Genomic DNA, 288,358 nt, shown 5'->3' on the forward strand with positions numbered 1-288,358 from the left:
TTGTGTTTTTCTTCACCCTGGCCGTGGAGAGGGTGGAGGTCAGAGAGGTTGGGGTGGAAATGGGAAGGCGGATTGAAGTGGTATGCAACGAGAGGTCAGGATGGTCTTTACGGATAAAACGTGGGTGTTCAATGGGCAGAGGGCATGATTGAGGTACTAAATTAAAACTTTGAGTTGCCCGTCGTCATGGAAGACAAACAGATTCTGTGGAGTCAAAGAGGTGTTCGATGTTTTGGGTCAAGATCTTGCACCAAGACTGAGGGTGTAAGGGCTATAATTCTTAAAGAAGAGGCCGAGAAGGCCAGCTGCAAATTGAGTGGATAAATCACCTGGTCCAACTGGAACATATCTGAGGTTGCTATGAGGAAATTGCAGAGGCCCTGGTCATACTTTTCCAAACTTCTGTTGGTTGGCATGATGGTTTAACAACTGGAAAATTGCAAATGTTACACTATTGTTCTAAAAGGGAAATGGTGGGGGGCATGGTGGCGCAGCTGGTAGAGCCATTGCCTCACAGCGCCAGAGACCTGGGTTCGATCCTGACTTCAGCTACTGTCTGTGTAGAGTTTGCACATTCTCCCTGTGCTCCTATTTCCTCACGCATCTCAAAGACGTGCGGGTTTGTAGGTTGTGGAAGAAATTAATTTAGAGGGAAATTAATGGAGAATGAAAAGCGGAGACTTTGCAGATTTGCTTCGAGATTTTATTGCATTATATCAAGGAGAGATGGCGGCAGTAAACTGCCCACCAGTTCTCTGACTTCACGGCAGAATTAGCCGACAGCTAAACTGTGCAGTAAACAACTTTTGTTTTTTTGTTAGATGCTATTCTACGAAAATATTCTATCAACTACATGGGTACCAATTATTTCATCAGTCATAACATACTTCTTGTTTATGTTAATCTTATTCAACAACAAATGGTTAATATGAGTCAAACACAAAACAAGGGCATCTTGACATTATTCTATCTCATCTTTAGGTGCCCCGCGGCACCATCCCCTCTCCGAGCCAATCATAAGCCCCCCATTTACAGTAACATTTCTATGCTTCAAGTGGTAGGGGGCGTGGGTGGTCTACTGTAACACACTGCTGAGAGAAACAAGCTTCCTTATCTCCACTATTTCATGTTTACATTTACCATCCACCCTTCAACACATTCCCAGACAAGTGGTGATACGTTTAGTCCTACTTTGTCAATTCCCACGAACCTCTTCTGCACCTGGTCAATGAGAGATGCCTATTGTCACATCCAAGCACCCTTTCGTTACCTTGTTCAATTCCAATCTTCTAATTTATTCTTAATTGTTAACCGTATGTTTGTGTTGTCATTTGTGAGCGATGCACCAAGGCACATTCCTTGTATATGCACATACTTGGCCAATAAACTTATTCATTCATTCATCACTGGAAAATGGGACTAGCTTGATTTCTCATATAGAATTGATATTAGATCAAAGGACCGAATGGGCTATTTCTGTGCTATTGCCATTCCATGATTCTGAGGAGTGTAGTAGTGCAATGATCGATTCATTTTTAAACTCAATGGAAAATTATTTTAACACATATAATGCATCTACTTGTGTTACCTCCCTGAAAGTGGCAACACATGTTGATAAGAGTGGTAAAGAAGGCACCCGGTATGCTTGCCTTCATCATTTGGGGCATTGAGTATAAGAGTCTGGTGGTGATGTTGCAGCTTTGTAGGACTTTAGTTAGGTCACATTTGGAGTGTTGTGCGCAGTCTGGTCGCTCCATTGCAGGAAGGATGTGGAAGCTTTGGAGAGGGTGCAGAAGAGGTTTACCATGGTGCTCCCGGAATTACAGGGTATTAGCGATAAGGAGAGGTTAGACAAACTCAGATTGTTTTCTCTGGAGAGCGGAGGTGAGGGGGCAACATGAAAAATACAAAATTATGAGAGGCATGGATAGGCTAGACAGTCAGAAGCTTTTTCCAAGGGTGGAAATGTCAAAGACTAGAGGCCATATGTTTGGTTGGCATTGACAAGGTGGAGTGAAGGGCCTGTTTCCATGCTGTATAGCTCTATGACTTTAAGTGGAATTTGACTCAGCATTCAGATACCCAGTAGAACTCTGTTGATCTAGAACGCATTCTGGAAAAGAGACAAATTCAAAAGTGCGTGAAATTTAAAGAGGAAAACAAAATCCGTGAATGCAGTAGCACAGTGGTAGAACTGCTGCCTCACAGTGCCTGAGATCCAGGTTCGTTCCTGACTAAGGGTGCTGTCTGTGTGGAGTTTGTTCATTCTCTCTGTGCGTTTTCTCCGGGTATGCCAGTTTCCTTCCACATCTCAGACGTGCAGGTTTGTAGGTTAATTGGCTTCTGCAAATTGCCCTCAGTGTGTAGGGAGTGGATGCAAAAGTGGGATGGATTTGATTGGATGATAAAAATAGAGGTGATAAAGTCAGCTAATTAGAACGTGTCAGGTATCGGTTGCTCAGACATTGCAGGAAAGGTGGAGAGTGGAGGGGAAGCATTTAACGGAGAAAAGGTGAGATAGCAATGCTGGTGGAGAGGCCAGGAGAGGAATAAATGAAAGTCGGAGAGATATAGAAGTAGTGTATGGGTGATCGTAGGCAGACGTGGACTTGGTGGGCCGAAGGGTCTGTTTCCACGCTGTATCTCTAAATACTAAAGATTGAAGTAAAGAGAGACAACAAAATTAATATACATCAGTTACAGAACTGAAAATATTTCATATTGCAGTGGGAGCAGAGCATGGAGCAGGTGTTACTCAGATGTTGATCCCTTGTTTATCCCATCAGAACAGAAACCCTGGAGACAATAAAGGGCCAATACAACCCATAAAATAACAACCTCAATGCCCAATGCGGGCAGCACAGTGGTAGAGTTGCTGACTTACAATGCCAGAAACCCGGGTTCGATCCTGACTACGGATGCTGTCTGTACGGAGTTTGTACGTTCTTCCTGTGACCGCTTGGGTTTCCTCCGGGTGCTCCGGTTTCCTCCCACGCTCCAAAGAAGTACAGGTTTGTAGGTTAATTGGCTTCGGTAAAAATTGTACATAGTCCCTGGTGCGTAGGATAGATAGCGTACTGGGTGATCGCTGGTCGGTGCGGACTTGGTGGGGCAAAGGGTCAGTTTCCACACTGGATGTCTAAAGTCTAAAGTCCATCAAGTCCCTTTCACTATATGGGAGTCCTTATTGCAAACCTCTCAACTTCCTGCATATATGGCAAATGTACCTGACAATTCTCTGCCGCAGAAGGCAGTGGAGGCCAATTCACTGGATGTTTTCAAGAGAAAGTTAGATTTAGCACTTGGGGCTAATGGAATTAAGGAATATGGGGTAAAAGCCAGAAAGGGGTACTGATTTTGGATGATCAGCCATGATCGTATTGAATGGCAGTGCTGGCTCGAAGGGCCAAATGGCCAGCTCCTTCACCTATTTTCTATAGGAGATGTATACAGATATACAAACTCAATCAACATCATGATGCTACTGTGCTTATAACCTGGGTGTCTTGAAGGGGCACATTGGCAATCAGTTTTTGAACATTTAACTACACAAGATACTTTTGGTCGTTAACCAGTTGAAATCCATAATAGATTGTTCTGCTTCACCAAATGCCACACCATCTCGGAGGACTTTGACTGAAATCCATGCGCAGCTTGGATTTGATTGGATGATAAAAATAGAGGTGATAGTCAGCTCATTAGAACGTGTCAGGTATCGGTTGCTCAGATATTGCAGGAAAGGTGGTGAGTGGAGGGGGAGCGTTTAACGGAGATAAGGTGAGATAGCAATGCTGGTGGAGAGGCCAGGAGAGGAATAAATGAAAGTCAGAGAGAGGACTATTCACCAGGGAGAAAGCTTGAGGAGCAGGACTGAGAGCAGGGACGCTGAAGCAGAGGATTCATCTACTTCTCTCAGCCTGTGTGAAAAGTGAATGTGAAAGGCTTCTGCAGATCGCCGTTCTCACCTGGGCAGGTGTGTCCGACAGTTGGAGTGAATATGTTAAGTGTTTTTGTTGGATTCTGTGTAAATTTCTGTGTACATTTCTGTGTAAATTTGGAAATGAATACCCGTATTGAACGTGTAACCTCCGGAAATGTCGGATGGGGTTGTTGAAAAGAAGATGTTTTGTAAATATTTATTAGTTGAATAAAGTATTTTTTGATATAAAAAAAGTTTCTGTTGCCAACTGACCCGCTCCAGACTGCAGGAGTACTTGCTGAGGGACGCATTGAAGCTTGGTGTAGCCAACACCAAGGCTCTGTGGGGGAGGACCACAGCATAGGGTTCTTCCGCTGCTGGACATTGATGGGGCAAGGTGTGGTGGAGATGCCCTTCAAACGAGGGAAGGGATAACAACCCATGGGGCTACATTAGTGGCAAGGGTGCCAGGTATAATGATATTTCTGTGAACATTACGATACGATGCAAATGAATGTATGTAGAGCCTCTGAGAATGTCAGAAGGATTTTTGCACGGTTCTTGTTTTGTATATATTTTTTATTCTGAATAAAGATTATTTTGATTAAAAAAGATTGGGCGGGGGTGGGGGGGTTACTCTCAGAGGGCCAGAGTGGAGAACAGATTATTCTGAATTTCAGAAGGGGTGTACATTTCTCCAAATATAATTGTCTGATGAAATTGGTAAATAGAAGCTCAAGAGTCCCTGGAGAATCTTCTCATGAGATGCCATTCATCCACAAGCCATTTGCAGGGATAAACAGGAATGAGGAAGCAGGCCTCAGGGAGTTCCCAGCGGGCTTCACAGGATCAAAAACAAATTCCGGTCTGCTTCAGAGTGCAGATTTAAGGTGGCAAAAAAAAAGAGAGGACAGACAAGCCAGGAATAACTGGGGGCAAAATTAATCATTCCCTTCTTTGAGATAAAATATGTGAAGACCAAGAAAAAACACAAAATGCTGGAGTAACTCAGCAGGTCAGGCTGAGGAAGGGGAGAAATGGGTCCGAGTCCAGTGGGATAAAGGGAAGGGTGGGTGGAAAGAAGTGGGGAGGGTGGATGATGTTTGTAGATTAGTTACCAAAAATTGGAGAATTCGATGTTCGTACGCATTAGGTTGTAAACTACCCGATTGAAACACGAGGACAAGAGATCCAGATGCTGTATCTGAAGGAGATGATGGTCCCATGGATTATGGGGTCCAGGAGAAAAGGCAGGAGGACAAAGGAATGGATGCTTGTGTGGAAAAACAGTCCATTTTTGATCTGTAGTGTGCAATTTTGGTGCATTGTGAGTACTATCAAACAGGAAATTTAGTGCTGTATCAAAAAAATCTTTCTCTGTTGGGGTAATGGAGATCTTAGTGTAGGTTGTCTTGTTTCTCCCCCTTTGTGATAACCAGAATAATCAGATAAGCACAACTCAGAACTTTTGTAGAGTCAGAAGGCACTGCAGATGCTGGAATATTCACCAAAAAAACAAAGTGCGGGAGCAAAATCTCGCCCTTTAAATAAACCAAATACTTCGGGATTTCCGACTTTCGGTTTTATTTACTCGTTGCTGTGAATTTCGATTTCTCCCCCCCCCCCCCCCCCCCTTAAACTTTCCACAATCAGACTGAAGAAAAGGTACTGACCTTAAACAAACAGAAAAACACCACAAAGTACTGGAATAAAGCTCAGGCTAAGTGAGGTGACAAGTGTAGCGGGGACATGTTTTTTATAATATTAAAAAAATTATTCAATTATTAAAAATAATATTTACAATACCTTAAAACAAAACAGAACCCACCACCATAATACAAGATAAACAAATATACTAAATAAACTACTATACAACTATTATAAGAAAATAACTGCAGATGCTGGTACAAATCAAAGGTATTTATTCACAAAATGCTGGAGTAACTCAGCAGGTCAGGCAGCATCTCAGGAGAGAAGGAATGGGTGACGTTTCGGGTCGAGAGACTGAAGAAGGGTCTCGACCCGAAACGTCACCCATTCCTTCTCTCCCGAGATGCTGCCTGACCTGCTGAGTTACTCCAGCATTTTGTGAATAAATACCTTCAATACTATACAACTATGTTACACTCCTTGTCAAGGATGCATTCAACCCTCCGCGGTGCCCAGCGGTCCCTCTCCAACACCACCCGGGCGCGGATGTAACCCCAGAAGGCAGCCGGCTCGGGCAGAGCCCTCTTCCGCCTGGCGCGGTGAGTCGCGGATGGCCAGCTTGGCCAGGCCCAGGAGCAACCCAACCAGGACATCCTCGGCCCTCCCCTCTCCCCTACGCACAGGGTGTCCAAAGATGAGGATGGTGGGTGAAAAGTGCAGCCAAAGGGCAAAAGGCAAAGGGACATGTTGGCTGGTGTGGGGGAGTTGGGCCAAAGGGTCTGTTTCCACGCTGTATCACTCTATGACTCTAAGGTAGAATCTGGAGATGGTGTTTCAGGCGGGGATCTTTGTTCAGACGGGGTCTCCAGGTTCCCCTTCCCCGCAGCCAACTACGGACCATCGTAGCTTTTTGCATATCTTTCATTCATTTGTTCTACGTGCCTTCTGTATCTCTCGTTTCCCCCTCCCCTGACTCTTGGTCTGCAGAAGGGTCTTGACCGAAAACGTCACGTATTCCTTTTCTCCAGAGATGCTGTCTGACCCGCTGGGTTACTCCAACATTTTGTGTCTATCTCCAGGTATCTGAACAGAGTGCTGGGGGAACTCAGCGGGTCAGGCATCATCTGCTGCGGGAATAGGACAGACCCTAAACTTGACCCTAAAGATTGTCCTTCCATTCCCTCCACAGATGCTGCCTGACAGGTGCTTAGTTCCCCCAGCACTTTGTATTTTGCTCAAGATTCCAGCATCTGCAATTCCTTGTGTCTCTTGATTCTAGTAACTGATGCTAGTCAATTCTATCTGTAATTATAGCGTTTCCCTTTCATTTACCCCCCTTCCAGGATCTTCAGTAACCTGCAGATATAAGAAACTGCAGATACTGGAGCAAAAAAGTGCCGGAGTAACTCAGTGGCTCAATCGTCCCTAGTGTGTAGGATATAATTAGTGTTTGGGTGAGTGCTGGTCGGCATGGTAGGTGGGCCGAAGGGCCTTGTTCCCGACCCCCACCCCCCCGCCTCCAGTTTTCTCTCCCCTACTACTACCGGCCTAGAGAACTGTCCCGGCCTGAAACATCTCCTGCACAATGACATGCAGATTTAAAAAATCGCGATGTGCTGGAGTAACTCAGGATGTCAGGGTCTCTGGAGATCATGGGTAGATGTGTTAGGTCGGGAGCCTTCTTCGAACTGATTGTGGTGGGGTGGGAGGGGGGTAAAAAAAACTGGAGGAAAGGTGGGGGCAGGACAAAGGCATAGTCATCAAGTTAAAGCGTTTGTCAGTCTGAAGACAGGGCTCGACCCAAAACATCACCCATTCCTTCTCGCCTGAGAAGCTGCCTGGTCCCGCTGAGTTACTCCAGCATTTTGTGTCTATCATCAAGTTAAAGTTTGGCACATTGTGTATACTCTGCCATTGAATCAAGGTTGATCTGTCTTTCCCTCTCAACCCCATTTTCCTGCCTTTTCCCCATAACCCCTGACACCCTTACTACTCAAGAATCTGACAATCTCCACCTTAAAAATATCCATTGCTTTGGCCTCCACTGCCATGTTTGGCAATGAATTCCAGATTCCCCACCCTCTGACTAAAGAGATTCCTCCTCATCTCCTTTGTAAAGATACATCCTTTTATTCTGAGGCTGTGGCTCAGAATGTTTATCTGAATCGTCCACTGATCTGACACTGTCTCAGCCTCTGACTATTTAGTTACACAGTTGCTCAGGATGAACCCTGAGAAGGACCAACGCATCCTGGATTTCCATCTTTCCCTATTTTCATCCTGGAAAAAAAGGTTTTGACTGTCTAACCTATCTATGCCTTCAATAATGTTATAATTTTGACTTCCAGCTGTCCACTGTGATGGTTCTACAAACCCCTCAGTACAAGAGAAATCTTGAATATTCCTTCAATGTTGATCTGGTCGTTCACACCCAAACCATGGGAATAATGAGACCAGAAGAGTCTCGACCCGAAACATCTCCTATCCATGTTCTCCAGAGATGGTGCCTGACCTGCTGAGTTATTCCAGTGCTTTGTGTCCTTATGGGAATAAATATAATTGGGACCCACAGCACCAATTTTGCAGGACAGAAGCTGTCCGTGGGAGGAAAGGGGGAGGAGGTTATCCTTTTCCACTCCAGTCTGTCTGCTTCAATATGAGGGAGCTAATCCAAGCGATTTTGGGATTCCAGATCCCTTGACCTCTCATGGTCTCTAAGTAGCTGTTCACCTGGCTACCTGGCTGTGCTTGTGTGAATGTGCAATGGATGGTTTTACATGGTTTGACTGTGATGTGGAAAGGTTGTAAAAATAACTGTGTTGGCTCTTATAGACGTTGCCAAAATGTCAATAAATGGACTGATTTTCAGATAGTGACAAAAGGTAAAACAGCATTTACCTCGATACGAAATACATACAAGCAAGTCACAGCTGTTACCATCTTCCTTATAGGTTTTGGTTTAGTTCTAGCAACACAGTGTTGAAACAGGCCCTTCGGCCCACTGCATCCGCGCCGACCAACGATCACCCGTATACTAGCTCTGTTATCCCATCTTTGTATCTTACACACTAGGGGCAATTTAAAGAAGCCAATGAACCTACAAACCTGCACCTGTCTTTGGAATGTGGGAGGAAACCGGAGCACCCATAGAAAACCCACGCGGTCACGGGGAGATCGTACAAACTCCGTACAGCACCCGTAGTCAGGATCAAATTCTGGTCTCTGGCAGCGACTCTACCGCTGCGCCACCATGCAGCCCCAACTATATTGTGCCTGGAAGCAACTGGGAGCAATGTTCAGAATGCAGCCCTGTGGACCCTACACAGGGATTGTTGGGTGATTATCAGTTCAATACATGTGATCTCAGTGGTTTCCCTGTTCTCAACTTCTCTTGCTGCTACTTCCACCAACGTGATCAGCTGACTCAACTCCCATAATGTATGAATCCCCCTTACATGTTTACTGCAGGGGAAGTGCAGATCCTAATGGGTAAGTAATCGGCACCAAGTAACTCATAACAGATAAAAGTACACAAATGAATATAAGAACTCTGATTGAAGAAAGGAACCAAGTAATCTTTCATTGTTACAGCTTTTATTTATCCATGCAGAATTTCACAAAGATTGACATTTAATTGAATTAAAGTAGAGCTACTTTCCTGGCAGCTGGGCTAGGCTACCGTCTTCTAAAGTATAAAGTCAACGTAAAAATACGCAGTATAAAGAGGCTGAAGAAGGGACAAGACCCGAAACGTCACCTATCCATGTTCTTCAGAAATGCTGCCTGTCCTGCTGAGTTGCACCAGCATTTGGTGTCTTTGTTTGGTAAACCGGCATCTGCAGTTCCTTGTTACTGCCACCATCTACATTGTACTCATGAGGATCTTCAACGTATCCAGAAAAATAATTTAGTCCAATCAAGTGAATTCCGTTACGATCCTTAGAGTGCAGTCCACCGAAAAATCGGCATTAATTATCAAAGAGTTTGAAATTCAGTAGCTGTGGGCGTCCACGTTGTCATTTGAACATTGTAAGTGTGTGCACAAGGTGAGGGTTGTAAATAGAGTTTAAACTGTCCAGATAGAGAGCTGACTATTGAGCATGTTTGTTTAGGTCTGAGGGATGTGGGGAATGTGCACGGGGACTGCATGAATGAATGGATGAATGATACTTGATGGCCACAAGTACCTATTCTGGGCAGAGTACCTAGGTACAGTGAAATGCTTTGTTTTGCACACAACCTAGGCAGTACACAAGTGTCCCTACTTATCTGTCACCGACAAATTTACAAAGCCCAAACAACCTTATCTGCTGCCCCTCATGTGGGATGAACATGCTGAAGCACCCCAGTTCCATTTGCGGATATTGGTCACATAAGATCGCCTGGATGAACAGGCGGTGGGAAAATGTTCCAGTAGAAAGAACACAGTACAGAACATGTGCCTGTCAAAAGCAGCGCTTGTCTGTCGCCAGTGATTGTTAATTCCGATTCAACCCAGATAATTGCTCTCAATGATAACTTAATTAATAGTCTTTCGCATTGCTATTGATTTTCAGACTGTGTAACTGTGACTCTCTGCACTTGAACATTGGAGTTCATTGCCACCGCGCCGTCGCAGGTTGACATAGGTGGTAGAATGCTGCTTAATGCCGTAATCTTTCAGCATCAGTTTATCTTCAAGTGGCTTAGATTGAAAGGTCAAGTAGTACTGACTTCGTTGGAGGCGCTCTAGAGATTCAATTTCATTTTTAAAACTTGAAACCTTGTCGTTTGGTGAAACCTGAATTGTCAGACTACGCCCATTGTAATCGACAACTATATCCATTAGCGTGATCAGCTGGATCGTTGCATCAAAGAAGATGCTGGAATCCAACAAAGTTTTGCCATCATCCAAAATGGTGCCATTGAATGTCAGGCGTTGCTGGGAGACTGGAATGGTCCATTCTTGCTGAATGTTGCGTTTAACTTCAGAGACCTTGCCATAAATGTTGGCCTTTAGTTGTAACGATTTACCATCCAGGCTGGTCACAGTGATTTCAAATGTCTTAACTGGCTGTGGATCACAAGCAAACATGGCAATAAATAAAATGTAGTTCCTTGTCATTTTGCACAAGACACATAACATGAAAGTGAGATGGTGGACACCCATTCTTTTAGGGGTCATCGGGTGCACTTGGAACACGAGATTTATTCTTTGGAGCGCTAGGAGGATGAGGGGAGATCTTGCAGACGTGCACAAAATCATGAGAGGAATACATTGGGTAGATGCACAGAATAGGAGCCAAACTAAACGGCACCTTTCCACCTGGATTGATCAGGGAGCAATGGTAATGGATGTGGCCTCAATTCACTATTCATTAAAAACCCAGAGGATTGAATATAGTCATAGAGTCATACAGCATGGAAATAGGCCTTTGAGCCGCTGCGGGGTTGTTTTGGCGGCGGGGTCGGCAGCGACTCTCCGCCACTCTGCCGATGCTCTCTCCGGCTTCTCTCGCCTCGTCAAGTCCTTCTCTCGGTCTGAGAACGGACGCAGCGAATTGGCGAGAGACCCGGAGAGGCGGCACCTCCGCGCAAATTCAGGCAACGCCAATGAACTAAATATATATATTTTTTTTAACGCAAGGAACTGCAGATGCTGGTTTAACCAAAGGAAAAAAAGACACAAAGTGCTGGAGTAACTCAGCAGGTCAGGCAGCATCTATGAAGAACATGGATACATGGTAACATATTAGATAGATTAATTTAACATGGATACATGGTAACATGTTCCCTCTTTCAGTGAAACAATGTCAAACCGCAACAGCTCATTAAACACGGTGTAATGACATAAATAATATTCCTCTTCATTTGTCATTTCATGCAGTTCATTGTGTGTTTATCTGTAAAATTATGCATCAGATTTGTAAAAAATAATCCCACAAACTAAAGACAACTCACCTCCACTGTGCGCAGGCTTGGATTCCTGGTGCAAACAGGGAAGTTTATTTTTAACTAGACCAAGTGGATTCGTTGGGCCCATTCCTCGTAGAGGGGGGGGGGGGGGGGGGGCAGGGAAGGGGAGAGGGTATGATTGAGTGAGGCCTAGACCCAAAGCCTCTCTTGTATTTTAGCTTCCTCAAACCCCCACTCAATCCCCCCCTCCTCCCCCTACTAACCCACTCCATCCCCCTAGCCACCCCCACTTGCCCCTCCCCTGCCCCCACCCGGGAACGCAGGGGGATGGAGTGGCTGAGTGTTAGACCAATGCAGTAGAGGTTTGGGGGAGTTTCAAAGGGGGTTCAGGGGGGATGAATTGGGTGAATGGAGGGTGGAAGAGAGGGGGGATAATGGGGCTGGGGGATGGAGTGGGTGAGAAGAGTATAAGGGGGTGGGTTGTGGGGGGGGGATGATAAGGAGTTGAGGGGGTGTGGATGGAGTGGGTATCTTAAAAAAGCCTGAAGCCAATTTAAATTAATGCAGCACAGGTTTGGGGGAGTTAAGGGGGATTGAGGAGTTGAGGGGGTGTGGATGGAGTGGGTGAGCGGGGCTCTGAAAAAAATTCTAAACACAATTTCAGTTAATGCAGGAGAGGTTTGGGGGAGTTTTAAAGGGGGGGGGTTGAGGTGGGAATGGTGTGCGTGAGTGAGGGGGGGTTGAGGTGGGAATGGAGTGGATGAGTACGGGGAGGGTGTTAGACCAATGCAGTGGAGGTTTGGGGGAGTTTTAAAGAGGGCTCAGGGTGGATGAATTGGGTGAATGGAGGGTGGGTGAGGGGAGGATAAGGAGGGTTGAGGTGGGTTGTGGCGGGGGATGATAAGTGGGGTTGAGGGGGTGTGGATGGAGTGGGGCTCTTACAAAAACCTGAAAACAATTTAAGTTAATGCAGCACAGGTTTGGGGGGTTTTAAGGGGGATTGAGGGGGGAATGGAGTGCGTGAGGGGGTTCTGAAAAAAATCCCAAACACAATTTCAGTTAATGCAGGAGAGGTTTGGGGGAGTTTTAACGGGGGGTTGAGGTGGGAATGGAGTGCACTCCCCCCTCCTCCCCCCCCCCCCCATCACCCACTCCATCCCCCCCTCCCCCTCCTCCTTCTCCCCCTCCTACCCCTCCTCCTCCCTCCCATCCCCCCCCTTCACCCTCCCCCTCAGCACTGCCGTCAGTCGGGCGGGTGCCCCCCCCCCCCCCCCCCTCTCGGCGCGAGAGAGGCGACTACACCTCCTCAGCGCGGCCCGATCTGAGTGGCAGGCGCAAGGCATGCCGGGACGGGCGGCTGTGCTGCTGGGGGGGGGGGGGGGGGAGCGCATTGGTGAAAGGTCCGGGGGTGGGGGGGAGCGCATTGGTGAAAGGTCCGGGGGGGGGGGGGGGGGGGGGAGCGCATTGGTGAAAGGTCCGGGGGGGGGGAGCGCATTGGTGAAAGGTCCGGGGGGGGGGGGGGGGGGGGGGAGCGCATTGGTGAAAGGTCCGGGGGGGGGGGGGGGGGGGGAGCGCATTGGTGAAAGGTCCGATGGAGGGGGGGGGAGGTTAAATGAGAGGAAAGGGAGGTTAAATGTTTGGGATCATGTTGCAAGGATGATAGGCTCAAAGTTTTTGAGGAGAGAAGTGATGACAGGGTGTTGGAAGATGAGGAGACGATATCTGAGAGGAGAGAACCACTAATAATAATGTATTATCTATTGTATCTATTGTATCCGCTGCTCTAGATGTCAACTTCTTTACATCGGCGAAACCAAACGCAGGTTCTGCGATCGTTTCGCTCAACACCTTCGCTCAGTCCGCCTTAACCAACCTGATCTCCCAGTGGCTGAGCACTTCAACCCCCCCTCCCACTCCCAGTCTGACCTTTCTGTCATGGGCCTCCTCCAGTGCCATAGTGAGACCCACTGGAAATTGGAGGAACAGCACCTCATATTTTGCTTGGGCAGCTTGCAGCCCAGCAGTATGAACATTGACTTCTCCAACTTTAGATAGTTCCTCTGCCCCTCTCTTCCCCTCCCCCTTCCCAGTTCTCCCTCTATCTTCCTGTATCCACCTATATCTTTCCTTTGTCCCGCACCCCTGACATCAGTCTGAAGAAGGGCCTCGACCCGAAACGTCACCCATTCCTTCTCTCCTGAGATGCTGCCTGACCTGCTGAGTTACTTCAGCATTTTGTGAATAAATAATGCCAAGTCATGTGACAGCCTTGTGGATACCTTAGTTTTTCACATTTTCTCCATCCACCTTGTGACCTACTGACTCACCATGATTACATAGAAAATAGGTGCAGGAGTAGGCCATTCGGCCCTTCGAGCCTGCACCGCCATTCAATATGATCATGGCTGATCATCCAACTCAGTATCCCGTACCTGCCTTCTCTCCATACCCCCTGATCCCTTTAGTCACAAAGGCCACATCTAACTCCCTCTTAAATATAGCCAATGAACTGGCCTCAACTACCTTCTGTGGCAGAGAATTCCACAGATTCACCACTCTCTGTGTGAAAAAAAACTTTCTCATCTCGGTCCTAAAAGACTTCCCCCTTATCCTTAAACTGTGACCCCTTGTTCTGGACTTCCCTAACATTGGGAACAATCTTCCTGCATCAAGCCTGTCCAACCCTTTAAGAATTTTGTAAGTTTCTATAAGATCCCCCCTCAATCTTCTAAATTCCAGCGAGTACAAACCGAGTCTATCCAGTCTTTCTTCATATGAAAGTCCTGCCATCCCAGGAATTAATCTGGTGAACCTTCTCTGTACTCCCTCTATGGCAAGAATGTCTTTCCTCAGATTAGGAGACCAAAACTGTACGCAATACTCCAGGTGTGGTCTCGCCAATGCCCTGTACAACTGCAGCAGAACCTCCCTGCTCCTATACTCAAATCCCCTCGCTATGAATGCCAACATACCATTCGCTTTCTTCACTGCCTGCTGCACCTGCATGCCTACTTTCAATGACTGGTGTACCACGACACCCAGGTCTCGTTGCATCTCCCCTTCTCCTAATCGGCCACCATTCAGGTAATAGTCTGCTTTCCTGTTCTTGCCACCAAAGTGGATAACCTCACATTTATCCACATTATACTGCATCCACTCACCTAACCTATCCAAGTCACGTTGCAGCCTCCTAGCATCCTCCTCACAGCTAACACTGCCCCCCAGCTTCGTGTGATCCGCAAACTTGGAGATGTTACATCCTCTTGAAGCTTTCCACTGTATCTTGGTGCACGGGATAATAAAGTAAAGTAAACTTAACTAACAACCCAGCGGTGTAAATATTGATTTCTCTAACTTTGCGTAACCCTTGCTTTCCCTCTCTCTCCGTCCCTCCCCCATCCTAGTTCATCGACTAGTTTCACTGTCCTCCTGATTAATTTTACTGTTTGTATGCCTCTTTATCACCTTCTCCTCAGCCAACAATGAACCATTCTACATTTCCTTGATCACCGTGTACTTTGATCTGTCGTTTTCACACCTTTCCCTTCCATATCTCTAGTTCCCCTCTCGCCTGACTCTCAGTCTGAAGAAGGGTCTCGACCCGAAACGTCACTCATTCCTTCTCTCCAGAGATGCTGCCTGTCCCGCTGAGTTACTCCAGCACTTTGTGTCTTTCTTAACTAAACGTCGCCCTCTTTTGGTTGAGCTGATGTATGACATTCCAGTGTTATCTGTAAATGATATTTGAACCAAGAAATTCAATATTCAGTTTCAGGCAAAATGTTACTTCCCCTGAGGCAATCCTTTTTACTCGGGAGAGTCAAATTGAATTCACGTTGCAGGGTAGATTCAACATCTTGGCACTTGAGATAATGACATTCCACAAAAGCCATTTTTATGCTCAAACATGTCATAGCATCATGGTAGACACAAAATGCTGGAGTAACTCAGCGGTTCAGACAGCATCTCTGGAGAGAAGGAATGGGTGATGTTTCGGGTCAAGACCCTTCCTCATTTCATAGTGTCATGTCTACATGATGAAAGAATGGGTCGACAGGGCTTGTGTTCACTGGAATTTAGAAGGATGAGAGGGAATCTTATAGAAATGTAAAATTCTTAAAGGATTGGACAGGCTAGATGCAGGCAAAATGTTCCCGATGTTGGCGGAGTCCAGAACCAGGGGTCACAGTTTAAGAATAAGGGGTAGGCCATTTAGGTCTGAGATGAGGAAAAACTTTTTCACCCAGAGTTGTGAATCTGTGGAATTCTCTGCCACAGAAGGCCGTGGAGGCCAATTCACTGGATGTTTTCAAGAGAGAGTTAGATATAGCTCTTAGGGCTAAAGGAATCAATGGATATGGAGGGAAAAGCAGGAAATGGGTACTAATTTTAGATGATCAGCCATGATCAGCCTGTCTGTACCACATTTATACATTCTCCCTGTGACTGCGTGGGGTTTCTCCGGGTGCTCCGGTTTCCTCCAACACTCCAAAGACCTATGGGTTTGTTTGTTAACTGGTTTCGGTAAAACTGTAAATTGTCCCTCGTGTGTAGGGTAGTGTTAGGGTATGGGGTGATCACTGGTCAGAGCGGACTTGGTCGGCCGAAGGGCCTGTTTCTGTGCTGTATCTCTAAAGAAAAAGGGGGTAAAATCACACACAAGTAACCTTTACCTCCTGTCTCCCTCTGCTCAGCCTCTTCACCGAAGCCTCTTATGGGAAAGCCTCACATGTGTCCTCCACGGGGCCTCTCTCCCAACATGACCACTCCCAAGAGGACCGCTCCGCTGCGCCTTGCCTTCCTTTTATTGGCTGCTGATTTAGCCAATTTATTGGCCGATCAATTAGTGCATCCAACGACTAGATTTTGAAACCTCCTGTGCTGCTCTGATAATGAAATAGACTCACTCAGCCCATCCAACCAAATATAAACTTGTAACGCTATGGGCCTAAGATAGACACAAAAAGCTGAAGTAACTCAGTGAGACAGGCAGCATCTCTGGAGAGAAGGAACGGGTGACGTTTAGGGTCGAGACCTTCTCTCCAGAGATGCTGCCTGTCCCGTTGAGTTACTCCAGCTTTTAGTGTCCATCTTCAGTTTAAACCAACATCTGCAGTACCTTCTTACACAACACTATGGGACCTTACTGTTTCCAAATGGTTTCAGATATTTCACTGCAAACAGTAGAGGGCGCCCTATCACTCATAATGCCTTACTGTCAACAAGTAGGTTTAACCAGTTGAAGGAAGAATATATGCGTAGGATGGAACTGCAGATGCTGGTTTTACCAAAGATAGATACTAAGTGCTGGAGCAACTCTGCGGGTTAGCTAGCATCTCTGGAGAAAACGAATAGGTGATGTTTCGGGTAGGGATCCTTCTTCAGACTGAGAGGGAAACGAGAGGTATGAAAAGTTACAGAACAGTACGTCAGGTCTGCCATGAAGTAGAGTTTTTCTTCCGTCGCCTCCGCCTCCGTGCCTCTTTCTACGGGAAAGGATCCTCAGCACCCAGTGATGAGTCCTTCTCCTGCCTCTACCAGTACCCTCCTCTTGCACTCCCCCAGCCGACCTTCTACCGGCCCTTCAGACCTTTTATTAGATTCTGTACCTTTTCCTACCTCTAGTTTCCCTCTTCACTGACTCTCAGGCTGAAGAGGGGTTTCAGCCCAAACGACACCTGTTCCTTTTCTCCAGAGAAGCTGCCTGACCCGCTGGGTTACTCCAGCTTTTAGTGTAAGAAAATAACTGCAGATGCTGGTACAAATCGAAGGTATTTATTCACAAAATGCTGGAGTAACTCAGCAGGTCAGGCAGCATCTCAGGAGAGAAGGAATGAGTGACATTTCGGGTCGAGACCCTTCTTCAGACTGATGACTCTCTTCGAGCGAAGATGATAAACGGGGTTTGATTTACACATTTGAGAGACGGTAAACAGGACACAAAAGTTTCACAAAACCCTTTCTGCTATTAATTTCATGTTTTCTCACTGAGCTTAAAGGATGGAAGTGGTTATTGATCAAAAGAAGATTGAGAAAATCCCAGGCTATGAACATTTTAACTGTAAGATGCAAAAAAATATGTTGGCCACAGTGTATCATGGAAACCTCCTGTGTGCAGAGTGCAGAGAAGATTCACGAGGATGTTGCCAGGACCTGAGGGCGTGAGCTGTAGGAAGAGGTTGGGCTGGCTAGGACTGCACTCCTTAGAGCATAGGATGATGAGAAGTGATCTTCTAGACATGTATAAGAAGGGACCATGAGGGGAATGGACAGGGTCGTTTCACAGAGTCTTTTACCCAGAGTAGAAGAATCAAGAACCTTAAGGTGAGAGGGGAAGGATTTAATAGGAATCTGAGGGCAACGTTTTCACATAGAGGATGGTGGATATAGAATCCCTGTTCCAGACGTACACTGGCCCCATCCCCGAACTCTACCTCCGCTACATCGATGACTGCATTGGTGCTACCTCTTGCACCCATGCAGAACTCACTGACTTCATACACTTCACCTCCAATTTCCATCCTGCCCTTAAATATACCTGGACTATCTCCGACATCTCCCTCCCGTTTCTGGACCTCACCATCTCCATCACAGGAGACAGACTAGTGACGGACATTTACTATAAACCCACTGACTCGCACAGCTATCTGGACTACACTTCTTCCCAACCCGGTCCCCTGCAAAAAGTCTATCCCCTACTCCCAATTCCTCCGTCTACGCCGCATCTGCGCCCGGGATGAGGTGTTTCACACTAGGGCTTCCGAGATGTCCTCGTTCTTCAGGAAACGGGGCTTCCCCTCCTCCATTATAGATGAGGCTCTCACTAGGGTCTCTTCTACGTCCCGCAGCTCCACTCTTGCTCCCCCTCCCCCCACTCGCAACAAGGACAGAATCCCCCTCGTTCTCACCTTCCACCCCACCAGCCAGCGGATCCAACATATCATCCACCAACATTTCCGTCACCTACAACGGGACCCCATCACTGGCCATATCTTCCCATCCCCTCCCCTCTCTGCGTTCCGCAGAGACCGTTCCCTCCGTAACTCCCTGGTCCACTCGTCCCTTCCTACCCAAACCACCCCAACCCCGGGCACTTACCCCTGCAACCGCACGAGATGCAACACCTGTCCCTTTACCTCCCCCCTCAACTCCATCCAAGGACCCAAACAGTCTTTCCAGGTGAGACAAAGGTTCACCTGCACCTCCTCCAACCTCATCTATTGCATCCGCTGCTCTAGATGTCAACTCATTTACATCGGCGAAACCAAGCGCAGGCTCGGCGATCGCTTCGCTGAACACCTGCGCTCGGTCCGCATTAACAAAACTGATCTTCCGGTGGCCGAGCACTTCAACTCCCCCTCCCATTCCCAGTCTGACCTTTTTGTCATGGGCCTCCTCCAGTGCCATAGTGAGGCCCACCGGAAATTGGAGGAACAGCACCTCATATTTCGCCTGGGCAGTTTGCAGCCCAGTGGTATGAACGTCGACTTCTCCAACTTTAGATAGTCCCTCTGTCCCTCCCTTCCCCTCCCCCTTCCCAGATCTCCCTCTATCTTCCTCTCTCCACCTATATCCTTCCTTTGTCCCGCCCCCCTGACATCAGTCTGAAGAAGGGTCTCGACCCGAAACGTCACCCATTCCTTCTCTCCCGAGATGCTGCCTGACCTGCTGAGTTGCTCCAGCATTTTGTGAATAAATCGATTTGTACCAGCATCTGCAGTTATTTTCTTATAGAACAAGCTGCTTGAGGAGGTAGTTGAGACAGAAACGATAACAACATTTAAAAGATATTTGGGCAGGTTCATGGATAGGAAAGGTTTAGAGAGAGATAGGCCAAACGCGGGCAGGTGGGACTAGTGTAGATGGGCCACCTTAGTCATCGTGGGCAAGTTGCGCTGAAGGCCCTGCTTCTGTGCTACGTGACTTTATGATCTCTATGTTTTAACATATATGAACGCTAAAATCATGAGAGATTGAGTAAACACACAGAGTCTCTTGCCCAGCGTAGCGGAATCGAGAATCAGAGGACATAGGTTTAAGGTGAGGGGGGAAAGATTTAGTAGGAAACTGAGGGGTAACTTTTTTACACAAAGGATGGATGGTGTATGGAACGAGCTGTTAGAGGGGGTAGCTGAGGCAGGTACTATCGCAACATTTAATAAAATATTTAGACGAACATGTAGAAGATAGGTTGGAGGCATATGGGCCAACGCAGGCAGGGGGGACCAGTGTAGATGGGACATGTTGGTCGGTGTGGGCAGGTTGGGCTGAAGGGCCTGTTTCCATGCTATATCACTCTGTGACTCTTAACCAAACAATGATTGTTGAACATATTGTGAAGGACTCACGGTCGCAGCATCAGCAGATGGATTTGCAAAAGATGGATAGGTGAGAACGAGAAATAATATGGGTTATTTCTTTGTATTTCTTTTCTTACCATCCACCACAGCCCCAGGCTGTGAATGAAACAAATCTCCAAAAAAGCCTTTGTAATAGAAATTACTTTATTGGATGCATCAGTAACAGAGTTTAAATCAACACGAAATCATTAGCAAATTTTTTATTCTTTGTTTGGGACAGTAATTATAGATTATAAATGAGATTATATAAAAGCCATTTGGCCCATCATACTGGTCCAATATGTAGATTCACTCCCAATGTAGTACCAATCACTAGATTTCCACTATTTGCCAAATAATTTCATTAAGTAATAAAATGATTTAAAATTTCTTCCATCTAAGACACACACAAGGCCAGGCATGGAGCAGTGAACTGTAGTGCATAGGAATAGGTATTTTAGCCACAATGTCCATGCCGAACATGATGCCAACATAAACTAATCTCTTCTGCCTGTACGTGATCCATATCCCACCATATCCATAAGCTCATCTAAAAAGCCTCTTAAACACCATATCCTCCACCATTAGGCACCCACCACTCTCTGTGTATAAAAAGGTGCATGTTTCCTTTTCAACTTTGCCCCACAACTTAAAGCTACAGTTAAGAGATACAGCATGGAAACAGGCCCTTTAGCCCACCGAGTCTGCGCAGACCAACTATCCCCGTTCACTAGCACTATCCCACGTACGAGGGACAATTTACGTTCTTTTACCAAAGCCAATCAACCTACCAACATATACGTCTTTGGAGTGTGGGAGGAAACCGGATCACCCGGAGAAGGCACATGTGGTCACAGGGAGAATGTACAAATTCCGTTCAGACAGCACCCATGGTCAGAATCGAACCTGGGACTCTGGCGCTGTAGGGCAGCAACTCTACCGCTGCGCCACTGTGCCAATCTGTTCACAAAAATAAATTTCACTGTATCTCGGTGCAGGTGACGTTAAAGTACCATTGATTAACAACCCACTTCCCGTTCACTTTCATCCTTTCAGAAGTGCACCCCTTTACCAAGTCTCCCCTTAATCCTCTCTGCTTCAGAAAGAATGCCTCTGTTTCACCACTGCCTCACAAGATTCCTAATCGGAAATAGGAATAATCAACTTGACACCAAAAATCAGCTGTTCAATTTGTTGGATATATCAGTAAAATACCAGGAATTACATTTCAGATTAAAATGTTTAGTGATTTACTGCAATTGGCATTTTGACATCCCTCTCCAATGCCCCAATACCGATTCCTTGCGCAAATCTTTGTTAAAGCAAGATGCACCAATTGGAGTCTTATTTCAGCAAGAAAGTAACGTTATGGAAAATTCCATAATCAGACAGCGTGCTTGTATCCTGCAGCATGTTGCCATTCCATTCCAGGCAGATATTGGACACTGATTTTCCAGTGTGTTCCGCAACTTCTTGTTTAATATGTTTAATGGGGTAGAAAGGGTTGACATTCAAAGGAAAGGTGAAGCAATCCAATGAAATTACACGCTCTTCACAGGCTGTAAAAACACAAACATAAACAAGGATTGTTACCCTCTGCTCTGCTATAATCTTGCTGTACAGGTAGCAGCGCTGTGGTGCAGCAGGGAGAGCTGCTGCCTCACAGCGCCAGAGACCCGGGTTCCATCCTGACCACGAGTGCTCCATGTGTGGAGTTTGCACGTTCTCCCTGTGACTGTGTTGTCTTCCACCAGGTGCTCCGGTTCCCTCCCGTGTCCCAAAGATGTGCGGGTTTGTATGTTAATTGGCTTCTGTAAATTGTCACTAGTGTGTAAGGAGGGGATGTGAAAGTGGGTTAGAAGATAGAACTGAAGTGGACGATGGTCGGCGTGGACTCGGATGGGCTGAATGGCCTTTTTCCATTCTGTATCTCTAAAAGCTGAAACTCAAAATACTACTCAGTCTACTTTAGTGTACAAAATCATGAGAGGAATCTAACGTCATAGTGTCTCGCAAGGACCTTTCTCACCCCAGTCATTCCCTCTTCTCCCCAATCCCATCGGGCAGACGATAGAAAAAAATTGAAAGCATGTACCACCAGACTCAGAACCAGCTTCTTCCCCTCTGTTATCAGATTTCTGAACATTCATGGAGTCAATCAAACAAGTACGATAGGCAGAGCAAAGAGAAAAATATCAAACTGCAAAATTCTGTGGCATTACACTTCCAAAGTTCAATGTCTACAATAAGACCCTTTGGCCTAACTTGCCCACACCAGCCAACACCCCCTATCTACACTAGTCCCACCTCCCTGCATTTGGCCCACATCCCTCTAAACCTGCCCTATCCATGTACCTGTCTAAATGTTTCTTAAACATAGGTAAATGCTTCCTAAACATTCTTCCCATAAGCTAGGGCGCAGTCCTAATCTTCCAACCCACCTCATTGCAGGCATTGAACTTTGTCTCTGGAAGTGCACTGCTACAGAATTCTGCACTTTTGTATTTTTCTCTGTGCTCTCTCTGCCTGTTATATTTGTGTACGGTTTGATTGTAATCATGGATGGTGTTATCTGATTTAATTTGGAAAGCATGCAAACAAAAGCTTTTCACCATGACCTCAGTACATGTGGCAACAATAATCCAATTCCCATGCATGTTTCCTGTGATATTTTACCTGAACATCCCAGGGGATGACATTTTTCACACAGTTCTGCTGTAAACAGACCTCGGCCGCTTCTGCCACCAGATCCCATCTTGCTGCTGCAGCAGTGTTACCTGTTGGATCTGCGGGGTCGAGGATCATTGGCCTAAAGGTTCAAACACATAAGAGTCAGCAGCCAAAAAACAATTTTACTAGCTCGATCTGCACACCACAAAATCCATTGGGAATTACCTCTTGGGGAAACCTTTAAGGCTGCTTACCCTTTCATCGATTCCTTGTTGCCTCCTAACCTTCTGTACCCTAGACTAAATACTGAGGACATCAGTGGGCAGCGGTAGAGTCCTGGGCTCGATCGTGACCACGGGTGCTGTCTGTACAGAATTTGTACGTTCTCCCCATGACCTGCGTGGGATTTCTCCGGTTTCCACCCACACGCCAAAGGCGTACAGGTTTGTAGGCTAAGTGGCTTCAGTAAATTCTCCCGACCCGGAACATCACCTATCCTTTTTCTCCAGAGATGCTGCCTGACCTGCTGAGTTACTCCAGCAATTTGTGTCTATCGTTGGTATAAATCAGCATCTGCAGTTCCTTCCCATTGCACATAATCTTTCACTGTGCTGTGTTGATTCTAGAATTCCAGAAAGGCCAAGTATGGTTTCAACATAACTTACTTGGGTTCTCTAAGTTTTTCTTTCAGAAATCTGCCAATGCAGTCAGAGTCAAAGTTGTAGTTTCTGGTCCAAAATATCCAAAGCTGTTTGTACTGGACAATCAGTTCCAGAACGGTGCGAAATCCTTCCGCGGTGCTGAACTTTTCTCCCTTCCCAGCGCTCTCCCATGCATAGATGATCAGCAGCTCGAGAGCATACTTCGGTGGTAAATCCTCCCCGACTCTCAGTTGGGGTTTATACGGGCGACGGACATGCTGTCGGATAAAATAAATCAACATTTGAGCCTTCAGGCATTGACTGTGTCTTTCTTGTTTGAATAACTTCAGGGCCCAGATAGATAGCTCAGTCGGTAGAGCATCAGACTTATAATCTGAGGGTCCAGGGTTCGAGTCCCTGTTCGGGCGATTACTTTAGGGGCGGTAATGTGGTGTAGCAGTAGAGTTGCTGCTTTACAGTGCCAGAGACCCGGCTTCAACTATGGATGCTGTCTGCACGGAGTTTGCACATTCTCCCTGTGACAGTGTGGGTTTTCTCCGGGTGCTCCAGTTTCCTCCCACATGCAGGTTTGTAGATTAACCGGCATCTGTAAATTGTTCCTAGTGTGTAGGGTAGAACTAGTGTACGGGTAATCACTGGTCGGTGCAGACTCGGTGGGCCGAAGGGCCTGTTTCCAAGTTGAATCTCTAAACTAAACCAGTTAAAAATTAAGGAACGTAACGCCATACATTAAAGAACATAATCGCCAAATTATAGAACCATTCACTGTTTCCTCAGGTGGAAAATTCAACTTTAACATAGTTAACAAAAATATTAACGAAGGGATGAGAATATTTTACGCAATTAACTATTACGGTTTTGGGTGCATTGTTTAGTTTAGTTTACAGCATGGATACTGGTTAGTTCCAGGACCGGAGACAAATTTAAACCAAAGGTAGAAGGGGTTGCAAGGAAAAACCTTCTATACAAAGATTTGTTACGTTCTGGAAACACTGCTTGTAGAGGTGGCTGAAACAGAATGAATCAGTTTCTTCAAAAGGAAGACACAAGGAACTGTAAATGCTAATTTATATATTTTTTTAAACATAGCGCTGGAGTAACTCAGCTGGTCAGGCAGCATCTCTGGAGGACTCTGGATAGACGACGTTTCGTATTAGGGCCCTTTTTCAGTCTGGTTAGAGTAAGAGGAGAAAGCTGGAAAAGAGGAGCGGGCAGGACAAAGTCTGGCAAGTGATAGGTGGATATGGGTGTGGGGGGGGGGGGAGGGGTTGATTGACAGATGGATGGACAAAGGCTAGAAATGAAAAGGAGACAAAAGGGTGTAGGATAAGGAGAGAAGAGGAGTGAAACGAGAAGCCGGAGAAAGGGATAGTTGGAAGGGGATCGGGGGAATGGAACAGGGTGTCGGGATAGTGGAACAATCAGGTGAGTGCATGGTGGGGCTGGATGGGGACTTGAGAGAGAATCATTTACAGGGGTATAGGGAACAGCAGGCGTATGGACCAACAAGATTAATTTACTGGTATCTGACATGGACTTGATTGACCAAATGTACTAGAACAATGTGATTTGATGTGCACTTGTTCTTCCAAAAGCAATTCAACTTAAATAACTGCATGCACCTCATCATAGAACAATTTCAGCAGCAGTCTCCAAATATACCTCAGTATACCAATACTTCACAAGTCGGATGAGGCCTTTCAGTTTAGTGGGTCGGATTATTATAAAGTCTCTCTGAAGTTCGGTGAAGCATGTTGAGAATTCTCCCCCACGTTCTCCAGTTTTAATGAGAGCTTCATAGACCTGATGATTCGGGCGAGTCCCTGTCAGTTGACCTACAGGACAAAAACGTGACATTTTATTGCTTAGATACTGACAATTTCTGTAATATTAAACTTAATAAGATGTTTGTCATTGACAGAACGATATATAAACATGAGGAAACCTTGGAGGCATTCATCAATGGTATTTCATAGAAACATAGAAAATAGGTGCAGGAGTAGGACATTCTGCCCTTCAAGCCAACACTGCCATTCAATATGATCATGGCTGTACCCCGTTCCTGCTTTCTCCCCATATCCCTATGATTCCGTTAGCCCTAAGAGTTACATCTAACTCTCTCTTGAAAACATCCAGTGAATTGGCCTCCACTGCCTTCTGTGGGAGAGAATTCCACAGATTCATAACTCTCTGGGTCAAAAGGTTTTTCCTCATCACTCACTTTTTTCGGCAAAATCTTAAGCAATCACGATAACTAATTAAAGTTTTTTTCCAACATATTTGACAGCTTCAAAGATGGCAAAAAAAATTACATCACAGGGAGATCCAGAGTCAGACAACCTCAGCAAGATAATGTTCCAGCTCTTAGTTTAGTTTGGAGCTACAGCGCGGAAACAGACCCTTCGGGTTCAGGTGAAATAGTGAAATCAGTCCGCAGAAATCGATCAGCGATTCCTGCACATTAATATAATCCTACACACAAATTTACATTTATACCAAGCCAATTAACCTACAAACCTGTACATCTTTGGAGTGTGGGAAGAAAACCCACGCGGTCACAGGGAGAACGGAGAAACTCCGTACAGACGGCACCCATGGTCAGAATTGAACCCGGATCTCTGGTGCTGTAAGGCAGCAACTCTACCGCTGGGCAATCCATTCCGGACCCACTCTAGAGGCTTAAACACGAAAATCTAGGCTGACATTTCAATCCATTATTGAAAATGTCGTACGAATCTGAGGTCCTCCAATTCCTACTTTACCTCGCACTAAACATTATTCCCTTTATTCTGTATCTGTATACTGTGGATAGCTTGATTGTAATCATATTTAGGTCTTTCTGCTGACAGGATAACATGGAACAAAACAACTTTTCACTGTACCTCAGTACATGTGACAATAATAAACTAAACTAATCTAAACTACCGACCAGCGACAAAAAAGCAAAGGACAAGAGTCATTGCTCCTATTTTAAGAAAAGCCATGGTTTGATCCTCTGTTACCTAACCATTATTTTTCCTTCCATCCACCACAAAAAAGAATTGATCATTTGACATATTGCTGTTGTGGAAGCTTGCTATGCGAGAATTGACTGCTATGCGTATAGAATCATAGAGTCATATGGTATGGAAACAGGCCCTATGGTCAGCCCAACTCAACGCCATTGACCGGGATTCCGCTAGTCCTAAGCTAAGCTAGTCCTATTTGCCTGCTTTTTAGCCCATATTCCTCTGAACCTTTCCGATGCGTGCATTATAATGATATCTACACTTTAATGAAACTCTTTGGGACAATCTGAACTCAAAAAAGACATTGCAATAAGTGAAAATTGTCCTTTTATGTAATCAAAAGGATAACTTATTTTCCATTAAACCGGTTATTTTCAATGTGTTCAAAGCCTCCTACCTAAGGCATCATATGCAGGGAGAACATCGACCTCAACAAAATCAGACGATTCTGTGGATTTAAACTGGAGGTTCAGGGAACGAGGAGAAGAAGAAGAGGGAATTATTCTGGGCGGTGTCATTTTGATCTGATGTCCAATGTTTTTCTCGTATTTCAAAAACAGATCACGAATGTTGCTCAAAATATCAGCCCGGTTTTTCTTTTGGTCTTCAAAACACTTGAAGTAGTTGAGAAAGATAACCATATCTGCATCAGAGCCATTTTTTACAGCTGTTCCTTTTCCAAGGGAGCCACCCTAAAAGAAGAGGCAAAACAACAATACAATCTTTTAAATAAATGATTTTTAGTTTTTGTTTAGTTTAGAGATGCAGCACGTAAACAGGCCCTTTGGCCCACTGAGTCCTCGCTAACCGGTGATCCCCTTCCAACGCACCAGGGACAATTTATAATCTTTTACCAAAGTCAATTAACCTACAAACCTGTACGTCTTTGGAGTGTGCGAGGAAACCGGAGCACCCAGAGAAAACCCACGCGATCAAGGGGAGAACGTACACACTCCGTGCAGACAGCAACCGTAGTCAGGATCGAACCTGGGTCTCTGGCGCTGTAAGGCAGCAACTCTACCACTTATTCACAAAAAAGTTGTCGAAATCTAGAGTCTACTCTTGTGGTAGAGTGTATGGTAAGGTCCTTTGGTAGAATGACAAATAATTGATTGCATATATCAAGGGTTATTGGTTCAAATACTGATAAACCATCATTTAAATGAGCCTGGTGGCCTATTTCTGTTGGATTAGAAATGTGGGTGGCACAGTCATGCACCAGCAAGAGCCACTGCCTCACAACGCCAGGGACCTGGGTTTGATCCTGACCTCGGGTGCTGTCTGTGTGGAGTTTGCACAATCTCCATGTGACTGTGTGGGTTTCCTCTGGGTGCTCCGGTTTCCACCCAAATCCCAAAGACGTGCAGGTTTGTAGGTTATTTGGCAAGTGTAAAATTGCCCCTAATTTGTTTCAGTTTCAGTTTAGTTTATTGTCGCGTGTACCGAGGTACAGTGAAAAGCTTTTGTTGTGTGCTAACCAGTCATCAGAAAGACAATAAGTGATTACAATCAAACCATTTACATTGTACAGATACATAAGGGTAGCAATTGGAGGAAAAGTGGAATAACATAGAACTAGTGTGAATGGGTGAACAATGGGCAGTGTAGACTCGGAGGGCAGAAGGGCCATTTTCCACGCTGTATTTCTAAATTAAATACAGGGTTATTAACTTATCTTGTGCTTGAGATGGCTCGGCCTACTACAGTTGCCTTGATCTCACAAAAGGCTCAATACCACTCATGAATCCAGGCAGTGGGTTAGTTGTCAAGCATAGAATACCATGACCATGGTTGATTGCTGTGATCATAACTCTTCATATGTTCATAAGTCATAGGAGCAGAATTAAGCCCTTTGGCCCATCGAGACTACTCTGCTGTTCAATCATGGTTGATCTATCTTTCTCTCTCAACCCAATTCTCCTGCCTTCTTCCTGTAACCCGTGACACCCTAACCCTGAACCTGTCAATCTCCGCTTTAAAAAATCCCAAAGACTTCGCCTCCACAACTATCTGTGACAATAAATTCCACAGATTTACCACCCTCTTTAGCCAAAGAAAATCCTCCTCACCTCTTGGGCATGAGAAATCAGGAGTATGAAATTTTAGTTTAAAGATACAGCCCTTCTGCCCACTGAGTCCATGCCAACCATCGATCACCCGTTCACATCAGTTCCACTCCCTACACATCCGGGGCAATTCACAGAGGCCAATTAACCTACAAACCCACAGGTCATTGGATTGTGGGAGGAAATTGGGGCACGTGGGAAACCCATGCAGTCACAGTGTGAAGGTGCAAACTCCACACACAGACATCACCTGAGGTCAGGATCAAACCCGGGTCCCTGTGGCCACAGGGCAGCACCAGTGATCCTGAGACCTTCTTTGTGTTCCACTCCGTACCATAATCTACTGTATCTGCTGTTCCAGGTGTGGACTCCTATATATTGGCGAGACCAAGCGATCGTTTCGCTGAACACCCCACTCAGTCTGCCTAAACCCCGCCTGATCTCCTGGTCGATAAACACTTTAACTTCCCCTCCCATTCCCACACTGACCTTTCTGTCCTGGGCCTCCCCCATTGTCGGTGAGGCCCAGCGCAAATTGGAGGAACAGCACCTCATATTTCGCTTGGGCAGCTTACACCCCAGCGGTATGAGTATTGTCTTCTCTAACTTCAAGTAACCATTGTTTTCCGTCTCTCTCCATCCCTCCCCTTCCCAGTTCTCTGACCAGTCCGACCGTCCCCCTGATTACATTTGATCTCTGTTTGCTTTGTTGTCACCATCTCCTAACTGACAAAGCTATTCTACATTTTCCTTAAGCTGCATCTCTTTTGATGTCTCATTTTCACCCTTACACTTACCACTTTACCCTTCCTTATTTATATCTCCCTCTCCCCTGAATCTCAGTCTGAAGAAGGGTCTCAACCCAAAACGTCACGCATTCCTTCTCTCCGGAGATGCAGCTTGTCCCTGAGTTACTCCAGCACTCTGTGTCTATTTTCTGTACCACTGCCTATTTCCGTTCAGTATACAATTCTGTCATCTCACCTTCACAGCTTTACTGATTTTATAGGGACATTGGCCCTTTAAGAACGTACAAATCTTGTCAATGGTCTCAGCCACTTGTTTCAAAAATCTTTCATCAGGTTGGAGATGTAAGTAAATAAATGTGTCCAGTTCACTGGGTGGCGTATGAAACAAATCCATAACTCTTTTCTGTAATAAAAGAAAAGATAGAATTCAGCAAAGTTAACTTCGATAGGAGCTCTGAAGAGAATCACAAAATCCTTCAGGTATGGAAATAGATCACTCAGTATACAGAGTCAATGCCAAGTCTGAATACAGCAGGTCACAAAGTGCTGGAAGAACTCAACAGGTCAGGCAGCATCTGCGGAGAGAAAGGATTGCCGATGTTTCCAGTCACAGCGTGATACAGTGTGGAAACAGGCCCCTCATCCCAACTTGTCCACACCAACCTACACTAATCCCACCTGCCAGCGTTTGGCGCACATCCCTCTAAACCTGTCCTATCCCAGTACCTGTCTAAATGTTTCTTAAATGTTGTGATAGCCCCTGCCTCAACTACCTCCTCCGGCAGTTTGTTCCATACACCCACCACCACTGTCACCACTGTCACCACTGTCACACTGTGTGACAAAGTTACCCCTTAGATTGCTATTAAGTCTTTCATCTGGTGGGAGTGGGCGCTGGACAAGGGACTGTAGGAAGTACCAGAGGCCATAGCCGTAGGGGAAAAGATTTATGAGGAATCTGAGGGGTAACTTTTTCACACAGAGGGTGGTATGTGCATGGAACAAGCTGCCAGAAGAAGTAGTTTAGGCTGAGACTATCCCAACGATTAAGAAAGTTAGACAAGTACATGGATAGGACAGGTTTGGAGGGATATGGATCAAACGGGGGCAGGTGGGACTAGTGCAGATGGGACATGTTGGCCGGTGTGCGCAAGTTGGGCCGAAGGGCCTGTTTCCACGCTGTATCACTCTCTGATAGGGTTGCCAACTGTCCCGTATTAGCCGGGACATTCCGTATTTTGGGCTAAATTGGGTTGTCCCGTATTTGAGGGCGGTTCAGGGTTGGACCGCCAGGCGCTTATGGGTTTTCATTCTCCGGGTTAATTCTCCCCCCCCCCCCCCCCCTCCCTCCCTCTCTCTCCTCTCCCTTGGGAGTGTTTTTAATTTCCACGTTTTCATTATTAAATCTCTTAGGCGTCTCTCAAGCGCTCACCCACCCAGCCCTGCTCGGTCGGAGGCGGAGCGCTCACAAATTCCCTGGGCACCGACGCTCAGGGAATCTCCCGAGTGCCAGCCCTCCCCCCGCAAGAGCGAACACCTGGCGAACTGTCACAGCAGGTAGCGGCTCTGACATTTCATCAACCGCCTCATTAGATCTGTTGCCGTTCGATGTCCATCTCGCCTCCTGCAAGATTCCTCACAAGTCCCTCCCTCGCCGCTTCCTCCCACTGAAAGGCTATAACACGGTTCTCTTATCTCCCTGTAAAACCCCGCCGGACGCCAGCCCCTTCTTCGGTCCTGATAGAAACATAGAAAATAGGTGCAGGAGGAGGCCATTCGGCCCTTCGAGCCATCACCGCCATTCGTTGTGATCATGGCTGATCGTCCACAATCAATAACCCGTACCTGCCTTCTCCCCATATCCCTTGATTCCACTAGCAACCTAGAGCTCTATCTAACTCTCTCTTAAATCCATCCAGTGATTTGGCTCTCTCTCTCTCTCTCTCTCTCTCTCTCTCTCTCTCTCTCTCTCTCTCTCTCTCCCTCCCCCTCCCTCCCTCCCTCCCCCTCCCTCCCTCCCTCCCCCTCCCTCCCCCTCCCCCCCCCTCCCCTCCCCCTCCCTCCCCCTCTCCCTCCCCCTCCCCCTCCCTCCCTCCCTCCCCCTCCCTCCCTCCCCCGGGGTCGGCAGCGACTCTCCGCCACTCTGCCGATGCTCTCTCCGGCTTCTCTCGCCTCGTCAAGTCCTTCTCTCGGTCTGAGAACGGACGCAGCGAATTGGCGAGAGACCCGGAGAGGCGGCACCTCCGCGCAAATTCAGGCAACGCCAATGAACTAAATATATATATTTTTTTTAACGCAAGGAACTGCAGATGCTGGTTTACCAAAGAAAAAAAAGACACAAAGTGGTGGAGTAATTAAGCAGGTCAGGCAGCATCTGTGGAGAACACGGATACATGGTAACATATTAGATAGATTAATTTAACATGGATACATGGTAACATGTTCCCTCTTTCAGTGAAACAATCTCAAACCGCAACAGCTCATTAAACACAGTGTAATGACATAAATAATATTCCTCTTCATTTGTCATTTCATGCCGTTCATTGTGTGTTTATCTGTAAAATTATGCATCAGATTTGTGAAAAATAATCCCACACACTAAAGACAACTCACCTCCACTGTGCGCAGGGTTGGATTCCTGGTGCAAATGAGGGGGGGAGAGAGGGGAGGGGGGGAGGACAGGGTGCTGCACCAATGCAGAAGAGGTTTGGGTCCAACGGGTCCACTTGGTCTAGTTATTTATTATAAATTATGAACCCGCGGTCAATCTATAAATTAACTAAGTTTCGGACGAGTGGAGGACAAATGTGTTTTCTCAGATAAAGTCAACAGTCTCCCTGCTTGTGAGATAAAGTCAACAGTGTAGCGACCATAGGGTTTGGTCCTGAAAGTCGAGCCCTCTGATTGGCCAGCAAGGTCACGTGGTGGTTTTGGAGCCCAAAACCAGTCAGTGGGAAGAGAACTTCGATGTGAACAGTTTGAGTTAATGGTTGTCTGTAATCTCGGTTGTTATCCTTCGTAATTGAATATCCCCCATTGGTGACCCCGACGTGATCTAGCCAATCATCTACCATGGAGGGACAAGATGCCCCTTCTTCTGTTCTAACACCCGGCGTACCGCAGCTAAACGCGGTCAGCGTTCAGCTTCCTCCGTTTTGGGCGCATCAGCCACACCTTTGGTTTGCCCATGCTGAAGCTCAGTTCCACCTGAGAAACATCTCGGTGGACGAGACGAAGTATTATTACCTGGTCAGCGCTCTACCGCCTGAGACGTCCGCGCGGGTGATGCAGTTCATCACTTTCCCTCCGGTAGAGGGCGAGTACGAGGCTCTGAAGGTACTCATGCTTCGAACCTTTGGATTCAGTAGGCATGATCGAGCTGAGAGGCTTATGCACCTACCGGATCTCGGAGATCGGCTGCCGTCCGCCCTCATGGCCGAAATGTTGGCGCTGGCAGGTGAGCATAAGGATTGCCTCATGTTCGAGCAGGCATTCGGATAGCAACTTCCAGAAGATGTTAGGCTTATGCTCACGGATTGTTCTTTTAAGGACCCCGTGGCATACGCGGAGAAAGCCGATGCGCTCATGGCATCGAAATCGAAAAAACACAGTTCAATCAACAGGGTCTCGGCACCATCGGGCAGCCCGCCGCGACACCAAGATGGCGCCGCGACTCCCGCCATTTCTCTGAAACCCCGCCAAAAAGATCCGCACAAGCGCGGCTGGTGTTATTATCATCTGAGATGGGGTGGAGAAGCCCGCAACTGCCGCTCACCTTGCACTTTCTCGGGAAATGCCTCGGCTGATCGTACATAGAGGCAGTTGTGATTGGCCAGAACCGACGCCACTACGTCAGAGATCGATTCATGGACACAGAGTTCTTGGTCGACACGGGAGCCATAGTCAGCATTGTACCGCCGACCGACCTTGAAGCCCGATCGGGTAAGAGAGGGCCTACCCCCATCCGCACGTATGGTACGCGGGCAATGTCTCTGTCTTTCGGCACCCGCACGTACGAATGGTCGTTTATCGTCGCGGAAGTCAGCCAGGCGATCCTGGGCGCAGATTTCCTCTGGGCATTTTCGCTAGTAGCCGATGTCCGAGGTAAAGGCCTTCGATCCTCCGCTAGCAGTGATGAGCCCGCTGCTCCACCGCCTGCCACCCCGCCCAGCCCGACTGTCCAGGCCGTAGTCGCGGCCTCCGACCCGTATGCTGCGGTCCTGGCTGAGTTTCCGGAGCTGCTCGTTCAGCGTTTCGATGCCCCTTCTGCAAAGCACGGCGTTGTCCATGACATTTCAACCGAGGGCCCCCCCGTTTTCGCTCGGGCCCGGAGGTTGCCGCCGGACAAACTGATGGTAGCGCGTGAAGAATTTCAGAAGATGGAACAAATGGGCATTGCCCGTCGTTCCGACAGCCCGTGGGCCTCTCCGTTGCATATGGTCTCCAAAGTCTCTGGGGGGTGGAGACCATGTGGAGATTACTGGCGTCTTAACGGCAACTTAAAGTTTCACCGGCAACTTAAGGCGGCCCTCAGTGCGCGGTTGGACGGCCCTGACTGGGTAGACCAGCTCCCCTGGGTCCTTTTGGGCATCCGTACTGCTCCTAAGCAGGATCTCGGAACTTCGTCCGCGGAACTGGTATATGGCTCGCCACTCAGAGTGCCCGGGGATTTCCTTCCGGAGTCCTCTGGTCAGCAGCCCTCGGTTCCGTCGGTTTTAGCATCACTACGGGCGCGGGTGGGTTCCCTGGCTCCGGTTCCTACTTCGCGTCACGGGTGTTCCATGGTGCATGAACCGCCTGCCTTGAAGGACTGTGAGTTTGTGTTTCTGCGTAGGGATGCCCATCGTTCCCTGTTGCAGAGGGACTATGAAGGACCGTTCCGCGTGTTGCGTAAAGGGACGGTCACCTTCACCTTGGATGTTGGGGGTAGGAGTGAGCTCGTCTCTGTGTCCAGGCTCAAACCTGCACACTTGGATCAGGACCGCCCTGTCCTGGTCGGTCAACCGCCTCGACGGGGCCGTCCTCCTGCAATTTCCCCCGATCCGGGACCTCCTGCTCCTGTGGTTCCTGCAGCCCCTCTCATTACTCGTTCTGGTCGTGAAATCCGGCTCCCTGCTAGGTTCCGTACCTTGGGTTCTGGGGTGGGGGGGGTCATGTAGCGACCATAGGGTTTGGTCCTGAGAGTCGAACCCTCGGATTGGCCAGTAAGGTCACGTGGTGGTTTTGGCGCCCAAAACCAGTCAGTGGGGAGAGAACTTCGATGTGAACAGTTTGAGTTAATGGTTGTCTGTAATCTCGGTTGTTATCCTTTGTAATTGAATATTGCTACCGCAATAAACTTCTTTAACAAAGTACAAGCCTCCAGACTCGCCATAACAGTCTCCCTGCCTGACCTGCCAGTGTTTGAAAGCACTTGGTTTCCATTTCCCCGTTATCGGGTTAAGTTTCGAGTTTCTATTTCCTGGTCTGACGCAGCAAAAGAACGAAGTCAACATCAACTTCAGGAACTCAAAAGATAGCGACAACAATTGACAGGCCTGGCGGCAACTGGAACAAGAGAAACAGCGATGACAATTCAGAAGGGTTTTTGTCAAAACTGGCCGATGGTGAAAATAAGTTTTATGTGAGGATACAAAGAACTGCAGGTGCTGTCTGTTTACAGAAACAGACGCAAAAGGGCTGGAGTAACGCAGTGGCTCAGGCAGCACCTCTGGACAGGCGCCCTGTTTCAGTGAAGACAAGTTCGTTTTAAGTAGCAGACTGGAAGCTGGAAAGGGTGCAGAGAAGATTTACGAGGATGTTGTCAGGGATTGTGGGCCTGAGCTCCAGGGAGAGGTTGGGCAGGTGAGGACTGTATTCCTTGCAGCACAGGTGGATGAGGATCTTATGGAGGTGGAGAGACCATGAATAGATATAGTAGTTGTAGAGTCTTTTACCCAGAGTAGTGGAATCAAGAACCAGAGGATATAGGTTTAAGATGGAGAGGGGAAAGATTTAATAGGAACCTGAGGGGGCAATGTTTTCACACAGAGGATGGTGGGCATATAGAACAAGCTGCCGGAGGAGGTAGTTGAGGCAGATTTTATCGCAACCTTTAAGAAACATTTGGACAGGTACATGTACACACTCTATGTCTTCTTTCTTCAGTAGGGTTGCCAACTATCTCACCCCCATATAACGGACAATGTGACATCACTGCCCCGCGCCCCATGTGACCTCACCCAGCCAGCGGCCACGTGCTCCCACTACACCAATGGCGGCTGCCCGGGCTGGGAGGCGGGTTGCTATGCAACCTCCGTTAGGCGGCGCCCGGGCCTACACTGTCCGGGCCTACACTGTCCGGGCCTACACTGTCAGGGCCTACACTGTCCGGGCCTACACTGTCCGGGCCTACTGTGGCTTCACCCCAGCTGTTGTAGATCGATCCCTCTGTCCGAAGAAGGGTCTCAACCCGAAACGCCACCTCTTCCTTCTATCCAGAGATGCTGCCTGGCCCGTTGAGTTACTCCAGCACTTTGTGTCTATCTTCGGTTTAAACCAGCATCTGCAGTTGCTTCCTACACTGATCTCTCACCCGTGTCTCCTCTGACTCCCATTGTCTGCTCTTGCTCCCCCCTCCCCCGAGATGGAACAAGATGGAGTTCCCCTGGTCCTCACCAGCCTCTACATCCAGTTAGTTCGTTCGTTTATTGTCATGTTTACCAAGGTACAGGGAACAGCTTTGTTGTTGTATACTATCCAGTCAGCAGAAACACTAGCGATGATCACAATCAAGCTGGCCACAGTATACAGATACAGGATAAAGGGAATAATGTTTAGTGCAAGATAAAGTCCAGTAAAGCCCAATTAAAGATAGGGTCTCCAATGAGATAGACGGTATGTCAGGACCTACTGTTGGTGATAGGATGCTTCTGGTGTCTGATAACTGCAGTGGAGAAACTGTCCCTGAATCTGGAGGTGTGCGTTTTGACACTTCTGTACCACTTGTCTGATGGGAGAGGGGAGAAGAGGGAGTGACCGGGGTGAGACTAGTCCTTGATTATTCAGCTGGCCTTGCCGAGGCAGGGGAAAGTGTAAACGGAGTCAATCGATGGGAGGTTAATTCACGTGGTGGTCAGGGCCATCATGACTTTACCTGTCCTTGGTCATCTATTAACAGCCCTGATTTATTCTGGCCTTTTTCTACCTCCAGTCTCCCCACCCCTCTACTTCCAGGCTGAAGAAGAGTCCCGACCCGAAACTTCACCCATCCGTTTTCTCCAGATATGCTGCCTGGGCCGCTGAATTACTCCAGCACTTTGTATCTAACTTCGGTATTAAAGCGGCTTCTGCAGTTCCTTCCTACACAGTATGAACATTAAATTCTCCAATTTTAGATACTCCCCTCTTTTTCCACTGCCCCTTCTCCCAATGTTCACCTATTTCCCCCATGATCCCGTCGCCTTCCCCCCACCCACCAGTCCCATCCCACCGATACCCCTCACTCTGCCTTCTCTCCTTATCTGACACCTTCTATCTCCTGTTCCACTCTAGCCTTTGTCCTGCCGTATGCCACTCATAAACCCCCCACATCTGTATCCACCTGTCACTTACCACACTTTGTCCCCCACCTCCAGTTTTCTCTCCCCTACTACTACCGGCCTAGAGAACTGTCCTGACCTGAAACGTCTCCTGCACATTTCCTCCACAAATGGAGACACAATGACCTGCAGATTTCAAAAATCGCAAAGTCCTGGAGTAACTCAGGATGTCAGGGTCTCTGGAGATCATGGGTAGATGTTTTAGGTCGGGAGCCTTCTTCGAACTGATTGTGGTGGGGTGGGAGGGCGGTAAATAAAACTGGAGGAAAGGTGGGGGCAGGACAAAGACATAGTCATCAAGTTAAAGCTTTTGTCAGTCTGAAGAAGGGTCTCGACCCAAAACATCATCCATTCCTTCTCCCCTGAGAAGCTGCCTGGTCCCGCTGAGTTACTCCAGCATTTTGTGTCTGTCGTCAAGTTAAAGTTTGGCACATCGAGTACACTCCGCCATTGAATCAAGGTTGATCTGTCTTTCCCTCTCAAACCCATTTTCCTGCCTTTTCCCCAAAACCCCAGACACCCTTACTACTCAAGAATCTGACAATCTCCACCTTAAAAATATCCATTGACTTGGCCTCCACTGTCGTCTTTGGCAATGAATTCCAGATTCCCCACCCTCTGACTAAAGAGATTCCTCCTCGTCTCCTTTGTAAAGATACATCCTTTTATTCTGAGGCTGTGGCTCAGAATGTTTGTCTCTGAATCATCCACTAATCTGACAGTCCTGAATGTCTCAGCCTGTGACTATTTAGTTACACAGTTGCTGAGGATGAACCCTGAGAAGGACCAATGCATCCTGGATTTCCATCTTTCCCTATTTTCATCCTGGAAAAAAAGATTTTGACTGTCTACCCTATCTATGCCTCAAATAATGTTATAGTTTTGACTTCCAGCTGTCCACTGTGATGGTTCTACAAACCCCTCAGTACAAGAGCAATCTTGAATAGTCCTTCAATGTTGATCTGGTCGTTCACACCCAAACCATGGGAATAATGAGACCAGAAGAGTCTCGACCCGAAACATCTCCTATCCATGTTCGCCAGAGATGGTGCCTGACCTGCTGAGTTATTCCAGTGCTTTGTGTCCTTATGGGAATAAATATAGTTGGGGCCCACAGCACCAATTTTGCAGGACAGAAGCTGTCCGTGGGAGGAAAGGGGGAGGAGGTTATCCTTTTCCACTCCAGTCTGTCTGCTTCAATATGAGGGAGCTAATCCAAGCGATTTTGGGATTCCAGATCCCTTGACCTCTCATGGTCTCTAAGTAGCTGTTCACCTGGCTACCTGGCTGTGCTTGTGTGAATGTGCAATGGATGGTTTTACATGGTTTGACTGTGATGTGGAAAAGTTGTAAAAATAACTGTTGGCTCTTATAGACAATGCCAAAATGTCAATAAATGGACTGATTTTCAGATAGTGACAAAAGGTAAAACAGCATTTACCTCGATACGAAATACATACAAGCAAGTCACAGCTGTTACCACCTTCCTTATAGGTTTTGGTTTAGTTCTAGCAACACAGTGTTGAAACAGGCCCTTCGGCCCACTGCATCAGCGCCGACCAACGATCATCCGTATACTAGCTCTGTTAACCCACCTTTGCATCTTACACACTAGGGGCAATTTACAGAAGCCAATGAACCTACAAACCTGCACCTGTCTTTGGAATGTGGGAGGAAACCGGAGCACCCATAGAAAACCCACGCGGTCACGGGGAGAACGTACAAACTCCGTACAGCACCCATAGTCAGGATCAAATTCAGGTCTCTGGCAGCGACTCTACCGCTGCGCCGCCATGCAGCCCCAACTATATTGTGCCTGGAAGCAACTGGGAGCAATGTTCAGAATGCAGCCCTGTGGACCGTACACAGGGATTGTTGGGTGATTATCAGTTCAATACATGTGATCTCAGTGGTTTCCCTGTTCTCAACTTCTCTTGCTGCTTCTTCCACCAACGTGATCAGCTGACTCAACTCCCATAATGTATGAATCCCCCTTACATGTTTACTGCAGGGGAAGTGCAGATCCTAATGGGCAAGTAATCGGCACCAAGTAAGTCATAACAGATAAAAGTACACAAATGAATATAAGAACTCCGATTGAAGAAAGGAACCAAGTAATCTTTCATTGTTACAGCTTTTATTTATCCATGCAGAATTTCACAAAGATTGACATTTAATTGAATTAAAGTAGAGCTACTTTCCTGGCAGCTGGGCTAGGCTAATGTCTTCTAAAGTATAAAGTCAACGTAAAAATACGCAGTATAAAGAGGCTGAAGAAGGGACAAGACACGAAACGTCACCTATCCATGTTCTTCAGAAATGCTGCCTGTCCTGCTGAGTTGCACCAGCATTTGGTGTCTTTGTTTGGTAAACCGGCATCTGCAGTTCCTTGTTACTGCCACCATCTACATTGTACTCATGAGGATCTTCAAAGTATCCAGAAAAATAATTTAGTCCAATCATGTGAATTCCGTTACGATCCTTAGAGCACAGTCCACCGAAAAATCGGCATTAATTATCAAAGAGTTTGAAATTCAGTAGCTGTGGGCGTCCACGTTGTCATTTGAACATTGTAAGTGTGTGCACAAGGTGAGGGTTGTAAATAGAGTTGAAACTGTCCAGATAGAGAGCTGACTATTGAGCATGTTTGTTTAGGTCTGAGGGATGTGGGGAATGTGCACGGGGACTGCATGAATGAGTGAATGGATGAATGATACTTGATGGCCACAAGTACCTATCTAGGGCAGGGTACCTAGGTACAGTGAAATGCTTTGTTTTGCACACAACCTAGGCAGTACACGAGTGTCCCCACTTATCTGTCACCGACAAATTTTCAAAGCCCCAACAACCTTATCTGCTGCCCCTCATGTGGGATGAACATGCTGAAGCACCCCAGTTCCATTTGTTCCAGTAGAAAGAACACAGTACAGAACATGTGCCTGTCAAAAGCAGCGCCCGGCGCTTGTCTATCGCCCGTGATTGTTAATTCCAATTCAACCCAGATAATTGCTCTCAATGATAACTTAATTAAAAGTCTTTCGCATTGCTATTGATTTTCAGACTGTGTAACTGTGACCCTCTGCACTGGAACATTGGAGTTCATTGCCACCACGCAGTCGCAGGTTGACATAGATGGTAGAAAGCTGCTTAATGCTGTAATCTTTCAGCGTCTTTTCATCTTCAAGTGGCTGAGATTGAAAGGTCAAGTAGTACTGACTTGGTTGGAGGTGCTCCCGAGATTCAATTTTATTTTTTAAACTTGAAACCTTGTCGTTTGGTGAAACCTGAATTGTCAGATTACGCCCATTGTAATTGACCAATATATCCATTGTGTTTAGCGTGAGTAGCTGGATCGTTGCATCAAAGAAGATGCTGAAATCCAACAAGGTTTTGCCATCATCCAAAATGGTGCCATTGAATGTCAGGCGTTGCTGGGAGACTGGAATGGTCCATTCTTGCTGAATGTTGCGTTTGACTTCAGAGACCTTGTAATAAATGTTGGCCTTTAGTTGTAACGATTTACCATCCAGGCTGGTCACAGTGATTTCAAATGTCTTCACTGGCTGTGGATCACAAGCAAACATGGCAATAAATAAAATGTAGTTCCTTGTCATTTTGCACAAGACACATAACAAGAGAGTGAGATGGTGGACACCCATTCTTTTAGGGGTCATCGGGTGCACTTTGAACACGAGATTTATTCTTTGGAGCGCTAGGAGGATGAGGGGAGATCTTGCAGACGTGCACAAAATCATGAGAGGAATAGATTGGGTAGATGCACAGAATAGGAGCCAAACTAAACGGCACCTTTCCGCCTGGATTGATCAGGGAACAATGGTAATGGATGTGGCCTCAAATCACCATTCATTAAAAGCCCAGACCATTGAATATAGTCATAGAGTCATACAGCATGGAAATAGGCCCTTCAGCCCAACTTGTCCATGCCGACCAAAATGCCCCATCTACGCTAGTCCCACCTGCCTGTGTTTGGCCCATATTCCTCTAAACCTTTCCTATCCATTCAATTCTCCAAATGTCTTTTAAATGTTGTGATCGTACCTGCCTCAACTCCTCCTCCGGCAAAGACCATAGACAGTCTACAATGGGGTGGAGGTGGGGAGAGTACGCTAGCTTATGGGAGGACTGTCCACAAGCCTGATAACAGAGGGGAAGAATCTGCTCGTGAGTGTGGTGGTGCGCGCTTTCAACCTTCTGTATCTTCTGCCTGAGGGGAACAGGGAGAAGAAGGAATGACCGGGGTGGGACAAGTCTTTCATTACGTTGACTGCTTTTCCGAGGAAGGGCAAAGTGCAGGTGGAGTCAATGGTGGGAGGTCTGGTCCTTACAGTGTGGCAGTGGTGAAGTATAAAGGTATCTCATCACCCCCTCAGCAAAACACCATCATTCCTTTAAACCATTTTACCTGGACATCCCAAGCTTGGACGTTATTGACACAAGGCATTCTTAGACATTTCCTGGCTTCATTCTGCATCACATTCCAACCATCTGATGAAGCCACGTTTCCAGTTGGATCGGCTGGGTCAAGAATTAATGCTCTGAAAAATAAAACCAATTAAATAACAACACTTAACTTTGAGCCGGCGTTTGCTGACAAAATGACAGTGAATGCCATGGTATTTGTTATTATTGCATATCAATCCTGTAATGACATAGGATTATCTCGTGATTCTGTGCAGAAATTTGTATTTCAATTAAGGACGGCACGGTGGCGCAGCTGGTAGTGCTGCTGCCTCACAGCGCCAGTAACCCAGGTTCCATCCTGACCTCGGATGCTGCCTGAGGGGACTTTGCACACTCTCTCTGTGACCACGTGGGTTTCCTCCGGGTGCTCTGGTTTCCACCCACTTTCCTAAGTCGTGCGGGATGTCGGTTAATTGGCCTCTATAAAATATTGCCGCAAATGTGCAGGGAGTGGATGTGAAAGTGGGATAACAGAACTAGTGTGAAAAAGGGAATTGATGGTCAGTGTCGACCAGGTGGCCTAAGGGCCTGTTTCCATGCTGTATCTCTAGACATCTATATACTAAAACCCTCGTTTGTTTGTTCCGGAACTACAGCCAAAACGGTACACGATAGCGCGACAATTTTAGGCCTACCTTACTCACCGTCATCCCTTTGGTGGTAATGGAAGAAGTTTAATTGAAATTGGTGTTATATTTTTTAAGTTATTCACATTATAAAGTTTAAATCTATCTCCTAGGGAAGGAAAGGGAGAGATGGGGGGGGGGGGGGGGGGGGGGGAGGGAGGGAGGATAAGGGGGCTTGTGGGCGATTGAGGAGCGGGTAAGTCGAGGAGCACCTGTAATTGGAATAGCCCACAGTGTCTTACCGATTGCCATGGAGCTTCTTGGTTAAAAAGTCGGCCAAGGTTGGATTTTTGACATCATAGTAATCTGTCCAGTAGATGCAGACTTCCTGATGGCGGCAGATCAAGTCCAGGACTGTACGGAACCCTTGGGCAGTATCAAATCTCTCCTGATGATTACCTTGTTCCCAGGCATAGATGGTCATTAGCTCCACCGCATATTTTGCTGGGAGTCGCGCTCCACCTGTCAACTCTGATTTCCGTGGCTTGACATGCTGGAGAAAATTAGTGACAAATCATAATAAGCAAATATTATGGAATATGGAACTGCACAGCACTGGAATGTCTGTGCTATAATGATAAGACCAATTCTTATCTGACTGCACATAATCCTATCCCTCCATTCCCTGCGTATCCATGTCTCTTAAATGTCACCATGGTTCATAAGTTCTAGAGTCAGTCTTACTCTAGGCCCTTCGACCCAATTTGTCCATACTGGCCAATATGTCCCATCTGCCCCAGTCCCACCTGCCTGCGTTTGATTCATATCCCTCTACACCTGTCATACCCATCTACCTATCTAAATGTTTCTTAAATGGTATAATAGTCCCTGCCTCAACTACCCCCTCTCGGGGCAGAATTAGGCCATTCGGCCCATCAGGTCTACTCTGCCATTCAATTATGGCTGATCTATTTTTCCCTCTCAACCCCATTCTCCTGCCTTCGCCCCATAACCCCTCACACACTTACTGATAAAGAATCGGTCAATTGTATTTGGCTCCACCACCACCCCCGGCAGTGTAAAAAAAAATGCCGCGCAAATGTCCTTCAAACAATGCCCCTCTCACCAAAATGCAAGTGCCTAAGAAGGTGGAAACTGAGACATTGAAGCAAGCGCTCATTTTAGTTTTGGACCAACATCTACTGCAGAGGTTGAGTAGGCTGGGTCTCTATTCCTTGGAGTGCAGGAGGATGAGGGGTGATTTTATAGAGGTTTATATAATCATGAGAGGAATAGATGCACAGAATCTCTTGCCCAGACTAGGGGAATCGAAGACCAGAGGACATAGGTTCAAGGTGAAGGGGAAAAGATTTAATAGGCATCTGTGGGGTAACATTTTCACACAAAGAGTGGTTGGGTGTATGGAAGAAGCTGCCAGAGGAGGTAGTTGACAATGGGACTATCCCAGCGTTTAAGAAACAGTTAGACAGGTACATGGATAGGATAGGTTTGGAGGGATGTGGACCAAGCGCAGGCAGGTGGGACTGTAGCTGGGACATGTTTGCCAGTGTGGGCAAGTTAGGCCGAAGGTCTGTTTCCACGCTGTATCACTCTGTGACTCTATCCTCCCGTGGTGTCAGTGATTAACAATGATCCTGTTCTCACGTCACTCACCTCCTTGTACCAATATTTCAGCAGGCGAATCAAGTCTTTAACTTTTGGCGGTTGCCGTTTCACAAATTCTCTCTGAAGTTCAGTGAAGCAGGGGGAGAATTCTCCATCCTTGATCGCATTTCCATTTACAAAATTGATTAATTCGAGATGCGCTGCACTGTAGTTGTGCTGTGGTGCTGGAAGAAATTCAATGATTAACGGGAGATGGTCAAAAGACAATTGTTTAACAAAAACTGTCCAATGAACTCATCCAAGACGAAGCAGGCCATGTACAGTCATAAGATCGTAAGTAATAGGAGCAGAAGTAGGCCATTTGGCCCATCAAGTCTACTCCGTCATTTAATCATAAGATCGTAAGGGAACCCATTCACTTTAAAACTAGGATTAAGAATTGGAAATATTTAATTTTAGGATTGTTTTGATACCCCTAAAAAGAATTTAATAAGAAATTAGCCGGAAGTGTTTCCTTCTTGTCTCCAGGTTTTCTTCTTTCTTTCCTTTTTTTATTTTTTATTTTATTATTTTTCTTTATCTTTTTCTTCTCCTTTTTCCTCTTTTTTCTAACTGGGGGGTGGGGGGAGGGGGGTTGTGGGTGGGGAGATAATACAGAACAATACAGGTATAATCGAATTTAAAATGTATAATTGAATTTATAATGTAGGTACCATCGCGTACTATGAGTTCATACATGTATTTGTTTTGTTAAAATTTAAATAAAATTATTATTTTTTAAAAGATCGTAAGTAATAGGAGCAGAATTAGGCCATTTGGCCCATCAAGTCTATTCCGTCATTTAATCATGGCTGATCTATCTCTCACTCCTAACCCATTCTCCTGCCTTCTCCCTATAACCCCTACTGTGTTGCATTTTAATCAGACTCAGGGTAGTATTTTGCCTTTGGAAAGTTGCCAAGCAACGTTCCAAGAGGTTATCTGTAAATTTAACCCAAGTTGCTGACTAAGTCGGTTTTACACATGGATGTCACACAAAGGTTCTGATGGTAAAACCAGCTGCCCTCTAACTTCTCCATCCATGGTTTTGAAGGGTATTTGTTCACTGCCAGTTAGCAATGATCTAGATGTAGGTTTAATCAGTAATATATAAAAGTACAATCAAGTCAAACTCATGTAAAATAGATGGAGCAAAGAGGAAGATAGAGTTCAGAACATAGTTTAGTTTTGAGATACAGTACAGAAACAGGCCTTTTGGCCCACCGAGTCCACACCGACCAACAATCCCTGCACACTAACACTATCCTATTAACACTAAGGACAATTTACAATTTTACCAAGCCAAATGGCCTACAAACCTGTACGTCTTTGGAATATGAGAGGAAACCGGAGCTCCCGTGGAAAACCCACGCGGGAGAACGTACAAACTCCATACAGACAGCACCTGTGGTCAGGATCGAACCTGGGTCTCTGGCGTTGTAAGGCAGCAACTCTAGTGCTGCTCCCACTCTCAGTATTCCAGTTTTCCACGTTGTGGCCCATTAGTTCTCCAAAGTCCATAAAGGGGTAGAGGTGAATCGGACACCACCCCAGCTTTCGGAAGAGCCGTTTGGAAGCCTGATAACAGAGAGGGATGAAGCCGTTGTGGAGTCTGGCGCTGCACGCTTTCAAGCTTCGGCACCTATTTGCCCGACAGGAGCAGGAAGTTGGAATGACCGGGGTGGTTCCAGTCTTCGATGATGTCAGCTGTTCTTCTGAGACAGCATGAGGTGTAGATGAAGTCAATGGTGGTGTCTCTGGCCTTCGTGGTGGAATAGGCTACATCTACAACTCCCTGCAGTTTATTGTGGTCTTGGGCAGAGCTGTTCCCAAACCAAGCTGTGGTGCAACCAATCAGTAGGCTTTTTATGGTGAATGATAGGATAATCTAATTCATGTTAAACATGAATCAGTTCATGTTGATGCATCAAATTATGAGAACTATGAGAACTATCAAATTATGAGAATTATGAGCAAAGCAGAGGAAGGGGGTGGCAGATTTCGGTCAGTGTGGATTCAGCCATAGCATCAGCTCAGTGTCTCAGTGGAGAGAGATGGCATATCGGAGATAATTGACTTCTGCTTGCAGCCTGAGATTTCCTCTGGAAGATGAACCTTCTGTGGTCATTAGATGCAAGGAGAATACCTCCTAATTGTCACCTAGTTTAGTTTAAAGATACTGCATGGAACAAGGACCTTCGGCCCACCGAGTCTATGCCGTTCACAATGGTTCTATGTTATCCCACTTTCTCAGTCACTCCCTACAAACTAGGAGCAACTACAGAGGCCAATTAACCTATAAACATGCACATTTTTGAGATGCGGGAGGAAAGCAGAACACCCGGGAAAACCGCACGTGGTCCAGGGAGAACGTGCAAACTCCATACCGATAGCACCCGAGGTCAGGATTGCACCCGGGTCTCTGGCACTATGAAGCAGCAGCTCTACCAGCTGTGCAAATCATTCTGCCTGGAAAGAAAAAATATATCATTTTGTAAAGTCTTCCAATCAAAAGTTAATTCCAGATGCCAAGGAACTGAACACCAGCAACAGCTTAACTAACAATGGGTCATTGGTTGGACCAAATCAAGCCAGCTTCACTCTTCCCATCTTTCAAGATGAACAATGAAGGCTGACAGAAGATTTAAATTTACATTTAAGATGCAAGAGCTGCCAGAGGGGATCATTGAGGCAGGCACTATCACATTAGTTGAAAGATATTTGGACAAGTACATGGATAGCAAAAGTTTAGAGGGATATGGGCCAAATGCAGGTTGGCGGGACGAGGGTCATCTTGGTCAGTGTGAGCCAGTTGGGCTGAAGGGCCTGTTTCCATGCTGCATGACTCTGTGTAATAATACTTTTAATTCTATGTCACATGAGATTGCTATAAATTTTCTTACTTAATGCGTCATAGGTTGGCAGAACATCAAATTCCACCCTCGCTGAACTCTTTGTCGATTGCAATATGAAGCTCAAAGATTTGGGTGGGATCTCGCTTTGACTTATCGTGATTTTGATATCATGAATCTCATATGCAAGACTTTTGGAGCACTTTTCCAGCATTTTCTGAATTTCGTCCAGAACGTTATGCCTGTTGTCTCTCTGATTCTTGAAACTTTTGAAGCAACTGAGGAAAATGACAAGATCTGCATCTGAACTATTTCTTAAAGCTGTTCCTTTCCCTGACGATCCACCCTGACAAAAAAAGAAAGGAAAATAAATCATATTTTAAAAAATATTTGCAAACTTACACATTCTGGGTAGATGATACAAAAAATGTGATTCCTTTCAATCTTCATCATAATTCAGAATTGTTTTATCGTTCTGTAGGAAGGAACTGCAGATGCTGGTTTACACCAAAGACAAGACACAAAAAGCTGGAGTAACTTAGCGGGTAACTTAGCATCTGTGCAGAAAATGGACAGGTGACGTTTCGGGTCGAGACCCTTCTTCGGACTGAGAGTCAGGGGAGAGGGAATCAAGAGATATGGAAAGGTACATAGAATAAATCAATGAATGGTATGCAAAAGGATGCTTTGGGAACAGAATTATCAACGGTGGAATTTTTCTCTACTACTTTCCCTATGAATTTTGTTCTTTTCCAGAAAATCTTGAGAGCAGTTCAACAATCACTCCTCAAAATTTCCCCAAGTAAAAATACTTTGCATCAAAGGCGATGATTGGCATCACCATCCAGCCTGGTCCTCACAGGAGGTACACATATGCCTTCTTATTTCAGTTTGGTTTAAAGATAACGCATGGACAACAGGCCCTTCGGCCCACCGATTCCATGTCGACCATCGTTCATACTAGTTCTATGTTATCCCACTTGCTCCCTCCACTTCCAACACACTAGTGGCAACTTAAAGAGGATGATTAACCTACAAAACCCGCACATCTTTGAGATGTGGGATGAAACCGGAGCAATCGGAGGAAACCCGGGTGGTTGCAGGGAGAACGTGCAAACTCCGCACAGACAGCACCCAAGGTCAAGATCGAACATGGGTCTCTGGCGCTATGTCTTGTCTTGTTGATACTGCACCAACCACCGCTGTTGGGCTATAAACGTGCAGTCCCTCATGCATGGAGTTTCAGATTCCTATGAGGCAGCAGCTCTGTCAGCTGCATCACTGTGCCGCCGACAAATGCAGACTTTCCAGGACGTGAAGAGGAGCGGGAACCCTTTGCAGAAAGCTGCACCCTGTCTAGATGATTGCAGTCCATTTTAACATGTTGGTGAGGTGCCGAGAACGAAGGGGCGGCCAGGTGGTGGAGGCAGTAGATATAGGAACGTCCGCCAGTCTTTTGTAATTTTGCCAGGGGCGAGGCGATACTTGTGTACTGTCTGGCTGTGGTCTGCTGCACGCTTTCACTGGGTTGTATGCAAATCAAGCATTTCACTGCACCATCTGACAATTAAATATTATTAAATGGTGGCCTTAAGCAGTGTGGCCCTGGCAGGCCCAGTGTTGGCGAGAGAAGGTGTGATCTCAAGAATACCATGGGGTGAACTATGGAACTGTTGTGGAGGGAGGAAGAGGGCAAGGGTGGAGGGAAGGGCGTGTTAGTAACAGTCACTTCTAATTGGAGAATGCAACGTTCATACCGCTGGGTTGATCCACACGGTGGGTAGGATGTTTAAACGGACAGGCTCCAGGCTGAAACTTGACTCAGGTTAGACACAAAATGCTGGAGTCACTCAGCAGGTCAGGCGGCACTTCTGGAGAAAAGGAATAGGTGACGTTTCGGGTCGAGACCCTTCTTTAGACACTGACTGACCCACTGAGTTACCCCTGTACTCTGTGTCTGTTTGTGGGAGGTACACGTGGATTGTTTTCTCTGCACTGTTGGAGATTGAGGGGGAGATCTGATCTCATAATTGTAATATACAATTACGAGAGACGTAGATAGGGCAGGTACTGAGAACCTTATCTCCAGTCTCAAGATGGGTCCCGACCTGAAACATCGCCTATCCGTGTCCTCCAGAGATGCTGCCTGACCCGATGAGTTATTCCACCACTTTGTTTGTTTGTAAAGGTCGGAGCTGGTTTAGCTATTTAAACAGTTATGTCAGAGGACGGGAAGATTCCAATTGTATCTACTTTGCTAATTTTCTAAACTATTTTATCTAACTTCATCAATTCTCCCGACATTGAAGGGTGTCAGAGGTTACAGGGAGAAGTCGGGACAATGGGGTTGAGAGGGAAAGATAGATCAGCCATGATGGGCCGAATGGCCTAATTCTACTCCTGAATCTTGTGACTCTTTCGCTAGGAAACGGATCAGAGTTACTCCAGCACTTTGTGTCTTTTTGTTTTGTAAACCAGCATCTGCAGTTCCCCATGCCCACAAAATACCACCAGAGCAGTCTCTACCAAATCCTCCACATTTTTGTAAGGATGTACCAACCGGCGTCAATAAAACACCCCTATTCACAAATTAATAATAATTTGAAAATAATCAATTAATTGTTGGTCAGCAGCGGTTAAAATCTAAGCGACTCACCTTCACGGCTCTGATCACATTAATGTTGGGTTGATTCATGAAACATTGGTTCTTTAAAAACTGGCAGATTCTGTGCACGGCTTCCTTCATGCCGACAGTAAACCCGCTCGGCTCCAAGTTTATTTTAATGAAGTCGTCCAGGTTCCTCGCATCTGTGCGGTACAGGGTTTCGCCGTTGTCCATGGTTGTTTCTCGCAGGCAGCAGCTTCTGGCTTCAACTCGGGCGCCGTGGGTTCTGAAGTCGCTGATGCTCCAAAAATGAACTCTCGATAAGATGTCAAGTATCTCTCCGGCACCGACCTCCTTATATTGCAGTCGCTGGCCCCTCCTTCAAAAGACTCCAAAAATATACACGTAAAGATAAACATATCTCAGTGCATCACAGTGTTAGACGCGCCCCTGATCTGGGCGTTCAGTTTCAGCTAATGGTCCACCACTGCAAACTGCAGCACGTCATCTTCCCGTGTTTGTGGAAAACCACAGACTTTCGGTTTCATTTACTCGTTGCTGTGAATTTCGATTTCTCCCCCCCCCCCCCCCCCCCCCCTCCTTCCCCTTTCCACAATCAGACTGAAGAATGGTACTGACCTTAAACAAATAAAAAACACCACAAAGTACTGGAATAAAGCTCAGGCTAAGTGAGGTGACAAGTGTAACGGGGACATGGTTTTTTTTATATTAAAAAAAAATTCAATTATTAAAAATAATATTTACAATTAAAACATTATTTTACAATTAAAACAAAACAGAACCCACCACCATAATACAAGACAAACAAATATACTAAATAAACTACTATACAACTATGTTACACTCCTTGTCAAGGATGCATTCAACCCCCCACGGTGCCCAGCGGTCCCGGATCTCTTCCAGGGTGCCTGTGGACAGCGCGCAGTCCCTCTCCAACACCACCTGGGCGCGGATGCAACCCCAGGGCCCTCTTCCGCCTGACACCGTGAGTCGCGGATGGCCAGCTTGGCCAGGCCCAGGAGCAACCCAACCAGGACATCCTCGGCCCTCCCCTCTCCCCTACGCACAGGGTGTCGAAAGATGAGGATTGTGGGTGAAAAGTGCAGCCAAAGGGCAAAAGGCAAAGGGACATTTTGGCTGGTGTGGGGGAGTTGGGCCAAAGGGTCTGTTTCCACGCTGTATCACTCTATGACTCTAAGGTAGAATCTGGAGATCATGAATAGCTGGCATTTCGGGCGGGGATCTTTGTTCAGATGGGGTCTCCAGGTTCCCCTTTCTCGCAGCCAACAACGGACCATCGTAGGTTTTTGCATATCTTTCATTCATTTGTTCTACGTGCCTTCTGTATCTCTCGTTTCCCCCTCCCCTGACTCTTGGTCTGCAGAAGGGTCTTGACTGAAAACGTCACGTATTCCTTTTCTCCACAGATGCTGCCTGACAGGTGCTTAGTTCCCCCAGCACTTTGTATTTTGCTCAAGATTCCAGCATCTGCAGTTCCTTGTGTCTCTTGATTCTAGTAACTCATGACCCACTGATGCTGGTCAATTCTATCTGTAATTATAGCGTTTCCCTTTCATTTACACCCCTTCCGGGATCTTCAGTAATGTGCAGATATAAGAAACTGCAGATGCTGGAGCAAAAAAGTGCCGGAGTAACTCAGTGGCTCAATCGTCCCTAGTGTGTAGGATAGAATTAGTGTTTGGGTGAGTGCTGGTCGGCATGGAGTCGGTGGGCCGAAGGGCCTGTTTCCACGCTATATCTCTAAACTAAAACCATACTAAACTAAATTAAACTAAACTAAACTAAATAAAAAGTCATACGTGGCTTCGCACAGGCGTCTAAACTTGAAACCCACTGCTTACCTGCTCCATCTTACCACTCTGATTTGGTGTCCACTTTGTACCATTCTCATCACTAGAGTATCATAAATACAAACAGCATGGAATCAGGCCCTCCCACCCTACTCGTCTATGCCAACAAAATGCCCCATTTAAGATAGTCCCATTTGCCCGCATTTGGTCCATATCCAACCTTGCCTATTCAGCTTTAGTTTATTTTTAGTTTAGAGTTATAGCACAGAAACCGGCCCATCGGCCCACTGAGTCTGCGCCGACCAGCGATCCCCGCACACTCACACTACCCTACACACACCAGGGACAATTTACAATTATGCCAAGCCAATCAACCTACAAACCTGTATGTCTTCCAAGTGTGGGAGGAAACCGGAGATCCTGGAGAAACCCACGCAGGTCTCTCGAAGAACGTACAAACTCCGTACAGACAACTCCCATAGTCAGGATCAAACCCGGGTCTCTGACGCTGTAAGGCAGCAACTCTACCGCTGCGCCACTGTGCTGGTACGGGAACAAGAAAGGGCAGCTGAAGACCCTGCTCACTCTGCAAGTGTGGCACCAAAGTCCCCAAAGCTCCCATTGACACTGTCTTGGTGCGATGCTCGCATCAGGGATTCACCGCTGCACAATAATACAGCTCTACAGTTGTGAGTGCAGTGTCCTGAGAGATCACATTGCAGACATGGAAGCCTTTTAGACTTTAGAGATACATGGAGAACATGGATAGGTAACAATTTTTGTCTTTTAGTGAAACAATGTCAAACCCGATTTAGAAATAATCGCAACAGTTCATTCAGAAACTAACAGTTAAACACAGTGCAGTGACATGAATAATATTCCTGTTCGTTTTTCATTTAATGCAGTTCATTGTCTATGGCATTCCTTTAAATGTTTTGCTTTAGACTGAAACGATGCAGTGTGGAAGCAGGCCCTTCGGCCCACCAAGTCCGAGCTGACCACTGGTCACCTTGTTGACCACTATCCAACACACTGGGGACAATTTACAGAAGCCAATTAACCAAGAAAACCTGCACGTCTTTGGAGTATGGGAAGAAAACTGAGCACCCGGAGAAAACCCATGTGGTCACAGCGAGAATGTACAAATACCATGCAGACAGCACCCGTAGTCAGAATCGAACCTGGGTCTTTGGCAGCAACTGTACCGCTGCGCCACCGTGCACCCTGCCCCCGAGAATGTCTCTGCCTGGTTTCGAACTAGGAACCTTTTTGCGTGTTAGGCGAATGTGGTAACAACTACACCACAGAAACCTCTAACTATTGATTCTATCATTAAAACCTCACCATCTGCTGCTGGGGGATTAGGAAGATCATCTTCTAACATTTGGAGATAGTGAGGTTGAAGGGGTGCATTTGGGAACTAGGGGACTGATCAATGGTCTTAGGCAAAGCTAGCCAGCTCTGATCAAGTGCTGGTCATTGTTTGTAAGCCACAAAACCTGTACTTTGCTCCGCACTAGGCATGCCAAAGAGGTGGGAGGCTTGGGGCCGTATTACTGGGGGAGTATTAACTGGCTTGGCAGGTGAATGGGAACCTGCAGGTAGAATCAGAAAGGAGAAAAGCCAAGCTCGGGATTGTTTAGTTTGGTTTAGTTTAGTTTAGAGATACAGCACGGAAGCAGGCCCTAAGCCCCACTGATTCCGCACTGACCAGTAGGGTTGCCAACTTTCTCACTCCCAAATAAGGGATGTTGACCCTATTACTTCTATAGGGTATCGTCTGACGTGTCGAACAAAAGACTCTAAACCAAGGTTTGGTACAACTTAATCTTTGTTAACACTCGAGTAACTTAAACATGCATGCAAACAATTGACTTCTAATAACTTCTCATTTACTTTATTGTTTCAGCTTATTATTCACAAAATGCTGGAGTAACTCAGCAGGTCAGGCAGCATCTCAGGAGAGAAGGAATGGGTGACGTGTGTGAGGTGTAGATGGAGTCAGTGGAAGGGATGTTGGTTTGTGTGATGGTCTGGGCTGCGTCCACAATTCTCTGCAATTTCTTGCGGTCTTGGATGGAGCTTTTCCCAAACCAAGCTGTGATGTATCCCGATAAAATGCCATTCCTTCTCTCCTGAGATGCTGCCCGACCTGCTGAGTTACTCCAGCATTTTGTGAATAAATACCTTCGATTTGTACCAGCATCTGCAGTTATTTTCTTACACTTATTATTTCAGCTTATCACTTCTTAAACTAAATCACAAAACTCATGACTTGGAGTCAGATATTACCCGTATGAATGAATTGGCCAGATTCACGCTGTTGGTAGGGGGTAATCTTCTCTGAGCTTTGAACTCAGGGTCCCTTCTTCTTATCATATCATATCATATATCTACAGCCGGAAACAGGCCTTTTCGGCCCTCCAAGTCCGTGCCGCCCAGTGATCCCCGTACATTAACACTATCCTACACCCACTAGGGACAATTTTTACATTTACCCAGCCAATTAACCTACATACCTGTACATCTTTGGAGTGTGGGAGGAAACCGAAGATCTCGGAGAAAACCCACGCAGGTCACGGGGAGAACGTACAAACTCCTTACAGTGCAGCACCCGTAGTCAGGATCGAACCTGAGTCTCCGGCGCTGCATTCGCTGTAAAGCAGCAACTCTACCGCTGCGCTACCGTTGCGATGGTTGTTCCTGGGTTGTCGCTGCTGAAGTCTCGAACCGCCCTTCTTTTACACTAATTTTCCTTCCATCTTCGAAGGGAAGCCTTTGTTCTAACCCAAGGCTCTCATGGCTTTACAGTCAATCATTTCAAGCTGTCACTCCTCCAAGGGCTGAATAAACAAAACACATCTTCATTCCTTATCAGGCTCGGGAGTTCTTATTTATGTTGCTTGTTCAAACCTCCTTCTCATTATAGAGTTATTTTGCAATATGTCCGTTCCAGGCACCTTATCTTCTCAAGGCCGTACTGCCTGGCCGTGAAGGTACCTTCTGCTCCCACCAGATGTCAATGATGTGACCGTTTTCACTGTGCTCCCTTGTCTCCTGGCTCCAGCTTTTCGCTCTGTCTGTCTCTAGCTGGTAACATCCTCCCAAAGCCTGTCGGGATACTTGACATCCATTCCCAGGCTACAGGGACAAAAGGTGACTTCACCCAACCAGCGGCCATGTGCTCCCGCTCCACCAATGGCGGCCGCCCGGGCCGGGAGGCGGGTTGCTACGCAACCTCCGTTAGGCGGCACCCGGGCCTTCCGTGCCTACACTGTTTGGCCTACAGCGGCCCCTGGGCCTACAGTGTCTGGAACTATAGTGTCCGGGCCTACAGTTTCCGGGCATACAGTATTCAGGGCTACAGCGACCCCCCCGGGCCTAATACGGGACAAGGGCGGTCCGGTACGGGACAAACCAATTTAGCCCAATATACGGGATGTCCCGGCTAATACGGGACAGTTGGCAACCCTGCTGACCAGCGATCCCTGCACATTAACACTATCATACACACACTAGGAACAATTTTACATTTACACCAAGCCAATTAATGTACAAATCTGTACATCTTTTGAGAGTGAGAGGAAACCGAAGATCATGGAGAAAACCCATGCAGGTCACGGGGAGAACATACAAACTCCGTACAGACAAGCACCCATATTCAGGATCGAACTTGGATCTCTGACGCTGAAAGGCAACAACTTTACCGCTATCGAGACCCTTCTTCCCGAAATGTCACCTATTCCTTTCATCCAGAGATGCTGCCTGACCTGCTGTGTTACTCCAGCATTTTATGTCTATCTTTGATGTAAACCAGCATCTGCAGTTCCTTCCTAAACATCTTGGACTATCTGTCCTGTACCTAGCACGTACATAGAGTCATAGGGTCTTACAGCATGGATACAGGCTCTTTGGCCCAACTTGCCCACACTGACCAACATTCCACAGAAAACAATCCATGCTTATCCAACCTCTTCTTCTAGCTAATACTCCGCTAATCCAGGCAGCATTTTGGTCCTGGGCCTTTCTGTCCTGGGCCTCCTCCACTGTCAGAGTGAGGCCCAATGTAAATTGGAGGAACAGCACTGGAGGAGGGCAGCACAGTGGTGCAGCGGTAGAGTTGCTGCCTTACAGCGCTTGCAGCACCAGAGACCTGCGTTTGATCCCGACTACGGGTGCTGTCTGTACGGAGTTTGTACGTTTTTCCCGTGACTGCGTGGGTTTTCTCCAAGATCTTCGGTTTCCTCCAACACTCCAAAGACGTAAAGGCATGTAGGTAAATTGGCTTGGTAAATGTAAAATAAAATTGTCCCTAGTGTGTGTAGGGTAGTGTTAATATGTGGGGATCGCTGGTCGGCGCGGATCCGGTGGGCCGAAGGCCCTGTTTCCGTGCTGAATCTCTAAACTAAACTAAAATAAAGCACCTCATATTTCGCTTGGGCATCTTCCAACCCAGCGGTATGAATATTGATTTCTCTAACTTCAAGTAACCCTTGCTATCCCTCTCTCTCCGTCCCTCTCCCATCGTGGTTCTCCGACTAGTTCCACTGTCCTGCTGATTAAATATTACTGATTGTACGTCACATTGCCCCCTTACCCTCAGCTAACAATGAACCATTCAACATTTCCTTACTCGCCTCTGCTTTGATCTGTCGTTTTCACACCTCCCTTCCATATCTCTAGACTCCCTCTCCCCTGACACTCAATCTGAAGATGGGTCCCGACCCAAAACGTCACCCATTTCTTCTCTGCAGAGATGTTGCCCATCCTGCTGAGTTACTCTGGCTGGGGGTGAGGGGCAAGGAGTTTGGGCAGCTGTGGGAAAGTGTTCAAAACACAAGGATGCTGGTGGGACTCAGCGGGTCGGGCAGCACCAGCGGAGAGAACGGACAGACGACATTTCGGGGCTGGGCCCTTTTTCAGACTGATTGTTGTAGGGTGGAAAAAAAGTTGGAACATAATATAAAAAGGATAGCAAGAGTTTCTTCAGTTATATAAAGAGCAAGAAAGAGGCAAGAGTGGACATTTGGACCGCTGGAGAATGATGCAGGAGAAGTGATAATGGGGAATAAAGAAATGGCAGAGGAGTTGAATAACTTTTTTGCATCAGTCTTCGCAGTGGAAGACACCAGCAATGTGCCTGAAATTCAAGAGAGACAGGGGGTGGGAAGTTAGTGGAGTGGCTATTACTAGGTAGAAGGTGCTTTGGAAGCTGAAAGGGCTGAAGGTGGATAAGTCACCTGGACCAGATGGAATGCATCCTAGGGTTCTGTAAGAGGTGGCTGGAGAGATTGTGGAGGCATTGACAGCGACATTTCAAGAATCACTAGTCAGGAGTGGTCCCAAATGATTGGGAAATTGCCAGTATTACCCCACTGCACAAGAAGGGAAGCAAGCCAGAATAGTGGGAACCATAGGCTGGTTCGTCTGACTTCGGTGGTGGGTAAGATTCTAGAGTCCATTATAAAGGATGCAGATACGGAGTACTTAGAAGTTCACAATAAAATAGGCCAAAGTCAGCATAGCTTTGTGAAGGGGAGGTCTTGCTTGACAAATTTGCTGGAATTCTTTGAAGGAGTAAATAGCAGGACAGACAAAGGAGAGTCAGTAGATGTTGTTTACTTAAGATTTTCAGAAAGCCTTTGATAAGTTGCCACAGATTAAGCTGTGAAAAGGAAAATGAGAGCCCACGGTATCAAAGGGCAGATACTAGCATGGACAGCATGTTGGCTGGATGGCAGAAGACAATGAGTGGCAATAAAGGGGGCTTTTTCTGGTTTCTGCCAGTGACTAGCGGAGTTCCGCAGGGGTCGGTGCTGGGGCCGTTACCCTTCACGTTGTATTTTAATGATTTGGACGAGGGGATTGAAGTCTTAAATAGGAGATAGGTGAAGTCTTCAATAGGAGATAGGTGACGTTAAGGAGGGGCAGGACAAAGCCTGATACATGATGGGTGTCATTTTCACTCCAAATCCCCTGGGACCCTTGGAAGTTCTGGTCCTTAAAGCATCTCAATCAGTTGAAACCTTAATACAGTGTCTGAAGAAGGGTCTCGACCCGAAACGTCACCTATCTCCAAAGATGTCGTGAGACCTGCTGAGTCACCCTAGCTTTTTGTGGCTATCTTCGGTTGAAACCAGCATCTGCAGTGCCTTCCCACAGATCCAAAGAGCGGTAATTTTCATGTTATTTTTAATCAGTTACATTGCAACAAAGGGAATCAAAGAAATGCATGCAGCATGGTGAGTCAATAGCTGACGTGTCATCTTCAATTCCCTGTGCTGTTGTTATTGTATTTCGGATTCAGGCATCAGAAACGAATCCGAAAGTGAAATAGGGGTATCACCGAGACTGGCTAACTTTCCAGAAACGAAACTGCAGCTGAGATGACGCTTGTTGAACAACACAACCAGTGAGCACGGAGGGAGGGGCAGTGGCGCTGACGTTTAGAAACTGGAAGAGAAGATAAAGCCAAGGGGAAGCGGCCAGAGGGGGCGGAGAGGATTTGCTAGACGCTGAGAGAGGTGTGTGCATCGAAGCCTGTGTCCCAGCGGAGCAAAGTGGGTTGAGGAGTTTGCCCAGAGCGGAGCTGAGAGACGGCGCGGAGCAAATTCGCTCAGGAAAAGAGACAGAATATTCTGCAATCAGATTCTCATCGACTTCTTGCGCTCCCGACTGGGATTGTGCGGCTTCAATTGGTAAGTTCAAAGTTTTGAACACTGGCAAATTCGCAATTTAAAAGTAAATGACTACCATTCTGCGAATCGGGTGGGGAATGTCGTTACCAGCTGAGGTGAAGATTTAGCAGGTAAATATTGGGATCAAGTGATACTGGGTTAGTATAGGGCGGTGGAGGAAGAAGGGTGGGTTACGACCCGAAATCTCACCCATCCCCTCTCTCCAGAGAGAGATGCTGCGTGTACCGCTGAGATACTCCAGCATGTTGAGTCCATCTGCGGGTTAAATAAATCATCAGCCGTGATATCCCCGATAGTGAAGCGGCCCGAATGGCCTCCCTCTGCTTGTCTTCCCACATTCTTCTGTTCATGGGTTTTGTGACACCTGTTTGCGCCACTTCAATGGAGACCGTTATCTCCCTGGAATAGCGCATTGAATAATCATTACCAGCCTGAAGAAGGGTCTCGACCCGAAACCTCACCTATTTATTCCTTTTCTCGAGAGATGCTGCCCGACCCGCTGATTTACACTTTCTCCGCGGACGTGCGGAGGATTGGCGCGGAGATATAAAATTGTCCACCTAGACCGCAGACCAGAGCAAAGAGCAGACTGCTGGAGGGGCTCGAATGTAGAAACAAAGATCTACAGACGCTGGTTTACATCGCAGATAGACACAAAGTGCTGGAGTAACTCAGCGGGCGGGGCAGCATCTGTGGAAGTTGACTTCTCGGGCTTGGGACCATCCTTCTGCCTTCATAGATGCTGCCTGACCAGCCGAATTCCTCCAGCAGTTTGTTTTTTTATTGCCATGGATTTACTATTATTGGTTTTTGTTTTTATGTGTGTGTGTGTATATATATATATAAACACACACACACAATTAACTTGTTCTTGTTTATTACATTGTTCACAGAGTCCTGTTGTGCTGCTGCAAGAAAAAATGTCATTGTTTGATCTGGGACATTTGACAATAAAACATTCTTGACTCTTATGAAAGCCTGCTCTCGTTTCCCGAGAAGCAGCGAAATCGCAGCGTTAAACGAAACCTAGCTCACGGGGGACCTCGTCTGTCAGAAGCCCAGTATTGCAGCTCAGCCGCCCTTGGTGTCTCACCCAGACAGTTGTGAATCTGGGGAATTCTCTGCCACCGAAGGCAGTGGAGGCCAATTCACTGGATGTGTTCAAGAGAGAGTTAGATTTAGCTCGTGGGACTAAGGGAATCAAGGGATATGGGGAAAAAGCCAGAACGGGGTGCTGATGTTTCTAATATCGTGGAATTGAAAGACTGAATTAAACTTCTGTGCAAAAATATCAAATTAGAGTCAATAGTGCATAGTGTTTTGTATGAATGTGGAATTCTCTAAATTTCAGGTGACTTACACATTCCCCTCCCCCTTTCATCCACCCTAGTTGTTTAACCTGTTCACAGTTCACCACCATGTATCCGTCTTGAGATCACATCTTCCCTAGCCAACAACGGGCCTACCATCCTGTCTGAGGCCATTTGTTGCCGGTCCTGATTTCTCCTGGTCTTTTCTCACCTTCAGCTCTTCCCTACCCCACACCCCTACTTCCAGACGTGCAAGAAGGTATTCATCAACATACTGAGTCTCTCCAATCTTAGTTTCAGTTTAAAGATACACTGCAGGAACAGGCCCTTCAGCGCACCGAGTCTGCGGCGACCAGCGATCCCTGCACACTATCTTACCCAACACACCAGGGACAATTCACAATTAACCTACAACCCAGTACGTCTTTGTATTATGGCGGGAAACCGGAGCACCTGGAGAAAACCCATGCAGGTCACTGGGAGAATGTACAAACTCTGTACAAACATCACCCGTAGTCGGGATCGAACCTGGGTCTCTGACATGAAGGCAGCAACTCTACCGCTGTGTCACTATGCAGTAAAGGCATTGATGTGCTTTCTTTAAGATTGCATCAATGCCTTTGGGCCCAAAACGTTTGTGAAGGATTTAGTAAGAAGTTAACCGAGGTTCAACAGGAGAAATAATTCCTCCCACCTCAAAGTAAAAAGGACGTTGTAATAAGTAGTTTATTATCACGTGTACTCCAGTAATGTGAAATATCCAGTACACGGGACAATAAACGAAACTAAGTTACTGTGTGGATTTAACAAGTGATTGCATTAATGCAGAGTTGTTGGTTCCAAGTGATATAAAGGATTCTAAACTCTTCTCATTTCTCCACAGTGATTTGGCAAGATGAGACTCCAGTTGAAGTTTTTGACTGGCGACTCTTTGCAACTGGATGTCGACCCTTCCATCCAGGTGTCGGTTCTCAAGGAGAAAATACACCAAGCAACTCAGGTGCCTAGATTCCAACAGCGCCTGATGGTGCAAAACGGGCAGCAGGTGGAGCTTCGGGACGACAGCCGGCTGTGTGACTACAACCTCCCCCCCGACCCCACAATCATGCTGCTGATCAGGAAGGAGGAATGCATGCAGATATTCCTCGTCAACGAAAAGGGGAAAACCACGACCTACGACGTGCTGCCTTCTGAGTCCGTGCGGGAGTTTAGAAATAAAGTACAACGGCAGGAAGGGGCCACGCCCGAACAACAGCGCCTGGTATTTGGGAGCATGGAACTGCAAGATGGCCGGTTGCTCTCCGATTACAACATCAAGACTCACTCCAAAATCCACCTCACGTTCCGTCTACGCGGTGGTTAATTCGCGCTCGACTGAACTAAATTAAAACTTAATTATATTTTCATTGCATTCCTATTTTCTAATGCTTGATTTAAATGAGATGGGTCGATTTGTTCAATGTTTGATATTGTTCACTTTGCTTCTTCATGCTGCCTATCATTAGGTTTTGTCTAGAGTTACAGCGCGGAAATAGGCCCTTCAGCCTACTGAGTGTGCTGACCAACAATCCCTGCATGCTAACGCTATCCTACACACACTAGGGACAATTTACAATTTTACTGAAGCCAATTAATTAACCCACAAACCTGTATGTCTTTGTAATGTGGGAGGAAACCGGAGCACCAGGGGAAAACCCATACAGACAGCACCCGCAGTCCGGAACAAACCCGGGTCTCTGGTGCTGTAAGGCAGCAACTCTACTGCTGCACCGCTGTGCCGCTCTTAATAGCCGCAGTTGAGTGATCATCTCGGATTAATAAAGCCAAAAAGGTTGGATCAGTTGGCCACTTTCCTGCCTTCTCAGCTTGGAAAAATTGCAATCTGTTTAAATCTGACACATTCTTTCATATCCAACTTTGTGCCTTTTTATAAACACAAAATGCTGGAGTAACTCAGCGGGACAGGCAGCATCTCTGGAGAGAAAGAATGGGTGACGTTTCGAGTCAAGACCATTCTTCTGACTTTGGTTCATAGGTCTGTTCTGTAAACCGTTGTGGTCCAGATAGAATCTGATTCCTATGAGATCACGAACCAAATTGGCTTCTCACTCAGAGGCCAAAGGATAGCTGATCTATCCACCAATCTATAATGTGAAATATTTCAGCACGCAGGAACAAAATCACCTATAAAACATAGAACAACCGTCACCATGCTGAGAAATGCTTCCACACACTCTGCAAATCATTGCTTCAAAATTAAAGTCTTCATGTTCTAAATGCCTTGCAATGTACTGTTGATGTAATATTCAATCTACTGTGCAACTAAAGAATTTCATATTAATAAATATATATTTGTATGAACACTTGTGCTTTTGTCACTCCACCCATTTGCAGGGTCATAAGTTGGGTCGGGGCAGGTAGGCAATTGGCGGAACCAGGTGTGGAGGTATACGATGGACAGATGGAGTCAGGTGGGAGAGAGGGGTGAAGGTGGAGTTGGGAGCGGGCGGCCGGTGGGTGATAGGTAGAGTTGAGAGCCGCGTAGGGTGAGGGGAAGAGAAGGATGAGGCAGAGGCTGAAAAGGAGACGTGGAGACGCAAGAGGGTGAGGATGTGGGAATATAATAGGCAAGGAAGGTGGTATGTGGAATTAGATAAGGAGTGATGGTGGGCAGATGGAAGTGTGGGGAGGAGATAGAGAGTGGGTGACAAGACAAAGGGAATCTCGTGGGAGGGGGCATGAAGCTGGGTGAGGGTGCGGAGTGGGAGGAAGGACAACGGAGTGTGGGTGACCCGGAATTGGAAAACTCAATGTTCTGGCCAATAGGTTGCAGACTGAGCAGGTGGAATGCGAGGTGTTACCCTTCCAGTTTGTGTTTTTCTTCACCCTGGCCGTGGAGAGGGTGGAGGTCAGAGAGGTCGGGGTGGAAATGGGAAGGCGGATTGAAGTGGTATGCAACGAGAGGTCAGGATGGTCTTTACGGATAAAACGTGGGTGTTCAATGGGCAGAGGGCATGATTGAGGTACTAAATTAAAACTTTGAGTTGCCCGTCGTCATGGAAGACAAACAGATTCTGTGGAGTCAAAGAGGTGTTCGATGTTTTGGGTCAAGACCTTGCACCAAGACTGAGGGTGTAAGGGCTATAATTCTTAAAGAAGAGGCCGAGAAGGCCAGCTGCAAATTGAGTGGATAAATCACCTGGTCCAACTGGAACATATCTGAGGTTGCTATGAGGAAATTGCAGAGGCCCTGGTCATACTTTTCCAAACTTCTGTTGGTTGGCATGATGGTTTAACAACTGGAAAATTGCAAATGTTACACTATTGTTCTAAAAGGGAAATGGTGGGGGGCACGGTGGCGCAGCTGGTAGAGCCATTGCCTCACAGCGCCAGAGACCTGGGTTCGATCCTGACTTCAGCTACTGTCTGTGTAGAGTTTGCACATTCTCCCTGTGCTCCTATTTCCTCACGCATCTCAAAGACGTGCGGGTTTGTAGGTTGTGGAAGAAATTAATTTAGAGGGAAATTAATGGAGAATGAAAAGCGGAGACTTTGCAGATTTGCTTCGAGATTTTATTGCATTATATCAAGGAGAGATGGCGGCAGTAAACTGCCCACCAGTTCTCTGACTTCACGGCAGAATTAGCCGACAGCTAAACTGTGCAGTAAACAACTTTTGTTTTTTTGTTAGATGCTTTTCTACGAAAATATTCTATCAACTACATGGGTACCAATTATTTCATCAGTCATAACATACTTCTTGTTTATGTTAATCTTATTCAACAACAAATGGTTAATATGAGTCAAACACAAAACAAGGGCATCTTGACATTATTCTATCTCATCTTTAGGTGCCCCGCGGCACCATCCCCTCTCCGAGCCAATCATAAGCCCCCCATTTACAGTAACATTTCTATGCTTCAAGTGGTAGGGGGCATGAGTGGTCTACTGTAACACATTGCTGAGAGAAACAAGCTTCCTTATCTCCACTATTTCATGTTTACATTTACCATCCACCCTTCAACACATTCCCAGACAAGTGGTGATACGTTTAATCCTACTTTGTCAATTCCCACGAACCTCTTCTGCACCTGGTCAATGAGAGATGCCTATTGTCACATCCAAGCACCCTTTCGTTACCTTGTTCAATTCCAATCTTCTAATTTATTCTTAATTGTTAACCGTATGTTTGTGTTGTCATTTGTGAGCGATGCACCAAGGCACATTCCTTGTATATGCACATACTTGGCCAATAAACTTATTCATTCATTCATCACTGGAAAATGGGACTAGCTTGATTTCTCATATAGAATTGATATTAGATCAAAGGACCGAATGGGCTATTTCTGTGCTATTGCCATTCCATGATTCTGAGGAGTGTAGTAGTGCAATGATCGATTCATTTTTAAACTCAATGGAAAATTATTTTAACACATATAATGCATCTACTTGTGTTACCTCCCTGAAAGTGGCAACACATGTTGATAAGAGTGGTAAAGAAGGCACCCGGTATGCTTGCCTTCATCATTTGGGGCATTGAGTATAAGAGTCTGGTGGTGATGTTGCAGCTTTGTAGGACTTTAGTTAGGTCACATTTGGAGTGTTGTGCGCAGTCTGGTCGCTCCATTGCAGGAAGGATGTGGAAGCTTTGGAGAGGGTGCAGAAGAGGTTTACCATGGTGCTCCCGGAATTACAGGGTATTAGCGATAAGGAGAGGTTAGACAAACTCAGATTGTTTTCTCTGGAGAGCGGAGGTGAGGGGGCAACATGAAAAATACAAAATTATGAGAGGCATGGATAGGCTAGACAGTCAGAAGCTTTTTCCAAGGGTGGAAATGTCAAAGACTAGAGGCCATATGTTTGGTTGGCATTGACAAGGTGGAGTGAAGGGCCTGTTTCCATGCTGTATAGCTCTATGACTTTAAGTGGAATTTGACTCAGCATTCAGATACCCAGTAGAACTCTGTTGATCTAGAACGCATTCTGGAAAAGAGACAAATTCAAAAGTGCGTGAAATTTAAAGAGGAAAACAAAATCCGTGAATGCAGTAGCACAGTGGTAGAACTGCTGCCTCACAGTGCCTGAGATCCAGGTTCGTTCCTGACTAAGGGTGCTGTCTGTGTGGAGTTTGTTCATTCTCTCTGTGCGTTTTCTCCGGGTATGCCAGTTTCCTTCCACATCGCAGACGTGCAGGTTTGTAGGTTAATTGGCTTCTGCAAATTGCCCCCAGTGTGTAGGGAGTGGATGCAAAAGTGGGATGGATTTGATTGGATGATAAAAATAGAGGTGATAAAGTCAGCTAATTAGAACGTGTCAGGTATCGGTTGCTCAGACATTGCAGGAAAGGTGGAGAGTGGAGGGGAAGCATTTAACGGAGATAAGGTGAGATAGCAATGCTGGTGGAGAGGCCAGGAGAGGAATAAATGAAAGTCGGAGAGATATAGAAGTAGTGTATGGGTGATCGTAGGCAGACGTGGACTTGGTGGGCCGAAGGGTCTGTTTCCACGCTGTATCTCTAAATACTAAAGATTGAAGTAAAGAGAGACAACAAAATTAATATACATCAGTTACAGAACTGAAAATATTTCATATTGCAGTGGGAGCAGAGCATGGAGCAGGTGTTACTCAGATGTTGATCCCTTGTTTATCCCATCAGAACAGAAACCCTGGAGACAATAAAGGGCCAATACAACCCATAAAATAACAACCTCAATGCCCAATGCGGGCAGCACAGTGGTAGAGTTGCTGACTTACAATGCCAGAAACCCGGGTTCGATCCTGACTACGGATGCTGTCTGTACGGAGTTTGTACGTTCTTCCTGTGACCGCTTGGGTTTCCTCCGGGTGCTCCGGTTTCCTCCCACGCTCCAAAGAAGTACAGGTTTGTAGGTTAATTGGCTTCGGTAAAAATTGTACATAGTCCCTGGTGTGTAGGATAGCTAGCGTACTGGGTGATCGCTGGTCGGTGCGGACTTGGTGGGGCAAAGGGTCAGTTTCCACACTGGATGTCTAAAGTCTAAAGTCCATCAAGTCCCTTTCACTATATGGGAGTCCTTATTGCAAACCTCTCAACTTCCTGCATATATGGCAAATGTACCTGACAATTCTCTGCCGCAGAAGGCAGTGGAGGCCAATTCACTGGATGTTTTCAAGAGAAAGTTAGATTTAGCACTTGGGGCTAATGGAATTAAGGAATATGGGGTAAAAGCCAGAAAGGGGTACTGATTTTGGATGATCAGCCATGATCGTATTGAATGGCAGTGCTGGCTCGAAGGGCCAAATGGCCAGCTCCTTCACCTATTTTCTATAGGAGATGTATACAGATATACAAACTCAATCAACATCATGATGCTACTGTGCTTATAACCTGGGTGTCTTGAAGGGGCACATTGGCAATCAGTTTTTGAACATTTAACTACACAAGATACTTTTGGTCGTTAACCAGTTGAAATCCATAATAGATTGTTCTGCTTCACCAAATGCCACACCATCTCGGAGGACTTTGACTGAAATCCATGCGCAGCTTGGATTTGATTGGATGATAAAAATAGAGGTGATAGAGTCAGCTCATTAGAACGTGTCAGGTATCGGTTGCTCAGATATTGCAGGAAAGGTGGTGAGTGGAGGGGGAGCGTTTAACGGAGATAAGGTGAGATAGCAATGCTGGTGGAGAGGCCAGGAGAGGAATAAATGAAAGTCAGAGAGAGGACTTTTCACCAGGGAGAAAGCTTGAGGAGCAGGACTGAGAGCAGGGACGCTGAAGCAGAGGATTCATCTACTTCTCTCAGCCTGTGTGAAAAGTGAATGTGAAAGGCTTCTGCAGATCGCCGTTCTCACCTGGGCAGGTGTGTCCGACAGTTGGAGTGAATATGTTAAGTGTTTTTGTTGGATTCTGTGTAAATTTATGTGTAAATTTGGAAATGAATACCCGTATTGAACGTGTAACCTCCGGAAATGTCGGATGGGGTTGTTGAAAAGAAGATGTTTTGTAAATATTTATTAGTTGAATAAAGTATTTTTTGATATAAAAAAAGTTTCTGTTGCCAACTGACCCGCTCCAGACTGCAGGAGTACTTGCTGAGGGACGCATTGAAGCTTGGTGTAGCCAACACCAAGGCTCTGTGGGGGAGGACCACAGCATAGGGTTCTTCCGCTGCTGGACATTGATGGGGCAAGATGTGGTGGTGATGCCCTTCAAACGAGGGAAGGGATAACAACCCATGGGGCTACATTAGTGGCAAGGGTGCCAGGTATAATGATATTTCTGTGAACATTACGATACGATGCAAATGAATGTATGTAGAGCCTCTGAGAATGTCAGAAGGATTTTTGCACGGTTCTTGTTTTGTATATATTTTTTATTCTGAATAAAGATTATTTTGATTAAAAAAGATTGGGCGGGGGTGGGGGGGTTACTCTCAGAGGGCCAGAGTGGAGAACAGATTATTCTGAATTTCAGAAGGGGTGTACATTTCTCCAAATATAATTGTCTGATGAAATTGGTAAATAGAAGCTCAAGAGTCCCTGGAGAATCTTCTCATGAGATGCCATTCATCCACAAGCCATTTGCAGGGATAAACAGGAATGAGGAAGCAGGCCTCAGGGAGTTCCCAGCGGGCTTCACAGGATCAAAAACAAATTCCGGTCTCCTTCAGAGTGCAGATTTAAGGTGGCAAAAAAAAAGAGAGAGGACAGACAAGCCAGGATTAGCTGGGGGCAAAATTAATCATTCCCTTCTTTGAGATAAAATATGTGAAGACCAAGAAAAAACACAAAATGCTGGAGTAACTCAGCAGGTCAGGCTGAGGAAGGGGAGAAATGGGTACGAGTCCAGTGGGACACAGGGAAGGGTGGGTGGAAAGAAGTGGGGAGGGTGGATGATGTTTGTAGATTAGTTACCAAAAATTGGAGAATTCGATGTTCGTACGCATTAGGTTGTAAACTACCCGATTGAAACACGAGGACAAGAGATCCAGATGCTGTATCTGAAGGAGATGATGGTCCCATGGATTATGGGGTCCAGGAGAAAAGGCAGGAGGACAAAGGAATGAATGCTTGTGTGGAAAAACAGTCCATTTTTGATCTGTAGTGTGCAATTTTGGTGCATTGTGAGTACTATCAAACAGGAAATTTAGTGCTGTATCAAAAAAATCTTTCTCTGTTGGGGTAATGGAGATCTTAGTGTAGGTTGTCTTGTTTCTCCCCCTTTGTGATAACCAGAATAATCAGATAAGCACAACTCAGAACTTTTGTAGAGTCAGAAGGCACTGCAGATGCTGGAATATTCACCAAAAAAACAAAGTGCGGGAGCAAAATCTCGCCCTTTAAATAAACCAAATACTTCGGGATTTCCGACTTTCGGTTTTATTTACTCGTTGCTGTGAATTTCGATTTCTCCCCCCCCCCTCCCCCCCCCCCCCCCCCCCCCTTCAACTTTCCACAATCAGACTGAAGAAAAGGTACTGACCTTAAACAAACAGAAAAACACCACAAAGTACTGGAATAAAGCTCAGGCTAAGTGAGGTGACAAGTGTAGCGGGGACATGTTTTTTTTAATATTAAAAAAATTATTCAATTATTAAAAATAATATTTACAATACCTTAAAACAAAACAGAACCCACCACCATAATACAAGACAAACAAATATACTAAATAAACTACTATACAACTATTATAAGAAAATAACTGCAGATGCTGGTACAAATCAAAGGTATTTATTCACAAAATGCTGGAGTAACTCAGCAGGTCAGGCAGCATCTCAGGAGAGAAGGAATGGGTGACGTTTCGGGTCGAGAGACTGAAGAAGGGTCTCGACCCGAAACGTCACCCATTCCTTCTCTCCCGAGATGCTGCCTGACCTGCTGAGTTACTCCAGCATTTTGTGAATAAATACCTTCAATACTATACAACTATGTTACACTCCTTGTCAAGGATGCATTCAACCCTCCGCGGTGCCCAGCGGTCCCTCTCCAACACCACCCGGGCGCGGATGTAACCCCAGAAGGCAGCCGGCTCGGGCAGAGCCCTCTTCTGCCTGGCGCGGTGGGTCGCGGATGGCCAGCTTGGCCAGGCCCAGGAGCAACCCAACCAGGACATCCTCGGCCCTCCCCTCTCCCCTACGCACAGGGTGTCCAAAGATGAGGATGGTGGGTGAAAAGTGCAGCCAAAGGGCAAAAGGCAAAGGGACATGTTGGCTGGTGTGGGGGAGTTGGGCTAAAGGGTCTGTTTCCACGCTGTATCACTCTGACTCTAAGGTAGAATCTGGAGATCATGAATAGCTAGCGTTTCGGGCGGGGATCTTTGTTTAGACGGGGTCTCCAGGTTCCCCTTCCCCGCAGCCAACAACGGACCATCGTAGGTTTTTGCATATCTTTCATTCATTTGTTCTACGTGCCTTCTGTATCTCTCGTTTCCCCCTCCCCTGACTCTTGGTCTGCAGAAGGGTCTTGACTGAAAACGTCACGTATTCCTTTTCTCCAGAGATGCTGTCTGACCCACTGGGTTACTCCAACATTTTGTGTCTATCTCCAGGTATCTGAACAGAGTGCTGGGGGAACTCAGCGGGTCAGGCATCATCTGCTGCGGGAATAGGACAGGCCCTAAACTTGACCCTAAAGATTGTCCTTCCATTCCCTCCACAGATGCTGCCTGACAGGTGCTTAGTTCCCCCAGCACTTTGTATTTTGCTCAAGATTCCAGCATCTGCAGTTCCTTGTGTCTCTTGATTCTAGTAACTGATGCTAGTCAATTCTATCTGTAATTATAGCGTTTCCCTTTCATTTACCCCCCTTCCAGGATCTTCAGTAACCTGCAGATATAAGAAACTGCAGATACTGGAGCAAAAAAGTGCCTTAGTAACTCAGTGGCTCAATCGTCCCTAGTGTGTAGGGTAGAATTAGTGTTTGGGTGAGTGCTGGTCAGCATGGTCAGTGGGCCGAAGGGCCTTGTTCCCGACCCCCACCCCCACCCCCACCTCCAGTTTTCTCTCCCCTACTACTACCGGCCTAGAGAACTGTCCCGGCCTGAAACATCTCCTGCACATTCCCTCCACAAATGGAGACACAATGACATGCAGATTAAAAAAATCGCGAAGTGCTGAAGTAACTCAGGATGTCAGGGTCTCTGGAGATCATGGGTAGATGTGTTAGGTCGGGAGCCTTCTTCGAACTGATTGTGGTGGGGTGGGAGGGGGGTAAAAAAACTGGAGGAAAGGTGGGGGCTGGACAAAGGCATAGTCATCAAGTTAAAGCGTTTGTCAGTCTGAGGAAGGGTCTCGACCCAAAACATCACCCATTCCTTCTCTCCTGAGAAGCTGCCTGGTCCCGCTGAGTTACTCCAGCATTTTGTGTCTATCATCAAGTTAAAGTTTGGCACATTGAGTACACTCCACCATTGAATCAAGGTTGATCTGTCTTTCCCTCTCAAACCCATTTTCCTGCCTTTTCCCCATAACCCCTGACACCCTTACTACTCAAGAATCTGACAATCTCCACCTTAAAAATATCCATTGATTTGGCCTCCACTGCCATCTTTGGCAATGAATTCCAGATTCCCCACCCTCTGACTAAAGAGATTCCTCCTCGTCTCCTTTGTAAAGATACATCCTTTTATTCTGAGGCTGTGGCTCAGAATGTTTGTCTGAATCGTCCACTGATCTGACACTGTCTCAGCCTGTGACTATTTAGTTACACAGTTGCTCAGGATGAACCCTGAGAAGGACCAATGCATCCTGGATTTCCATCTTTCCCTATTTTCACCCTGGAAAAAAAGGTTTTGACTGTCTACCCTATCTATGTCTCCAATAATGTTATAGTTTTGACTTCCAGCTGTCCACTGTGATGGTTCTACAAACCCCTCAGTACAAGAGCAATCTTGAATAGTCCTTCAATGTTGATCTGGTCGTTCACACCCAAACCATGGGAATAATGAGACCAGAAGAGTCTCGACCCGAAACATCTCCTATCCATGTTCGCCAGAGATGGTGCCTGACCTGCTGAGTTATTCCAGTGCTTTGTGTCCTTATGGGAATAAATATAGTTGGGGCCCACAGCACCAATTTTGCAGGACAGAAGCTGTCCGTGGGAGGAAAGGGGGAGGAGGTTATCCTTTTCCACTCCAGTCTGTCTGCTTCAATATGAGGGAGCTAATCCAAGCGATTTTGGGATTCCAGATCCCTTGACCTCTCATGGTCTCTAAGTAGCTGTTCACCTGGCTACCTGGCTGTGCTTGTGTGAATGTGCAATGGATGGTTTTACATGGTTTGACTGTGATGTGGAAAAGTTGTAAAAATAACTGTGTTGGCTCTTATAGACGTTGCCAAAATGTCAATAAATGGACTGATTTTCAGATAGTGACAAAAGGTAAAACAGCATTTACCTCGATACGAAATACATACAAGCAAGTCACAGCTGTTACCACCTTCCTTATAGGTTTTGGTTTAGTTCTAGCAACACAGTGTTGAAACAGGCCCTTCGGCCCACTGCATCCGCGCCGACCAACGATCACCCGTATACTAGCTCTGTTATCCCACCTTTGCATCTTACACACTAGGAGCAATTTACAGAAGCCAATGAACCTACAAACCTGCACCTGTCTTTGGAATGTGGGAGGAAACCGGAGCACCCATAGAAAACCCATGCGGTCACGGGGAGAACATACAAACTCCGTACAGCACCCGTAGTCAGGATCAAATTCAGGTCTCTGGCAGCGACTCTACCGCTGCGCCACCATGCAGCCCCAACTATATTGTGCCTGGAAGCAACTGGGAGCAATGTTCAGAATGCAGCCCTGTGGACCGTACACAGGGATTGTTGGGTGATTATCAGTTCAATACATGTGATCTCAGTGGTTTCCCTGTTCTCAACTTCTCTTGCTTCTTGTTCCACCAACGTGATCAGCTGACTCAACTCCCATAATGTATGAATCCCCCTTACATGTTTACTGCAGGGGAAGTGCAGATCCTAATGGGCAAGTAATCGGCACCAAGTAACTCATAACAGATAAAAGTACACAAATGAATATAAGAACTCTGATTGAAGAAAGGAACCAAGTAATCTTTCATTGTTACAGCTTTTATTTATCCATGTAGAATTTCACAAAGATTGACATTTAATTGAATTAAAGTAGAGCTACTTTCCTGGCAGCTGGGCAAGGCTACCGTCTTCTAAAGTATAAAGTCAACGTAAAAATACGCAGTATAAAGAGGCTGAAGAAGGGACAAGACGCGAAACGTCACCTATCCATGTTCTTCAGAAATGCTGCCTGTCCTGCTGAGTTGCACCAGCATTTGGTGTCTTTGTTTGGCAAACCGGCATCTGCAGTTCCTTGTTACTGCCACCTTCTACATTGTACTCATGAAGATTTTCAACGTATCTAGAAAGATAATTTAGTCCAATCAAGTGAATTCCGTTACGATCCTTAGAGTGCAGTCCACCGAAAAATGGGCATTAATTATCAAAGAGTTTGAAATTCAGTAGCTGTGTGCGTCCACGTTGTCATTTGAACATTGTAAGTGTGTGCACAAGGTGAGGGTTGTAAATTGAGTTTAAACTGTCCAGATAGAGAGCTGACTATTGAGCATGTTTGTTTAGGTCTGAGGGATGTGGGGAATGTGCACGGGGACTGCATGAATGAGTGAATGGATGAATGATACTTGATGGCCACAAGTCCCTATCTAGGGCAGGGTACCTAGATACAGTGAAATGCTTTGTTTTGCACACAACCTAGGCAGTAGACGAGTGTCCCTACTTATCTGTCACCGACAAATTTACAAAGCCCAAACAACCTTATCTGCTGCCCTTCATGTGGGATGAAAATGCTGAAGCACCCCAGTTCCATTTACGGATATTGGTCACATAAGATCGCCTGGATTAACAGGCGGTGGGAAAATGTTCCAGTAGAAAGAACACAGTACAGAACATGTGCCTGTCAAAAGCAGCGCTTGTCTGTCGCCAGTGATTGCTAATTCCGATTCAACCCAGATAATTGCTCTCAATAATAACTTAATTGAAAATCAATAGCAATGCGAAAGACTTTCAGACTGTGTAACTGTGACCCTCTGCACTGGAACATTGGAGTTCATTGCCACCACGCAGTCGCAGGTTGACATGGATGGTAGAATCCTGCTTAATGTCGTAATGTTGCAGCGTACGTTCATCTTCAAGTGGCTGAGATCGAAAGGTCAAGTGGTACTGCCTTGGTTGGAGGCGCTCCAGAGATTCCTCAATTTTATTTTTTAAACTTGAAACCTTGTCGTAACTTGAAGCCTTTAGTTGTAACGATTTACCATCCTGGCTGCTCACAGTGATTTCAAATGTCTTCACTGGCTGTGGATCACAAGCAAACATGGCAATAAATAAAATGTAGTTCCTTGTCATTTTGCACAAGACACATAACATGAAAGTGAGATGGTGGACACCCATTCTTTTAGGGGGTCATCGGGTGCACTTGGAACACGAGATTTATTCTTTGGAGCGCTAGGAGGATGAGGGGAGATCTTGCAGACGTGCACAAAATCATGAGAGGAATAGATTGGGTAGATGCACAGAATAGGAGCCAAACTAAACGGCACCTTTCCACCTGGATTGATCAGGGAACAATGGTAATGGATGTGGCCTCAATTCACTATTCATTAAAAACCCAGAGGATTGAATATAGTCATAGAGTCATACAGCATGGAAATAGGACTTTGAGCCGCTGCGGGGTTGTTTTGGCGGCGGGGTCGGCAGCGACTCTCCGCCACTCTGCCGATGCTCTCTCCGGCTTCTCTCGCCTCGTCTAGTCCTTCTCTCGGTCTGAGAACGGACGCAGTGAATTGGCGAGAGACCCGGAGAGGCGGCACCTCGGTGCAAATTCAGGCAACGCCAATGAACTGAATATATATATATATTTTAACGCAAGGAACTGCAGATACTGGTTTAACCAAAGGAAAAAAAGACACAAAGTGCTGGAGTAACTCAGCAGGTCAGGCAGCATCTGTGGAGAACATGGATACATGGTAACATATTAGATAGATTCATTTAACATGGATACATGGTAACATGTTCCCTCTTTCAGTGAAACAATGTCAAACCGCAACAGCTCATTAAACACGGTGTAATGACATAAATAATATTCCTCTTCATTTGTCATTTCATGCAGTTCATTGTGTGTTTATCTGTAAAATTATGCATCAGATTTGTGATCCCACAAACTAAAGACAACTCACCTCCACTGTGCGCAGGCTTGGATTCCTGGTGCAAATGAGTCCAACAGGGAAGTTTATTTTTAACTAGACCAAGTGGACTCGTTGGGCCCATTCCTCGTAGAGGGGGGGCAGGAAAGGGGAGAGGGTATGATTGAGTGAGGCCTAGATCCAAAGCCTCTCTTGTATTTTAGCACCCTCAACCCTCCACTCAATCCCCCCTTATCCCCCCCTCCTCCCCCTACAAACCCACTCCATCTCCCCTAGCCACCCCACTTGCCCCTCCCCTGCCCCCACCCGGGAACGTGGGGGGATGGAGTGGCTGAGTGTTAGACCAATGCAGTAGAGGTTTGGGGGAGTTTCAAAGGGGGTTCAGGGGGGATGAATTGGGTGAATGGAGGGTGGAAGAGAGGGGGGATAATGGGGCTGGGGGATGGAGTGGGTGAGAAGAGGAAAAGGGGGTGGGTTGTGGGGGGGGGGTGATAAGGAGTTGAGGGGGTGTGGATGGAGTGGGTGAGTGGGGCTCATAAAAAAGCCTGAAGCCAATTTAAATTAATGCAGCACAGGTTTGGGGGAATTGAGGGGGGAATGGAGTGCGTGAGTGAGGGGGGGTTGAGGTGGGAATGGAGTGGATGAGTACGGGGAGGGTGTTAGACCAATGCAGTGGAGGTTTGGGGGAGTTTTAAAGGGGGCTCAGGGTGGATGAATTGGGTGAATGGAGAGTGGGGGAGGGGGGGATAAGGGGGCTGAGGGGAATGGAGTGGGTGAGGGGAGGATAAGGAGGGTTGAGGTGGGTTGTGGCGGGGGATGATAAGTGGGGTTGAGGAGGTGTGGATGGAGTGGGGCTCTTACAAAAACCTGAAAACAATTTAAGTTAATGCAGCACAGGATTGGGGGGTTTTAAGGGGGATTGAGGGGGGAATGGAGGGGGGTTGAGGTGGGAATGGAGGGGGGTTGAGGTGGGAATGGAGTGCACTCCCCCCCTCCTCCTCCCCCGTCCTCCCCTCCACCCCCTCCTCCTCCTCCTCCTCCTCACCCAGTTCAATGTTATCCGTAAATGATATTTGAACCAAGAAATTCAATATTCAGTTTCAGGCAAAATGTTACTTCCCCTGAGGCAATCCTTTTTACCCGGGAGAGTCAAATTGAATTCATGTTGCAGGGTAGATTCAACATCTTGGCACTTCATTTTGAAACCTCCTGCGCTGCTCTGACAATGAAATAGACTCTCTCAGCCAAATATAAACTTGTAACGCTATGGGCCTAAGATAGACACAAAAAGCTGAAGTAACTCAGTGGGACAGGCAGCATCTCTGGAGAGAAGGAACGGGTGACGTTTAGGGTCGAGACCTTCTCTCCAGAGGTGCTGCCTGTCCTGTTGAGTTACTCCAGATTTTAGTGTCTATCTTCAGTTTAAACCAACATCTGCAGTACCTTCCTACACAACACTATGGGACCTTACTGTTTCCAAATGGTTTCAGATATTTCACTGCAAACAGTAGAGGGCGCCCTATCACTCATAATGCCTTACTGTCAACAAGTAGGTTTAACCAGTTGAAGGAAGAATATATGCGTAGGATGGAACTGCAGATGCTGGTTTCTACCGAAGATGATACTAAGTGCTGGAGCAACTCTGCGGGTTAGCTAGCATCTCTGGAGAAAACGAATAGGTGATGTTTCGGGTCGGGACCCTTCTTCAGACTGAGAGTCAGGGGAGAGGGAAACTAGAGGTATAAAAATTTACAGAACAGTACGTCAGGTCTGCCATGAAGTAGAGTTAAGAGATACAGCACGGAAACAGGCCCTTTAGCCCACCGAGTCTGCACAGACCAACTATCCCCGTACACTAGCACTATCCCACGTACGAGGGACAATTTACGTTCTTTTACCAAAGCCAATCAAGCTACTAACCTGACTAACCAATCGCAGGTTGACATAGATGGTAGAAAGCTGCTTAATGCCATAATGTTGCAGCGTTTGTTCATCTTCAAGTGGCTGAGATTGAAAGGTCAAGTAGTACTGACTTGGTTGGAGGCGCTCCAGAGATTCAATTTTATTTTTTAAACTTGAAACCTTGTCGTTTGGTGAAACCTGAATTGTCAGATTACGCCCATTGTAATCGACCAATATATCCATTGTGTTTAGCGTGAGCAGCTGGATCGTTGCATCAAAGAAGATGCTGGAATCCAACAAGGTTTTGCCATCATCCAAAATGGTGCCATTGAATATCAGGCGTTGCTGGGAGACTGGAATGGTCCATTCTTGCTGAATGTTGCGTTTGACTTCAGAGACCTTGTCATAAATGTTGGCCTTTAGTTGTAACGATTTACCATCCAGGCTGGTCACAGTGATTTCAAATGTCTTCACTGGCTGTGGATCACAAGCAAACATGGCAATAAATAAAATGTAGTTCCTTGTCATTTTGCACAAGACACATAACATGAAAGTGAGATGGTGGACACCCATTCTTTTAGGGGTCATCGGGTGCACTTGGAACACGAGATTTATTCTTTGGAGCGCTAGGAGGATGAGGGGAGATCTTGCAGACGTGCACAAAATCATGAGAGGAATAGATTGGGTAGATGCACAGAATAGGAGCCAAACTAAACGGCACCTTTCCGTCTGGATTGATCAGGGAACAATGGTAATGGATGTGGCCTCAATTCACCATTCATTAAAAACCCAGAGGATTGAATATAGTCATAGTCATACAGCATGGAAATAGGACTTTGAGCCGCTGCGGGGTTGTTTTGGCTGCGGGGTCGGCAGCGACTCTCCGCCACTCTGCCGATGCTCTCTCCGGCTTCTCTCGCCTCGTCTAGTCCTTCTCTCGGTCTGAGAACGGACGTAGCGAATTGGCGAGAGACCCGGAGTGGCGGCACCTCGGTGCAAATTCAGGCAACGCCAATGAACTGAATATATATATATATTTTAACGCAAGGAACTGCAGATGCTGGTTTAACCAAAGGAAAAAAAGACACAAAGTGCTGGAGTAACTCAGCAGGTCAGGCAGCATCTGGGGAGAACATGGATACATGGTAACATATTAGATAGATTAATTTAACATGGATACATGGTAACATGTTCCTGCCACTGTATGTTTCTTTTTTTTCCTAATCAGATGGCGGCACGGTAGCGCAGCGGTAGAGTTGCTGCTTTACAGCGAATGCAGCGCCGGAGACTCAGGTTCGATCCTGACTACGGGTGCTGCACTGTAAGGAGTTTGTACGTTCTCCCCGTGACCTGCGTGGGTTTTCTCCGAGATCTTCGGTTTCCTCCCACACTCCAAAGACGTACAGGTATGTAGGTTAATTGGCTGGGTAAATGTAAAAATTGTCCCTAGTGGGTGTAGGATAGTGTTAATGTACGGGGATCACTGGGCGGCACGGACTTGGAGGGCCGAAAAGGCCTGTTTCCGGCTGTATATATATGATATGATATGATATGAGATGTGCAGCACTTTGGTCAACGTGGGTTGTTTTTAAATGTGCTATACAAATAAAATTGACTTGACTTGACTTGACTCTTTCTGTGAAACAATGTCATACCGCAACAGCTCATTAAACACGGTGTAATGACATAAATAATATTCCTCTTCATTTGTCATTTCATGCAGTTCATTGTGTGTTTATCTGTAAAATTATGCATCAGATTTGTGAAAAATAATCCCACAAACTAAAGACAACTCACCTCCACTGTGCGCAGGCTTGGATTCCTGGTGCAAATGAGTCCAACAGGGAAGTTTATTTTTAACTAGACCAAGTGAACCCGTTGGGCCCATTCCTCGTAGAGGGGGGGCAGGGAAGGGGAGAGGGTATGATTGAGTGAGGCCTAGACCCAAAGCCTCTCTTGTATTTTAGCACCCTCAAACCCCCACTCAATCCCCCCTCCTCCCCCTACTAACCCACCCCATCCCCCCTAGCCACCCCCACTTGCCCCTCCCCTGCCCCCACCCGGGAACGTGGGGGGGATGGAGTGGCTGAGTGTTAGACCAATGCAGTAGAGGTTTGGGGGAGTTTCAAAGAGGGTTCAGGGGGGATGAATTGGGTGAATGGAGGGTGGAAGAGAGGGGGGATAATGGGGCTGGGGGATGGAGTGGGTGAGAAGAGGATAAGGGGGTGGGTTGTGGGGGGGGATGATAAGGAGTTGAGGGGGTGTGGATGGAGTGGGTGAGTGGGGCTCTTAAAAAAGCCTGAAGCCAATTTAAATTAATGCAGCACAGGTTTGGGGGAGTTAAGGGGGATTGAGGGGGGAATGGAGTGCGTGAGCGGGGCTCTGAAAAAAATTCTAAACACAATTTCAGTTAATGCAGGAGAGGTTTGGGGGAGTTTTATGGGGGGGGGGGTTGAGGTGGGAATGGAGTGCCTGAGTGAGGGGGGGTTGAGGTGGGTATGGAGTGGCTGAGTACGGGGAGGGTGTTAGACCAATGCAGTGGAGGTTTGGGGGAGTTTTAAAGGGGGCTCAGGGTGGATGAATTGGGTGAATGGAGAGTGGGGGAGGGGGGGATAAGGGGGCTGAGGGGAATGGAGTGGGTGAGGGGAGGATAAGGAGGGTTGAGGTGGGTTGTGGCGGGGGATGATAAGTGGGGTTGAGGGGGTGTGGATGGAGTGGGGCTCTTACAAAAACCTGAAAATAATTTAAGTTAATGCAGCACAGGTTTGGGGGGTTTTAAGGGGGATTGAGGGGGGAATGGAGTGCGTGAGGGGGTTCTGAAAAAAATCCCAAACACAATTTCAGTTAATGCAGGAGAGGTTTGGGGGAGTTTTAACGGGGGGTTGAGGTGGGAATGGAGGGGGGTTGAGGTGGGAATGGAGGGGGGTTGAGGTGGGAATGGAGGGGGGTTGAGGTGGGAATGGAGGGGGGTTGAGGTGGGAATGGAGTGCACTCCCCCCCTCCTCCTCCCCCCTCCTCCTCCTCCTCCCCCGTCCTCCCCTCCACCCCCTCCTCCACCTCCTCCTCACCCAGTTCAATGTTATCCGTAAATGATATTTGAACCAAGAAATTCAATATTCAGTTTCAGGCAAAATGTTACTTCCCCTGAGGCAATCCTTTTTACCCGGGAGAGTCAAATTGAATTCACGTTGCAGGGTAGATTCAACATCTTGGCACTTGATTTTGAAACCTCCTGTGCTGCTCTGACAATGAAATAGACTCTCTCAGCCAAATATAAACTTGTAACGCTATGGGCCTAAGATAGACACAAAAAGCTGAAGTAACTCAGTGGGACAGGCAGCATCTCTGGAGAGAAAGAACGGGTGACGTTTAGGGTCGAGACCTTCTCTCCAGAGGTGCTGCCTGTCCCGTTGAGTTACTCCAGATTTTAGTGTCTATCTTCAGTTTAAACCAACATCTGCAGTACCTTCCTACACAACACTATGGGACCTTACTGTTTCCAAATGGTTTCAGATATTTCACTGCAAACAGTAGAGGGCGCCCTATCGCTCATAATGTCCTACTGTCAACAAGTAGGTTTAACCAGTTGGAGGAAGAATATATGCTGGTTTGTACCGAAGATGATACTAAGTGCTGGAGCAACTCTGCGGGTTAGCTAGCATCTCTGGAGAAAACGAATAGGTGATGTTTCGGGTCGGGACCCTTCTTCAGACTGAGAGTCAGGGGAGAGGGAAACTAGAGGTATAAAAATTTACAGAACAGTACGTCAGGTCTGCCATGAAGTAGAGTTAAGAGATACAGCACGGAAACAGGCCCTTTAGCCCACCGAGTCTGCACAGACCAACTATCCCCGTACACTAGCACTATCCCACGTACGAGGGACAATTTACGTTCTTTTACCAAAGCCAATCAAGCTACCAACCTGTACGTCTTTGGAGTGTGGGAGGAAACCGGATCACCCGGAGAAGGCACATGTGGTCACAGGGAGAATGTACAAACTCCATACAGACAGCACCCATGGTCAGAAACGAACCTGGGACTCTGGCGCTGTAGGACAGCAACTCTACCGCTGCGCCACTGTGCCAATCTGTTTACAAAAATAAATTTCACTGTATCTCGGTGCAGGTGACGTTAAAGTACCATTGATTAACAACCCCCTTCCCGTTCACTTTCATCCTTTCAGAAGTGCATCCCTTTACCAAGTCTCCCCTTAATCCTCTCTGCTTCAGGAAGAATGCCTCTGTTTCACCACTGCCTCACAAGATTCCCAATCGGAAATAGGAATAATCAACTTGACACCAAAAATCAGCTGTTCAATTTGTTGGATATTTCAGTGAAATACTACCAGGAATTACATTTCAGATTAAAATGTTTACAGTGATTTGCTGCGATTGGCATTTTGACATCCCTCTCCAATGCCCCAATACCGATTCCTTGCGCAAATCTTTGTTAAAGCAAGATGCACCAACTGGAGTCTTCTTTCAGCAAGAAAGTAACGTTATGGAAAATCCCATAATCAGACAGCGTGCTCATATCGTGCAGTATGTTGCCATTCCATTCCAGGCAGATATTGGACACTGATTTTCCAGTGTGTTCCGCAACTTCTTGTTTAATATGTTTAATGGGGTAGAAAGGGTTGACATTCAAAGGAAAGGTCAAGCAATCCACTGAAACCAACACGCTCTTCACAGGCCGTAAAAACACAAACATTGTTACCCTCTGCTCTGCTATAATCTTGCTGTACAGGTAGCAGCGCTGTGGGGCAGCAGGGAGAGCTGCTGCCTCACAGCGCCAGAAACCCGGGTTCCATCCTGACCACGAAGGCTCCATGTGTGGAGTTTGCACGTTCTCCCTGTGACCGTGTTGTCTTCCACCGGGTGATCCGGTTCCCTCCCGTGTCCCAAAGATGTGCGGGTTTGTAGGTTAATTGGCTTCTGTAAATTGTCACTAGTGTGTAAGGAGGGGATGTGAAAGTGGGTTAGAAGATAGAACTGAAGTGGACGATGGTCGGCGTGGACTCGGATGGGCTGAATGGCCTTTTTCCATTCTGTATCTCTAAAAACTGAAACTCAAAATATTACTCAGTCTACTTTAGTGTACAAAATCATGAGAGGAATCTAACATCATAGTGTCTCGCAAGGACCTTTCTCACCGCAGTCATTCCCTCTTCTCCCCAATCCCATCGAGCAGACGATAGAAAAAAATTGAAAGCATGTACCACCAGACTTGGAACCAGCTTGTTCCCCTCTGTTATCAGATTTCTGAACATTCATGGTGTCAATCAAACAAGTACGATAGGCAGAGCAAAGAGAAAAATATCAAACTGCAAAATTCTGTGGCATTACACTTCCAAAGTTCAATGTCTACAATAAGACCCTTTGGCCTAACTTGCCCACATCAGCCAACACCCCCTATCTACACTAGTCCCACCTCCCTGCATTTGGCCCATATCCCTCTAAACCTGCCCTATCCATGTACCTGTCTAAATGTTTCTTAAACATAGGTAAATGCTTCCTAAACATTCTTCCCATAAGCTAGGGTGTAGTCCTAATCTTCCAACCCACCTCATTGCAGGCATTGAACTTTGTCTCTGGAAGTGCAATGCTACAGAATTCTGCACTTTTGTATTTTTCTCTGTGCTCTGCCTGTTATATTTGTGTACGGTTTGATTGTAATCATGGATGGTGTTATCTGATTTAATTTGGAAAGCATGCAAAAAGCTTTTCACCATGACCTCAGTACATGTGGCAACAATAATCCAATACCAATGCATGTTTCCTGTGATATTTTACCTGAACATCCCAGGGGATGACATTTTTCACACAGTTCTGCTGTAAACAGTCCTCGGCCGCTCCTGCCACCAGATCCCATCTTGCTGCTGCAGCAATGTTACCTGTTGGATCTGCGGGGTCGAGGATCATTGGCCTAAAGGTTCAAACACATAAGAGTCAGCAGCCAAAAAACAATTTTACTAGCTCGATCTGCACACCACAAAATCCATTGGGAATTACCTCTTGGGGAAACCTTTAAGGCTGCTTACCCTTTCATCGATTCCTTGTTGCCTCCTAACCTTCTGTACCCTAGACTAAATACTGAGGACATCAGTGGGCAGTGGTAGAGTCCTGGGTTCGATCGTGACCACGGGTGCTGTCTGTACAGAATTTGTACGTTCTCCCCATGACCTGCGTGGGATTTCTCCGGTTTCCACCCACACGCCAAAGACGTACAGGTTTGTAGGCTAAGTGGCTTCAGTAAATTCTCCCGACCCGGAACATCACCTATCCTTTTTCTCCAGAGATGCTGCCTGACCTGCTGAGTTACTCCAGCACTTTGTGTCTATCGTTGGTATAAACCAGCATCTGCAGTTCCTTCCCATTGCATACAACCTTTCACTGTGCTGTGTTGATTCTAGAATTCCAGAAAGGCCAAGTATGGTTTCAACATAACTTACTTGGGTTCTCGAAGTTTTTTTTCCAGAAATCTGCCAATGCAGTCAGAGTCAAAGTTGTAGTTTGTGGTCCAAAATATCCAAAGCTGTTTGTACTGGACAATCAGTTCTAGAACGGTGCGAAATCCTTCCTCGGTGCTGAACTTTTCTCCCTTCCCAGCGCTCTCCCATGCATAGATGATCAGCAGCTCGAGAGCATACTTCGGTGGTAAATACTCCCCGTCTCTCAGTTGGGATTTATACGGGCGACGGACATGCTTTCGGATAAAATAAATCAACATTTGAGCCTTCAGGCATTGACTGTCTCTTCCTTGTTTGAATAACTTCAGGGCCCAGATAGATAGCTCAGTCGGTAGAGCATCAGACTTATAATCTGAGGGTCCAGGGTTCGAGTCCCTGTTCGGGCGATTACTTTAGGGGCGGCGGTAGAGTTGCTACTTTACAGCGCCAGAGACCTGGGTTTGACTATGGATGCTGTCTGTACGGAGTTTGCACATTCTCCCTGTGACAGTGTGGGTTTTCTCCGGGTGCTCCAGTTTCCTCCCACACGCAGGTTTATAGATTAACCGGCATCTGTAAATTGTTCCTAGTGTGTAGGGTAGAACTAGTATACGGATGATCACTGGTCGGTGCAGACTCGGTGGGCCGAAGGGCCTGTTTCCAAGCTGAATCTGGAGGACTCCGGATAGACGACGTTTCGTATTAGGGCCCTTTTTCAGTCTGGTTAGAGCAGGAGGAGAAAGCTGGAAAAGAGGAGGGGGCAGGACAAAGTCTGGCAAGTGATAGGTGGATATGGGTGTGGGGGGAGGGGTTGATTGACAGATGGATGGACAAAGGCTAGAAATGAAAAGGAGACAAAAGGGAGTAGGATAAGGAGAGAAGAGGAGTGAAACGAGAAGCCGGAGAAAGGGATAGTTGGAAGGGGATAGGGGGAATGGAACAGGGTGTCGGGATAGTGGAACAATCAGGTGAGTGCATGGTGGGGCTGGATGGGGACTTGAGAGAGAATCATTTACAGGGCTATAGGGAACAGCAGGCGTATGGACCAACAAGATTAATTTACTGGTATCTGACATGGACTTGATTGACCAAATGTACTACAACAATGTGATTTGATGTGCACTTGTTCTTCCAAAAGCAATTCAACTTAAATAACTGCATGCACCTCATCATATACCTCAGAATACCAATACTTCACAAGTCGGATGAGGCCTTTCAGTTTCGTGGGTCGGATCTTTATAAAGTCTCTCTGAAGTTCGGTGAAGCATGTTGAGAATTCTCCCCCACGTTCTCCAGTTTTAATGAGAGCTTCATAGGCCTGATGATTCACGAGAGTCCGTGTCAGTTGACCTTCAGGACAAAAAAGTGACATTTTATTGCTTAGATACTGACAATTTATGTAATATTAAACTTAATAAGATGTTTGTCATTGACAGAACGATATATAAACATGAGGAAACCTTGGGGGCATTCATCAATGGTATTTCATAGAAACATAGAAAATAGGTGCAGGAGTAGGACATTCGGCCCTTCAATATGATCATGGCTGTACCCCGTTCCTGCTTTCTCCCCATATCCCTATGATTCCGTAAGCCCTAAGAGTTACATCTAACTCTCTCTTGAAAATATCCAGTGAATTCCACAGATTCCCAACTCTCTGGGTCAAAAGGTTTTTCCTTATCACTCACTTTCTTTCGGCAAAACCTTAAGCAATCACGACAACTAATTAAACTTTTTTCCAACATATTTGACAGCATCAAAGATGGCAAAAAAAATGACATCACAGGGAGATCCATAGTCAGACAACCTCAGTAAGATAATGTTCCAGCTCTTAGTTTAGTTTGGAGCTACAGCGCGGAAACAGACCCTTCGGGTTCAGGTGAAATAGTGAAATCAGTCCGCAGAATTCGATCAGCAATTCCTGCACATTAATATAATCCTACACAAACTTGTGACAAATTTACATTTATACCAAGCCAATTAACCTACAAACCTGTACATCTTTGGAGTGGGAAGAAAACCCACGCGGTCACAGGGAGAACGGAGAAACTCCGTACAGACGGCACCCGTGGTCAGAATCAAACCCGGATCTCTGCTGCTGTAAGGCAGCAACTCTACCGCTGGGCCATCCATTCCAGACCCACTCTAGAGGCTTAAACACGAAAATCTAGACTGACATTTCAGTCTATTATTGAAAATGTCGTACGAATCTGAGGTCCTCCAATTCAGACTTTACCTCGCACTAAACATTATTCCCTTTATTCTGTATCTGTATACTGTGGATAGCTTGATTGTAATCATATTTAGGTCTTTCCGCTGACAGGATAACATGGAACAAAACAACTTTTCACCGTACCTCAGTACATGTGACAATAATAAACTAAACTAATCTAAACTACCGACCAGCGACAAAAAAGCAAAGGACAAGAGTCATTGCTCCTATTTTAAGAAAAGCCATTGTTTGATCCTCTGTTACCTAACTAATTATTTTTCCTTCCATCACACCACAAAAAAGAATTGATTATTTGACATATTGCGGTTGTCAATAGAATTAACTGCTATGCGTATAGAATCATAGAGTCATACAGTATGGAAACAGGACCTATGGTCATCCCAACTCAACGCCATTCTAATCCAACAGAAATAGGCCACCAGGATCATTTAAATGATGGTTTATCAGTATTTGAACCAATAACCCTTGATATATGCAATCAATTATTTGTCATTCTACCAAAGGACCTTACCGTACACTCTACCACAAAAGTAGACTCTAGATTTTGACATCTAAGCTAGTCCTATTTGCCTGTTTTTTTGGCCCATAATTCCTCTGAACCATTCCGATGCGTGCATTATAATGATGTCTACACTTTAACGAAACTCTTTGGGACAATCTGAACTCAAGAAAGACATTGCAATAAGTGAAAATCTTATGTAATCAAAAGGATAACTTATTTTCCATTAAACCGGTTATTTTCAATGTGTTCAAAGCCTCCTACCTAAGGCATCATATGCAGGGAGAACATCGACCTCAACAAAATCAGACGATTTTGTGGATTTAAACTGGAGGTTCAGGGAACGAGGAGAAAAAGAAGAGGGAATTATTCTGGGCGGTGTCATTTTGATCTCATGTCCAATGTTTTCCTCATATTCCAAAAACAGTTTACGAATGTTGCTCAAAATATCAGCCCGGTTTTTCTTTTGGTCTTCAAAACACTTGAAGTAGTTGAGAAAGATAACCATATCTGCATCAGAGCCATTGTTTACAGCTGTTCCTTTTCCAAGGGAGCCACCCTAAAAGAAGAGGCAAAACAACAATACAATCTTTTAAATAAATGATTTTTAGTTTTTGTTTAGTTTAGAGATGCAGCGCGTAAACAGGCCCTTTGGCCCACTGAGTCCTCGCTAACCGGTGATCCCCTTCCAACGCACCAGGGACACGGTAGCGCAGCGGTAGAGTTGCTGCTTTACAGCGAATGCAGCGCCGGAGACTCAGGTTCGATCCTGACTACGGGTGCTGCACTGTAAGGAGTTTGTACGTTCTCCCCGTGACCTGCGTGGGTTTACTCCGAGATCTTCGGTTTCCTCCCACACTCCAAAGACGTACAGGTATGTAGGTTAATTGGCTGGGTAAATGTAAAAATTGTCCCTAGTGGGTGTAGGATAGTGTTAATGTACGGGGATCACTGGGCGGCACGGACTTGGAGGGCCGAAAAGGCCTGTTTCCGGCTGTATGTATATGATATGATATGATATGATATAATCTTTTACCAAAGTCAATTAACCTACAAACCTGTACGTCTTTGGAGTGTGCGAGGAAACCGGAGCACCCAGAGAAAACCCACGCGATCAAGGGGAGAACGTACAAACTCCATGCAAACAGCAACCGTAGTCAGGATCGAACCTGGGTCTCTGGCGCTGTAAGGCAGCAACTCTACCACTTCTTCACAAAAAAGTTGTCGAAATCTAGAGTCTACTCTTGTGGTAGAGTGTATGGTAAGGTCCTTTGGTAGAATGACAAATAATTGATTGCATATATCAAAGGTTATTGGTTCAAATACTGATAAACCATCATTTAAATGAGCCTGGTGGCCTATTTCTGTTGGATTAGAAATGCGAGTGGCACAGTCATCCACCAGCAAGAGCCATTGCCTCACAACGCCAGGGACCTGGGTTTGATCCTGACCTCGGGTGCTGTCTGTGTGGAGTTTGCACAATCTCCATGTGACCGTGTGGGTTTCCTCTGGGTGCTCCGGTTTCCACCCAAATCCCAAAGATGTGCAGGTTTGTAGGTTATTTGGCAGGTGTAAAATTGCCCCTAATTTGTTTCAGTTTCAGTTTAGTTTATTGAGGCGTGTACCGAGGTACAGTGAAAAGCTTTTGTTGTGTGCTATCCAGTCATCAGAAAGACAATAAGTGATTCCAATCAAACCATTTACAGTGTACAGATACATAAGGGTAGCAATTGGAGGAAAAGTGGAATAACATAGAACTAGTGTGAATGGGTGAACAATGGGCAGTGTAGACTCGGAGGGCAGAAGGGCCATTTTCCACGCTGTATCTCTAAATTAACTACAGGGTTATTAACTTATCTTGTGCTTGAGATGGCTCAGCCTACTAGAGTTGCCTTGATCTCACAAAAGGCTCAATACCACTCATGAATCCAGGCAGTGGGTATCTCTGGGCTAGTTGTCAAGCATAGAATACCATGACCATGGTTGATTGCTGTGATCATAACTCTTCATATGTTCATAAGTCATAGGAGCAGAATTAAGCCATTCGGCCCATCGAGACTATTCTGCTGTTCAATCATGGTTGATCTATCTTTCTCTCTCAACCCAATTCTCCTGCCTTCTTCCTGTAACCCGTGACACCCTAACCCTGAACCTGTCAATCTCCGCTTTAAAAAATCCCAAAGATTTGACCTCCACAGATTCCGCAGATTTACCACCCTCTTTAGCCAAAGAAAATCCCCCTCATCTCTTGGGCATGAGAAATCAGGAGTATGAAATTTTAGTTTAAAGATACAGCCCTTCTGCCCACCGAGTCCATGCCAACCATCGATCACCCTTTTACACCAGTTCCACTCCCTACACATCCGGGGCAATACACAGAGGCCAATTAACCTACAAACCCACAGGTCATTGGATCGTGGGAGGAAATCGGGGCACGTGGGAAACCCATGCAGTCACAGTGCGAAGGTGCAAACTCCACACACAGACATCACCTGAGGTCAGGATCAAACCCGGGTCCCTGTGGCCACAGGGCAGCACCAGTGATCCTGAGACCTTCTTTGTGTTCCACTCCGTACCATAATCTACTGTATCTGCTGTTCCAGGTGTGGACTCCTATATATCGGGGAGACCAAGCGTTCGTTTCGCTGAACACCCCCACTCAGTCTGCCTAAACCCCGCCTGTTCTCCTGGTCGATAAACACTTGAACTCCCCCTCCCATACCCACACTGACCTTTCTGTCCTGGGCCTCCCCCATTGTCGGTGAGGCCCAGTGCAAATTGGAGGAACAGCACCTCATATTTCGCTTGGGCAGCTTACACCCCAGCGGTATGAGTATTGTCTTCTCTAACTTCAAGTAACCATTGTTTTCCGTCTCTCTCCATCCCTCCCCCTTCCCAGTTCTCCGACCATTCCGACCGTCCCCCTGATTACATTTGATCTCTGTTTGCTTTGTTGTCACCATCTCCTAACTGACAAAGCTATTCTACATTTTCCTTAAGATGCATCTCTTTTGATGTCTCATTTTCACCCTTACACTTACCACTTTACCCTTCCTTATTTATATCTCCCTCTCCCCTGAATCTCAGTCTGAAGAAGGGTCTCAACCCAAAACGTCACGCATTCCTTCTCTCCAGAGATGCAGCTTGTCCCTGAGTTACTCCAGCACTCTGTGTCTATTTTCTGTACCACTGCCTATTTCCGTTCAGTATACAATTCTGTCATCTCACCTTCACAGCTTTACTGATTTTATAGGGACATTTGCCCTTTAAGAACGTACAAATCTTGTCAATGGTCTCAGCCACTTGTTTCAAAAATCTTTCATCAGGTTGGAGATGTGAGTAAATAAATGTGTCCAGTTCACTGGGTGGCGTTTGAAACAAATCCATAACTCTTTTCTGTAATAAAAGAAAAGATAGAATTCAGCAAAGTTAACTTCGATAGGAGCTCTGAAGAGAATCACAAAATCCTTCAGGTATGGAAATAGATCACTCAGTATACAGAGTCAATGCCAAGTCTGAATACAGCAGGTCACAAAGTGCTGGAAGAACTCAACAGGTCAGGCAGCATCTGCGGAGAGAAAGGATTGCCGATGTTTCCAGTCACAGAGTGATACAGTGTGGAAACAGGCCCCTCATCCCAACTTGTCCACACCGACCAGCATGACCCACCTACACTAATCCAACCTGCCAGCGTTTGGCGCACATCCCTCTAAACCTGTCCTATCCCAGTACCTGTCTAAATGTTTCTTAAATGTTGTGATAGCCCCTGCCTCAACTACCTCCTCAGGCAGTTTGTTCCATACACCCACCACCACTGTCACCACTGTCCCCACTGTCACACTGTCACACTGTCACCACTGTCACACTGTGTGACAAAGTTACCCCTTAGATTGCTATTAAGTCTTTCATCTGGCGGGAGTGGGCGCTGGACAAGGGACTGTAGGAAATACTAGAGGCCATAGCCATAGGGGAAAAGATTCATGAGGAATCTGAGGGGTAACTTTTTCACACAGAGGGTGGTAGGTGGATGGAACAAGCTGCCAGAAGAAGTAGTTTAGGCTGAGACTATCCCAACGATTAAGAAAGTTAGACAAGTACATGGATAGGACAGGTTTGGAGGGATATGGATCACACGAGGGCAGGTGGGACTAGTGCAGATGGGACATGTTGGCCGGTGTGCGCAAGTTGGGCCGATGGGCCTGTTTCCACGCTGTATCACTCTGATAGGGCTGCCAACTGTCCCGTATTAGCCGGGACATCCCGTATTTTGGGCTAAATTGGGTTGTCCCGTATTTGAGGGCGGTTCAGGGTTGGACCGCCAGGCGCTTGTGGGTTTTCATTCTCCGGGTTAATTCTCCCCCCCCCTCCCTCCCTCTCTCTCCTCTCCCTTGGGAGTGTTTTTAATTTCCACGTTTTAATCTCTTAGGCGTCTCTCAAGCGCTCATCCACCCAGCCCTGCTCGGTCGGAGGCGGAGCGCTCACAAATTCCCTGGGCACCGACGCTCAGGGAATCTCCCGAGTGCCAGCCCTCCCCCCGCAAGAGCGAACACCTGGCGAACTGTCACAGCAGGGAGCGGCTCTGACATTTGATCAACCGCCTCATTAGATCTGTTGCCGTTCGATGTCCATCTCGCCTCCTGCAAGATTCCTCACAAGTCCCTCCCTCGCCGCTTCCTCCCACTGAAAGGCTATAACACGGTTCTCTTATCTCCCTGCAAAACCCCGCCGGACGCCAGCCCCTTCTTCGGTCCTGATAGAAACATAGAAATAGGTGCAGGAGGAGGCCATTCGGCCCTTCGAGCCATCACCGCCATTCATTGTGATCATGGCTGATCGTCCACAATCAATAACCCGTACCTGCCTTCTCCCCATATCCCTTGATTCCACTAGCAACCTAAAGCTCTATCTAACTCTCTCTTAAATCCATCCAGTGATTTGGCTGATTCCTGAAACTCGCCTCTTCTGTATCCACTTCTCTCTCTCTCTCTCTCTCTCTCTCTCCAGCCTCAGCTCAGATACCCCGCATACAAAACAGCTGACTCAATCGACCTTTCATGAAGATAAATAGGAGAGAAAGTGCACAGGGTAGCGTTAGAAACTAACAAGCCAGCTCAGGTGAGCGAGTGCGTCTGCTCAACAGAGCAGGTATAACTCTAAATATACCACAGGAAAACAATTTTAATTAAACAGTAAAGCATTAGCACTTTCTAAATAGGTCAGTACCAGTCAGAATAAGACATCACGTTTGACACATCACAGCCATTATCTGCTAAACCAAACTAAGATATGGAATAAACCATTCCTTATCGAGAAACCACCCGTTATATCGTGTAGTGTAGAAACCTACATTTTCAAAAGAGTTAAAGTTTTTTAACATCTATCATTTATATATATTTTTTTTAAAAACATTTAACGCAAGGAACTGCAGATGCTGGTTTAACCAAAGGGAAAAAAAGACACAAAGTGCTGGAGTAACTCAGCAGGTCGGGCAGCATCTGTGGAGAACACGAATACATGGTAACATATTAGATAGATTAATTTAACATGGATACATGGTAACATGTTCCCTCTTTCAGTGAAACATTATCAAACCGCAACAGCTCATTGAACACGGTGTAATGACATAAATAATATTCCTCTTCATTTGTCATTTCATGCAGTTCATTGTGTGTTTATCTGTAAAATTGTGCATCAGATTTGTGAAAAATAATCCCACAAACTATAGACAACTCACCTCCATTGTGCACAGGCTTGGATTCCTGGTGCAAATGAGTCCAACAGGGAAGTTTATTTTTAATGTTCGTTGGTTTCTATTCACTTCTCCTTCTGGTTAAGTTTCGATTCCGGACTCTGACATCAGTCATTTCCCCGTTATCGGGTTAAGTTTCGAGTTTCTATTTCCTCGTCTGACGATGCAAAATAACGAAGTCAACATCAACATCAGGAACTCAAAAGATAGCGACAACAATCGACAGGCCAGGCGGCAACTGCAACAAGAGAAACAGCGATGACAATTCAGAGGGGTTTTTGTCAAAACTGGCCGATGGTGAAAATAGGTTTTAAGTGAGGACACAAGGAACTGCAGGTGCTGTCTGTTTACAGAAACAGATGCAAAAGGGCTGGAGTAACGCAGCGGGTCAGGCAGCACCTCTGGACAGGCGTCCTGTTTCAGTGAAGACAAGTTAGTTTTAAGTAGCAGACTGGAAGCTGGAAAGGGTGCAGAGAAGATTTACGAGGATGTTGTCAGGGCTTGTGGGCCTGAGCTCCAGGGAGAGGTTGGGCAGGTGAGGACTGTATTCCTTGCAGCACAGGAGGATGAGGATCTTATGGAGGTGGAGAGACCATGAATAGATATAGCAGTTGTAGAGTCGTTTACCCAGAGTAGGGGAATCAAGAACCAGAGGATATAGGTTTAAGATGGAGAGGGGAAAGATTTAATAGGAACCTGAGGGGGCAATGTTTTCACACAGAGGATGGTGGGCATATAGAACAAGCTGGAGTAGGTAGTAGAGGCAGATTCTATCGCAATGTTTAAGAAACATTTGGACAGGTACATGTACATGCTCTATGTCTTCTTTCTTCAGTAGGGTTGCCAACTATCTCACCCCCATATAAGGGAAAAGGGGACGTCACTGCCCCACGCCCCATGTGACCTCACCCAGCCAGCGGTCATGTGCTCCCACTCCACCAATGGCGGCTGCCCAGGCCGGGAGGCGGTTTGCTAAGCAACCTCCGTTAGGCAGCGCCCGGACCTACACTGTCCGGGCCTACACTGTCCGGGCCAACACTGTCCGGGCCTACACTGTCCGGGCCTACACTGTCCGGGCCTACACTGTCCGGGCAAACAGTGTCAGGGCCTACACTGTCCGGGCCTACACTGTCCGGGCCTACACTGTCTGGAACGACATTGTCCAGGTCGGCAGTGTCAGGGCCTACACTGTCCGGGCCTACACTGTCCGGGCGTGCAGTATCAGGGTCTACAGCATCCGGGCCTACAGCGTCCGGGCCTACAGCGCCCTGGCCCACAACGTCCTGGCCTACAGCGCCCCCCGGGCCTAATACAGGACAAGGGCGGTCTCGTACGGGACAAACCAATTTAGCCCAAAATACGGATGTCCTGGCTAATAGGGAACATTTGGCAACCCTGTTCTTTAGCAACTGTGGCTTCACCCCAGCTGTTGTAGATCGATCCCTCTGTCCGAAGAAGGGTCTCAACCCGAAACGCCACCTCTTCCTTCTATCCAGAGATGCTGCCTGGCTCGCTGAGTTACTCCAGCACTTTGTGTCTATCTTCGGTTTAAACCAGCATCTGCAGTTGTTTCCTACACTGATCTCTCACCCGTGTCTCCTCTGACTCCCATTGTCTGCTCTTGCTCCCCCCTCCCCCGAGATGGAACAAGATGGAGTTCCCCTGGTCCTCACCAACCTCCACATCCAGTTAGTTAGTTCGTTTATTGTCATGTTTACCGAGGTACAGGGAACAGCTTTGTTGTTGTATGCTATCCAGTCAGCAGAAACACTAGCGATGATCACAATCAAGCTGGCCACAGTATACAGATACAGGATAAAGGGAATAATGTTTAGTGCAAGATAAAGTCCAGTAAAGTCCAATTAAAGATAGGGTCTCCAATGAGATAGATGGTATGTCAGGACCTACTGTTGGTGATAGGATGCTTCTGGTGTCTGATAACAGCTGTGGAGAAACTGGCCCTGAATCTGGAGGTGTGCGTTTTGACACTTCTGTACCACTTGCCTGATGGGAGAGGGGAGAAGAGGGAGTGACCGGGGTGAGACTAGTCCTTGATTATTCAGCTGGCCTTGCCGAGGCAGAGGAAAGTGTAAATGGAGTCATTCGATGGGAGGTTAATTCACGTGGTGGTCTGGGCCATCATGACTTTACCTGTCCTTGATCATCTATTAACAGCCCTGATTTATTCTGGCCTTTTTCTACCTCCAGTCTCCCCACCCCTCTACTTCCAGGCTGAAGAAGAGTCCCGACCCGAAACGTCACCCATCCGTTTTCTCCAGATATGCTGCCTGGGCCGCTGAATTACTCCAGCACTTTGTATCTATCTTCGGTATTAAAGCGGCTTCTGCAGTTCCTTCCTACACAGTATGAACATTAAATTCTCCAATTTTAGATACTCCCCTCTTTTTCCACTGCCCCCTTCTCCCAATGTGCACCTATTTCCCCCATGATCCCGTCCCCTTCCCCCCACCCACCAGTCCCATCCCATTGATACCGCTCCCTCTGCCTTCTCTCCTTATCTGACACCCTCTATCTCCTGTTCCTCTCTAGCCTTTGTCCTGCCGTATGCCACTCATAAACCCCCCACATCTGTATCCACCTGTCACTTACCACACTTTGTCCCCCACCCCCACCTCCAGTTTTCTCTCCCCTACTACTACCGGCCTAGAGAACTGTTCTGACCTGAAACATCTCCTGCACATTCCCTCCACAAATGGAGACACAATGACCTGCAGATTAAAAAAATCGCAAAGTGCTGGAGTAACTCAGGATGTCAGGGTCTCTGGAGATCATGGGTAGATGTGTTAGGTCAGGAGCCTTCTTCGAACTGATTGTGGTGGGGTGGGAGGGGGGTAAAAAAAACTGGAGGAAAGGTGGGGGCAGGACAAAGACATAGTCATCAAGTTAAAGCATTTGTCAGTCTGAAGAAGGGTCTCGACCCAAAACATCACCCATTCCTTCTCTCCTGAGAAGCTGCCTGTTCCCGCTGAGTTACTCCAGCATTTTGTGTCTGTCATCAAGTTAAAGTTTGGCACATCGAGTACACTCCGCCATTGAATCAAGGTTGATCTGTCTTTCCCTCTCAAACCCATTTTCCTGCCTTTTCCCCATAACCCCAGACACCCTTCTTACTCAAGAATCTGACAATCTCCACCTTACAAATATCCATTGACTTGGCCTCCACTGCCGTCTTTGGCAATGAATTCCAGATTCCCCACCCTCTGACTAAAGAGATTCCTCCTCGTCTCCTTTGTAAACATACATCCTTTTATTCTGAGGCTGTGGCTCAGAATGTTTGTCTCTGAATCATCCACTGATCTGACAGTCCTGAATGTCTCAGCCTCTGACTATTTAGTTACACAGTTGCTCAGGATGAACCCTAAGAAGGACCAATGCATCCTGGATTTCCATCTTTCCCTATTTTCATCCTGGAAAAAAAGGTTTTGACTGTCTAACCTATCTATGCCTTCAATAATGTTATAGTTTTGACTTCCAGCTGTCCACTGTGATGGTTCTACAAACCCCTCAGTACAAGAGCAATCTTGAATAGTCCTTCAATGTTGATCTGGTCGTTCACACCCAAACCATGGGAATAATGAGACCAGAAGAGCCTCGACCCGAAACATCTCCTATCCATGTTCTCCAGAGATGGTGCCTGACCTGCTGAGTTATTCCAGTGCTTTGTGTCCTTATGGGAATAAATATAGTTGGGGCCCACAGCACCAATTTTGCAGGACAGAAGCTGTCCGTGGGAGGAAAGGGGAAGGAGGTTATCCTTTTCCACTCCAGTGGAGGGAGCTAATCCAAGCGATTTTGGGATTCCAGATCCCTTGACCTCTCATGGTCTTTAAGTAGCTGTTCACCTGGCTACCTGGCTGTGCTTGTGTGAATGTGCAATGGATGGTTTTACATGGTTTGACTGTGATGTGGAAAGTTTGTGAAAATAACTGTGTTGGCTCTTATAGATGTTGCGAAAATGTCAATAAATGGACTGATTTTCAGATAGTGACAAAAGGTAAAACAGCATTTACCTCGATACGAAATACATACAAGCAAATCACAGCTGTTACCACCTTCCTTATAGGTTTTGGTTTAGTTCTAGCAACACAGTGTTGAAACAGGCCCTTCGGCCCACTGCATCCGCGCCGACCAACGATCATCCGTATACTAGCTCTGTTATCCCACCTTTGCATCTTACACACGAGGGGCAATTTACAGAAGCCAATGAACCTACAAACCTGCACCTGTCTTTGGAATGTGGGAGGAAACCGGAGCACCCAGAGAAAACCCACGTGGTCACAGGGAGAACGTACAAACTCCGTACAGCACCCGTAGTCAGGATCAAATTCAGGTCTCTGGCAGCGACTCTACCACTGCGCCACCATGCAGCTCCAACTATATTGTGCCTGGAAGCAACTGGGAGCAATGTTCAGAATGTAGCCCTGTGGACCGTACACAGGGATTGTTGGGTGATTATCAGTTCAATACATGTGATCTCAGTGGTTTCCCTGTTCTCAACTTCTCTTGCTGCTTCTTCCACCAACGTGATCAGCTGACTCAACTCCCATAATGTATGAATCCCCCTTACATGTTTACTGCAGGGGAAGTGCAGATCCTAATGGGCAAGTAATCGGCACCAAGTAAGTCATAACAGATAAAAGTACACAAATGAATATAAGAACTCTGATTGAAGAAAGGAACCAAGTAATCTTTCATTGTTACAGCTTTTATTTATCCATGCAGAATTTCACAAAGATTGACATTTAATTGAATTAAAGTAGAGCTACTTTCCTGGCAGCTGGGCAAGGCTACCGTCTTCTAAAGTATAAAGTCAACGTAAAAATACGCAGTATAAAGAGGCTGAAGAAGGGACAAGACACGAAACGTCACCTATCCATGTTCTTCAGAAATGCTGCCTGTCCTGCTGAGTTGCACCAGCATTTGGTGTCTTTGTTTGGTAAACCGGCATCTGCAGTTCCTTGTTACTGCCACCTTCTACATTGTACTCATGAGGATTTTCAACGTATCCAGAAAAATAATTTAGTCCAATCAAGTGAATTCCGTTATGATCCTTAGAGTGCAGTCCACAGAAAAATCGGCATTAATTATCAAAGAGTTTGAAATTCAGTAGCTGTGGGCGTCCACGTTGTCATTTGAACATTGTAAGTGTGTGCACAAGGTGAGGGTTGTAAATAGAGTTTAAACTGTCCAGATAGAGAGCTGACTATTGAGCATGTTTGTTTAGGTCTGAGGGATGTGGGGAATGTGCACGGGGACTGCATGAATGAGTGAATGGATGAATGATACTTGATGGCCACAAGTACCTATCTAGGGCAGGGTACCCCAGTACAGTGAAATGCTTTGTTTTGCACACAACCTAGGCAGTACACAAGTGTCCCCACTTATCTGTCACCGACAAATTTACAAAGCCCCAACAACCTTATTTGCTGCCCCTCATGTGGGATGAACATGCTGAAGCACCCCAGTTCCATTTGCGGATATTGGTCACATAAGATCGCCTGGATGAACAGGTGGTGGGAAAATGTTCCAGTAGAAAGAACACAGTACAGTACATGTGCCTGTCAAAAGCAGCGCTTGTCTGTCGCCAGTGATTGTTAATTCCGATCCAACCCAGATAATTGCTCTCAATGATAACTTAATTAAAAGTCTTTCGCATTGCTATTGATTTTCAGACTGTGTAACTGTGACCCTCTGCACTGGAACATGGGAGTTCATTGCCACCACGCAGTCGCAGGTTGACATATATGGTAGAATGCTGCTTAATGCCGTAATGATGCAGCGTACGTTCATCTTCAAGTATCGTAGTTTGAAAGGTCAAGTAGTACTGACTTGGTTGGAGGTGCTCCAGAGATTCCTCAATTTTATTTTTTAAACTTGAAACCTTGTCGTTTGGTGAAACCTGAATTGTCAGATTACGCCCATTGTAATTGACAACTATATCCATTAGCGTGATCAGCTGGATCGTCGCATCAACGAAGATGCTGGAATCCAACAAGGTTTTGCCATCATCCAAAATGGTGCCATTGAATATCAGGCGTTGCTGGGAGACTGGAATGGTCCATTTTTGCTGAATGTTGCGTTTGACTTCAGAGACCTTGCCATAAATGTTGTCCTTTAGTTGTAACGATTTACCATCCTGGCCGGTCACAGTGATTTTAAATGTCTTCACTGGCTGTGGATCACAAGCAAACATGGCAATAAATAAAATGTAGTTCCTTGTCATTTTGCACAAGACACATAACAAGAGAGTGAGATGGTGGACACCCATTCTTTTAGGGCTCATCGGGTGCACTTGGAACACGAGATTTATTCTTTGGAGCGCTAGGAGGATGAGGGGAGATCTTGCAGATGTGCACAAAGTCATGAGAGGAATAGATTGGGTAGATGCACAGAATAGGAGCCAAACTAAACGGCACCTTTCCGCCTGGATTGATCAGGGAGCAATGGAAATGGATGTGGCCTCAATTCACTATTCATTAAAAACCCAGAGGATTGAATATAGTCATAGAGTCATACAGCATGGAAATAGGACTTTGAGCCGCTGCGGGGTTGTTTTGGCGGCGGGGTCGGCAGCGACTCTACGCCACTCTGCCGATGCTCTCTCCGGCTTCTCTCGCCTCGTCTAGTCCTTCTCTCGGTCTGAGAACGGACGCAGCGAACTGGCGAGAGACCCGGAGAGGCGGCAACTCGGTGCAAATTCAGGCAACGCCAATGAACTATATATATATACACACGCAAGGAACTGCAGATGCTGGTTTAACCAAAGGAAAAAAAGACACAAAGTGCTGGAGTAACTCAGCAGGTCAGGCAGCATCTGTGGAGAACATGGATACATGGTAACATATTAGATAGATTAATTTAACATGGATACATGGTAACATGTTCCCCCTTTCAGTGAAACAATGTCAAACCGCAACAGCTCATTAAACACGGTGTAATGACATAAATAATATTCCTCTTCATTTGTCATTTCATGCAGTTCATTGTGTGTTTATCTGTAAAATTATGCATCAGATTTGTGAAAAATAATCCCACAAACTAAAGACAACTCACCTCCATTGTGCGCAGGCTTGGATTCCTGGTGCAAATGAGTCCAACAGGGAAGTTTATTTTTAACTAGACCAAGTGAACCCGTTGGGCCCATTCCTCGTAGAGGGGGGGCAGGGAAGGGGAGAGGGTATGATTGAGTGAGGCCTAGACCCAAAGCCTCTCTTGTATTTTAGCACCCTCAAACCCCCACTCAATCCCCCCTCCTCCCCCTACTAACCCACTCCATCCCCCCTAGCCACCCCCACTTGCCCCTCCCCTGCCCCCACCCGGGAACGTGGGGGAATGGAGTGGCTGAGTGTTAGACCAATGCAGTAGAGGTTTGGGGGAGTTTCAAAGGGGGTTCAGGGGGGATGAATTGGGTGAATGGAGGGTGGAAGAGAGGGGGGATAATGGGGCTGGGGGATGGAGTGGGTGAGAAGAGGAAAAGGGGGTGGGTTGTGGGGGGGGGTGATAAGGAGTTGAGGGGGTGTGGATGGAGTGGGTGAGTGGGGATCTTAAAAAAGCCTGAAGCCAATTTAAATTAATGCAGCACAGGTTTGGGGGAGTTAAGGGGGATTGAGGGGGGAATGGAGTGCGTGAGCGGGGCTCTGAAAAAAATTCTAAACACAATTTCAGTTAATGCAGGAGAGGTTTGGGGGAGTTTTATGGGGGGGGGGGGGTTGAGGTGGGAATGGAGTGCCTGAGTACGGGGAGGGTGTTAGACCAATGCAGTGGAGGTTTGGGGGAGTTTTAAAGGGGGCTCAGGGTGGATGAATTGGGTGAATGGAGAGTGGGGGAGGGGGGGATAAGGGGGCTGAGGGGAATGGAGTGGGTGAGGGGAGGATAAGGAGGGTTGAGGTGGGTTGTGGCGGGGGATGATAAGTGGGGTTGAGGGGGTGTGGATGGAGTGGGGCTCTTACAAGAACCTGAAAACAATTTAAGTTAATGCAGCACAGGTTTGGGGGGTTTTAAGGGGGATTGAGGGGGGAATGGAGTGCGTGAGGGGGTTCTGAAAAAAATCCCAAACACAATTTCAGTTAATGCAGGAGGTTTGGGGGAGTTTTAACGGGGGGTTGAGGTGGGAATGGAGTGCACTCCCCCCCATCACCCACTCCATCCCCCCCTCCTCCTCCCCCTCCTCCTTCTCCCATCCCCCCCCTTCACCATCCACCTCAGCACTGCCGTCAGTCGGCGCGAGAGAGGCGACTACACCTCCTCAGCGCGGCCCGATCTGAGTGGCAGGCGCGAGGCATGCCGGGACGGGCGGCTGTGCTGCGCGGGGGGGGGGGGGGGGGGAGCGCATTGGTGAAAGGTCCGATGGAGGGGGGGGGGGGAGGTTAAATGAGAGGAAAGGGGGGTTAAATGTTTGGGATCATGTTGCAAGGATGATAGGCTCAAAGTTTTTGAGGAGAGAAGTGATGACAGGGTGTTGGAAGATGAGGAGACGATATCTGAGAGGAGAGAACCACTAATAATAATGTATTATCTATTGTATCTATTGTATCCGCTGCTCTAGATGTCAACTTCTTTACATCGGCGAAACCAAACGCAGGTTCTGCGATCGTTTCGCTCAACACCTTCGCTCAGTCCGCCTTAACCAACCTGATCTCCCAGTGGCTGAGCACTTCAACCCCCCCTCCCACTCCCAGTCTGACCTTTCTGTCATGGGCCTCCTCCAGTGCCATAGTGAGACCCACTGGAAATTGGAGGAACAGCACCTCATATTTTGCTTGGGCAGCTTGCAGCCCAGCAGTATGAACATTGACTTCTCCAACTTTAGATAGTTCCTCTGCCCCTCTCTTCCCCTCCCCCTTCCCAGTTCTCCCTCTATCTTCCTGTATCCACCTATATCCTTCCTTTGTCCCGCACCCCTGACATCAGTCTGAAGAAGGGCCTCGACCCGAAACGTCACCCATTCCTTCTCTCCTGAGATGCTGCCTGACCTGCTGAGTTACTTCAGCATTTTGTGAATAAATAATGCCAAGTCATGTGACAGCCTTGTGGATACCTTAGTTTTTCACATTTTCTCCATCCACCTTGTGACCTACTGACTCACCATGATTACATAGAAAATAGGTGCAGGAGTAGGCCATTCGGCCCTTCGAGCCTGCACCGCCATTCAATATGATCATGGCTGATCATCCAACTCAGTATCCCGTACCTGCTTTCTCTCCATACCCCCTGATCCCTTTAGTCACAAAGGCCACATCTAACTCCCTCTTAAATATAGCCAATGAACTGGCCTCAACTACCTTCTGTGGCAGAGAATTCCACAGATTCACCACTCTCTGTGTGAAAAAAAACTTTCTCATCTCGGTCCTAAAAGACTTCCCCCTTATCCTTAAACTGTGACCCCTTGTTCTGGACTTCCCTAACATTGGGAACAATCTTCCTGCATCTAGCCTGTCCAACCCTTTAAGAATTTTGTAAGTTTCTATAAGATCCCCCCTCAATCTTCTAAATTCCAGCGAGTACAAACCGAGTCTATCCAGTCTTTCTTCATATGAAAGTCCTGCCATCCCAGGAATCAATCTGGTGAACCTTCTCTGTACTCCCTCTATGGCAAGAATGTCTTTCCTCAGATTAGGAGACCAAAACTGTACGCAATACTCCAGGTGTGGTCTCGCCAATGCCCTGTACACCTGCAGCAGAACCTCCCTGCTCCTATACTCAAATCCCCTCGCTATGAATGCCAACATACCATTCGCTTTCTTCACTGCCTGCTGCACCTGCATGCCTACTTTCAATGACTGGTGTACCACGACACCCAGGTCTCGTTGCATCTCCCCTTCTCCTAATCGGCCACCATTCAGGTAATAGTCTGCTTTCCTGTTCTTGCCACCAAAGTGGATAACCTCACATTTATCCACATTATACTGCATCCACTCACCTAACCTATCCAAGTCACGTTGCAGCCTCCTAGCATCCTCCTCACAGCTAACACTGCCCCCCAGCTTCGTGTGATCCGCAAACTTGGAGATGTTACATCCTCTTGAAGCTTTCCACTGTATCTTGGTGCACGGGATAATAAAGTAAAGTAAACTTAACTAACAACCCAGCGGTGTAAATATTGATTTCTCTAACTTTGCGTAACCCTTGCTTTCCCTCTCTCTCCGTCCCTCCCCCATCCTAGTTCATCGACTAGTTTCACTGTCCTCCTGATTAATTTTACTGTTTGTATGCCTCTTTATCACCTTCTCCTCAGCCAACAATGAACCATTCTACATTTCCTTGATCACCGTGTACTTTGATCTGTCGTTTTCACACCTTTCCCTTCCATAGCTCTAGTTCCCCTCTCCCCTGACTCTCAGTCTGAAGAAGGGTCTCGACCCGAAACGTCACTCATTCCTTCTCTCCAGAGATGCTGCCTGTCCCGCTGAGTTACTCCAGCACTTTGTGTCTTTCTTAACTAAACGTCGCCCTCTTTTGGTTGAGCTGATGTATGACATTCCAGTGTTATCTGTAAATGATATTTGAACCAAGAAATTCAATATTCAGTTTCAGGCAAAATGTTACTTCCCCTGAGGCAATCCTTTTTACTCGGGAGAGTCAAATTGAATTCACGTTGCAGGGTAGATTCAACATCTTGGCACTTGAGATAATGACATTCCACAAAAGCCATTTTCATGCTCAAACATGTCATAGCATCATGGTAGACACAAAATGCTGGAGTAACTCAGCGGTTCAGACAGCATCTCTGGAGAGAAGGAATGGGTGATGTTTCGGGTCAAGACCCTTCCTCATTTCATAGCGTCATGTCTACATGATGAAAGAATGGGTCGACAGGGCTTGTGTTCACTGGAATTTAGAAGGATGAGAGGGAATCTTATAGAAATGTAAAATTCTTAAAGGATTGGACAGGCTAGATGCAGGCAAAATGTTCCCGATGTTGGCGGAGTCCAGAACCAGGGGTCACAGTTTAAGAATAAGGGGTAGGCCATTTAGGTCTGAGATGAGGAAAAACTTTTTCACCCAGAGTTGTGAATCTGTGGAATTCTCTGCCACAGAAGGCCGTGGAGGCCAATTCACTGGATGTTTTCAAGAGAGAGTTAGATATAGCTCTTAGGGCTAAAGGAATCAATGGATATGGAGGGAAAAGCAGGAAATGGGTACTAATTTTAGATGATCAGCCATGATCAGCCTGTCTGTACCACGTTTATACATTCTCCCTGTGACTGCGTGGGGTTTCTCCGGGTGCTCCGGTTTCCTCCAACACTCCAAAGACCTATGGGTTTGTTTGTTAACTGGTTTCGGTAAAACTGTAAATTGTCCCTCGTGTGTAGGGTAGTGTTAGGGTATGGGGTGATCACTGGTCAGAGCGGACTTGGTCGGCCGAAGGGCCTGTTTCTGTGCTGTATCTCTAAAGAAAAAGGGGGTAAAATCACACACAAGTAACCTTTACCTCCTGTCTCCCTCTGCTCAGCCTCTTCACCGAAGCCTCTTATGGGAAAGCCTCACATGTGTCCTCCACGGGGCCTCTCTCCCAACATGACCACTCCCAAGAGGACCGCTCCGCTGCGCCTTGCCTTCCTTTTATTGGCTGCTGATTTAGCCAATTTATTGGCCGATCAATTAGTGCATCCAACGACCAGATTTTGAAACCTCCTGTGCTGCTCTGATAATGAAATAGACTCACTCAGCCCATCCAACCAAATATAAACTTGTAACGCTATGGGCCTAAGATAGACACAAAAAGCTGAAGTAACTCAGTGAGACAGGCAGCATCTCTGGAGAGAAGGAACGGGTGACGTTTAGGGTCGAGACCTTCTCTCCAGAGATGCTGCCTGTCCCGTTGAGTTACTCCAGCTTTTAGTGTCCATCTTCAGTTTAAACCAACATCTGCAGTACCTTCCTACACAACACTATGGGACCTTACTGTTTCCAAATGGTTTCAGATATTTCACTGCAAACAGTAGAGGGCGCCCTATCACTCATAATGCCTTACTGTCAACAAGTAGGTTTAACCAGTTGGAGGAAGAATATATGCGTAGGATGGAACTGCAGATGCTGGTTTTACCAAAGATAGATACTAAGTGCTGGAGCAACTCTGCGGGTTAGCTAGCATCTCTGGAGAAAACGAATAGGTGATGTTTCGGGTCGGGATCCTTCTTCAGACTGAGAGTCGGGGGAGAGGGAAACGAGAGGTATGAAAAGTTACAGAACAGTACGTCAGGTCTGCCATGAAGTAGAGTTTTTCTTCCGTCGCCTCCGTGCCTCTTTCTACGGGAAAGGTTCCTCAGCACCCAGTGATGAGTCCTTCTCCTGCCTCTACCAGTACCCTCCTCTTGCACTCCCCCAGCCGGGCTTCTACCGGCTCTTCAGACCTTTTATTCGATTCTGTACCTTTTCCTACCTCTAGTTTCCCTCTCCACTGACTCTCAGGCTGAAGAGGGGTTTCAGCCCAAACGTCACCTGTTCCTTTTCTCCAGAGAAGCTGCCTGACCCGCTGGGTTACTCCAGCTTTTAGTGTAAGAAAATAACTGCAGATGCTGGTACAAATCGAAGGTATTTATTCACAAAATGCTGGAGTAACTCAGCAGGTCAGGCAGCATCTCAGGAGAGAAGGAATGAGTGACATTTCGGGTCGAGACCCTTCTTCAGACTGATGACTCTCTTCGAGCGAAGATGATAAACGGGGTTTGATTGACACATTTGAGAGACGGTAAACAGGACACAAAAGTTTCACAAAACCCTTTCTGCTATTAATTTCATGTTTTCTCACTGAGCTTAAAGGATGGAAGTGGTTATTGATCAAAAGAAGATTGAGAAAATCCCAGGCTATGAACATTTTAACTGTAAGATGCAAAAAAATATGTTGGCCACAGTGTATCATGGAAACCTCCTGTGTGCAGAGGGCAGAGAAGATTCACGAGGATGTTGCCAGGACCTGAGGGCGTGAGCTGTAGGAAGAGGTTGGGCTGGCTAGGACTGCACTCCTTAGAGCATAGGATGATGAGAAGTGATCTTCTAGATGTGTATAAGAAGGGACCATGAGGGGAATGGACAGGGTCGTTTCACAGAGTCTTTTACCCAGAGTAGGAGAATCAAGAACCTTAAGGTGAGAGGGGAAGGATTTAATAGGAATCTGAGGGCAACGTTTTCACATAGAGGATGGTGGATATATAATCCCTGTTCCAGACGTACACTGGCCCCATCCCCGAACTCTACCTCCGCTACATCGATGACTGCATTGGTGCTACCTCTTGCACCCATGCAGAACTCACTGACTTCATACACTTCACCTCCAATTTCCATCCTGCCCTTAAATATACCTGGACTATCTCCGACATCTCCCTCCCGTTTCTGGACCTCACCATCTCCATCACAGGAGACAGACTAGTGACGGACATTTACTATAAACCCACTGACTCGCACAGCTATCTGGACTACACTTCTTCCCAACCCGGTCCCCTGCAAAAAGTCTATCCCCTACTCCCAATTCCTCCGTCTACGCCGCATCTGCGCCCGGGATGAGGTGTTTCACACGAGGGCTTCCGAGATGTCCTCGTTCTTCAGGAAACGGGGCTTCCCCTCCTCCATTATAGATGAGGCTCTCACTAGGGTCTCTTCTACGTCCCGCAGCTCCACTCTTGCTCCCCCTCCCCCCACTCGCAACAAGGACAGAATCCCCCTCGTTCTCACCTTCCACCCCACCAGCCAGCGGATCCAACATATCATCCACCAACATTTCCGTCACCTACAACGGGACCCCACCACTGGCCATATCTTCCCATCCCCTCCCCTCTCTGCGTTCCGCAGAGACCGTTCCCTCCGTAACTCCCTGGTCCACTCGTCCCTTCCTACCCAAACCACCCCAACCCCGGGCACTTACCCCTGCAACCGCACGAGATGCAACACCTGTCCCTTTACCTCCCCCCTCAACTCCATCCAAGGACCCAAACAGTCTTTCCAGGTGAGACAAAGGTTCACCTGCACCTCCTCCAACCTCATCTATTGCATCCGCTGCTCTAGATGTCAACTCATTTACATCGGCGAAACCAAGCGCAGGCTCGGCGATCGCTTCGCTGAACACCTGCGCTCGGTCCGCATTAACAAAACTGATCTTCCGGTGGCCGCGCACTTCAACTCCCCCTCCCATTCCCAGTCTGACCTTTCTGTCATGGGCCTCCTCCAGTGCCATAGTGAGGCCCACCGGAAATTGGAGGAACAGCACCTCATATTTCGCCTGGGCAGTTTGCAGCCCAGTGGTATGAACGTCGACTTCTCCAACTTTAGATAGTCCCTCTGTCCCTCCCTTCCCCTCCCCCTTCCCAGATCTCCCTCTATCTTCCTGTCTCCACCTATATCCTTCCTTTGTCCCGCCCCCCTGACATCAGTCTGAAGAAGGGTCTCGACCCGAAACGTCACCCATTCCTTCTCTCCCGAGATGCTGCCTGACCTGCTGAGTTGCTCCAGCATTTTGTGAATAAATCGATTTGTACCAGCATCTGCAGTTATTTTCTTATAGAACAAGCTGCTTGAGGAGGTAGTTGAGACAGAAACGATAACAACATTTAAAAGATATTTGGGCAGGTTCATGGATAGGAAAGGTTTAGAGAGATAGGCCAAACACGGGCAGGTGGGACTAGTGTAGATGGGCCACCTTAGTCATCGTGGGCAAGTTGCGCTGAAGGCCCTGCTTCTGTGCTACGTGACTTTATGATCTCTATGTTTTAACATATATGAATGCTAAAATCATGAGAGATTGAGTAAACACACAGTCTCTTGCCCAGCGTAGCGGAATCGAGAATCAGAGGACATAGGTTTAAGGTGAGGGGGGAAAGATTTAGTAGGAAACTGAGGGGTAACTTTTTTACACAAAGGATGGATGGTATATGGAACGAGCTGTTAGAGGGGGTAGCTGAGGCAGGTACTATCGCAACATTTAATAAAATATTTAGACGAACATGTAGAAGATAGGTTGGAGGCATATGGGCCAACGCAGGCAGGGGGGACCAGTGTAGATGGGACATGTTGGTCGGTGTGGGCAGGTTGGGCTGAAGGGCCTGTTTCCATGCTATATCACTCTGTGACTCTTAACCAAACAATGATTGTTGAACATATTGTGAAGGACTCACGGTCGCAGCATCAGCAGATGGATTTGCAAAAGATGGATAGGTGAGAACGAGAAATAATATGGGTTATTTCTTTGTATTTCTTTTCTTACCATCCACCACAGCCCCAGGCTGTGAATGAAACAAATCTCCAAAAAAGCCTTTGCAATAGAAATTACTTTATTGGATGCATCAGTAACAGAGTTTAAATCAACACGAAATCATTAGCAAATTTTTTATTCTTTGTTTGGGACAGTAATTATAGATTATAAATGAGATTATATAAAAGCCATTTGGCCCATCATACTGGTCCAATATGTAGATTCACTGCCAATGTAGTACCAATCACTAGATTTCCACTATTTGCCAAATAATTTCATTAAGTAATAAAATGATTTAAAATTTCTTCCATCTAAGACACACACAAGGCCAGGCATGGAGCAGTGAACTGTAGTGCATAGGAATAGGTATTTTAGCCACAATGTCCATGCCGAACATGATGCCAACATAAACTAATCTCTTCTGCCTGTACGTGATCCATATCCCACCATATCCATAAGCTCATCTAAAAAGCCTCTTAAACACCATATCCTCCACCATTAGGCACCCACCACTCTCTGTGTATAAAAAGGTGCATGTTTCCTTTTCAACTTTGCCCCACAACTTAAAGCTACAGTTAAGAGATACAGCACGGAAACAGGCCCTTTAGCCCACCGAGTCTGCGCAGACCAACTATCCCCGTTCACTAGCACTATCCCACGTACGAGGGACAATTTACGTTCTTTTACCAAAGCCAATCAACCTACCAACATATACGTCTTTGGAGTGTGGGAGGAAACCGGATCACCCGGAGAAGGCACATGTGGTCACAGGGAGAATGTACAAATTCCGTTCAGACAGCACCCATGGTCAGAATCGAACCTGGGACTCTGGCGCTGTAGGGCAGCAACTCTACCGCTGCGCCACTGTGCCAATCTGTTCATAAAAATAAATTTCACTGTATCTCGGTGCAGGTGACGTTAAAGTACCATTGATTAACAACCCACTTCCCGTTCACTTTCATCCTTTCAGAAGTGCACCCCTTTACCAAGTCTCCCAGAAGGGTCTCGACCCGAAACGTCACCCATTCCTTCTCTCCCAAGATGCTGCCTGACCTGCTGAGTTACTCCAGCATTTTGTGAATAAATCGATTTGTACCAGCATCTGCAGTTATTTTCTTATACTCCCCTTAATCCTCTCTGCTTCAGAAAGAATGCCTGTTTCACCACTGCCTCACAAGATTCCCGATCGGAAATAGGAATAATCAACTTGACACCAAAAATCAGCTGTTCAATTTGTTGGATATATCAGTAAAATACCAGGAATTACATTTCAGATTAAAATGTTTAGTGATTTACTGCAATTGGCATTTTGACATCCCTCTCCAATGCCCCAATACCGATTCCTTGCGCAAATCTTTGTTAAAGCAAGATGCACCAATTGGAGTCTTATTTCAGCAAGAAAGTAACGTTATGAAAAATTCCATAATCAGACAGCGTGCTTGTATCCTGCAGCATGTTGCCATTCCATTCCAGGCAGATATTGGACACTGATTTTCCAGTGTGTTCCGCAACTTCTTGTTTAATATGTTTAATGGGGTAGAAAGGGTTGACATTCAAAGGAAAGGTGAAGCAATCCAATGAAATTACACGCTCTTCACAGGCTGTAAAAACACAAACATAAACAAGGATTGTTACCCTCTGCTCTGCTATAATCTTGCTGTACAGGTAGCAGCGCTGTGGTGCAGCAGGGAGAGCTGCTGCCGCACAGCGCCAGAGACCCGGGTTCCATCCTGACCACGAGTGCTCCATGTGTGGAGTTTGCACGTTCTCCCTGTGACTGTGTTGTCTTCCACCGGGTGCTCCAGTTCCCTCCCGTGTCCCAAAGATGTGCGGGTTTGTAGGTTAATTGGCTTCTGTAAATTGTCACTAGTGTGTAAGGAGGGGATGTGAAAGTGGGTTAGAAGATAGAACTGAAGTGGACGATGGTCGGCGTGGACTCGGATGGGCTGAATGGCCTTTTTCCATTCTGTATCTCTAAAAGCTGAAACTCAAAATACTACTCAGTCTACTTTAGTGTACAAAATCATGAGAGGAATCTAACGTCATAGTGTCTCGCAAGGACCTTTCTCACCCCAGTCATTCCCTCTTCTCCCCAATCCCATCGGGCAGACGATAGAAAAAAATTGAAAGCATGTACCACCAGACTCAGAACCAGCTTCTTCCCCTCTGTTATCAGATTTCTGAACATTCATGGTGTCAATCAAACAAGTACGATAGGCAGAGCAAAGAGAAAAATATCAAACTGCAAAATTCTGTGGCATTACACTTCCAAAGTTCAATGTCTACAATAAGACCCTTTGGCCTAACTTGCCCACACCAGCCAACACCCCCTATCTACACTAGTCCCACCTCCCTGCATTTGGCCCACATCCCTCTAAACCTGCCCTATCCATGTACCTGTCTAAATGTTTCTTAAACATAGGTAAATGCTTCCTAAACATTCTTCCCATAAGCTAGGGTGCAGTCCTAATCTTCCAACCCACCTCATTGCAGGCATTGAACTTTGTCTCTGGAAGTGCACTGCTACAGAATTCTGCACTTTTGTATTTTTCTCTGTGCTCTCTCTGCCTGTTATATTTGTGTACGGTTTGATTGTAATCATGGATGGTGTTATCTGATTTAATTTGGAAAGCATGCAAACAAAAGCTTTTCACCATGACCTCAGTACATGTGGCAACAATAAACCAATTCCCATGCATGTTTCCTGTGATATTTTACCTGAACATCCCAGGGGATGACATTTTTCACACAGTTCTGCTGTAAACAGACCTCGGCCGCTTCTGCCACCAGATCCCATCTTGCTGCTGCAGCAATGTTACCTGTTGGATCTGCGGGGTCGAGGATCATTGGCCTAAAGGTTCAAACACATAAGAGTCAGCAGCCAAAAAACAATTTTACTAGCTCGATCTGCACACCACAAAATCCATTGGGAATTACCTCTTGGGGAAACCTTTAAGGCTGCTTACCCTTTCATCGATTCCTTGTTGCCTCCTAACCTTCTGTACCCTAGACTAAATACTGAGGACATCAGTGGGCAGCGGTAGAGTCCTGGGCTCGATCGTGACCACGGGTGCTGTCTGTACAGAATTTGTACGTTCTCCCCATGACCTGTGTGGGATTTCTCCGGTTTCCACCCACACGCCAAAGGCGTACAGGTTTGTAGGCTAAGTGGCTTCAGTAAATTCTCCCGACCCGGAACATCACCTATCCTTTTTCTCCAGAGATGCTGCCTGACCTGCTGAGTTACTCCAGCAATTTGTGTCTATCGTTGGTATAAATCAGCATCTGCAGTTCCTTCCCATTGCACATAATCTTTCACTGTGCTGTGTTGATTCTAGAATTCCAGAAAGGCCAAGTATGGTTTCAACATAACTTACTTGGGTTCTCTAAGTTTTTCTTTCAGAAATCTGCCAATGCAGTCAGAGTCAAAGTTGTAGTTTCTGGTCCAAAATATCCAAAGCTGTTTGTACTGGACAATCAGTTCCAGAACGGTGCGAAATCCTTCCGCGGTGCTGAACTTTTCTCCCTTCCCAGCGCTCTCCCATGCATAGATGATCAGCAGCTCGAGAGCATACTTCGGTGGTAAATCCTCCCCGACTCTCAGTTGGGTTTTATACGGGCGACGGACATGCTGTCGGATAAAATAAATCAACATTTGAGCCTTCAGGCATTGACTGTGTCTTTCTCGTTTGAATAACTTCAGGGCCCAGATAGATAGCTCAGTCGGTAGAGCATCAGACTTATAATCTGAGGGTCCAGGGTTCGAGTCCCTGTTCGGGCGATTACTTTAGGGGCGGTAATGTGGTGTAGCAGTAGAGTTGCTGCTTTACAGTGCCAGAGACCCGGCTTCAACTATGGATGCTGTCTGTACGGAGTTTGCACATTCTCCCTGTGACAGTGTGGGTTTTCTCCGGGTGCTCCAGTTTCCTCCCACATGCAGGTTTGTAGATTAACCGGCATCTGTAAATTGTTCCTAGTGTGTAGGGTAGAACTAGTGTACGGGTAATCACTGGTCGGTGCAGACTCGGTGGGCCGAAGGACCTGTTTCCAAGTTGAATCTCTAAACTAAACCAGTTAAAAATTAAGGAACGTAACGCCATACATTAAAGAACATAATCGCCAAATTATAGAACCATTCACTGTTTCCTCAGGTGGAAAATTCAACTTTAACATAGTTAACAAAAATATTAACGAAGGGATGAGAATATTTTACGCAATTAACTATTACGGTTTTGGGTGCATTGTTTAGTTTAGTTTACAGCATGGATACTGGTTAGTTCCAGGACCGGAGACAAATTTAAACCAAAGGTAGAAGGGGTTGCAAGGAAAAACCTTCTATACAAAGATTTGTTACGTTCTGGAAACACTGCTTGTAGAGGTGGCTGAAACAGAATGAATCAGTTTCTTCAAAAGGAAGACACAAGGAACTGTAAATGCTAATTTATATATTTTTTTAAACATAGCGCTGGAGTAACTCAGCTGGTCAGGCAGCATCTCTGGAGGACTCTGGATAGACGACGTTTCGTATTAGGGCCCTTTTTCAGTCTGGTTAGAGTAGGAGGAGAAAGCTGGAAAAGAGGAGCGGGCAGGACAAAGTCTGGCAAGTGATAGGTGGATATGGGTGTGGGGGGGGGGGGGGGAGGGGTAAATTGACAGATGGATGGACAAAGGCTAGAAATGAAAAGGAGACAAAAGGGTGTAGGATAAGGAGAGAAGAGGAGTGAAACGAGAAGCCGGAGAAAGGGATAGTTGGAAGGGGATAGGGGGAATGGAACAGGGTGTCGGGATAGTGGAACAATCAGGTGAGTGCATGGTGGGGCTGGATGGGGACTTGAGAGAGAATCATTTACAGGGGTATAGGGAACAGCAGGCGTATGGACCAACAAGATTAATTTACTGGTATCTGACATGGACTTGATTGACCAAATGTACTAGAACAATGTGATTTGATGTGCACTTGTTCTTCCAAAAGCAATTCAACTTAAATAACTGCATGCACCTCATCATAGAACAATTTCAGCAGCAGTCTCCAAATATACCTCAGTATACCAATACTTCACAAGTCGGATGAGGCCTTTCAGTTTAGTGGGTCGGATTATTATAAAGTCTCTCTGAAGTTCGGTGAAGCATGTTGAGAATTCTCCCCCACGTTCTCCAGTTTTAATGAGAGCTTCATAGACCTGATGATTCGGGCGAGTCCCTGTCAGTTGACCTTCAGGACAAAAACGTGACATTTTATTGCTTAGATACTGACAATTTCTGTAATATTAAACTTAATAAGATGTTTGTCATTGACAGAACGATATATAAACATGAGGAAACCTTGGAGGCATTCATCAATGGTATTTCATAGAAACATAGAAAATAGGTGCAGGAGTAGGACATTCTGCCCTTCAAGCCAACACTGCCATTCAATATGATCATGGCTGTACCCCGTTCCTGCTTTCTCCCCATATCCCTATGATTCCGTTAGCCCTAAGAGTTACATCTAACTCTCTCTTGAAAACATCCAGTGAATTGGCCTCCACTGCCTTCTGTGGGAGAGAATTCCACAGATTCACAACTCTCTGGGTCAAAAGGTTTTTCCTCATCACTCACTTTTTTCGGCAAAATCTTAAGCAATCACGATAACTAATTAAAGTTTTTTTCCAACATATTTGACAGCTTCAAAGATGGCAAAAAAAATTACATCACAGGGAGATCCAGAGTCAGACAACCTCAGCAAGATAATGTTCCAGCTCTTAGTTTAGTTTGGAGCTACAGCGCGGAAACAGACCCTTCGGGTTCAGGTGAAATAGTGAAATCAGTCCGCAGAAATCGATCAGCGATTCCTGCACATTAATATAATCCTACACACAAATTTACATTTATACCAAGCCAATTAACCTACAAACCTGTACATCTTTGGAGTGTGGGAAGAAAACCCACGTGGTCACAGGGAGAACGGAGAAACTCCGTACAGACGGCACCCATGGTCAGAATTGAACCCGGATCTCTGGTGCTGTAAGGCAGCAACTCTACCGCTGGGCAATCCATTCCGGACCCACTCTAGAGGCTTAAACACGAAAATCTAGGCTGACATTTCAATCCATTATTGAAAATGTCGTACGAATCTGAGGTCCTCCAATTCCTACTTTACCTCGCACTAAACATTATTCCCTTTATTCTGTATCTGTATACTGTGGATAGCTTGATTGTAATCATATTTAGGTCTTTCTGCTGACAGGATAACATGGAACAAAACAACTTTTCACTGGACCTCAGTACATGTGACAATAATAAACTAAACTAATCTAAACTACCGACCAGCGACAAAAAAGCAAAGGACAAGAGTCATTGCTCCTATTTTAAGAAAAGCCATGGTTTGATCCTCTGTTACCTAACCATTATTTTTCCTTCCATCCACCACAAAAAAGAATTGATCATTTGACATATTGCTGTTGTGGAAGCTTGCTATGCGAGAATTGACTGCTATGCGTATAGAATCATAGAGTCATATGGTATGGAAACAGGCCCTATGGTCAGCCCAACTCAACGCCATTGACCGGGATTCCGCTAGTCCTAAGCTAAGCTAGTCCTATTTGCCTGCTTTTTAGCCCATATTCCTCTGAACCTTTCCGATGCGTGCATTATAATGATATCTACACTTTAATGAAACTCTTTGGGACAATCTGAACTCAAAAAAGACATTGCAATAAGTGAAAATTGTCCTTTTATGTAATCAAAAGGATAACTTATTTTCCATTAAACCGGTTATTTTCAATGTGTTCAAAGCCTCCTACCTAAGGCATCATATGCAGGGAGAACATCGACCTCAACAAAATCAGACGATTCTGTGGATTTAAACTGGAGGTTCAGGGAACGAGGAGAAGAAGAAGAGGGAATTATTCTGGGCGGTGTCATTTTGATCTGATGTCCAATGTTTTTCTCGTATTTCAAAAACAGATCACGAATGTTGCTCAAAATATCAGCCCGGTTTTTCTTTTGGTCTTCAAAACACTTGAAGTAGTTGAGAAAGATAACCATATCTGCATCAGAGCCATTTTTTACAGCTGTTCCTTTTCCAAGGGAGCCACCCTAAAAGAAGAGGCAAAACAACAATACAATCTTTTAAATAAATGATTTTTAGTTTTTGTTTAGTTTAGAGATGCAGCACGTGAACAGGCCCTTTGGCCCACTGAGTCCTCACTAACCGGTGATCCCCTTCCAACGCACCAGGGACAATTTATAATCTTTTACCAAAGTCAATTAACCTACAAACCTGTACGTCTTTGGAGTGTGCGAGGAAACCGGAGCACCCAGAGAAAACCCACGCGATCAAGGGGAGAATGTACACACTCCGTGCAGACAGCAACCGTAGTCAGGATCGAACCTGGGTCTCTGGCGCTGTAAGGCAGCAACTCTACCACTTATTCACAAAAAAGTTGTCGAAATCTAGAGTCTACTCTTGTGGTAGAGTGTATGGTAAGGTCCTTTGGAAGAATGACAAATAATTGATTGCATATATCAAGGGTTATTGGTTCAAATACTGATAAACCATCATTTAAATGAGCCTGGTGGCCTATTTCTGTTGGATTAGAAATGTGGGTGGCACAGTCATGCACCAGCAAGAGCCACTGCCTCACAACGCCAGGGACCTGGGTTTGATCCTGACCTCGGGTGCTGTCTGTGTGGAGTTTGCACAATCTCCATGTGACTGTGTGGGTTTCCTCTGGGTGCTCCGGTTTCCACCCAAATCCCAAAGACGTGCAGGTTTGTAGGTTATTTGGCAAGTGTAAAATTGCCCCTAATTTGTTTCAGTTTCAGTTTAGTTTATTGTCGCGTGTACCGAGGTACAGTGAAAAGCTTTTGTTGTGTGCTAACCAGTCATCAGAAAGACAATAAGTGATTACAATCAAACCATTTACATTGTACAGATACATAAGGGTAGCAATTGGAGGAAAAGTGGAATAACATAGAACTAGTGTGAATGGGTGAACAATGGGCAGTGTAGACTCGGAGGGCAGAAGGGCCATTTTCCACGCTGTATTTCTAAATTAAATACAGGGTTATTAACTTATCTTGTGCTTGAGATGGCTCGGCCTACTAGAGTTGCCTTGATCTCACAAAAGGCTCAATACCACTCATGAATCCAGGCAGTGGGTTAGTTGTCAAGCATAGAATACCATGACCATGGTTGATTGCTGTGATCATAACTCTTCATATGTTCATAAGTCATAGGAGCAGAATTAAGCCCTTTGGCCCATCGAGACTACTCTGCTGTTCAATCATGGTTGATCTATCTTTCTCTCTCAACCCAATTCTCCTGCCTTCTTCCTGTAACCCATGACACCCTAACCCTGAACCTGTCAATCTCCGCTTTAAAAAATCCCAAAGACTTCGCCTTCACAACTATCTGTGACAATAAATTCCACAGATTTACCACCCTCTTTAGCCAAAGAAAATCCTCCTCACCTCTTGGGCATGAGAAATCAGGAGTATGAAATTTTAGTTTAAAGATACATCCCTTCTGCCCACTGAGTCCATGCCAACCATCGATCACCCGTTCACATCAGTTCCACTCCCTACACATCCGGGGCAATTCACAGAGGCCAATTAACCTACAAACCCACAGGTCATTGGATTGTGGGAGGAAATTGGGGCACGTGGGAAACCCATGCAGTCACAGTGTGAAGGTGCAAACTCCACACACAGACATCACCTGAGGTCAGGATCAAACCCGGGTCCCTGTGGCCACAGGGCAGCACCAGTGATCCTGAGACCTTCTTTGTGTTCCACTCCGTACCATAATCTACTGTATCTGCTATTCCAGGTGTGGACTCCTATATATCGGGGAGACCAAGCGTTCGTTTCGCTGAACACCCCCACTCAGTCTGCCTAAACCCCGCCTGTTCTCCTGGTCGATAAACACTTGAACTCCCCCTCCCATACCCACACTGACCTTTCTGTCCTGGGCCTCCCCCATTGTCGGTGAGGCCCAGTGCAAATTGGAGGAACAGCACCTCATATTTCGCTTGGGCAGCTTACACCCCAGCGGTATGAGTATTGTCTTCTCTAACTTCAAGTAACCATTGTTTTCCGTCTCTCTCCATCCCTCCCCCTTCCCAGTTCTCTGACCAGTCCGTCCGTCCCCCTGATTACATTTGATCTCTGTTTGCTTTGTTGTCACCATCTCCTAACTGACAAAGCTATTCTACATTTTCCTTAAGCTGCATCTCTTTTGATGTCTCATTTTCACCCTTACACTTACCACTTTACCCTTCCTTATTTATATCTCCCTCTCCCCTGAATCTCAGTCTGAAGAAGGGTCTCAACCCAAAACGTCACGCATTCCTTCTCTCCAGAGATGCAGCTTGTCCCTGAGTTACTCCAGCACTCTGTGTCTATTTTCTGTACCACTGCCTATTTCCGTTCAGTATACAATTCTGTCATCTCACCTTCACAGCTTTACTGATTTTATAGAAACATTGGCCCTTTAAGAACGTACAAATCTTGTCAATGGTCTCAGCCACTTGTTTCAAAAATCTTTCATCAGGTTGGAGATGTGAGTAAATAAATGTGTCCAGTTCACTGGGTGGCGTTTGAAACAAATCTATAACTCTTTTCTGTAATAAAAGAAAAGATAGAATTCAGCAAAGTTAACTTCGATAGGAGCTCTGAAGAGAATCACAAAATCCTTCAGGTATGGAAATAGATCACTCAGTATACAGAGTCAATGCCAAGTCTGAATACAGCAGGTCACAAAGTGCTGGAAGAACTCAACAGTTCAGGCAGCATCTGCGGAGAGAAAGGATGGCCGATGTTTCCAGTCACAGAGTGATACAGTGTGGAAACAGGCCCCTCATCCCAACTTGTCCACACCGACCAGCATGACCCACCTACACTAATCCCACCTGCCAGCGTTTGGCGCACATCCCTCTAAACCTGTCCTATCCATGTACCTGCCTAAATGTTTCTTAAATGTTGTGATAGCCCCTGCCTCAACTACCTCCTCAGGCAGTTTGTTCCATACACCCACCACCACTGTCACCACTGTCCCCACTGTCACACTGTCACCACTGTCACACTGTGTGACAAAGTTACCCCTTAGATTGCTATTAAGTCTTTCATCTGGTGGGAGTGGGCGCTGGACAAGGGACTGTAGGAAGTACCAGAGGCCATAGCCGTAGGGGAAAAGATTCATGAGGAATCTGAGGGGTAACTTTTTCACACAGAGGGTGGTATGTGGATGGAACAAGCTGCCAGAAGAAGTAGTTTAGGCTGAGACAATCCCAACGATTAAGAAAGTTAGACAAGTACATGGATAGGACAGGTTTGGAGGGATATGGATCAAACGGGGGCAGGTGGGACTAGTGCAGATGGGACATGTTGGTCGGTGTGCGCAAGTTGGTCCGATGGGCCTGTTTCCACGCTGTATCACTCTGATAGGGTTGCCAACTGTCCCGTATTAGCCGGGACATCCCGTATTTTGGGCTAAATTGGGTTGTCCCGTATTTGAGGGCGGTTCAGGGTTGGACCGCCAGGCGCTAGTGGGTTTTCATTCTCCGGGTTAATTCTCCCCCCCCCCCCCCCCCCCCTCCCTCCCTCTCTCTCCTCTCCCTTGGGAGTGTTTTTAATTTCCACGTTTTAATCTCTTAGGCGTCTCTCAAGCGCTCACCCACCCAGCCCTGCTCGGTCGGAGGCGGAGCGCTCACAAATTCCCTGGGCACCGACGCTCAGGGAATCTCCCGAGTGCCAGCCCTCCCCCCGCAAGAGCGAACACCTGGCGAACTGTCACAGCAGGTAGCGGCTCTGACATTTGATCAACCGCCTCATTAGATCTGTTGCCGTTCGATGTCCATCTCGCCTCCTGCAAGATTCCTCACAAGTCCCTCCCTCGCCGCTTCCTCCCACTGAAAGGCTATAACACGGTTCTCTTATCTCCCTGTAAAACCCCGCCGGACGCCAGCCCCTTCTTCGGTCCCGATAGAAACATAGAAATAGGTGCAGGAGGAGGCCATTCGGCCCTTCGAGCCAGCACCGCCATTCATTGTGATCATGGCTGATCGTCCACAATCAATAACCCGTACCTGCCTTCTCCCCATATCCCTTGATTCCACTAGCAACCTAAAGCTCTATCTAACTCTCTCTTAAATCCATCCAGTGATTTGGCTGATTCCTGAAACTCGCCTCTTCTGTATCCACTTCTCTCTCTCTCTCTCTCTCTCTCTCCAGCCTCAGCTCAGATACCCCGCATACAAAACAGCTGACTCAATCGACCTTTCATGAAGATAAATAGGAGAGAAAGTGCACAGGGTAGCGTTAGAAACTAACAAGCCAGCTCAGGTGAGCGAGTGCGTCTGCTCAACAGAGCAGGTATAACTCTAAATATACCACAGGAAAACAATTTTAATTAAACAGTAAAGCATTAGCACTTTCTAAATAGGTCAGTACCAGTCAGAATAAGACATCACGTTTGACACATCACAGCCATTATCTGCTAAACCAAACTAAGATATGGAATAAACCATTCTTTATCGAGAAACCACCCGTTATATCGTGTAGTGTAGAAACCTACATTTTCAAAAGAGTTAAAGTTTTTTAACATCTATCATTTATATATATTTTTTTTAAAAACATTTAACGCAAGGAACTGCAGATGCTGGTTTAACCAAAGGGAAAAAAAGACACAAAGTGCTGGAGTAACTCAGCAGGTCGGGCAGCATCTGTGGAGAACACAAATACATGGTAACATATTAGATAGATGGATACATGGTAACATGTTCCCTCTTTCAGTGAAACATTATCAAACCGCAACAGCTCATTGAACACGGTGTAATGACATAAATAATATTCCTCTTCATTTGTCATTTCATGCAGTTCATTGTGTGTTTATCTGTAAAATTGTGCATCAGATTTGTGAAAAATAATCCCACAAACTATAGACAACTCACCTCCATTGTGCGCAGGCTTGGATTCCTGGTGCAAATGAGTCCAACAGGGAAGTTTATTTTTAATGTTCGTTGGTTCTATTCACTTCTCCTTCTGGTTAAGTTTCGATTCCGGACTCTGACATCAGTCATTTCCCCGTTATCGGGTTAAGTTTCGAGTTTCTATTTCCTGGTCTGACGATGCAAAATAACGAAGTCAACATCAACATCAGGAACTCAAAAGATAGCGACAACAATCGACAGGCCAGGCGGCAACTGCAACAAGAGAAACAGCGATGACAATTCAGAGGGGTTTTTGTCAAAACTGGCCGATGGTGAAAATAGGTTTTAAGTGAGGACACAAGGAACTGCAGGTGCTGTCTGTTTACAGAAACAGATGCAAAAGGGCTGGAGTAACGCAGCGGGTCAGGCAGCACCTCTGGACAGGCGCCCTGTTTCAGTGAAGACAAGTTAGTTTTAAGTAGCAGACTGGAAGCTGGAAAGGGTGCAGAGAAGATTTACGAGGATGTTGTCAGGGCTTGTGGGCCTGAGCTCCAGGGAGAGGTTGGGCAGGTGAGGACTGTATTCCTTGCAGCACAGGAGGATGAGGATCTTATGGAGGTGGAGAGACCATGAATAGATATAGTAGTTGTAGAGTCTTTTACCCAGAGTAGGGGAATCAAGAACCAGAGGATATAGGTTTAAGATGGAGAGGGGAAAGATTTAATAGGAACCTGAGGGGGCAATGTTTTCACACAGAGGATGGTGGGCATATAGAACAAGCTGGAGTAGGTAGTAGAGGCAGATTCTATCGCAATGTTTAAGAAACATTTGGACAGGTACATGTACACGCTCTATGTCTTCTTTCTTCAGTAGGGTTGCCAACTATCTCACCCCCATATAAGGGAAAAGGGGACGTCACTGCCCCACGTGACCTCACCCAGCCAGCGGCCATGTGCTCCCACTCCACCAATGGCGGCTGCCCAGGCCGGGAGGCGGGTTGCTAAGCAACCTCCGTTAGGCAGCGCCCGGACCTACACTGTCCGGGCCTACACTGTCCGGGCCAACACTGTCCGGGCCTACACTGTCCGGGCCTACACTGTCCGGGCCTACACTGTCCGGGCAAACAGTGTCAGGGCCTATACTGTCCGGGCCTACACTGTCCAGGCCTACACTGTCTGGAACGACATTGTCCAGGTCGGCAGTGTCAGGGCCTACACTGTCCGGGCCTACACTGTCCGGGCCTACACTGTCCGGGCCTACACTGTCCGGGCCTACACTGTCCGGGCCTACACTGTCCGGGCCTACACTGTCCGGGCCTACACTGTCCGGGCCTACACTGTCCGGGCCAACACTGTCCGGGCCTACACTGTCCGGGCCTACACTGTCCGGGCCTACACTGTCCGGGCCTACACTGTCCGGGCGTACAGTATCAGGATCTACAGCATCCGGGCCTACAGCGTCCGGGCCTACAGCGCCCTGGCCCACAACGTCCTGGCCTACAGCGCCCCCCGGGCCTAATACGGGACAAGGGCGGTCTCGTACGGGACAAACCAATTTAGCCCAAAATATGGATGTCCTGGCTAATAGGGAACATTTGGCAACCCTGTTCTTTAGCAACTGTGGCTTCACCCCAGCTGTTGTAGATCGATCCCTCTGTCCGAAGAAGGGTCTCAACCCGAAACGCCACCTCTTCCTTCTACCCAGAGATGCTGCCTGGCCCGCTGAGTTACTCCAGCACTTTGTGTCTATCTTCGGTTTAAACCAGCATCTGCAGTTGCCTCCTACACTGATCTCTCACCCGTGTCTCCTCTGACTCCCATTGTCTGCTCTTGCTCCCCGCTCCCCCGAGATGGATCAAGATGGAGTTCCCCTGGTCCTCACCAGCCTCCACATCCAGTTAGTTCGTTCGTTTATTGTCACGTTTACCGAGGTACAGGGAACAGCTTTGTTGTTGTATACTATCCAGTCAGTAGAAACACTAGCGATGATCACAATCAAGCTGGCCACAGTATACAGATACAGGATAAAGGGAATAATGTTTAATGCAAGATAAAGTCCAGTAAAGTCCAATTAAAGATAGGGTCTCCAATGAGATAGATGGTATGTCAGGACCTACTGTTGGTGATAGGATGCTTCTGGTGTCTGATAACAGCTGTGGAGAAACTGGCCCTGAATCTGGAGGTGTGTGTTTTGACACTTCTGTACCACTTGCCTGATGGGAGAGGGGAGAAGAGGGAGTGACCGGGGTGAGACTAGTCCTTGATTATTCAGCTGGCCTTGCCGAGGCAGGGGAAAGTGTAAACGGAGTCAATCGATGGGAGGTTAATTCACGTGGTGGTCTGGGCCATCATGACTTTACCCGTCTTTGGTCATCTATTAACGGCCCTGATTTATTCTGGCCTTTTTCTACGTCCAGTCTCCCCACCCCTCTACTTCCAGGCTGAAGAAGAGTCCCGACCCGAAACTTCACCCATCCGTTTTCTCCAGATATGCTGCCTGGGACGCTGAATTACTCCAGCACTTTGTATCTATCTTTGGTATTAAAGCGGCTTCTGCAGTTCCTTCCTACACAGTATGAACATTAAATTCTCCAATTTTAGATACTCCCCTCTTTTTCCACTGCCCCCTTCTCCCAATGTTCACCTATTTCCCCCATGATCCCGTCCCCTTCCCCCCACCCACCAGTCCCATCCCATCGATACCCCTCCCTCTACCTTCTCTCCTTATCTGACACCCTCTATCTCCTGTTCCTCTCTAGCCTTTCTCCTGCCGTATGCCACTCATAAACCCCCCTCATCTGTATCCACCTGTCACTTACCACACTTTGTCCCCCACCCCCACCTCCAGTTTTCTCTCCCCTACTACTACCGGCCTAGAGAACTGTCCTGACCTGAAACATCTCCTGCACATTCCCTCCACAAATGGAGACACAATGACCTGCAGATTTCAAAAATCGCAAAGTCCTGGAGTAACTCAGGATGTCAGGGTCTCTGGAGATCATGGGTAGATGTTTTAGGTCGGGAGCCTTCTTCAAACTGATTGTGGTGGGGTGGGAGGGGGGTAAAAGAAACTGGAGGAAAGGTGGGGGCAGGACAAAGACATAGTCATCAAGTTAAATCGTTTGTCAGTCTGAAGAAGGGTCTCGACCCAAAACATCATCCATTCCTTCTCTCCTGAGAAGCTACCTGGTCCCGCTGAGTTACTCCAGCATTTTGTGTCTGTCATCAAGTTAAAGTTTGGCACATCGAGTATACTCCGCCATTGAATCAAGGTTGATCTGTCTTTCCCTCTCAAACCCATTTTCCTGCCTTTTCCCCATAACCCCTGACACCCTTACTACTCAAGAATCTGACAATCTCCACCTTAAAAATATCCATTGACTTGGCCTCCACCGCCGTCTTTGGCAATGAATTCCAGATTCCCCACCCTCTGACCAAAGAGATTCCTCCTCGTCTCCTTTGTAAAGATACATCCTTTTATTCTGAGGCTGTGGCTCAAAATGTTTGTCTCTGAATCGTCCACTGATCTGACAGTCCTGAATGTCTCAGCCTCTGACTATTTAGTTACACAGTTGCTCAGGATGAACCCTGAGAAGGACCAATGCATCCTGGATTTCCATCTTTCCCTATTTTCATCCTGGAAAAAAAAGTTTTGACTGTCTACCCTATCTATGCCTCAAATAATGTTATAGTTTTGACTTCCAGCTGTCCACTGTGATGGTTCTACAAACCCCTCAGTACAAGAGCAATCTTGAATAGTCCTTCAATGTTGATCTGGTCGTTCACACCCAAACCATGGGAATAATGAGACCAGAAGAGTCTCGACACGAAACATCTCCTATCCATGTTCTCCAGAGATAGTGCCTGACCTGCTGAGTTATTCCAGTGCTTTGTGTCCTTATGGGAATAAATATAGTTGGGGCCCACAGCACCAATTTTGCAGGACAGAAGCTGTCCGTGGGAGGAAAGGGGAAGGAGGTTATCCTTTTCCACTCCAGTGGAGGGAGCTAATCCAAGAGATTTTGGGATTCCAGATCCCATGACCTCTCATGGTCTCTAAGTAGCTGTTCACCTGGCTACCTGGCTGTGCTTGTGTGAATGTGCAATGGATGGTTTTACATGGTTTGACTGTGATGTGGAAAAGTTGTAAAAATAACTGTGTTGGCTCTTATAGACGTTGCCAAAATGTCAATAAATGGACTGATTTTCAGATAGTGACAAAAGGTAAAACATCATTTACCTCGATACGAAATACATACAAGCAAGTCACAGCTGTTACCACCTTCCTTATAGGTTTTGGTTTAGTTCTAGCAACACAGTGTTGAAACAGGCCCTTCGGCCCACTGCATCCGCGCCGACCAACGATCACCCGTATACTAGCTCTGTTATCCCACCTTTGCATCTTACACACTAGGGGCAATTTACAGAAGCCAATGAACCTACTAACCTGCACCTGTCTTTGGAATGTGGGAGGAAACCGGAGCACCCATAGAAAACCCATGCGGTCACGGGGAGAACGTACAAACTCCGTACAGCACCCGTAGTCAGGATCAAATTCAGGTCTCAGGCAGCGACTCTACCGCTGCGCCACCATGCAGCCCCAACTATATTGTGCCTGGAAGCAACTGGGAGCAATGTTCAGAATGTAGCCCTGTGGACCGTACACAGGGATTGTTGGGTGATTATCAGTTCAATACATGTGATCTCAGTGGTTTCCCTGTTCTCAACTTCTCTTGCTGCTTCTTCCACCAACGTGATCAGCTGACTCAACTCCCATAATGTATGAATCCCCCTTACATGTTTGCTGCAGGGGAAGTGCAGATCCTAATGGGCAAGTAATCGGCACCTAGTAACTCATAACAGATAAAAGTACACAAATGAATATAAGAACTCTGATTGAAGAAAGGAACCAAGTAATCTTTCATTGTTACAGCTTTTATTTATCCATGTAGAATTTCACAAAGATTGACATTTAATTGAATTAAAGTAGAGCTACTTTCCTGGCAGCTGGGCAAGGCTAATGTCTTCTAAAGTATAAAATCAACGTAAAAATACGCAGTATAAAGAGGCTGAAGAAGGGACAAGACGCGAAACGTCACCTATCCATGTTCTTCAGAAATGCTGCCTGTCCTGCTGAGTTGCACCAGCATTTGGTGTCTTTGTTTGGTAAACCGGCATCTGCAGTTCCTTGTTACTGCCACCATCTACATTGTACTCATGAGGATTTCCAACGTATCCAGAAAAATAATTTAGTCCAATCAAGTGAATTCCGTTACGATCCTTAGAGTGCAGCCCACCGAAAAATCGGCATTAATTATCAAGGAGTTTGAAATTCAGTAGCTGTGGGCGTCCACGTTGTCATTTGAACATTGTAAGTGTGTGCATAAGGTGAGGGTTGTAAATAGAGTTTAAACTGTCCAGATAGAGAGCTGACTATTGAGCATGTTTGTTTAGGTCTGAGGGATGTGGGGAATGTGCACAGGGACTGCATGAATGAATAGATGAAACATAGAAAATAGGTGCAGGAGTAGGCCATTCGGCCCTTCTAGCCTGCACCGCCATTCAATATGATCATGGCTGATCATTCAGCTCAGTAGCCTGTACCTGCCTTCTCTCCATACCCCCTGATCCCTTTAGCAAAAAGGGCCACATCTAACTCCCTCTTAAATATAGCCAATGAACTGGCCTCAACTACCTTCTGTGGCAGAGAATTCCACAGACTCACCACTCTCTGTGTGAAGAAATGTTTTCTCATCTCGGTCCTAAAAGACTTCCCCCTTATCCTTAAGCTGTGACCTCTGGTTCTGGACTCACCCAACATCGGGAACAATCTTCCCGCATCTAGCCTCTCCAACCCCTTAAGAATTTTATATGTTTCTATAAGATCCCCCCTCAGTCTTCTAAATTCCAGTGAGTACAAGCCCAGTGATACTTGATGGCCACAAGTTGAAAGATACTTGATAGCCACAAGTACCTATCTAGGGCAGGGTACCCAGGTACAGTGAAATGCTTTGTTTTGCACACAACCTAGGCAGTACACAAGTGTCCCCACTTATCTGTCGCCAACAAATTTGCAAAGCCCAAACAACCTTATCTGCTGCCCCTCATGTGGGATGAACATGCTGAAGCACCCCAGTTCCATTTGCGGATATTGGTCACATAAGATCGCCTGGATGAACAGGCGGTGGGAAAATGTTCCAGTAGAAAGAACACAGTACAGAACATGTGCCTGTCAAAAGCAGCGCCCGGCGCTTATCTGTCGCCAGTGATTGTTAATTCCGATTCAACCCAGATAATTGCTCTCAATGATAACTTAATTAAAAGTCTTTCGCATTGCTATTGATTTTCAGACTGTGTAACTGTGACCCTCTGCGCTGGAACATTGGAGTTCATTGCCACCACGCAGTCGCAGGTTGACATGGATGGTAGAATGCTGCTTAATGCCGTAATGTTGCAGCGTACGTTTATCTTCAAGTGGCTGAGATTGAAAGGTCAAGTAGTACTGACTTGGTTGGAGGCGCTCCAGAGATTCAATTTTATTTTTTAAACTTGAAACCTTGTCGTTTGGTGAAACCTGAATTGTCAGATTACGCCCATTGGAATTGACCAATATATCCATTGTGTTTAGCGTGAGCAGCTGGATCGTTGCATCAAAGAAGATGCTGGAATCCAACAAGGTTTTGCCATCATCCAAAATGGTGCCATTGAACATCAGGCGTTGCTGGGAGACTGGAATGGTCCATTTTTGCTGAATGTTGCGTTTGACTTCAGAGACCTTGCCATAAATGTTGGCCTTTAGTCGTAACGATTTACCATCCAGGCTGGTCACAGTGATTTCAAATGTCTTCACTGGCTGTGGATCACAAGCAAACATGGCAATAAATAAAATGTAGTTCTTTGTTATTTTGCACAAGACACATAACAAGAGAGTGAGATGGTGGACACCCATTCTTTTAGGGCTCATCGGGTGCACTTGGAACACGAGATTCATTCTTTGGAGCGCTAGGAGGATGAGGGGAGATCTTGCAGACGTGCACAAAATCATGAGAGGAATAGATTGGGTAGATGCACAGAATAGGAGCCAAAGTAAACGGCACCTTTCCGCCTGGATTGATCAGGGAACAATGGTAATGGATGTGGCCTCAATTCACCATTCATTAAAAGCCCAGAGGATTCAATATAGTCATAGTCATACAGAATGGAAATAGGCCCTTCAGCCCAACTTGTCCATGCCGACCAAAATGCCCCATCTACGCTAGTCCCACCAGCCTGCGTTTGGCCCATATTCCTCTAAACCTTTCCTATCCATTCAATTCACCAAATGTCTTTTAAATGTTGTGATCGTACCTGCCTCAACTCCTCCTCTGGCAAAGTCCATAGACAGTCTACAATGGGGTGGAGGTGGGGAGAGTACGCTAGCTTACTCAGAGGGTTGTGGCTGTATGGAATGGGCTTCCGGAGGAAGTGGTGGAGGCTGGCTCGATTTTATTATTTAAGAGTAAATTGGATAGGTATATGGATAGGAGGGGATTGGAGGGTTATGGTCTGAGTGCAGGTAGATGAGACTAGGTCAGGGAGAATGGTCGGCGTGGACTGGTAGGGCCGGACAGGCCTGTTTCCATGCTGTAGTTGTTATATGTTATATATGTTATATGACTGTCCTCATGTCTGATAACAGAGGGGAAGAATCTGCTCCTGAGTGTGGTGGTGCGCGCTTTCAACCTTCTGTATCTTCTGCCTGAGGGGAACAGGGAAAAGAAGGAATGACCGGGGTGGGACAAGTCTTTCATTACGTTGACTGTGTAAGATTTGAGAAGTTTTCCCTCATTTGGAAAGCAATACCATACCAAAGAGCTGCAGTTTGGACATTTTAAACGAGAGACTGGGGCTGATAGCGGAGAAAGGCTGCGGTCAGATTAACAAAGGATGTCACAATCCGTGGGTCCTAAGATGGCCGTAGGACCTCGTGACCAGCCACAAAAAGTAAAAACCTTACAACCCAGTCTCTAGGGTTTCTGCAAAGCCACGGCCAGAACAAAGGATGGGTATTGGCCATGCAAAAACCTACGAAACCAGGTCGGAGTCCAGACACTGGGGCGCTGACATCAGCATACTCACAATGCCCCAAGCCGACCTAAACAGTTCATCTCAGTGAGGGGGCACAATGGCCCATAGAAAACTACCTGGTAGGTGATGGGAAACCAGTTAACACCCATCACCTCACAACGAAATCCCAATTAACACCGTCTGGCCATCCCCGGTATCCCCGAACATAAGCGCAGATCAGAAGAAAAACTCATACATATCTTTTTGAACAAAGAGATTCCAAGATCTGGCAGGAGATAGGACGGGTCAGAAATAGTATAACTGGCCACTACTTTTGGGTGAAAAAGTTAAGTCAACCGAAGTCAAGAAGAGAGTCAGAAGGAAGTCAACGAATGCAGGAGGAAGAAACGACAGGCAAGAAGAACGGATGCAAGAGAGAGGAACAGGCACGCAACTCGAGAAGAAATACTGCAAAACGAACAGCCAGTAACCCCAGTAATAGCCCCATGGTGAGCATGTACTCCAAATCCTACATATCCTGGACATAGTTTAGTGTAGAGGGGAGGGTGGTTTGAATAAACGTGGGTGTGTAAAAGAGTGTGTGTTGGTCAATTTTGCGATGTGCCGTACGTTCCCCATCTTACAGTCGTGTATATGTCTTATAGAACTGTGTGTTTTATGATTCATAGTTATAAGTATTCGTGTGATTCGATATGTGTTTTATAGACATGTATTATAGAACTGTATAAGTATTCATGGACAATAGTCCCAAGTGCTGAATAAAAGCCTTTTCATTTAAACCCTGGTTTTCAAATCTGGTCTGGTTGAATTTTTCTGCACTATCAGAGCTCCTGCATCTAAGTCCAGTGTCTAGAACCGTAAGGGGTGAGTGGGTCGAACCATTCACGGGGAACCAGTGTGCGCGGCCTGGTCAAGGGATCAGAGCAAGGCACGGGGACCTTAGGCCGGGCGAAAGCTCGGCGCAGAAACCCCTTACAACTGCTTTTCCGAGGAAGGGCAAAGTGCAGGTGGAGTCAATGGTGGGAGGTCTGGTCCTTACAGTGTGGCAGTGGTGAAGTATAAAGGTATCTCGTCACCCCCTCAGCAAAACACCATCATTCCTTTAAACCATTTTACCTGGACATCCCAAGCTTGGACGTTACTGACACAAGGCATGCTTAGACATTTCCTGGCTTCATCCTCCATCACATTCCAACCATCTGATGAAGCCACGTTTCCAGTTGGATCGGCTGGGTCAAGAATTAATGCTCTGAAAAATAAATTAAATAACAACACTTAACTTTGAGCCGGCGTTTGCTGACAAAATGACAGTGAATGCCATGGTATTTGTTATTGCATATCAATTCTGCAATTACATAGGATTATCTCGTGATTCTGTGCAGAAATTTGTATTTCAATTAAGGACGGCAGGGTGGCGCAGCTGGTAGTGCTGCTGCCTCACAGCGCCAGTGACCCGGGTTCCATCCTGACCTCGGACGCTGCCTGAGGGGACTTTGCACACTCTCTCTGTGACCACGTGGGTTTCATCCGGGTGCTCTGGTTTCGACCACTTTCCTAAGTCATGCGGATTTGTCGGTTAATTGGTCTCTATAAAATATTGCCGCAAATGTGCAGGGAGTGGATGCGAAAGTGGGATAACAGAACTAGTGTGAAAAAGGGAATTGATGGTCAGTGTCGACCAGGTGGGCCTAAGGGTCTGTTTCCATGCTGTATCTCTAGACATCTATATACTAAAACTCTCCTTTGTTTCTTCCGGAACTACAGCCAAAACGGTACACGATAGCGCGACAATTGTAGGCCTACCTTACTCACCGTCATCCCTTTGGTGGTAATGGAAGAAGTTTAATTGAAATTGTTATATTTTTAAAGTTATTCACATTATAAAGTTTAAATCTATCTCCTAGGGAAGGAGAGGGAGAGATGGGGGGGGGGAGGGAGGGAGGATAAGGGGGCTTGAGGGCGATTGAGGGGAGGGGGAAGGGGGAGGAGCGGGTAAGTCGAGGAGCACCTGTAATTGGAATAGTCCAGTGTCTTACCGCTTGCCATGGAGCTTCTTGGTTAAAAAGCCGGCCAAGGTTGGATTTGTGACATCATAGTAATCTGTCCAGTAGATGCAGACTTCCTGATAGCGGCAGATCAAGTCCAGGACCGTACGGAACCCTTGGGCAGTATCAAATCTCTCCTGATGATTACCTTGTTCCCAGGCATAGATGGTCATTAGCTCCACCGCATATTTTGCAGGGAGTCGTGCTCCACCTGTCAACTCTGATTTCCGTGGCTTGACATGCTGGAGAAAATTAGTGACAAATCTTAATAAGCAAATATTATGGAATATGGAACTGCACAGCACTGGAATGTCTGTGCTATAATGATAAGACTAATTCTTATCTGACTGCACATAATCCTATCCCTCCATTCCCTGCGTATCCATGTCTCTTAAATGCCACCATGGTTCATAAGTTCTAGAGTCAGTCTTATTCTAGGCCCTTCGACCCAATTTGTCCATACTGACCAATATGTACCATCTGCACCAGTCCCACCTGCCTGCGTTTGATTCATATCCCTCTACACCTGTCCTACGCATCTACCTATCTAAATGTTTCTTAAATGGTATAATAGTCCCTGCCTCAACTACCCCCTCTCGGGGCAGAATTAGGCCATTCGGCCCATCAGGTCTACTCTGCCATTCAATTATGGCTGATCTATTTTTCCCTCTCAACCCCATTCTCCTGCCTTCGCCCCATAACCCCTCACACACTTACTGATAAAGAATCGGTCAATTGTATTTGGCTCCACCACCAACCCCGGCAGTGTAAAAAAATATGCCGCGCAAATGTCCTTCAAACAATGCCCCTCTCACCAAAATGCAAGTACCTAAGAAGGTGGAAACTGAGACATTGAAGCAAGTGCTCGTTTTAGTTTTGGACCAACATCTACTGCAGAAGTTGAGCAGGCTGGGTCTCTATTCCTTGGAGTGCAGGAGGATGAGGGGTGATTTTATAGAGGTGTATAAAATCATGAGAGGAATAGATGCACAGAATCTCTTGCCCAGACTAGGGGAATCGAAGACCAGAGGACATAGGTTCAAGGTGAAGGGGAAAAGATTTAATAGGCATCTGTGGGGTAACATTTTCACACAAAGAGTGGTTGGGTGTATGGAAGAAGCTGCCAGAGGAGGTAGTTGACGATGGGACTATCCCAGCGTTTAAGAAACAGTTAGACAGGTACATGGATAGGACAGGTTTGGAGGGATGTGGACCAAGCACAGGCAGGTGGGACTGTAGCTGGGACATGTTGGCCGGTGTGGGCAAGTTGGGACGAAGGTCTGTTTCCACACTGTATCACTCTGTGACTCTATCCTCCTGTGGTGTCAGTGATTAACAATGATCCTGTTCTCACGTCACTCACCTCCTTGTACCAATATTTCAGCAGGCGAATCAAGTCTTTAACTTTTGGCGGTTGCCGTTTCACAAATTCTCTCTGAAGTTCAGTGAAGCAGGGGGAGAATTCTCCATCCATGATCGCATTTCCATTTACAAAATTGATTAATTCGAGATGCGCTGCACTGTAGTTGTACTGTGGTGCTGGAAGAAATTAAATGATTAACGGGAGATGGTCAAAAGACAATTCTTTAACAAAAACTGTCCAATGAACTCATCCAAGACGAAGCAGGCCATGTACAGTCATAAGATCGTAAGTAATAGGAGCAGAATTAGGCCATTTGGCCCATCAAGTCTACTCCGTCATTTAATCATGGCTGATCTATCTCTCACCCCTAACCGCATTCTCCCTATAACCCCTACAGTGTTGCATTTTAATCAGACTCAGGGTAGTATTTTGCCTTTGGAAAGTTGCCAAGCAACGTTCCAAGAGGTTATCTGTAAATTTAACCCAAGTTGCTGACTAAGTCGGTTTTACACATGGATGACACACAAAGGTTCTGATGGTAAAACCAGCTGCCCTCTAACTCCTCCATCCACGGTTTTGAAGGGTATTTGTTCACTGCCAGATACAATGATATAGATTTAGGTTTAATCAGTACTATATAAAAGTACAATCAAGTCAAACTCATGTAAAATAGATGGAGCAAAGAGGAAGATAGAGTTCAGAACATAGTTTTGTTTTGAGATACAGTACAGAAACAGGCCTTTCAGCCCACCAAGTCCACACCGAACAACAATCCCCGCACACTAACACTATCCTATTAACACTAAGGACAATTTACAATTTTACCAAGCCAAATGGCCTACAAAACCTGTACGTCTTTGGAATATGAGAGGAAATCGGAGCTCCCGTGGAAAACCTACGCGGGAGAAGGTACAAACTCCATACAGACAGCACCCGTGGTCAGGATCGAACCTGGGTCTCTGGCGTTGTAAGGCAGCAACTCTAGTGCTACGCCCACTCTCAGTGTTCCAGTTCTCCACATTGTGGCCCATTAGTTCTCCAAAGTCCATAACGGGGTAGAGGTGAATCGGACACCACCCCAGCTTATGGAAGAACCGTTTAGAAGCCTGATAACAGAGAGGGATGAAGCCGTTGTGGAGTCTGGTGCTGCACGCTTTCAAGCTTCGGCACCTATTTGTCTGACAGGAGCAGGGAGTTGGAATGACCAGAGTGGTTCCAGTCTTTGATGATGTCAGCTGTTCTTCTGAGACAGCATGAGATGTAGATGAAGTCAATGGTGGTGTCTCTGGCCTACGTGGTGGAATACGCTACATTTACAACTCCCTGCAATTTATTGCGGTCTTGGGCAGAGCTGTTCCCAAACCAAGCTGTGATGCAACCAATCAGTAGGCTTTTTATGGTGAATGATAGGATAATCTAATTCATGTTAACATGAATCAGTTCACGTTGATGCATCAAATTATGAGAACTATGAGAACTATCAAATTATGAGAAATGTGAGCAAAGCAGAGGAAGGGGGTGGCAGATTTCGGAACTGAGGTTCAGTGTGGATTCAGCATCAGCTCAGTGTCTCAGTGGAGAGGGATGGCATATCGGAGATAATTGACTTCTGCTTGCAGCCTGAGATTTCCTCCGGAAGATGAACCTTCTGCAGTCATTAGATGCAAGGAGAATACCTCCTAATTGTCACCTAGTTTAGTTTAAAGATATTGCATGGAACAAGGACCTTCGGCCCACCGAATCTATGCCGTTCACATAGTTCTATGTTATCCCACTTTCTCAGTCACTCCCTACAAACTAGGAGCAACTTACAGAGGCCAATTAACCTATAAACATGCACATTTTTGAGATGCGAGAGGAAAGCAGAACACCCGGGAAAACCGCACGCGGTCCAGGGAGAACGTGCAAACTCCATACCGATAGCACCCAAGGTCAGGATTGCACCCGGGTCTCTGGCACTATGAGGCAGCAGCTCTACCAGCTGTGCAAATCATTCTGCCTCGATAGAAAAAATCTATCATTTTGTAAAGTCTTCCAATCAAAAGTTAATTTCAGATGCCACGGAAATGAACACCAGCAACAGCTTAACTAACAATGGGTCATTGGTTGGACCAAATCAAGCCAGCTTCACTATTCCCATCTTTCAAGATGAACAATGAAGGCTGACAGAAGATTCCAATTTACATTTAAGATGCAAGAGCTGCCAGAGGGGATCATTGAGGCAGGCACTATCACATTAGTTGAAAGATATTTGGACAAGTACATGGATAGCAAACATTTAGAGGGATATGGGCCAAATGCAGGTTGGCGGGACAAGGGCCATCTTGGTCAGTGTGAGCCAGGTGGGCTGAAGGGCCTGTTTACATGCTGCATGACTCTGTGTAATAATACTTTTAATTCTATGTCACATGAGATTGCTATAAATTCTTACTTAATGCGTCATAGGTTGGCAGAACATCAAATTCCACCCTCGCTGAACTCTTTGTCGATTGCAATATGAAGCTCATAGATTTGGGTGGGATCTCGTTTTGACTCATGATTTTGATATCATGAATGTCATATGCAAGACTTCTGGAGCACTTTTCCAGCATTTTCTGAATTTCATCCAGAACTTCATGCCTGTTGTCTCTCTGGTCCTGGAAACTTTTGAAGCAACTGAGGAAAATGACAAGATCTGCGTCCGAACTATTTCTTAAAGCTGTTCCTTTCCCTGACGATCCACCCTGACAACAAAAAGAAAAAATAAATCATATTTTTTTAAATATTTGCAAACTTACTGGGAACATGATACAAAAATGCAATTCCTTTCAATCTTCATCATAATTCAGAATTGTTTTATCGTTGTGTAGGAAGGAACTGCAGATGCTGGTTTACACCAAAGGTTTTTTTTTAAAAGTTTTTTTTAGATTTAGAGATACAGCGCGGAAACAGGCCCTTCGGCCCACCGAGTCCATGTCGACCATCGTTCATACTAGTTCTATGTTATCCCACTTGCTCCTCCACTTCAAACACACTAGGGGCAATTTAAAGAGGCTGATTAACCTACAAAACCCGCACAGCTTTGGGATGTGGGATGAAACCGGAGCAATTGGAGGAAACCCGGGTGGTTGCAGGGAGAACGTGCAAACTCCGCACAGACAGCACCCAAGGTCAAGATCGAACATGGGTCTCTGGCGCTATGTCTTGTCTTATTGATTCTTTTTTTTTTATATCAAAAAATAATTTATTCAAATAATAAATATCATTCACAAAACATATTTTTTAAACAAGCCCATCCGACATTTCCGGAGGTTACATTTGATAGACATTCACTTAGACATTTACTTACATTTAGACATTTACCCAGTATCCCTTATTTGGAGGGGCGTCTCTCTCCACCACACCCTGCCCCCCCATGTCCAGCAGCGGAAGGACCCAAGACTGTGGTCCTCCCCCACAGGGCCTTGGCGTTGGCTGCACCAAGCTTCAGTGCGTCCCTCAGCACGTACTCCTGCAGTCTGCAGTGGGCCAGTCGGCAACATTCCTTGACGGACAGCTCGCTCCGCTGGGAGGTCAACAAGGATCGGGCAGACCAAAGAGCGTCTTTCACCGAGTTGATGACCTTCCAGCAGCACTCGATGTCAGTCTCGGAATGCGTCCCTGGGAACAGTCCGTTGATCACAGAGTCCTCTGTGACGGAGCTGCTCGGAATGAATCGTGACAGGGACCCCTGCAGACCTCTCCAGACTCTCTTGGCAAATCCACACTCTGTGAAGAGGTGGGCCACCGTCTCCTCTCCGTAGCAGCCGTCCCGGAGGCAGCGTGCGCTGGTAGTGAGGTTCCGGCGGTGCAGGAAGGATCTGACTGGGAGGGCTCCCCTCACCGCCAGCCAAGCCAGGTCTTGGTGCTTGTTGGTGAGTTCTAGCGATGAGGCATTTTGCCAGACAAGCTGGGCTGTCTGTTCTGGGAACCACGCCACAGGATCCATGGAGTCATTCCCCCGCAGTGCCTGCAGGACGTTCCGTGCTGACCACTGCCCGATTTGGTCCAAGGTGTTGGTCCGGAAGAACCTGTCCATAAACGACAGATGGTTCGGCAATGTCCAGCTGACTGGCACATTGCGTGGCATCTGCGCCAGGCCCATCCTTCGCAACACCGGGGACAGGTAGAACCTCAGCAGGTAGTGGCATTTGGTGCCCACGTGCCTTGGCTCTATGCTCCGCCTGATGCAACCACACACGAAGGTGGCCATCAGAATGAGGGCGACGTTGGGCACGCTTTTACCCCCGTTTTCTGCCGACTTGTGCATTGTGGCTCGTTGCACCCAGTCCATCGCCGACCCCCAGATGAAGCGGAAGACGGCCCGGGTGATCCCCTTGGCGTGGGACGGAGGGACGGGCCACACTTGCGCCAAGTACAGCAGCCCCGAGAGCACCTCACACCTGATGACCAGGTTTTTCCCCGTGATGGAGAGGGAGCGCTGCTTCCACAGCTCCAGTTTCTTCCCCACCTTGGCTATCCGCTCCAGCCAATTCTTGTTACACGCCTCAGCCTTCCCGAACCAGATCCCCAGCACCTTCAGGAAGTCAGGCTTGATGGTGAAGGGGATGGAAGGGGCGGCCAGGCGGTGGAGGCAGTAGATTTAGGAACGTCCGCCAGTCTTTTGTAATGTTGCCTGGGGCGAGGCGATACTTGTGTACTGTCTGGCTGTGGTCTGCTGCACGCTTTCACTGGGTTGTATGCAAATCAAGCATTTCACTGCACCGTCTGACAATTAAATATTATTAAATCGTGACCTTAAGCAGTGTGGCCCTGGCAGGCCCAGTGTTGGCGAGAGAGGGTGTGATCTCAAGAATACCATGGGGTGAACTTTGGAACTGTTGTGGAGGGAGGAAGGGGGCAAGGGTGGAGGGAAGGGCGTGTTAGTAACAGTCACTTCAAATTGGAGAATGCAACGTTCATACCGCTGGGTTGATCCACACGGTGGATAGGATGTTTAAACGGACAGGCTCCAGGCTGAAACTTGACTCAGGTTAGACACAAAATGCTGGAGTCATTCAGCGGGTCAGGCGGCACTTCTGCGGAAAAGGAATAGGTGACGTTTCGGGTTGAGACCCTTCTTTAGACACTGACTGACCCACTGAGTTACCCCAGTACTCTGTGTCTGTTTGTGGGAGGTACACGTGGATTGTTTTCTCTGCACTGTTGGAGATTGAGGGGGAGAACTGATCTAATAATTGTAATATACAATTACGAGAGGTGTAGATAGGGCAGTTACAGTCAGAACCTTATCTCCAGTCTCAAGATGGGTCCCGACCTAAAACATCGCCAATCCATGTCCTCCAGAGATGCTGCCTGACCCGATGAGTTATTCCAGCACTTTGTTTTTGTTTGTTTGTAAAGGTCGGAGCTGGTTTAGCTATTTAAACAGTTATGTCAGAGGACGGGAAGATTCCAATTGTATCTACTTTGCTAATTTTCTAAACTATTTTATCTAACTTCATCAATTCTCCCGACATTGAAGGGTGTCAGAGGTTACAGGGAGAAGTCGGGACAATGGGATTGTGAGGGAAAGATAGATCAGCCATGATTGAATGGCGGAGTGGACTCGATGGGCCGAATGGCCTAATTCTGCTCCTGAAACTTGTGACTCTTTCGCTAGGAAACGGATCAGAGTTACTCCAGCACTTTGTGTCTTTTTGTTTTGTAAACCAGCATCTGCAGTTCCTCGTGCCCACAAAATACCACCAGAGCAGCCTCTACCAAATCCTCCACATTTTTGCAAGGATGTACCAACCGGCGTCAATAAAACACCCCTATTCACAAATTAATAATCATTTGAAAATAATCAATTAATTGTTGGTCAGCAGCGGTTAAAATCTAAGCGACTCACCTTCACGGCTCTGAGCACATTAATGTTGGGTTGATTCATGAAACATTGGTTCTTTAAAAACTGGCAGATTCTGTGCACGGCTTCCTTCATGCCGACAGTAAACCCGCTCGGCTCCAAGTTTCTTTTAGTGAAGTCGTCCAGGTTCCTCGCATCTGTGCTGTACAGGGTTTCGCCGTTGTCCATGGTTGTTTCTCGCAGGCAGCAGCTTCTGGCTTCAACTCGGGAGCCGTGGGTTCTGAAGTCGCTGATGCTCCAAAAATGAACTCTCGATAAGATGTCAAGTATCTCTCCGGCACCGACCTCCTTATATTGCAGTCGCTGGCCCCTCCTTCAAAAGACTCCAAAAATATACGCGTAAAGATAAACATATCTCAGTGCATCACAGTGTTAGACGCGCCCCTGATCTGGGCGTTCAGTTTCAGCTAATGGTCCACCACTGCAAACTGCAGCACGTCATCTTCCCGTGTTGGTGGAAAACCACAGACTTTCGGTTTCATTTACTCGTTGCTGTGAATTTCGGTTTCTCTTCCCCCCCCTCCCCCCCCCCACCCCCCACCTTCCCCTTTCCACAATCAGACTGAACCTTAAACAAACAAAAAACACCACATAGTACTGGAATAAACTCAGGCTAAGTGAGGTGACAAGTGTAGCGGGGACATGTTTTCTTTTAATATTTAAAAAAAATCAATTATTAAAAATAATATTTACAATACCTTAAATCAAAACAGAACCCACCACCATAATACAAGACAAACAAATATACTAAATAAACTACAATACAACTATGTTACACTCCTTGTCAAGGATGCATTCAACCCCCCGCGGTGCCCAGTGGTCCCGGATCTCCTCCAGGGTGCCCGTGGACAGCGCGCAGACTCTCTCCAACACCACCCGGGCGCGGATGCAACCCCAGAAAAGGGGTAGGCAGACGGCTCGGGCAGAGCCCTCTTCCGCCTGGTGCCGTGAGTCGCGGATGGCCAGCTTGGCCAGGCCCAGGAGCAACCCAACCAGGACATCCTCGGCGCTCCCCTCTCCCCTACGCACAGGGTGTCCAAAGATGAGGATTGTGGGTGAAAAGTGCAGCCAAAGGGCAAAAGGCAAAGGGACATGGTGGCTGGTGTGGGGGAGTTGGGCCTGTTTCCACGCTGTATCACTCTATGACTCCAAGGTAGAATCTGGAGATCATGAATAGATGGTGTTTCGGGCGGGGATCTTTGTTCAGACGGGGTCTCCAGGTTCCCCTTCCCCGCAGCCAATAATGGACCATCGTAGGTTTTTGCATATCTTTCATTCATTTGTTCTACGTGCCTTCTGTATCTCTCGTTTCCCCCTCCCCTGACTCTTGGTCTGCAGAAGGGTCTTGACCGAAAACGTCACGTATTCCTTTTCTCCAGAGATGCTGTCTGACCCGCTGGGTTACTCCAACATTTTGTGTCTATCTCCAGGTATCTGAACAGAGTGCTGGGGGAACTCAGCGGGTCAGGCATCATCTGCTGTGGGAATAGGACAGGCGATCACCTGACCCTAAACATTGTCCTTCCATTCCCTCCACAGATGCTGCCTGACAGGTGCTTAGTTCCCCCAGCACTTTGTATTTTGCTCAAGATTCCAGCATCTGCAGTTCCTTGTGTCTCTTGATTCTAGTAACTCATGACCCACTGATGCTGATCAATTCTATCTGTAATTATAGCATTTCCCTTTCATTTACACCCCTTCCGGGATCTTCAGTGACGTGCAGATATAAGAAACTGCCGATGCTGGAGCAAAAAAGTGCCGGAGTAACTCAGTGGCTCAATCGTCCCTAGTGTCTAGGATAGAATTAATGTTTGGGTGAGTGCTGGTCGGCATGGAGTCGGTGGGCCGAAGGGCCTGCTTCCACGCTATATCTCTAAACTAAAACCATACTAAACTAAATTAAACTAAACTAAACTAAATAAAAAGACATACGTGGCTTCCCACAGACGTCTAAACTTGAAACCCACTGCTTACCTGCTCCATCTTACCACTCTGATTTGGTGTCCACTTTGTACCATTCTCATCACTAGAGTATCATAAATACAAACAGCATGGAAACAGGCCCTCCCACCCTACTCGTCTATGCCAACAAAATGCCCCATTTAAGATAGACAATAGACAATAGACAATAGGTGCAGGAGTAGGCCATTCAGCCCTTCGAGCCAGCACCGCCATTCAATGCGATCATGGCTGATCACTATCAATCAGTACCCCGTTCCTGCCTTCTCCCCATACCCCCTCACTCCGCTATCCTTAAGAGCTCTATCCAGCTCTCTCTTGAAAGCATCCAACGAACTGGCCTCCACTGCCTTCTGAGGCAGAGAATTCCACACCTTCACCACCCTCTGACTGAAAAAGTTTTTCCTCATCTCCGTTCTAAATGGCCTACCCCTTATTCTCAAACTGTGGCCCCTTGTTCTGGACTCCCCCAACATTGGGAACATGTTATCTGCCTCTAATGTGTCCAATCCCCTAATTATCTTATATGTTTCAATAAGATCCCCCCTCATCCTTCTAAATTCCAGTGTATACAAGCCCAATCGCTCCAGCCTTTCAACATAAGATAGTCCCATTTGCCCGCATTTTGGTCCATATCCAACCTTTCTTATTCATCTTTAGTTTATTTTTAGTTGAGAGATATAGCACAGAAACCGGCCCATCGGCCCACTGAGTCCGCGCCGACCAGCGATCCCCGCACACTCACACTACCCTACACACACCAGGGACAATTTACAATTATGCCAAGCCAATCAACCTACAAACCTGTACGTCTTTCGAGTGTGGGAGGAAACCGGAGATCCTGGAGAAAACCCATGCAGGTCTCTCGAAGAACGTACAAACTCCGTACAGACAACTCCCATAGTCAGGATCAAACCCGGGTCTCTGGCGCTGTAAGGCAGCAACTCTCCCGCTACTTCACTGTGCTGGTACGGGAACAAGAAAGGGCAGCTGAAGACCCTGCTCATTCTGCAAGTGTCAAGTCAAGTCAAGTCAATTTTATTTGTATAGCACATTTAAAAACAACCCACGTTGACCAAAGTGCTGTACATCTGATTAGGTTCCAATGGAAGAAGAAAAAAAGAAAGAAAAAAAAGAAAAAAAAAGGGAAAAAAAGAAGAAAAAAAAAGAAAAAAAAGGGAAAAAAAGAAGAAAAAAAAAGAAGAAAAAAAAAAAAAAAAAAAGAAACATACAGTAGCACCCAAACAGTTCACAGCGCCTCCTCAATGAGCCTCAAACGCCAGGGAGTAGATATAGGTTTTCAGCCTGGACTTAAAGGAGTCGATGGAGGGGGCAGTTCTTGGTGCGATGCTAGCATCAGGGATTCACCGCTGCACAATAATACAGCTCTACTGTTGTGAGTGCAGTGTCCTGAGAGATCACATTGCAGACATGGAAGCCTTTTAGACTTTAGAGATACATGGAGAACATGGATAGGTAACAATTTTTGTCTTTTAATGAAACAATGTCAAACCCGATTTATAAATAATCGCAACAGTTCATTCAGAAACTAACAGAGTTAAACACAGTGCAGTGACATGAATAATATTCCTGTTCGTTTTTCATTTAATGCAGTTCATTGTTTATGGCATTCCTTTAAATGTTTTGCTTTAGACTGAAGCGATGCAGTGTGGAAGCAGGCCCTTCGGCCCACCGAGTCCGAGCTGACCACTGGTCACCTTGTTGACCACTATCCAACACACTGGGGACAATTTACAGAAGCCAATTAACCAAGAAAACCTGCACGTCTTTGGAGTATGGGAAGAAAACTGAGCACCCGGAGAAAACCCATGTGGTCACAGCGAGAATGTACAAATACCATGCAGACAGCACCCGTAGTCAGAAATCGAACCTGGGTCTTTGGCAGCAACTGTACCGCTGCGCCACCGTGCACCCTGCCCCCGAGAATGTCTCTGCCTGGTTTCGAACTAGGAACTTTTTTGCGTGTTAGGCAAATGTGGTAACCTCTACACTACAGAAACTTCTAACTATTGATTCTATCATTACAACCTCACCATCTGCTGCTGGGGGATTAGGAAGGTCATCTTCTAACATTTGGAGATAGTGAGGTTGAAGGGGTGCATTTGGGACACTAGGGGACTGATCAATGGTCTTAGGCAAAGCTAGCCAGCTCTGATCAAGTGCTGGTCATTGTTTGTAAGCTACAAAACCTGTACTTTGCTCCGCACTAGGCATGCCAAAGAGGTGGGAGGCTTGGGGCCGTATTACTGGGGGAGTATTAACTGGCTTGGCAGGGGAATGGGAACCTGCAGGTAGAATCAGAAAGGAGAAAAGCCAAGCTGGGGATAGTTTTGTTTAGTTTAGATTGGAGATACAGCACGGAAGCAGGCCCTAAGGCCCACTGATTCCGCACTGACGAGTAGGGTTGCCAACTTTCTCACTCCCAAGTAAGGGATGTTGACCCTATTACTTCAATAGGGTATCGTCTGACGTGTCGAACAAAAGACTCTAAACCAAGGTTTGGTACAATTTAATCTTTGTTAACACTCGAGTAACTTAAACATGCATGCAAACAATTGACTTCAAATGACTTCTCATATACTTTATTATTTCAGCTTATTATTCACAAAATGCTGGAGAAACTCAGCAGGTCAGGCAGTATCTCAGGAGAGAAGGAATGGGTGACCTTTCGGGTCGAGACCCTTCTTCAGTTTGAAGAAGGTTCTCGACCCAAAACGTCACCCTTTCCTTCTCTCCTGAGATTCTGCCTGACCTGCTGAGTTACTCCAGCATTTTGTGAATAAATACCTTCGATTTGTACCAGCATCTGCAGTTATTTTCTTACACTAGGCAGTTCCTTCCTAAACATCTTGGACTATCTGTCCTGTACCTAGCACGTACATAGAGTCATAGTGTCTTACAGCATGGATACAGGCTCTTTGGCCCAACTTGCCCACACTGACCAACATTCCACAGAAAACAATCCATGCTTATTCAACCACTTCTTCTAGCTAATACGCCGCTAATCCAGGCAGCATTTCGGTCCTGGGCCTTTCTGTCCTGGGCCTCCTCCACTGTCAGAGTCAGTGAGGCCCAATGTAAATTGGAGGAACAGCACTGGAGGAGGGCAGCACGGTGGTGCAGCGGTAGAGTTGCTGCCTTACAGCACTTGCAGCACCAGAGACCCGCGTTTGATCCCGACTACGGGTGCTGTCTGTACGGAGTTTGTACGTTTTTCCCGTGACTGCGTGGGTTTTCTCCAAGATCTTTGGTTTCCTCCAACACTCCAAAGACGTAAAGGTATGTAGGTAAATTGGCTTGGTAAATGTAAAATAAAATTGTCCCTAGTGTGTAGGGTAGTGTTAATATGTGGGGATCGCTGGTCGGCGCGGATCCGGTGGATGAAGGCCCTGTTTCCGTGCTGAATCTCTAAACTAAACTAAACTAAAGCACCTCATATTTCGCTTGGGCATCTTCCAACCCAGCGGTATGAATATTGATTTCTCTAACTTCAAGTAACCCTTGCTATCCCACTCTCTCCGTCCCTCTACCATCGTGGTTCTCCGACTAGTTCCACTGTCCTGTTGATTAAATATTACTGATTGTACGTCACATTGCCCCCTTCCCCTCAGCTAACAATGAACCATTCAACATTTCCTTACTCGCCTCTGCTTTGATCTGTCGTTTTCACACCTACCCTTCCATATCTCTAGACTCCCTCTCCCCTGACACTCAATCTGAAGATGGGACCCGACCCGAAACGTCACCCATTTCTTCTCTGCAGAGATGTTGCCAGTCCTGCTGAGTTACTCCGGCTGGGGGTGAGGGGCAAGGAGTTTGGGCAGCTGTGGGAAAGTGTTCAAAACACAAGGATGCTGGTGGGACTCAGCGGGTCGGGCAGCACCAGTGGAGAGAACGGACAGACGACATTTCGGGGCTGGGCCCTTTTTCAGACTGATTGTTGTAAGGTGGAAAAAAAGTTGGAACATAATATAAAAAGGATAGCAAGAGTTTCTTCAGTTATATAAAGAGCAAGAAAGAGGCAAGAGTGGACGTTTGGACCGCTGGAGAATGATGCAGGAGAAGTGATAATGGGGAATAAAGAAATGGCAGAGGAGTTGAATAACTTTTTTGCATCAGTCTTCGCAGTGGAAGACACCAGCAATGTGCCTGAAATTCAAGAGAGACAGAGGGTGGCAAGTTAGTGGAGTGGCTATTACTAGGTAGAAGGTGCTTGGGAAGCTGAAAGGGCTGAAGGTGGATAAGTCACCTGGACCAGATGGAATGCATCCTAGGGTTCTGAAAGAGGTGGCTGGAGAGATTGTGGAGGCATTGACAGCGACATTTCAAGAATCACTAGTCAGGAGTGGTCCCAAATGGTTGGGAAATTGCCAGTATTACCCCGCTGCACAAGAAGGGAAGCAAGCCAGAATAGTGGGAACCATAGGCTGGTTAGTCTGACTTCGGTGGTGGGTAAGATTCTAGAGTCCATTATAAAGGATGCAGATACGGAGTACTTAGAAGTTCACAATAAAATAGGCCAAAGTCAGCATAGCTTTGTGAAGGGGAGGTCTTGCTTGACAAATTTGCTGGAATTCTTTGAAGGAGTAAATAGCAGGACAGACAAAGGAGAGTCAGTAGATGTTGTTTACTTAAGATTTTCAGAAAGCCTTTGATAAGTTGCCACAGATTAAGCTGCGAAAAGGAAAATGAGAGCCCACGGTATCAAAGGGCAGATACTAGCATGGACAGCATGTTGGCTGGATGGCAGAAGACAATGAGTGGCAATAAAGGGGGCTTTTTCTGGTGTCTGCCAGTGACTAGCGGAGTTCCGCAGGGGTCGGTGCTGGGGCCGCTACCCTTCACGTTGTATTTTAATGATTTGGACGAGGGGATTGAAGTCTTCAATAGGAGATAGGTGAAGTCTTCAATAGGAGATAGGTGACGTTAAGGGTCGTTAATTATCAGTGTTTGTGGCTAAGTTTGCAGATGATACGAAAATAGGTGGAGGGGCAGGACAAAGCCTGATACATGATGGGTGTCATTTTCACTCCAAATCCCCCGGGACCCTTGGAAGTTCTGGTCCTTAAAGCTTCTCAATCAGTTGAAACCTTAATACAGTGTCTGAAGAAGGGTATCGACCCGAAACGTCACCTATCTCCAAAGATGTCGTGAGACCTGCTGAGTCACCCTAGCTTTTTGTGGCTATCTTCGGTTGAAACCAGCATCTGCAGTGCCTTCCCACAGATCCAAAGAGCGGTAATTTTCATGTTATTTTTAATCAGTTACATTGCAACAAAGGGAATCAAAGAAATGCATGCAGCATGGTGAGTCAATAGCTGACGTGTCATCTTCAATTCTCTGTGCTGTTGTTATTGTATTTCGGATTCAGGCATCAGAAACGAATCCGAAAGTGAAATAGGGGGTATCACCGAGACTGGCTGACTTTCCAGAAACGAAACTGCAGCTGAGATGACGCTTGTTGAACAACACAACCAGTGAGCACGGAGGGAGGGGCAGTGGCGCTGACGTTTAGAAACTGGAAGAGAAGATAAAGCCAAGGGGAAGCGGCCAGAGGGGGCGGAGAGGATTTGCTAGACGCTGAGAGAGGTGTGTGCATCGAAGCCTGTGTCCCAGCGGAGCAAAGTGGGTTGAGGAGTTTGCCCAGAGCGGAGCTGAGAGACGGCGCGGAGCAAATTCGCTCAGGAAAAGAGACAGAATATTCTGCAATCAGATTCTCATCGACTTCTTGCGCTCCCGACTGGGATTGTGCGGCTTCAATTGGTAAGTTCAAAGTTTTGAACACTGGCAAATTCGCAATTTAAAAGTAAATGACTACCATTCTGCGAATCGGGTGGGGAATGTCGTTACCAGCTGAGGTGAAGATTTAGCAGGTAAATATTGGGATCAAGTGATACTGGGTTAGTGTAGGGCGGTGGAGGAAGAAGGGTGGGTCACGACCCGAAATCTCACCCATCCCCTCTCTCCAGAGAGAGATGCTGCGTGTACCGCTGAGATACTCCAGCATGTTGAGTCCATCTGCGGGTTAAATAAATCATCAGCCGTGATATCCCCGATAGTGAAGCGGCCCGAATGGCCTCCCTCTGCTTGTCTTCCCACATTCTTCTGTTCGTGGGTTTTGTGACACCTGTTTGCGCCACTTCAATGGAGACCGTTATCTCCCTGGAATAGCGCATTGAATAATCATTACCAGCCTGAAGAAGGGTCTCGACCCGAAACCTCACCTATTTATTCCTTTTCTCGAGAGATGCTGCCCGACCCGCTGATTTACACTTTCTCCGCGGACGTGCGGAGGATTGGCGCGGAGATATAAAATTGTCCACCTAGACCGCAGACCAGAGCAAAGAGCAGACTGCTGGAGGGGCTCGAATGTAGAAACAAAGATCTACAGACGCTGGTTTACATCGCAGATAGACACAAAGTGCTGGAGTAACTCAGCGGGCGGGGCAGCATCTGTGGAAGTTGACTTCTCGGGCTTGGGACCATCCTTCTGCCTTCACAGATGCTGCCTGACCAGCCGAGTTCCTCCAGCAGTTTGTTTTTTTATTGCCATGGATTTACTATTATTGTTTTTTGTTTTTATGTGTGTGTGTGTATATATATATATATATAAACACACACACACAATTAACTTGTTCTTGTTTATTACATTGTTCACAGAGTCCTGTTGTGCTGCTGCAAGAAAAAATGTCATTGTTTTATCTGGGACATTTGACAATAAAACATTCTTGACTCTTATGAAAGCCTGCTCTCGTTTCCCGAGAAGCAGCGAAATCGCAGCGTTAAACGAAACCTAGCTCACGAGGGACCTCGTCTGTCAGAAGCCCAGTATTGCAGCTCAGCCGCCCTTGGTGTCTCACCCAGACAGTTGTGAATCTGGGGAATTCTCTGCCACCGAAGGCAGTGGAGGCCAATTCACTGGATGTGTTCAAGAGAGAGTTAGATTTAGCTCTTGGGACTAAGGGAATCAAGGGATATAGGGTAAAAGCCAGAACGGGGTGCTGATGTTTCTAATATCGTGGAATTGAAAGACTGAATTAAACTTCTGTGCAAAAATATCAAATTAGAGTCAATAGTGCATAGTGTTTTGTATGAATGTGGAATTCTCTAAATTTCAAGTGACCTACACATTCCCCTCCCCCTTTCATCCACCCTAGTTGTTTAACCTGTTCACAGTTCACCACCATGTATCCGTCTTGAGATCACATCTTCCCTAGCCAACAACGGGCCTACCATCCTGTCTGAGGCCATTTGTTGCCGGTCCTGATTTCTCCTGGTCTTTTCTCACCTTCAGCTCTTCCCTACCCCACACCCCTACTTCCAGACGTGCAAGAAGGTATTCATCAACATACTGAGTCTCTCCAATCTTAGTTTCAGTTTAAAGATACACTGCAGGAACAGGCCCTTCAGCGCACCGAGTCTGCGGCGACCAGCGATCCCTGCACACTATCTTACCCAACACACCAGGGACAATTCACAATTAACCTACAACCCAGTACGTCTTTGTATTATGGCGGGAAACCGGAGCACCTGGAGAAAACCCATGCAGGTCACTGGGAGAATGTACAAACTCTGTACAAACATCACCCGTAGTCGGGATCGAACCTGGGTCTCTGACATGAAGGCAGCAACTCTACCGCTGTGTCACTATGCAGTAAAGGCATTGATGTGCTTTCTTTAAGATTGCATCAATGCCTTTGGGCCCAAAACGTTTGTGAAGGATTTAGTAAGAAGTTAACCGAGGTTCAACAGGAGAAATAATTCCTCCCACCTCAAAGTAAAAAGGACGTTGTAATAAGTAGTTTATTATCACGTGTACTCCAGTAATGTGAAATATCCAGTACACGGGACAATAAATGAAACTAAGTTACTGTGTGGATTTAACAAGTGATTGCATTAATGCAGAGTTGTTGGTTCCAAGTGATATAAAGGATTCTAAACTCTTCTCATTTCTCCACAGTGATTTGGCAAGATGAGACTCCAGTTGAAGTTTTTGACCGGCGACTCTTTGCAACTGGATGTCGACCCTTCCATCCAGGTGTCGGTTCTCAAGGAGAAAATACACCAAGCAACTCAGGTGCCTAGATTCCAACAGCGCCTGATGGTGCAAAACGGGCAGCAGGTGGAGCTTCGGGACGACAGCCGGCTGTGTGACTACAACCTCCCCCCCGACCCCACAATCATGCTGCTGATCAGGAAGGAGGAATGCATGCAGATATTCCTCGTCAACGAAAAGGGGAAAACCACGACCTACGACGTGCTGCCTTCTGAGTCCGTGCGGGAGTTTAGAAATAAAGTACAACGGCAGGAAGGGGCCACGCCCGAACAACAGCGCCTGGTATTTGGGAGCATGGAACTGCAAGATGGCCGGTTGCTCTCCGATTACAACATCAAGACTCACTCCAAAATCCACCTCACGTTCCGTCTACGCGGTGGTTAATTCGCGCTCGACTGAACTAAATTAAAACTTAATTATATTTTCATTGCATTCCTATTTTCTAATGCTTGATTTAAATGAGATGGGTCGATTTGTTCAATGTTTGATATTGTTCACTTTGCTTCTTCATGCTGCCTATCATTAGGTTTTGTCTAGAGTTACAGCGCGGAAATAGGCCCTTCTGCCTACTGAGTGCGCAGACCAACAATCCCTGCATGCTAATGCTATCCTACACACACTAGGGACAATTTACAATTTTACTGAAGCCAATTAATTAACCCACAAACCTGTAGGTCTTTGTAATGTGGGAGGAAACCGGAGCACCAGGGGAAAACCCATACAGACAGCACCCGCAGTCCGGAACAAACCCGGGTCTCTGGTGCTGTAAGGCAGCAACTCTACTGCTGCACCGCTGTGCCGCTCTTAATAGCCGCAGTTGAGTGATCATCTCGGATTAATAAAGCCAAAAAAGTTGGATCAGTTGGCCACTTTCCTGCCTTCTCAGCTTGGAAAAATTGCAATCTGTTTAAATCTGACACATTCTTTCATATCCAACTTTGTGCCTTTTTATAAACACAAAATGCTGGAGTAACTCAGCGGGACAGGCAGCATCTCTGGAGAGAAAGAATGGGTGACGTTTCGAGTCAAGACCATTCTTCTGACTTTGGTTCATAGGTCTGTTCTGTAAACCGTTGTGGTCCAGATAGAATCTGATTCCTATGAGATCACGAACCAAATTGGCTTCTCACTCAGAGGCCAAAGGATAGCTGATCTATCCACCAATCTATAATGTGAAATATTTCAGCACGCAGGAACAAAATCACCTATAAAACATAGAACAACCGTCACCATGCTGAGAAATGCTTCCACACACTCTGCAAATCATTGCTTCAAAATTAAAGTCTTCATGTTCTAAATGCCTTGCAATGTACTGTTGATGTAATATTCAATCTACTGTGCAACTAAAGAATTTCATATTAATAAATATATATTTGTATGAACACTTGTGCTTTTGTCACTCCACCCATTTGCAGGGTCATAAGTTGGGTCGGGGCAGGTAGGCAATTGGCGGAACTAGGTGTGGAGGTATACGATGGACAGATGGAGTCAGGTGGGAGAGAGGGGTGAAGGTGGAGTTGGGAGCGGGCGGCCGGTGGGTGATAGGTAGAGTTGAGAGCCGCGTAGGGTGAGGGGAAGAGAAGGATGAGGCAGAGGCTGAAAAGGAGACGTGGAGACGCAAGAGGGTGAGGATGTGGGAATATAATAGGCAAGGAAGGTGGTATGTGGAATTAGATAAGGAGTGATGGTGGGCAGATGGAAGTGTGGGGAGGAGATAGAGAGTGGGTGACAAGACAAAGGGAATCTCGTGGGAGGGGGCATGAAGCTGGGTGAGGGTGCGGAGTGGGAGGAAGGACAACGGAGTGTGGGTGACCCGGAATTGGAAAACTCAATGTTCTGGCCAATAGGTTGCAGACTGAGCAGGTGGAATGCGAGGTGTTACCCTTCCAGTTTGTGTTTTTCTTCACCCTGGCCGTGGAGAGGGTGGAGGTCAGAGAGGTCGGGGTGGAAATGGGAAGGCGGATTGAAGTGGTATGCAACGAGAGGTCAGGATGGTCTTTACGGATAAAACGTGGGTGTTCAATGGGCAGAGGGCATGATTGAGGTACTAAATTAAAACTTTGAGTTGCCCGTCGTCATGGAAGACAAACAGATTCTGTGGAGTCAAAGAGGTGTTCGATGTTTTGGGTCAAGATCTTGCACCAAGACTGAGGGTGTAAGGGCTATAATTCTTAAAGAAGAGGCCGGGAAGGCCAGCTGCAAATTGAGTGGATAAATCACCTGGTCCAACTGGAACATATCTGAGGTTGCTATGAGGAAATTGCAGAGGCCCTGGTCATACTTTTCCAAACTTCTGTTGGTTGGCATGATGGTTTAACAACTGGAAAATTGCAAATGTTACACTATTGTTCTAAAAGGGAAATGGTGGGGGGCATGGTGGCGCAGCTGGTAGAGCCATTGCCTCACAGCACCAGAGACCTGGGTTCGATCCTGACTTCAGCTACTGTCTGTGTAGAGTTTGCACATTCTCCCTGTGCTCCTATTTCCTCACGCATCTCAAAGACGTGCGGGTTTGTAGGTTGTTGAAGAAATTAATTTAGAGGGAAATTAATGGAGAATGAAAAGCGGAGACTTTGCAGATTTGCTTCGAGATTTTATTGCATTATATCAAGGAGAGATGGCGGCAGTAAACTGCCCACCAGTTCTCTGACTTCACGGCAGAATTAGCCGACAGCTAAACTGTGCAGTAAACAACTTTTGTTTTTTTGTTAGATGCTATTCTACGAAAATATTCTATCAACTACATGGGTACCAATTATTTCATCAGTCATAACATACTTCTTGTTTATGTTAATCTTATTCAACAACAAATGGTTAATATGAGTCAAACACAAAACAAGGGCATCTTGACATTATTCTATCTCATCTTTAGGTGCCCCGCGGCACCATCCCCTCTCCGAGCCAATCATAAGCCCCCCATTTACAGTAACATTTCTATGCTTCAAGTGGTAGGGGGCGTGGGTGGTCTACTGTAACACACTGCTGAGAGAAACAAGCTTCCTTATCTCCACTATTTCATGTTTACATTTACCATCCACCCTTCAACACATTCCCAGACAAGTGGTGATACGTTTAGTCCTACTTTGTCAATTCCCACGAACCTCTTCTGCACCTGGTCAATGAGAGATGCCTATTGTCACATCCAAGCACCCTTTCGTTACCTTGTTCAATTCCAATCTTCTAATTTATTCTTAATTGTTAACCGTATGTTTGTGTTGTCATTTGTGAGCGATGCACCAAGGCACATTCCTTGTATATGCACATACTTGGCCAATAAACTTATTCATTCATTCATCACTGGAAAATGGGACTAGCTTGATTTCTCATATAGAATTGATATTAGATCAAAGGACCGAATGGGCTATTTCTGTGCTATTGCCATTCCATGATTCTGAGGAGTGTAGTAGTGCAATGATCGATTCATTTTTAAACTCAATGGAAAATTATTTTAACACATATAATGCATCTACTTGTGTTACCTCCCTGAAAGTGGCAACACATGTTGATAAGAGTGGTAAAGAAGGCACCCGGTATGCTTGCCTTCATCATTTGGGGCATTGAGTATAAGAGTCTGGTGGTGATGTTGCAGCTTTGTAGGACTTTAGTTAGGTCACATTTGGAGTGTTGTGCGCAGTCTGGTCGCTCCATTGCAGGAAGGATGTGGAAGCTTTGGAGAGGGTGCAGAAGAGGTTTACCATGGTGCTCCCGGAATTACAGGGTATTAGCGATAAGGAGAGGTTAGACAAACTCAGATTGTTTTCTCTGGAGAGCGGAGGTGAGGGGGCAACATGAAAAATACAAAATTATGAGAGGCATGGATAGGCTAGACAGTCAGAAGCTTTTTCCAAGGGTGGAAATGTCAAAGACTAGAGGCCATATGTTTGGTTGGCATTGACAAGGTGGAGTGAAGGGCCTGTTTCCATGCTGTATAGCTCTATGACTTTAAGTGGAATTTGACTCAGCATTCAGATACCCAGTAGAACTCTGTTGATCTAGAACGCATTCTGGAAAAGAGACAAATTCAAAAGTGCGTGAAATTTAAAGAGGAAAACAAAATCCGTGAATGCAGTAGCACAGTGGTAGAACTGCTGCCTCACAGTGCCTGAGATCCAGGTTCGTTCCTGACTAAGGGTGCTGTCTGTGTGGAGTTTGTTCATTCTCTCTGTGCGTTTTCTCCGGGTATGCCAGTTTCCTTCCACATCTCAGACGTGCAGGTTTGTAGGTTAATTGGCTTCTGCAAATTGCCCTCAGTGTGTAGGGAGTGGATGCAAAAGTGGGATGGATTTGATTGGATGATAAAAATAGAGGTGATAAAGTCAGCTAATTAGAACGTGTCAGGTATCGGTTGCTCAGACATTGCAGGAAAGGTGGAGAGTGGAGGGGAAGCATTTAACGGAGATAAGGTGAGATAGCAATGCTGGTGGAGAGGCCAGGAGAGGAATAAATGAAAGTCGGAGAGATATAGAAGTAGTGTATGGGTGATCGTAGGCAGACGTGGACTTGGTGGGCCGAAGGGTCTGTTTCCACGCTGTATCTCTAAATACTAAAGATTGAAGTAAAGAGAGACAACAAAATTAATATACATCAGTTACAGAACTGAAAATATTTCATATTGCAGTGTGAGCAGAGCATGGAGCAGGTGTTACTCAGATGTTGATCCCTTGTTTATCCCATCAGAACAGAAACCCTGGAGACAATAAAGGGCCAATACAACCCATAAAATAACAACCTCAATGCCCAATGCGGGCAGCACAGTGGTAGAGTTGCTGACTTACAATGCCAGAAACCCGGGTTCGATCCTGACTACGGATGCTGTCTGTACGGAGTTTGTACGTTCTTCCTGTGACCGCTTGGGTTTCCTCCGGGTGCTCCGGTTTCCTCCCACGCTCCAAAGAAGTACAGGTTTGTAGGTTAATTGGCTTCGGTAAAAATTGTACATAGTCCCTGGTGCGTAGGATAGATAGCGTACTGGGTGATCGCTGGTCGGTGCGGACTTGGTGGGGCAAAGGGTCAGTTTCCACACTGGATGTCTAAAGTCTAAAGTCCATCAAGTCCCTTTCACTATATGGGAGTCCTTATTGCAAACCTCTCAACTTCCTGCATATATGGCAAATGTACCTGACAATTCTCTGCCGCAGAAGGCAGTGGAGGCCAATTCACTGGATGTTTTCAAGAGAAAGTTAGATTTAGCACTTGGGGCTAATGGAATTAAGGAATATGGGGTAAAAGCCAGAAAGGGGTACTGATTTTGGATGATCAGCCATGATCGTATTGAATGGCAGTGCTGGCTCGAAGGGCCAAATGGCCAGCTCCTTCACCTATTTTCTATAGGAGATGTATACAGATATACAAACTCAATCAACATCATGATGCTACTGTGCTTATAACCTGGGTGTCTTGAAGGGGCACATTGGCAATCAGTTTTTGAACATTTAACTACACAAGATACTTTTGGTCGTTAACCAGTTGAAATCCATAATAGATTGTTCTGCTTCACCAAATGCCACACCATCTCGGAGGACTTTGACTGAAATCCATGCGCAGCTTGGATTTGATTGGATGATAAAAATAGAGGTGATAGAGTCAGCTCATTAGATCGTGTCAGGTATCGGTTGCTCAGATATTGCAGGAAAGGTGGTGAGTGGAGGGGGAGCGTTTAACGGAGATAAGGTGAGATAGCAATGCTGGTGGAGAGGCCAGGAGAGGAATAAATGAAAGTCAGAGAGAGGACTTTTCACCAGGGAGAAAGCTTGAGGAGCAGGACTGAGAGCAGGGACGCTGAAGCAGAGGATTCATCTACTTCTCTCAGCCTGTGTGAAAAGTGAATGTGAAAGGCTTCTGCAGATCGCCGTTCTCACCTGGGCAGGTGTGTCCGACAGTTGGAGTGAATATGTTAAGTGTTTTTGTTGGATTCTGTGTAAATTTCTGTGTAAATTTCTGTGTAAATTTGGAAATGAATACCCGTATTGAACGTGTAACCTCCGGAAATGTCGGATGGGGTTGTTGAAAAGAAGATGTTTTGTAAATATTTATTACTTGAATAAAGTATTTTTTGATATAAAAAAAGTTTCTGTTGCCAACTGACCCGCTCCAGACTGCAGGAGTACTTGCTGAGGGACGCATTGAAGCTTGGTGTAGCCAACACCAAGGCTCTGTGGGGGAGGACCACAGCATAGGGTTCTTCCGCTGCTGGACATTGATGGGGCAAGGTGTGGTGGTGATGCCCCTCAAACGAGGGAAGGGATATCAACCCATGGGGCTACATTAGTGGCAAGGGTGCCAGGTATAATGATATTTCTGTGAACATTACGATACGATGCAAATGAATGTATGTAGAGCCTCTGAGAATGTCAGAAGGATTTTTGCACGGTTCTTGTTTTGTATATATTTTTTATTCTGAATAAAGATTATTTTGATTAAAAAAGATTGGGCGGGGGGGTTACTCTCAGAGGGCCAGAGTGGAGAACAGATTATTCTGAATTTCAGAAGGGGTGTACATTTCTCCAAATATAATTGTCTGATGAAATTGGTAAATAGAAGCTCAAGAGTCCCTGGAGAATCTTCTCATGAGATGCCATTCATCCACAAGCCATTTGCAGGGATAAACAGGAATGAGGAAGCAGGCCTCAGGGAGTTCCCAGCGGGCTTCACAGGATCAAAAACAAATTCCGGTCTGCTTCAGAGTGCAGATTTAAGGTGGCAAAAAAAAAGAGAGAGAGGACAGACAAGCCAGGAATAGCTGGAGGCAAAATTAATCATTCCCTTCTTTGAGATAAAATATGTGAAGACCAAGAAAAAACACAAAATGCTGGAGTAACTCAGCAGGTCAGGCTGAGGAAGGGGAGAAATGGGTACGAGTCCAGTGGGACACAGGGAAGGGTGGGTGGAAAGAAGTGGGGAGGGTGGATGATGTTTGTAGATTAGTTACCAAAAATTGGAGAATTCGATGTTCGTACGCATTAGGTTGTAAACTACCCGATTGAAACACGAGGACAAGAGATCCAGATGCTGTATCTGAAGGAGATGATGGTCCCATGGATTATGGGGTCCAGGAGAAAAGGCAGGAGGACAAAGGAATGGATGCTTGTGTGGAAAAACAGTCCATTTTTGATCTGTAGTGTGCAATTTTGGTGCATTGTGAGTACTATCAAACAGGAAATTTAGTGCTGTATCAAAAAAATCTTTCTCTGTTGGGGTAATGGAGATCTTAGTGTAGGTTGTCTTGTTTCTCCCCCTTTGTGATAACCAGAATAATCAGATAAGCACAACTCAGAACTTTTGTAGAGTCAGAAGGCACTGCAGATGCTGGAATATTCACCAAAAAAACAAAGTGCGGGAGCAAAATCTCGCCCTTTAAATAAACCAAATACTTCGGGATTTCCGACTTTCGGTTTTATTTACTCGTTGCTGTGAATTTCGATTTCTCCCCCCCCCCCCCCCCCCCCCCCCCCCTCCTTAAACTTTCCACAATCAGACTGAAGAAAAGGTACTGACCTTAAACAAACAGAAAAACACCACAAAGTACTGGAATAAAGCTCAGGCTAAGTGAGGTGACAAGTGTAGCGGGGACATGTTTTTTATAATATTACAAAAATTATTCAATTATTAAAAATAATATTTACAATACCTTAAAACAAAACAGAACCCACCACCATAATACAAGATAAACAAATATACTAAATAAACTACTATACAACTATTATAAGAAAATAACTGCAGATGCTGGTACAAATCAAAGGTATTTATTCACAAAATGCTGGAGTAACTCAGCAGGTCAGGCAGCATCTCAGGAGAGAAGGAATGGGTGACGTTTCGGGTCGAGAGACTGAAGAAGGGTCTCGACCCGAAACGTCACCCATTCCTTCTCTCCCGAGATGCTGCCTGACCTGCTGAGTTACTCCAGCATTTTGTGAATAAATACCTTCAATACTATACAACTATGTTACACTCCTTGTCAAGGATGCATTCAACCCTCCGCGGTGCCCAGCGGTCCCTCTCCAACACCACCCGGGCGCGGATGTAACCCCAGAAGGCAGCCGGCTCGGGCAGAGCCCTCTTCCGCCTGGCGCGGTGAGTCGCGGATGGCCAGCTTGGCCAGGCCCAGGAGCAACCCAACCAGGACATCCTCGGCCCTCCCCTCTCCCCTACGCACAGGGTGTCCAAAGATGAGGATGGTGGGTGAAAAGTGCAGCCAAAGGGCAAAAGGCAAAGGGACATGTTGGCTGGTGTGGGGGAGTTGGGCCAAAGGGTCTGTTTCCACGCTGTATCACTCTATGACTCTAAGGTAGAATCTGGAGATGGTGTTTCAGGCGGGGATCTTTGTTCAGACGGGGTCTCCAGGTTCCCCTTCCCCGCAGCCAACTACGGACCATCGTAGCTTTTTGCATATCTTTCATTCATTTGTTCTACGTGCCTTCTGTATCTCTCGTTTCCCCCTCCCCTGACTCTTGGTCTGCAGAAGGGTCTTGACCGAAAACGTCACGTATTCCTTTTCTCCAGAGATGCTGTCTGACCCGCTGGGTTACTCCAACATTTTGTGTCTATCTCCAGGTATCTGAACAGAGTGCTGGGGGAACTCAGCGGGTCAGGCATCATCTGCTGCGGGAATAGGACAGACCCTAAACTTGACCCTAAAGATTGTCCTTCCATTCCCTCCACAGATGCTGCCTGACAGGTGCTTAGTTCCCCCAGCACTTTGTATTTTGCTCAAGATTCCAGCATCTGCAATTCCTTGTGTCTCTTGATTCTAGTAACTGATGCTAGTCAATTCTATCTGTAATTATAGCGTTTCCCTTTCATTTACCCCCCTTCCAGGATCTTCAGTAACCTGCAGATATAAGAAACTGCAGATACTGGAGCAAAAAAGTGCCGGAGTAACTCAGTGGCTCAATCGTCCCTAGTGTGTAGGATATAATTAGTGTTTGGGTGAGTGCTGGTCGGCATGGTAGGTGGGCCGAAGGGCCTTGTTCCCGACCCCCACCCCCCCGCCTCCAGTTTTCTCTCCCCTACTACTACCGGCCTAGAGAACTGTCCCGGCCTGAAACATCTCCTGCACAATGACATGCAGATTTAAAAAATCGCGATGTGCTGGAGTAACTCAGGATGTCAGGGTCTCTGGAGATCATGGGTAGATGTGTTAGGTCGGGAGCCTTCTTCGAACTGATTGTGGTGGGGTGGGAGGGGGGTAAAAAAAACTGGAGGAAAGGTGGGGGCAGGACAAAGGCATAGTCATCAAGTTAAAGCGTTTGTCAGTCTGAAGACAGGGCTCGACCCAAAACATCACCCATTCCTTCTCGCCTGAGAAGCTGCCTGGTCCCGCTGAGTTACTCCAGCATTTTGTGTCTATCATCAAGTTAAAGTTTGGCACATTGTGTATACTCTGCCATTGAATCAAGGTTGATCTGTCTTTCCCTCTCAACCCCATTTTCCTGCCTTTTCCCCATAACCCCTGACACCCTTACTACTCAAGAATCTGACAATCTCCACCTTAAAAATATCCATTGCTTTGGCCTCCACTGCCATGTTTGGCAATGAATTCCAGATTCCCCACCCTCTGACTAAAGAGATTCCTCCTCATCTCCTTTGTAAAGATACATCCTTTTATTCTGAGGCTGTGGCTCAGAATGTTTATCTGAATCGTCCACTGATCTGACACTGTCTCAGCCTCTGACTATTTAGTTACACAGTTGCTCAGGATGAACCCTGAGAAGGACCAACGCATCCTGGATTTCCATCTTTCCCTATTTTCATCCTGGAAAAAAAGGTTTTGACTGTCTAACCTATCTATGCCTTCAATAATGTTATAATTTTGACTTCCAGCTGTCCACTGTGATGGTTCTACAAACCCCTCAGTACAAGAGAAATCTTGAATATTCCTTCAATGTTGATCTGGTCGTTCACACCCAAACCATGGGAATAATGAGACCAGAAGAGTCTCGACCCGAAACATCTCCTATCCATGTTCTCCAGAGATGGTGCCTGACCTGCTGAGTTATTCCAGTGCTTTGTGTCCTTATGGGAATAAATATAATTGGGACCCACAGCACCAATTTTGCAGGACAGAAGCTGTCCGTGGGAGGAAAGGGGGAGGAGGTTATCCTTTTCCACTCCAGTCTGTCTGCTTCAATATGAGGGAGCTAATCCAAGCGATTTTGGGATTCCAGATCCCTTGACCTCTCATGGTCTCTAAGTAGCTGTTCACCTGGCTACCTGGCTGTGCTTGTGTGAATGTGCAATGGATGGTTTTACATGGTTTGACTGTGATGTGGAAAGGTTGTAAAAATAACTGTGTTGGCTCTTATAGACGTTGCCAAAATGTCAATAAATGGACTGATTTTCAGATAGTGACAAAAGGTAAAACAGCATTTACCTCGATACGAAATACATACAAGCAAGTCACAGCTGTTACCATCTTCCTTATAGGTTTTGGTTTAGTTCTAGCAACACAGTGTTGAAACAGGCCCTTCGGCCCACTGCATCCGCGCCGACCAACGATCACCCGTATACTAGCTCTGTTATCCCATCTTTGTATCTTACACACTAGGGGCAATTTAAAGAAGCCAATGAACCTACAAACCTGCACCTGTCTTTGGAATGTGGGAGGAAACCGGAGCACCCATAGAAAACCCACGCGGTCACGGGGAGATCGTACAAACTCCGTACAGCACCCGTAGTCAGGATCAAATTCTGGTCTCTGGCAGCGACTCTACCGCTGCGCCACCATGCAGCCCCAACTATATTGTGCCTGGAAGCAACTGGGAGCAATGTTCAGAATGCAGCCCTGTGGACCCTACACAGGGATTGTTGGGTGATTATCAGTTCAATACATGTGATCTCAGTGGTTTCCCTGTTCTCAACTTCTCTTGCTGCTACTTCCACCAACGTGATCAGCTGACTCAACTCCCATAATGTATGAATCCCCCTTACATGTTTACTGCAGGGGAAGTGCAGATCCTAATGGGTAAGTAATCGGCACCAAGTAACTCATAACAGATAAAAGTACACAAATGAATATAAGAACTCTGATTGAAGAAAGGAACCAAGTAATCTTTCATTGTTACAGCTTTTATTTATCCATGCAGAATTTCACAAAGATTGACATTTAATTGAATTAAAGTAGAGCTACTTTCCTGGCAGCTGGGCTAGGCTACCGTCTTCTAAAGTATAAAGTCAACGTAAAAATACGCAGTATAAAGAGGCTGAAGAAGGGACAAGACCCGAAACGTCACCTATCCATGTTCTTCAGAAATGCTGCCTGTCCTGCTGAGTTGCACCAGCATTTGGTGTCTTTGTTTGGTAAACCGGCATCTGCAGTTCCTTGTTACTGCCACCATCTACATTGTACTCATGAGGATCTTCAACGTATCCAGAAAAATAATTTAGTCCAATCAAGTGAATTCCGTTACGATCCTTAGAGTGCAGTCCACCGAAAAATCGGCATTAATTATCAAAGAGTTTGAAATTCAGTAGCTGTGGGCGTCCACGTTGTCATTTGAACATTGTAAGTGTGTGCACAAGGTGAGGGTTGTAAATAGAGTTTAAACTGTCCAGATAGAGAGCTGACTATTGAGCATGTTTGTTTAGGTCTGAGGGATGTGGGGAATGTGCACGGGGACTGCATGAATGAATGGATGAATGATACTTGATGGCCACAAGTACCTATTCTGGGCAGAGTACCTAGGTACAGTGAAATGCTTTGTTTTGCACACAACCTAGGCAGTACACAAGTGTCCCTACTTATCTGTCACCGACAAATTTACAAAGCCCAAACAACCTTATCTGCTGCCCCTCATGTGGGATGAACATGCTGAAGCACCCCAGTTCCATTTGCGGATATTGGTCACATAAGATCGCCTGGATGAACAGGCGGTGGGAAAATGTTCCAGTAGAAAGAACACAGTACAGAACATGTGCCTGTCAAAAGCAGCGCTTGTCTGTCGCCAGTGATTGTTAATTCCGATTCAACCCAGATAATTGCTCTCAATGATAACTTAATTAATAGTCTTTCGCATTGCTATTGATTTTCAGACTGTGTAACTGTGACTCTCTGCACTTGAACATTGGAGTTCATTGCCACCGCGCCGTCGCAGGTTGACATAGGTGGTAGAATGCTGCTTAATGCCGTAATCTTTCAGCATCAGTTTATCTTCAAGTGGCTTAGATTGAAAGGTCAAGTAGTACTGACTTCGTTGGAGGCGCTCTAGAGATTCAATTTCATTTTTAAAACTTGAAACCTTGTCGTTTGGTGAAACCTGAATTGTCAGACTACGCCCATTGTAATCGACAACTATATCCATTAGCGTGATCAGCTGGATCGTTGCATCAAAGAAGATGCTGGAATCCAACAAAGTTTTGCCATCATCCAAAATGGTGCCATTGAATGTCAGGCGTTGCTGGGAGACTGGAATGGTCCATTCTTGCTGAATGTTGCGTTTAACTTCAGAGACCTTGCCATAAATGTTGGCCTTTAGTTGTAACGATTTACCATCCAGGCTGGTCACAGTGATTTCAAATGTCTTAACTGGCTGTGGATCACAAGCAAACATGGCAATAAATAAAATGTAGTTCCTTGTCATTTTGCACAAGACACATAACATGAAAGTGAGATGGTGGACACCCATTCTTTTAGGGGTCATCGGGTGCACTTGGAACACGAGATTTATTCTTTGGAGCGCTAGGAGGATGAGGGGAGATCTTGCAGACGTGCACAAAATCATGAGAGGAATACATTGGGTAGATGCACAGAATAGGAGCCAAACTAAACGGCACCTTTCCACCTGGATTGATCAGGGAGCAATGGTAATGGATGTGGCCTCAATTCACTATTCATTAAAAACCCAGAGGATTGAATATAGTCATAGAGTCATACAGCATGGAAATAGGCCTTTGAGCCGCTGCGGGGTTGTTTTGGCGGCGGGGTCGGCAGCGACTCTCCGCCACTCTGCCGATGCTCTCTCCGGCTTCTCTCGCCTCGTCAAGTCCTTCTCTCGGTCTGAGAACGGACGCAGCGAATTGGCGAGAGACCCGGAGAGGCGGCACCTCCGCGCAAATTCAGGCAACGCCAATGAACTAAATATATATATTTTTTTTAACGCAAGGAACTGCAGATGCTGGTTTAACCAAAGGAAAAAAAGACACAAAGTGCTGGAGTAACTCAGCAGGTCAGGCAGCATCTATGAAGAACATGGATACATGGTAACATATTAGATAGATTAATTTAACATGGATACATGGTAACATGTTCCCTCTTTCAGTGAAACAATGTCAAACCGCAACAGCTCATTAAACACGGTGTAATGACATAAATAATATTCCTCTTCATTTGTCATTTCATGCAGTTCATTGTGTGTTTATCTGTAAAATTATGCATCAGATTTGTAAAAAATAATCCCACAAACTAAAGACAACTCACCTCCACTGTGCGCAGGCTTGGATTCCTGGTGCAAACAGGGAAGTTTATTTTTAACTAGACCAAGTGGATTCGTTGGGCCCATTCCTCGTAGAGGGGGGGGGGGGGGGGCAGGGAAGGGGAGAGGGTATGATTGAGTGAGGCCTAGACCCAAAGCCTCTCTTGTATTTTAGCTTCCTCAAACCCCCACTCAATCCCCCCCTCCTCCCCCTACTAACCCACTCCATCCCCCTAGCCACCCCCACTTGCCCCTCCCCTGCCCCCACCCGGGAACGCAGGGGGATGGAGTGGCTGAGTGTTAGACCAATGCAGTAGAGGTTTGGGGGAGTTTCAAAGGGGGTTCAGGGGGGATGAATTGGGTGAATGGAGGGTGGAAGAGAGGGGGGATAATGGGGCTGGGGGATGGAGTGGGTGAGAAGAGTATAAGGGGGTGGGTTGTGGGGGGGGGGGGGGTGATAAGGAGTTGAGGGGGTGTGGATGGAGTGGGTATCTTAAAAAAGCCTGAAGCCAATTTAAATTAATGCAGCACAGGTTTGGGGGAGTTAAGGGGGATTGAGGAGTTGAGGGGGTGTGGATGGAGTGGGTGAGCGGGGCTCTGAAAAAAATTCTAAACACAATTTCAGTTAATGCAGGAGAGGTTTGGGGGAGTTTTAAGGGGGGGGGGGTTGAGGTGGGAATGGAGTGCGTGAGTGAGGGGGGGTTGAGGTGGGAATGGAGTGGCTGAGTACGGGGAGGGTGTTAGACCAATGCAGTGGAGGTTTGGGGGAGTTTTAAAGAGGGCTCAGGGTGGATGAATTGGGTGAATGGAGGGTGGGTGAGGGGAGGATAAGGAGGGTTGAGGTGGGTTGTGGTGGGGGATGATAAGTGGGGTTGAGGGGGTGTGGATGGAGTGGGGCTCTTACAAAAACCTGAAAACAATTTAAGTTAATGCAGCACAGGTTTGGGGGGTTTTAAGGGGGATTGAGGGGGGAATGGAGTGCGTGAGGGGGTTCTGAAAAAAATCCCAAACACAATTTCAGTTAATGCAGGAGAGGTTTGGGGGAGTTTTAACGGGGGGTTGAGGTGGGAATGGAGTGCACTCCCCCCTCCTCCCCCCCCCCCCCATCACCCACTCCATCCCCCCCTCCCCCTCCTCCTTCTCCCCCTCCTACCCCTCCTCCTCCCTCCCATCCCCCCCCTTCACCCTCCCCCTCAGCACTGCCGTCAGTCGGGCGGGTGCCCCCCCCCCCCCCCCCCCTCTCGGCGCGAGAGAGGCGACTACACCTCCTCAGCGCGGCCCGATCTGAGTGGCAGGCGCAAGGCATGCCGGGACGGGCGGCTGTGCTGCTGGGGGGGGGGGGGGGGGGAGCGCATTGGTGAAAGGTCCGGGGGTGGGGGGGAGCGCATTGGTGAAAGGTCCGGGGGGGGGGGGGGGGGGGGAGCGCATTGGTGAAAGGTCCGGGGGGGGGGAGCGCATTGGTGAAAGGTCCGGGGGGGGGGGGGGGGGGGGGGGAGCGCATTGGTGAAAGGTCCGGGGGGGGGGGGGGGGGGGAGCGCATTGGTGAAAGGTCCGATGGAGGGGGGGGGAGGTTAAATGAGAGGAAAGGGAGGTTAAATGTTTGGGATCATGTTGCAAGGATGATAGGCTCAAAGTTTTTGAGGAGAGAAGTGATGACAGGGTGTTGGAAGATGAGGAGACGATATCTGAGAGGAGAGAACCACTAATAATAATGTATTATCTATTGTATCTATTGTATCCGCTGCTCTAGATGTCAACTTCTTTACATCGGCGAAACCAAACGCAGGTTCTGCGATCGTTTCGCTCAACACCTTCGCTCAGTCCGCCTTAACCAACCTGATCTCCCAGTGGCTGAGCACTTCAACCCCCCCTCCCACTCCCAGTCTGACCTTTCTGTCATGGGCCTCCTCCAGTGCCATAGTGAGACCCACTGGAAATTGGAGGAACAGCACCTCATATTTTGCTTGGGCAGCTTGCAGCCCAGCAGTATGAACATTGACTTCTCCAACTTTAGATAGTTCCTCTGCCCCTCTCTTCCCCTCCCCCTTCCCAGTTCTCCCTCTATCTTCCTGTATCCACCTATATCTTTCCTTTGTCCCGCACCCCTGACATCAGTCTGAAGAAGGGCCTCGACCCGAAACGTCACCCATTCCTTCTCTCCTGAGATGCTGCCTGACCTGCTGAGTTACTTCAGCATTTTGTGAATAAATAATGCCAAGTCATGTGACAGCCTTGTGGATACCTTAGTTTTTCACATTTTCTCCATCCACCTTGTGACCTACTGACTCACCATGATTACATAGAAAATAGGTGCAGGAGTAGGCCATTCGGCCCTTCGAGCCTGCACCGCCATTCAATATGATCATGGCTGATCATCCAACTCAGTATCCCGTACCTGCCTTCTCTCCATACCCCCTGATCCCTTTAGTCACAAAGGCCACATCTAACTCCCTCTTAAATATAGCCAATGAACTGGCCTCAACTACCTTCTGTGGCAGAGAATTCCACAGATTCACCACTCTCTGTGTGAAAAAAAACTTTCTCATCTCGGTCCTAAAAGACTTCCCCCTTATCCTTAAACTGTGACCCCTTGTTCTGGACTTCCCTAACATTGGGAACAATCTTCCTGCATCAAGCCTGTCCAACCCTTTAAGAATTTTGTAAGTTTCTATAAGATCCCCCCTCAATCTTCTAAATTCCAGCGAGTACAAACCGAGTCTATCCAGTCTTTCTTCATATGAAAGTCCTGCCATCCCAGGAATCAATCTGGTGAACCTTCTCTGTACTCCCTCTATGGCAAGAATGTCTTTCCTCAGATTAGGAGACCAAAACTGTACGCAATACTCCAGGTGTGGTCTCGCCAATGCCCTGTACAACTGCAGCAGAACCTCCCTGCTCCTATACTCAAATCCCCTCGCTATGAATGCCAACATACCATTCGCTTTCTTCACTGCCTGCTGCACCTGCATGCCTACTTTCAATGACTGGTGTACCACGACACCCAGGTCTCGTTGCATCTCCCCTTCTCCTAATCGGCCACCATTCAGGTAATAGTCTGCTTTCCTGTTCTTGCCACCAAAGTGGATAACCTCACATTTATCCACATTATACTGCATCCACTCACCTAACCTATCCAAGTCACGTTGCAGCCTCCTAGCATCCTCCTCACAGCTAACACTGCCCCCCAGCTTCGTGTGATCCGCAAACTTGGAGATGTTACATCCTCTTGAAGCTTTCCACTGTATCTTGGTGCACGGGATAATAAAGTAAAGTAAACTTAACTAACAACCCAGCGGTGTAAATATTGATTTCTCTAACTTTGCGTAACCCTTGCTTTCCCTCTCTCTCCGTCCCTCCCCCATCCTAGTTCATCGACTAGTTTCACTGTCCTCCTGATTAATTTTACTGTTTGTATGCCTCTTTATCACCTTCTCCTCAGCCAACAATGAACCATTCTACATTTCCTTGATCACCGTGTACTTTGATCTGTCGTTTTCACACCTTTCCCTTCCATATCTCTAGTTCCCCTCTCGCCTGACTCTCAGTCTGAAGAAGGGTCTCGACCTGAAACGTCACTCATTCCTTCTCTCCAGAGATGCTGCCTGTCCCGCTGAGTTACTCCAGCACTTTGTGTCTTTCTTAACTAAACGTCGCCCTCTTTTGGTTGAGCTGATGTATGACATTCCAGTGTTATCTGTAAATGATATTTGAACCAAGAAATTCAATATTCAGTTTCAGGCAAAATGTTACTTCCCCTGAGGCAATCCTTTTTACTCGGGAGAGTCAAATTGAATTCACGTTGCAGGGTAGATTCAACATCTTGGCACTTGAGATAATGACATTCCACAAAAGCCATTTTTATGCTCAAACATGTCATAGCATCATGGTAGACACAAAATGCTGGAGTAACTCAGCGGTTCAGACAGCATCTCTGGAGAGAAGGAATGGGTGATGTTTCGGGTCAAGACCCTTCCTCATTTCATAGTGTCATGTCTACATGATGAAAGAATGGGTCGACAGGGCTTGTGTTCACTGGAATTTAGAAGGATGAGAGGGAATCTTATAGAAATGTAAAATTCTTAAAGGATTGGACAGGCTAGATGCAGGCAAAATGTTCCCGATGTTGGCGGAGTCCAGAACCAGGGGTCACAGTTTAAGAATAAGGGGTAGGCCATTTAGGTCTGAGATGAGGAAAAACTTTTTCACCCAGAGTTGTGAATCTGTGGAATTCTCTGCCACAGAAGGCCGTGGAGGCCAATTCACTGGATGTTTTCAAGAGAGAGTTAGATATAGCTCTTAGGGCTAAAGGAATCAATGGATATGGAGGGAAAAGCAGGAAATGGGTACTAATTTTAGATGATCAGCCATGATCAGCCTGTCTGTACCACATTTATACATTCTCCCTGTGACTGCGTGGGGTTTCTCCGGGTGCTCCGGTTTCCTCCAACACTCCAAAGACCTATGGGTTTGTTTGTTAACTGGTTTCGGTAAAACTGTAAATTGTCCCTCGTGTGTAGGGTAGTGTTAGGGTATGGGGTGATCACTGGTCAGAGCGGACTTGGTCGGCCGAAGGGCCTGTTTCTGTGCTGTATCTCTAAAGAAAAAGGGGGTAAAATCACACACAAGTAACCTTTACCTCCTGTCTCCCTCTGCTCAGCCTCTTCACCGAAGCCTCTTATGGGAAAGCCTCACATGTGTCCTCCACGGGGCCTCTCTCCCAACATGACCACTCCCAAGAGGACCGCTCCGCTGCGCCTTGCCTTCCTTTTATTGGCTGCTGATTTAGCCAATTTATTGGCCGATCAATTAGTGCATCCAACGACTAGATTTTGAAACCTCCTGTGCTGCTCTGATAATGAAATAGACTCACTCAGCCCATCCAACCAAATATAAACTTGTAACGCTATGGGCCTAAGATAGACACAAAAAGCTGAAGTAACTCAGTGAGACAGGCAGCATCTCTGGAGAGAAGGAACGGGTGACGTTTAGGGTCGAGACCTTCTCTCCAGAGATGCTGCCTGTCCCGTTGAGTTACTCCAGCTTTTAGTGTCCATCTTCAGTTTAAACCAACATCTGCAGTACCTTCTTACACAACACTATGGGACCTTACTGTTTCCAAATGGTTTCAGATATTTCACTGCAAACAGTAGAGGGCGCCCTATCACTCATAATGCCTTACTGTCAACAAGTAGGTTTAACCAGTTGAAGGAAGAATATATGCGTAGGATGGAACTGCAGATGCTGGTTTTACCAAAGATAGATACTAAGTGCTGGAGCAACTCTGCGGGTTAGCTAGCATCTCTGGAGAAAACGAATAGGTGATGTTTCGGGTAGGGATCCTTCTTCAGACTGAGAGGGAAACGAGAGGTATGAAAAGTTACAGAACAGTACGTCAGGTCTGCCATGAAGTAGAGTTTTTCTTCCGTCGCCTCCGCCTCCGTGCCTCTTTCTACGGGAAAGGATCCTCAGCACCCAGTGATGAGTCCTTCTCCTGCCTCTACCAGTACCCTCCTCTTGCACTCCCCCAGCCGACCTTCTACCGGCCCTTCAGACCTTTTATTAGATTCTGTACCTTTTCCTACCTCTAGTTTCCCTCTTCACTGACTCTCAGGCTGAAGAGGGGTTTCAGCCCAAACGACACCTGTTCCTTTTCTCCAGAGAAGCTGCCTGACCCGCTGGGTTACTCCAGCTTTTAGTGTAAGAAAATAACTGCAGATGCTGGTACAAATCGAAGGTATTTATTCACAAAATGTTGGAGTAACTCAGCAGGTCAGGCAGCATCTCAGGAGAGAAGGAATGAGTGACATTTCGGGTCGAGACCCTTCTTCAGACTGATGACTCTCTTCGAGCGAAGATGATAAACGGGGTTTGATTTACACATTTGAGAGACGGTAAACAGGACACAAAAGTTTCACAAAACCCTTTCTGCTATTAATTTCATGTTTTCTCACTGAGCTTAAAGGATGGAAGTGGTTATTGATCAAAAGAAGATTGAGAAAATCCCAGGCTATGAACATTTTAACTGTAAGATGCAAAAAAATATGTTGGCCACAGTGTATCATGGAAACCTCCTGTGTGCAGAGTGCAGAGAAGATTCACGAGGATGTTGCCAGGACCTGAGGGCGTGAGCTGTAGGAAGAGGTTGGGCTGGCTAGGACTGCACTCCTTAGAGCATAGGATGATGAGAAGTGATCTTCTAGACATGTATAAGAAGGGACCATGAGGGGAATGGACAGGGTCGTTTCACAGAGTCTTTTACCCAGAGTAGAAGAATCAAGAACCTTAAGGTGAGAGGGGAAGGATTTAATAGGAATCTGAGGGCAACGTTTTCACATAGAGGATGGTGGATATAGAATCCCTGTTCCAGACGTACACTGGCCCCATCCCCGAACTCTACCTCCGCTACATCGATGACTGCATTGGTGCTACCTCTTGCACCCATGCAGAACTCACTGACTTCATACACTTCACCTCCAATTTCCATCCTGCCCTTAAATATACCTGGACTATCTCCGACATCTCCCTCCCGTTTCTGGACCTCACCATCTCCATCACAGGAGACAGACTAGTGACGGACATTTACTATAAACCCACTGACTCGCACAGCTATCTGGACTACACTTCTTCCCAACCCGGTCCCCTGCAAAAAGTCTATCCCCTACTCCCAATTCCTCCGTCTACGCCGCATCTGCGCCCGGGATGAGGTGTTTCACACTAGGGCTTCCGAGATGTCCTCGTTCTTCAGGAAACGGGGCTTCCCCTCCTCCATTATAGATGAGGCTCTCACTAGGGTCTCTTCTACGTCCCGCAGCTCCACTCTTGCTCCCCCTCCCCCCACTCGCAACAAGGACAGAATCCCCCTCGTTCTCACCTTCCACCCCACCAGCCAGCGGATCCAACATATCATCCACCAACATTTCCGTCACCTACAACGGGACCCCATCACTGGCCATATCTTCCCATCCCCTCCCCTCTCTGCGTTCCGCAGAGACCGTTCCCTCCGTAACTCCCTGGTCCACTCGTCCCTTCCTACCCAAACCACCCCAACCCCGGGCACTTACCCCTGCAACCGCACGAGATGCAACACCTGTCCCTTTACCTCCCCCCTCAACTCCATCCAAGGACCCAAACAGTCTTTCCAGGTGAGACAAAGGTTCACCTGCACCTCCTCCAACCTCATCTATTGCATCCGCTGCTCTAGATGTCAACTCATTTACATCGGCGAAACCAAGCGCAGGCTCGGCGATCGCTTCGCTGAACACCTGCGCTCGGTCCGCATTAACAAAACTGATCTTCCGGTGGCCGAGCACTTCAACTCCCCCTCCCATTCCCAGTCTGACCTTTTTGTCATGGGCCTCCTCCAGTGCCATAGTGAGGCCCACCGGAAATTGGAGGAACAGCACCTCATATTTCGCCTGGGCAGTTTGCAGCCCAGTGGTATGAACGTCGACTTCTCCAACTTTAGATAGTCCCTCTGTCCCTCCCTTCCCCTCCCCCTTCCCAGATCTCCCTCTATCTTCCTCTCTCCACCTATATCCTTCCTTTGTCCCGCCCCCCTGACATCAGTCTGAAGAAGGGTCTCGACCCGAAACGTCACCCATTCCTTCTCTCCCGAGATGCTGCCTGACCTGCTGAGTTGCTCCAGCATTTTGTGAATAAATCGATTTGTACCAGCATCTGCAGTTATTTTCTTATAGAACAAGCTGCTTGAGGAGGTAGTTGAGACAGAAACGATAACAACATTTAAAAGATATTTGGGCAGGTTCATGGATAGGAAAGGTTTAGAGAGAGATAGGCCAAACGCGGGCAGGTGGGACTAGTGTAGATGGGCCACCTTAGTCATCGTGGGCAAGTTGCGCTGAAGGCCCTGCTTCTGTGCTACGTGACTTTATGATCTCTATGTTTTAACATATATGAACGCTAAAATCATGAGAGATTGAGTAAACACACAGAGTCTCTTGCCCAGCGTAGCGGAATCGAGAATCAGAGGACATAGGTTTAAGGTGAGGGGGGAAAGATTTAGTAGGAAACTGAGGGGTAACTTTTTTACACAAAGGATGGATGGTGTATGGAACGAGCTGTTAGAGGGGGTAGCTGAGGCAGGTACTATCGCAACATTTAATAAAATATTTAGACGAACATGTAGAAGATAGGTTGGAGGCATATGGGCCAACGCAGGCAGGGGGGACCAGTGTAGATGGGACATGTTGGTCGGTGTGGGCAGGTTGGGCTGAAGGGCCTGTTTCCATGCTATATCACTCTGTGACTCTTAACCAAACAATGATTGTTGAACATATTGTGAAGGACTCACGGTCGCAGCATCAGCAGATGGATTTGCAAAAGATGGATAGGTGAGAACGAGAAATAATATGGGTTATTTCTTTGTATTTCTTTTCTTACCATCCACCACAGCCCCAGGCTGTGAATGAAACAAATCTCCAAAAAAGCCTTTGTAATAGAAATTACTTTATTGGATGCATCAGTAACAGAGTTTAAATCAACACGAAATCATTAGCAAATTTTTTATTCTTTGTTTGGGACAGTAATTATAGATTATAAATGAGATTATATAAAAGCCATTTGGCCCATCATACTGGTCCAATATGTAGATTCACTCCCAATGTAGTACCAATCACTAGATTTCCACTATTTGCCAAATAATTTCATTAAGTAATAAAATGATTTAAAATTTCTTCCATCTAAGACACACACAAGGCCAGGCATGGAGCAGTGAACTGTAGTGCATAGGAATAGGTATTTTAGCCACAATGTCCATGCCGAACATGATGCCAACATAAACTAATCTCTTCTGCCTGTACGTGATCCATATCCCACCATATCCATAAGCTCATCTAAAAAGCCTCTTAAACACCATATCCTCCACCATTAGGCACCCACCACTCTCTGTGTATAAAAAGGTGCATGTTTCCTTTTCAACTTTGCCCCACAACTTAAAGCTACAGTTAAGAGATACAGCATGGAAACAGGCCCTTTAGCCCACCGAGTCTGCGCAGACCAACTATCCCCGTTCACTAGCACTATCCCACGTACGAGGGACAATTTACGTTCTTTTACCAAAGCCAATCAACCTACCAACATATACGTCTTTGGAGTGTGGGAGGAAACCGGATCACCCGGAGAAGGCACATGTGGTCACAGGGAGAATGTACAAATTCCGTTCAGACAGCACCCATGGTCAGAATCGAACCTGGGACTCTGGCGCTGTAGGGCAGCAACTCTACCGCTGCGCCACTGTGCCAATCTGTTCACAAAAATAAATTTCACTGTATCTCGGTGCAGGTGACGTTAAAGTACCATTGATTAACAACCCACTTCCCGTTCACTTTCATCCTTTCAGAAGTGCACCCCTTTACCAAGTCTCCCCTTAATCCTCTCTGCTTCAGAAAGAATGCCTCTGTTTCACCACTGCCTCACAAGATTCCTAATCGGAAATAGGAATAATCAACTTGACACCAAAAATCAGCTGTTCAATTTGTTGGATATATCAGTAAAATACCAGGAATTACATTTCAGATTAAAATGTTTAGTGATTTACTGCAATTGGCATTTTGACATCCCTCTCCAATGCCCCAATACCGATTCCTTGCGCAAATCTTTGTTAAAGCAAGATGCACCAATTGGAGTCTTATTTCAGCAAGAAAGTAACGTTATGGAAAATTCCATAATCAGACAGCGTGCTTGTATCCTGCAGCATGTTGCCATTCCATTCCAGGCAGATATTGGACACTGATTTTCCAGTGTGTTCCGCAACTTCTTGTTTAATATGTTTAATGGGGTAGAAAGGGTTGACATTCAAAGGAAAGGTGAAGCAATCCAATGAAATTACACGCTCTTCACAGGCTGTAAAAACACAAACATAAACAAGGATTGTTACCCTCTGCTCTGCTATAATCTTGCTGTACAGGTAGCAGCGCTGTGGTGCAGCAGGGAGAGCTGCTGCCTCACAGCGCCAGAGACCCGGGTTCCATCCTGACCACGAGTGCTCCATGTGTGGAGTTTGCACGTTCTCCCTGTGACTGTGTTGTCTTCCACCAGGTGCTCCGGTTCCCTCCCGTGTCCCAAAGATGTGCGGGTTTGTATGTTAATTGGCTTCTGTAAATTGTCACTAGTGTGTAAGGAGGGGATGTGAAAGTGGGTTAGAAGATAGAACTGAAGTGGACGATGGTCGGCGTGGACTCGGATGGGCTGAATGGCCTTTTTCCATTCTGTATCTCTAAAAGCTGAAACTCAAAATACTACTCAGTCTACTTTAGTGTACAAAATCATGAGAGGAATCTAACGTCATAGTGTCTCGCAAGGACCTTTCTCACCCCAGTCATTCCCTCTTCTCCCCAATCCCATCGGGCAGACGATAGAAAAAAATTGAAAGCATGTACCACCAGACTCAGAACCAGCTTCTTCCCCTCTGTTATCAGATTTCTGAACATTCATGGAGTCAATCAAACAAGTACGATAGGCAGAGCAAAGAGAAAAATATCAAACTGCAAAATTCTGTGGCATTACACTTCCAAAGTTCAATGTCTACAATAAGACCCTTTGGCCTAACTTGCCCACACCAGCCAACACCCCTATCTACACTAGTCCCACCTCCCTGCATTTGGCCCACATCCCTCTAAACCTGCCCTATCCATGTACCTGTCTAAATGTTTCTTAAACATAGGTAAATGCTTCCTAAACATTCTTCCCATAAGCTAGGGTGCAGTCCTAATCTTCCAACCCACCTCATTGCAGGCATTGAACTTTGTCTCTGGAAGTGCACTGCTACAGAATTCTGCACTTTTGTATTTTTCTCTGTGCTCTCTCTGCCTGTTATATTTGTGTACGGTTTGATTGTAATCATGGATGGTGTTATCTGATTTAATTTGGAAAGCATGCAAACAAAAGCTTTTCACCATGACCTCAGTACATGTGGCAACAATAATCCAATTCCCATGCATGTTTCCTGTGATATTTTACCTGAACATCCCAGGGGATGACATTTTTCACACAGTTCTGCTGTAAACAGACCTCGGCCGCTTCTGCCACCAGATCCCATCTTGCTGCTGCAGCAGTGTTACCTGTTGGATCTGCGGGGTCGAGGATCATTGGCCTAAAGGTGCAAACACATAAGAGTCAGCAGCCAAAAAACAATTTTACTAGCTCGATCTGCACACCACAAAATCCATTGGGAATTACCTCTTGGGGAAACCTTTAAGGCTGCTTACCCTTTCATCGATTCCTTGTTGCCTCCTAACCTTCTGTACCCTAGACTAAATACTGAGGACATCAGTGGGCAGCGGTAGAGTCCTGGGCTCGATCGTGACCACGGGTGCTGTCTGTACAGAATTTGTACGTTCTCCCCATGACCTGCGTGGGATTTCTCCGGTTTCCACCCACACGCCAAAGGCGTACAGGTTTGTAGGCTAAGTGGCTTCAGTAAATTCTCCCGACCCGGAACATCACCTATCCTTTTTCTCCAGAGATGCTGCCTGACCTGCTGAGTTACTCCAGCAATTTGTGTCTATCGTTGGTATAAATCAGCATCTGCAGTTCCTTCCCATTGCACATAATCTTTCACTGTGCTGTGTTGATTCTAGAATTCCAGAAAGGCCAAGTATGGTTTCAACATAACTTACTTGGGTTAAGTTTTTCTTTCAGAAATCTGCCAATGCAGTCAGAGTCAAAGTTGTAGTTTCTGGTCTAAAATATCCAAAGCTGTTTGTACTGGACAATCAGTTCCAGAACGGTGCGAAATCCTTCCGCGGTGCTGAACTTTTCTCCCTTCCCAGCGCTCTCCCATGCATAGATGATCAGCAGCTCGAGAGCATACTTCGGTGGTAAATCCTCCCCGACTCTCAGTTGGGGTTTATACGGGCGACGGACATGCTGTCGGATAAAATAAATCAACATTTGAGCCTTCAGGCATTGACTGTGTCTTTCTTGTTTGAATAACTTCAGGGCCCAGATAGATAGCTCAGTCGGTAGAGCATCAGACTTATAATCTGAGGGTCCAGGGTTCGAGTCCCTGTTCGGGCGATTACTTTAGGGGCGGTAATGTGGTGTAGCAGTAGAGTTGCTGCTTTACAGTGCCAGAGACCCGGCTTCAACTATGGATGCTGTCTGCACGGAGTTTGCACATTCTCCCTGTGACAGTGTGGGTTTTCTCCGGGTGCTCCAGTTTCCTCCCACATGCAGGTTTGTAGATTAACCGGCATCTGTAAATTGTTCCTAGTGTGTAGGGTAGAACTAGTGTACGGGTAATCACTGGTCGGTGCAGACTCGGTGGGCCGAAGGGCCTGTTTCCAAGTTGAATCTCTAAACTAAACCAGTTAAAAATTAAGGAACGTAACGCCATACATTAAAGAACATAATCGCCAAATTATAGAACCATTCACTGTTTCCTCAGGTGGAAAATTCAACTTTAACATAGTTAACAAAAATATTAACGAAGGGATGAGAATATTTTACGCAATTAACTATTACGGTTTTGGGTGCATTGTTTAGTTTAGTTTACAGCATGGATACTGGTTAGTTCCAGGACCGGAGACAAATTTAAACCAAAGGTAGAAGGGGTTGCAAGGAAAAACCTTCTATACAAAGATTTGTTACGTTCTGGAAACACTGCTTGTAGAGGTGGCTGAAACAGAATGAATCAGTTTCTTCAAAAGGAAGACACAAGGAACTGTAAATGCTAATTTATATATTTTTTTAAACATAGCGCTGGAGTAACTCAGCTGGTCAGGCAGCATCTCTGGAGGACTCTGGATAGACGACGTTTCGTATTAGGGCCCTTTTTCAGTCTGGTTAGAGTAGGAGGAGAAAGCTGGAAAAGAGGAGCGGGCAGGACAAAGTCTGGCAAGTGATAGGTGGATATGGGTGTGGGGGGGGAGGGGTTAATTGACAGATGGATGGACAAAGGCTAGAAATGAAAAGGAGACAAAAGGGTGTAGGATAATGAGAGAAGAGGAGTGAAACGAGAAGCCGGAGAAAGGGATAGTTGGAAGGGGATAGGGGGAATGGAACAGGGTGTCGGGATAGTGGAACAATCAGGTGAGTGCATGGTGGGGCTGGATGGGGACTTGAGAGAGAATCATTTACAGGGGTATAGGGAACAGCAGGCGTATGGACCAACAAGATTAATTTACTGGTATCTGACATGGACTTGATTGACCAAATGTACTAGAACAATGTGATTTGATGTGCACTTGTTCTTCCAAAAGCAATTCAACTTAAATAACTGCATGCACCTCATCATAGAACAATTTCAGCAGCAGTCTCCAAATATACCTCAGTATACCAATACTTCACAAGTCGGATGAGGCCTTTCAGTTTAGTGGGTCGGATTATTATAAAGTCTCTCTGAAGTTCGGTGAAGCATGTTGAGAATTCTCCCCCACGTTCTCCAGTTTTAATGAGAGCTTCATAGACCTGATGATTCGGGCGAGTCCCTGTCAGTTGACCTTCAGGACAAAAACGTGACATTTTATTGCTTAGATACTGACAATTTCTGTAATATTAAACTTAATAAGATGTTTGTCATTGACAGAACGATATATAAACATGAGGAAACCTTGGAGGCATTCATCAATGGTATTTCATAGAAACATAGAAAATAGGTGCAGGAGTAGGACATTCTGCCCTTCAAGCCAACACTGCCATTCAATATGATCATGGCTGTACCCCGTTCCTGCTTTCTCCCCATATCCCTATGATTCCGTTAGCCCTAAGAGTTACATCTAACTCTCTCTTGAAAACATCCAGTGAATTGGCCTCCACTGCCTTCTGTGGGAGAGAATTCCACAGATTCACAACTCTCTGGGTCAAAAGGTTTTTCCTCATCACTCACTTTTTTCGGCAAAATCTTAAGCAATCACGATAACTAATTAAAGTTTTTTTCCAACATATTTGACAGCTTCAAAGATGGCAAAAAAAATTACATCACAGGGAGATCCAGAGTCAGACAACCTCAGCAAGATAATGTTCCAGCTCTTAGTTTAGTTTGGAGCTACAGCGCGGAAACAGACCCTTCGGGTTCAGGTGAAATAGTGAAATCAGTCCGCAGAAATCGATCAGCGATTCCTGCACATTAATATAATCCTACACACAAATTTACATTTATACCAAGCCAATTAACCTACAAACCTGTACATCTTTGGAGTGTGGGAAGAAAACCCACGCGGTCACAGGGAGAACGGAGAAACTCCGTACAGACGGCACCCATGGTCAGAATTGAACCCGGATCTCTGGTGCTGTAAGGCAGCAACTCTACCGCTGGGCAATCCATTCCGGACCACTCTAGAGGCTTAAACACGAAAATCTAGGCTGACATTTCAATCCATTATTGAAAATGTCGTACGAATCTGAGGTCCTCCAATTCCTACTTTACCTCGCACTAAACATTATTCCCTTTATTCTGTATCTGTATACTGTGGATAGCTTGATTGTAATCATATTTAGGTCTTTCTGCTAACAGGATAACATGGAACAAAACAACTTTTCACTGTACCTCAGTACATGTGACAATAATAAACTAAACTAATCTAAACTACCGACCAGCGACAAAAAAGCAAAGGACAAGAGTCATTGCTCCTATTTTAAGAAAAGCCATGGTTTGATCCTCTGTTACCTAACCATTATTTTTCCTTCCATCCACCACAAAAAAGAATTGATCATTTGACATATTGCTGTTGTGGAAGCTTGCTATGCGAGAATTGACTGCTATGCGTATAGAATCATAGAGTCATATGGTATGGAAACAGGCCCTATGGTCAGCCCAACTCAACGCCATTGACCGGGATTCCGCTAGTCCTAAGCTAAGCTAGTCCTATTTGCCTGCTTTTTAGCCCATATTCCTCTGAACCTTTCCGATGCGTGCATTATAATGATATCTACACTTTAATGAAACTCTTTGGGACAATCTGAACTCAAAAAAGACATTGCAATAAGTGAAAATTGTCCTTTTATGTAATCAAAAGGATAACTTATTTTCCATTAAACCGGTTATTTTCAATGTGTTCAAAGCCTCCTACCTAAGGCATCATATGCAGGGAGAACATCGACCTCAACAAAATCAGACGATTCTGTGGATTTAAACTGGAGGTTCAGGGAACGAGGAGAAGAAGAAGAGGGAATTATTCTGGGCGGTGTCATTTTGATCTGATGTCCAATGTTTTTCTCGTATTTCAAAAACAGATCACGAATGTTGCTCAAAATATCAGCCCGGTTTTTCTTTTGGTCTTCAAAACACTTGAAGTAGTTGAGAAAGATAACCATATCTGCATCAGAGCCATTTTTTACAGCTGTTCCTTTTCCAAGGGAGCCACCCTAAAAGAAGAGGCAAAACAACAATACAATCTTTTAAATAAATGTTTTTTAGTTTTTGTTTAGTTTAGAGATGCAGCACGTAAACAGGCCCTTTGGCCCACTGAGTCCTCGCTAACCGGTGATCCCCTTCCAATGCACCAGGGACAATTTATAATCTTTTACCAAAGTCAATTAACCTACAAACCTGTACGTCTTTGGAGTGTGCGAGGAAACCGGAGCACCCAGAGAAAACCCACGCGATCAAGGGGAGAACGTACACACTCCGTGCAGACAGCAACCGTAGTCAGGATCGAACCTGGGTCTCTGGCGCTGTAAGGCAGCAACTCTACCACTTATTCACAAAAAAGTTGTCGAAATCTAGAGTCTACTCTTGTGGTAGAGTGTATGGTAAGGTCCTTTGGTAGAATGACAAATAATTGATTGCATATATCAAGGGTTATTGGTTCAAATACTGATAAACCATCATTTAAATGAGCCTGGTGGCCTATTTCTGTTGGATTAGAAATGTGGGTGGCACAGTCATGCACCAGCAAGAGCCACTGCCTCACAACGCCAGGGACCTGGGTTTGATCCTGACCTCGGGTGCTGTCTGTGTGGAGTTTGCACAATCTCCATGTGACTGTGTGGGTTTCCTCTGGGTGCTCCGGTTTCCACCCAAATCCCAAAGACGTGCAGGTTTGTAGGTTATTTGGCAAGTGTAAAATTGCCCCTAATTTGTTTCAGTTTCAGTTTAGTTTATTGTCGCGTGTACCGAGGTACAGTGAAAAGCTTTTGTTGTGTGCTAACCAGTCATCAGAAAGACAATAAGTGATTACAATCAAACCATTTACATTGTACAGATACATAAGGGTAGCAATTGGAGGAAAAGTGGAATAACATAGAACTAGTGTGAATGGGTGAACAATGGGCAGTGTAGACTCGGAGGGCAGAAGGGCCATTTTCCACGCAGTATTTCTAAATTAAATACAGGGTTATTAACTTATCTTGTGCTTGAGATGGCTCGGCCTACTAGAGTTGCCTTGATCTCACAAAAGGCTCAATACCACTCATGAATCCAGGCAGTGGGTTAGTTGTCAAGCATAGAATACCATGACCATGGTTGATTGCTGTGATCATAACTCTTCATATGTTCATAAGTCATAGGAGCAGAATTAAGCCCTTTGGCCCATCGAGACTACTCTGCTGTTCAATCATGGTTGATCTATCTTTCTCTCTCAACCCAATTCTCCTGCCTTCTTCCTGTAACCCGTGACACCCTAACCCTGAACCTGTCAATCTCCGCTTTAAAAAATCCCAAAGACTTCGCCTCCACAACTATCTGTGACAATAAATTCCACAGATTTACCACCCTCTTTAGCCAAAGAAAATCCTCCTCACCTCTTGGGCATGAGAAATCAGGAGTATGAAATTTTAGTTTAAAGATACAGCCCTTCTGCCCACTGAGTCCATGCCAACCATCGATCACCCGTTCACATCAGTTCCACTCCCTACACATCCGGGGCAATTCACAGAGGCCAATTAACCTACAAACCCACAGGTCATTGGATTGTGGGAGGAAATTGGGGCACGTGGGAAACCCATGCAGTCACAGTGTGAAGGTGCAAACTCCACACACAGACATCACCTGAGGTCAGGATCAAACCCGGGTCCCTGTGGCCACAGGGCAGCACCAGTGATCCTGAGACCTTCTTTGTGTTCCACTCCGTACCATAATCTACTGTATCTGCTGTTCCAGGTGTGGACTCCTATATATTGGCGAGACCAAGCGATCGTTTCGCTGAACACCCCACTCAGTCTGCCTAAACCCCGCCTGATCTCCTGGTCGATAAACACTTTAACTTCCCCTCCCATTCCCACACTGACCTTTCTGTCCTGGGCCTCCCCCATTGTCGGTGAGGCCCAGCGCAAATTGGAGGAACAGCACCTCATATTTCGCTTGGGCAGCTTACACCCCAGCGGTATGAGTATTGTCTTCTCTAACTTCAAGTAACCATTGTTTTCCGTCTCTCTCCATCCCTCCCCCTTCCCAGTTCTCTGACCAGTCCGACCGTCCCCCTGATTACATTTGATCTCTGTTTGCTTTGTTGTCACCATCTCCTAACTGACAAAGCTATTCTACATTTTCCTTAAGCTGCATCTCTTTTGATGTCTCATTTTCACCCTTACACTTACCACTTTACCCTTCCTTATTTATATCTCCCTCTCCCCTGAATCTCAGTCTGAAGAAGGGTCTCAACCCAAAACGTCACGCATTCCTTCTCTCCGGAGATGCAGCTTGTCCCTGAGTTACTCCAGCACTCTGTGTCTATTTTCTGTACCACTGCCTATTTCCGTTCAGTATACAATTCTGTCATCTCACCTTCACAGCTTTACTGATTTTATAGGGACATTGGCCCTTTAAGAACGTACAAATCTTGTCAATGGTCTCAGCCACTTGTTTCAAAAATCTTTCATCAGGTTGGAGATGTAAGTAAATAAATGTGTCCAGTTCACTGGGTGGCGTATGAAACAAATCCATAACTCTTTTCTGTAATAAAAGAAAAGATAGAATTCAGCAAAGTTAACTTCGATAGGAGCTCTGAAGAGAATCACAAAATCCTTCAGGTATGGAAATAGATCACTCAGTATACAGAGTCAATGCCAAGTCTGAATACAGCAGGTCACAAAGTGCTGGAAGAACTCAACAGGTCAGGCAGCATCTGCGGAGAGAAAGGATTGCCGATGTTTCCAGTCACAGAGTGATACAGTGTGGAAACAGGCCCCTCATCCCAACTTGTCCACACCGACCTACACTAATCCCACCTGCCAGCGTTTGGCGCACATCCCTCTAAACCTGTCCTATCCCAGTACCTGTCTAAATGTTTCTTAAATGTTGTGATAGCCCCTGCCTCAACTACCTCCTCCGGCAGTTTGTTCCATACACCCACCACCACTGTCACCACTGTCACCACTGTCACACTGTGTGACAAAGTTACCCCTTAGATTGCTATTAAGTCTTTCATCTGGTGGGAGTGGGCGCTGGACAAGGGACTGTAGGAAGTACCAGAGGCCATAGCCGTAGGGGAAAAGATTTATGAGGAATCTGAGGGGTAACTTTTTCACACAGAGGGTGGTAGGTGGATGGAACAAGCTGCCAGAAGAAGTAGTTTAGGCTGAGACTATCCCAACGATTAAGAAAGTTAGACAAGTACATGGATAGGACAGGTTTGGAGGGATATGGATCAAACGGGGGCAGGTGGGACTAGTGCAGATGGGACATGTTGGCCGGTGTGCGCAAGTTGGGCCGAAGGGCCTGTTTCCACGCTGTATCACTCTCTGATAGGGTTGCCAACTGTCCCGTATTAGCCGGGACATTCCGTATTTTGGGCTAAATTGGGTTGTCCCGTATTTGAGGGCGGTTCAGGGTTGGACCGCCAGGCGCTTATGGGTTTTCATTCTCCGGGTTAATTCTCCCCCCCCCCCCCCCCCTCCCTCCCTCTCTCTCCTCTCCCTTGGGAGTGTTTTTAATTTCCACGTTTTCATTATTAAATCTCTTAGGCGTCTCTCAAGCGCTCACCCACCCAGCCCTGCTCGGTCGGAGGCGGAGCGCTCACAAATTCCCTGGGCACCGACGCTCAGGGAATCTCCCGAGTGCCAGCCCTCCCCCCGCAAGAGCGAACACCTGGCGAACTGTCACAGCAGGTAGCGGCTCTGACATTTGATCAACCGCCTCATTAGATCTGTTGCCGTTCGATGTCCATCTCGCCTCCTGCAAGATTCCTCACAAGTCCCTCCCTCGCCGCTTCCTCCCACTGAAAGGCTATAACACGGTTCTCTTATCTCCCTGTAAAACCCCGCCGGACGCCAGCCCCTTCTTCGGTCCTGATAGAAACATAGAAAATAGGTGCAGGAGGAGGCCATTCGGCCCTTCGAGCCAGCACCGCCATTCGTTGTGATCATGGCTGATCGTCCACAATCAATAACCCGTACCTGCCTTCTCCCCATATCCCTTGATTCCACTAGCAACCTAGAGCTCTATCTAACTCTCTGTTAAATCCATCCAGTGATTTGGCTGATTCCTGAAACTCGCCTCTTCTGTATCCACTGCACGCTCTCTCTCTCTATCTCTCCCTCTCTCTCTCTATCTCTCCCTATCTCTCCCTCCCTCCCTCCCTCCCTCTCTCTCTCTCTCTCTCTCTCTCTCTCTCTCCAGCCTCAGCTCAGATACCCCGCATACAAAACAGCTGACTCAATCGACCTTTCATGAAGATAAATAGGAGAGAAAGTGCACAGGGTAGCGTTAGAAACTAACAAGCCAGCTCAGGTGAGCGAGTGCGTCTGCTCAACAGAGCAGGTATAACTCTAAATATACCACAGGAAAACAATTTTAATTAAACAGTAAAGCATTAGCACTTTCTAAATAGGTCAGTATCAGTCAGAATAAGACATCACGTTTGACACATCACAGCCATTATCTGCTAAACCAAACTAAGATATGGAATAAACCATTCTTTATCGAGAAACCACCCGTTATATCGTGTAGTGTAGAAACCTACATTTTCAAAAGAGTTAAAGAAAAGTTTTTTAACATCTATCATTTATATATATACATATTTTATTTTTTTTAACGCAAGGAACTGCAGATGCTGGTTTAACCAAAGGGGAAAAAAGACACAAAGTGCTGGAGTAACTCAGCAGGTCGGGCAGCATCTGTGGAGAACACGAATACATGGTAACATATTAGATAGATTAATTTAACATGGATACATGGTAACATGTTCCCTCTTTCAGTGAAACATTATCAAACCGCAACAGCTCATTGAACACGGTGTAATGACATAAATAATATTCCTCCTCATTTGTCATTTCATGCCGTTCATTGTGTGTTTATCTGTAAAATTGTGCATCAGATTTGTGAAAAATAATCCCACAAACTATAGACAACTCACCTCCACTGTGCACAGGCTTGGATTCCTGGTGCAAATGAGTCCAACAGGGAAGTTTATTTTTAATGGTCGTTGGTTTCTATTCACTTCTCCTTCTGGTTAAGTTTCGATTCCGGACTCTGACATCAGTCAGAAATGGTTTCCATTTCCCCGTTATCGGGTTAAGTTTCCAGTTTCTATTTCCTGGTCTGACGATGCAAAATAACGAAGTCAACATCAACATCTGGAACTCATAAGATAGCGACAACAATCGACAGGCCAGGCGGCAAGTGCAACAAGAGTAACAGCGATGACAATTCAGAAATGTTTTTGTCAAAACTGGCCGATGGTGAAAATAGGTTTTAAGTGAGGACACAAGGAACTGCAGGTGCTATCTGTTTACAGAAACAGATGCAAAAGGGCTGGAGTAACGCAGCGGGTCAGGCAGCACCTCTGGACAGGCGCCCTGTTTCAGTGAAGACAAGTTAGTTTTAAGTAGCAGACTGGAAGCTGGAAAGGGTGCAGAGAAGATTTACGAGGATGTTGTCAGGGCTTGTGGGCCTGAGCTCCAGGGAGAGGTTGGGCAGGTGAGGACTGTATTCCTTGCAGCACAGGAGGATGAGGATCTTATGGAGCTCATATTAAATATAAATCATATTAAATATAAATCATTAAATATAAAATTAAATATTATATTTAATATTTAATGCTTTTATTGTTGGGCTGTGTTTTGGGGGTTTTGGGGTTGTGTAATTTGAATGCCTATTTAATGCTTTTATTGTTGGACTGTGTTTTGGGAGTTTTTTGGGGTTGTGTAATTTTAATGCTTATTTAATGCTTTTATTGTTGGACTGTGGGTGACTGAATTTCGTCCAATATTGGATGACAAATAAAGCTATCTTGAATCTTGAATCTTGAATCTTGGAGGTGGAGAGACCATGAATAGATATAGTAGTTGTAGAGTCTTTTACCCAGAGTAGGGGAATCAAGAACCAGAGGATATAGGTTTAAGATGGAGAGGGGAAAGATTTAATAGGAACCTGAGGGGGCAATGTTTTCACACAGAGGATGGTGGGCATATAGAACAAGCTGCTGGAGGAGGTAGTTGAGGCAGATTCTATCGCAATGTTTAAGAAACATTTGGACAGGTACATGTACACGCTCTATGTCTTCTTTCTTCAGTAGGGTTGCCAACTATCTCACCCCCATATAAGGGAAAAGGGGACGTCACCGCCCTGCGCCCCACGTGACCTCACCCAGCCAACGGCCACGTGCTCCCACTCCACCAATGGCGGCTACCCGGGCCGGGAGGCAGGTTGCTACACAACCTCCGTTAGGCGGCCCCCGGGCCTACACTGTCCGGTCCTACACTATCCAGGCCTACACTGTCCGGGCCTACACAGTCCGGGCCTACACTGTCCGGGCTGACACTGTCCGGGTCGACAGTGTCAGGGCCTACACTGTCCGGACCTACAGTATCAGGGTCTACAGCATCCGGGCCTACAGCGTCCGGGCCTACAGCGCCCTGGCCCACATTGTCTTGGCCTACAACGCCCTCCGGGCCTAATACGGGACAAGGGCGGTCCCGTACGGGACAAACCAATATAACCCAAAATACGGGATGTCCCGGCTAATAGGGGACATTTGGCAACCCTGTTCTTCAGCAACTGTGGCTTCACCCCTGCTGTTGTAGATCCCTCTGTCCGAAGAAGGGTCTCAACCCTAAACGCCACCAATTCCTTCTACCCAGAGATGCTGCCTGGCCCGCTGAGTCACTCCAGCACTTTGTGTCTATCTTCGGTTTAAACCAGCATCTGCAGTTGCTTCCTACACTGATCTCTCACCCGTGTCTCCTCTGACTCCCATTGTCTGCTCTTGCTCCCCCCTCCCCCGAGATGGAACAAGATGGAGTTCCCCTGGTCGTCACCAGCCTCCACATCCAGATAGTTAGTTCGTTTATTGTCATGTTTACCGAGGTACAGGGAACAGCTTTGTTGTTGTATGCTATCCAGTCAGCAGAAACACTAGCGATGATCACAATCAAGCTGGCCACAGTATACAGATACAGGATAAAGGGAATAATGTTTAGTGCAAGATAAAGTGCAGTAAAGTCCAATTAAAGATAGGGTCTCCAATGAGATAGACGGTATGTCAGGACCTACTGTTGGTGATAGGATGCTTCTGGTGTCTGATAACAGCTGTGGAGAAACTGTCCCTGAATCTGGAGGTGTGCGTTTTGACACTTCTGTACCACTTGCCTGATGGGAGAGGGGAGAAGAGGGAGTGACCGGGGTGAGACTAGTCCTTGATTATTCAGCTGGCCTTGCCGAGGCAGGGGAAAGTGTAAACGGAGTCAATCGATGGGAGGTTAATTCACGTGGTGGTCTGGGCCATCATGACTTTACCTGTCCTTGGTCATCTATTAACGGCCCTGATTTATTCTGGCCTTTTTCTACCTCCAGTCTCCCCACCCCTCTACTTCCAGGCTGAAGAAGAGACCCGACCCGAAACTTCACCCATCCGTTTTCTCCAGATATGCTGCCTGGGCCGCTGAATTACTCCAGCACTTTGTATCTAACTTCGGTATTAAAGCGGCTTCTGCAGTTCCTTCCTACACAGTATGAACATTAAATTCTCCAATTTTAGATACTCCCCTCTTTTTCCACTGCCCCTTCTCCCAATGTGCACCTATTTCCCCCATGATCCCGTCGCCTTCCCCCCACCCACCAGTCCCATCCCACCGATACCCCTCCCTCTGCCTTCTCTCCTTATCTGACACCTTCTATCTCCTGTTCCTCTCTAGCCTTTGTCCTGCCGTATGCCACTCATAAACCTCCCTCATCTGTATCCACCTGTCACTTACCACACTTTGTCCCCCACCTCCAGTTTTCTCTCCCCTACTACTACCGGCCTAGAGAACTGTCCTGACCTGAAACGTCTCCTGCACATTTCCTCCACAAATGGAGACACAATGACCTACAGATTTCAAAAATCGCAAAGTCCTGGAGTAACTCAGGATGTCAGGGTCTCTGGAGATCATGGGTAGATGTTTTAGGTCGGGAGCCTTCTTCGAACTGATTGTGGTGGGGTGGGAGGGCGGTAAATAAAACTGGAGGAAAGGTGGGGGCAGGACAAAGACATAGTCATCAAGTTAAAGCTTTTGTCAGTCTGAAGAAGGGTCTCGACCCAAAACATCATCCATTCCTTCTCCCCTGAGAAGCTGCCTGGTCCCGCTGAGTTACTCCAGCATTTTGTGTCTGTCGTCAAGTTAAAGTTTGGCACATCGAGTACACTCCGCCATTGAATCAAGGTTGATCTGTCTTTCCCTCTCAAACCCATTTTCCTGCCTTTTCCCCAAAACCCCAGACACCCTTACTACTCAAGAATCTGACAATCTCCACCTTAAAAATATCCATTGACTTGGCCTCCACTGTCGTCTTTGGCAATGAATTCCAGATTCCCCACCCTCTGACTAAAGAGATTCCTCCTCGTCTCCTTTGTAAAGATACATCCTTTTATTCTGAGGCTGTGGCTCAGAATGTTTGTCTCTGAATCATCCACTAATCTGACAGTCCTGAATGTCTCAGCCTGTGACTATTTAGTTACACAGTTGCTGAGGATGAACCCTGAGAAGGACCAATGCATCCTGGATTTCCATCTTTCCCTATTTTCATCCTGGAAAAAAAGGTTTTGACTGTCTACCCTATCTATGCCTCAAATAATGTTATAGTTTTGACTTCCAGCTGTCCACTGTGATGGTTCTACAAACCCCTCAGTACAAGAGCAATCTTGAATAGTCCTTCAATGTTGATCTGGTCGTTCACACCCAAACCATGGGAATAATGAGACCAGAAGAGTCTCGACCCGAAACATCTCCTATCCATGTTCGCCAGAGATGGTGCCTGACCTGCTGAGTTATTCCAGTGCTTTGTGTCCTTATGGGAATAAATATAGTTGGGGCCCACAGCACCAATTTTGCAGGACAGAAGCTGTCCGTGGGAGGAAAGGGGGAGGAGGTTATCCTTTTCCACTCCAGTCTGTCTGCTTCAATACGAGGGAGCTAATCCAAGCGATTTTGGGATTCCAGATCCCTTGACCTCTCATGGTCTCTAAGTAGCTGTTCACCTGGCTACCTGGCTGTGCTTGTGTGAATGTGCAATGGATGGTTTTACATGGTTTGACTGTGATGTGGAAAAGTTGTAAAAATAACTGTTGGCTCTTATGGACAATGCCAAAATGTCAATAAATGGACTGATTTTCAGATAGTGACAAAAGGTAAAACAGCATTTACCTCGATACGAAATACATACAAGCAAGTCACAGCTGTTACCACCTTCCTTATAGGTTTTGGTTTAGTTCTAGCAACACAGTGTTGAAACAGGCCCTTCGGCCCACTGCATCCGCGCCGACCAACGATCACCCGTATACTAGCTCTGTTAACCCACCTTTGCATCTTACACACTAGGGGCAATTTACAGAAGCCAATGAACCTACAAACCTGCACCTGTCTTTGGAATGTGGGAGGAAACCGGAGCACCCAGAGAAAACCCACGCGGTCACGGGGAGAACGTACAAACTCCATACAGCACCCATAGTCAGGATCAAATTCAGGTCTCTGGCAGCGACTCTACCGCTGCGCCACCATGCAGTCCCAACTATATTGTGCCTGGAAGCAACTGGGAGCAATGTTCAGAATGCAGCCCTGTGGACCGTACACAGGGATTGTTGGGTGATTATCAGTTCAATACATGTGATCTCAGTGGTTTCCCTGTTCTCAACTTCTCTTGCTGCTTCTTCCACCAACGTGATCAGCTGACTCAACTCCCATAATGTATGAATCCCCCTTACATGTTTACTGCAGGGGAAGTGCAGATCCTAATGGGCAAGTAATCGGCACCAAGTAAGTCATAACAGATAAAAGTACACAAATGAATATAAGAACTCCGATTGAAGAAAGGAACCAAGTAATCTTTCATTGTTACAGCTTTTATTTATCCATGCAGAATTTCACAAAGATTGACATTTAATTGAATTAAAGTAGAGCTACTTTCCTGGCAGCTGGGCTAGGCTAATGTCTTCTAAAGTATAAAGTCAACGTAAAAATACGCAGTATAAAGAGGCTGAAGAAGGGACAAGACACGAAACGTCACCTATCCATGTTCTTCAGAAATGCTGCCTGTCCTGCTGAGTTGCACCAGCATTTGGTGTCTTTGTTTGGTAAACCGGCATCTGCAGTTCCTTGTTACTGCCACCTTCGACATTGTACTCATGAGGATTTTCAACGTATCCAGAAAAATAATTTAGTCCAATCATGTGAATTCCGTTACGATCCTTAGAGCACAGTCCACCGAAAAATCGGCATTAATTATCAAAGAGTTTGAAATTCAGTAGCTGTGGGCGTCCACGTTGTCATTTGAACATTGTAAGTGTGTGCACAAGGTGAGGGTTGTAAATAGAGTTGAAACTGTCCAGATAGAGAGCTGACTATTGAGCATGTTTGTTTAGGTCTGAGGGATGTGGGGAATGTGCACGGGGACTGCATGAATGAGTGAATGGATGAATGATACTTGATGGCCACAAGTACCTATCTAGGGCAGGGTACCTAGGTACAGTGAAATGCTTTGTTTTGCACACAACCTAGGCAGTACACGAGTGTCCCCACTTATCTGTCACCGACAAATTTTCAAAGCCCCAACAACCTTATCTGCTGCCCCTCATGTGGGATGAACATGCTGAAGCACCCCAGTTCCATTTGTTCCAGTAGAAAGAACACAGTACAGAACATGTGCCTGTCAAAAGCAGCGCCCGGCGCTTGTCTATCGCCCGTGATTGTTAATTCCAATTCAACCCAGATAATTGCTCTCAATGATAACTTAATTAAAAGTCTTTCGCATTGCTATTGATTTTCAGACTGTGTAACTGTGACCCTCTGCACTGGAACATTGGAGTTCATTGCCACCACGCAGTCGCAGGTTGACATAGATGGTAGAAAGCTGCTTAATGCTGTAATCTTTCAGCGTCTTTTCATCTTCAAGTGGCTGAGATTGAAAGGTCAAGTAGTACTGACTTGGTTGGAGGTGCTCCAGAGATTCAATTTTATTTTTTAAACTTGAAACCTTGTCGTTTGGTGAAACCTGAATTGTCAGATTACGCCCATTGTAATTGACCAATATATCCATTGTGTTTAGCGTGAGTAGCTGGATCGTTGCATCAAAGAAGATGCTGAAATCCAACAAGGTTTTGCCATCATCCAAAATGGTGCCATTGAATGTCAGGCGTTGCTGGGAGACTGGAATGGTCCATTCTTGCTGAATGTTGCGTTTGACTTCAGAGACCTTGTAATAAATGTTGGCCTTTAATTGTAACGATTTACCAACCAGGCTGGTCACAGTGATTTTAAATGTCTTCACTGGCTGTGGATCACAAGCAAACATGGCAATAAATAAAATGTAGTTCCTTGTCATTTTGCACAAGACACATAACAAGAGAGTGAGATGGTGGACACCCATTCTTTTAGGGGTCATCGGGTGCACTTTGAACACGAGATTTATTCTTTGGAGCGCTAGGAGGATGAGGGGAGATCTTGCAGACGTGCACAAAATCATGAGAGGAATAGATTGGGTAGATGCACAGAATAGGAGCCAAACTAAACGGCACCTTTCCGCCTGGATTGATCAGGGAACAATGGTAATGGATGTGGCCTCAATTCACCATTCATTAAAAGCCCAGACCATTGAATATAGTCATAGAGTCATACAGCATGGAAATAGGCCCTTCAGCCCAACTTGTCCATGCCGACCAAAATGCCCCATCTACGCTAGTCCCACCTGCCTGTGTTTGGCCCATATTCCTCTAAACCTTTCCTATCCATTCAATTCTCCAAATGTCTTTTAAATGTTGTGATCGTACCTGCCTCAACTCCTCCTCCGGCAAAGACCATAGACAGTCTACAATGGGGTGGAGGTGGGGAGAGTACGCTAGCTTATGGGAGGACTGTCCACAAGCCTGATAACAGAGGGGAAGAAGCTGCTCGTGAGTGTGGTGGTGCGCGCTTTCAACCTTCTGTATCTTCTGCCTGAGGGGAACAGGGAGAAGAAGGAATGACCGGGGTGGGACAAGTCTTTCATTACGTTGACTGCTTTTCCGAGGAAGGGCAAAGTGCAGGTGGAGTCAATGGTGGGAGGTCTGGTCCTTACAGTGTGGCAGTGGTGAAGTATAAAGGTATCTCGTCACCCCCTCAGCAAAACACCATCATTCCTTTAAACCATTTTACCTGGACATCCCAAGCTTGGACGTTATTGACACAAGGCATTCTTAGACATTTCCTGGCTTCATTCTGCATCACATTCCAACCATCTGATGAAGCCACGTTTCCAGTTGGATCGGCTGGGTCAAGAATTAATGCTCTGAAAAATAAATTAAATAACAACACTTAACTTTGAGCCGGCGTTTGCTGACAAAATGACAGTGAATGCCATGGTATTTGTTATTATTGCATATCAATCCTGTAATGACATAGGATTATCTCGTGATTCTGTGCAGAAATTTGTATTTCAATTAAGGATGGCACGGTGGCGCAGCTGGTAGTGCTGCTGCCTCACAGCGCCAGTAACCCAGGTTCCATCCTGACCTCGGATGCTGCCTGAGGGGACTTTGCACACTCTCTCCGTGACCACGTGGGTTTCCTCCGGGTGCTCTGGTTTCCACCCACTTTCCTAAGTCGTGCGGGATGTCGGTTAATTGGCCTCTATAAAATATTGCCGCAAATGTGCAGGGAGTGGATGTGAAAGTGGGATAACAGAACTAGTGTGAAAAAGGGAATTGATGGTCAGTGTCGACCAGGTGGGCCTAAGGGCCTGTTTCCATGCTGTATCTCTAGACATCTATATACTAAAACCCTCGTTTGTTTGTTCCGGAACTACAGCCAAAACGGTACACGATAGCGCGACAATTTTAGGCCTACCTTACTCACCGTCATCCCTTTGGTGGTAATGGAAGAAGTTTAATTGAAATTGGTGTTATATTTTTTAAGTTATTCACATTATAAAGTTTAAATCTATCTCCTAGGGAAGGAAAGGGAGAGATGGGGGGGGGGGGGGGGGGGGGGGGGAGGGAGGGAGGATAAGGGGGCTTGTGGGCGATTGAGGAGCGGGTAAGTCGAGGAGCACCTGTAATTGGAATAGCCCACAGTGTCTTACCGATTGCCATGGAGCTTCTTGGTTAAAAAGTCGGCCAAGGTTGGATTTTTGACATCATAGTAATCTGTCCAGTAGATGCAGACTTCCTGATGGCGGCAGATCAAGTCCAGGACTGTACGGAACCCTTGGGCAGTATCAAATCTCTCCTGATGATTACCTTGTTCCCAGGCATAGATGGTCATTAGCTCCACCGCATATTTTGCTGGGAGTCGCGCTCCACCTCTCAACTCTGATTTCCGTGGCTTGACATGCTGGAGAAAATTAGTGACAAATCTTAATAAGCAAATATTATGGAATATGGAACTGCACAGCACTGGAATGTCTGTGCTATAATGATAAGACCAATTCTTATCTGACTGCACATAATCCTATCCCTCCATTCCCTGCGTATCCATGTCTCTTAAATGCCACCATGGTTCATAAGTTCTAGAGTCAGTCTTACTCTAGGCCCTTCGACCCAATTTGTCCATACTGGCCAATATGTCCCATCTGCCCCAGTCCCACCTGCCTGCGTTTGATTCATATCCCTCTACACCTGTCATACCCATCTACCTATCTAAATGTTTCTTAAATGGTATAATAGTCCCTGCCTCAACTACCCCCTCTCGGGGCAGAATTAGGCCATTCGGCCCATCAGGTCTACTCTGCCATTCAATTATGGCTGATCTATTTTTCCCTCTCAACCCCATTCTCCTGCCTTCGCCCCATAACCCCTCACACACTTACTGATAAAGAATCGGTCAATTGTATTTGGCTCCACCACCACCCCCGGCAGTGTAAAAAAAAATGCCGCGCAAATGTCCTTCAAACAATGCCCCTCTCACCAAAATGCAAGTGCCTAAGAAGGTGGAAACTGAGACATTGAAGCAAGCGCTCATTTTAGTTTTGGACCAACATCTACTGCAGAGGTTGAGTAGGCTGGGTCTCTATTCCTTGGAGTGCAGGAGGATGAGGGGTGATTTTATAGAGGTTTATATAATCATGAGAGGAATAGATGCACAGAATCTCTTGCCCAGACTAGGGGAATCGAAGACCAGAGGACATAGGTTCAAGGTGAAGGGGAAAAGATTTAATAGGCATCTGTGGGGTAACATTTTCACACAAAGAGTGGTTGGGTGTATGGAAGAAGCTGCCAGAGGAGGTAGTTGACAATGGGACTATCCCAGCGTTTAAGAAACAGTTAGACAGGTACATGGATAGGATAGGTTTGGAGGGATGTGGACCAAGCGCAGGCAGGTGGGACTGTAGCTGGGACATGTTTGCCAGTGTGGGCAAGTTAGGCCGAAGGTCTGTTTCCACGCTGTATCACTCTGTGACTCTATCCTCCCGTGGTGTCAGTGATTAACAATGATCCTGTTCTCACGTCACTCACCTCCTTGTACCAATATTTCAGCAGGCGAATCAAGTCTTTAACTTTTGGCGGTTGCCGTTTCACAAATTCTCTCTGAAGTTCAGTGAAGCAGGGGGAGAATTCTCCATCCTTGATCGCATTTCCATTTACAAAATTGATTAATTCGAGATGCGCTGCACTGTAGTTGTGCTGTGGTGCTGGAAGAAATTCAATGATTAACGGGAGATGGTCAAAAGACAATTGTTTAACAAAAACTGTCCAATGAACTCATCCAAGACGAAGCAGGCCATGTACAGTCATAAGATCGTAAGTAATAGGAGCAGAAGTAGGCCATTTGGCCCATCAAGTCTACTCCGTCATTTAATCATAAGATCGTAAGGGAACCCATTCACTTTAAAACTAGGATTAAGAATTGGAAATATTTAATTTTAGGATTGTTTTGATACCCCTAAAAAGAATTTAATAAGAAATTAGCCGGAAGTGTTTCCTTCTTGTCTCCAGGTTTTCTTCTTTCTTTCCTTTTTTTATTTTTTATTTTATTATTTTTCTTTATCTTTTTCTTCTCCTTTTTCCTCTTTTTTCTAACTGGGGGGTGGGGGGAGGGGGGTTGTGGGTGGGGAGATAATACAGAACAATACAGGTATAATCGAATTTAAAATGTATAATTGAATTTATAATGTAGGTACCATCGCGTACTATGAGTTCATACATGTATTTGTTTTGTTAATATTTAAATAAAATTATTATTTTTTAAAAGATCGTAAGTAATAGGAGCAGAATTAGGCCATTTGGCCCATCAAGTCTATTCCGTCATTTAATCATGGCTGATCTATCTCTCACTCCTAACCCATTCTCCTGCCTTCTCCCTATAACCCCTACTGTGTTGCATTTTAATCAGACTCAGGGTAGTATTTTGCCTTTGGAAAGTTGCCAAGCAACGTTCCAAGAGGTTATCTGTAAATTTAACCCAAGTTGCTGACTAAGTCGGTTTTACACATGGATGTCACACAAAGGTTCTGATGGTAAAACCAGCTGCCCTCTAACTTCTCCATCCATGGTTTTGAAGGGTATTTGTTCACTGCCAGTTAGCAATGATCTAGATGTAGGTTTAATCAGTAATATATAAAAGTACAATCAAGTCAAACTCATGTAAAATAGATGGAGCAAAGAGGAAGATAGAGTTCAGAACATAGTTTAGTTTTGAGATACAGTACAGAAACAGGCCTTTTGGCCCACCGAGTCCACACCGACCAACAATCCCTGCACACTAACACTATCCTATTAACACTAAGGACAATTTACAATTTTACCAAGCCAAATGGCCTACAAACCTGTACGTCTTTGGAATATGAGAGGAAACCGGAGCTCCCGTGGAAAACCCACGCGGGAGAACGTACAAACTCCATACAGACAGCACCTGTGGTCAGGATCGAACCTGGGTCTCTGGCGTTGTAAGGCAGCAACTCTAGTGCTGCTCCCACTCTCAGTATTCCAGTTTTCCACGTTGTGGCCCATTAGTTCTCCAAAGTCCATAAAGGGGTAGAGGTGAATCGGACACCACCCCAGCTTACGGAAGAGCCGTTTGGAAGCCTGATAACAGAGAGGGATGAAGCCGTTGTGGAGTCTGGCGCTGCACGCTTTCAAGCTTCGGCACCTATTTGCCCGACAGGAGCAGGAAGTTGGAATGACCGGGGTGGTTCCAGTCTTCGATGATGTCAGCTGTTCTTCTGAGACAGCATGAGGTGTAGATGAAGTCAATGGTGGTGTCTCTGGCCTTCGTGGTGGAATAGGCTACATCTACAACTCCCTGCAGTTTATTGTGGTCTTGGGCAGAGCTGTTCCCAAACCAAGCTGTGGTGCAACCAATCAGTAGGCTTTTTATGGTGAATGATAGGATAATCTAATTCATGTTAAACATGAATCAGTTCATGTTGATGCATCAAATTATGAGAACTATGAGAACTATCAAATTATGAGAATTATGAGCAAAGCAGAGGAAGGGGGTGGCAGATTTCGGTCAGTGTGGATTCAGCCATAGCATCAGCTCAGTGTCTCAGTGGAGAGAGATGGCATATCGGAGATAATTGACTTCTGCTTGCAGCCTGAGATTTCCTCTGGAAGATGAACCTTCTGTGGTCATTAGATGCAAGGAGAATACCTCCTAATTGTCACCTAGTTTAGTTTAAAGATACTGCATGGAACAAGGACCTTCGGCCCACCGAGTCTATGCCGTTCACAATGGTTCTATGTTATCCCACTTTCTCAGTCACTCCCTACAAACTAGGAGCAACTACAGAGGCCAATTAACCTATAAACATGCACATTTTTGAGATGCGGGAGGAAAGCAGAACACCCGGGAAAACCGCACGTGGTCCAGGGAGAACGTGCAAACTCCATACCGATAGCACCCGAGGTCAGGATTGCACCCGGGTCTCTGGCACTATGAAGCAGCAGCTCTACCAGCTGTGCAAATCATTCTGCCTGGAAAGAAAAAATATATCATTTTGTAAAGTCTTCCAATCAAAAGTTAATTCCAGATGCCAAGGAACTGAACACCAGCAACAGCTTAACTAACAATGGGTCATTGGTTGGACCAAATCAAGCCAGCTTCACTCTTCCCATCTTTCAAGATGAACAATGAAGGCTGACAGAAGATTTAAATTTACATTTAAGATGCAAGAGCTGCCAGAGGGGATCATTGAGGCAGGCACTATCACATTAGTTGAAAGATATTTGGACAAGTACATGGATAGCAAAAGTTTAGAGGGATATGGGCCAAATGCAGGTTGGCGGGACGAGGGTCATCTTGGTCAGTGTGAGCCAGTTGGGCTGAAGGGCCTGTTTCCATGCTGCATGACTCTGTGTAATAATACTTTTAATTCTATGTCACATGAGATTGCTATAAATTTTCTTACTTAATGCGTCATAGGTTGGCAGAACATCAAATTCCACCCTCGCTGAACTCTTTGTCGATTGCAATATGAAGCTCAAAGATTTGGGTGGGATCTCGCTTTGACTTATCGTGATTTTGATATCATGAATCTCATATGCAAGACTTTTGGAGCACTTTTCCAGCATTTTCTGAATTTCGTCCAGAACGTTATGCCTGTTGTCTCTCTGATTCTTGAAACTTTTGAAGCAACTGAGGAAAATGACAAGATCTGCATCTGAACTATTTCTTAAAGCTGTTCCTTTCCCTGACGATCCACCCTGACAAAAAAAGAAAGGAAAATAAATCATATTTTAAAAAATATTTGCAAACTTACACATTCTGGGTAGATGATACAAAAAATGTGATTCCTTTCAATCTTCATCATAATTCAGAATTGTTTTATCGTTCTGTAGGAAGGAACTGCAGATGCTGGTTTACACCAAAGACAAGACACAAAAAGCTGGAGTAACTTAGCGGGTAACTTAGCATCTGTGCAGAAAATGGACAGGTGACGTTTCGGGTCGAGACCCTTCTTCGGACTGAGAGTCAGGGGAGAGGGAATCAAGAGATATGGAAAGGTACATAGAATAAATCAATGAATGGTATGCAAAAGGATGCTTTGGGAACAGAATTATCAACGGTGGAATTTTTCTCTACCACTTTCCCTATGAATTTTGTTCTTTTCCAGAAAATCTTGAGAGCAGTTCAACAATCACTCCTCAAAATTTCCCCAAGTAAAAATACTTTGCATCAAAGGCGATGATTGGCATCACCATCCAGCCTGGTCCTCACAGGAGGTACACATATGCCTTCTTATTTCAGTTTGGTTTAAAGATAACGCATGGAAAACAGGCCCTTCGGCCCACCGATTCCATGTCGACCATCGTTCATACTAGTTCTATGTTATCCCACTTGCTCCCTCCACTTCCAACACACTAGTGGCAATTTAAAGAGGATGATTAACCTACAAAACCCGCACACCTTTGGGATGTGGGATGAAACCGGAGCAATCGGAGGAAACCCGGGTGGTTGCAGGGAGAACGTGCAAACTCCGCACGGACAGCACCCAAGGTCAAGATCGAACATGGGTCTCTGGCGCTATGTCTTGTCTTGTTGATACTGCACCAACCACCGCTGTTGGGCTATAAATGTGCAGTCCCTCATGCATGGAGTTTCAGATTCCTATGAGGCAGCAGCTCTGCCAGCTGCATCACTGTGCCGCCTACAAATGCAGACTTTCCAGGACGTGAAGAGGAGCGGGAACCCTTTGCAGAAAGCTGAACCCTGTCTAGATGATTGCAGTCCATTTTAACATGTTGGTGAGGTGCCGAGAACGAAGGGGCGGCCAGGCGGTGGAGGTAGTAGATATAGGAACGTCCGCCAGTCTTTTGTAATTTTGCCAGGGGCGAGGCGACTCTTGTGTACTGTCTGGCTGTGGTCTGCTGCACGCTTTCACTGGGTTGTATGCAAATCAAGCATTTCATTGCACCATCTGACAATTAAATATTATTAAATGGTGGCCTTAAGCAGTGTGGCCCTGGCAGGCCCAGTGTTGGCGAGAGAAGGTGTGATCTCAAGAATACCATGGGGTGAACTTTGGAACTGTTGTGGAGGGAGGAAGAGGGCAAGGGTGGAGGGAAGGGCGTGTTAGTAACAGTCACTTCAAATTGGAGAATGCAACGTTCATACCGCTGGGTTGATCCACACGGTGGGTAGGATGTTTAAACGGACAGGCTCCAGGCTGAAACTTGACTCAGGTTAGACACAAAATGCTGGAGTCACTCAGCAGGTCAGGCGGCACTTCTGGAGAAAAGGAATAGGTGACGTTTCGGGTCGAGACCCTTCTTTAGACACTGACTGACCCACTGAGTTACCCCAGCACTCTGTGTCTGTTTGTGGGAGGTACACGTGGATTGTTTTCTCTGCACTGTTGGAGATTGAGGGGGAGATCTGATCTCATAATTATAATATACAATTACGAGAGACGTAGATAGGGCAGGTACTGAGAACCTTATCTCCAGTCTCAAGATGGGTCCCGACCTGAAACATCGCCTATCCGTGTCCTCCAGAGATGCTGCCTGACCCGATGAGTTATTCCACCACTTTGTTTGTTTGTAAAGGTCGGAGCTGGTTTAGCTATTTAAACAGTTATGTCAGAGGACGGGAAGATTCCAATTGTATCTACTTTGCTAATTTTCTAAACTATTTTATCTAACTTCATCAATTCTCCCGACATTGAAGGGTGTCAGAGGTTACAGGGAGAAGTCGGGACAATGGGGTTGAGAGGGAAAGATAGATCAGCCATGATGGGCCGAATGGCCTAATTCTACTCCTGAATCTTGTGACTCTTTCGCTAGGAAACGGATCAGAGTTACTCCAGCACTTTGTGTCTTTTTGTTTTGTAAACCAGCATCTGCAGTTCCCCATGCCCACAAAATACCACCAGAGCAGTCTCTACCAAATCCTCCACATTTTTGCAAGGATGTACCAACCGGCGTCAATAAAACACCCCTATTCACAAATTAATAATAATTTGAAAATAATCAATTAATTGTTGGTCAGCAGCGGTTAAAATCTAAGCGACTCACCTTCACGGCTCTGATCACATTAATGTTGGGTTGATTCATGAAACATTGGTTCTTTAAAAACTCGCAGATTCTGTGCACGGCTTCCTTCATGCCGACAGTAAACCCGCTCGGCTCCAAGTTTATTTTAATGAAGTCGTCCAGGTTCCTCGCATCTGTGCGGTACAGGGTTTCGCCGTTGTCCATGGTTGTTTCTCGCAGGCAGCAGTTTCTGGCTTCAACTCGGGCGCCGTGGGTTCTGAAGTCGCTGATGCTCCAAAAATGAACTCTCGATAAGATGTCAAGTATCTCTCCGGCACCGACCTCCTTATATTGCAGTCGCTGGCCCCTCCTTCAAAAGACTCCAAAAATATACACGTAAAGATAAACATATCTCAGTGCATCACAGTGTTAGACGCGCCCCTGATCTGGGCGTTCAGTTTCAGCTAATGGTCCACCACTGCAAACTGTAGCACGTCATCTTCCCGTGTTTGTGGAAAACCACAGACTTTCGGTTTCATTTACTCGTAGCTGTGAATTTCGATTTCTCCCCCCCCCCCCCCCCCCCCCCTCCTTCCCCTTTCCATAATCAGACTGAAGAATGGTACTGACCTTAAACAAATAAAAAACATCACAAAGTACTGGAATAAAGCTCAGGCTAAGTGAGGTGACAAGTGTAACGGGGACATGGTTTTTTTTATATTAAAAAAAAATTCAATTATTAAAAATAATATTTACAATTAAAACATTATTTTACAATTAAAACAAAACAGAACCCACCACCATAATACAAGACAAACAAATATACTAAATAAACTACTATACAACTATGTTACACTCCTTGTCAAGGATGCATTCAACCCCCCACGGTGCCCAGCGGTCCCGGATCTCTTCCAGGGTGCCTGTGGACAGCGCGCAGTCCCTCTCCAACACCACCTGGGCGCGGATGCAACCCCAGGGCCCTCTTCCGCCTGACACCGTGAGTCGCGGATGGCCAGCTTGGCCAGGCCCAGGAGCAACCCAACCAGGACATCCTCGGCCCTCCCCTCTCCCCTACGCACAGGGTGTCGAAAGATGAGGATTGTGGGTGAAAAGTGCAGCCAAATGGCAAAAGGCAAAGGGACATTTTGGCTGGTGTGGGGGAGTTGGGCCAAAGGGTCTGTTTCCACGCTGTATCACTCTATGACTCTAAGGTAGAATCTGGAGATCATGAATAGCTGGCGTTTCGGGCGGGGATCTTTGTTCAGATGGGGTCTCCAGGTTCCCCTTTCTCGCAGCCAACAACGGACCATCGTAGGTTTTTGCATATCTTTCATTCATTTGTTCTACGTGCCTTCTGTATCTCTCGTTTCCCCATCCCCTGACTCTTGGTCTGCAGAAGGGTCTTGACTGAAAACGTCACGTATTCCTTTTCTCCACAGATGCTGCCTGACAGGTGCTTAGTTCCCCCAGCACTTTGTATTTTGCTCAAGATTCCAGCATCTGCAGTTCCTTGTGTCTCTTGATTCTAGTAACTCATGACCCACTGATGCTGGTCAATTCTATCTGTAATTATAGCGTTTCCCTTTCATTTACACCCCTTCCGGGATCTTCAGTAATGTGCAGATATAAGAAACTGCAGATGCTGGAGCAAAAAAGTGCCGGAGTAACTCAGTGGCTCAATCGTCCCTAGTGTGTAGGATAGAATTAGTGTTTGGGTGAGTGCTGGTCGGCATGGAGTCGGTGGGCCGAAGGGCCTGTTTCCACGCTATATCTCTAAACTAAAACCATACTAAACTAAATTAAACTAAACTAAACTAAATAAAAAGTCATACGTGGCTTCGCACAGGCGTCTAAACTTGAAACCCACTGCTTACCTGCTCCATCTTACCACTCTGATTTGGTGTCCACTTTGTACCATTCTCATCACTAGAGTATCATAAATACAAACAGCATGGAAACAGGCCCTCCCACCCTACTCGTCTATGCCAACAAAATGCCCCATTTAAGATAGTCCCATTTGCCCGCATTTGGTCCATATCCAACCTTGCCTATTCAGCTTTAGTTAATTTTTAGTTGAGAGATATAGCACAGAAACCGGCCCATCGGCCCACTGAGTCTGCGCCGACCAGCGATCACCGCACACTCACACTACCCTACACACACCAGGGACAATTTACAATTATGCCAAGCCAATCAACCTACAAACCTGTATGTCTTCCAAGTGTGGGAGGAAACCGGAGATCCTGGAGAAACCCACGCAGGTCTCTCGAAGAACGTACAAACTCCGTACAGACAACTCCCATAGTCAGGATCAAACCCGGGTCTCTGGCGCTGTAAGGCAGCAACTCTCCCGCTGTGCCACTGTGCTGGTACGGGAACAAGAAAGGGCAGCTGAAGACCCTGCTCACTCTGCAAGTGTGGCACCAAAGTCCGCAACGCTCCCATTGACACTGTCTTGGTGCGATGCTAGCATCAGGGATTCACCGCTGCACAATAATACAGCTCTACTGTTGTGAGTGCAGTGTCCTGAGAGATCACATTGCAGACATGGAAGCCTTTTAGACTTTAGAGATACATGGAGAACATGGATAGGTAACAATTTTTGTCTTTTAGTGAAACAATGTCAAACCCGATTTAGAAATAATCGCAACAGTTCATTCAGAAACTAACAGAGTTAAACACAGTGCAGTGACATGAATAATATTCCTGTTCGTTTTTCATTTAATGCAGTTCATTGTTTATGGCATTCCTTTAAATGTTTTGCTTTAGACTGAAGCGATGCAGTGTGGAAGCAGGCCCTTCGGCCCACCGAGTCCGAGCTGACCACTGGTCACCTTGTTGACCACTATCCAACACACTGGGGACAATTTACAGAAGCCAATTAACCAAGAAAACCTGCACGTCTTTGGAGTATGGGAAGAAAACTGAGCACCTGGAGAAAACCCATGTGGTCACAGCGAGAATGTACAAATACCATGCAGACAGCACCCGTAGTCAGAAATCGAACCTGGGTCTTTGGCAGCAACTGTACCGCTGCGCCACCGTGCACCCTGCCCCCGAGAATGTCTCTGCCTGGTTTCGAACTAGGAACTTTTTTGCATGTTAGGCAAACGTGATAACCTCTACACTACAGAAACTTCTAACTATTGATTCTATCATTACAACCTCACCATCTGCTGCTGGGGGATTAGGAAGGTCATCTTCTAACATTTGGAGATAGTGAGGTTGAAGGGGTGCATTTGGGACACTAGGGGACTGATCAATGGTCTTAGGCAAAGCTAGCCAGCTCTGATCAAGTGCTGGTCATTGTTTGTAAGCTACAAAACCTGTACTTTGCTCCGCACTAGGCATGCCAAAGAGGTGGGAGGCTTGGGGCCGTATTACTGGGGGAGTATTAACTGGCTTGGCAGGGGAATGGGAACCTGCAGGTAGAATCAGAAAGGAGAAAAGCCAAGCTGGGGATAGTTTTGTTTAGTTTAGATTGGAGATCCAGCACGGAAGCAGGCCCTAAGGCCCACTGATTCCGCACTGACCAGTAGGGTTGCCAACTTTCTCACTCCCAAGTAAGGGATGTTGACCCTATTACTTCAATAGGGTATCGTCTGACGTGTCGAACAAAAGACTCTAAACCAAGGTTTGGTACAATTTAATCTTTGTTAACACTCGAGTAACTTAAACATGCATGCAAACAATTGACTTCTAATGACTTCTCATATACTTTATTATTTCAGCTTATTATTCACAAAATGCTGGAGAAACTCAGCAGGTCAGGCAGTATCTCAGGAGAGAAGGAATGGGTGACCTTTCGGGTCGAGACCCTTCTTCAGTTTGAAGAAGGTTCTCGACCCGAAACGTCACCCATTCCTTCTCTCCTGAGATTCTGCCTGACCTGCTGAGTTACTCCAGCATTTTGTGAATAAATACCTTCGATTTGTACCAGCATCTGCAGTTATTTTCTTACACTAGGCAGTTCCTTCCTAAACATCTTGGACTATCTGTCCTGTACCTAGCACGTACATAGAGTCATAGTGTCTTACAGCATGGATACAGGCTCTTTGGCCCAACTTGCCCACACTGACCAACATTCCACAGAAAACAATCCATGCTTATTCAACCACTTCTTCTAGCTAATACGCCGCTAATCCAGGCAGCATTTCGGTCCTGGGCCTTTCTGTCCTGGGCCTCCTCCACTGTCAGAGTGAGTGAGGCCCAATGTAAATTGGAGGAACAGCACTGGAGGAGGGCAGCACGGTGGTGCAGCGGTAGAGTTGCTGCCTTACAGCACTTGCAGCACCAGAGACCCGCGTTTGATCCCGACTACGGGTGCTGTCTGTACGGAGTTTGTACGTTTTTCCCGTGACTGCGTGGGTTTTCTCCAAGATCTTCGGTTTCCTCCAACACTCCAAAGACGTAAAGGTATGTAGGTAAATTGGCTTGGTAAATGTAAAATAAAATTGTCCCTAGTGTGTGTAGGGTAGTGTTAATATGTGGGGATCGCTGGTCGGCGCGGATCCGGTGGGCCGAAGGCCCTGTTTCCGTGCTGAATCTCTAAACTAAACTAAACTAAAGCACCTCATATTTAGCTTGGGCATCTTCCAACCCAGCGGTATGAATATTGATTTCTCTAACTTCAAGTAACCCTTGCTATCCCTCTCTCTCCGTCCCTCTCCCATCGTGGTTCTCCGACTAGTTCCACTGTCCTGCTGATTAAATATTACTGATTGTACGTCACATTGCCCCCTTCCCCTCAGCTAACAATGAACCATTCAACATTTCCTTACTCGCCTCTGCTTTGATCTGTCGTTTTCACACCTACCCTTCCATATCTCTAGACTCCCTCTCCCCTGACACTCAATCTGAAGATGGGACCCGACCCGAAACGTCACCCATTTCTTCTCTGCAGAGATGTTGCCCGTCCTGCTGAGTTACTCCGGCTGGGGGTGAGGGGCAAGGAGTTTGGGCAGCTGTGGGAAAGTGTTCAAAACACAAGGATGCTGGTGGGACTCAGCAGGTCGGGTAGCACCAGTGGAGAGAACGGACAGACGACATTTCGGGGCTGGGCCCTTTTTCAGACTGATTGTTGTAGGGTAGAAAAAAAGTTGGAACATAATATAAAAAGGATAGCAAGAGTTTCTTCAGTTATATAAAGAGCAAGAAAGAGGCAAGAGTGGACATTTGGACCGCTGGAGAATGATGCAGGAGAAGTGATAATGGGGAATAAAGAAATGGCAGAGGAGTTGAATAACTTTTTTGCATCAGTCTTCGCAGTGGAAGACACCAGCAATGTGCCTGAAATTCAAGAGAGACAGAGGGTGGCAAGTTAGTGGAGTGGCTATTACTAGGTAGAAGGTGCTTGGGAAGCTGAAAGGGCTGAAGGTGGATAAGTCACCTGGACCAGATGGAATGCATCCTAGGGTTCTGAAAGAGGTGGCTGGAGAGATTGTGGAGGCATTGACAGCGACATTTCAAGAATCACTAGTCAGGAGTGGTCCCAAATGGTTGGGAAATTGCCAGTATTACCCCGCTGCACAAGAAGGGAGCAAGCCAGAATAGTGGGAACCATAGGCTGGTTCGTCTGACTTCGGTGGTGGGTAAGATTCTAGAGTCCATTATAAAGGATGCAGATACGGAGTACTTAGAAGTTCACAATAAAATAGGCCAAAGTTAGCATGGCTTTGTGAAGGGGAGGTCTTGCTTGACAAATTTGCTGGAATTCTTTGAAGGAATAAATAGCAGGACAAACAAAGGAGAGTCAGTAGATGTTGTTTTCTTAAGATTTTCAGAAAGCCTTTGATAAGTTGCCACAGATTAAGCTGCGAAAAGGAAAATGAGAGCCCACGGTATCAAAGGGCAGATACTAGCATGGACAGCATGTTGGCTGGATGGCAGAAGACAATGAGTGGCAATAAAGGGGGCTTTTTCTGGTTTCTGCCAGTGACTAGCGGAGTTCCGCAGGGGTCGGTGCTGGGGCCGCTACCCTTCACGTTGTATTTTAATGATTTGGACGAGGGGATTGAAGTCTTCAATAGGAGATAGGTGAAGTCTTCAATAGGAGATAGGTGACGTTTCAGGGCTGGGCCTGATGGTCTGCATCCCAGAGTACTTAAGGAGGTGGCTCTAGAAATAGTGGAAGCATTGGAGATCATTTTTCAATGTTCTATAGATTCAGGATCAGTTCCTGTGGATTGGAGGATAGCAAATGTTATCCCACTTTTTAAGAAAGGAGGGAGAGAGAAAACGGGTAATTATAGACCAGTTAGTCTGACATCAGTGGTGGGGAAGATGCTGGAGTCAATTATAAAAGACGAAATTGCTGAGCATTTGGATAGCAGTAACGGGATCATTCCGAGTCAGCATGGATTTACGAAGGGGAAATCATGCTTGACAAATCTACTGGAATTTTTTGAGGATGTAACTAGGAAAATTGACAAGGGAGAGTCAGTGGATGTGGTGTACCTCGACTTTCAGAAAGCCTTCGACAAGGTCCCACATAGGAGATTAGTGGGCAAAATTAGGGCACATGGTATTGGGGGTAGGGTACTGACATGGATAGAAAATTGGTTGACAGACAGAAAGCAAAGAGTGGGGATAAATGGGTCCCTTTCGGAATGGCAGGCAGTGACCAGTGGGGTACCGCAAGGTTCGGTGCTGGGACCCCAGCTATTTACGATATACATTAATGACTTAGACGAAGGGATTAAAAGTACCATTAGCAAATTTGCAGATGATACTAAGTTGGGGGGTAGTGTGAATTGTGAGGAAGATGCAATAAGGCTGCAGGGTGACTTGGACAGGTTGTGTGAGTGGGCGGATACATGGCAGATGCAGTTTAATGTAGATAAGTGTGAGGTTATTCACTTTGGAAGTAAGAATAGAAAGGCAGATTATTATCTGAATGGTGTCAAGTTAGGAGGAGGGGGAGTTCAACGAGATCTGGGTGTCCTAGTGCATCAGTCAATGAAAGGAAGCATGCAGGTTCAGCAGGCAGTGAAGAAAGCCAATGGAATGTTGGCCTTCGTAACAAGAGGAGTTGAGTATAGGAGCAAAGAGGTCCTTCTACAGTTGTACCGGGCCCTGGTGAGACCGCACCTGGAGTACTGTGTGCTGTTTTGGTCTCCAAATTTGAGGAAGGATGTTCTTGCTATGGAGGGCGTGCAGCGTAGGTTCACTAGGTTAATTCCCGGAATGGCGGGACTGTCGTATGTTGAAAGGCTGGAGCGATTGGGCTTGTATACACTGGAATTTAGAAGGATGAGGGGGGATCTTATTGAAACATATAAGATAATTAGGGGATTGGACACATTAGAGGCAGATAACATGTTCCCAATGTTGGGGGAGTCCAGAACAAGGGGCCACAGTTTGAGAATAAGGGGTGGGCCATTTAGAACGGAGATGAGGAAGAACTTTTTCAGTCAGAGGGTGGTGAAGGTGTGGAATTCTCTGCCTCAGAAGGCAGTGGAGGCCAGTTCGTTGGATGCTTTCAAGAGAGAGCTGGATAGAGCTCTTAAGGATAGCGGAGTGAGGGGGTATGGGGAGAAGGCAGGAACGGGGTACTGATTGAGAGTGATCAGCCATGATCGCATTGAATGGCGGTGCTGGCTCGAAGGGCTGAATGGCCTACTCCTGCACCTATTGTCTATTGTCTATTGAGACCCTTCTTCAGACACTGTATTAAGGTTTCATCTGATTGAGAAGCTTTAAGGGCCAGAACTTCCAAGGGTCCCGGGGGATTTGGAGTGAAAATGACACCCATCATGTATCAGTCTTTGTGGCTAAGTTTGCAGATGATACGAAAATAGGTCGAGGGGCAGGACAAAGCCTGATACATGTCATTTTCACTCCAAATCCCCTGGGACCCTTGGAAGTTCTGGTCCTTAAAGCTTCTCAATCAGTTGAAAAACCTTAATACAGTGTCTGAAGAAGGGTCTCGACCCGAAACGTCACCTATCTCCAAAGATGTCGTGAGACCTGCTGAGTCACCCTAGCTTTTTGTGGCTATCTTCGGTTGAAACCAGCATCTGCAGTGCCTTCCCACAGATCCAAAGAGCGGTAATTTTCATGTTATTTTTAATCAGTTACATTGCAACAAAGGGAATCAAAGAAATGCATGCAGCATGGTGGGTCAATAGCTGACGTGTCATCTTCAATCCCCTGTGCTGTTGTTATTGTATTTCGGATTCAGGCATCAGAAACGAATCCGAAAGTGAAATAGGGGGTATCACCGAGACCGGCTAACTTTCCAGAAACGAAACTGCAGCTGAGATGACGCTTGTTGAACAACACAACCAGTGAGCACGGAGGGAGGGGCAGTGGCGCTGACGTTTAGAAACTGGAAGAGAAGATAAAGCCAAGGGGAAGCGGCTAGAGGGGGCGGAGAGGATTTGCTAGACGCTGAGAGAGGTGTGTGCATCGAAGCCTGTGTCCCAGCGGAGCAAAGTGGGTTGAGGAGTTTGCCCAGAGCGGAGCTGAGAGACGGCGCGGAGCAAATTCGCTCAGGAAAAGAGACAGAATATTCTGCAATCAGATTCTCATCGACTTCTTGCGCTCCCGACTGGGATTGTGCGGCTTCAATTGGTAAGTTCAAAGTTTTGAACACTGGCAAATTCGCAATTTAAAAGTAAATGACTACCATTCTGCGAATCGGGTGGGGAATGTCGTTACCAGCTGAGGTGAAGATTTAGCAGGTAAATATTGGGATCAAGTGATACTGGGTTAGTGTAGGGCGGTGGAGGAAGAAGGGTGGGTCTTGACCCGAAATCTCACCCATCCCCTCTCTCCAGAGAGAGATGCTGCGTGTACCGCTGAGATACTCCAGCATGTTGAGTCCATCTGCGGGTTAAATAAATCATCAGCCGTGATATCCCCGATAGTGAAGCGGCCCGAATGGCCTCCCTCTGCTTGTCTTCCCACATTCTTCTGTTCATGGGTTTTGTGACACCTGTTTGCGCCACTTCAATGGAGACCGTTATCTCCCTGGAATAGCGCATTGAATAATCATTACCAGCCTGAAGAAGGGTCTCGACCCGAAACCTCATCTATTTATTCCTTTTCTCGAGAGATGCTGCCTGACCCGCTGATTTACACTTTCTCCGCGGACGTGCGGAGGATTGGCGCGGAGATATAAAATTGTACACCTAGACCGCAGACCAGAGCAAAGAGCAGACTGCTGGAGGGGCTCGAATGTAGAAACAAAGATCTACAGACGCTGGTTTACATCGCAGATAGACACAAAGTGCTGGAGTAACTCAGCGGGCGGGGCAGCATCTGTGGAAGTTGACTTCTCGGGCTTGGGACCATCCTTCTGCCTTCACAGATGCTGCCTGACCAGCCGAGTTCCTCCAGCAGTTTGTTTTTTTATTGCCATGGATTTACTATTATTGTTTTTTGTTTTTATGTGTGTGTGTGTGTATATATATATATATATAAACACACACACACAATTAACTTGTTCTTGTTTATTACATTGTTCACGGAGTCCTGTTGTGCTGCTGCAAGAAAAAATGTCATTGTTTTATCTGGGACATTTGACAATAAAACATTCTTGACTCTTATGAAATCATGCTCTCGTTTCCCGAGAAGCAGCGAAATCGCAGCGTTAAACGAAACCTAGCTCACGAGGGACCTCGTCTGTCAGAAGCCCAGTATTGCAGCTCAGCCGCCCTTGGTGTCTCACCCAGACAGTTGTGAATCTGGGGAATTCTCTGCCACCGAAGGCAGTGGAGGCCAATTCACTGGATGTGTTCAAGAGAGAGTTAGATTTAGCTCTTGGGACTAAGGGAATCAAGGGATATGGGGAAAAAGCCAGAACGGGGTGCTGATGTTTCTAATATCGTGGAATTTAAAGACTGAATTAAACATCTGTGCAAAAATATCAAATTAGAGTCAATAGTGCATAGTGTTTTGTGTGAATGTGGAATTCTCTAAATTTCAAGTGACCTACACATTCCCCTCCCCCTTTCATCCACCCTAGTTGTTTAACCTGTTCACAGTTCACCACCTTGTATCCGTCTTGAGATCACACCTTCCCTAGCCAACAATGGGCCTAACATCCTGTCTGAGGCCATTTGTTGCCGGTCCTGATTTCTCCTGGTCTTTTCTCACCTTCAGCTCTTCCCTACCCCTCACCCCTACTTCCAGACGGGCAAGAAGGTATTCATCAACATACCGAGTCTCTCCAATCTTAGTTTCAGTTTAAAGATACACTGCAGGAACAGGCCCTTCAGCGCACCGAGTCCGCGGCGACCAGCGATCCCTGCACACTATCTTACCCAACACACCAGGGACAATTCACAATTAACCTACAACCCAGTACGTCTTTGTATTATGGCGGGAAAATGGTGCAACTGGAGAAAACCCACGCAGGTCACTGGGAGAATGTACAAACTCTGTACAAACATCACCCATAGTCGGGATCGAACCTGGGTCTCTGACATGAAGGCAGCAACTCTACCACTGTGTCACTATGCAGTAAAGGCATTGATGTGCTTTCTTTAAGATTGCATCAATGCCTTTGGGCCCAAAACGTTTGTGAAGGATTTAGTAAGAAGTTAACCGAGGTTCAACAGGAGAAATAATTCCTCCCACCTCAAAGTAAAAAAGACGTTGTAATAAGTAGTTTATTATCACGTGTACTCCAGTAATGTGAAATATCCAGTACACGGGACAGTAAACGAAACTAAGTTACTGTGTGGATTTAACAAGTGATTGCATTAATGCAGAGTTGTTGGTTCTAAGTGATATAAAGGATTCTAAACTCTTCTCATTTCTCCACAGTGATTTGGCAAGATGAGACTCCAGTTGAAGTTTTTGACCGGCGACTCTTTGCAACTGGATGTCGACCCTTCCATCCAGGTGTCGGTTCTCAAGGAGAAAATACACAATGCAACTCAGGTGCCTAGATTCCAACAGCGCCTGATGGTGCAAAACGGGCAGCAGGTGGAGCTTCGGGACGACAGCCGGCTGTGTGACTACAACCTCCCCCCCGACCCCACAATCATGCTGCTGATCAGGAAGGATGAATGCATGCAGATATTCCTCGTCAACGAAAAGGGGAAAACCACGACCTACGACGTGCTGCCTTCTGAGTCCGTGCGGGAGTTTAGAAAGAAAGTACAACGGCAGGAAGGGGTCACGCCCGAACAACAGCGCCTGGTATTTGGCAGCATGGAACTGCAAGATGGCCGGTTGCTCTCCGATTACAACATCAAGACTCACTCCACCATCCACCTCACGTTCCGTCTACGCGGTGGTTAATTCGCGCTCGACTGAACTAAATTAAAACTGTTAATTATATTTTCATTGCATTCCTATTTTCTAATGCTTGATTTAAATGAGATGGGTCGATTTGTTCAATGTTTGATATTGTTCACTTTGCTTCTTCATGCTGCCTATCATTTGGTTTTGTCTAGAGTTACAGCGCGGAAACAGGCCCTTCAGCCTACTGAGTGTGCTGACCAACAATCCCTGCATGCTAATGCTATCCTACACACACTAGGGACAATTTACAATTTTACTGAAGCCAATTAAGTAACCCACAAACCTGTACGTCTTTGGAATGTGGGAGGAAACCGGAGCACCAGGGGAAAACCCATGCAGGTCATGTGGAGAACGTACAAACTCCATACAGACAGCACCCGCAGTCCGGAACAAACCCGGGTCTCTGGTGCTGTAAGGCTGCAACTCTACCGCTGCACCACCGTGCCGCTCATAATAGCCGCAGTTGAGTGATCATCTCGGATTAATAAAGCCAAAAAAGTTGGTTCATTTGGCCAATTTCCTGCCTTCTCAGCTTGGAAAAAAAATGCAATCTGTTTAAATCTGACACATTCCTTCATATCCAACTCTGTGCCTTTTTATAGACACAAAATGCTGGAGTAACTCAGTGGGACAGGCAGCATCTCTGGAGAGAAAGAATGGGTGACGTTTCGAGTCAAGACCCTTCTTCTGACTTTGGTTCAGAGGTCTGTTCTGTAAACCGTTGTGGTCCAGATAGAATCTGATTCCTGTGAGTTCTCGAACCAAATTGGCTTCTCACTCAGAGGCCAAAGGATAGCTGATCTATCCTCCAATCTATAATGTGAAATATTTCACCATACAGGAACAAAATCACCTAGAAAACATAGAACAACCGTCACCATGCTGAGAAATGCTTCCACACACTCTGCAAATCATTGCTTCAAAATTAAAGTCTTCATGTTAGAGTTCTAAATGCCTTGCAATGTACTGTTGATGTAATATTCAATCTACTGTGCAACTAAAGAATTTCATATTAATAAATATATATTTGTATGAACACTTGTGCTTTTGTCACTTATTCCACCCATTTGCAGGGTCATAAGTTGGGTCGGGGCAGGTAGGCAATTGGCGGAACCAGGTGTGGAGGTATACGATGGACAGATGGAGTCAGGTGGGAGAGAGGGGTGAAGGTGGAGTTGGGAGCGGGCGGCCGGTGGGTGATAGGTAGAGTTGAGAGCCGCGTAGGGTGAGGGGAAGAGAAGGATGAGGCAGAGGCTGAAAAGGAGACGTGGAGACGCAAGAGGGTGAGGATGTGGGAATATAATAGGCAAGGAAGGTGGTATGTGGAATTAGATAAGGAGTGATGGTGGGCAGATGGAAGTGTGGGGAGGGGATAGAGAGTGGGTGACAAGACAGGGAATCTCGTGGGAGGGGGAATGAAGCTGGGTGAGAGTGCAGAGTGGGAGGAAGGACAACGGAGTGTGGGTGACCCGGAATTGGAAAACTCAATGTTCTGGCCAATAGGTTGTAGACTGAGCAGGTGGAATGCGAGGTGTTACCCTTCCAGTTTGTGTTTTTCTTCACCCTGGCCGTGGAGAGGGTGGAGGTCAGAGAGGTCGGGGTGGAAATGGGAAGGCGGATTGAAGTGGTATGCAACGAGAGGTCAGGATGGTCTTTACGGATAAAACGTGGGTGTTCAATGGGCAGAGGGCATGATTGAGGTACTAAATTAAAACTTTGAGTTGCCCGTCGTCATGGAAGACAAACAGATTCTGTGGAGTCAAAGAGGTGTTCGATGTTTTGGGTCAAGACCTTGCACCAAGACTGAGGGTGTAAGGGCTATAATTCTTAAAGAAGAGGCCGAGAAGGCCAGCTGCAAATTGAGTGGATAAATCACCTGGTCCAACTGGAACATATCTGAGGTTGCTATGAGGAAATTGCAGAGACCCTGGTCATACTTTTCCAAACTTCTGTTGGTTGGCATGATGGTTTAACAACTGGAAAATTGCAAATGTTACACTATTGTTCTAAAAGGGAAATGGTGGGGGGCACGGTGGCGCAGCTGGTAGAGCCATTGCCTCACAGCGCCAGAGACCTGGGTTCGATCCTGACTGCTGTCTGTGTAGAGTTTGCACATTCTCCCTGTGCTCCTATTTCCTCACGCATCTCAAAGACGTGCGGGTTTGTAGGTTGTGGAAGAAATTAATTTAGAGGGAAATTAATGGAGAATGAAAAGCGGAGACTTTGCAGATTTGCTTCGAGATTTTATTGCATTATATCAAGGAGAGATGGCGGCAGTAAACTGCCCACCAGTTCTCTGACTTCACGGCAGAATTAGCCGACAGCTAAACTGTGCAGTAAACAACTTTTGTTTTTTTGTTAGATGCTATTCTACGAAAATATTCTATCAACTACATGGGTACCAATTATTTCATCAGTCATAACATACTTCTTGTTTATGTTAATCTTATTCAACAACAAATGGTTAATATGAGTCAAACACAAAACAAGGGCATCTTGACATTATTCTATCTCATCTTTAGGTGCCCCGCGGCACCATCCCCTCTCCGAGCCAATCATAAGCCCCCCATTTACAGTAACATTTCTATGCTTCAAGTGGTAGGGGGCGTGGGTGGTCTACTGTAACACACTGCTGAGAGAAACAAGCTTCCTTATCTCCACTATTTCATGTTTACATTTACCATCCACCCTTCAACACATTCCCAGACAAGAGGTGATACGTTTAATCCTACTTTGTCAATACCCACGAACCTCTTCTGCACCTGGTCAATGAGAGATGCCTATTGTCACATCCAAGCACCCTTTCGTTACCTTGTTCAATTCCAATCTTCTAATTTATTCTTAATTGTTAACTGTATGTGTTGTCATTTGTGAGCGATGCACCAAGGCACATTCCTTGTATATGCACATACTTGGCCAATAAACTTATTCATTCATTCATCACTGGAAAATGGGACTAGCTTGATTTCTCATATAGAATTGATATTAGATCAAAGGACCGAATGGGCTATTTCTGTGCTATTGCCATTCCATGATTCTGAGGAGTGTGGTAGTGCAATGATCGATTCATTTTTAAACTCAATGGAAAATTATTTTAACACATATAATGCATCTACTTGTGTTACCTCCCTGAAAGTGGCAACACATGTTGATAGGAGTGGTAAAGAAGGCACCCGGTATGCTTGCCTTCATCATTTGGGGCATTGAGTATAAGAGTCTGGTTGGTGGTGATGTTGCAGCTTTGTAGGACTTTAGTTAGGTCACATTTGGAGTGTTGTGCGCAGTCTGGTCGCTCCATTGCAGGAAGGATGTGGAAGCTTTGGAGATGGTGCAGAAGAGGTTTACCATGGTGCTCCCGGAATTACAGGGTATTAGCGATAAGGAGAGGTTAGACAAACTCAGATTGTTTTCTCTGGAGAGCGGAGGTGAGGAGGCAACATGAAAAATACAAAATTATGAGAGGCATAGATAGGCTAGACAGTCAGAAGCTTTTTCCAAGGGTGGAAATGTCAAAGACTAGAGGCCATATGTTTAAGGTGAGAGGGGCAACATTTAAAAGAGATGTGCCAACTTGGTTGGCATTGACAAGGTGGAGTGAAGGGCCTGTTTCCATGCTGTATAGCTCTATGACTTTAAGTGGAATTTGACTCAGCATTCAGACACCCAGTAGAACTCTGTTGATCTAGAACGCATTCTGGAAAAGAGACAAATTCAAAAGTGCGTGAAATTTAAAGAGGAAAACAAAATCCGTGAATGCAGTGGCACAGTGGTAGAACTGCTGCCTCACAGTGCCTGAGATCCAGGTTCGATCCTGACTAAGGGGGCTGTCTGTGTGGAGTTTGTTCATTCTCTCTGTGCGTTTTCTCCGGGTATGCCAGTTTCCTTCCACATCGCAGACGTGCAGGTTTGTAGGTTAATTGGCTTCTACAAATTGCCCCCAGTGTGTAGGGAGTGGATGCAAAAGTGGGATGGATTTGATTGGATGATAAAAATAGAGGTGATAGAGTCAGCTAATTAGAACGTGTCAGGTATCGGTTGTTCAGACATTGCAGGAAAGGTGGAGAGTGGAGGGGAAGCATTTAACGGAGATAAGGTGAGATAGCAATGCTGGTGGAGAGGCCAGGAGAGGAATAAATGAAAGTCGGAGAGATATAGAAGTAGTGTATGGGTGATCGTAGGCAGACGTGGACTTGGTGGGCCGAAGGGTCTGTTTCCACGCTGTATCTCTAAATACTAAAGATTGAAGTAAAGAGATACAACAAAATTAATATACATCAGTTACAGAACTGAAAATATTTCATATTGCAGTGGGAGCAGAGCATGGAGCAGGTGTTACTCAGATGTTGATCCCTTGTTTATCCCATCAAAACAGAAACCCTGGGGACAATAAAGTGCCAATACAACCCATAAGATAACAACCTCAATGCCCAATGCGGGCAGCACAGTGGTAGAGTTGCTGACTTACAATGCCAGAAACCCGGGTTCGATCCTGACTACGGGTGCTGTCTGTACGGAGTTTGTACGTTCTCCCTGTGACCGCTTGGGTTTCCTCCGGGTGCTCCGGTTTCCTCCCACGCTCCAAAGAAGTACAGGTTTGTAGGTTAATTGGCTTCGGTAAACATTGCAAATAGTCCCTGGTGTGTCGGATAGATAGCGTACTGGGTGATCGCTGGTCGGTGCGGACTTGGTGGGGCGAAGGGTCAGTTTCCACACTGGATGTCTAAAGTCTAAAGTCCATCAAGTCCCTTTCACTATATGGGAGTCCTTATTGCAAACCTCTCAACTTCCTGCATATATGGCAAATGTACCTGACAATTCTCTGCCGCAGAAGGCAGTGGAGGCCAATTCACTGGATGTTTTCAAAAGAAAGTTAGATTTAGCACTTGGGGCTAATGGAATCAAGGAATATGGGGTAAAAGCCAGAAAGGGGTACTGATTTTGGATGATCAGCCATGATCGTATTGAATGGCGGTGCTGGCTCGAAGGGCCAAATGGCCAGCTCCTTCACCTATTTTCTATAGGAGATGTATACAGATATACAAACTCAATCAACAACATGATGCTACTGTGCTTATAACCTGGGTGTCTTGAAGGGGCACTTTGGCAATCAGTATTTGAACATTTAACTACACAAGATATTTTTGGTCGTTAACCAGTTGAAATCCATAATAGATTGTTCTGCTTCACCAAATGCCACACCATCTCAGAGGACTTTGACTGAAATCCATGCGCAGCTTGGATTTGATTGGATGATAAAAATAGAGGTGATAGAGTCAGCTAATTAGAACGTGTCAGGTATCGGTTGCTCAGATATTTCAGGAAAGGTGGTGAGTGGAGGGGGAACGTTTGGTACGTGGCAGCGCCTAACGGCAGCGGCTGACTAGCAGTCTGTCCGTCTTTTTTTCCCCTTTTTTTGTTGTGTGTCGGTGTTGGGATGGTTTTTATATATATTTTTTTGGTTGTGTATGTGTGGGAGGGGGTGGTGGTGTGGGTGGGTGGGTGTGGGGACTTTTCTCTTCCTCACGGCGCGGGGTGCGGCTCGGCTGCGGGGCCTAACATCGCCCGCTGCGGCTCGGCCGCTGGACTTTACATCACCCGGTGCGGCTTGGCCGCTGGACTTTACATCACCCGGTGCGGCTTGGCCGCTGGACTTTACATCCCGGTGCGGCTCGGCTGCGGGGCCTAACATCGCCCGCTGCGGCTTGGCCGCTGGACTTTACATCACCCGGTGCGGCTTGGCCACTGGACTTTACATCCCGGTGCGGCTTGGCCGCTGGACTTAACAGTGCCCGGTGCAGCTCGGCTGCGGGGCTTAACATCGCCCGGTGCAGCTCGGCTGCGGGGCTTTTCATCGCTGGTGCGGCTCGGCTGCGGACTTGACATCGCCCGGTGCGGCTCGACCATGGGACTTAGCTGCGCAAGGCTTGGTCGCGGGCCTTTCATCGCCCGGTTCGGCCGCGAGACGTTTCAGCGCCCGGAGCGGGGACTGTGCGGGTCGGTCGGGGACGAGCTGTCTGTCCGTGGGCGTGGGGAAGAGAGTGGAAGTTTTGTTGCCTCCATCACAGTGAGGGGGTGTTTGGAGTCACTGTGATGGACGTTTGTGTTGGGGTTATGTGTCTTGTGTTCTTTTTTTTTTCTATGACTGCTATGTAGTTTCGTTCGGTACTTCGGTACCGAACGACAAATAAAGCTCTGTTATAACGGAGATAAGGTGAGATAGCAATGCTGGTGGAGAGGCCAGGAGAGGAATAAATGAAGTCGGAGAGAGGACTATTCACCAGGGAGAAAGCTTGAGGAGCGGGACTGAGAGCAGGGACGCTGAAGCAGAGGATTCATCTACTTCTCTCAGCCTGTGTGAAAAGTGAATGTGAAAGCTTCTTCAGATCGCCGTTCTCACCTGGGCAGGTGTGTCCGACAGTTGGAGTGAGTATGTTAAGTGTTTTTGTTGGATTCTGTGTAAATTTCTGTGTAAATTTGGAAATGAATACCCGTATTGAACGTGTAACCTCCGGAAATGTCGGATGGGGTTGTTGAAAAGAAGATGTTTTGTAAATATTTATTACTTGAATAAAGTATTTTTTGATATAAAAAAAGTTTCTGTTGCCAACTGACCCGCTCCAGACTGCAGGAGTACTTGCTGAGGGACGCACTGAAGCTTGGTGTAGCCAACACCAAGGCTCTGTGGGGGAGGACCACAGCATAGGGTTCTTCCGCTGCTGGACATTGATGGGGCAAGGTGTGGTGGAGATGCCCCTCAAACGAGGGAAGGGATATCAACCCATGGGGCTACATTAGTGGCAAGGGTGCCAGGTATAATGATATTTCTGTGAACATTACGATACGATGCAAATGAATGTATGTAGAGCCTCTGAGAATGTCAGAAGGATTTTTGCACGGTTCTTGTTTTGTATATATTTTTTATTCTGAATAAAGATTATTTTGATTAAAAAAGATTGGGCGGGGGTGGGGGGGTTACTCTCAGAGGGCCAGAGTGGAGAACAGATTATTCTGAATTTCAGAAGGGGTGTACATTTCTCCAAATATAATTGTCTGATGAAATTGGTAAATAGAAGCTCAAGAGTCCCTGGAGAATCTTCTCATGAGATGCCATTCATCCACAAGCCATTTGCAGGGATAAACAGGAATGAGGAAGCAGGCCTCAGGGAGTTCCCAGCGGGCTTCACAGGATCAAAAACAAATTCCGGTCTGCTTCAGAGTGCAGATTTAAGGTGGCAAAAAAAAAGAGAGAGAGGACAGACAAGCCAGGAATAGCTGGAGGCAAAATTAATCATTCCCTTCTTTGAGATAAAATATGTGAAGACCAAGAAAAAACACAAAATGCTGGAGTAACTCAGCAGGTCAGGCTGAGGAAGGGGAGAAATGGGTACGAGTCCAGTGGGACACAGGGAAGGGTGGGTGGAAAGAAGTGGGGAGGGTGGATGATGTTTGTAGATTAGTTACCAAAAATTGGAGAATTCGATGTTCGTACGCATTAGGTTGTAAACTACCCGATTGAAACACGAGGACAAGAGATCCAGATGCTGTATCTGAAGGAGATGATGGTCCCATGGATTATGGGGTCCAGGAGAAAAGGCAGGAGGACAAAGGAATGGATGCTTGTGTGGAAAAACAGTCCATTTTTGATCTGTAGTGTGCAATTTTGGTGCATTGTGAGTACTATCAAACAGGAAATTTAGTGCTGTATCAAAAAAATCTTTCTCTGTTGGGGTAATGGAGATCTTAGTGTAGGTTGTCTTGTTTCTCCCCCTTTGTGATAACCAGAATAATCAGATAAGCACAACTCAGAACTTTTGTAGAGTCAGAAGGCACTGCAGATGCTGGAATATTCACCAAAAAAACAAAGTGCGGGAGCAAAATCTCGCCCTTTAAATAAACCAAATACTTCGGGATTTCCGACTTTCGGTTTTATTTACTCGTTGCTGTGAATTTCGATTTCTCCCCCCCCCCCCCCCCCCCCCCCCTCCTTCAACTTTCCACAATCAGACTGAAGAAAAGGTACTGACCTTAAACAAACAGAAAAACACCACAAAGTACTGGAATAAAGCTCAGGCTAAGTGAGGTGACAAGTGTAGCGGGGACATGTTTTTTTTAATATTAAAAAAATTATTCAATTATTAAAAATAATATTTACAATACCTTAAAACAAAACAGAACCCACCACCATAATACAAGATAAACAAATATACTAAATAAACTACTATACAACTATTATAAGAAAATAACTGCAGATGCTGGTACAAATCAAAGGTATTTATTCACAAAATGCTGGAGCAACTCAGCAGGTCAGGCAGCATCTCAGGAGAGAAGGAATGGGTGACGTTTCGGGTCGAGAGACTGAAGAAGGGTCTCGACCCGAAACGTCACCCATTCCTTCTCTCCCGAGATGCTGCCTGACCTGCTGAGTTACTCCAGCATTTTGTGAATAAATACCTTCAATACTATACAACTATGTTACACTCCTTGTCAAGGATGCATTCAACCCTCCGCGGTGCCCAGCGGTCCCTCTCCAACACCACCCGGGCGCGGATGTAACCCCAGAAGGCAGCCGGCTCGGGCAGAGCCCTCTTCCGCCTGGCGCGGTGAGTCGCGGATGGCCAGCTTGGCCAGGCCCAGGAGCAACCCAACCAGGACATCCTCGGCCCTCCCCTCTCCCCTACGCACAGGGTGTCCAAAGATGAGGATGGTGGGTGAAAAGTGCAGCCAAAGGGCAAAAGGCAAAGGGACATGTTGGCTGGTGTGGGGGAGTTGGGCCAAAGGGTCTGTTTCCACGCTGTATCACTCTATGACTCTAAGGTAGAATCTGGAGATGGTGTTTCAGGCGGGGATCTTTGTTCAGACGGGGTCTCCAGGTTCCCCTTCCCCGCAGCCAACTACGGACCATCGTAGCTTTTTGCATATCTTTCATTCATTTGTTCTACGTGCCTTCTGTATCTCTCGTTTCCCCTCCCCTGACTCTTGGTCTGCAGAAGGGTCTTGACCGAAAACGTCACGTATTCCTTTTCTCCAGAGATGCTGTCTGACCCGCTGGGTTACTCCAACATTTTGTGTCTATCTCCAGGTATCTGAACAGAGTGCTGGGGGAACTCAGCGGGTCAGGCATCATCTGCTGCGGGAATAGGACAGACCCTAAACTTGACCCTAAAGATTGTCCTTCCATTCCCTCCACAGATGCTGCCTGACAGGTGCTTAGTTCCCCCAGCACTTTGTATTTTGCTCAAGATTCCAGCATCTGCAATTCCTTGTGTCTCTTGATTCTAGTAACTGATGCTAGTCAATTCTATCTGTAATTATAGCGTTTCCCTTTCATTTACCCCCCTTCCAGGATCTTCAGTAACCTGCAGATATAAGAAACTGCAGATACTGGAGCAAAAAAGTGCCGGAGTAACTCAGTGGCTCAATCGTCCCTAGTGTGTAGGATATAATTAGTGTTTGGGTGAGTGCTGGTCGGCATGGTAGGTGGGCCGAAGGGCCTTGTTCCCGACCCCCACCCCCCCCGCCTCCAGTTTTCTCTCCCCTACTACTACCGGCCAAGAGAACTGTCCCGGCCTGAAACATCTCCTGCACAATGACATGCAGATTTAAAAAATCGCGATGTGCTGGAGTAACTCAGGATGTCAGGGTCTCTGGAGATCATGGGTAGATGTGTTAGGTCGGGAGCCTTCTTCGAACTGATTGTGGTGGGGTGGGAGGGGGGTAAAAAAAACTGGAGGAAAGGTGGGGGCAGGACAAAGGCATAGTCATCAAGTTAAAGCGTTTGTCAGTCTGAAGACAGGGCTCGACCCAAAACATCACCCATTCCTTCTCGCCTGAGAAGCTGCCTGGTCCCGCTGAGTTACTCCAGCATTTTGTGTCTATCATCAAGTTAAAGTTTGGCACATTGTGTATACTCTGCCATTGAATCAAGGTTGATCTGTCTTTCCCTCTCAACCCCATTTTCCTGCCTTTTCCCCATAACCCCTGACACCCTTACTACTCAAGAATCTGACAATCTCCACCTTAAAAATATCCATTGCTTTGGCCTCCACTGCCATGTTTGGCAATGAATTCCAGATTCCCCACCCTCTGACTAAAGAGATTCCTCCTCATCTCCTTTGTAAAGATACATCCTTTTATTCTGAGGCTGTGGCTCAGAATGTTTATCTGAATCGTCCACTGATCTGACACTGTCTCAGCCTCTGACTATTTAGTTACACAGTTGCTCAGGATGAACCCTGAGAAGGACCAACGCATCCTGGATTTCCATCTTTCCCTATTTTCATCCTGGAAAAAAAGGTTTTGACTGTCTAACCTATCTATGCCTTCAATAATGTTATAATTTTGACTTCCAGCTGTCCACTGTGATGGTTCTACAAACCCCTCAGTACAAGAGAAATCTTGAATATTCCTTCAATGTTGATCTGGTCGTTCACACCCAAACCATGGGAATAATGAGACCAGAAGAGTCTCGACCCGAAACATCTCCTATCCATGTTCTCCAGAGATGGTGCCTGACCTGCTGAGTTATTCCAGTGCTTTGTGTCCTTATGGGAATAAATATAATTGGGACCCACAGCACCAATTTTGCAGGACAGAAGCTGTCCGTGGGAGGAAAGGGGGAGGAGGTTATCCTTTTCCACTCCAGTCTGTCTGCTTCAATATGAGGGAGCTAATCCAAGCAATTTTGGGATTCCAGATCCCTTGACCTCTCATGGTCTCTAAGTAGCTGTTCACCTGGCTACCTGGCTGTGCTTGTGTGAATGTGCAATGGATGGTTTTACATGGTTTGACTGTGATGTGGAAAGGTTGTAAAAATAACTGTGTTGGCTCTTATAGACGTTGCCAAAATGTCAATAAATGGACTGATTTTCAGATAGTGACAAAAGGTAAAACAGCATTTACCTCGATACGAAATACATACAAGCAAGTCACAGCTGTTACCATCTTCCTTACAGGTTTTGGTTTAGTTCTAGCAACACAGTGTTGAAACAGGCCCTTCGGCCCACTGCATCCGCGCCGACCAACGATCACCCGTATACTAGCTCTGTTATCCCATCTTTGTATCTTACACACTAGGGGCAATTTACAGAAGCCAATGAACCTACAAACCTACACCTGTCTTTGGAATGTGGGAGGAAACCGGAGCACCCATAGAAAACCCACACGGTCACGGGGAGATCGTACAAACTCCGTACAGCACCCGTAGTCAGGATCAAATTCTGGTCTCTGGCAGCGACTCTACCGCTGCGCCACCATGCAGCCCCAATATATTGTGCCTGGAAGCAACTGGGAGCAATGTTCAGAATGCAGCCCTGTGGACCCTACACAGGGATTGTTGGGTGATTATCAGTTCAATACATGTGATCTCAGTGGTTTCCCTGTTCTCAACTTCTCTTGCTGCTACTTCCACCAACGTGATCAGCTGACTCAACTCCCATAATGTATGAATCCCCCTTACATGTTTACTGCAGGGGAAGTGCAGATCCTAATGGGCAAGTAATCGGCACCAAGTAACTCATAACAGATAAAAGTACACAAATGAATATAAGAACTCTGATTGAAGAAAGGAACCAAGTAATCTTTCATTGTTACAGCTTTTATTTATCCATGCAGAATTTCACAAAGATTGACATTTAATTTAATTAAAGTAGAGCTACTTTCCTGGCAGCTGGGCTAGGCTACCGTCTTCTAAAGTATAAAGTCAACGTAAAAATACGCAGTATAAAGAGGCTGAAGAAGGGACAAGACCCGAAACGTCACCTATCCATGTTCTTCAGAAATGCTGCCTGTCCTGCTGAGTTGCACCAGCATTTGGTGTCTTTGTTTGGTAAACCGGCATCTGCAGTTCCTTGTTACTGCCACCATCTACATTGTACTCATGAGGATCTTCAACGTATCCAGAAAAATAATTTAGTCCAATCAAGTGAATTCCGTTACGATCCTTAGAGTGCAGTCCACCGAAAAATCGGCATTAATTATCAAAGAGTTTGAAATTCAGTAGCTGTGGGCGTCCACGTTGTCATTTGAACATTGTAAGTGTGTGCACAAGGTGAGGGTTGTAAATAGAGTTTAAACTGTCCAGATAGAGAGCTGACCATTGAGCATGTTTGTTTAGGTCTGAGGGATGTGGGGAATGTGCACGGGGACTGCATGAATGAATGGATGAATGATACTTGATGGCCACAAGTACCTATTCTGGGCAGAGTACCTAGGTACAGTGAAATGCTTTGTTTTGCACACAACCTAGGCAGTACACAAGTGTCCCTACTTATCTGTCACCGACAAATTTACAAAGCCCAAACAACCTTATCTGCTGCCCCTCATGTGGGATGAACATGCTGAAGCACCCCAGTTCCATTTGCGGATATTGGTCACATAAGATCGCCTGGATGAACAGGCGGTGGGAAAATGTTCCAGTAGAAAGAACACAGTACAGAACATGTGCCTGTCAAAAGCAGCGCTTGTCTGTCGCCAGTGATTGTTAATTCCGATTCAACCCAGATAATTGCTCTCAATGATAACTTAATTAATAGTCTTTCGCATTGCTATTGATTTTCAGACTGTGTAACTGTGACCCTCTGCACTTGAACATTGGAGTTCATTGCCACCGCGCCGTCGCAGGTTGACATAGGTGGTAGAATGCTGCTTAATGCCGTAATCTTTCAGCATCAGTTTATCTTCAAGTGGCTTAGATTGAAAGGTCAAGTAGTACTGACTTCGTTGGAGGCGCTCTAGAGATTCAATTTCATTTTTAAAACTTGAAACCTTGTCGTTTGGTGAAACCTGAATTGTCAGACTACGCCCATTGTAATCGACAACTATATCCATTAGCGTGATCAGCTGGATCGTTGCATCAAAGAAGATGCTGGAATCCAACAAAGTTTTGCCATCATCCAAAATGGTGCCATTGAATGTCAGGCGTTGCTGGGAGACTGGAATGGTCCATTCTTGCTGAATGTTGCGTTTAACTTCAGAGACCTTGCCATAAATGTTGGCCTTTAGTTGTAACGATTTACCATCCAGGCTGGTCACAGTGATTTCAAATGTCTTAACTGGCTGTGGATCACAAGCAAACATGGCAATAAATAAAATGTAGTTCCTTGTCATTTTGCACAAGACACATAACATGAAAGTGAGATGGTGGACACCCATTCTTTTAGGGGTCATCGGGTGCACTTGGAACACGAGATTTATTCTTTGGAGCGCTAGGAGGATGAGGGGAGATCTTGCAGACGTGCACAAAATCATGAGAGGAATACATTGGGTAGATGCACAGAATAGGAGCCAAACTAAACGGCACCTTTCCACCTGGATTGATCAGGGAGCAATGGTAATGGATGTGGCCTCAATTCACTATTCATTAAAAACCCAGAGGATTGAATATAGTCATAGAGTCATACAGCATGGAAATAGGCCTTTGAGCCGCTGCGGGGTTGTTTTGGCGGCGGGGTCGGCAGCGACTCTCCGCCACTCTGCCGATGCTCTCTCCGGCTTCTCTCGCCTCGTCAAGTCCTTCTCTCGGTCTGAGAACGGACGCAGCGAATTGGCGAGAGACCCGGAGAGGCGGCACCTCCGCGCAAATTCAGGCAACGCCAATGAACTAAATATATATATTTTTTTTAACGCAAGGAACTGCAGATGCTGGTTTAACCAAAGGAAAAAAAGACACAAAGTGCTGGAGTAACTCAGCAGGTCAGGCAGCATCTATGAAGAACATGGATACATGGTAACATATTAGATAGATTAATTTAACATGGATACATGGTAACATGTTCCCTCTTTCAGTGAAACAATGTCAAACCGCAACAGCTCATTAAACACGGTGTAATGACATAAATAATATTCCTCTTCATTTGTCATTTCATGCAGTTCATTGTGTGTTTATCTGTAAAATTATGCATCAGATTTGTAAAAAATAATCCCACAAACTAAAGACAACTCACCTCCACTGTGCGCAGGCTTGGATTCCTGGTGCAAACAGGGAAGTTTATTTTTAACTAGACCAAGTGGATTCGTTGGGCCCATTCCTCGTAGAGGGGGAAGGGGGGCAGGGAAGGGGAGAGGGTATGATTGAGTGAGGCCTAGACCCAAAGCCTCTCTTGTATTTTAGCTTCCTCAAACCCCCACTCAATCCCTCCCTCCTCCCCCTATTAACCCACTCCATCCCCCTAGCCACCCCCACTTGCCCCTCCCCTGCCCCCACCCGGGAACGCAGGGGGATGGAGTGGCTGAGTGTTAGACCAATGCAGTAGAGGTTTGGGGGAGTTTCAAAGGGGGTTCAGGGGGGATGAATTGGGTGAATGGAGGGTGGAAGAGAGGGGGGATAATGGGGCTGGGGGATGGAGTGGGTGAGAAGAGTATAAGGGGGTGGGTTGTGGGGGGGGGGGTGATAAGGAGTTGAGGGGGTGTGGATGGAGTGGGTATCTTAAAAAAGCCTGAAGCCAATTTAAATTAATGCAGCACAGGTTTGGGGGAGTTAAGGGGGATTGAGGAGTTGAGGGGGTGTGGATGGAGTGGGTGAGCGGGGCTCTGAAAAAAATTCTAAACACAATTTCAGTTAATGCAGGAGAGGTTTGGGGGAGTTTTAAGGGGGGGGTTGAGGTGGGAATGGAGTGCGTGAGTGAGGGGGGGTTGAGGTGGGAATGGAGTGGCTGAGTACGGGGAGGGTGTTAGACCAATGCAGTGGAGGTTTGGGGGAGTTTTAAAGAGGGCTCAGGGTGGATGAATTGGGTGAATGGAGGGTGGGTGAGGGGAGGATAAGGAGGGTTGAGGTGGGTTGTGGCGGGGGATGATAAGTGGGGTTGAGGGGGTGTGGATGGAGTGGGGCTCTTACAAAAACCTGAAAACAATTTAAGTTAATGCAGCACAGGTTTGGGGGGTTTTAAGGGGGATTGAGGGGGGAATGGAGTGCGTGAGGGGGCTCTGAAAAAAATCCCAAACACAATTTCAGTTAATGCAGGAGAGGTTTGGGGGAGTTTTAACGGGGGGTTGAGGTGGGAATGGAGTGCACTCCCCCCTCCTCCCCCCCCCCCCCATCACCCACTCCATCCCCCCCTCCCCCTCCCCCTCCTCCTTCTCCCCCTCCTACCCCTCCTCCTCCCTCCCATCCCCCCCCTTCACCCTCCCCCTCAGCACTGCCGTCAGTCGGGCGGGTGCCCCCCCCCCCTCTCGGCGCGAGAGAGGCGACGACACCTCCTCAGCGCGGCCCGATCTGAGTGGCAGGCGCAAGGCATGCCGGGACGGGCGGCTGTGCTGCTGGGGGGGGGGGGGGGGGGGGGGAGCGCATTGGTGAAAGGTCCGGGGGTGGGGGGGAGCGCATTGGTGAAAGGTCCGGGGGGGGGGGGGGGGGGGAGCGCATTGGTGAAAGGTCCGGGGGGGGGGGGGGGAGCGCATTGGTGAAAGGTCCGGGGGGGGGGGGGGGGGGGAGCGCATTGGTGAAAGGTCCGGGGGTGGGGGGGAGCGCATTGGTGAAAGGTCCGTGGGGGGGGGGGGGAGCGCATTGGTGAAAGGTCCGGGGGGGGGGGGGGGGGGGAGCGCATTGGTGAAAGGTCCGATGGAGGGGGGGGGAGGTTAAATGAGAGGAAAGGGAGGTTAAATGTTTGGGATCATGTTGCAAGGATGATAGGCTCAAAGTTTTTGAGGAGAGAAGTGATGACAGGGTGTTGGAAGATGAGGAGACGATATCTGAGAGGAGAGAACCACTAATAATAATGTATTATCTATTGTATCTATTGTATCCGCTGCTCTAGATGTCAACTTCTTTACATCGGCGAAACCAAACGCAGGTTCTGCGATCGTTTCGCTCAACACCTTCGCTCAGTCCGCCTTAACCAACCTGATCTCCCAGTGGCTGAGCACTTCAACCCCCCCTCCCACTCCCAGTCTGTCCTTTCTGTCATGGGCCTCCTCCAGTGCCATAGTGAGACCCACTGGAAATTGGAGGAACAGCACCTCATATTTTGCTTGGGCAGCTTGCAGCCCAGCAGTATGAACATTGACTTCTCCAACTTTAGATAGTTCCTCTGCCCCTCTCTTCCCCTCCCCCTTCCCAGTTCTCCCTCTATCTTCCTGTATCCACCTATATCCTTCCTTTGTCCCGCACCCCTGACATCAGTCTGAAGAAGGGCCTCGACCTGAAACGTCACCCATTCCTTCTCTCCTGAGATGCTGCCTGACCTGCTGAGTTACTTCAGCATTTTGTGAATAAATAATGCCAAGTCATGTGACAGCCTTGTGGATACCTTAGTTTTTCACATTTTCTCCATCCACCTTGTGACCTACTGACTCACCATGATTACATAGAAAATAGGTGCAGGAGTAGGCCATTCGGCCCTTCGAGCCTGCACCGCCATTCAATATGATCATGGCTGATCATCCAACTCAGTATCCCATACCTGCCTTCTCTCCATACCCCCTGATCCCTTTAGTCACAAAGGCCACATCTAACTCCCTCTTAAATATAGCCAATGAACTGGCCTCAACTACCTTCTGTGGCAGAGAATTCCACAGATTCACCACTCTCTGTGTGAAAAAAAACTTTCTCATCTCGGTCCTAAAAGACTTCCCCCTTATCCTTAAACTGTGACCCCTTGTTCTGGACTTCCCTAACATTGGGAACAATCTTCCTGCATCAAGCCTGTCCAACCCTTTAAGAATTTTGTAAGTTTCTATAAGATCCCCCCTCAATCTTCTAAATTCCAGCGAGTACAAACCGAGTCTATCCAGTCTTTCTTCATATGAAAGTCCTGCCATCCCAGGAATCAATCTGGTGAACCTTCTCTGTACTCCCTCTATGGCAAGAATGTCTTTCCTCAGATTAGGAGACCAAAACTGTACGCAATACTCCAGGTGTGGTCTCGCCAATGCCCTGTACAACTGCAGCAGAACCTCCCTGCTCCTATACTCAAATCCCCTCGCTATGAATGCCAACATACCATTCGCTTTCTTCACTGCCTGCTGCACCTGCATGCCTACTTTCAATGACTGGTGTACCACGACACCCAGGTCTCGTTGCATCTCCCCTTCTCCTAATCGGCCACCATTCAGGTAATAGTCTGCTTTCCTGTTCTTGCCACCAAAGTGGATAACCTCACATTTATCCACATTATACTGCATCCACTCACCTAACCTATCCAAGTCACGTTGCAGCCTCCTAGCATCCTCCTCACAGCTAACACTGCCCCCCAGCTTCGTGTGATCCGCAAACTTGGAGATGTTACATCCTCTTGAAGCTTTCCACTGTATCTTGGTGCACGGGATAATAAAGTAAAGTAAACTTAACTAACAACCCAGCGGTGTAAATATTGATTTCTCTAACTTTGCGTAACCCTTGCTTTCCCTCTCTCTCCGTCCCTCCCCCATCCTAGTTCATCGACTAGTTTCACTGTCCTCCTGATTAATTTTACTGTTTGTATGCCTCTTTATCACCTTCTCCTCAGCCAACAATGAACCATTCTACATTTCCTTGATCACCGTGTACTTTGATCTGTCGTTTTCACACCTTTCCCTTCCATATCTCTAGTTCCCCTCTCGCCTGACTCTCAGTCTGAAGAAGGGTCTCGACCCGAAACGTCACTCATTCCTTCTCTCCAGAGATGCTGCCTGTCCCGCTGAGTTACTCCAGCACTTTGTGTCTTTCTTAACTAAACGTCGCCCTCTTTTGGTTGAGCTGATGTATGACATTCCAGTGTTATCTGTAAATGATATTTGAACCAAGAAATTCAATATTCAGTTTCAGGCAAAATGTTACTTCCCCTGAGGCAATCCTTTTTACTCGGGAGAGTCAAATTGAATTCACGTTGCAGGGTAGATTCAACATCTTGGCACTTGAGATAATGACATTCCACAAAAGCCATTTTTATGCTCAAACATGTCATAGCATCATGGTAGACACAAAATGCTGGAGTAACTCAGCGGTTCAGACAGCATCTCTGGAGCGAAGGAATGGGTGATGTTTCGGGTTAAGACCCTTCCTCATTTCATAGTGTCATGTCTACATGATGAAAGAATGGGTCGACAGGGCTTGTGTTCACTGGAATTTAGAAGGATGAGAGGGAATCTTATAGAAATGTAAAATTCTTAAAGGATTGGACAGGCTAGATGCAGGCAAAATGTTCCCGATGTTGGCGGAGTCCAGAACCAGGGGTCACAGTTTAAGAATAAGGGGTAGGCCATTTAGGTGTGAGATGAGGAAAAACTTTTTCACCCAGAGTTGTGAATCTGTGGAATTCTCTGCCACAGAAGGCCGTGGAGGCCAATTCACTGGATGTTTTCAAGAGAGAGTTAGATATAGCTCTTAGGGCTAAAGGAATCAATGGATATGGAGGGAAAAGCAGGAAATGGGTACTAATTTTAGATGATCAGCCATGATCAGCCTGTCTGTACCACGTTTATACATTCTCCCTGTGACTGCGTGGGGTTTCTCCGGGTGCTCCGGTTTCCTCCAACACTCCAAAGACCTATGGGTTTGTTTGTTAACTGGTTTCGGTAAAACTGTAAATTGTCCCTCGTGTGTAGGGTAGTGTTAGGGTATGGGGTGATCACTGGTCAGAGCGGACTTGGTCGGCCGAAGGGCCTGTTTCTGTGCTGTATCTCTAAAGAAAAAGGGGGTAAAATCACACACAAGTAACCTTTACCTCCTGTCTCCCTCTGCTCAGCCTCTTCACCGAAGCCTCTTATGGGAAAGCCTCACATGTGTCCTCCACGGGGCCTCTCTCCCAACATGACCACTCCCAAGAGGACCGCTCCGCTGCGCCTTGCCTTCCTTTTATTGGCTGCTGATTTAGCCAATTTATTGGCCGATCAATTAGTGCATCCAACGACTAGATTTTGAAACCTCCTGTGCTGCTCTGATAATGAAATAGACTCACTCAGCCCATCCAACCAAATATAAACTTGTAACGCTATGGGCCTAAGATAGACACAAAAAGCTGAAGTAACTCAGTGAGACAGGCAGCATCTCTGGAGAGAAGGAACGGGTGACGTTTAGGGTCGAGACCTTCTCTCCAGAGATGCTGCCTGTCCCGTTGAGTTACTCCAGCTTTTAGTGTCCATCTTCAGTTTAAACCAACATCTGCAGTACCTTCTTACACAACACTATGGGACCTTACTGTTTCCAAATTGTTTCAGATATTTCACTGCAAACAGTAGAGGGCGCCCTATCACTCATAATGCCTTACTGTCAACAAGTAGGTTTAACCAGTTGAAGGAAGAATATATGCGTAGGATGGAACTGCAGATGCTGGTTTTACCAAAGATAGATACTAAGTGCTGGAGCAACTCTGCGGGTTAGCTAGCATCTCTGGAGAAAACGAATAGGTGATGTTTCGGGTCGGGACCCTTCTTCAGACTGAGAGGGAAACGAGAGGTGTGAAAAGTTACAGAACAGTACGTCAGGTCTGCCATGAAGTAGAGTTTTTCTTCCGTCGCCTCCGCGCCTCTTTCTACGGGAAAGGATCCTCAGCACCCAGTGATGAGTCCTTCTCCTGCCTCTACCAGTACCCTCCTCTTGCACTCCCCCAGCCGGGCTTCTACCGGCTCTTCAGACCTTTTATTAGATTCTGTACCTTTTCCTACCTCTAGTTTCCCTCTTCACTGACTCTCAGGCTGAAGAGGGGTTTCAGCCCAAACGACACCTGTTCCTTTTCTCCAGAGAAGCTGCCTGACCCGCTGGGTTACTCCAGCTTTTAGTGTAAGAAAATAACTGCAGATGCTGGTACAAACCGAAGGTATTTATTCACAAAATGCTGGAGTAACTCAGCAGGTCAGGCAGCATCTCAGGAGAGAAGGAATGAGTGACATTTCGGGTCGAGACCCTTCTTCAGACTGATGACTCTCTTCGAGCGAAGATGATAAACGGGTTTTGATTTACACATTTGAGAGACGGTAAACAGGACACAAAAGTTTCACAAAACCCTTTCTGCTATTTCATGTTTTCTCACTGAGCTTAAAGGATGGAAGTGGTTATTGATCAAAAGAAGATTGAGAAAATCCCAGGCTATGAACATTTTAACTGTAAGATGCAAAAAAATATGTTGGCCACAGTGTATCATGGAAACCTCCTGTGTGCAGAGGGCAGAGAAGATTCACGAGGATGTTGCCAGGACCTGAGGGCGTGAGCTGTAGGAAGAGGTTGGGCTGGCTAGGACTGCATTCCTTAGAGCATAGGATGATGAGAAGTGATCTTCTAGATGTGTATAAGAAGGGACCATGAGGGGAATGGACAGGGTCGTTTCACAGAGTCTTTTACCCAGAGTAGGAGAATCAAGAACCTTAAGGTGAGAGGGGAAGGATTTAATAGGAATCTGAGGGCAACGTTTTCACATAGAGGATGGTGGATATATAATCCCTGTTCCAGACGTACACTGGCCCCATCCCCGAACTCTACCTCCGCTACATCGATGACTGCATTGGTGCTACCTCTTGCACCCATGCAGAACTCACTGACTTCATACACTTCACCTCCAATTTCCATCCTGCCCTTAAATATACCTGGACTATCTCCGACATCTCCCTCCCGTTTCTGGACCTCACCATCTCCATCACAGGAGACAGACTAGTGACGGACATTTACTATAAACCCACTGACTCGCACAGCTATCTGGACTACACTTCTTCCCACCCGGTCCCCTGCAAAAAGTCTATCCCCTACTCCCAATTCCTCCGTCTACGCCGCATCTGCGCCCGGGATGAGGTGTTTCACACTAGGGCTTCCGAGATGTCCTCGTTCTTCAGGAAACGGGGCTTCCCCTCCTCCATTATAGATGAGGCTCTCACTAGGGTCTCTTCTACGTCCCGCAGCTCCACTCTTGCTCCCCCTCCCCCCACTCGCAACAAGGACAGAATCCCCCTCGTTCTCACCTTCCACCCCACCAGCCAGCGGATCCAACATATCATCCACCAACATTTCCGTCACCTACAACGGGACCCCACCACTGGCCATATCTTCCCATCCCCTCCCCTCTCTGCGTTCCGCAGAGACCGTTCCCTCCGTAACTCCCTGGTCCACTCGTCCCTTCCTACCCAAACCACCCCAACCCCGGGCACTTACCCCTGCAACCGCACGAGATGCAACACCTGTCCCTTTACCTCCCCCCTCAACTCCATCCAAGGACCCAAACAGTCTTTCCAGGAGAGACAAAGGTTCACCTGCACCTCCTCCAACCTCATCTATTGCATCCGCTGCTCTAGATGTCAACTCATTTACATCGGCGAAACCAAGCGCAGGCTCGGCGATCGCTTCGCTGAACACCTGCGCTCGGTCCGCATTAACAAAACTGATCTTCCGGTGGCCGAGCACTTCAATTCCCCCTCCCATTCCCAGTCTGACCTTTCTGTCATGGGCCTCCTCCAGTGCCATAGTGAGGCCCACCGGAAATTGGAGGAACAGCACCTCATATTTCGCCTGGGCAGTTTGCAGCCCAGTGGTATGAACGTCGACTTCTCCAACTTTAGATAGTCCCTCTGTCCCTCCCTTCCCCTCCCCCTTCCCAGATCTCCCTCTATCTTCCTGTCTCCACCTATATCCTTCCTTTGTCCCGCCCCCCTGACATCAGTCTGAAGAAGGGTCTCGACCCGAAACGTCACCCATTCCTTCTCTCCCGAGATGCTGCCTGACCTGCTGAGTTGCTCCAGCATTTTGTGAATAAATCGATTTGTACCAGCATCTGCAGTTATTTTCTTATAGAACAAGCTGCTTGAGGAGGTAGTTGAGACAGAAACGATAACAACATTTAAAAGATATTTGGGCAGGTTCATGGATAGGAAAGGTTTAGAGAGAGATAAGCCAAACGCGGGCAGGTGGGACTAGTGTAGATGGGCCACCTTAGTCATCGTGGGCAAGTTGCGCTGAAGGCCCTGCTTCTGTGCTACGTGACTTTATGATCTCTATGTTTTAACATATATGAACGCTAAAATCATGAGAGATTGAGTAAACACACAGAGTCTCTTGCCCAGCGTAGCGGAATCGAGAATCAGAGGACATAGGTTTAAGGTGAGGGGGGAAAGATTTAGTAGGAAACTGAGGGGTAACTTTTTTACACAAAGGATGGATGGTGTATGGAACGAGCTGTTAGAGGGGGTAGCTGAGGCAGGTACTATCGCAACATTTAATAAAATATTTAGACGAACATGTAGAAGATAGGTTGGAGGCATATGGGCCAACGCAGGCAGGGGGGACCAGTGTAGATGGGACATGTTGGTCGGTGTGGGCAGGTTGGGCTGAAGGGCCTGTTTCCATGCTATATCACTCTGTGACTCTTAACCAAACAATGATTGTTGAACATATTGTGAAGGACTCACGGTCGCAGCATCAGCAGATGGATTTGCAAAAGATGGATAGGTGAGAACGAGAAATAATATGGGTTATTTCTTTGTATTTCTTTTCTTACCATCCACCACAGCCCCAGGCTGTGAATGAAACAAATCTCCAAAAAAGCCTTTGCAATAGAAATTACTTTATTGGATGCATCAGTAACAGAGTTTAAATCAACACGAAATCATTAGCAATTTTTTTTTCTTTGTTTGGGACAGTAATTATAGATTATAAATGAGATTATATAAAAGCCATTTGGCCCATCATACTGGTCCAATATGTAGATTCACTGCCAATGTAGTACCAATCACTAGATTTCCACTATTTGCCAAATAATTTCATTAAGTAATAAAATGATTTAAAATTTCTTCCATCTAAGACACACACAAGGCCAGGCATGGAGCAGTGAACTGTAGTGCATAGGAATAGGTATTTTAGCCACAATGTCCATGCCGAACATGATGCCAACATAAACTAATCTCTTCTGCCTGTACGTGATCCATATCCCACCATATCCATAAGCTCATCTAAAAAGCCTCTTAAACACCATATCCTCCACCATTAGGCACCCACCACTCTCTGTGTATAAAAAGGTGCATGTTTCCTTTTCAACTTTGCCCCACAACTTAAAGCTACAGTTAAGAGATACAGCACGGAAACAGGCCCTTTAGCCCACCGAGTCTGCGCAGACCAACTATCCCCGTTCACTAGCACTATCCCACGTACGAGGGACAATTTACGTTCTTTTACCAAAGCCAATCAACCTACCAACATATACGTCTTTGGAGTGTGGGAGGAAACCGGATCACCCGGAGAAGGCACATGTGGTCACAGGGAGAATGTACAAATTCCGTTCAGACAGCACCCATGGTCAGAATCGAACCTGGGACTCTGGCGCTGTAGGGCAGCAACTCTACCGCTGCGCCACTGTGCCAATCTGTTCACAAAAATAAATTTCACTGTATCTCGGTGCAGGTGACGTTAAAGTACCATTGATTAACAACCCACTTCCCGTTCACTTTCATCCTTTCAGAAGTGCACCCCTTTACCAAGTCTCCCCTTAATCCTCTCTGCTTCAGAAAGAATGCCTCTGTTTCACCACTGCCTCACAAGATTCCCAATCGGAAATAGGAATAATCAACTTGACACCAAAAATCAGCTGTTCAATTTGTTGGATATATCAGTAAAATACCAGGAATTACATTTCAGATTAAAATGTTTAGTGATTTACTGCAATTGGCATTTTGACATCCCTCTCCAATGCCCCAATACCGATTCCTTGCGCAAATCTTTGTTAAAGCAAGATGCACCAATTGGAGTCTTATTTCAGCAAGAAAGTAACGTTATGGAAAATTCCATAATCAGACAGCGTGCTTGTATCCTGCAGCATGTTGCCATTCCATTCCAGGCAGATATTGGACACTGATTTTCCAGTGTGTTCCGCAACTTCTTGTTTAATATGTTTAATGGGGTAGAAAGGGTTGACATTCAAAGGAAAGGTGAAGCAATCCAATGAAATTACACGCTCTTCACAGGCTGTAAAAACACAAACATAAACAAGGATTGTTACCCTCTGCTCTGCTATAATCTTGCTGTACAGGTAGCAGCGCTGTGGTGCAGCAGGGAGCTGCTGCCTCACAGCGCCAGAGACCCGGGTTCCATCCTGACCACGAGTGCTCCATGTGTGGAGTTTGCACGTTCTCCCTGTGACTGTGTTGTCTTCCACCAGGTGCTCCGGTTCCCTCCCGTGTCCCAAAGATGTGCGGGTTTGTATGTTAATTGGCTTCTGTAAATTGTCACTAGTGTGTAAGGAGGGGATGTGAAAGTGGGTTAGAAGATAGAACTGAAGTGGACGATGGTCGGCGTGGACTCGGATGGGCTGAATGGCCTTTTTCCATTCTGTATCTCTAAAAGCTGAAACTCAAAATACTACTCAGTCTACTTTAGTGTACAAAATCATGAGAGGAATCTAACGTCATAGTGTCTCGCAAGGACCTTTCTCACCCCAGTCATTCCCTCTTCTCCCCAATCCCATCGGGCAGACGATAGAAAAAAATTGAAAGCATGTACCACCAGACTCAGAACCAGCTTGTTCCCCTCTGTTATCAGATTTCTGAACATTCATGGAGTCAATCAAACAAGTACAATAGGCAGAGCAAAGAGAAAAATATCAAACTGCAAAATTCTGTGGCATTACACTTCCAAAGTTCAATGTCTACAATAAGACCCTTTGGCCTAACTTGCCCACACCAGCCAACACCCCCTATCTACACTAGTCCCACCTCCCTGCATTTGGCCCACATCCCTCTAAACCTGCCCTATCCATGTACCTGTCTAAATGTTTCTTAAACATAGGTAAATGCTTCCTAAACATTCTTCCCATAAGCTAGGGTGCAGTCCTAATCTTCCAACCCACCTCATTGCAGGCATTGAACTTTGTCTCTGGAAGTGCACTGCTACAGAATTCTGCACTTTTGTATTTTTCTCTGTGCTCTCTCTGCCTGTTATATTTGTGTACGGTTTGATTGTAATCATGGATGGTGTTATCTGATTTAATTTGGAAAGCATGCAAACAAATGCTTTTCACCATGACCTCAGTACATGTGGCAACAATAATCCAATTCCCATGCATGTTTCCTGTGATATTTTACCTGAACATCCCAGGGGATGACATTTTTCACACAGTTCTGCTGTAAACAGACCTCGGCCGCTTCTGCCACCAGATCCCATCTTGCTGCTGCAGCAGTGTTACCTGTTGGATCTGCGGGGTCGAGGATCATTGGCCTAAAGGTGCAAACACATAAGAGTCAGCAGCCAAAAAACAATTTTATTTCGGAGTCACGTGAGTGACTACGTGAAGACCCCGTCCTGCACGCATGCGCGACATTAGCGTTCACGCAATGCACCCGCGACGAACGGGAGTCCAAGGTGCTCCCGCTACAATTTAAAAAGTCGGGCCGACAGGTAAGTTCTACTGTGGCCGTGAATATTTCTCTGTGCTCTGCTTTAGGAAGCATTGGCGACCCAAGATGAGCAAGACCAGAGGAAGGAAAATTGCAGTTCGCCCCCGTTCGTTTCCCGTTGAGGAACGTTCTTTGGAGGGGGGGCAAGAGGCGGCAGTAACTACCGAGCCGAGCCCAGCACCGCTAGTGCAGCCTGAGCAGCGGGCTGGAGGTACCTGCAGCCAGAACCGGGCGGTAGTGTCCGACGATTCGGATGAAGATGCTACACCGCTACACAGCGGCTCTGGCAGCCGCCTAAGCCGAATGGAACGGCTTATGGAGCAAATGCTCCAGCGAGACCTGCTAAGAGAGCAGCAGCAGACTCGCCAAGGGAGGGCTCAGAGCGCCCAGGCACTCCCGCAGTACCCTTTAGGGGCACTGGCCATTGTGTCACCTTCTAATGAAGGCAGCAGTGGCGACCAGGCCTGGGCTGGTCAAGAAGAGGGGTTGTTGGCTGAAGATGTCCGGAGTACGCAGAGTGTACAGGATCAGGAAGAGCTGCTGGGGGTGGTCAACCGCTACGTGGTCATTCCACGAGGGGGTCGGCCTTTAGAGCCGAAACTTGCAGCCAGCATTGACCACCTGTCCTCAAAACCCCTACAAGAACGGGTGGTCAATGAGGCTCTTGAGCTATACACAGCCCCAGAAAATTGTACATCATTAAATGTACCAGCTGTAAACAGCCAAATTTGGGGACATTTGGGGCCGAATATCAGGACCCTGGAGTTGAAGCTCCAGAAGATCCTTAAACTCCTGACTGCAGGAATAACATCATATGCTCGGTCCATTGATGGGGTGGACATTTCCACAAACCAGCAAGACACATTAGCTCTGCTGTGTACCACCCAATACCAGATAAATATCCTACGGAAGGAAAACATCAAGCCTGCCCTCAACCCTAAGTTTGCGGGACTCTGCAAAACACCGGGTTCAGAACCTCCAATTCTGCTCTTTGGGAAGGATCTTCCAAAAAAGGTGAAAGACCTAGAGGAAGAATCCAAGACCTTTGGTCTCGTGAGGGTAGGTTTAGGACCGAGCAGACCTAACAAACCCAGGCGGCAGTACCTCACGGCGTCCACCAGTCATAGACCACCATATGGGACTGGTGAAAGCTCGGGGTCCGCAATTATTCCCCGTAAGCCTTTTTTAGGCCAGGGCCCAGAGCGGACCCCATGGAAAATGCGCCACCCCCAACAACAACAACATCAACGTCAACAGCAGCCCTCTACAGCCCAGCAGACACCTCATCGTCTAGCGAAGAGGCGCAAGAAAAATTAATACCAATAACCATGGAGGTAGGTGGGTCTGGTACCTCTCGGCATATGAGCAGTAGGGGCTCTATATTATCAGGGGGGAGATTGCACTTGTTTTTGGATGCATGGGAAACCATTACTAATGACAAATACATACTAACCTGCATTCATGGTTATAAGATTGAATTTGTTCATGAAAACGTTCCGCCAGTTCAGCACATACCCCAAAGGGTATTCACCCTCTCAGTCAAAGACAAACAAGAGGGTCAAGCTGAACTTGTGAGGCTACTAGCAAAAGGTGTCATTGAAAGAACAAATCATGAACCTTTGGAATTTGTGTCTAATATTTTCACCAAAACTAAAAAAGATGGTGGATGTCGCATCATCATTGACTTAACTACGTTAAACGACTCAGTTAAGTATACACATTTTAAGATGGAAACTTTTGAAACCGCCAGACTTTTGATTTCTACAGGTTACTTTCTAGCAGGCATTGATTTAAAAGATGCCTACTACTCAGTACCCATACACAAGGAGCACCGTAAATATTTAAAATTTATCTGGATGAAACAGCTATGGCAATTTAAAGTCTTACCAAATGGACTAACCTCCGCTCCAAGGTTGTTCACTAAAATCTTAAAACCCGCCTTGGCGTTATTAAGAAAACAAAAGCATATAGTCATGGCGTACTTAGACGACATTTTAATAGTAGGGAAAACCTTGGAGACAGCTATTTTGGCAGTAGCAGCCACCAAACGTTTGTTTGAAACTTTGGGGTTTGTCATACATCCAGATAAATCCAATCTTACACCGTCCACTACCATGGACTATCTTGGATTTACGATTGATACTGTTCGCATGGTTGTAACTCTGCCAAAGGGGAAAGCATCAAAATTGGCACTATCATGCCACGAACTAATGCATAAACGTCAGCCAACCATACGGCAGGTAGCTAGAGTTATTGGCAAAATGGTAGCAGCCTTTCCAGCTGTACAATTAGGGCCTTTGCACTACCAAAATTTACAAAGAGCAAAAGTGCACGCACTAAAGCAAAACTCAGGTCACTTTGACCGAGCTATGTATTTAACTGCTGAATCCATTACAGAGTTACAATGGTGGACAAGGAACATTAGCCTCAGTTCCAGTCCCATAATTATCACTAACCCAGTATTAACCATTCAAACGGATGCCAGTGCTTTGGGTTGGGGAGCAACTAACATGCAATCCAGCACAGGGGGCAGATGGACTAATTCTGAATCATCTTGCCTACAGACACGAGGTATCAACTATTTAGAAATGTTGGGTGCGTTTTATGGTTTAAAAGCATATTCATCTAATACGCATCATGCACATGTCCGGTTGCAATTAGATAATACCACGGTGGTGGCCTATATCAACCACATGGGTGGTATAAAGTCAACATCGTGTGACAAATTGGTCAACATAATTTGGCAATGGTGTGTCGAAAGACATACTTGGTTATCAGCAACTTACCTACCAGGTAAGCAAAATACAGTGGCAGACACCAGGTCACGCAAATTTAACGATAACATCGAATGGATGTTAAATCCCAAAGTATTTGCCGAAATTACAAAACAATATGGCACACCAGATATCGATCTATTTGCATCCAGGCTAAATCACCAGGTACCAACGTATGTCGCTTGGGAACCAGACCCTGAGGCAGCAGCAGTTGATGCATTCACGCTGTATTGGGGGAAAATGTTCTTTTATGCTTTTCCACCCTTCTGCCTCATCAGTCGGGTGTTACGCAAGATTCAATTGGATTCCGCTTCAGGAATCTTGATAATACCCGACTGGCCTACACAGCCATGGTTCCCAGTGGCCCTCGACATGGCTGTCGAAACACCGTTGGAATTCCCCAGCAGTCCGGAATTATTAATCCACCCAGTGTCAGGCATTAGTCACCCGTGCCATGACAGAGTCAATCTCCTGGCTTGCAGATTCTAAAAAGACCTATACTGGGCCTGGGACTGTCTGAGGACGCCATCAACATGATGACCGCATCCCACCGGGAGTCCACCAGGCGACAATACCTGACCAACATAAGAAAATGGGAACGGTATTGCTCCGAAACAGGAACTACCTACACTACAGCAACACCCACCAGTGTTGTAGAATTCCTGGTTGGATTACATCGGGAAGGACTCAGCTACAGCGCCATAAATACAGCCAGGAGTGCGTTGTCAGCTTATTTGGTTCCAGCAGCAGGACAACTGGCTTTGGGGTCCCATCCACTAGTAACCAAAGTCATGAGGGGCATTTTTAACACTAACCCTCCCAGACCAAGGTACACTCAGATCTGGGATGTCAGCATTGTGCTGACGCACCTTAGGGGATGGCCACCACCCAGGGCACTCACGCTGGAACAACTTACACTGAAATCAGTCATGCTCATGGCACTAGTGTCAGCTCAAAGGGTACAATCCCTCCACCTTCTGAGGCTGGACAGCATGACAGAAACATTGGACTGTTTCACATTCCACATTCAGGGACTGGTCAAACAAACTAGACCAGGTACCACGCCTCCAGTTATGGAGTTCTGCACATATTTATCTGACCCACGGCTGTGTGCCAAAACCCATCTCGCCAATTACATAGACACAACACTCAACTTAAGAGGGAGAGAAAAAGCCTTATGGATAAGCCACAAGAAGCCTCATGGTCAGGTGACGAGCCAAACCATTTCAAGGTGGCTCAAGCAGGTGCTTAAGTCCGCGGGAGTAAATACCAATGTTTTCAAATCTCACTCCACCAGGGCTGCATCTACGTCGGCGGCAAGTCGAATGGACGTGCCTATGGACCATATACTGGCCAGAGCAGGATGGTCCTCGGAAAGAACTTTCCAAAGGTTTTATAATAAACCGCTGGCGCAACCTGCTACATTTGCAGACAGAATTTTAGAGTCTGCAGATAATATTTAATTTGAGCCCTGGGGAGCTCTCTGTTTTTTGTTGTCATTAATAAACCTTTTTTGTTCACAAACAGGCTCTTTATTGCGATAACATACTTCCTCCCTCTAAGGTCTTCAGACAGTGAGTGAAGCATGAGCTGGTACACGGTTCGGAATCACAGAGCTTTGAAGTCTTCACGTAGTCACTCACGTGACTCCGAAATAAAATAGTAAGATTAAATGAGAACTTACCAGTTCGAAGTTTGATCTGTATTTTATGAGGAGTTACGATGAGGGACTACGTGCCCTCCGCTCCCACCCTTTTTTATACAGATCAACTGGTAATCAAGTTCTTATTTTTTCTTTACTATATTTATTTCAATCGTTGTGTTTTTTCTGTGAATCCACACCGCTGCTTTGAAGAATGTCGCGCATGCGTGCAGGACGGGGTCTTCACGTAGTCCCTCATCGTAACTCCTCATAAAATACAGATCAAACTTCGAACTGGTAAGTTCTCATTTAATCTTACTATTTTACTAGCTCGATCTGCACACCACAAAATCCATTGGGAATTACCTCTTGGGGAAACCTTTAAGGCTGCTTACCCTTTCATCGATTCCTTGTTGCCTCCTAACCTTCTGTACCCTAGACTAAATACTGAGGACATCAGTGGGCAGCGGTAGAGTCCTGGGCTCGATCGTGACCACGGGTGCTGTCTGTACAGAATTTGTACGTTCTCCCCATGACCTGCGTGGGATTTCTCCGGTTTCCACCCACACGCCAAAGGCGTACAGGTTTGTAGGCTAAGTGGCTTCAGTAAATTCTCCCGACCCGGAACATCACCTATCCTTTTTCTCCAGAGATGCTGCCTGACCTGCTGAGTTACTCCAGCAATTTGTGTCTATCGTTGGTATAAATCAGCATCTGCAGTTCCTTCCCATTGCACATAATCTTTCACTGTGCTGTGTTGATTCTAGAATTCCAGAAAGGCCAAGTATGGTTTCAACATAACTTACTTGGGTTCTCTAAGTTTTTCTTTCAGAAATCTGCCAATGCAGTCAGAGTCAAAGTTGTAGTTTCTGGTCCAAAATATCCAAAGCTGTTTGTACTGGACAATCAGTTCCAGAACGGTGCGAAATCCTTCCGCGGTGCTGAACTTTTCTCCCTTCCCAGCGCTCTCCCATGCATAGATGATCAGCAGCTCGAGAGCATACTTCGGTGGTAAATCCTCCCCGACTCTCAGTTGGGGTTTATACGGGCGACGGACATGCTGTCGGATAAAATAAATCAACATTTGAGCCTTCAGGCATTGACTGTGTCTTTCTTGTTTGAATAACTTCAGGGCCCAGATAGATAGCTCAGTCGGTAGAGCATCAGACTTATAATCTGAGGGTCCAGGGTTCGAGTCCCTGTTCGGGCGATTACTTTAGGGGCGGTAATGTGGTGTAGCAGTAGAGTTGCTGCTTTACAGTGCCAGAGACCCGGCTTCAACTATGGATGCTGTCTGCACGGAGTTTGCACATTCTCCCTGTGACAGTGTGGGTTTTCTCCGGGTGCTCCAGTTTCCTCCCACATGCAGGTTTGTAGATTAACCGGCATCTGTAAATTGTTCCTAGTGTGTAGGGTAGAACTAGTGTACGGGTAATCACTGGTCGGTGCAGACTCGGTGGGCCGAAGGGCCTGTTTCCAAGTTGAATCTCTAAACTAAACCAGTTAAAAATTAAGGAACGTAACGCCATACATTAAAGAACATAATCGCCAAATTATAGAACCATTCACTGTTTCCTCAGGTGGAAAATTCAACTTTAACATAGTTAACAAAAATATTAACGAAGGGATGAGAATATTTTACGCAATTAACTATTACGGTTTTGGGTGCATTGTTTAGTTTAGTTTACAGCATGGATACTGGTTAGTTCCAGGACCGGAGACAAATTTAAACCAAAGGTAGAAGGGGTTGCAAGGAAAAACCTTCTATACAAAGATTTGTTACGTTCTGGAAACACTGCTTGTAGAGGTGGCTGAAACAGAATGAATCAGTTTCTTCAAAAGGAAGACACAAGGAACTGTAAATGCTAATTTATATATTTTTTTAAACATAGCGCTGGAGTAACTCAGCTGGTCAGGCAGCATCTCTGGAGGACTCTGGATAGACGACGTTTCGTATTAGGGCCCTTTTTCAGTCTGGTTAGAGTAAGAGGAGAAAGCTGGAAAAGAGGAGCGGGCAGGACAAAGTCTGGCAAGTGATAGGTGGATATGGGTGTGGGGGGGGGGGAGGGGTTGATTGACAGATGGATGGACAAAGGCTAGAAATGAAAAGGAGACAAAAGGGTGTAGGATAAGGAGAGAAGAGGAGTGAAACGAGAAGCCGGAGAAAGGGATAGTTGGAAGGGGATAGGGGGAATGGAACAGGGTGTCGGGATAGTGGAACAATCAGGTGAGTGCATGGTGGGGCTGGATGGGGACTTGAGAGAGAATCATTTACAGGGGTATAGGGAACAGCAGGCGTATGGACCAACAAGATTAATTTACTGGTATCTGACATGGACTTGATTGACCAAATGTACTAGAACAATGTGATTTGATGTGCACTTGTTCTTCCAAAAGCAATTCAACTTAAATAACTGCATGCACCTCATCATAGAACAATTTCAGCAGCAGTCTCCAAATATACCTCAGTATACCAATACTTCACAAGTCGGATGAGGCCTTTCAGTTTAGTGGGTCGGATTATTATAAAGTCTCTCTGAAGTTCGGTGAAGCATGTTGAGAATTCTCCCCCACGTTCTCCAGTTTTAATGAGAGCTTCATAGACCTGATGATTCGGGCGAGTCCCTGTCAGTTGACCTTCAGGACAAAAACGTGACATTTTATTGCTTAGATACTGACAATTTCTGTAATATTAAACTTAATAAGATGTTTGTCATTGACAGAACGATATATAAACATGAGGAAACCTTGGAGGCATTCATCAATGGTATTTCATAGAAACATAGAAAATAGGTGCAGGAGTAGGACATTCTGCCCTTCAAGCCAACACTGCCATTCAATATGATCATGGCTGTACCCCGTTCCTGCTTTCTCCCCATATCCCTATGATTCCGTTAGCCCTAAGAGTTACATCTAACTCTCTCTTGAAAACATCCAGTGAATTGGCCTCCACTGCCTTCTGTGGGAGAGAATTCCACAGATTCATAACTCTCTGGGTCAAAAGGTTTTTCCTCATCACTCACTTTTTTCGGCAAAATCTTAAGCAATCACGATAACTAATTAAAGTTTTTTTCCAACATATTTGACAGCTTCAAAGATGGCAAAAAAAATTACATCACAGGGAGATCCAGAGTCAGACAACCTCAGCAAGATAATGTTCCAGCTCTTAGTTTAGTTTGGAGCTACAGCGCGGAAACAGACCCTTCGGGTTCAGGTGAAATAGTGAAATCAGTCCGCAGAAATCGATCAGCGATTCCTGCACATTAATATAATCCTACACACAAATTTACATTTATACCAAGCCAATTAACCTACAAACCTGTACATCTTTGGAGTGTGGGAAGAAAACCCACGCGGTCACAGGGAGAACGGAGAAACTCCGTACAGACGGCACCCATGGTCAGAATTGAACCCGGATCTCTGGTGCTGTAAGGCAGCAACTCTACCGCTGGGCAATCCATTCCGGACCCACTCTAGAGGCTTAAACACGAAAATCTAGGCTGACATTTCAATCCATTATTGAAAATGTCGTACGAATCTGAGGTCCTCCAATTCCTACTTTACCTCGCACTAAACATTATTCCCTTTATTCTGTATCTGTATACTGTGGATAGCTTGATTGTAATCATATTTAGGTCTTTCTGCTGACAGGATAACATGGAACAAAACAACTTTTCACTGTACCTCAGTACATGTGACAATAATAAACTAAACTAATCTAAACTACCGACCAGCGACAAAAAAGCAAAGGACAAGAGTCATTGCTCCTATTTTAAGAAAAGCCATGGTTTGATCCTCTGTTACCTAACCATTATTTTTCCTTCCATCCACCACAAAAAAGAATTGATCATTTGACATATTGCTGTTGTGGAAGCTTGCTATGCGAGAATTGACTGCTATGCGTATAGAATCATAGAGTCATATGGTATGGAAACAGGCCCTATGGTCAGCCCAACTCAACGCCATTGACCGGGATTCCGCTAGTCCTAAGCTAAGCTAGTCCTATTTGCCTGCTTTTTAGCCCATATTCCTCTGAACCTTTCCGATGCGTGCATTATAATGATATCTACACTTTAATGAAACTCTTTGGGACAATCTGAACTCAAAAAAGACATTGCAATAAGTGAAAATTGTCCTTTTATGTAATCAAAAGGATAACTTATTTTCCATTAAACCGGTTATTTTCAATGTGTTCAAAGCCTCCTACCTAAGGCATCATATGCAGGGAGAACATCGACCTCAACAAAATCAGACGATTCTGTGGATTTAAACTGGAGGTTCAGGGAACGAGGAGAAGAAGAAGAGGGAATTATTCTGGGCGGTGTCATTTTGATCTGATGTCCAATGTTTTTCTCGTATTTCAAAAACAGATCACGAATGTTGCTCAAAATATCAGCCCGGTTTTTCTTTTGGTCTTCAAAACACTTGAAGTAGTTGAGAAAGATAACCATATCTGCATCAGAGCCATTTTTTACAGCTGTTCCTTTTCCAAGGGAGCCACCCTAAAAGAAGAGGCAAAACAACAATACAATCTTTTAAATAAATGATTTTTAGTTTTTGTTTAGTTTAGAGATGCAGCGCGTAAACAGGCCCTTTGGCCCACTGAGTCCTCGCTAACCGGTGATCCCCTTCCAACGCACCAGGGACAATTTATAATCTTTTACCAAAGTCAATTAACCTACAAACCTGTACGTCTTTGGAGTGTGCGAGGAAACCGGAGCACCCAGAGAAAACCCACGCGATCAAGGGGAGAACGTACACACTCCGTGCAGACAGCAACCGTAGTCAGGATCGAACCTGGGTCTCTGGCGCTGTAAGGCAGCAACTCTACCACTTATTCACAAAAAAGTTGTCGAAATCTAGAGTCTACTCTTGTGGTAGAGTGTATGGTAAGGTCCTTTGGTAGAATGACAAATAATTGATTGCATATATCAAGGGTTATTGGTTCAAATACTGATAAACCATCATTTAAATGAGCCTGGTGGCCTATTTCTGTTGGATTAGAAATGTGGGTGGCACAGTCATGCACCAGCAAGAGCCACTGCCTCACAACGCCAGGGACCTGGGTTTGATCCTGACCTCGGGTGCTGTCTGTGTGGAGTTTGCACAATCTCCATGTGACTGTGTGGGTTTCCTCTGGGTGCTCCGGTTTCCACCCAAATCCCAAAGACGTGCAGGTTTGTAGGTTATTTGGCAAGTGTAAAATTGCCCCTAATTTGTTTCAGTTTCAGTTTAGTTTATTGTCGCGTGTACCGAGGTACAGTGAAAAGCTTTTGTTGTGTGCTAACCAGTCATCAGAAAGACAATAAGTGATTACAATCAAACCATTTACATTGTACAGATACATAAGGGTAGCAATTGGAGGAAAAGTGGAATAACATAGAACTAGTGTGAATGGGTGAACAATGGGCAGTGTAGACTCGGAGGGCAGAAGGGCCATTTTCCACGCTGTATTTCTAAATTAAATACAGGGTTATTAACTTATCTTGTGCTTGAGATGGCTCGGCCTACTAGAGTTGCCTTGATCTCACAAAAGGCTCAATACCACTCATGAATCCAGGCAGTGGGTTAGTTGTCAAGCATAGAATACCATGACCATGGTTGATTGCTGTGATCATAACTCTTCATATGTTCATAAGTCATAGGAGCAGAATTAAGCCCTTTGGCCCATCGAGACTACTCTGCTGTTCAATCATGGTTGATCTATCTTTCTCTCTCAACCCAATTCTCCTGCCTTCTTCCTGTAACCCGTGACACCCTAACCCTGAACCTGTCAATCTCCGCTTTAAAAAATCCCAAAGACTTCGCCTCCACAACTATCTGTGACAATAAATTCCACAGATTTACCACCCTCTTTAGCCAAAGAAAATCCTCCTCACCTCTTGGGCATGAGAAATCAGGAGTATGAAATTTTAGTTTAAAGATACAGCCCTTCTGCCCACTGAGTCCATGCCAACCATCGATCACCCGTTCACATCAGTTCCACTCCCTACACATCCGGGGCAATTCACAGAGGCCAATTAACCTACAAACCCACAGGTCATTGGATTGTGGGAGGAAATTGGGGCACGTGGGAAACCCATGCAGTCACAGTGTGAAGGTGCAAACTCCACACACAGACATCACCTGAGGTCAGGATCAAACCCGGGTCCCTGTGGCCACAGGGCAGCACCAGTGATCCTGAGACCTTCTTTGTGTTCCACTCCGTACCATAATCTACTGTATCTGCTGTTCCAGGTGTGGACTCCTATATATTGGCGAGACCAAGCGATCGTTTCGCTGAACACCCCACTCAGTCTACCTAAACCCCGCCTGATCTCCTGGTCGATAAACACTTTAACTTCCCCTCCCATTCCCACACTGACCTTTCTGTCCTGGGCCTCCCCCATTGTCGGTGAGGCCCAGCGCAAATTGGAGGAACAGCACCTCATATTTCGCTTGGGCAGCTTACACCCCAGCGGTATGAGTATTGTCTTCTCTAACTTCAAGTAACCATTGTTTTCCGTCTCTCTCCATCCCTCCCCCTTCCCAGTTCTCTGACCAGTCCGTCCGTCCCCCTGATTACATTTGATCTCTGTTTGCTTTGTTGTCACCATCTCCTAACTGACAAAGCTATTCTACATTTTCCTTAAGCTGCATCTCTTTTGATGTCTCATTTTCACCCTTACACTTACCACTTTACCCTTCCTTATTTATATCTCCCTCTCCCCTGAATCTCAGTCTGAAGAAGGGTCTCAACCCAAAACGTCACGCATTCCTTCTCTCCGGAGATGCAGCTTGTCCCTGAGTTACTCCAGCACTCTGTGTCTATTTTCTGTACCACTGCCTATTTCCGTTCAGTATACAATTCTGTCATCTCACCTTCACAGCTTTACTGATTTTATAGGGACATTGGCCCTTTAAGAACGTACAAATCTTGTCAATGGTCTCAGCCACTTGTTTCAAAAATCTTTCATCAGGTTGGAGATGTAAGTAAATAAATGTGTCCAGTTCACTGGGTGGCGTACGAAACAAATCCATAACTCTTTTCTGTAATAAAAGAAAAGATAGAATTCAGCAAAGTTAACTTCGATAGGAGCTCTGAAGAGAATCACAAAATCCTTCAGGTATGGAAATAGATCACTCAGTATACAGAGTCAATGCCAAGTCTGAATACAGCAGGTCACAAAGTGCTGGAAGAACTCAACAGGTCAGGCAGCATCTGCGGAGAGAAAGGATTGCCGATGTTTCCAGTCACAGAGTGATACAGTGTGGAAACAGGCCCCTCATCCCAACTTGTCCACACCGACCTACACTAATCCCACCTGCCAGCGTTTGGCGCACATCCCTCTAAACCTGTCCTATCCCAGTACCTGTCTAAATGTTTCTTAAATGTTGTGATAGCCCCTGCCTCAACTACCTCCTCCGGCAGTTTGTTCCATACACCCACCACCACTGTCACCACTGTCACACTGTGTGACAAAGTTACCCCTTAGATTGCTATTAAGTCTTTCATCTGGTGGGAGTGGGCGCTGGACAAGGGACTGTAGGAAGTACCAGAGGCCATAGCCGTAGGGGAAAAGATTTATGAGGAATCTGAGGGGTAACTTTTTCACACAGAGGGTGTGGATGGAACAAGCTGCCAGAAGAGGTAGTTTAGGCTGAGACTATCCCAACGATTAAGAAAGTTAGACAAGTACATGGATAGGACAGGTTTGGAGGGATATGGATCAAACGGGGGCAGGTGGGACTAGTGCAGATGGGACATGTTGGCCGGTGTGCGCATGTTGGGCCGAAGGGCCTGTTTCCACGCTGTATCACTCTCTGATAGGGTTGCCAACTGTCCCGTATTAGCCGGGACATTCCGTATTTTGGGCTAAATTGGGTTGTCCCGTATTTGAGGGCGGTTCAGGGTTGGACCGCCAGGCGCTTATGGGTTTTCATTCTCCGGGTTAATTCTCCCCCCCCCCCCCCCCCCCCCCCTCCCTCCCTCTCTCTCCTCTCCCTTGGGAGTGTTTTTAATTTCCACGTTTTAATTATTAAATCTCTTAGGCGTCTCTCAAGCGCTCACCCACCCAGCCCTGCTCGGTCGGAGGCGGAGCGCTCACAAATTCCCTGGGCACCGACGCTCAGGGAATCTCCCGAGTGCCAGCCCTCCCCCCGCAAGAGCGAACACCTGGCGAACTGTCACAGCAGGTAGCGGCTCTGACATTTGATCAACCGCCTCATTAGATCTGTTGCCGTTCGATGTCCATCTCGCCTCCTGCAAGATTCCTCACAAGTCCCTCCCTCGCCGCTTCCTCCCACTGAAAGGCTATAACACGGTTCTCTTATCTCCCTGTAAAACCCCGCCGGACGCCAGCCCCTTCTTCGGTCCTGATAGAAACATAGAAAATAGGTGCAGGAGGAGGCCATTCGGCCCTTCGAGCCATCACCGCCATTCGTTGTGATCATGGCTGATCGTCCACAATCAATAACCCGTACCTGCCTTCTCCCCATATCCCTTGATTCCACTAGCAACCTAGAGCTCTATCTAACTCTCTCTTAAATCCATCCAGTGATTTGGCTGATTCCTGAAACTCGCCTCTTCTGTATCCACTGCACGCTCTCTCTGTCTATCTCTCCCTCTCTCTATCTCTCCCTCCCGCTCCCTCGCCCTCTCTCTCCCTCTCTCTCCCTCCCTCCCTCCCTCTCTCTCTCTCTCCAGCCTCAGCTCAGATACCCCGCATACAAAACAGCTGACTCAGTCGACCTTTCATGAAGATAAATAGGAGAGAAAGTGCACAGGGTAGCGTTAGAAACTAACAAGCCAGCTCAGGTGAGCGAGTGCGTCTGCTCAACAGAGCAGGTATAACTCTAAATATACCACAGGAAAACAATTTTAATTAAACAGTAAAGCATTAGCACTTTCTAAATAGGTCAGTACCAGTCAGAATAAGACATCACGTTTGACACATCACAGCCATTATCTGCTAAACCAAACTAAGATATGGAATAAACCATTCTTTATCGAGAAACCACCCGTTATATCGTGTAGTGTAGAAACCTACATTTTCAAAAGAGTTAAAGAAAAGTATTTTAACATCTATCATTTTTATTTTATTTTTAACGCAAGGAACTGCAGATGCTGGTTTAACCAAAGGAGAAAAAAAAGACACAAAGTGCTGGAGTAACTCAGCAGGTCAGGCAGCATCTGTGGAGAACACGAATACATGGTAACATATTAGATAGATTAATTTAACATGGATACATGGTAACATGTTCCCTCTTTCAGTGAAACATTATCAAACCGCAACAGCTCATTGAACACGGTGTAATGACATAAATAATATTCCTCTTCATTTGTCATTTCATGCAGTTCATTGTGTGTTTATCTGTAAAATTGTGCATCAGATTTGTGAAAAATAATCCCACAAACTAAAGACAACTCACCTCCACTGTGCGCAGGCTTGGATTCCTGGTGCAAATGAGTCCAACAGGGAAGTTTATTTTTAATGGTCGTTGGTTTCTATTCACTTCTCCTTCTGGTTAAGTTTCGATTCCGGACTCTGACATCAGTCAGAAATGGTTTCCATTTCCCCGTTATTGGGTTAAGTTTCGAGTTTCTATTTCCTGGTCTGACGCAGCAAAATAACGAAGTCAACATCAACATCAGGAACTCAAAAGATAGCGACAACAATTGACAGGCCAGGCGGCAACTGCAACAAGAGAAACAGCGATGACAATTCAGAAGGGTTTTTGTCAAAACTGGCCGATGGTGAAAATAGGTTTTAAGTGAGGACACAAGGAACTGCAGGTGCTGTCTGTTTACAGAAACAGACGCAAAAGGGCTGGAGTAACGCAGCGGGTCAGGCAGCACCTCTGGACAGGCGCCCTGTTTCAGTGAAGACAAGTTAGATTTAAGTAGCAGACTGGAAGCTGGAAAGGGTGCAGAGAAGATTTACGAGGATGTTGCCAGGGCTTATGGGCCTGAGCTCCAGGGAGAGGTTGGGCAGGTGAGGACTGTATTCCTTGCAGCACAGGTGGATGGGGATCTTATGGAGGTGGAGAGACCATGAATAGATATAGTAGTTGTAGAGTCTTTTACCCAGAGTAGGGGAATCAAGAACCAGAGGATATAGGTTTAAGATGGAGAGGGGAAAGATTTAATAGGAACCTGAGGGGGCAATGTTTTCACACAGAGGATGGTGGGCATATAGAACAAGCTGCCGGAGGAGGTAGTAGAGGCAGATTCTATCGCAATGTTTCAGAAACATTTGGACAGGTACATGTACACGCTCTATGTCTTCTTTCTTCAGTAGGGTTGCCAACTATCTCACCCCCATATAAGGGAAAAGGGGACGTCACTGCCCCGGGCCCCATGTGACCTCACCCAGCCAACGGCCACGTGCTCCCACTACACCAATGGCGGCTGCCCGGGCTGGGAGGCGGGTTGCTACACAACCTCCGTTAGGCGGCCCCCGGGCCTACACTGTCCGGTCCTACACTATCCAGACCTACACTGTCCGGCCCTACACAGTCCGGGCCTACACTGTCCGGGCCTACAGCGCCCTGGCCCACATTGTCTTGGCCTACAACGCCCTCCGGGCCTAATACGCGACAAGGGCGGTCCCGTACGGGAAAAAACAATTTAACCCAAAATACGGGATGTCCCGGCTAATAGGGGACATTTGGCAACCCTATTCTTCAGCAACTGTGGCTTCACCCCTGCTGTTGTAGAACCCCTCTGTCCGATGAAGGGTCTCAACCCTAAACACCACCAATTCCTTCTATCCAGAGATGCTGCCTGGCCCGCTGAGTTACTCCAGCACTTTGTGTCTATCTTCGGTTTAAACCAGCATCTGCAGTTGTTTCCTACACTGATCTCTCACCCGTGTCTCCTCTGACTCCCATTGTCTGCTCTTGCTCCCCCCTCCCCCGAGATGGAACAAGATGGAGTTCCCCTGGTCCTCACCAGCCTCCACATCCAGTTAGTTCGTTCATTTATTGTCATGTTTACCGAGGTACAGGGAACAGCTTTGTTGTTGTATGCTATCCAGTCAGCAGAAACACTAGCGATGATCACAATTAAGCTGGCCACAGTATACAGATACAGGATAAAGGGAATAATGTTTAGTGCAAGATAAAGTCCAGTAAAGTCCAATTAAAGATAGGGTCTCCAATGAGATAGATGGTATGTCAGGACCTAATGTTGGTGATAGGATGCTTCTGGTGTCTGATAACAGCTGTGGAGAAACTGCCCCTAATCTGGAGGTGTGCGTTTTGACACTTCTGTACCACTTGCCTGATGGGAGAGGGGAGAAGAGGGAGTGACCGGGGTGAGACTAGTCCTTGATTATTCAGCTGGCCTTGCCGAGGCAGGGGAAAGCGTAAATGGAGTCATTCGATGGGAGGTTAATTCACGTGGTGGTCTGGGCCATCATGACTTTACCTGTCCTTGGTCATCTATTAACGGCCCTGATTTATTCTGGCCTTTTTCTACCTCCAGTCTCCCCACCCCTCTACTTCCAGGCTGAAGAAGAGTCCCGACCCGAAACTTCACCCATCCGTTTTCTCCAGATATGCTGCCTGGGCCGCTGAATTACTCCAGCACTTTGTATCTATCTTCGGTATTAAAGCGGCTTCTGCAGTTCCTTCCTACACAGTATGAACATTAAATTCTCCAATTTTAGATACTCCCCTCTTTTTCCACTGCCCCCTTCTCCCAATGTGCACCGATTTCCCCCATGATCCCGTCCCCTTCCCCCACCCACCAGTCCCATCCCATCAATACCCCTCCCTCTGCCTTCTCTCCTTATCTGACACCCTTTATCTCCTGTTCCTCTCTAGCCTTTGTCCTGCCGTATGCCACTCATAAACCCCCCACATCTGTATCCACCTGTCACTTACCACACTTTGTCCCCCACCCCCACCTCCAGTTTTCTCTCCCCTACTACTACCGGCCTAGAGAACTGTTCTGACCTGAAACATCTCCTGCACATTCCCTCCACAAATGTAGACACAATGACCTGCAGATTAAAAAAATCGCAAAGTGCTGGAGTAACTCAGGATGTCAGGGTCTCTGGAGATCATGGGTAGATGTTTTAGGTCGGGAGCCTTCTTCGAACTGATTGTGGTGGGGTGGGAGGGGGGGTAAAAGAAACTGGAGGAAAAGTGGGGGCAGGACAAAGACATAGTCATCAAGTTAAAGCATTTTTCAGTCTGAAGAAGGGTCTCGACCCAAAACATCACCCATTCCTTCTCTCCTGAGAAGCTGCCTGGTCCCGCTGAGTAACTCCAGCATTTTGTGTCTGTCATCAAGTTAAAGTTTGGCACATCGAGTATACTCCGCCATTGAATCAAGGTTGATCTGTCTTTCCCTCTCAAACCCATTTTCCTACCTTTTCCCCATAACCCCAGACACCCTTCTTACTCAAGAATCTGACAATCTCCACCTTAAAAATATCCATTGACTTGGCCTCCACTGCCGTCTTTGGCAATGAATTCCAGATTCCCCACCCTCTGACTAAAGAGATTCCTCCTTGTCTCCTTTGTAAACATACATCCTTTTATTCTGAGGCTGTGGCTCAGAATGTTTGTCTCTGAATCGTCCACTGATCTGACACTGTCTCAGCCTCTGACTATTTAGTTGCACAGTTGCTCAGGATGAACCCTGAGAAGGACCAATGCATCCTGGATTTCCATCTTTCCCTATTTTCATCCTGGAAAAAAAGGTTTTGACTGTCTACCCTATCTATGCCTCCAATAATGTTATAGTTTTGACTTCCAGCTGTCCACTGTGATGGTTCTACAAACCCCTCAGTACAAGAGAAATCTTGAATAGTCCTTCAATGTTGATCTGGTCGTTCACACCCAAACCATGGGAATAATGAGACCAGAAGAGTCTCGACCCGAAACATCTCCTATCCATGTTCTCCAGAGATGGTGCCTGACCTGCTGAGTTATTCCAGTGCTTTGTGTCCTTATGGGAATAAATATAGTTGGGGCCCACAGCACCAATTTTGCAGGACAGAAGCTGTCCGTGGGAGGAAAGGGGGAGGAGGTTATCCTTTTCCACTCCAGTCTGTCTACTTCAATATGAGGGAGCTAATCCAAGCGATTTTGGGATTCCAGATCCCTTGACCTCTCATGGTCTCTAAGCAGCTGTTCACCTGGCTACCTGGCTGTGCTTGTGTGAATGTGCAATGGATGGTTTTACATGGTTTGACTGTAATGTGGAAAAGTTGTAAAAATAACTTGGCTCTTATAGACGTTGCAAAAATGTCAATAAACGGACTGATTTTCAGATAGTGACAAAAGGTAAAACAGCATTTACCTCGATACGAAATACATACAAGCAAGTCACAGCTGTTACCACCTTCCTTATAGGTTTTGGTTTAGTTCTAGCAACACAGTGTTGAAACAGGCCCTTCGGCCCACTGCATCCGCGCCGACCAACGATCACCCGTATACTAGCTCTGTTATCCCACCTTTGCATCTCACACACTAGGGGCAATTTACAGAAGCCAATGAACCTACAAACCTGCACCTGTCTTTGGAATGTGGGAGGAAACCGGAGCACCCAGAGAAAACCCAGGCGGTCACGGGGAGAACATACAAACTCCGTACAGCACCCGTAGTCAGGATCAAATTCAGGTCTCTGGCAGCGACTCTACCGCTGCGCCACCATGCAGCCCCAACTATATTGTGCCTGGAAGCAACTGGGAGCAATGTTCAGAATGCAGCCCTGTGGACCCTACACAGGGATTGTTGGGTGATTATCAGTTCAATACATGTGATCTCAGTGGTTTCCCTGTTCTCAACTTCTCTTGCTGCTTCTTCCACCAACGTGATCAGCTGACTCAACTCCCATAATGTATGAATCCCCCTTACATGTTTACTGCAGGGGAAGTGCAGATCCTAATGGGCAAGTAATCGGCACCAAGTAAGTCATAACAGATAAAAGTACACAAATGAATATAAGAACTCTGATTGAAGAAAGGAACCAAGTAATCTTTCATTGTTACAGCTTTTATTTATCCATGCAGAATTTCACAAAGAGTGACATTTAATTGAATTAAAGTAGAGCTACTTTCCTGGCAGCTGGGCTAGGCTACCGTCTTCTAAAGTATAAAGTCAACGTAAAAATACGCAGTATAAAGAGGCTGAAGAAGGGACAAGATGCGAAACGTCCACGTTGTCATTTGAACATTGTAAGTGTGTGCACAAGGTGAGGGTTGTAAATAGAGTTTAAACTGTCCAGATAGAGAGCTGACTATTGAGCATGTTTGTTTAGGTCTGAGGGATGTGGGGAATGTGCACGGGGACTGCATGAATGAATGGATGAATGATACTTGATGGCCACAAGTACCTATCTAGGGCAGGGTACCTAGATACAGTGAAATGCTTTGTTTTGCACACAACCTAGGCAGTACACGAGTGTCCCCACTTATCTGTCACCGACAAATTTACAAAGCCCCAACAACCTTATCTGCAGCCCCTCATGTGGGATGAACATGCTGAAGCACCCCAGTTCCATTTGCGGATATTGGTCACATAAGATCACCTGGATGAACAGGTGGTGGGAAAATGTTCCAGTAGAAAGAACACAGTACAGAACATGTGCCTGTCAAAAGCAGCGCTTGTCTGTCGCCAGTGATTGCTAATTCCGATTCAACCCAGATAATTGCTCTCAATGATAACTTAATTAAAAGTCTTTCGCAATGCTATTGATTTTCAGACTGTGTAACTGTGACCCTCTGCACTGGAACATTGGAGTTCATTGCCACCACGCAGTCGCAGGTTGACATAGATGGTAGAATGCTGCTTAATGCCGTAATGTTGCAGTGTACGTTCATCTTCAAGTTCCTTAGTTCCAAAGATCAAGTAGTACTGCCTTGGTTGGAGGTGCTCCAGAGATTCAATTTTATTTTTTAAACTTGAAACCTTGTCGTTTGGTGAAACCTGAATTTTCAGATTACGCCCATTGTAATTGACATCTATATCCATTAGCGTGATCAGCTGGATCGTCGCATCAACGAAGATGCTGGAATCCAACAAGGTTTTGCCATCATCCAAAATGGTGTCATTGAATATCAGGCGTTGCTGGGAGACTGGAATGGTCCATTTTTGCTGAATGTTGCATTTGACTTCAGAGACCTTGCTATAAATGTTGGCCTTTAGTCGTAACGATTTACCATCCAGGCTGGTCACAGTGATTTCAAATGTCTTCACTGGCTGTGGATCACAAGCAAACATGGCAATAAATAAAATGTCGTTCCTTGTCATTTTGCACAAGACACATAACAAGAGAGTGAGATGGTGGACACCCATTCTTTTAGGGGTCATCGGGTGCACTTGGAACAAGGCATTCATTCTTTGGAGCGCTAGGAGGATGAGGGGAGATCTTGCAGACGTGCACAAAATCATGAGAGGAATAGATTGGGTAGATGCACAGAATAGGAGCCAAAGTAAACGGCACCTCTCCGCCTGGATTGATCAGGGAGCAATGGTAATGGATGTGGCCTCAATTCACCATTCATTAAAAACCCAGACCATTGAATATAGTCATAGAGTCATACAGCATGGAAATAGGCCCTTCAGCCCAACTTGTCCATGCCGACCAAAATGCCCCATCTACGCTAGTCCCACCTGCCTGTGTTTGGCCTATATTCCTCTAAACCTTTCCTATCCATTCAATTCTCCAAATGTCTTTTAAATGTTGTGATCGTACCTGCCTCAACTCCTCCTCCGGCAAAGACCATAGACAGTCTACAATGGGGTGGAGGTGGGGAGAGTACGCTAGCTTATGGGAGGACTGTCCACAAGCCTGATAACAGAGGGGAAGAATCTGCTCGTGAGTGTGGTGGTGCGCGCTTTCAACCTTCTGTATCTTCTGCCTGAGGGGAACAGGGAGAAGAAGGAATGACCGGGGTGGGACAAGTCTTTCATTACGTTGACTGCTTTTCCGAGGAAGGGCAAAGTGCGGGTGGAGTCAATGGTGGGAGGTCTGGTCCTTAGTGTGGCAGTGGTGAAGTATAAAGGTATCTCGTCAACCCCTCAGCAAAACACCATCATTCCTTTAAACCATTTTACCTGGACATCCCAAGCTTGGACGTTCCTGACACAAGGCATGCTTAGACATATCCTGGCTTCATTCTGCATCACATTCCAACCATCTGATGAAGCCACGTTTCCAGTTGGATCGGCTGGGTCAAGAATTAATGCTCTGAAAAATAAAACCAATTAAATAACAACACTTAACTTTGAGCCGGCGTTTGCTGACAAAATGACAGTGAATGCCATGGTATTTGTTATTATTGCATATCAATTCTGCAATTACATAGGGTTATCTCATGATTCTGTGCAGAAATTTGTATTTCAATTAAGGACGGCAGGGTGGCGCAGCTGGTAGTGCTGCTGCCTCACAGCGCCAGTGACCCGGGTTCCATCCTGACCTCGGATGCTGCCTGAGGGGACTTTGCACACTCTCTCTGTGACCGCGTGGGTTTCCTCCGGGTGCTCTGGTTTCCACCCACTTTCCGAAGTCGTGCGGATTTGTCGGTTAATTGGTCTCTATAAAATATTGCCGCAAATGTGCAGGGAGTGGATGTGAAAGTGGGATAACAGAACTAGTGTGAAAAAGGAAATTGATGGTCAATGTCGACCAGGTGGGCCTCAGGGCCTGTTTCCATGCTGTATCTCTAGACATCTTTATACTAAAACTCTCGTTTGTTTGTTCTGGAACTACAGCCAAAACGGTACATGATAGCATGACAATTTTAGGCCTACCTTACTCACCGTCATCCTTTTGATGGTAATGGAAGAAGTTTAATTGAAATTGGTGTTATATTTTTAAAGTTATTCACATTATAAAGTTTAAATCTATCACCTAGGGAAGGAAAGGGAGAGATGGGGGGGGGGGGGGAGGGGGGGGGGGAGGGAGGGAGTGATAAGGGGGCTTGAGGGCGATTGAGGGGAGGGGGAAGGGAGAGGGGGGAGGAGCGGGTAAGTCGAGGAGCACCTGTAATTGGAATAGCCCACAGTGTCTTACCGCTTGCCATGGAGCTTCTTGGTTAAAAAGTCGGCCAAGGTTGGATTTTTGACATCATAGTAATCTGTCCAGTAGATGCAGACTTCCTGATAGCGGCAGATCAAGTCCAGGACCGTACGGAACCCTTGGGCAGTATCAAATCTCTCCTGATGATTACCTTGTTCCCAGGCATAGATGGTCATTAGCTCCACCGCATATTTTGCTGGGAGTCGTGCTCCACCTCTCAACTCTGATTTCCGTGGCTTGACATGCTGGAGAAAATTAGTGACAAATCTTAATAAGCAAATATTATGGAATATGGAACTGCACAGCACTGGAATGTCTGTGCTATAATGATAAGACCAATTCTTATCTGACTGCACATAATCCTATCCCTCCATTCCCTGCATATCCATGTCTCTTACATGCCACCATGGTTCATAAGTTCTAGAGTCAGTCTTACTCTAGGCCCTACGACCCAATTTGTCCATACTGGCCAATATGTCCCATCTGCACCAGTCCCACCTGCCTGCGTTTGATTCATATCCCTCTACACCTGTCCTACCCATCTACCTATCTAAATGTTTCTTAAATGGTGTAATAGTCCCTGCCTCAACTACCCCATCTCGGGGCAGAATTAGGCCATTCGGCCCATCAGGTCTACTCTGCCATTCAATTATGGCTGATCCCTCTCAACCCCATCCCCTCTCTTGCCCAGACTAGGGGAATCGAAGACCAGAGGACATAGGTTCAAGGTGAAGAGGAAAAGATTTAATAGGCATCTGAGGGATAACGTTTTCACACAAAGGGTGGTTGGGTTTATGGAAGAAGCTGCCAGAGGAGGTAGTTGAGGCTGGGACTATCCTAGCGTTTAAGAAACAGTTAGACAGGTACATGGATAGGACAGGTTTGGAGGGAAGTGGACCAAATGCAGGCAGATGAGGCTACTGTAGCTGGGACCTGTTGGCCGGTGTGGGCACGTTGGGCCGAAGGTATGTTTCCACACTGTATCACTCTGTGACTCTATCCTCCCGTGGTGTCAGTGATTAACAATGATCCTGTTCTCACGTCACTCACCTCCTTGTACCAATATTTCAGCAGGCGAATCAAGTCTTTAACTTTTGACCGATGCTGTTTCACAAATTTTCTCTGAAGTTCAGTGAAGCAGGGGGAGAATTCTCCATCCATGATCGGATTTCCATTTACAAAATTGATTAATTCGAGATGCGCTGAACTGTGGTTGTACTCTGGTGCTGGAAGAAATTAAATGATTAACGGGAGATGGTCAAAAGACAATTCTTTAACAAAAACTGTCCAATTAACTCATCCAAGACGAAGCAGGCCATGTAGTTATAAGATCGTAAGTAATAGGAGCAGAATTAGGCCATTTGGCCCATCAAGTCTACTTCGTCATTTAATCATGGCTGATCTATCTCTCACCCCTAACCGCATTCTCCTGCTTTCTCCCTAAAACCCCTACAGTGTTGCATTTTAATCAGTCTCAGGATAGTTTTTCACCTTCAGTAAAGTGGCCAAGCAACGTTCCAAGGGGTTGTCTGTAAATTTAACCCAAATTTAACCTGCTGATGAAGGCGGTTTTACACATGAATGATACACAAAGGTTCTGATGGTAAAACCAGCTGCCCTCTATCCTCACCATCCACAGTTTTGAACGGTATTTGTTCACTGCCAAATAGCAATGATATATATTTAGGTTTAATCAGTACTATATAAAAGTACAATCAAGTCAAACTCAAGTAAAATAGATGGAGCAAAGAGGAAGATAGAGTTCAGAACATAGTTTAGTTTTGAGACACAGTACAGAAACAGGCCTTTCGGCCCACCGAGTCCACACCGAGCAACAATCCCCGCACACTAACACTATTCTATAACACTAGGGACAATTTACAATTTTACCAAGCCAATTAGCTTACAAACCTGCACGTCTTTGGAATATGGGAGGAAACCGGAGCTGCCGGGGAAAACCCACGCGGGAGAACGTACAAACTCCATACAGACAGCACCTGTGGTCAAGATCGAACCTGGGTCTCTGGCGTTGTAAGGCAGCAACTCTAGTGCTGCGCCCACTCTCAGTATTCCAGTTTTCCACATTGTGGCCCATTAGTTCTCCAAAGTCCATAATGGGGTAGAGGTGAATCGGACACCACCCCAGTTTACGGAAGAGCCATTTGGAAGCCTGATAACAGAGAGGGATGAAGCCGTTGTGGAGTCTGGCACTGCACGCTTTCAAGCTTCGGCACCTATTTGTCTGACAGGAGCAGGGAGTTGGAATGACCGGGGTGGTTCCAGTCTTTGATGATGTCAGCTGTTCTTCTGAGACAGCATGAGGTGTAGATGAAATCAATGGTGGGGTCTCTGGTGGAATAGGCTACATCTACAACTCCCTGCAGTTTATTGCGGTCTTCGGCAGAGCTGTTCCCAAACCAAGCTGTGATGCAACCAATCAGTAGGCTTTTTATGGTGAATGATAGGATAATCTAATTCATGTTAAACATGAATCAGTTCATGTTGATGCATCAAATTATGAGAACTATCAAATTATGAGAATTATGAGCAAAGCAGAGGAAGGGGGTCACAGATTTTGGAGCTGAGGGTCAGTGTGGATTCAGCCATAGCATCAGCTCAGTGTCTCAGTGGAGAGGGATGACATATCGGAGATAATTGACTTCTGCTTGCAGCCTGAGATTTCCTCTGGAAGATGAACCTTCTGCAGTCATTAGATGCAAGGAGAATACCTCCTAATTGTCACCTAGTTTAGTTTAAAGATATTGCATGGAAAGTGGGATAACATAGTCTGTGCCGTTCACATAGTTCTATGTTATCCCACCTTCTCAGTCACTCCCTACAAACTAGGAGCAACTTACAGAGGCCAATTAACCTATAAACATGCATATTTTTGAGATGTGGGAGGAAAGCAGAACACCCGGGAAAACCGCACGTGGTCCAGGGAGAACGTGCAAACTCCATACCGATAGCACCCAAGGTCAGGATTGCACCCGGGTCTCTGGCACTATGAGGCAGCAGCTCTACCAGCTGTGCAAATCAATCTGCCTGGAAAGAAAAAATATATCATTTTGTAACGTCTTCCAATCAAAAGTTAATTCCAGATGCCAAGGAACTGAACACCAGCAACAGCTTAACTAACAATGGGTCATTAGTTGGACCAAATCAAGCCAGCTTCACTCTTCCCATCTTTCAAGATGAACAATGAAGGCTGACAGAAGATTCCAATTTACATTTAAGATGCAAGAGCTGCCAGAGGGGATCATTGAGGCAGGCACTATCACATTAGTTGAAAGATATTTGGACAAGTACATGGATAGCAAAAGTTTGGAGGGATATGGGCCAAATGCAGGTTGGCGGGACGAGGGCCATCTTGGTCAGTGTGAGCCAGTTGGGCTGAAGGGCCTGTTTCCATGCTGCATGACTCTGTGTAATAATACTTTTAATTCTATGTCACATGAGATTGCTATAAATTCTTACTTAATGCGTCATAGGTTGGCAGAACATCAAATTCCACCTTCGCTGAACTCTTTGTCGATTGCAATATGAAGCTCAAAGATTTGGCTGGGATCTCGCTTGGACTTATCGTGATTTTGATATCATCAATGTCATATGCAATGCTTCTACGACACTTTTCCAGCATTTTCTGAATTTCTTCCAGAACGTTATGCCTGGTGTTTCTCTGATCCTGGAAACTTTTGAAGCAACTGAGGAAGATGACAAGATCTGCATCTGAACTATTTCTTAAAGCTGTTCCTTTCCCTAACGATCCACCCTGACAACAAAAAAAAAGGAAAATAAATCATATTTTAAAAAATATTTGCAAACTTACACATTCTGGGTAGATAATACAAAAAATGTGATTCCTTTCAATCTTCATCATAATTCAGAATTGTTTTATCGTTCTGTAGGAAGGAACTGCAGATGCTGGTTTACACCAAAGATAAGACACAAAAAGCTTGAATAACTTAGCGGGTAACTTAGCATCTCTGCAGAAAATGGACATGTGACGTTTCGGGTCGAGACCCTTCTTCGGACTGAGAGTCAGGGGAGAGGGAATCAAGAGATATGGAAAGGTACATAGAATAAATCAATGAATAGTATGCAAAAGGATGCTTTGGGAACAGAATTATCAACGGTGGAATTTTTCTCTCCCACTTTCCCTATGAATTTTGTTCTTTTCCAGAAAATCTTGAGAGCAGTTCAACAATCACTCCTCAAAAATTCCCCAAGTGGAAATACTTTGCATCAAAGGCAATGATTGGCATCACCATCCAGCCTGGTGCTCACAGGAGGTACACATATGCCTTCTTATTTCAGTTTGGTTTAAAGATAACGCATGGAAAACAGGCCCTTCGGCCCACCGATTCCATGTCGACCATCGTTCATACTAGTTCTATGTTATCCCACTTGCTCCCTCCACTTCCAACACACTAATGGCAATTTAAAGAGGATGATTAACCTACAAAACCCGCACATCTTTGGGATGTGGGATGAAACCGGTGCAATCGGAGGAAACTCGGGTGGTTGCAGGAAGAACTTGCAAACTCCGCACGGACAGCACCCAAGGTCAAGATCGAACATGGGTCTCTGGCGCTATGTCTTGTCTTGTTGATACTGCACCAACCACCGCTGTTGGGCTATAAACGTGCAGTCCCTCATGCATGGAGTTGCAGATTCCTATGAGGCAGCAGCTCTGCCAGCTGCATCACTGTGCCGCCCACAAATGCAGACTTTCCAGGACGTGAAGAGGAGCGGGAACCCTTTGCAGAAAGCTGCACCCTGTCTAGATGATTGCAGTCCATTTTAACATGCTGGTGAGGTGCCGAGAACGAAGGGGCGGCCAGGTGGTGGAGGCAGTGGATATAGGAACGTCCGCCAGTCTTTTGTAATTTTGCCAGGGGCGAGGCGATACTTGTGTACTGCCTGGCTGTGGTCTGCTGCACGCTTTCACTGGGTTGTATGCAAATCAAGCATTTCACTGCACCATCTGACAATTAAATATTATAAAAATTGTGACCTTAAGCAGTGTGGCCCTGGCAGGCACAGTGTTAGCGAGAGAGGGTGTGATCTCAAGAATACCATGGGGTGAACTATGGAACTGTTGTGAAGGGAGGAAGGGGGCAAGGGTGGAGGGAAGGGCGTGTTAGTAACAGTCACTTAAAATTGGAGAATGCAACGTTCATACCGCTGGGTTGATCCACACGGTGGGTAGGATGTTTAAACGGACAGGCTCCAGGCTGAAACTTGACTCAGGTTAGACACAAAATGCTGGAGTCACTCAGCAGGTCAGGCGGCACTTCTGGAGAAAAGGAATAGGTGACGTTTCGGGTCGAGACCCTTCTTTAGACACTGACTGACCCACTGAGTTACCCCAGCACTCTGTGTCTGTTTGTGGGAGGTACACGTGGATTGTTTTCTCTGCACTGTTGGAGATTGAGGGGGAGATCTGATCTCATAATTATAATATACAATTACGAGAGACGTAGATAGGGCAGGTACTGAGAACCTTATCTCCAGTCTCAAGATGGGTCCCGACCTGAAACATCGCCTATCCATGTCCTCCAGAGATGCTGCCTGACCCGATGAGTTATTCCACCACTTTGTTTGTTTGTAAAGGTCGGAGCTGGTTTAGCTATTTAAACAGTTATGTCAGAGGACGGGAAGATTCCAATTGTATCTACTTTGCTAATTTTCTAAACTATTTTATCTAACTTCATCAATTCTCCCGACATTGAAGGGTGTCAGAGGTTACAGGGAGAAGTGGGGACAGTGGAGTTGAGAGGGAAAGATAGATCAGCCATGATTGAATGGCGGAGTAGACTCGATGGGCCGAATGGCCTAATTCTACTCCTGAATCTTGTGACTCTTTCGCTAGGAAACGGATCAGAGTTACTCCAGCACTTTGTGTCTTTTTGTTTTGTAAACCAGCATCTGCAGTTCCTCGTGCCCACAAAATACCACCAGAGCAGTCTCTACCAAATCCTCCACATTTTTGCAAGGATGTACCAACCGGCGTCAATAAAACACCCCTATTCACAAATTAATAATCATTTGAAAATAATCAATTAATTGTTGGTCAGCAGCGGTTAAAATCTAAGCGACTCACCTTCACGGCTCTGATCACATTAATGCTGGGTTGATTCATGAAACATTGGTTCTTTAAAAACTGGCAGATTCTGTGCACGGCTTCCTTCATGCCGACAGTGAACCCGCTCGGCTCCAAGTTTCTTTTAATGAAGTCGTCCAACTTCTTCGCATCTATGCTGTACAGGGTTTCGCCGTTGTCCATGGTTGTTTCTCGCAGGCAGCAGCTTCTGGCTTCAACTCGGGCGCCGTGGATTCTGAAGTCGCTGATGCTCCAAAAATGAACTCTCGATAAGATGTCAAGTATCTCTCCAGCACCGACCTCCTTATATTGCAGTCGCTGGCCCCTCCTTCAAAAGACTCCAAAAATATACACGTAAAGATAAACATATCTCAGTGCATCACAGTGTTAGACGCGCCCCTGATCTGGGCGTTCAGTTTCAGCTAATGGTCCACCACTGCAAACTGCAGCACGTCATCTTCCCGTGTTTGTGGAAAACCACAGACTTTCGGTTTCATTTACTCGTTGCTGTGAATTTCGATTTCTCCCCCCCCCCCCCCCTTCCCCTTTCCACAATCAGACTGAAGAATGGTACTGACCTTAAACAAATAAAAAACACCACAAAGTACTGGAATAAAGCTCAGGCTAAGTGAGGTGACAAGTGTAGCGGGGACATGGTTTTTTTAATATTAAAAAAAACCCAATTATTAAAAATAATATTTACAATTAAAACATTATTTTACAATTAAAACAAAACAGAACCCACCACCATAATACAAGACAAACAAATATACTAAATAAACTACTATACAACTATGTTACACTCCTTGTCAAGGATGTATTCAACCCCCCGCGGTGCCCAGTGGTCCCGGATCTCCTCCAGGGTGCCTGTGGACAGCGCGCGGTCCCTCTCCAACACCACCCGGGCGCGGATGCAACCCCAGAAAAGGGGCAGGCAGCCGGCTCGGGCAGAGCCCTCTTCCGCCTGGCGCGGTGAGTCGCGGATGGCCAGTTTGGCCAGGCCCAGGAGCAACCTAACCAGGACATCCTCGGCCCTCCCCTCGCCCCTACGCACAGGGTGTCCAAAGATGAGGATGGTGGGTGAAAAGTGCAGCCAAAGGGCAAAAGGCAAAGGGACATGTTGGCTGGTGTGAGGGAGTTGGGCTAAAGGGTCTGTTTCCACGCTGTATCACTCTATGACTCCAAGGTAGAATCTGGAGATCATGAATAGATGGTGTTTCGGGCGGGGATCTTTGTTCAGACGGGGTCTCCAGGTTCCCCTTCCCCGCAGCCAATAATGGACCATCGTAGGTTTTTGCATATCTTTCATTCATTTGTTCTACGTGCCTTCTGTATCTCTCGTTTCCCCCTCCCCTGACTCTTGGTCTGCAGAAGGGTCTTGACCGAAAACGTCACGTATTCCTTTTCTTCAGAGATGCTGTCTGACCCGCTGGGTTACTCCAACATTTTGTGTCTATCTCCAGGTATCTGAACAGAGTGCTGGGGGAACTCAGCAGGTCAGGCATCATCTGCTGTGGGAATAGGACAGGCGATCACCTGACCCTAAACATTGTCCTTCCATTCCCTCCACAGATGCTGCCTGACAGGTGCTTAGTTCCCCCAGCACTTTGTATTTTGCTCAAGATTCCAGCATCTGCAGTTCCTTGTGTCTCTTGATTCTAGTAACTCATGACCCACTGATGCTGGTCAATTCTATCTGTAATTATAGCGTTTCCCTTTCATTTACACCCCTTCCGGGATCTTCAGTGACGTGCAGATATAAGAAACTGCCGATGCTGGAGCAAAAAAGTGCCGGAGTAACTCAGTGGCTCAATCGTCCCTAGTGTCTAGGATAGAATTAGTGTTTGGGTGAGTGCTGGTCGGCATGGAGTCGGTGGGCCGAAGGGCCTGCTTCCACGCTATATCTCTAAACTAAAACCATACTAAACTAAATTAAACTAAACTAAACTAAATAAAAAGACATACGTGGCTTCCCACAGACGTCTAAACTTGAAACCCACTGCTTACCTGCTCCATCTCACCACTCTGATTTGGTGTCCACTTTGTACCATTCTCATCACTAGAGTATCATAAATACAAACAGCATGGAAACAGGCCCTCCCACCCTACTCGTCTATGCCAACAAAATGCCCCATTTAAGATAGTCCCATTTGCCCGCATTTTGGTCCATATCCAACCTTTCTTATTCATCTTTAGTTTATTTTTAGTTGAGAGATATAGCACAGAAACCGGCCCATCGGCCCACTGAGTCCGCGCCGACCAGCGATCCCCGCACACTCACACTACCCTACACACACCAGGGACAATTTACAATTATGCCAAGCCAATCAACCTACAAACCTGTACGTCTTTCGAGTGTGGGAGGAAACCGGAGATCCTGGAGAAAACCCACGCAGGTCTCTCGAAGAACGTACAAACTCCGTACAGACAACTCCCATAGTCAGGATCAAACCCGGGTCTCTGGCGCTGTAAGGCAGCAACTCTCCCGCTGCGCCACTGTGCTGGTACGGGAACAAGAAAGGGCAGCTGAAGACCCTGCTCACTCTGCAAGTGTGGCACCAAAGTCCCCAACGCTCCCATTGACACTGTCTTGGTGCGATGCTAGCATCAGGGATTCATCGCTGCACAATAATACAGCTCTACTGTTGTGAGTGCAGTGTCCTGAGAGATCACATTGCAGACATGGAAGCCTTTTAGACTTTAGACTTTAGAGATACATGGAGAACATGGATAGGTACCAATTTTTGTCTTTTAGTAAAACAATGTCAAACCCGATTTAGAAATAATCGCAACAGTTCATTCAGAAACTAACAGTTAAACACAGTGCAGTGACACGAATAATATTCCTGTTCGTTTTTCATTTAATGCAGTTCATTGTCTATGGCATTCCTTTAAATGTTTTGCTTTAGACTGAAGCGATGCAGTGTGGAAGCAGGCCCTTCGGCCCACAGAGTCTGAGCTGACCACTGGTCACCTTGTTGACCACTATCCAACACACTGGGGACAATTTACAGAAGCCAATTAACCAAGAAAACCTGCACGTCTTTGGAGTATGGGAAGAAAACTGAGCACCCGGAGAAAACCCATGTGGTCACAGCGAGAATGTACAAATACCATGCAGACAGCACCCGTAGTCAGAATCGAACCTGGGTCTTTGGCAGCAACTGTACCGCTGCGCCACCGTGCACCCTCCCCCCGAGAATGTCTCCGCCTGGTTTCGAACTAGGAACCTTTTTGCGTGTTAGGCGAACGTGGTAACAACTACACCACAGAAACCTCTAACTATTGATTCTATCATTAAAACCTCACCATCTGCTGCTGGGGGATTAGGAAGGTCATCTTCTAACATTTGGAGATAGTGAGGTTGAAGGGGTGCATTTGGGAACTAGGGGACTGATCAATGGTCTTAGGCAAAGCTAGCCAGCTCTGATCAAGTGCTGGTCATTGTTTGTAAGCCACAAAACCTGTACTTTGCTCCGCACTAGGCATGCCAAAGAGGTGGGAGGCTTGGGGCCGTATTACTGGGGGAGTATTAACTGGCTTGGCAGAGGAATGGGAACCTGCAGGTAGAATCAGAAAGGAGAAAAGCCAAGCTCGGGATTGTTTAGTTTGGTTTAGTTTAGTTTAGAGATACAGCACGGAAACAGGCCCTAAGGCCCACTGATTCCACACTGACCAGTAGGGTTGCCAACTTTCTCACTCCCAAATAAGGGATGTTGACCCTATTACTTCTATAGGGTATCGTCTGACGTGTCGAACAAAAGACTCTAAACCAAGGTTTGGTACAACTTAATCTTTGTTAACACTCGAGTAACTTAAACATGCATGCAAACAATTGACTTCTAATAACTTCTCATTTACTTTATTGTTTCAGCTTATTATTCACAAAATGCTGGAGTAACTCAGCAGGTCAGGCAGCATCTCAGGAGAGAAGGAATGGGTGACGTGTGTGAGGTGTAGATGGAGTCAGTGGAAGGGATGTTGGTTTGTGTGATGGTCTGGGCTGCGTCCACAATTCTCTGCAATTTCTTGCGGTCTTGGATGGAGCTTTTCCCAAACCAAGCTGTGATGTATCCCGATAAAATGCCATTCCTTCTCTCCTGAGATGCTGCCCGACCTGCTGAGTTACTCCAGCATTTTGTGAATAAATACCTTCGATTTGTACCAGCATCTGCAGTTATTTTCTTACACTTATTATTTCAGCTTATCACTTCTTAAACTAAATCACAAAACTCATGACTTGGAGTCAGATTTTACCCGTATGAATGAATTGGCCAGATTCACGCTGTTGGTAGGGGGTAATCTTCTCTGAGCTTTGAACTCAGGGTCCCTTCTTCTTGCGATGGTTGTTCCTGGGTTGTCGCTGCTGAAGTCTCGAACCGCCCTTCTTTTACACTAATTTTCCTTCCATTTTCGAAGGGAAGCCTTTGTTCTAACCCAAGGCTCTCATGGCTTTACAGTCAATCATTTCAAGCTGTCACTCCTCCAAGGGCTGAATAAACAAAACACATCTTCATTCCTTATCAGGCTCGGGAGTTCTTATTTATGTTGCTTGTTCAAACCTCCTTCTCATTATAGAGTTATTTTGCAATATGTCCGTTCCAGGCACCTTATCTTCTCAAGGCCGTACTGCCTGGCCGTGAAGGTACCTTCTGCTCCCACCAGATGTCAATGATGTGACCGTTTTCACTGTGCTCCTTTGTCTCCTGGCTCCAGCTTTTCGCTCTGTCTGTCTCTAGCTGGTAACATCCTCCCAAAGCCTGTCGGGATACTTGACATCCATTCCCAGGCTACAGGGACAAAAGGTGACCTCACCCAACCAGCGGCCATGTGCTCCCGCTCCACCAATGGTGGCCGCCCGGGCCGGGAGGCGGGTTGCTACGCAACCTCCGTTAGGCGGCACCCGGGCCTTCCGTGCCTACACTGTTTGGCCTACAGCGGCCCCTGGGCCTACAGTGTCTGGAACTACAGTGTCCGGGCCTACAGTTTCCGGGCATACAGTATTCAGGGCTACAGCGACCCCCCCGGGCCTAATACGGGACAAGGGCGGTGCGGTACGGGACAAACCAATTTAGCCCAATATACGGGATGTCCCGGCTAATACGGGACAGTTGGCAACCCTGCTGACCAGCGATCCCTGCACATTAACACTATCATACACACACTAGGAACAATTTTACATTTACACCAAGCCAATTAATGTACAAATCTGTACATCTTTTGAGAGTGAGAGGAAACCGAAGATCATGGAGAAAACCCATGCAGGTCACGGGGAGAACATACAAACTCCGTACAGACAAGCACCCATATTCAGGATCGAACTTGGATCTCTGACGCTGAAAGGCAACAACTCTACCGCTATCGAGACCCTTCTTCCCGAAATGTCACCCATTCCTTTCATCCAGAGATGCTGCCTGACCTGCTGTGTTACTCCAGCATTTTATGTCTATCTTTGATGTAAACCAGCATCTGCAGTTCCTTCCTAAACATCTTGGACTATCTGTCCTGTACCTAGCACGTACATAGAGTCATAGGGTCTTACAGCATGGATACAGGCTCTTTGGCCCAACTTGCCCACACTGACCAACATTCCACAGAAAACAATCCATGCTTATCCAACCTCTTCTTCTAGCTAATACTCCGCTAATCCAGGCAGCATTTCGGTCCTGGGCCTTTCTGTCCTGGGCCTCCTCCACTGTCAGAGTGAGGCCCAATGTAAATTGGAGGAACAGCACTGGAGGAGAGCAGCACAGTGGTGCAGCGGTAGAGTTGCTGCCTTACAGCGCTTGCAGCACCAGAGACCCGCATTTGATCCCGACTACGGGTGCTGTCTGTACGGAGTTTGTACGTTTTTCCCGTGACTGCGTGGGTTTTCACCAAGATCTTCGGTTTCCTCCAACACTCCAAAGACGTAAAGGTATGTAGGTAAATTGGCTTGGTAAATGTAAAATAAAATTGTCCCTAGTGTGTGTAGGGTAGTGTTAATATGTGGGGATCGCTGGTCGGCGTGGATCCGGTGGGCTGAAGGCCCTGTTTCCATGCTGAATCTCTAAACTAAACTAAAATAAAGCACCTCATATTTAGCTTGGGCAACTTCCAACCCAGCGGTATGAATATTGATTTCTCTAACTTCAAGTAACCCTTGCTATCCCTCTCTCTCCGCCCCTCTCCCATCGTGGTTCTCTGACTAGTTCCACTGTCCTGCTGATTAAATATTACTGATTGTACGTCACATTGCCCCCTTACCCTCAGCTAACAATGAACCATTCAACATTTCCTTACTCGCCTCTGCTTTGATCTGTCGTTTTCACACCTACCCTTCCATATCTCTAGACTCCCTCTCCCCTGACACTCAATCTGAAGATGGGTCCCGACCCAAAACGTCACCCATTTCTTCTCTGCAGAGATGTTGCCCGTCCTGCTGAGTTACTCCGGCTGGGGGTGAGGGGCAAGGAGTTTGGGCAGCTGTGGGAAAGTGTTCAAAACACAAGGATGCTGGTGGGACTCAGCGGGTCGGGCAGCACAAGCGGAGAGAACGGACAGACAACATTTCGGGGCTGGGCCCTTTTTCAGACTGATTGTTGTAGGGTGGAAAAAAAGTTGGAACATAATATAAAAAGGATAGCAAGAGTTTCTTCAGTTATATAAAGAGCAAGAAAGAGGCAAGAGTGGACATTTGGACCGCTGGAGAATGATGCAGGAGAAGTGATAATGGGGAATAAAGAAATGGCAGAGGAGTTGAATAACTTTTTTGCATCAGTCTTCGCAGTGGAAGACACCAGCAAGGTGCCTGAAATTCAAGAGAGTCAGGGGGTGGGAAGTTAGTGGAGTGGCTATTACTAGGTAGAAGGTGCTTGGGAAGCTGAAAGGGCTGAAGGTGGATAAGTCACCTGGACCTGATGGAATGCATCCTAGGGTTCTGAAAGAGGTGGCTGGAAAGATTGTGGAGGCATTGACAGCGACATTTCAAGAATCACTAGTCAGGAGTGGTCCCAAATGGTTGGGAAATTCCCAGTATTACCCCGCTGCACAAGAAGGGAGCAAGGCAGAATAGTGGGAACCATAGGCTGGTTCGTCTGACTTCGGTGGTGGGTAAGATTCTAGAGTCCATTATAAAGGATGCAGATACGAAGTACTTAGAAGTTCACAATAAAATAGGCCAAAGTTAGCATGGCTTTGTGAAGGGGAGGTCTTGCTTGACAAATTTGCTGCAATTCTTTGAAGGAGTAAATAGCAGGACAAACAAAGGAGAGTCAGTAGATGTTGTTTACTTAAGATTTTCAGAAAGCCTTTGATAAGGTGCCACAGATTAAGCTGCGAAAAGGAAGATGAGAGCCCACGGTATCAAAGGGCAGATACTAGCATGGACAGCATGTTGGCTGGATGGCAGAAGACAATGAGTGGCAATAAAGGGGGCTTTTTCTGGTTTCTGCCAGTGACTAGCAGAGTTCCGCAGGGGTCAGTGCTGGGGCCGCTACCCTTCACGTTGTATTTTAATGATTTGGACGAGGGGATTGAAGTCTTCAATAGGAGATAGGTGAAGTCTTCAATAGGAGATAGGTGACGTTTCAGGTCGAGACCCTTCTTCAGACACTGTATTAAGGTTTCAACTGATTGAGAAGCTTTAAGGGCCAGAACTTCCAAGGGTCCCGGGGGATTTGGAGTGAAAATGACACCCATCATGTATCAGTCTTTGTGGCTAAGTTTGCAGATGATACGAAAATAGGTCGAGGGGCAGGACAAAGCCTGATACATGATGGGTGTCATTTTCACTCCAAATCCTCTGGGACCCTTGGAAGTTCTGGTCCTTAAAGCTTCTCAATCAGTTGAAAAACCTTAATACAGTGTCTGAAGAAGGGTCTCGACCCGAAACGTCACCTATCTCCAAAGATGTCGTGAGACCTGCTGAGTCACCCTAGCTTTTTGTGGCTATCTTCGGTTGAAACCAGCATCTGCAGTGCCTTCCCACAGATCCAAAGAGCGGTAATTTTCATGTTATTTTTAATCAGTTACATTGCAACAAAGGGAATCAAAGAAATGCATGCAGCATGGTGGGTCAATAGCTGACGTGTCATCTTCAATTCTCTGTGCTGTTGTTATTGTATTTCGGATTCAGGCATCAGAAACGAATCCGAAAGTGAAATAGGGGGTATCACCGAGACTGGCTAACTTTCCAGAAACGAAACTGCAGCTGAGATGACGCTTGTTGAACAACACAACCAGTGAGCACGGAGGGAGGGGCAGTGGCGCTGACGTTTAGAAACTGGAAGAGAAGATAAAGCCAAGGGGAAGCGGCCAGAGGGGGCGGAGAGGATTTGCTAGACGCTGAGAGAGGTGTGTGCATCGAAGCCTGTGTCCCAGCGGAGCAAAGTGGGTTGAGGAGTTTGCCCAGAGCGGAGCTGAGAGACGGCGCGGAGCAAATTCGCTCAGGAAAAGAGACAGAATATTCTGCAATCAGATTCTCATCGACTTCTTGCGCTCCCGACTGGGATTGTGCGGCTTCAATTGGTAAGTTCAAAGTTTTGAACACTGGCAAATTCGCAATTTAAAAGTAAATGACTACCATTCTGCGAATCGGGTGGGGAATGTCGTTACCAGCTGAGGTGAAGATTTAGCAGGTAAATATTGGGATCAAGTGATACTGGGTTAGTGTAGGGCGGTGGAGGAAGAAGGGTGGGTCTCGACCCGAAATCTCACCCATCCCCTCTCTCCAGAGAGAGATGCTGCGTGTACCGCTGAGATACTCCAGCATGTTGAGTCCATCTGCGGGTTAAATAAATCATCAGCCGTGATATCCCCGATAGTGAAGCGGCCCGAATGGCCTCCCTCTGCTTGTCTTCCCACATTCTTCTGTTCATGGGTTTTGTGACACCTGTTTGCGCCACTTCAATGGAGACCGTTATCTCCCTGGAATAGCGCATTGAATAATCATTACCAGCCTGAAGAAGGGTCTCGACCCGAAACCTCACCTATTTATTCCTTTTCTCGAGAGATGCTGCCCGACCCGCTGATTTACACTTTCTCCGCGGACGTGCGGAGGATTGGCGCGGAGATATAAAATTGTACACCTAGACCGCAGACCAGAGCAAAGAGCAGACTGCTGGAGGGGCTCGAATGTAGAAACAAAGATCTACAGACGCTGGTTTACATCGCAGATAGACACAAAGTGCTGGAGTAACTCAGCGGGCGGGGCAGCATCTGTGGAAGTTGACTTCTCGGGCTTGGGACCATCCTTCTGCCTTCACAGATGCTGCCTGACCAGCCGAGTTCCTCCAGCAGTTTGTTTTTTTATTGCCATGGATTTACTATTATTGTTTTTTGTTTTTATGTGTGTGTGTGTGTGTGTGTGTGTATATATACACACACACACACACACACAATTAACTTGTTCTTGTTTATTACATTGTTCACGGAGTCCTGTTGTGCTGCTGCAAGAAAAAATGTCATTGTTTTATCTGGGACATTTGACAATAAAACATTCTTGACTCTTATGAAAGCCTGCTCTCGTTTCCCGAGAAGCAGCGAAATCGCAGTGTTAAACGAAACCTAGCTCACGAGGGACCTCGTCTGTCAGAAGCCCATTATTGCACCTCAGCCGCCCTTGGTGTCTCACCCAGACAGTTGTGAATCTGGGGAAGTCTCTGCCACCGAAGGCAGTGGAGGCCAATTCACTGGATGTGTTCAAGAGAGAGTTAGATTTAGCTCTTGGGACTAAGGGAATCAAGGGATATAGGGTAAAAGCCAGAACGGGGTGCTGATGTTTCTAATATCGTGGAATTGAAAGACTGAATTAAACTTCTGTGCAAAAATATCAAATTAGAGTCAATAGTGCATAGTGTTTTGTATGAATGTGGAATTCTCTAAATTTCAAGTGACACATTCCCCTCCCCCTTTCATCCACCCTAGTTGTTTAACCTGTTCACAGTTCACCACCTTGTATCCGTCTTGAGATCACATCTTCCCTAGCCAACAACGGGCCTACCATCCTGTCTGAGGCCATTTGTTGCCGGTCCTGATTTCTCCTGGTCTTTTCTCACCTTCAGCTCTTCCCTACCCCTCACCCCTACTTCCAGATGGGCAAGAAGGTATTCATCAACATACCGAGTCTCTCCAATCTTAGTTTCAGTTTAAAGATACACTGCAGGAACAGGCCCTTCAGCGCACCGAGTCTGCGGCGACCAGCGATCCCTGCACACTATCTTACCCTACACACCAGGGACAATTCACAATTAACCTACAACCCAGTACGTCTTTGTATTATGGCGGGAAACCGGAGCACCTGGAGAAAACCCACGCAGGTCACTGGGAGAATGTACAAACTCTGTACAAACATCACCCGTAGTCGGGATCGAACATGGGTCTCTGACATGAAGGCAGCAACTCTACCGCTGTGTCACTATGTAGTAAAGGCATTGATGTGCTTTCTTTAAGATTGCATCAATGCCTTTGGGCCCAAAACGTTTGAAGGATTTAGTAAAGTTAACCGAGGTTCAACAGGAGAAATAATTCCTCCCACCCCAAAGTAAAAAGGACGTTGTAATAAGTAGTTTATTATCACGTGTACTCCAGTAATGTGAAATATCCAGTACACGGGCCAATAAACGAAACTAAGTTACTGTGTGGATTTAACAAGTGATTGCATTAATGCAGAGTTGTTGGTTCCAAGTGATATAAAGGATTCTAAACTCTTCTCATTTCTCCACAGTGATTTGGCAAGATGAGACTCCAGTTGAAGTTTTTGAACGGCGACTCTTTGCAACTGGATGTCGACCCTTCCATCCAGGTGTCGGTTCTCAAGGAGAAAATACACCAAGCAACTCAGGTGCCTAGAATCCAACAGCGCCTGATGGTGCAAAACGGGCAGCAGGTGGAGCTTCTGGACGACAGCCGGCTGTGTGACTACAACCTCCCCCCCGACCCCACAATCATGCTGCTGATCAGGAAGGATGAATGCATGCAGATATTCCTCCTCAACGACAAGGGGAAAACGACGACCTACGACGTGCTGCCTTCTGAGTCCGTGCGGGAGTTTAGAAAGAAAGTACAACGGCAGGAAGGGGTCACGCCCGAACAACAGCGCCTGGTATTTGAGAGCAAGCAACTGGAAGATGGCCGGTTGCTCTCCGATTACAACATCACGTCTCACTCCACCATCCAGCTCCTGCTCCGTCTACGCGGTGGTTAATTCGCGCTCGACTGAACTAAATTAAAACTGTTAATTATATTTTCACTGCATTCCTATTTTCTAATGCTTGATTTAAATGAGATGGGTCGATTTGTTCAATGTTTGATATTGTTCACTTTGCTTCTTCATGCTGCCTATCATTTGGTTTTGTCTAGAGTTACAGCGCGGAAACAGGCCCTTCAGCCTACTGAGTGCGCTGACCAACAATCCCTGCATGCTAATGCTATCCTACACACACTAGGGACAATTTACAATTTTACTGAAGCCAATTAAGTAACCCACAAACCTGTACGTCTTTGGAATGTGGGAGGAAACCGGAGCACCAGGGGAAAACCCATGCAGGTCATGTGGAGAACTTACAAACTCCATACAGACATCAAACCCGCGTCTCTGGTGCTGCAGAGCAGCAACTCTACCGCTGCACCGTTCATAATAGCCGCAGTTGAGTGATCATCTCGGATTAATAAAGCCAAAAAAGTTGGATCAGTTGGCCACTTTCCTGCCTTCTCAGCTTGGAAAAAAATGCAATCTGTTTAAATCTGACACATTCCTTCATATCCAACTCTGTGCCTTTTTATAGACACAAAATGCTGGAGTAACTCAGCGGGACAGGCAGCATCTCTGGAGAGAAAGAATGGGTGACGTTTCGAGTCAAGACCCTTCTTCTGACTTTGGTTCAGAGGTCTGTTCTGTAAACCGTTGTGGTCCAGATAGAATCTGATTCCTATGAGTTCTCGAACCAAATTGGCTTCTCACTCAGAGGCCAAAGGATAGCTGATCTATCCTCCAATCTATAATGTGAAATATTTCACCATACAGGAACAAAATCACCTATAAAACATAGAACAACCGTCACCATGCTGAGGAATGCTTCCACACACTCTGCAAATCATTGCTTCAAAATTAAAGTCTTCATGTTAGAGTTCTAAATGCCTTGCAATGTACTGTTGATGTAATATTCAATCTACTGTGCAACTAAAGAATTTCATATTAATAAATATATAATTGTATGAACACTTGTGCTTTTGTCACTCCACCCATTTGCAGGGTCATAAGTTGGGTCGGGGCAGGTAGGCAATACGTGGAACCAGGTGTGGAGGTATACGATGGACAGATGGAGTCAGGTGGGAGAGAGGGGTGAAGGTGGAGTTGGGAGCGGGCGGCCGGTGGGTGATAGGTAGAGTTGAGAGCCGCGTAGGGTGAGGGGAAGAGAAGGATGAGGCAGAGGCTGAAAAGGAGACGTGGAGACGCAAGAGGGTGAGGATGTGGGAATATAATAGGCAAGGAAGGTGGTATGTGGAATTAGATAAGGAGTGATGGTGGGCAGATGGAAGTGTGGGGAGGGGATAGAGAGTGGGTGACAAGACAAAGGGAATCTCGTGGGAGGGGGCATGAAGCTGGGTGAGGGTGCGGAGTGGGAGGAAGGACAAAGGAGTGTGGGTGACCCGGAATTGGAAAACTCAATGTTCTGGCCAATAGGTTGCAGACTGAGCAGGTGGAATGTGAGGTGTTACCCTTCCGGTTTGTGTTTTTCTTCACCCTGGCCGTGGAGAGGGTGGAGGTCAGAGAGGTCGGGGTGGAAATGGGAAGGCGGATTGAAGTGGTATGCAACGAGGGGTCAGGATGGTCTTTACGGATAAAACGTGGGTGTTCAATGGGCAGAGGGCATGATTGAGGTACTAAATTAAAACTTTGAGTTGGCCGTCGTCATGGAAGACAAACAGAGATTCTGTGGAGTCAAAGAGGTGTTCGATGTTTTGGGTCAAGACCTTGCACCAAGACTGAGGGTGTATGGGCTATAATTCTTAAAGAAGAGGCCGAGAAGGCCAGCTGCAAATCGAGTGGATAAATCACCTGGTCCAACTGGAACATATCTGAGGTTGCTATGAGGAAATTGCAGAGGCCCTGGTCATACGTTTCCAAACTTCTGTTGGTTGGCATGATGGTTTAACAACTGGAAGATTTCAAATGTTACACTATTGTTCTAAAGGGGAAATGGTGGGGGGCACGGTGGCGCAGCTGGTAGAGCCATTGCCTCACAGCGCCAGAGACCTGGGTTCGATCCTGACTTCAGCTACTGTCTGTGTAGAGTTTGCACATTCTCCCTGTGCTCCTATTTCCTCACGCATCTCAAAGTGTGGAAGAAATTAATTTAGAGGGAAATTAATGGAAAATGAAAAGCTGAGACTTTGCAGATTTGCTTCGAGATTTTATTGCATTACATCAAGGAGAGATGGCGGCAGTAAACTGCCCACCAGTTCTCTGGCTTCACGGCAGAATTAGCCGACAGCTAAACAGTGCAGTAAACAACTTTTGTTTTTTTGTTTAGATGCTACTCTACGAAAATATTCTATCAACTACATGGGTACCAATTATTTCATCAGTCATAACATACTTCTTGTTTATGTTAATCTTATTCAACAACAAATGGTTAATATGAGTCAAACACAAAACAAGGGCATCTTGACATTATTCTATCTCATCTTTAGGTGGCCCGCGGCATCATCCCCTCTCCGAGCCAATCATAAGCCCCCCATTTACAGTAACATTTCTATGCTTCAAGTGGTAGGGGGCGTGGGTGGTCTACTGTAACACACTGCTGAGAGAAACAAGCTTCCTTATCTCCACTATTTCATGTTTACATTTACCATCCACCCTTCAACACATTCCCAGACAAGAGGTGATACGTTTAATCCTACTTTGCCAATTCCCACGAACCTCTTCTGCACCTGGTCAATGAGAGTTGCCTATTGTCACATCCAAGCATCCTTTCGTTACCTTGTTCAATTCCAATCTTCCAATTTATTCTTAATTGTTAACTGTATGTTTGTGTTGTCATTTGTGAGCGATGCACCAAGGCACATTCCTTGTATATGCACATACTTGGCCAATAAACTTATTCATTCATTCATCAAAATTAAGTAAGGAAGGATATTAATTTTGCTTCCACATAGGTTAATTGGCCTCTGTAAAATTGCCCCTAGAGTAGGGAATGGATGAGAAAATGGGACAACACAGAACTGTTGTGAACGGGTGACTGATGGTCGGTGTGGACTTGGTGGGCTGAAGGGCCTGTTTCCACTCTATCTTTCAATTAATTTAGTTTCATTTAGGTTTGAGATACAGCGTGGAAACAGGCCCTTCGACCCACCGAGTCCTCACCGACCAGTGATCCCCGCACACTAACACTATCATACACAAGCAAGAGACAATTTACAATTTTACTAACCCAATTAGCCTACAAACCTATACATCTTTGGAGTGTGGGAGGAAACTGGAGCTCCTGGAGAAAACCCACGCAGGTCACAGGGAGAACGTACAAACTCCATATTGTCAACACCCATAGTCAGGATCGAACCTGGGTCTCTAGGGCTGTGAGGCAGCAACTCTACCGCTGCACCTCTGTGCCGCAGATCACCCAGATACTGGAGGTGTGTCAGTTTAAACTTGGTGCTGGAGACAGTTCAGGAAACAATAATCAGGGATAGTATTAGAAGTCCCTCGCATACGTGCGGATTGATTAGTTAGCAGGGATATGTTAAAGCAAACTGGATCTGACTAAATTGAGAGTTTCTGATAAAGCAATAAAGTGCAATAGTGATTGAAATGTGGTTGGTGTGGTTTATAATGACTTGCAAAACTTTTGTATACATTATCAGCTTAGTAGCGGAACATTGAGCACAATGGCTAGAACAGTGCTGATAAGAAATTGGCTGAGCACAGGAAAGAGTGATTAGCGGTGCATGGTTGTTTTTTAGATAAGTGGTCAGTACGAGGATTGCTGCTTCCGTTGATAAATATATATTAATGACTTGGTATTGGGTGCCAAGTATACAATTTTCAAATCTTGAAATGAAATGAAAATTGGATGTGGTGTTAGGAGGGTAGGAAAATGTCAATGCGTGCGAACTGTGTGAATATATAATGGAGTTGATCAGCAAATGAACAAATAGTGATATGAGTAAACATCGTTTTATACAATGGATAGGCACATGGATATGCAAGGAATGGAAGGATATGGATTATGTGCAGGTAGATAAGAGTTGGTCTTGACATCATGTTCAGCACAGACATTATGGGCCAAAGGGTCTGTTCTTGTGCTGTACTGTTCAATGTTCGATGTACACATGAGTAGTTAGGATGTAGAATGTACTATTAGGGAAAGCAGTTAGAGTGGATTCTATTGTATTTTTCATGGGAGTTGGATAATTGTATGAAAAGAAAGAATTTGAAGGGATGCGGACTGGAAAATGGGACTAGCTTGATTTCTCATATAGAATTGATATTAGATCAAAGGACCGAATGGGCTATTTCTGTGCTATTGCCATTCCATGATTCTGAGGAATGTAGTATTGCAATGATCGATTCATTTTTGAACTCAATGGAAAATTATTTTAACACATATAATGCATCTACTTGTGTTACCTCCCTGAAAGTGGCAACACATGTTGATAGGAGTGGTAAAGAAGGCACCCGGTATGCTTGCCTTCATCATTTGGGGCATTGAGTATAAGAGTCTGGTTGGTGGTGATGTTGCAGCTTTGTAGGACTTTGGTTAGGTCACATTTGGAGTGTTGTGCGCAGTCTGGTCACTCCACTGCAGGAAGGATGTGGAAGCTTTGGAGAGGGTGCAGAAAAGGTTTACCATGGTGCTCCCGGAATTACAGGGTATTAGCGATAAGGAGAGGTTAGACAAACTCAGATTGTTTTCTCTGGAGGGCGGAGGTGAGGAGGCAACATGAAAAATACAAAATTATGAGAGGCATGGATAGGCTAGACAGTCAGAAGCTTTTTCCAAGGGTGGAAATGTCAAAGACTAGAGGCCATATGTTTAAGGTGAGAGGGGCAACATTTAAAAGAGATGTGCCAACTTGGTTGGCATTGACAAGGTGGAGTGAAGGGCCTGTTTCCATGCTGTATAGCTCTATGACTTTAATTGGAATTTGACTCAGCATTCAGACACCCAGTAGAACTCTGTTGATCTAGAACTCATTCTGGAAAAGAGACAAATTCAAAAGTGCGTGAAATTTAAAGAGGAAAACAAAATCCGTGAATGCAGTGGCACAGTGGTAGAACTGCTGCCTCACAGTGCCTGAGAACCGGGTTCGATCCTGACTAAGGGGGCTGTCTGTGTGGAGTTTGTTCATTCTCTCTGTGCGTTTTCTCCGGGTATGCCAGTTTCCTTCCACATCGCAGACGTGCAGGTTTGTAGGTTAATTGGCTTCTGCAAATTGCCCCCAGTGTGTAGGGAGTGGATGCAAAAGTGAGATGGATTTGATTGAATGATAAAAATAGAGGTGATAGAGTCAGCTAATTAGAACGTGTCATTATAAACCACACCAACCACATTTCAATCACGTGTCAGGTATCGGTTGCTCAGACATTGCAGGAAAGGTGGAGAGTGGAGGGGAAGCATTTAACGGAGATAAGGTGAGATAGCAATGCTGGTGGAGAGGCCAGGAGAGGAATAAATGAAAGTTGGAGAGATATAGAAGTAGTGTATGGGTGATCGTAGGCAGACGTGGACTTGGTGGGCCGAAGGGTCTGTTTCTACGCTGTATCTCTAAATACTAAAGATTGAAGTAAAGAGATACAACAAAATTAATATACATCAGTTACAGAACTGAAAATATTTCATATTGCAGTGGGAGCAGAGCATGGAGCAGGTGTTACTCAGATGTTGATCCCTTGTTTATTCCATCAAAACAGAAACCCTGGGGACAATACAGGGCCAATACAACCCATAAAATAACAACCTCAATGCCCAATGCGGGCAGCACAGTGGTAGAGTTGCTGACTTACAATGCCAGAAACCCGGGTTCGATCCTGACTACGGGTGCTGTCTGTACGGAGTTTGTACGTTCTCCCTGTGACCGCTTGGGTTTCCTCCGGGTGCTCCGGTTTCCTCCCACGCTCCAAAGAAGTACAGGTTTGTAGGTTAATTGGCTTCGGTAAACATTGCAAATAGTCCCTGGTGTGTCAGATAGATAGCGTACTGGGTGATCGCTGGTCGGTGCGGACTTGGTGGGGCGAAGGGCCAGTTTCCACACTGGATGTCTAAAGTCTAAAGTCCATCAAGTCCCTTTCACTATATGGGAGTCCTTATTGCAAACCTCTCAACTTCCTGCATATATGGCAAATGTACCTGACAATTCTCTGCCGCAGAAGGCAGTGGAGGCCAATTCACTGGATGTTTTCAAGAGAAAGTTAGATTTAGCACTTGGGGCTAATGGAATCAAGGAATATGGGGTAAAAGCCAGAAAGGGGTACTGATTTTGGATGATCAGCCATGATCGTATTGAATGGCAGTGCTGGCTCGAAGGGCCAAATGGCCAGCTCCTTCACCTATTTTCTATAGGAGATGTATACAGATATAAAAACTCAATCAACAACATGTTGCTACTGTGCTTATAACCTGGGTGTCTTGAAGGGGCACATTGGCAATCAGTATTTGAACATTTAATTACACAAGATACTTTTGGTCGTTAACCAGTTGAAATCCATAATAGATTGTTCTGCTTCACCAAATGCCACACCATCTCGGAGGACTTTGACTGAAATCCATGCGCAGCTTGGATTTGATTGGATGATAAAAATAGAGGTGATAGAGTCAGCTCATTAGAACGTGTCAGGTATCGGTTGCTCAGATATTGCAGGAAAGGTGGTGAGTGGAGGGGGAGCGTTTAACGGAGATAAGGTGAGATAGCAATGCTGGTGGAGAGGCCAGGAGAGGAATAAATGAAAGTCGTAGAGAGGACTATTCACCAGGGAGAAAGCTTGAGGAGCAGGACTGAGAGCAGGGACGCTGAAGCAGAGGATTCATCTACTTCTCTCAGCCTGTGTGAAAAGTGAATGTGAAAGGCTTCTGCAGATCGCCGTTCTCACCTGGGCAGGTGTGTCCGACAGTTGGAGTGAGTATGTTTAGTGTTTTTGTTGGATTCTGTGTAAATTTCTGTGTAAATTTGGAAATGAATACCCGTATTGAACGTGTAACCTCCGGAAATGTCGGATGGGGTTGTTGAAAAGAAGATGTTTTGTAAATATTTATTACTTGAATAAAGTATTTTTTGATATAAAAAAAGTTTCTGTTGCCAACTGACCCGCTCCAGACTGCAGGAGTACTTGCTGAGGGACGCACTGAAGCTTGGTGTAGCCAACACCAAGGCTCTGTGGGGGAGGACCATAGCATAGGGTTATTCCGCTGCTGGACATTGACGGAGCAAGGTGTGGTGGAGATGCCCCTCAAACGAGGGAAGGGATATCAACCCATGGGGCTACATTAGTGGCAAGGGTGCCAGGTATAATGATATTTCTGTGAACATTACGATACGATGCAAATGAATGTATGTAGAGCCTCTGAGAATGTCAGAAGGATTTTTGCACGGTTCTTGTTTTGTATATATTTTTTATTCTGAATAAAGATTATATTGATTAAAAAAGATTGGGCGGGGGTGGGGGGGTTACTCTCAGAGGGCCAGAGTGGAGAACAGATTATTCTGAATTTCAGAAGGGGTGTACATTTCTCCAAATATAATTGTCTGATGAAATTGGTAAATAGAAGCTCAAGAGTCCCTGGAGAATCTTCTCATGAGATGCCATTCATCCACAAGCCATTTGCAGGGATAAACAGGAATGAGGAAGCAGGCCTCAGGGAGTTCCCAGCAGGCTTCACAGGATCAAAAACAAATTCCGGTCTGCTTCAGAGTGCAGATTTAAGGTGGCAAAAAAAAAAGAGAGAGAGGACAGACAAGCCAGGAATAGCTGGGGGCAAAATTAATCATTCCCTTCTTTGAGATAAAATATGTGAAGACCAAGAAAAAACACAAAATGCTGGAGTAACTCAGCAGGTCAGGCTGAGGAAGGGGAGAAATGGGTACGAGTCCAGTGGGACACAGGGATAGGGAGGGTGGAAAGAAGTGGGGAGGGTGGATGATGTTTGTAGATTAGTTACCAAAAATTGGAGAATTCGATGTTCGTATGCATTAGGTTGTAAACTACCCGATTGAAATACGAGGTCAAGAGATCCAGATGCTGTATCTGAAGGAGATGACGGTTCCATGGATTATGGGGTCCAGGAGAAAAGGCAGGAGGACAAAGAAATGGATGCTTGTGTGGAAAAACAGTCAATTTTTGATCTGTAGTGTGCAATTTTGGTGCTTTGTGAGTACTATCAAACAGGAAATTTGGTGGTGTATCAAAAAAATCTTTCTCTGTTGGGATAATGGAGATTTTAGCGTAGGTTGTCTTGTTTTTTCCCCATTTGTGATAACCAGAATAATCAGATAAGCACAACTCAGAACTTTTGTAGAGACACAAGGCACTGCAGATGCTGGAATATTCACCAAAAAAAACAAAGTGTGGGAGCAAAATCTTGCACTTTAAATAAAGCAAATACTTCGGGATTTCCGCTCCAGTTTATAGTCTGTATGATAGACACAAGGGACCGCAGACGTTGGTTTACAAAAAAAGACACAATGTGCTGGAGTATGTCAGCGGGTCACAATGCTTCTCTGGAGGACATGAATAGGTGACATTTTGGGTTGAATTCTCCAATTTTAGGTAACTAACCAACACACCCCCCCCCCCACTCCTTTTCCCCCTTCTCTTCCCTGTGCTCTACCTGGACGCGTACCCGTTTCTCCCACAGTCCCATTCCCTCCCCTTCTCCCTTCTCTTGTCCCCTACCAGTTATATCCCTTCCTCTGGCCTCACATGTCAAGCCTCTTCTCTCTTTATCTCACAGCCATCTGTCTTTACATCTGTCCTTTGTCCAACTATCTACAAATCAAACTCCTCTCACCTGTATGTTCCTATCACGCCTGGCCTTGTCTTGCCCCAACCTTCCAGCATCCTCCCCCCTTACTACAATCAGTCTGAAGAAGGGCCCTGACCCGAAACATCACTCATCTATGTTCTCCAGAGATGCTGCCTGACCCGCTGAGTTACTCCAGCATATCGAGTCTTTTTTAGTGTGCATGATGGGCTCAGCTCTGACAATGGCCACATAGCATTTCAGGATAGGAATTTTAGTCAACCTTTTGGTCAATGTTTAGGTTCATCCCAAGGTATGCATTCTTACTTTGGGCATCTCAGTACATCGGCAAGTGTTTCTCAGGCTACACTGAGCCTTTCATCAATGCAAGGAAGGACACTGATGAACAGTTCCAATGGATGCAATGATCTACACTGAATTCATGGGCGATACCTCTACTACATCTTGATCCCCCCAATGAAAAATTAAAAGACCGTTGATGCTGAACGTCTTAGATAAAAATAGACAATGCTAGAAAAACTCAACAGGTCAGGAAGCACCTAAAGAAAAAGAAACAGCCGATATTTGAAGTCGATGTCCCTTTGAAGGATTTGGCAAAGTAAGACCTTCATTCGGTCTTCATCAATCTGAAATCTTAAGTTTGTTCCACAGATGCTGCCTGACTAGCTGTGTATTTCCCCAGCATTTTCTGTTTTTAGTTTAGATCTCCAAGCAAATTCATCCATGGGGTTAAGCTACAATCTGAATGGGATCTGTGTTTACAGCAGAAACCTTGAAGCTTAGTCAACAATATATTCTCGTTGGTCAAGGTATTACGGTCACCCCTGACCTGCATTAATGTGGCTGTAAAGCTGTAGCAGGTAAGAATGTCATTGTTCCATTCCTCAGGCATATGACAATTAAACTCTCTTGACTCTTGAATGCCATGACTGGGGGGGACCAGGAGGACTGGGGTTCGGCTGCGCAATTATGGCCAAATTGCCTGCATGGTTGCAGTAAACAGCTCTTTCATGGTCTTCCAGCCTTGTTGAGGAAGTGCTGAGGAGCAGCAACGTTGTAGGAGTTGATCTCGACCCGAAATGTCACCCATTCCGTCTCTCCAGAGATGCTGTTTGTCCCGCTGAGTTACTCCAGCTTTTTGTGTCTATCTTTGACATAAACAATATTGGTAACTCTTAGAAGGCCACGTCCATTCCAGTTCCCTTGCTCAAACAATTCAAAGGGCGACAAGGTGACGCAGCGGTAGAGTTGCTGTCTTACAGCGCCAGAGACTAGGGTTTGATCCCGACTACGGGTGCTTGTCCTTATGGAGTTTGTACGTTCTCCCCGTGACCGCGTGGGTTTTCTCCGAGATCTTCGGTTTCCTCCCACACTCCAAAGACGTACAGGATTGTAGGTTAATTGGCTTGGTATCAATATAAAACTGTCCCTAATGTGTGTAGGATAGTGTTAATGTGCGGGGATTGAGTTAATGTGCCGACTGAGTTGGCATACTGGGCTAGTCCCATTTGCCCATAGCCCTCTGAGCCTTCCTATTCATTTATCAATCCAAATGTATTTTTATAATCGTAATTGTATCCACTTCTATAGCTTCCCCAGCCAGCTCATTCCAGATTCTGACTACCGTCTGAGAGAAAATGGTGTCCCTGAGATCCCTCTTAAATCTCTCCCATCTCACCTTATGCCTACGCCCTCTACTAACAGAATCCTCTACCCTGGTAAAAAGATTATGAACGTTCACTTTATCCTTGTCCATCATGATCTTGTACACCTCAACAAAGTCATCCCTCAGCCTACCCTACCTCTTCCTTTAAGTCAAGCCCACAAGTCCAGGTAACATCCTGGTGGATCCATTCTTCACCCTTTCTAACTTGAAGTGTGCCAAAGGCCTTCTTCACTACACTGTCCACCTGATTCACCATTTTCAGGCAACCATACCTCTGTACGCCCAGATCCCTCTATTTGGCAACTGTCCAGGGCTCTAAATCCTGCCCTGGTTTGACAAACCAAAGTATAAAACAAAGTGCGAAGTGCAAGTTCAGTAAAGCTGAGGCAGATATTAAAACATATTTTAAATATAGAGGTTAGAGGATTCTAGTAATGCCAAGTCTTGCATGAAGTTAAACTACTTTACCAGAATGATTACTGGATTACTGAAACCAATTCAATTACAGCACTTGAGTGAATATTCAACTTTGTGCAATTTCTGACTCAACGCCTCCCTCCCCACCACCTTTCTCTTTCTCCCCTAAATCCACCCCTTTCTCCTCCCCCCTCCTCCTCTCCCCTCAGCCCCACCTGGACTACCCCTATTTCTCCCCTTCCCTTCCTCCAACATTCCTTCCTCTGGCTTCACTTCCATCCTGTATCACACCTTCCTCTTTGATATTTGGCCTTTGTTTCAACCATCTGCCCATCAAAACCCCACTCACCTGCATCCACCTACTACCTGCCATGCTTTGTCCTGCCTCTCCTTTCTTTCAGCTTTCTTCCCTCCCCCCCTCCCCCGCATAATCAGTGCGAAGAAAGGTCCCGGCCAGAAACATCACCTATCCATGTTTTCGTGTCGCACCCCAGCCACTCCACCTTCTCCCCTCTCCCATCAGGCAAAAGGTATAGAAGTGTGAAAATGCACACCTCCCGATTCAGGGACAGTTTCTTCCAAGCTATCAGGCAATGAACCATCCTACCAACAACTAGAGAGCAGTCCTGAGCTACTATCTATATCATTGAAGACCCTTGGTCTATCTTTGATCGGACTTTACTGGACTTTATCTTGCACTAGACGTTATTCATGTTATTCTCTTTATCATGTATCTGTACACTGTGGATGGCTCAATTGTAATTATGTATTGTCTTTCCGCTCACTGGTTAGCATGCAACAAAAGCTTTTCACTGTACCTCATTGTACACGTGACAATATACTAAACTCAACTCAGATGCTGCCTGTCCTGCTGAGTAACTTCAGCACTTTGTGTTCTTTTGAGCAAGGTTTCTTTGACCGCGGGAGAAAGAGATAAAGGGGAGGTTCAGAGTGGGTAACTGATGTGAAACAGCAAGTGAACATGAGTTAAAGAACTTTTCTTTTCCTCACTAGATTCAAGTGCTGAATTGGAGTCAAAGCCAAGGGAAGTAAATTGGGTTGACAATGGGCAACAACGTCAGTGACAACCTCAGTGACTTTGACGAGTTTGACTTCAGCGACGGGGAGAGTCGTCTCATCCGCGATGTCTCGGCGTCTTCGCTCGAGTTAGACGAGGAGGAGTTCCTGGAACAGAACGGCGCGACCATTTACATGTACATCATGGGGGAGGCACAGACGTCCTTTTATCGAGTCGGCCACACGCTCTGCCCACAGTTGCAGCATGCTAAAATCCAGGCCGGAAACCCACGGAAACTCATCTTCAAAAGCATTATGAAACTCAGACTCGTAAAGAACAAGCGAGGAGCCTTCTTCAAGTTGAAGGATTTAGCCGAGGGCATTGAAGCCAACGTGATAAAAGAGCTGTCAGAATACCGCCTCAAAGGCGAGGAAATCACTAATTGGTTTGAGTTCACAGTAGGGACCAAGCCTATTCTGTATGATATATTTCAGAAAATAGTTTATAACACTGTAAATTTGAACAAAGACTGGGTCAAGGTAGAAGCTGTTCCAAAGAAACGCTGAATATTAGAATGCTCACAGGCCCTCCTTCAGGCTGGAATCCATTTACTAGAATCCAGTCTCTCCGGCTTCCTATTAAGACAGTTTGAGACTTGAAAATCAGTTATATTTTATCCTGCAAACCACAACCATCATTTTATATACAATAATTCTTGTTTAGGCATCACCCTGCTACTTATTCTCGAGGGTATTCGTTTTAAGGAGAGATTAGAAAAACGGATTGTTTTCTCTCGAACATTGGAGATTGAGGGGAGACCGGATAGAAGTATATAAAATTATGAGAGGCATAGATAAGGTAGACAGTCAGAACAAATTTTTCCAATGGTTCAATGGTACTTTATTGTCACATGAACTTTGGTGCAGCGTGCATCCCAGGATTGAAATGACAAACACTAGAGGATGTAGCTTTAAGGTGAGAGGGGCAAAATTTAAAGGAGAAGTGCACGGCAAGTTTTTTTTTTACACACAGAGGGTGGTGAGTGCCTGGAATGTGCTGCCAGGTTGGTGGTGGAGGCAGTTACAATAGAGGCGTTTAAGAAGCTTTTAGATAGGGACACCAAAATGCAGGGAATGGAAGGATACGGATCACATGCAGGCAGAGGAGATTAGTTCAACTTGGCATCATGTTCAGTGCAGACACTAAGGGTTGAAGGGCCTGTTCCTGTACTGTTCGATGATCTATGAACTGAATTGCTGTCTGCTGATTGGAGGTTATTTTATAGTCTCCAAAAATACCTAACTATTTTAACGTTTGCCATCAGAACACAATTTTGGTTTCAGCTGCTGGTTTTTGTAAAGCAGCATCAGTGACCCATGCCCACTGAGGGCTGCCGTTTATAACTTGGCCGTCGGGTATCCCTCTCAGCTGTCACTATCCTTGCTCTCTGGGACTGGAGGGAACATTGGTCCTACAGTCCAATTCCTTCCAAACCTTTGGTCGGACCTCTCCAGGAATTTCTCCACGGACTGAACCCAGGACTTCATACTTCCAAAGCATGCATTAAGCCGCTGAGCTGGGCTTGAGGTGCTCAGTGTTAGAGGGCATGGGTACCTGCTGGAGGAGGGATGTCCAATGGTCAGATGGTGGGGAATGTCTGCACTTCGCTCTCCCGTCTCCCTCTGTACTTGCCCGATGGGACCTGGCTTCTTGTCCTCTTCCACTCTTTATCCAGACAAGACAAAGGTCATCGAACAGTATAGGAACAGGCCCTTCGTCATGAGAGGCATAGATGATGTAAATGCAGATTCGCTTCGCTAGAGTAGGCAAATCTAGAACCAGACATAGGTTTAAGGTGAGGGGGAAAAGGATTTAATAGGAACCCGAGGGGCAACTTTTTTTACACAATGGTTAGCAGGTATATGCACCGATCTGCCGGAGAGTAATTGAGGCAGGTGGTATGACAACTTTTAAGAAACATTTAGACAGGTACGTGGATAGAATAGGTTTAGAAAGATATGGGCCAAAGGCAAGTGGAATTAGTGTAGATCGGGCGTGTTGGTCGGCGTGGAGAGGTTGGGCCGAAGGGCCTGTTTCCATGTCTCTATGACAAGAGGAACGCTTGACAAAATGTAATTGAACAAGCTCCCAGACTCTCCCGGCGATCATGTCAAGGCATCCTGAAACATCTACCCCTTTGTGGAACTCCTCAAGGAATTTAAAGGAAAAATAAATTGTTATTGGAGTCTTGGTGAAGTTTGTACAGGGTTCTTCATGGTTTTCAAAAAATCTTCATCACAGCTACAGAAGTAAAAACGCGTTTAATTTATTTTTGCATTAATATAGCATTTACACCCAAACAGTTTTCTTATTTGTAAAGAAGAGTTAGGGGTGTGTGTAGGAAGGAACTGCAAATGCTGGTTTACACCGAAGATATACCCAAAATGCTGGAGTAACTCAGCAGGTGAGGCAGCATCTCTGGAGCAAAGGAACAGGTGACGTTTCGGGTCGAGACCCTTCTTCAGACTGAGTCGGGGAGAGGGAAACTAGAGGCATGAAAAGGTTCAGAATGAATCAGAGCCGGCGCCGATGGCCAAGGAGAATCACAGAGGGGAAGCAGCGAGAGGTGGGAGTTGCAGAATTCCCGTCGGAGATAGGAGGAAAACTTCTGCAATGTAGGCATACCTTGAGGAGATTTTGCAGTGGAGCAGACAAAGTGTGTAGGAAGGAACTGCAGATGCTCGTTTACACCGATGATAGACACAAAATGCTGGAGTAACTCAGCGGGTGAGGCAGGATCTCTGGAGAAAAGGAATAGATGACGTTTCGGATCAAGACCTTTCGTCAGACTGAGAGTCAGGGGATAAATGTTAGCCACAAACGCACTCTGGGAATGTGGGTACAAATTGGCTTATTTTAAGTGGCTTTCATCCTCTTTCCAAACTTAAGCTTCAAGCAGTCGGCTTCCTGCACTGAACATTGCATAAAACTGGTAACTCCACTCACAACATGGAGGATGGCTAAACCTGCATACAATGTCATAAATTACTCCCAAGGTGGTTAACTGCAAAGCATAAGATCAACTTGAACTCATTATTACCTCTATTATATGCTGAAGATGGACAGAAAATGCTGGACTGACTCAGCGGGACAGGCAGCGTCTCTGGAGAGAAAGAATGGGTGACGTTTTAGGTCGAGACTTTTCTTCAGACAGGCTATTACATATCAATCCACTGATGGAAATGGCCTAAACAAGAGAGGATTTCCCAAGAACTTTCTATAGAAGGCAGCTGCTTTCATATCTCCAGCTCTTCCTCTTGGTAGGGGCCAATCAATCTTCATCGGAAATAAAGGGAAAAAAAAACTTGCTTCCTTTCTCTTAAAGTAAAAAGCGATTATTTTGAACAAATGTGTGATAGTTGCAATACAATATAAACCAAAGATTCTTCTTGAAATTATAGGCCCAGAATTTAATGTCACCATGTGTGGTTTTTCAGTGTAAAGTGGGCCTCCAAAGAGAAAATGGGAGTATGTGAGAAAATGAGCAAGGGAAGGTTAGCTGGCATCCGTCTGAACCAGTGGATGTCATATGCAAAATCCATGTTCAAACTTCTTTATTATGACTGCAGTGACCAGCCCCGTTTAACACTGCTACATACTCTCCTGTACCTGCAATGACTCACGCAGGTTTGAATGAGCCAGCGATAACTGAATCCAAGCTTCAACTTAGTCAGAGTCATACAGCACAGAAACAGTGCCTGTGGCCCAACTTGCCCATGCCAAGCACTGTGCCCCATCTTCACTAATCCCATCAGCTCACGTATGGCCTCTATGCGGCACAGTGGCGCAGTGGTAAGTTGCTGCCTTACAGCGAAAGCAGCGCCGGAGACTCAGGTTCGATCCTGACTACGGGCGCCGTCTGTACAGAGTTTGTACGTTCTCCTCGTGACCTGCGTGGGTTTCTCCGAGATCTTCGGTTTCCTCCCACACTCCAAAGACGTACAGGTATGTAGGTCAATTGACTGGGTAAATGTAAAAATTGTCCCTAGTGTGTGTAGGATAGTGTTAATGTGCAGGGGATCACTGGGCGGCATGGACTCGGTGGGCCGAAGGGCCTGTTTCCGCGCTGTATCTCTAAATCTAAATCTAAATCTATCCCTCTAAATCTTTCCTGTCCAAATGTCTTTGAAATGTTGTTATTGTAGCTGGTTCAACTACCTCCTCTGGCAGTTTGTTTCATATACCCACTACCCTCTGTGTGAAAATGTTGGCCCTCAGATTCCTATTAAATCTTTCCTTTCTCACCTTTAAGCCTATGTCCCCTGGTTCTTGATTCCCCAATTCTGGGCAAAAGACTATCTATTCCCCTCATGATCTTAGACACCACTGCCATAATTTTGAATTGAAGAGTCTCTTTGTCATTCTAAGCCTTCACATATTTGATCACCCCAACACGAATAATGCACATCTCAGAGCTTCCATCTATCGTCAGCTACTCACCTACGGCGCATACGTCACATCCAACACACTCACTTACACGCGCCCTTCTTGTAGGTGAAGGAGCCACACAGTTGTAGGCATAAACAACAAACCAGTGAGAGACAGTTTGACAGGCTTACAGGCACCGATACTCAGTCTACCTGTCAAGAGCTCTTTCAAATATCATGAAGGTTCCCACCTCTCATGATTATATGTTGTCTGAAGACTCCAGGAAATAATTTTGCTCCCACAGCCAAAATTTAAACTACTGATGGATCAGTAAAACTCCAACCCAGACCCCAATAACCTCTAAAATAAAATAAATTGGAAATCTTCTTAAATAGTGCAGGTTGAGGGGAGGGGGTGTAAATGTTTCCTGAACTCACTAAATCCTATTCCAGTCACCTCTCTTTCTCAAATTTTGGATTACCCACCACTCTCCACCAAATCAGCTTGCAGCTATGAATAAAGTTTTGATTGAAAGATACAGCATGGAAACAGGCCCTTCGGCCCACCGAGTCCACGCCAACGATGGATCACCCATTCACACGAGATCTGCTTTATCCCACTTTTGCATCCACTCCCTACACATTTGGAGTAATTTACAGAGGCCAATTAACCCATGCCTTGTGGATTTGACAGGAAACCGGAGCACTCAGAGGAAATCTATATGGTCACAGGAAGAATGTGCAAACTCCACACAGACAGCTCCCGAGGTTGGGATCAAACACAGGTCTCTGGCACTGTGAAACAGCAGCTCTACCGGCTGCGCCACTGTGCCACCAGATTTCTGGTGACGCGAGCATGTGCCTTTCTGCTCTGATATCGATGAGGTCCACGGCTCAATATCAGGTGGACTTTGGATTTGCCCTGGCAGGATCAAACCAAACTCTCGGCTGATGATATTAACAGAAAATCTGTAGATTCAGAGTTCCACTAGTTCTACCATTCTACATCAGTTCTCACCCTATTAAATTCGCAATGCAGTCATGCAACACATTAAGGCAAGTAGGATCTTGCATCTCCAGCTGTTACTCTTTTCTTCAGCACTCTCTCAGGATCAATAATGGTTTATTCCCACCCATGGGATGGGGCCGCCGAGAACAAAGAGGGACCAACATGACTCTAGTGAGTACCTTTATAACATTGTCGGTGCCAGAAACCTGCTGACTCTTTGTATACTTTGTGCATTATATGCAAAAAACAAAGAATTTCACTGAATTCCAAAGACAAAGAATTCCACGACCCAGGCAGCCACGATCCCCGTCTTTTGAGATGTATCTTCTAGACGTTTCTGGAAGTAACTAGTATTTTGCCTTGGCAGAATCCTCCAAATCCACCAAACAATTTAATGCATTCATTATACTAAAAAAACATGTTCTTGGTGCTCGAAAATATTCCAAATGGAATTTAAACTGGAGGTGGGAAACTGTAGAGAATGTTACCTTCTTTTATACATGCACTGTGTTGATTCAATCTAAAACCTCTGTCAACCAAAAATATGTTGATTTCCAGCCCTTCCAGGCCTCAATAATTTTGATCAAAATTAAATATTTGTCTTCATTGGAAATAAAGTAGAAAGAAATCTCAGTTACTTGTTTTGACCCTTTCAGATATTCATGATGTCCTAAAACTGGTTACAGTCAATGAAGTGTATTTTACATGTAGTTACAGATTAAGGCAATGGTAAGGTAACTAAAGAGAAGTTACATATGGTATTCATATTTACTTACTGTGAGCTTTCTCCATTTACACTTTGTTTGCTCAGTAGAGGGAGCTGCACCCTCACAAAGGAACCTTCAGCATGGAAAATCCCTTCATTTCCTCTTGACCGATTTCATGAGGGAACTGGACGACCTCAGGATCATCTGGAAGAATGAGAGCATCGTAGATAGGAGTTACAGAGAGGTGGTCACACCTAAGGTGCAGGGAAAAGTAGATGAATGAACATCAGGAAAGGGAAGAAGTAGGCAGAATCCTAGAATCCCCTGTGACCATTCTCCTTGAAAACAAGTAAACTATTCTGGATACAGATGGGAGCGAGAGCAGTAAAAGTACACAGATCTGTGGTGCCAGACCTGGCTCGGAGGCACAACAAGCGGACACTAAAAAAGGTGATATTGTAGATAGTGAAGATGGTTATCAAGAATTACAGCGTGATCTTGATTAGCTAGGTATATGGACCTAGGAATGGCTAATTGCTTTTCATTCAAAGCGCAAAGTATTGCATTTTGGAAAGTCAAACCAGGGCAGGACTTTCACAGTGAAAGGTAGGGAGTGCCCTAGAGAGTGTTGTGGAGCAGAGGGATGTAGGAGTACAAATACATAGATCCCTGGAAGTGGCATTGCATGTAGATAGGATAATGAAGGCTTTTGACATGCTCGCTTTCATCAGTCAAGGAATTAAGTATAGTTGGGATATTATTTTCCAGTTGTAGAAGACATTGGTACGGTCGCACATGGTTCGTGTTGGCAAGTTGGGCCGATAAGCCTCTATCCACACTGTATGACTCTGACTATATCTAATATGAAGATAAAATGTGCAGGAAGGAACTGCAGATGCTGGTTTAAACGAAAGACAGACACAAGAAGCTGGAGCAACTCACAGGTCAGGCAGTATCTCTGGAGAAAATGAATGTGTGACGTTTTAGATCAAGACTTTTTTCAAACTGAGTCAGGGGAAAGGGAAATGAGAGATATTGACGATGATAGGGAGAGAGATAGAACAAATGAATGAAAGATATGCAAAAAAGTAACGATGATGCAGGAAACGGTCCATTGTTGGCTGTGGGCTAAGTGTTAACGAGCTAAACAGACAATGAAACTCACAAGAGGACAGTGAAACTAGTGCAACGACTAGGGTGGGAGAGGGATGGAGGATGCAAGGGCTGCTTGAAGTTAGAGAAATCAAGAAGGGTCTCGACCCGAAACGTCACCTATTCCTTTTCTCCAGAAGTGCTGCCTGACCCGCTGAGTTACTCCAGCTTTTTTTGTCTATCTTCAATACTCACACCGCTTGCTTGCAAGCTGCCCAAGCGAAATATGAGGTGCCGTTCCTCCAATTTACATTTGGCTACACTCTGACTCTGCCACTGCCACTCCCCTTTCCCTCTTCCCCCTCCTCCCTCCCCTTACCCCCTCTCCTTCCCCCTCCCCATTCCCCCCTCTCACCCTCCCCATTCCCCTCTCCCCCTTCCCTCCCTCCCCATTCCCCCCCCTCTCCCCCTCCCTATTCCCCCCTCCCCTTTCCCCCCTCCCCCCCTCCCCTTTCCCCCCTCCCCATTCCCCCCTCTCCCCCATTCCCCCCTCTCCCCCCTCCCCATTCCCCCCTCCCCCCTCCCCATTCCCCCCTCCCCCCTCCCCATTCCCCCCTCCCCCCTCCCCATTCCCCCCCTCCCCATTCCCCCACTGACCTTTCTGCCCTGGGCCTCCTCCGCGTTGTCAGTGAGGACAAACGCACATTAGAGGTGGCACACTGAAGAAGGGTCTGGACCCGAAACGTCACCCATTCCTTCTCTCCAGAGATGCTGCCCGTCCCGCTGAGTTACTCCAGCTTTTTGTGTCCATCTTTGGAGGTGGACAACTGCTTCTCAGGATGCTGGAATCCGTTGCTATGGAGGAAGAGGAGGCGGCGCCCAGCGTAACATGAACCCACGCGTCTCCAACCTACCGTCGTGCATTGTGGGTGTTGTAGTTTCACAGTGACGTCGTGTGCGCATGCCTTTCCGCAGTGCCGAAGCTCACGCAACTACATCTCCCATGGGGCCGCGCCCGCAGGTCGGACCGGCGTGAGCGGGGAGATTGAAATGGCGGCGGCCGTGGAGGCGCGGAGTTCAGACTCTGACAGCGCGGAGGAATGGTCCCGCCTCAGAGAGGCGGCTTGGGATCTCGGATCTCAGAGAACGACAGGTACATATGAACTCAAAATATATCTCCACCTGGATTTATCGCACAGTCCCATCTTGGCCTACTTTACAACTGTGTATATGTGAGAAATAAATACCTCCTTGTTTTTGCATTATTTC

At 46.3% G+C, this 288,358-nt stretch overlaps 12 protein-coding genes and 5 non-coding genes across 19 annotated transcripts in view; 10 read left to right on the top strand and 7 right to left on the bottom strand.

Annotated features, from left to right (window-relative positions):
• Positions 1–20,009: 20,009 nt before the first annotated feature.
• Positions 20,010–89,612, bottom strand: LOC144606059 (2'-5'-oligoadenylate synthase 3-like). Its single transcript, XM_078421848.1, has 26 exons — positions 89,539–89,612; positions 87,033–87,200; positions 84,069–84,363; positions 82,250–82,422; positions 81,522–81,815; positions 81,076–81,329; positions 80,417–80,549; positions 74,643–75,101; positions 71,590–71,874; positions 65,386–65,440; positions 63,501–63,531; positions 51,126–51,203; positions 48,760–49,087; positions 46,155–46,449; positions 43,261–43,436; positions 41,889–42,139; positions 40,962–41,094; positions 39,601–40,101; positions 38,320–38,390; positions 31,572–31,689; positions 29,194–29,361; positions 26,541–26,835; positions 24,798–24,970; positions 23,139–23,392; positions 22,480–22,612; positions 20,010–21,362 (listed from the first exon to the last, which is right to left on the bottom strand). The coding sequence occupies exons 1-26, from the start codon at positions 89,542–89,544 to the stop codon at positions 21,345–21,347; spliced, it is 5,145 nt and encodes a 1,714-aa protein (XP_078277974.1). The 5' UTR covers positions 89,545–89,612; the 3' UTR covers positions 20,010–21,344.
• trnai-uau (transfer RNA isoleucine (anticodon UAU)) lies at positions 23,466–23,542 on the top strand. The gene has a single exon. It is a non-coding gene; the product is annotated as a tRNA-Ile (tRNA).
• On the top strand, positions 57,024–60,892 carry LOC144606096 (uncharacterized). The gene is made up of 2 exons (XM_078421902.1): positions 57,024–57,238; positions 59,432–60,892. The coding sequence occupies exon 2, from the start codon at positions 59,444–59,446 to the stop codon at positions 59,909–59,911; it is 468 nt and encodes a 155-aa protein (XP_078278028.1). The 5' UTR covers positions 57,024–57,238; positions 59,432–59,443; the 3' UTR covers positions 59,912–60,892.
• Positions 81,403–81,479, top strand: trnai-uau (transfer RNA isoleucine (anticodon UAU)). The gene has a single exon. It is a non-coding gene; the product is annotated as a tRNA-Ile (tRNA).
• A 5,042-nt stretch (positions 89,613–94,654) lies between the features above and the next one.
• Positions 94,655–134,280, bottom strand: LOC144606089 (2'-5'-oligoadenylate synthase 1-like). Of its 2 annotated transcripts, XR_013548913.1 has the most exons (7): positions 134,017–134,280; positions 130,576–130,867; positions 128,145–128,320; positions 126,773–127,023; positions 125,853–125,985; positions 122,644–123,522; positions 94,655–94,877 (listed from the first exon to the last, which is right to left on the bottom strand). XR_013548913.1 is itself a non-coding variant. In XM_078421893.1 (6 exons), exons 1-6 carry the CDS (start codon positions 134,197–134,199, stop codon positions 123,016–123,018), a joined length of 1,542 nt encoding a protein of 513 aa, XP_078278019.1. In that variant the 5' UTR covers positions 134,200–134,280; the 3' UTR covers positions 121,607–123,015. The 2 variants fall into 2 exon arrangements, 1 of the variants encoding a protein (XP_078278019.1); XM_078421893.1 differs by lacking the exon at positions 94,655–94,877 and having other exon boundaries at positions 121,607–123,522.
• Positions 95,243–96,633, bottom strand: LOC144606060 (polyubiquitin-like). Its single transcript, XM_078421849.1, has 2 exons — positions 96,628–96,633; positions 95,243–95,746 (listed from the first exon to the last, which is right to left on the bottom strand). The coding sequence occupies exons 1-2, from the start codon at positions 96,631–96,633 to the stop codon at positions 95,243–95,245; spliced, it is 510 nt and encodes a 169-aa protein (XP_078277975.1).
• Positions 104,832–116,793, bottom strand: LOC144606090 (2'-5'-oligoadenylate synthase 3-like). The gene is made up of 7 exons (XM_078421894.1): positions 116,692–116,793; positions 114,196–114,363; positions 111,541–111,835; positions 109,798–109,970; positions 108,136–108,389; positions 107,477–107,609; positions 104,832–106,359 (listed from the first exon to the last, which is right to left on the bottom strand). Exons 1-7 carry the CDS (start codon positions 116,695–116,697, stop codon positions 106,342–106,344), a joined length of 1,047 nt encoding a protein of 348 aa, XP_078278020.1. The 5' UTR covers positions 116,698–116,793; the 3' UTR covers positions 104,832–106,341.
• On the top strand, positions 108,463–108,539 carry trnai-uau (transfer RNA isoleucine (anticodon UAU)). The gene has a single exon. It is a non-coding gene; the product is annotated as a tRNA-Ile (tRNA).
• Positions 134,281–141,561: 7,281 nt separating the features above from the next.
• LOC144606094 (uncharacterized) lies at positions 141,562–145,431 on the top strand. Its single transcript, XM_078421900.1, has 2 exons — positions 141,562–141,774; positions 143,972–145,431. The coding sequence occupies exon 2, from the start codon at positions 143,984–143,986 to the stop codon at positions 144,449–144,451; it is 468 nt and encodes a 155-aa protein (XP_078278026.1). The 5' UTR covers positions 141,562–141,774; positions 143,972–143,983; the 3' UTR covers positions 144,452–145,431.
• A 20,550-nt stretch (positions 145,432–165,981) lies between these two features.
• On the bottom strand, positions 165,982–218,105 carry LOC144606091 (2'-5'-oligoadenylate synthase 1-like). Of its 2 annotated transcripts, none has more exons than XM_078421896.1 (7): positions 217,925–218,105; positions 175,157–175,324; positions 172,503–172,797; positions 170,761–170,933; positions 169,110–169,359; positions 168,451–168,583; positions 165,982–167,334 (listed from the first exon to the last, which is right to left on the bottom strand). In XM_078421896.1, the coding sequence occupies exons 2-5, from the start codon at positions 175,313–175,315 to the stop codon at positions 169,174–169,176; spliced, it is 813 nt and encodes a 270-aa protein (XP_078278022.1). In that variant the 5' UTR covers positions 175,316–175,324; positions 217,925–218,105; the 3' UTR covers positions 165,982–167,334; positions 168,451–168,583; positions 169,110–169,173. The 2 variants fall into 2 exon arrangements, with proteins under 2 accessions (XP_078278022.1, XP_078278021.1); XM_078421895.1 differs by lacking the exon at positions 217,925–218,105 and adding an exon at positions 177,726–177,803.
• Positions 169,433–169,509, top strand: trnai-uau (transfer RNA isoleucine (anticodon UAU)). The gene has a single exon. It is a non-coding gene; the product is annotated as a tRNA-Ile (tRNA).
• On the bottom strand, positions 182,682–193,149 carry LOC144606086 (2'-5'-oligoadenylate synthase 1-like). Its single transcript, XM_078421889.1, has 6 exons — positions 192,771–193,149; positions 190,166–190,460; positions 187,272–187,447; positions 185,900–186,150; positions 184,975–185,107; positions 182,682–184,114 (listed from the first exon to the last, which is right to left on the bottom strand). The coding sequence occupies exons 1-6, from the start codon at positions 192,951–192,953 to the stop codon at positions 183,608–183,610; spliced, it is 1,545 nt and encodes a 514-aa protein (XP_078278015.1). The 5' UTR covers positions 192,954–193,149; the 3' UTR covers positions 182,682–183,607.
• LOC144606093 (uncharacterized) lies at positions 201,107–204,976 on the top strand. Its single transcript, XM_078421898.1, has 2 exons — positions 201,107–201,302; positions 203,502–204,976. Exon 2 carries the CDS (start codon positions 203,514–203,516, stop codon positions 203,979–203,981), a length of 468 nt encoding a protein of 155 aa, XP_078278024.1. The 5' UTR covers positions 201,107–201,302; positions 203,502–203,513; the 3' UTR covers positions 203,982–204,976.
• Positions 218,106–233,900: 15,795 nt separating the features above from the next.
• On the bottom strand, positions 233,901–286,210 carry LOC144606061 (2'-5'-oligoadenylate synthase-like protein 2). The gene is made up of 13 exons (XM_078421850.1): positions 286,067–286,210; positions 256,796–257,133; positions 254,167–254,461; positions 251,740–251,915; positions 250,684–250,934; positions 249,726–249,858; positions 248,373–248,867; positions 247,532–247,550; positions 243,084–243,175; positions 240,534–240,701; positions 237,880–238,174; positions 236,137–236,309; positions 233,901–234,732 (listed from the first exon to the last, which is right to left on the bottom strand). Exons 2-13 carry the CDS (start codon positions 256,976–256,978, stop codon positions 234,475–234,477), a joined length of 2,538 nt encoding a protein of 845 aa, XP_078277976.1. The 5' UTR covers positions 256,979–257,133; positions 286,067–286,210; the 3' UTR covers positions 233,901–234,474.
• Positions 234,806–234,882, top strand: trnai-uau (transfer RNA isoleucine (anticodon UAU)). Its single transcript has one exon. It is a non-coding gene; the product is annotated as a tRNA-Ile (tRNA).
• Positions 265,074–268,979, top strand: LOC144605869 (uncharacterized). Its single transcript, XM_078421498.1, has 2 exons — positions 265,074–265,303; positions 267,501–268,979. Exon 2 carries the CDS (start codon positions 267,513–267,515, stop codon positions 267,978–267,980), a length of 468 nt encoding a protein of 155 aa, XP_078277624.1. The 5' UTR covers positions 265,074–265,303; positions 267,501–267,512; the 3' UTR covers positions 267,981–268,979.
• A 1,912-nt stretch (positions 286,211–288,122) lies between the features above and the next one.
• Positions 288,123–288,358, top strand: part of c25h12orf43 (chromosome 25 C12orf43 homolog) — a 13,509-nt gene continuing 13,273 nt past the window's right edge. The window contains exon 1 of the mRNA XM_078421451.1: positions 288,123–288,242. Coding sequence (XP_078277577.1) covers positions 288,140–288,242 — 103 coding nt within the window. The 5' untranslated portion in view covers positions 288,123–288,139. The remainder of the gene's footprint in view (positions 288,243–288,358) is intronic.

The sequence above is a fragment of the Rhinoraja longicauda genome, chromosome 25 (assembly GCF_053455715.1).
Source record: "Rhinoraja longicauda isolate Sanriku21f chromosome 25, sRhiLon1.1, whole genome shotgun sequence".
Classification (NCBI taxonomy): domain Eukaryota; kingdom Metazoa; phylum Chordata; class Chondrichthyes; order Rajiformes; family Arhynchobatidae; genus Rhinoraja; species Rhinoraja longicauda.

Bases quoted from the DNA above. Each gene is read 5' to 3' on its own strand.
- LOC144606061 (XM_078421850.1), bottom strand. From the start codon at position 256,978: ATGGACAACGGCGAAACCCTGTACAGCATAGATGCGAAGAAGTTGGAC. The intron at 248,868-249,725 runs GTAAAATGGTTT...TGTGATCCACAG, and splicing joins TCCAAGCTTGGGATGTCCAG to CCAGTGAAGACATTTGAAAT. The intron at 234,733-236,136 runs GTATATTTGGAG...TTTATCCGACAG, and splicing joins TGAAGTATTGGTATACTGAG to CATGTCCGTCGCCCGTATAA.
- LOC144606091 (XM_078421896.1), bottom strand. From the start codon at position 175,315: ATGGATTTGTTTCATACGCCACCCAGTGAACTGGACACATTTATTTAC. The intron at 172,798-175,156 runs GTGAGATGACAG...CTCTTCTTTTAG, and splicing joins AAATCAGTAAAGCTGTGAAG to GGTGGCTCCCTTGGAAAAGG. The intron at 169,360-170,760 runs GTATATTTGGAG...TTTATCCGACAG, and splicing joins TGAAGTATTGGTATACTGAG to CATGTCCGTCGCCCGTATAA.
- LOC144606096 (XM_078421902.1), top strand. From the start codon at position 59,444: ATGAGACTCCAGTTGAAGTTTTTGACTGGCGACTCTTTGCAACTGGAT.
- LOC144606059 (XM_078421848.1), bottom strand. The intron at 41,095-41,888 runs GTAAGACACTGT...TTTATTTTTCAG, and splicing joins AAGAAGCTCCATGGCAATCG to AGCATTAATTCTTGACCCAG. The intron at 29,362-31,571 runs GTGAGTTGTCTT...CTTTTATTACAG, and splicing joins CAACCCTGCGCACAGTGGAG to AAAAGAGTTATGGATTTGTT.
- LOC144606090 (XM_078421894.1), bottom strand. The intron at 109,971-111,540 runs GTAGGAGGCTTT...TTTGTCCTGAAG, and splicing joins CCCTGCATATGATGCCTTAG to GTCAACTGACAGGGACTCGC. The intron at 108,390-109,797 runs GTATATTTGGAG...TTTATCCGACAG, and splicing joins TGAAGTATTGGTATACTGAG to CATGTCCGTCGCCCGTATAA.
- LOC144606089 (XM_078421893.1), bottom strand. From the start codon at position 134,199: ATGGACAACGGCGAAACCCTGTACAGCACAGATGCGAGGAACCTGGAC. The intron at 128,321-130,575 runs GTAAGAATTTAT...AATTTCTTCCAG, and splicing joins GCCAACCTATGACGCATTAA to CACCACAGTACAACTACAGT. The intron at 127,024-128,144 runs GTGAGTGACGTG...AATTTTCTCCAG, and splicing joins TGAAATATTGGTACAAGGAG to CATGTCAAGCCACGGAAATC.
- LOC144606093 (XM_078421898.1), top strand. From the start codon at position 203,514: ATGAGACTCCAGTTGAAGTTTTTGACCGGCGACTCTTTGCAACTGGAT.
- LOC144605869 (XM_078421498.1), top strand. From the start codon at position 267,513: ATGAGACTCCAGTTGAAGTTTTTGAACGGCGACTCTTTGCAACTGGAT.
- LOC144606094 (XM_078421900.1), top strand. From the start codon at position 143,984: ATGAGACTCCAGTTGAAGTTTTTGACCGGCGACTCTTTGCAACTGGAT.
- LOC144606086 (XM_078421889.1), bottom strand. From the start codon at position 192,953: ATGGACAACGGCGAAACCCTGTACCGCACAGATGCGAGGAACCTGGAC. The intron at 190,461-192,770 runs GTGAGTCGCTTA...TTTTTTTGTCAG, and splicing joins ATGTGATCAGAGCCGTGAAG to GGTGGATCGTCAGGGAAAGG. The intron at 186,151-187,271 runs GTGAGTGACGTG...AATTTTCTCCAG, and splicing joins TGAAATATTGGTACAAGGAG to CATGTCAAGCCACGGAAATC.